General features: G+C 36.5%; 32 protein-coding genes across 36 annotated transcripts; 17 read left to right on the top strand and 15 right to left on the bottom strand.

Moving 5' to 3' along the window:
- Positions 1-3,679: 3,679 nt before the first annotated feature.
- On the bottom strand, positions 3,680-5,443 carry LOC133331891 (zinc finger protein 26). Its single transcript, XM_061540281.1, has 3 exons — positions 4,799-5,443; positions 4,341-4,727; positions 3,680-4,276 (listed from the first exon to the last, which is right to left on the bottom strand). The coding sequence occupies exons 1-3, from the start codon at positions 5,441-5,443 to the stop codon at positions 3,680-3,682; spliced, it is 1,629 nt and encodes a 542-aa protein (XP_061396265.1).
- An 8,660-nt stretch (positions 5,444-14,103) lies between these two features.
- Positions 14,104-14,583, top strand: LOC133331847 (DNA-directed RNA polymerases I, II, and III subunit RPABC3). The gene has a single exon (XM_061540230.1). It carries the CDS (start codon positions 14,104-14,106, stop codon positions 14,554-14,556), a length of 453 nt encoding a protein of 150 aa, XP_061396214.1. The 3' UTR covers positions 14,557-14,583.
- Positions 14,584-23,590: 9,007 nt separating this feature from the next.
- On the top strand, positions 23,591-24,167 carry LOC133331890 (flexible cuticle protein 12). Its single transcript, XM_061540280.1, has 2 exons — positions 23,591-23,599; positions 23,673-24,167. The coding sequence occupies exons 1-2, from the start codon at positions 23,591-23,593 to the stop codon at positions 24,165-24,167; spliced, it is 504 nt and encodes a 167-aa protein (XP_061396264.1).
- Positions 24,168-24,676: 509 nt separating this feature from the next.
- On the bottom strand, positions 24,677-31,459 carry LOC133331889 (ankyrin repeat and BTB/POZ domain-containing protein 2). Its single transcript, XM_061540279.1, has 5 exons — positions 30,687-31,459; positions 25,849-28,826; positions 25,423-25,786; positions 25,012-25,336; positions 24,677-24,940 (listed from the first exon to the last, which is right to left on the bottom strand). The coding sequence occupies exons 1-5, from the start codon at positions 31,454-31,456 to the stop codon at positions 24,677-24,679; spliced, it is 4,701 nt and encodes a 1,566-aa protein (XP_061396263.1). The 5' UTR covers positions 31,457-31,459.
- Positions 31,460-59,158: 27,699 nt separating this feature from the next.
- On the top strand, positions 59,159-61,836 carry LOC133331844 (mucolipin-3-like). Its single transcript, XM_061540227.1, has 3 exons — positions 59,159-59,433; positions 60,185-61,035; positions 61,095-61,836. The coding sequence occupies exons 1-3, from the start codon at positions 59,224-59,226 to the stop codon at positions 61,834-61,836; spliced, it is 1,803 nt and encodes a 600-aa protein (XP_061396211.1). The 5' UTR covers positions 59,159-59,223.
- Positions 61,837-64,402: 2,566 nt separating this feature from the next.
- LOC133331863 (receptor-type guanylate cyclase Gyc76C-like) lies at positions 64,403-70,456 on the bottom strand. Its single transcript, XM_061540250.1, has 14 exons — positions 70,198-70,456; positions 69,923-70,120; positions 69,787-69,852; positions 69,509-69,721; positions 69,276-69,430; positions 68,968-69,190; positions 68,410-68,587; positions 68,186-68,346; positions 67,780-68,076; positions 67,370-67,702; positions 67,144-67,309; positions 66,761-67,070; positions 66,467-66,695; positions 64,403-66,388 (listed from the first exon to the last, which is right to left on the bottom strand). Exons 1-14 carry the CDS (start codon positions 70,387-70,389, stop codon positions 64,403-64,405), a joined length of 4,707 nt encoding a protein of 1,568 aa, XP_061396234.1. The 5' UTR covers positions 70,390-70,456.
- A 167-nt stretch (positions 70,457-70,623) lies between these two features.
- LOC133331887 (uncharacterized) lies at positions 70,624-71,397 on the bottom strand. Its single transcript, XM_061540278.1, has one exon. The coding sequence runs from the start codon at positions 71,386-71,388 to the stop codon at positions 70,624-70,626; it is 765 nt and encodes a 254-aa protein (XP_061396262.1). The 5' UTR covers positions 71,389-71,397.
- Positions 71,398-76,430: 5,033 nt separating this feature from the next.
- On the bottom strand, positions 76,431-231,533 carry LOC133331861 (WD repeat-containing protein 26 homolog). 2 transcript variants are annotated; one of them, XM_061540245.1, is made up of 4 exons: positions 230,587-231,533; positions 229,201-230,156; positions 228,638-229,130; positions 76,431-76,442 (listed from the first exon to the last, which is right to left on the bottom strand). In XM_061540245.1, the coding sequence occupies exons 1-3, from the start codon at positions 230,995-230,997 to the stop codon at positions 228,644-228,646; spliced, it is 1,854 nt and encodes a 617-aa protein (XP_061396229.1). In that variant the 5' UTR covers positions 230,998-231,533; the 3' UTR covers positions 76,431-76,442; positions 228,638-228,643. The 2 variants fall into 2 exon arrangements, with proteins under 2 accessions (XP_061396229.1, XP_061396228.1); XM_061540244.1 differs by lacking the exon at positions 76,431-76,442 and having other exon boundaries at positions 228,599-229,130.
- Positions 101,411-102,579, top strand: LOC133331886 (corepressor interacting with RBPJ 1). Its single transcript, XM_061540277.1, has 3 exons — positions 101,411-101,482; positions 101,545-102,239; positions 102,300-102,579. The coding sequence occupies exons 1-3, from the start codon at positions 101,411-101,413 to the stop codon at positions 102,577-102,579; spliced, it is 1,047 nt and encodes a 348-aa protein (XP_061396261.1).
- Positions 102,744-104,467, bottom strand: LOC133331849 (COP9 signalosome complex subunit 1b). The gene is made up of 4 exons (XM_061540231.1): positions 104,428-104,467; positions 103,622-104,341; positions 102,891-103,562; positions 102,744-102,841 (listed from the first exon to the last, which is right to left on the bottom strand). The coding sequence occupies exons 1-4, from the start codon at positions 104,458-104,460 to the stop codon at positions 102,758-102,760; spliced, it is 1,509 nt and encodes a 502-aa protein (XP_061396215.1). The 5' UTR covers positions 104,461-104,467; the 3' UTR covers positions 102,744-102,757.
- On the top strand, positions 106,565-108,682 carry LOC133331885 (tRNA (uracil-5-)-methyltransferase homolog A). Its single transcript, XM_061540276.1, has 4 exons — positions 106,565-106,780; positions 106,842-107,009; positions 107,188-108,319; positions 108,384-108,682. The coding sequence occupies exons 1-4, from the start codon at positions 106,565-106,567 to the stop codon at positions 108,680-108,682; spliced, it is 1,815 nt and encodes a 604-aa protein (XP_061396260.1).
- LOC133331884 (glycerophosphocholine phosphodiesterase GPCPD1) lies at positions 110,568-114,316 on the top strand. The gene is made up of 2 exons (XM_061540275.1): positions 110,568-110,630; positions 112,367-114,316. The coding sequence occupies exons 1-2, from the start codon at positions 110,568-110,570 to the stop codon at positions 114,314-114,316; spliced, it is 2,013 nt and encodes a 670-aa protein (XP_061396259.1).
- LOC133331883 (glycerophosphocholine phosphodiesterase GPCPD1) lies at positions 116,304-118,220 on the top strand. Its single transcript, XM_061540273.1, has one exon. The coding sequence runs from the start codon at positions 116,304-116,306 to the stop codon at positions 118,218-118,220; it is 1,917 nt and encodes a 638-aa protein (XP_061396257.1).
- On the bottom strand, positions 118,811-119,299 carry LOC133331882 (uncharacterized). The gene has a single exon (XM_061540272.1). The coding sequence runs from the start codon at positions 119,297-119,299 to the stop codon at positions 118,811-118,813; it is 489 nt and encodes a 162-aa protein (XP_061396256.1).
- On the top strand, positions 134,004-135,150 carry LOC133331845 (uncharacterized). Its single transcript, XM_061540228.1, has 2 exons — positions 134,004-134,681; positions 134,754-135,150. Exons 1-2 carry the CDS (start codon positions 134,049-134,051, stop codon positions 135,147-135,149), a joined length of 1,029 nt encoding a protein of 342 aa, XP_061396212.1. The 5' UTR covers positions 134,004-134,048; the 3' UTR covers position 135,150.
- On the bottom strand, positions 140,585-155,370 carry LOC133331860 (uncharacterized). Its single transcript, XM_061540243.1, is given in 7 exon segments — positions 140,585-141,069; positions 141,431-141,571; positions 142,804-142,863; positions 145,633-145,740; positions 147,334-147,419; positions 150,648-150,735; positions 155,206-155,370. Coding segments are annotated over 7 exon segments (1,020 nt in total). The 5' UTR covers positions 155,311-155,370; the 3' UTR covers positions 140,585-140,637.
- Positions 141,915-142,699, top strand: LOC133331869 (uncharacterized). Its single transcript, XM_061540258.1, has 3 exons — positions 141,915-142,154; positions 142,243-142,416; positions 142,469-142,699. Exons 1-3 carry the CDS (start codon positions 141,915-141,917, stop codon positions 142,697-142,699), a joined length of 645 nt encoding a protein of 214 aa, XP_061396242.1.
- On the top strand, positions 179,021-180,972 carry LOC133331881 (organic solute transporter alpha-like protein). Its single transcript, XM_061540271.1, has 5 exons — positions 179,021-179,111; positions 179,922-180,403; positions 180,481-180,606; positions 180,672-180,798; positions 180,890-180,972. Exons 1-5 carry the CDS (start codon positions 179,021-179,023, stop codon positions 180,970-180,972), a joined length of 909 nt encoding a protein of 302 aa, XP_061396255.1.
- On the top strand, positions 184,483-187,550 carry LOC133331898 (pre-mRNA-processing factor 6). Its single transcript, XM_061540289.1, has 5 exons — positions 184,483-184,580; positions 184,639-184,956; positions 185,014-186,214; positions 186,281-187,234; positions 187,303-187,550. Exons 1-5 carry the CDS (start codon positions 184,483-184,485, stop codon positions 187,525-187,527), a joined length of 2,796 nt encoding a protein of 931 aa, XP_061396273.1. The 3' UTR covers positions 187,528-187,550.
- LOC133331880 (SET domain-containing protein SmydA-8) lies at positions 187,795-189,622 on the bottom strand. The gene is made up of 5 exons (XM_061540269.1): positions 189,479-189,622; positions 188,547-189,404; positions 188,227-188,488; positions 187,981-188,165; positions 187,795-187,923 (listed from the first exon to the last, which is right to left on the bottom strand). Exons 1-5 carry the CDS (start codon positions 189,620-189,622, stop codon positions 187,795-187,797), a joined length of 1,578 nt encoding a protein of 525 aa, XP_061396253.1.
- Positions 191,312-197,665, bottom strand: LOC133331879 (protein naked cuticle). The gene is made up of 5 exons (XM_061540268.1): positions 197,582-197,665; positions 195,079-195,527; positions 194,211-194,963; positions 193,652-193,956; positions 191,312-192,716 (listed from the first exon to the last, which is right to left on the bottom strand). The coding sequence occupies exons 1-5, from the start codon at positions 197,643-197,645 to the stop codon at positions 191,312-191,314; spliced, it is 2,976 nt and encodes a 991-aa protein (XP_061396252.1). The 5' UTR covers positions 197,646-197,665.
- Positions 200,706-202,268, top strand: LOC133331878 (charged multivesicular body protein 7). The gene is made up of 4 exons (XM_061540267.1): positions 200,706-201,140; positions 201,221-201,452; positions 201,518-201,727; positions 201,796-202,268. The coding sequence occupies exons 1-4, from the start codon at positions 200,706-200,708 to the stop codon at positions 202,266-202,268; spliced, it is 1,350 nt and encodes a 449-aa protein (XP_061396251.1).
- LOC133331864 (rho-related BTB domain-containing protein 2) lies at positions 203,336-208,634 on the bottom strand. Of its 2 annotated transcripts, none has more exons than XM_061540251.1 (11): positions 208,346-208,634; positions 208,075-208,272; positions 207,574-208,021; positions 207,425-207,510; positions 206,771-207,023; positions 206,600-206,707; positions 206,362-206,532; positions 206,051-206,293; positions 205,719-205,983; positions 203,508-203,679; positions 203,336-203,444 (listed from the first exon to the last, which is right to left on the bottom strand). In XM_061540251.1, the coding sequence occupies exons 1-10, from the start codon at positions 208,627-208,629 to the stop codon at positions 203,531-203,533; spliced, it is 2,205 nt and encodes a 734-aa protein (XP_061396235.1). In that variant the 5' UTR covers positions 208,630-208,634; the 3' UTR covers positions 203,336-203,444; positions 203,508-203,530. The 2 variants fall into 2 exon arrangements, with proteins under 2 accessions (XP_061396235.1, XP_061396236.1); XM_061540252.1 differs by having other exon boundaries at positions 203,508-203,661.
- Positions 210,365-213,416, top strand: LOC133331876 (insulin-degrading enzyme). The gene is made up of 10 exons (XM_061540266.1): positions 210,365-210,507; positions 210,571-210,841; positions 210,897-211,125; positions 211,180-211,721; positions 211,781-211,987; positions 212,048-212,398; positions 212,459-212,690; positions 212,748-212,954; positions 213,026-213,183; positions 213,252-213,416. The coding sequence occupies exons 1-10, from the start codon at positions 210,365-210,367 to the stop codon at positions 213,414-213,416; spliced, it is 2,505 nt and encodes an 834-aa protein (XP_061396250.1).
- Positions 216,565-217,358, top strand: LOC133331855 (RNA exonuclease 4). Its single transcript, XM_061540239.1, has 2 exons — positions 216,565-217,018; positions 217,072-217,358. The coding sequence occupies exons 1-2, from the start codon at positions 216,565-216,567 to the stop codon at positions 217,356-217,358; spliced, it is 741 nt and encodes a 246-aa protein (XP_061396223.1).
- On the bottom strand, positions 217,641-218,126 carry LOC133331875 (uncharacterized). Its single transcript, XM_061540265.1, has one exon. It carries the CDS (start codon positions 218,124-218,126, stop codon positions 217,641-217,643), a length of 486 nt encoding a protein of 161 aa, XP_061396249.1.
- Positions 221,322-224,137, bottom strand: LOC133331874 (toll-like receptor 2). The gene is made up of 6 exons (XM_061540264.1): positions 224,131-224,137; positions 223,834-224,070; positions 223,540-223,771; positions 221,794-223,426; positions 221,598-221,725; positions 221,322-221,541 (listed from the first exon to the last, which is right to left on the bottom strand). Exons 1-6 carry the CDS (start codon positions 224,135-224,137, stop codon positions 221,322-221,324), a joined length of 2,457 nt encoding a protein of 818 aa, XP_061396248.1.
- LOC133331873 (protein ARV1) lies at positions 226,535-228,040 on the top strand. Its single transcript, XM_061540263.1, has 4 exons — positions 226,535-226,636; positions 226,839-226,958; positions 227,496-227,643; positions 227,697-228,040. The coding sequence occupies exons 1-4, from the start codon at positions 226,535-226,537 to the stop codon at positions 228,038-228,040; spliced, it is 714 nt and encodes a 237-aa protein (XP_061396247.1).
- Positions 231,534-234,473: 2,940 nt separating the features above from the next.
- On the bottom strand, positions 234,474-242,251 carry LOC133331865 (formin-like protein). 3 transcript variants are annotated; one of them, XM_061540254.1, is made up of 9 exons: positions 241,809-242,251; positions 239,047-239,130; positions 238,900-238,986; positions 236,983-238,680; positions 236,713-236,929; positions 236,344-236,636; positions 235,730-236,284; positions 235,535-235,654; positions 234,474-234,711 (listed from the first exon to the last, which is right to left on the bottom strand). In XM_061540254.1, the coding sequence occupies exons 1-9, from the start codon at positions 242,076-242,078 to the stop codon at positions 234,475-234,477; spliced, it is 3,561 nt and encodes a 1,186-aa protein (XP_061396238.1). In that variant the 5' UTR covers positions 242,079-242,251; the 3' UTR covers position 234,474. The 3 variants fall into 3 exon arrangements, with proteins under 3 accessions (XP_061396238.1, XP_061396239.1, XP_061396237.1); XM_061540255.1 differs by having other exon boundaries at positions 236,983-238,653; XM_061540253.1 differs by lacking the exons at positions 234,474-234,711; positions 239,047-239,130; positions 241,809-242,251 and adding an exon at positions 235,267-235,427 and having other exon boundaries at positions 238,900-238,999.
- A 2,396-nt stretch (positions 242,252-244,647) lies between these two features.
- On the top strand, positions 244,648-261,479 carry LOC133331858 (peroxisomal ATPase PEX1). The gene is made up of 12 exons (XM_061540242.1): positions 244,648-244,743; positions 244,851-244,968; positions 246,238-246,341; positions 246,398-246,512; positions 246,630-247,622; positions 247,676-247,791; positions 247,863-248,319; positions 252,586-252,785; positions 252,834-253,033; positions 253,801-254,224; positions 261,241-261,344; positions 261,410-261,479. The coding sequence occupies exons 1-12, from the start codon at positions 244,648-244,650 to the stop codon at positions 261,477-261,479; spliced, it is 2,997 nt and encodes a 998-aa protein (XP_061396226.1).
- LOC133331868 (fibroblast growth factor receptor homolog 2) lies at positions 257,002-259,957 on the top strand. The gene is made up of 2 exons (XM_061540257.1): positions 257,002-259,320; positions 259,382-259,957. Exons 1-2 carry the CDS (start codon positions 257,002-257,004, stop codon positions 259,955-259,957), a joined length of 2,895 nt encoding a protein of 964 aa, XP_061396241.1.
- Positions 261,480-277,863: 16,384 nt separating the features above from the next.
- Positions 277,864-281,716, bottom strand: LOC133331867 (transcription factor Sox-21-B). Its single transcript, XM_061540256.1, has 2 exons — positions 281,490-281,716; positions 277,864-278,458 (listed from the first exon to the last, which is right to left on the bottom strand). The coding sequence occupies exons 1-2, from the start codon at positions 281,714-281,716 to the stop codon at positions 277,906-277,908; spliced, it is 780 nt and encodes a 259-aa protein (XP_061396240.1). The 3' UTR covers positions 277,864-277,905.
- Positions 281,717-288,358: the final 6,642 nt, after the last annotated feature.

Raw genomic sequence — 288,358 nt, 5'->3', positions numbered from 1 at the left:
GACATCAGAAGCACCTCCCGCTTTCCTCCTCCATTATACGTATACGAATACGTACAGCCTTGCCAAATTCCTATCAGAAACGACACTGGATATTGCTAAAATATGTCACAAAGAAAAACCGATCTGCAATGCTGACATCACTAGCTACGCGGTCAGTTACACGACTTTCGGAGGCAAAATAAAACTTTAAATGTTAAATAAATCAAACACAATTATATTTTTTACAATTTACCTTTAATCATGGTACAATAATACAAGGTAGGGCAGCTTGAGATGAATAACAAAAAAGCAACTACGCACGTGTGGCCTCTTCTGCCAAAAATAAAATAAATTTACGCAACAAGTGTTTGTGTTTATTTGACATTTCTTCAACACAAAACAAAAAACGCGAAAAATTAATGAAAGGTTATGATTTCTTCCAAAATTCCGTAGGGAATACCATCAAATGTTTGTTTCATCCATAACAAAGTAATTACTTCCAGAAGAACGTGTTAAAAACTTTATTTTCATTTTATTAAATTTGAATATATTTCAATTTATTTGACATTATATTCAAAACAATACACACACATACACAAAATATGTATTTTGATTTGATTGAACAAGCCACCTTGAGAAAAAATTGTAATCAGTTGGTAGCTGTGCCCTACCTTGTAATTATTATACCATGCCTTTAATACTTTTTGTAGTACTTGAGGAATTCTATCAGTGGTAAAAACCACGCGACTTCAAATATAAATGACTTTAGACATCATTTCTAATAGTGGGGAAACTCTGTGAATTTTGTCAACATATTTTAATATTAATGATTTTTTTGCAGTTTTTATTTCTGCGATTTTTCCCAATGTGGCCTGTTCCATCAAATCAAACTACATTTTTTTCTATATGAGTGTAATGTTTTGCATACTATGTCAAATAAATAAAAATAATTTTGAAATATATTCAAATTTAATTGACATGAAGTCTGATTTTTGAGAAGAAATCTCTCACTTCATCCCTTGTTTGCGTTTTTAGTTATGTGCTGAAAAAGTGTCAAATAAACACAAGAACCTGTTGCGTATATTGATTTATAGATGACAGGGGAAGCCACTACCTACATAGTGTTTTTTTGTTATTCACATCATGTTAACATACCTTGTATTCATGTGGCAAATATCAGTTCAGCCAGAAGGCGAATTCCTAAAAAATACAACCCTACACCTACATTTATTATTAAACGTTATTGTAAAGGTCTATACAGTAGATAATCAACTAAGACCAGCTGATATCTAATTTTTTTGTAAAAATATTTAATTTTGAATAAAAAAAATCATAGTTGGCTATTACTAACAATCAGTTCGCTGATATACTTTCGCCGTTCGTGTATTTATATAGTTGTTTTATCGAAATTAGTCTTCTGGATGACCTGATATTTGGGTCATGGTTATTGTTGTGGCAAAAATGTTTTTAGAATATATATTTTTTAACTCGAATATCAAAATACCACTCCGCACTGATTTTTTTGTTTCATATAATTTTCATGCATTTGTTGTCAATTTTTTCAAATAGAAAAATTACTTCACATTCATACCATGGTACAATGATTCATACTCATGGCATAATTATACAAGGTAGTCTCATGCAGACATATGATTCAAATTTTTTCATATTTTTTTCACAACACTCAGCTTTAAAATGTTTAATGAAAATATCCTCCTTCGAAATGTACGCTCAACACGTGTTCAGTGGCAATAATTACAAAATGTTTATTATCTTGAAGTTTCCAGCCTCTATAATCTATAAAAGGAAATATTTATTTAAGGGAACCCAAACAAAAAAGTTGTGTTATGGTTTTGTTGTTGTTTTTTTTTTGTAATTTAAGTCCTTATTGAATATATGCCAAATAAATCCTCATAAAGTAGTTTAACCCGGTAAAAAGTTCTAATGTATATGACGTATTATCCTAGTTCATACGATAGCTATACACTCACAGAGAAACGTGTAAAAATTTGGAATCGATTGCGTTATTAGTTTCTGATTTATCGTGCCCGCCATTCGCAAAGCCAATGTTTGGAGAAAAACGCGTTTAAAGTTTGAGAAGCCCTTCAGCCGCCACTTGATGCTGACACAATAAATCGGCTATATCTTCAAGAATTCTTAAGATTTTCACTTGGGGGGAGGGTCGATAGCCTTTTGATAGCCAATATGTTTTTTTTTTTTTAATTCGAAATTAAATATTTAGACCAAGTTGTATTTATATATGGTGTAAGTGTCAATCACTTTTTTCATGTTTGTAAAATAAATTATTAGAATATATTAAGGACTTCAACTCAAATAATATTTTCAATTAAATTATCATAAAAAACGTACCAGAAATTTTTAATTGTACCATTTTGTCGCGATATATCATTTTATTCAATTTCATGCACTGACAATTCATTTTCTTGCTTATATTATTGTACCATGCTACGCAGCATGGCATAATTATAGAAGGTAGTCTCATTGGAGAAATTTATAATGGCAACCATTTTTAATTTGGAAGTAATCTATCAATTTCACAGCCCTGCCTAAAATTCAACTAGCTCGTTCGACGTTTTTCACCACAAAAGTAGAACACATGTATTTATATGAATGTTAACGAAATACGTCGAGCGCACAAAATTTCAAGTTGAACAATTTCAACTTTGACAGAACGTGTTTTTTGTTTTTTCTTTTGTTGAAAATAAAAACAAAACATTCAGAAAATATGAAATGTGAACAAAAAATATTTGGATTAATTAAATAAATTTTCATTTTTTTTTTTTTTGCGGTTTGTATTATTCGCTTGAAGATATAGCTTCGACGTATTTGGGTAATACGGCCAACATTTTGCAAAAGTGGGGAATAAAATATTAAACATTTTGTAAACTGAACACGTGTTGTGCGTACATATTTTCATATTTTTTTATTTTTCATTTTTTTCATATTTCCATTTAAATTTTGAATTTCATAAAAATTTTCATTTAAGTCAAAAGTAAAATTATATGAATAAATATGTTTGTACGATAAAATGTGCTTCATGAAGACAGATACATTCTATTTTCACGAATATTTATATTCTATTTTCACGTGTTATTATTTTCTCGTGTAAAAAAAAAAAAATTCAAACATACCAATTATTTTGCGTTTACGGCTTATATATATCTTTATTTCCTGTTTTGTAATGATTTACATATTCTTTGTTTTTATTCTAAATTTATGTATGCTTACTAAATGGCTATTTTGTGGCGAAGTGGCAATTGAAAAGCTCGAACACCTAGGTGCTAACTAAATACAAACATCCTGAAAATAATATAATATACGAAACATGATAAGGATACATTACAAACTAACGGTATTAATTATGTCTTTGGTTAATAAATCAAAAAAATTCTTTGGAAATGATTGCTAACTTATCATACATATGAGAAACATTTCGAATGTTTATTATAAAAATATTACTTTGGTTTGCGAATTCAAATGTCTTAAATTTAGATTATTTTAAAATATTATCTTTGGATATTTTCAATTATATTCTATTTGATGGGACCTGTAAAATGGCAAGTATTACGGCTTGAATATGCCTTGGCCGTAAATTGTTTTTTTTTTTTGGTATTAAATGTGTATTCATTGAAATTTTAATAAATATGGCACCCTATATTTTAAACTAAACGGGGTCGTCTCATTTCTGCTTCATGTATTTTGAAACAATATTCTCCAAAATGTCATCCACAGTTTGGTTATCCTCTTTGAACTTTTGCATTACTTTAGGAGGTACAATCCAGTTGAGAAATTCATCAACATTTAGACGCATTCTTTCTAATTGTGTCAATTTTAAATCTTCATAAGACTTTCGGTTGGCTAGCTTGAGCGCAGCAATTAACACATTGTCTATAAGTCGTTTTTCAAAGCCCAACTGTAGCAACTTTGTTTCGGAAGATATTTTCTTTAACAGAATTGCCATGAGTAAACGGATATGTGACAGATTGTTAGTCTCGTCTTCTTTGCTGCTTTCCTCTTTTGCGATATTACTGAATTTTTTGCATTCACGGTGGTGCGATTCCAAATCCAGTTTGATTTTGAAAAACTCGCGGCAACCCTCACACATGTAGGGGTTTGGCTGATTATGTATTTTCTTCATATGGGTTTTCAAGTGAGCTAACTGCGAGAAAGCCACTTCATCATCTTTGCACAGCAAACAATTGAACGGCTTTTCCCCCGTGTGCTTACGTACATGTAATTTTAATACGCTTGAATGAGCAAATGTCTGGCAACAAATCTAAAAAAATTTAAAATCTCTTAATCCTCTAAATAAGTTTGCTATTTTGTAATTCGTTACTAACCCTGCATTGAAATGGTCTCTCTCCGGTGTGCATACGCATGTGTACGTTATATTGGGATTTCTGTGAAAACATAGAGTTGCAGATGTCACAAACATATGCTTTGACATTCGTGTGGGTTTTAAGATGTGTCTCCAAGTCCTCCTCCTCGATAGGGTTTTTACAGATGTCACAGTCCATTAATTTGTAGTGCAGTCTATAAATGTGGGCCCTTAACAGCACATTATTAGCAAAATATTCTTTGCATATTTCACAGAAACAATCAGGCGTCTCGTCATGTCCCAGCATGTGTGCCTTTAAATTCGCCTGCGTCGAAAAACATGATGAACACTTCTCGCATTTATACTGTTTTGGTGCGTCCTGGTGATGGCTAACCATGTGCTGGTTTAACTGCAAAGTAATTTAATTAATTTAATTTATTTGTTGGTCTTATTACTAGGTCGGGTCATTCGCCGTCTTACCTGTCCCCCTCTTGCAAAGTGTTTATCACAAAAAGAACAGGAATAGGGTTTTTCGCCTGTGTGAATTCGCATATGCAAACGGAGTCTTTCCTTCAACGCAAATGTTTTGGGGCATTCCTTACAGGAAAATTGTTTCTGCTTATTGTGAGTAGATATTATATGATTTTTCAGGTTAACCTCCTGTCGATAACCATTGCCACAAACAGTGCATTTATAAGGCTTTTCTGCAGTATGGATTAGCTTATGCCTACTTAGATCCGATTTACCTCGAAACTCCTTATGACATACGTCGCACACGTAGCTCTTTCTAACACGTTTGGCCGAAGTGCCCACTCGCTCATCTGTATGACATATGTTTCTTTCGCTGGGATTCCTTCCATTTTCCACTAAATCGTCTGATTTGGAACATCGGCTACTTTCTTCATTGTCGCTTATAACCACTTTCTCAGTTCTATCCACTTCTATTACATCGGACTCCCCGTCATCATCCGTTACACATAGCTCCTCCAAAATAGCTTCCTCCTCATCTTCGTTTAGACATGAAAAGTGTTTTTTATTTGCAGGCGGAGATGATAGTGATATACCGCTGTCTGCCAGTACTGAAGAGGCATCCTCCTTTGAAAAAGACCGACGGCTGCGTACCATAGTTAGAATTAATGTACAGCTTTCTTTCGACCTTATTTAGAATCCGGCCCAAACCAGCCAGCCCCCAAACACCGTTTGAATGCCGAACCAATTGCCTTCCAATGTGGGTTAGTGTTTGAATTTGTATTTAGAGTTATCAAATGTTACAGATGTTTGAATTAAATATAAACCAACACCATCCTATTTACAGAGATTGTTGTGGTAGTTCACTATAAGATTAATAATTACTGCAAAAGAAAAGTCTTGCATTAGGACACACTACAGAGACAAAGTAAAATTATCCAAAGAAATCTTTTTGTTGTTCATACCAGCTGGGACGACAGTAAAGCGAATGATACCTAAAAGAACTTACACACATATATAAGTATATACATATGGGTATGTGAATGTATACCGTTTTAGATAATTTGGGAAACATGGAGTTTTATGTATTTTCAAAGCAGTTGTGTCAATACGATACACAATGTTTAAAGATATGTCGCACCGTGGTGTTCGCATTGAAATAGATTCACATGAACCTATCAAAAGAAATAGGGTTTGCTTCCTTAGTCTTTTGTTTGAAGATAAGAACATATGTTTGTTCAGCAGATATCAGGGGCAAAAAGTCGACCTCCCTCTCTCTATCTTTATCTCACTCACTCTTAAGCAATTACAATAAAATTCATTTACAAATATATTTCCAACAGTTTAAACAATGTCGATGATAAGAAATCAAGAATGATATCAACGGCTGAGTTGATATCAAGAACTGTTCTGTCATTTTTAGTTTCCTAATATTATTTAACTCACAACATTGCAGTCGTTTGCATTATTTCGATTTGAGCTCTGTTTGGCAATCGTCCGCTGACGACAACGTATGTGTCGCAACTGATTTCATTATTGCCTTTATTTACATATGCTCATTGTATATACAATCGTGGCCAAAACTAAAGAGACTGAAAATGCACAAAGAATAAATTGCCTGAACCTTTTTTAAAAATATACTTATAGGGAAGGTCTTTTGTGACAAATAAATAGATAATATATAAACTTTTAAAAAACATAATATGAACGCATATTTTTTTAAATATAAAATAATCTATGGAAAATAGTAACTTTTAGATTTTTTTCTTTTAAATAAGTAAATTTTCCTAGTAATCGACAGCATAGGTATTATGTTTGATTGCGACAGCATAGCTACGAGACATTGAATCTATAAATTGCTCAATTTGATCTTTGGATATAATATTCCTTGCATCCTGAACCTTTGGGAAGAAGGGTTATTGTTCATTTGTGAATTTCTTTTGATTTTGCTATTACAATACTACACATATTTTTCTAGGTTTTTGAATCCTACAACACATCTTTGACATGTTTCGATGTATGTTTTAGAACTCGTCACCAAAGGATTTTTTTTAGACTCCTAATAACAACAACAATAATAATCCATACCGGTTATTTAGGAAAGTAAATTAATATAAAAGAAAATTTCATTTGCAAAAAACCAGACCAAGCGAGTACACAAAACTTCTACGGGAAAAATCTGATCCAAGTAGCATGCAAGAATTCGGAGCAACCAATATTTATTTCAGAATAAAAAACTATTCTTAAATAAAAACACAAGAGTAGACGTGCGAGCTAACATAAATCCGGAGTCACTAAACACATTCACATTGGGTGAATGACAACCAAGTAATGACAATCGAAACCAGCAAATCCGAGCACTGCTGAAACACACATGCATCGCAGATGTTTGGCATGTTACCAGTGTTTTTCGTTTTAGAACCTATGTGTCTTTGGGCCAAATCCATTTCAGACAATTTGGAGTCCGTCTGTCTGGTTGGCTATTGCACACAATAACTTTCGAAGAGCGTAACCGATTACTTCCACACTTTGCAAATCGTAATAAATAAATAAAATTCGGAAATGGGGAATATCAAACCACTCCTTCAGGTACCTACCCACAAAAATTTTGGTGAATATAATTTTATAAGCTTTGTACAACATAGTATTTTAATATTGGAAAATTGTCCAGTACGGTCCACTACTTCTGTATATCCCCATGAAAGGTTCAATATTAGAAAATTGAAACGAACGGAATATCTATTTTTATCCAAACGTAGTCCATAGTAATATTTTAAAGCGTATGCCAAGTCCAAAGATGGGATGCATCGGTTCAATTCTTCTGGTACATTTCCACAAAGTGTCAACATTTTCAATATGTATAAACCCAATATTAGGCGAATTGAATAACCGATTTGAACAAGGTAAATTTAGGTCAATTATCGTCTACCATCATCTGTAGTGCCTCCACATATATCTACCGGAAACATAAACTGAGTTTTTTACTTTTTTACCCGAAATAGACCGAGTGAGTGGAGCAGAATAGTCTGATGGGACCATATGGTTTGATCCCCCATATATTAACCTATCATTACCCTAACCAATAGGTGTCGTCTTTGTGCAGAATCTACATGCAAATGACAAATAATCCGTTATAAATTTAATAGTCAGATGGGCGAACAAACATGTCTAGATCGTCTGAGTCAGTCGAGATATATCGGCATACTATAAGGAGCCGCCCAAGTAATACATTTTACATTTTTTAGACCACTTTTGGACATAAATGCCCATTTACGGAAACACTGCTTGCTACTGGTTTTTAATATATTTCGATAACATTGAACTCCACGTTTAATGACGAAGAACACTCCTCAACGACACACGCTCAGATTGAATGGCTTAAAAGTAAATGTAAATTGATGCATAATATGAAACTTGGTTTTGTGTATACGGTCGACTAAACCCTCACCCAAAAACTCATGCATGGATCATTTGTCCCAACCACATGCTGACAGACAAATCGTACTAGGGATATAGGGAATTTCCGCGAGGTGTTAAAATTGGAAAATATTAGGTTCAACTCATAAATTGTAAAGAAATAGAAATATTTGTCCACTAAAACTATATATGTGTGCGTGCATAGTTGGCTTCCTGTGGTTGCACAGTTGATCCAGATGTTTGCAGTCTCAGTCTTTTGTTTAGAATATCAGAAATGCGAGAATACAAGAAAATATTACGAAGCCAAAATTGAGAAAAAGAGATACACCATGACTTTGGTATTTAATAAAACAACCACATTTGATGAAAGAAAAGCATGCAAAGGTTAAATAGCTGTCCACCGAAATATAAATAAAATGAAAATATGTGATTATGTACTTACCGAAGTGGGATGCGGCTACATTGCTAGTCGTTTTTAACACAGCGTCATTTTTGTTTCCATCCATTTATTCCCTTTTCCGTCTACACGAACGAGACGACTTTAAATTGCCCACACATGTTCGCAACTAAACTCCAGATGCTTGGGCAGACATGATTGATTTCAATTGATTTGCTGTTCGGGGGGTTGGCATGAATCAACCCTCAAACAGTTGTTGACGAGAAGCGTAAACACCAATGGGCTCAGTTACAGTTTCCACCACGATTACTTCTTATTTCCGAATCTGTGTTAAATATATCACATTCACTAGTTGAGATCTAATTCCACATTAATTTTAGCAATATTTGTTCAACCAATATTAAAAAAAAAAACTCAGTCCACAGTTATTTTACTAACGGCACTTTGTGTGTGAATAAAATCAGTAGAGTTGGGTAGTTCCGGAACGAACTAGTTCATTGGAACTATTCCGAGAAAGGAACGAACGGAACTAGTTCCAGTTCTTTAATTAATATAATTCCTTTCTCTGATCCAGTTCCTTTTTTGAACTATTTAAAGCAAAGGAACTGTATGGAGCAAAGGAACTATTTGGAGCATAGGAACTATAAAGAGCAAAGGAACTATATGGAGCAAAGGAACTATATATGGAAAAACGAAAAAAACATAATAAAAGAGAGAGAGAGAGATTCAAAAGAACAAGACTCCAGCCCTCATAAAATTCGCTTGTTAATCGTCGTTCTGCCAAGACTCAAGCGACGTCGTACGCAAACCTTCGCCAACAAATGGTCTGTTCCAGTACTTTTTATACCCTCCACCATAGTATGGAGGGTATATTAATTTTGTCATTCCGTTTGTAACTCATCGAAATATTCATTTCCGACCCTATAAAGTATATATATTCTTGATCAGGGTAAAATTCTAAGACGATCTAGCCATGTCCGTCCGTCTGTTGTAATCACGCTATCTTCTGAAGGAATTGAGATAGGGTGCTGAAATTTTGCATAGGGTTGTCTTTTGTCTGCAGGCAGGTCAAGTTCGAAGATGGGATATATCGATCCACGTTTAGGCATAGCTAGTTGAGATCTAATTCCACATTAATTTTAGCAATATTTGTTCAACCAATAATAAAAAAAAAACTCAGTCCACAGTTATTTTACTAACGGCACTTTGTGTGTGAATAAAATCAGTTGCATGGCCTATAAATAAGGTCACCAAGGGAGACCAGCTGATTATCGATACCTCTCAAGTTTACTGTCAAAATGCATTATTGTGAATTGACTTCCATTATGAAAACGTAAACAAAGTCGAATTTTTTGACATTAGACTTGAGAAAAAACAGCTGTTTTCCGATTTCGGTTGCTATCTTGGTGACCTTATTAATAGATCTTGATCAGTTGCTTCAGTTGCTGTTTCCACAGACTAGGGATAAGTAAATCGACTTTCGATTAATCGACTTTTTGTATTAAAATTTCAACTGTTGATCTTAGAGGAAATCGCAAAGTCGACTTTTTCAGATCGTCTTTCGAATTTCGTCATAATTACTTTGTTTATTATCACAAAGCCAAGATTGCCCAAAAATTACATATTCCAGAACTTTATTTCGTCTGATGTCAAGAATTCATATAAAAAATAAAATTTTTTGTCGATTTTGCATATGGTATGTTCCCGTACTGCAATAATCTACTATTTTTTACTACGATAACACTTTTTTCCTTTATGATATCAAAAAAAAAATAGTAGAAAGTCGTAGATTCTTGCAGTACGGGAACAGGCCAATAGATTCCAGAGTTTAAAGGGCTAAGCAGATTGTACGTGTTGAGCGTTTTTTTTTTTTTTTTTTGTTATCGCGTTTACGCACGCAAAAAGTTAAAATATATTTAACTCTGAAACGCAGCGCACATCAATTTCGAGAGTTTGTATTATCGTTTCCTTGTGGTTGGTGACGGATGTTCAGTTATGCCATGTATAGACGAGCGTTGTTCGCTCTCTCATTCGTTGTTCGACACTTAATTATGAAGTAATTTCTTAGTTCCCCATACAAATTTTTCTGAGCGAACAACGATTTTTGTACAATTGAGAGCATTTATCGAAAATAAATTAATTTTGACAGTATGAAAAAATGTTTTAAATGTACAATTTTTTTTTCAGAAAAAATGGAAATGATGAATGAAAAGTATAAAAATGATTAGATTTTATACATGTAGGGGGAAGTAAATTTAGTTTCCTACTTATTTCGATATATCTTTCTTTTCTAATTAGCGTACAAAACAAGAAACAAATGTGGGGAAACCAGTAACGTACACAGGATTTCATCTCCAAATTTGTATATGTGACAGTATGTGACATTTGAATTGAGAAAATATAAAAATGTATTAAAAACAACAACATTTTCAGAAAAAATGGAAAACATGAATGAAAAGTAAATATTTATGGGTTCTTACTATATTTAGGAGAAAGAGAATATTTTTTTCTATTTAAATACGTAGTTAATATACATGGTACAATTATAAAAGGTAACAGCAAATCCCAGCTGATTTGATTCCAACGTAATACTAGTGTCAATATGAATTTGACAAATTATGTTTTTTAAAATCACCCAACAGGAAAATTGGGAACGCATACAATTTAAAATTGTTCTTTATTAAATGTGCTCCTGTATTCAATTTACTCAATCTGCCTGCTGGGAAAGTTTGAGGAAGCAAATCTTTCTTCGAGGAATAACTCGCTATTCCCAGCATTTTCATATGTGTTACACATATATGTGGCAATGGCTCAATTAAAGGAAAGATGTGGAAGCGATAGAAATATAAATTTGAAAGATTTTTATTCATGTTTTTCAATTTTTATTTTGAGGACTTGAAAATATTTCATTTTCAAAATAAAAATAATTTGATGATAATTTGTTTGTTTGTTTACATTTTTCTGTCAAATGAGTTGACACTAGTAGAACTTACAACAACAAATTTCCATGTGGTTGTTGTATCGATTTTTGTACAACAACACTTGCTGTTACCTTCTATTATTATACCATGGTTAATATACAGAAATAAGTAGAGATTTCGGTGTAATAGAAAAAACAACAAGTTTGAAAAAGAAAATTCTGATGACATGAATTAAGAATAGTGTTGTATGAACGGGTTAATTCATGTAGGTAATTCTGAGAGCGAACTACGTTGTTCGAGTGCTCGTCAGAACATGGTATTACGCCATCCGTCGTGTTTTTTGTTATCGATAATACAACGACCACACGACAACAATTGGTCTGTTCCAGAACCTGTAAAAATGCCCAATTTTTTTACAACAACAACAATTTTTCCTTTATGATATCGGAAAAATAATTAAAATTTAGTAGATTCTTGCAGTACGGGAACAGGCCAAATATCGTCATCATTTGCAGTTGATGTGCGTTGTACTTCGCAGTTAAATATATTTTTGCTTTATGTGCTTGTTGACGCTATACGAAACAACATGTAACACGATCATTGCGCGGCGCCCTATTTTGCCTTGACAGAATTGTTTACATATGATGTGTTCCTTTATTCAAACAGTTGTAAAAGTTTTGAAATATAGAAACATATAACGGGAACAATTTTAGGCAGTATTGTTGCAAGGGTTTAGCATTATAGTCCTGATTATGATGTTGAGAGAGGAAGATGTTCAATTGAATTTATTAAATAGATGGTTCAATTATTGGTTTGTTCCCATACTGCACGATTCTACTAATTTTTACTATTTTCCGATACCATAAAGGAAAAATTGTTATCGTAGTAACAAATTGTACATTCTGGCAGGTTCTGGAACAGACCGTATATCTGCGTAAAACAATGGTCATTACAATTAAATGGCCTGTTCCCGTACTGCAAGAATCTACTTTGCTTTTTTCTTCAATATCATAAATGAAAATTTGTTATCGAAGTAAAAAGTAATAGATTCATGCAGTACCATGGCCCAATAATAAGGTCGTCGGATAAGGCCAGATGGTTTCAACCGAGCTGTCAAAATACTTTAAATTTTGACTAAATCGCGTGAAAACGTAAAGTAAAGTAAAATTTTATTGAGACTCTTCTTCTTTTCGATAACATATTTAAATGTACTGAGAATGATTAGCCTAGTTAGAACTATATACGTCTTATTCTAACACTTGGAATGTGATATGCATCTTTGCAAACAGTAATAATATAAAATATATGCGAAAACATACAAGAGAGAGTGAAAAGGCTTGCTCCCGGCCTATACATTTGCTGGCAGAGCATTTTACGTCTGCCAAGTATAAATAAACTTAAGCGTGAAAACGTAAACAATTTCTTTTTACACGACCTGTTTATTGGGCCATGTGCGGTACAGACCAACAATTTTCATGTTACATGTACAATTTTTGTGTTTCGAGTCACCCATTGATTTCGATAAACAAAATGTTATCGTAAGTTAGCAATTGGTCTGTTCCCGTACTGCATGAATCTATTAAATTTTACTAATTTCTTCGATATCATAAAGGAAAATCTGTTACCGTAGTAAAAAGTAGTAGATTCTTGCAGTACGGGAACAGACCAAATGTAGCTAACTCACGTAGATGTTGGCATGCGACTTCCACATGGTATAATAATAGAAGGTAACAGCAAATGTTGTTGTACAAAAAACGATACAACAACCACATGGAAATTTGTTGTTGTAAGTTCTACTAGTGTCAACTCATTTGACAGAAAAATGTAAACAAACAAACAAATTATCATCAAATTATTTTTATTTTGAAAATGAAATATTTTCGAATCCTCAAAATAAAAATTGAAAAACATGAATGAAAATCTATCAAATTTATATTTCTATCTATTCCACATCGTTCCTTAATTGAGCCATTGCCATATATATGTGTAACACATATGAAAATGCTGGGAATAGCGAGTTATTCCTTGAAGAAAGATTTGCTTCCTCAAACTTTCCCAGCAGGCAGATTGAGTAAATTGAAAACAGGAGCACATTTAATAAAGAACAATTTTAAATTGTATGCGTTCCCAATTTTCCTGTTGGGTGATTTTTAAAAAAATAATTTTTCAAATTCATATTGGCACTAGTATTACGTTGGAATCAAATCAGCTGGGATTTGCTGTTACCTTTTATAATTGTACCATGCGACTTCCAGAATAAATACTTTTAGCACTAGCCATGTGCGGTATAGACCAACAATTTTCATGTTACATGTAAAATTTTTGTGTTTCGAGTCACCCTCTGATTTCGATAAACAAAATGTTATCGTACGTTAGCAATGTAGCTAACTCACGTAGATGTTGGCATGCGACTTCCAGAATAAATACAGCACTATTTTAGCATAAATAAAGCACAGGTTTTTTGGGAAATTAAAGCATTTTATATATTGGACCTTATTTTTAAAGTTTGTTGACCCACTTGCATTGTTTCGTTTTCTTTTTTTGTACTGACTTTGGTTGTTTGCAGTTGTTGTGGTTTGAGAATGGCTGGAGTTTTGTTTGAAGATATTTTCAACGTGAAGGATATGGATCCAGAAGGCAAAAAATTCGATCGAGTCTCTCGACTACATTGCGAATCAGAGTCATTCAAAATGGACTTGATATTAGATATTAACTCGTGGCTATACCCCATGGAGTTAGGAGATAAGTTCCGTTTAGTTTTGGCCACCACGTTGCGCGAGGACGGCTGTCCAGACACCGGTGAATACAACCCCTTGGAGACGGAAGGCACTAGAGCTGATAGTTTTGAATATGTGATGTTTGGTAAAACATATCGAATTGAGGGCGACGAAGCACATAATGAAGCTTCTTCCAGATTATCGGCTTATGTTTCCTTTGGTGGTTTGCTGATGCGGTTGCAAGGAGATGCCAATAATTTACATGGCTTCGAAGTTGATCAACAAATGTATTTATTAATGAAAAAGTTAGCTTTCTAAATAATTTTTAGTAATTACTAGTAGTGTGTATGACCAAAATAAAAATATATGTTTTTTATAACGGATCTAAAAAGAATGTTGTGAAAAACTTGTTTGCTTCTAAAAGTGGCATCAACAAAATTTTAAAAATTACAAATATTTTATAATTTTAAATTGAAGCATGTTCCTGTAGGCGTTCTTTAGAATTATCAGAATATCTGAGTGAAAAATATTTAATTTTAATATACATATTCGTGTTTTAAAATCGACATGCCCACTAATTTTTTCATTCGGACATATTTGAAGATCATGATAAGAGAAAACATTCAGAATATAAAACATAATGCAAATAACTTCCAAAATAATGATATAGAATCATTTTTGGATTGCATGTTGATCACGAAAAAAAAAAAAAAATTGGAACGGACTACTATTTTCATAAGTTCCATAATTAATTGCCGAGTTTAATTATTTTCATAATTAAACTCGGCAATTTTAATTGTTTAGAAGATCCGGACATATTTGAAAATCATGATAAGAGAAAACATTCAGGATATAAAACATAATAATGCAAAAAACTTCCAAAATAATGTAGAATCATTTTTGGATTGCATGTTGATCACGAAAAAAAAAAATTGGAACGGTCTACTATTTTGATAAGTTCCACTCGAAAGAAAAAACAATATAAGATAATAACAATGGTGGCCAAAACTAAAGCAACTAAAATTTCAAACTGAATAAATGTACTGGTTATTAAAAGTAAACTAGTTTTTTTTTTTCAGAAATAAATTGGCAATTTATTCACTTAACAAAAATAAAAGGAAAATATGAAAAAAAAAAAAAAAAAAAAAAAAAAAAAAAAAAAAAAAAAAAAAAAAAAAAAAAAAAAAATATGGAGTAGGAGTAGTTTTTATTATTCAATCTTATTTATGATTGTATGAATTTATTTGTTTTTAATTTTTTGAATTTTTATTGTTATTTTTTTTGGGGTAGTTTATCCTTTATTAGGTTAAGCACATCATATGCATTTTGTAATTTATCTTTAATGGGCCTGAAGGCTTTGAATTACAAATTAAATAAGATTGATTTGAATTATGGAAAACTATATTTACCCAATTTTTGCTTGGTCAAAACTAAAGCAACTTTTTATTTTTTTTCTTTTAAATAAGTAAATTTATCTAGTAATTTACTGAGTAACAATTATTTTTGATTACGGCAACACACCTACGAGAAATTGAATTTATATAATTAATTGAATTCATACAATTTAATTCTTGGATATACTATTCCTCGCATATTGAACCTTTGGGAAGATGTTATGTTTATTTCTGAATCTGTTTTGATTTTTCTATTTATGATACTCCAAAGATTTTTCCAAAAGGGTGAAAATTTGATAATTGTGTTGATTTGATAATTGTGTTCTCAATATAATTTTTTTCGTGTCTGTGCCTTTAACAACGTAACCTATAATCCGACGGGGCGTACAGAAATATTCAACTTCCCCTCTATGGCAAAATTTTGTGTACGGCCGTATTACCCAAATACGTCGAATTCACATCTTCAAGGAAATAACATAAATATCAACAAAATTGAAAAATTACAATATTACAATATTTACTCAAATATTTTATATTCTAATTCAAAAATTCATATTTTCATTTTGTTTTGCTTTTATTTTCAACAAACAAAAAAAGAAAATAATACGTTCTATCATAGTTGAATTTGTTCAACTTTGAAAATTCGTACGTCGACGTATTTCGGTAACTTTCATATAAGTCCCAATTTAGATTACATGCGGCAAGTCTTTATTTGCAGGAGAGAGAGAGGCAAGGGTAATTGAAATGGAAAAAAATGTCTCGTACCGACAATTTTCTGGCAATTTGTTTTGTGTATTTTGTTTGTAGTGCAATTTCAGAAAAACCGAATTGTCTTGTATAGACGCATGAAGCAAGTTCAAAAGAGAACGATAAGGATTGCCGTAATTAAACTCGCCTAATCTAAATCAAGGCCTATATAAGGTTTAACGTCAATTTCTTTTGCCGAGGCGAAAACTAATTGTTTCGCCTTTAAACAAAAAACACAGCCAATACGCAACACAATTTATAATTTGTAGGATAATTTACTTGAGAATCTTCTTTAAACTCTTGAAATAGTCCAAATGTGCTTCACAAAGACGATATAAATTAAAATTGAATTGAATGTTGACAAAGTATATTAGTGAAATATTTAAAAACATTTTATATATATATATTTTTTTAATTTTGTTTGAATTTAGGTACGACCATTATGTATTTGGTTTTCTTCATAGCTTTTCATAATAGCCCTACCTATATTTCAACTATCTCGTCCGACGTTATTCACCACAAAAGTAAAACACACGTATTTATATGAATGTTAGTCCGCTTTTCCACAGGCAGATTTTTATTTGGCAAATTTTTTGTTTTCTCTTTTGAAATTTTCGCTTGCTTTTCCATTAGCAAATTTTTCTTTGCCAAATTTGCGAATCAAAATACAAAAGAAAGAAAAAACAAACGTCAAAAGTGTTTGCATTTTGAAGATTTTTTAATATTTTATTTATTTTTTATATATTTTAGTATATAAATTGCAAAAATTAAAAATTAAATTTCACTTGCACAAATTAAACAACAGGTTTGTAAACAAAAGCCGGCTGTGTGTCAGTAAAGCGAATAGGTTCAAAAGGAAATGTCAACAAAATTGTTTTCAACGAACAGAGCAAAGGAGTACACTCGACAACATTCCGAGGATAACTTTAAAATCAAAAAAAAAAAAAAAAAAAAATGTTATTGTATGTAACACTAGTTCCAGTTTGATATGTCGAAAACAAAACTTTCGAAATATCAATAAATTTGATTTATTTTCAAAATACAATATTTTTGAATTTTCAGAATAAAATTTAAAATCATGAATGAAAATCTTCCAATTTAATAATTCTATCGCTTCCTGGTCATTCCTCCAATTGAGCCATTGCCATATGTAGAGGTAACTCATACAAACGCATTAAAGTCCTGATTTAGATTACGCGAGTTTACTTGCGGCAATTCTTGCCTATACAAGGCAATTTAGTTTCAAACAAAACAAACAACTAATCGACAGTTGACACTGCAATGCGAAATACACAAAACAAATTTCTATTCACCTTGCCCCTCTCTCCAACAAACAAGGACTTGCAGCAAGTAAACTCGCCTAATCTAAATTGGGACAAAGTTAGCGTTGAAAATAGCAATTTTTCATTGCAAAATGATTTGATGCTTTAAATTTTCCCATTAGGAAATTGAAGTAAATTGTAAACCAAAAAGCAACGAACTTCTGTTACGATTTCATTGATTTGAAAATGTATAATTGTTAAAGCGCGATTAGTACTCTTTTAAATAAATATAATTAAAATTATCATGCCAATTCGTGGTTCAGTTCAGAAAAAAATTAATCGTCGATATGACATTTTTCCATCGTCTGCAGATTTGGGAATATATAAATGTCAAGCATTAGACAAAATAGTGTTATATTTATTTTTTGGTTCCCCAAATGTTGTATTATCTCATTTCAAATATAATGTGTACAAAATTCCCCTACTTTTTCCCTACATAAATCAAAAAAGAATCATTTCAGCTGAGCATTGCGGTTACCTTGTATAATTGTACCATGGTGTCCAGCATAGAAATAAAATACACACATCAATAGTTGTGTCTGTTTTCTCGACATTTGGTAACAATTGTTACCCAATGTTAATAATGTTGTCTGTTTACCCAAAAATCCAGTAAAAGAGAGTAAAGTAAGAGATCAAGTTAACAGTTCAAAAAAAAAAAACTGCTGGAGTTTACTAAATGAATTTTATGCAGTAACATTTTGCAAGCTCAAATGTATTATGACCAATTGACAAACATAATGTGCAAAATACCCAAACATTTTTATTTCCAAAATGCAATTTTAAACTGTGTTGTATAAAAAATGTAGAAAATGGAACAAAATTCGCGAATTTGCAGATTAATTGCTGAATCTTACTGAATGTTGTCTGTTTACATTTCTCACTATTATTGTAAAAGAGTATAAAACCGGCTTACTCTCTGGGATAGAACTTACTGAGTAAATATTACTGGAAAAGTAACCAGACGCAGCTAATAATAAACTATTCTAAACATATGTGCTACTGTAGTTAAGCCATACTGTTCATATAATACAAATAAGTTTGGTTGCGTCTTTCGATGGTTTACATTGTTCCAAACAATTTTCTTGTCATTTCTTCAGTTGGGTGGGTCCATAAAATAAACAAACACTCATACGAGCACTAACAAGTAAATACACATGGACACATTTGTTTACACATCCTAAAGAAGGAAGTAAAATGACTTCATATTATTTCCATGTTCACCCCCTAACTTCATTACTGTGGATGCAACAGTCAGATTAGAACAAGTGAAATGTTTACAAGGTGTGAAGAAAATGCTAAACTAAACAAACGAATTGATATATTTAGATTTTATTATATACAAATGAAATGTTTACAAAATGTTTCTATTTCATCTTCAATTTGTATGCTAGATTTCACATGAAATAGAAAAATACAAATTTGGTTCGTTTTTAATGATCTTGTTCGATTAAATAGCTTCTTCGGGCCGTATACAAGAAATAGAGCGGTACCTATAGTCGAGACTTTAATTTGGATTTACATATGTTGTCGTCGCAGACTGTTTTTTGATGGCATATACATACATATATATTTTTTAAATATAGGTTCTTTAGGTAGGATAAAGAAATAATCACGTTAATAGACGTAAATCTAGTCATGTTTGTCAGCCGTCGTTGATAATGTTATTCTGTGTTTAATGTCTGATTAGTCTAACAATTCATGTATATAAAATATACTGATCCTTTATATTTGATACAGTATTTTTCGGTTAATTGAACATCAAAATTTGCACAAATTTTCGTTCAATTGAATAGTTTGTTCAATTACAGTAATCACGTAAACTTGGAACTACTAATGATTTAAAAAAATCCAACGTCAAATACAAATTACGCTTTCCCGAAGTTTTTCCATAGCAATAAATAGTCTTTTTTACAAATTATGTAAAATATGTATGTAAAAAAATGGCAGATTATTTTTCAATTATTATTGTGCAATTAACCGGTGAAAAGTAAATGGAAATTTATTTTTGATGATATGAATTTTGAACCAATTAAGCGGGAAAATCAATTAACAGGGTTTAATTATCCGATTAAATTTACATGTATTTTCCTACGAAATATTTTTTGCACTATCATGTGGTTCAATTAAGCGTGGAAACCAATTAACCGAAAAATACTGCATTAATTTATGCATCCCACCAAATGACCTCATTTCACACACAGGGCCTGTCTCCAAACGTCTTTAGGATCGATTCCAGTATCAGCGATATTCTTTTGGAGCGTCCTATATAGAAATATCGAATTTATTTATTTATCATAGCATTCACCGAAGATATCCGAACGAGTTACGCTTACAAGCGTTCATTTTAATGGAAAAATGCAGTAGGAAAAACGGAAACTATCAATCGTCAGGAGTGCGTGTGGCGCATTGTTTCTTGTGTGAGTGTTTATACGTAAACAATCACTTTCTCCCTATGACTATTTCTGATGCTTTGAGAATCCATGGTATTTAAATTTATTTCTTGGTAGAGTGGAAAATACAGGCAATTCCGTAATTAGTAGTTCTCTCCATGACTATATCAATTGATTTTGGGCTCCCTCTCTCTATTTCTCCCTCTCTTCCTGTCTGTTTATTCTACATACCAAATGTTCGCTTCTATGAGGGTGCTAGCGTTATGATACCTAACGATCCTGCGCATCTTCATCCAGCACGGCGTATACGTGTTTGTTTATTTTGTTTGGGTCTTCTTCTTGCCACTTCTCTGCTGGCAAAGGAAAAACAAATGAGAAAAATCTCATGTCTGTTCTTTCCCACTAGTGGCAAACATTTCGTAAATGTATAAATATTGAAAAAGACGAGCAGAAAACATCTTAAGACAGAACGAAAAATCGACGATCGGGAACTTGGGTTTTAATAAATTTTGGAATGTGGGTGCAGTGCGTCGTGACGCGTTTACCAGTTCACATCAACTTGTTGGCTACTCGCGCTTCCTTCTCCTCACAGATTAGAAAACATTTCGCCGAGACTTTATACATGCATATGGTGTACATGTAGACGTATTCTATGAATGTACGTGCGTATGTACCGAAATGCTACATATCTGCACACATTCGAGCACATTCATAACGTACCCATACCAATTATATATTTTTTGGAGACCAGTCTATTTTTAAATAGCCAGAAAAGAATCGAATAATATCAAAGTTCCCATAAAAGACTGTTAATTTGTGAATTAAAAAAACAGAATACATACAATACGGAAAATGTGTGACAAGTGAAAACGTTACAAAAACACCGAATAAGTAAGTACCTTTACCAATGTATATATTTTGTTCCATAGTGCCGTAATTAGTAAAAAACATTTTCATTGGATTCCTGGTTACATGACTGCTCGGCGCATTTGTATCCATCGATGCCCAAGATTTTCTTGTATTGTAGCCCAAAATTAATCGCTTACATTTCGGTGGCAATTTTTTTGCTGTCTTTGTGTCAATTGGTGCATTATTCATGCCGATCTTGCACTTGTACCTCCAAAAAAAGTAGCATGCCTTTGTAAGAGACAAATAGACCAGCAAATTAAATTAATTCTAACATGAGCAATACTGACACAAACTGCAAACATTCGCCAATGGACACATACGTATATGTATGTATATACCAAAATACATACATGTGTATGTATGTATATATTCGATCTTAAAGAAAATGTTTCCAAAAATTGTGTTGTGCACTTTTCGTATTTGTGGTTTTATGTGCGTCTAATGATCCTTTTAGACATGCTCACAAACAGCAATACAAGTCCAGGCACGAAATGCTTGAATGCATTGGACACACAAATAACTTGTTATGTTTATATGGTTAATAAAAATGTTTATGTTTCCTAACCATCGTCTCTGTTCCCACACGCTCTCGCTCACACATATCCAAAAAAATCGGTCAGTGTTGTTGGGAAAGTAAAAAGTGCAAAATACCACAAATGGTTTCTTCGGAATGGTATAAACAAATATTCCCGGAAATCTGCTAATGTTCCATACACGCAATAGGGACCAAAGTAAATGTTTCGTCCTTCTTGGTGATTAGTGTGAATATGTGTACTTGTTTGAATTATACTATACTTGTTTGTATTAATTGGTGTTAATGTGTGTCTAAAGGTTATGCTCTGATCATATTTAGCCAAAAACCAGACCAGCAAAATTCGAGTTGATTTGTCTTTTTCCGCTTACTGGCGCTAACATTTAAGACGACAGGAAAGGGAAAAAGGCGTATAGACTACGAATAATCTCACCGATGCTCATAATATAGCACTAAAAGTAAGTATATGTTTGCATCAGATGTGTTTTACAAAGATTCGGCGATTACTTGACATATACACACAAATAGTGAGGAGGTGGATATATTCGTACACATACGCAACATACGACCCTATGATACTAGAGTTCCCTGTATTACCAAGCATGTCAAACGTATATATTTCTGTTTTCTATTGATTTAAGTTTCCGAATCGAATAATCCTGCGATGATTTTATTCCGATTTTATTGTTTGGCATTTTCTTGTTCGTGCATATCTCCACACAATCATGTATGCCACACATCCAGATACATATGTACATATTTGTACGGTGTTGGCTTTTTGCCAGATATTGCCATCACGAATGTTTTTTCATTATTATTGTTGAATGATGCTGCAGCATATTGAAAAGAGAAGCCTGTTTTATTTCATAAATTATTTTATAATTGTTTTCTATTACCATAGATAAACTCCACATATACTGGAAGAAAGGTCTTTCTGTGTTTTTTCTTTGTTCGCTTGTTGCGTTTTGGAATCGAACTAAAACTAGAACTCTTACTGCATAACATACGTTTTCTGATAACTAACAACAATTACAATGATAGACATATATACCTAGGGTTTATATGCTATATATATACATATATAATTGGTAAACATATGTTCATAAACACAAAGAGCGTATTCTTAATACAATACACAGAGGTATGAAACTAATATGTATTGGTGGGATCTGGAGGAAACTAACATCATTCTACACACAATACAACGACTGACTGATCGTCTATGAATGAAACAATCTTCCAAAAATAAAACCAAATATAAACAAGCAAACATCAAGTAGCAGACACACGTACACATGTACATATGTATGTATCGCGAACGAAAGAATTCTGGAAGTTATTCCAAAACGAAAAAATGAATAGCCTAAATGGAATTTATTTTTAATTTCTCAGTGAATCTAATAAAAGTTAAGACATAAAAGCACTGGCATAGGCAGACGTATGGCAAGGGCGTGTTCTGCTGTATGGTTCATTACAATGCAATGCAAATGAACCAAAACTGGATTTTTTGTTGAGATAACACCAAAATGCAATCGAGACTCATGTTATCATGTTTCGAACGTTAATTCAACACATTAATTGATTTATAGATATACATATGTACACACATATATTGCATAACCGGAATATGCAAATGTAGACCTCTTCTAGGAGGACTTGCATTTCCAGCGTAGCCATTGTTATGCTGGAGGGAAGGGCCCTCCAGAGTTCAATCGGAAAACTCTAAATCGAAACGGGAATTGGATTCTTTTGTTCAAATCACAGCTACCATTTGCAGCCAACACATTTAAGACAACAACAAGTTAACAGCTAAAGTTGATTGCACTTAGCTAACATTCATTCTTAAGGGCAGCGTTAATTTTTAGCCCCAAATGAAAAACAACTGAACACATCAAATCCCAAACCAGCCAAACGTCTTTTTAATGAAGTACATTATCGCTGTAAGTGGAACGATTGAAGCGGTCTTTGTTCGCAGAGAATAAAATGCCTGCTTAGTTCACCAAAAGCAACAATATTATATTTATATCCTCTTGGATCGGATGTACTGCGGTCGTCACAATGAGATATGTAAGTAAAATCAATGTTTTTGTTTCATCCTGGCTTGCATTCAAAGTCTGACCATTCTGCTGGTCTCCCCTAGTTTTGGCTTACATTCTGTATAGTAGGTGTGGTACGTTCGACCCCCATTGGTAACACAGAGACGCAGCAGGGACTAATTGCCGAGAACGAGAATACGAATACAACACATAAGTCCGGTATCGTAGAGATTGTAGATTCTTCTTCCAGCCATAATGTGGACGGTTCCTACAGTTTCCACTATCGCGGAGCAGACGGAACCTTTCGTGAAGAGACGGCTGTTGTTAAAAACCCTGGCACTGAACATCAACATCTTGAAATCACAGGGGCCTATTCTTTTTTTGATGCCGATGGCAAAGAAGTAGTGGTCCACTACACAGCTGGGGATCAGGGTTTCGTTCCTGAGGGTAACAACATTCCGGAAGAGATTTCGGCAGCAGCTAAAGCCAATAGTGAAATACCAGCATCAACAACCATAGTTGAAGAGCCTAAAAGTTCTGACGACTCTGAAGAGGATGACATGTTCCGAGAAACTGCACAGATAAATATGGTACACTAGAGTGAGTTACATACATCTTTGACTTATTTTTAATATATGCCAACTAATATTTATTCATTTGTAGAAAACACATCGAAATCCATAGAAATCAGAATCAATCAGGCCACTCGGCCACCGTTTCGCAAGAATTGCAAAACAAAACCTACTCATGCCACCTATGTACATACATCCATACAAACACAACAATAAACCCGACCACAAGTATTCGAAATTAATGATCAAAATCGATATGTATAATTGTATAAATAAATAAAGGAATGATTCTATTATTAGGAGAGCATGGAGAAATAATACAATGAATGTTTTTACAATTGCGCATACAGATATGGGTGTAGATACAGATACGAGAACGCAAGTTAATGTAGAATATAGATATACACGATACACAACCATACATAACTACAAACAGTTTACGTGCGTGAATAGATTAATATGTCTAAAACTAAATAACTATAATTGTTCAACTGGGTCTTGAAGAAATTTCAGCGGGATGGGCAAACGCAAATAGATTATTTTGTAGCGTTCGTGGCGGATGCCGCAGTTGCTGATTCGGACGGCGAACTTAATTGTTGACGAAAATTGAACGGACCCATTGATTTTCGCTCTTTTATGCGTTGCTGCAAGGCCTGCAGCAGTCCTATTAGGACATCGTGGTTGGGTATCTTTTTAGCAAAAAGTAGTCTCTTTACAGAATCATCGTACGTCAGCAAAGCCACCATATTCTGCAGTAGGAACCCTTGACAAAATTCTAAAAGTTTATTGGCGCTGTAAACCTGTAGGACGGGAAATAGACACAGTTAGAATTTCACGTTGTTGTGGGAAGTTGACAGCGAATTATAGATACCTTGGCATGAATATACATGGCAACCACATTGTCGATGTCTATCATTTCCGAACACCTGGATTCGGTGTATCGTAGAAGACCTTCCAATTGAAAAAAACTGGCTGCGGCCATTAGTTCCAGTACGTCAGTCTTCGAGACGTCGAGGTTAGTGCAGCCGCCACTATATAGATATTGCATTACCAATTGGAATATGTGATAGCGAATGTCGTTTATCTGCACCGTAGGGATGCTGCTATCGCTCAATTTCGAACTAAGCATGCTCTGGAATCGCGGCGAAGCTGTGACCAACACAATCTTGTGACCATAGAACAGCTTGCCCTCAACCCTAAATTACATAGAATGAAAACAAACACACACACAATCACCCATATATTGTAGAGCATTAGGTAATGGGTACGACTAAGGACTTGCCTGAAAATCACGTCACTCAACTCTGGATTGTTAACGAATTTGGGATCAATTCGAGAACTGTTAATGGGCTGCGACGAAGTCTCCTCAATCGGTTTAATCTGTTGCCAGCCATAACAGGTGGCAAATATGTCCGCCAGCAACAGTGTTGTGCCCTCATTTTTACTATATCTGAATATGTTGAAAAGCAGGGGCAGACACTCGCTAACAAATTGAACACTGTAATCATCGGGACAAACTTGAAGGAAATCCTGCAGAAGTTGATCTATGACACCCTCCAGGCGCAATTCGTGTGCTGCTGCCAAAGCGTGCATCCAACAATGCAGTGTCCATGGAACACCCAATGTTCTCAGTTCAATGGTGATATCTAAAAGTAAATAGTTTAAGATATTCAAGGCCATATATACACCTATAATCTAGTATAAATACCCAAATGGTTGTTTTCCGCACTGTGGTACATGGCTTCTTGCAGACTCTTAATTTGGGTTTTGCTGAGACTTGTGGCAATTTCACTGCTGGACAAACGCTCAGCAACAGGTCGTGTGCTGGAACTATCGCCCTCTGCTAGCATTTCTTCCAACGACAAAACATCTTTAGAACCCTGTGAAATCGGTGTGTATAGTAGCTTCCGTAGAACAGAACGTTGGCCGTGTGCGGCTGCCACAGATATGGCACAATAACAACCTCGTTGAGCTGACCCAGCAAAACTCATAGAGTCCTTTTGCTGTGTGGATAGAAAGGCGTTCGCTCCGTGCAGCAGCAAAAGAGACACTACCTCAATATTTCCGGATCCACACGCTACTTGCAACGGTGTTAGGGTATGTTTGTCTTCGCTTTGTCGGGCGCCTCCTTCCACTTTTCCTCCGCGTTCTAATAAGACACGCAACGCGACATAATTGCCTCGGCTTGCTGCGAATGTCACCGCCGTCCAATGCTGGGTGTCGGGGTGTATGGCGGGATAGTTTGGATTTCCAATAGCTGGTACCTCAATGTTAGGCTCACAGCCAGCATCAAGGAGGGCTTGAATTACTACGTCATCGTTGCGAATACTAGCGATCATCAATGCAGTCATACCTGCATGGTTGAGGGTATCATAGCGGGTCGTGACAGGTAACAGATTAGAAGCTTGGGCTAAAAGCTCTGCTCTTCCAGTCAGCATTAGCTTGAACGCTAACGCAATCGTGGCTCGTTTTCCCAAATCCGTGGTGTCCTCGCACAGGCTGGAGGGCAATGTTGTGGGTAAATGGGGAAAATGCGACTTCTTGGTAGTTAGTTCTTCGTCGCTGCACACTGAACGCATTGGACAATCTACACCCGGTAGGAGAAGTCTGGCCGCTTGCATTATATCGTCTTTATCGATCATAACCGAATTTCGGTACTCGGCGTGTGCTGATGCGACACGTAACCATTCGACCAAGGGTGGCAGAACTACGTATGCTCTCTCGTAACACAATTCCTGAATGTTTTGGGTGCTATTGGCGTTGTTGCCGCTCGCTCCAGCTAATTGCTGTCCCGTGAATTCGCTGTGTTCCAACTGGGAACATCTCATAAAATAGAATAGGGCAGAGAGGGCAGCACTGGAAATGGAACATTGTTGGAATTTCTGCTGTGCTCTTTGGGCGAGATCCTTCAGTTCCGAAATGCTGCCTACGCATGTTGTTAGCAAACACTCCATTGCCACATTGGTGCTTCCACCCGAAGAACCACTCCTATGTGTACCAGATCCCAGTGATGATTGGCTAGCCCATCGCGGCATAGTCAATGCCCCCGAAGCTATTCGTCCTGCGTTAAGGTGGGCAAACGGCTGCAAAAGACCCCACATATCGGCAGATAGTGAGATTGCATGTTCTAGGGCAGCAGATGTTAACTGCTGATTTGAATCGGCGGGGAAACATTGAAGTAGTATCTCTTCCAGGAGATTTTCCATGCCAGCACAAAGATATACGGCAGCGTACTCATGAATGAATTTTCCCAGTCTGGAGTCCGTCATCCATCGGTGGAACCTTCCCACTGACAATTGTATACCAGCTCGAGACGATTTACTTTGCTTAAGTGCGCTGTCACCCGGAACAGCGAACATGGCAGCCGCACGAAGACATGCCTTAATGCAGGAGTCAGCCAGGGCCGGACAGAGCACTATTTTAAAGGCGCCGGCAACTTCTTGTTTGGAGCAAAGACCTAGGTTCGAGGAAAGTCTCTGTATCTCCCTGGCAATGCGCACCAGAGCTCTCTGCAACAAATAGCCCAAACGAGATAAGGCATCGGGCGCCACTCGATCTGCATACTCCTTACAACGTCCGTCTCGCATTACTTTGATGATGCACTGTTGGCTCCAAGGCGGATGTTGCAATTCCACCAAACGATTATGAGAGTCCACCCAGACAAACTCATCGGCACTGGTTACATTAGTATTCACTGTTTCTAAGGAAGCGTAACGGCCCAGGCGTCTAGCCGGCTCCGAGCTTTCCGAACTTATGCTGCTGTAAGTACTGGTACTTGTTTGGGACCTCATGGTTAGTTGTTGTATTGCTAATTTGATATCTTCTAATCCATTGCCACTCCAAGGTGCTTTCGCAGGTGTAGCCCGGTGCCTTGCTCGTGAATGGTTAGTTGTCGTTCGAGAGCGAGTACTTCGATTAGTGACTACTGCAGCCAAACGATCCTCTGGTAGTGGACACAAGGCTACGCCACCGGGTGAGGAACTGCCATGTCCACCAGTATCCGACATACTAGCGTGGCCCGATGATCGATTCTCATCCGAGGAACTGTGACACTCCTTTACACGTTCCAAAGCACGAAACTCGTGATGATGAGTGCGCGTCGGATGATTTCCTTTCGACACATTGCTTGGACTTGACTGATAACTGCCCTCAATCGGTATACCAATGGCAGCCGAACTATAGTCAAAGGCGCTTCGATCCGAGCACTTTGTTGTGCCACACGTATTTGATGGCTGTTGAGATAGGCTGCCACTTAGCATGGCCGGTTGTGACCTCACCGGTGTACTTTGAGCAGTCAGCCGAGAAGGGCCCGATATAGCCCGTTGCGGACCCAACTTGCCCAAATTGTTGCCATTTTGTGATCCTAATGCTCTCATGTCCACCTTCGTTTGGCCATTTTCCAAATGCGTAGGACTATAGGTAGATAAGGCCGAGGCACTGGCCACGCTATGTCCACCTAAATTAGACAGTGGACGTTGTGCGACTTCCTTGGGTATCCGAGGAGCCGGCGTTGCCACAGCCGGGCTGTGAATGCGTACGGTGCTCGTAGAGCAGTTCTGGAAGCCACTTGCATTTATCTGGCCCATATTAGCGCTCGAAGTTGACGTCGCCGGTAAACCAGATGTATATGAAAACGGAGCGCTAGTTCGTTGGCTGCAAAAATCGGGACGTATGTTACCAACAGGTCTGCAAATATACATTGGTTCGGATATATTATTACACAACATATAATTTTACACACCTAAGTCTTAAATTATTCCTTAATCAACAACACATTTTCCAATCTCGGACGTGGTTACGAACCTCGGGATGTGTCAAATATTTGTATGATAACGTGTTATACGCTAAATATTTATGATCAGTGGCCCCTCTTCGCACGTTCCTACTCTTCAAATCATGCTGGAAATGCGTTTAATATCCGCGAACAACAAATAAAAGTAGGAAGAGGTGTGAAATCAGTTGATGCGTCTGCGGATTTCGCATACACCGAACGAATCTCTTCCAATAATTATGAATTTTCCAAATGAAAAATACATCAAAATAACCACCAATTTTAAAACGATTTTATGAGAGCCGTAAGAACCATCATTTATTTTGGATAAAATACGCATGCTTTACAGGCTTGTATGTGCGTAGAATCAAATCGATTATATCGCGAAATTGTCAAAACACCTTTTGCAGATTTTCCAGCTTTGTATGGACTCACATGCCCTGTTTTTGGGTGGATATGAGCATGGCAATGCTGATTAGATACGGCTCACGATACAACTCTTTGAGTGCACTAAATAAAACGTTTTATTACAGTTGAACAAATGACCAAAATTGGTTACGGTTGAAAGACAACTACGAAACCCCGGTTAATAGAGTACGGATATTTGTTATATATCCAGTATTTCATAAGTTCTACATTCTATCAATAGCCGATATTACTATTCAAAGAATGGAAATGAATACACGTTGTACAATGGAACAAAATCTCCTCATCGTGTCCAAGCATATATCTTCGCTATAAAGTCGCATATTAGCTCGCTCATTATTTTAACACAGACCAACAATTAAACGTAAGCAGGTTGTCGCACATTCTACCACGAACGACCAAGTGAAGTCAGGGTACACTGTCAAAGTTATACCAAAACACAACGAGCAATGACCACAGCCTATTCGTCCAACATTTTGGACGTTGAACAGTGGAACAAAATATCTTCATCGTGTCCAAGCATATATTTCTGCTCATTAGTGTATCATAAACCAACAGCAGTTTGTTGCACATTCCACCCAGAAAAATTCAGTCGGAACGGCAAAGTGAGGACAGGGCACAACGACAAAGTTATACCGAAAAAAACGAGCGATGGACACAACTCCCATTCGACCAAAATTTCGTTTTCTACTACACGAACAGAACGCCTCATAATTATGTACATCTTTTTATTGGGCTTGTTTGTCTAATCCAAACAGACAATAGAACTCTTTCTTTTGAGTTCTTTGTTTTGTTGTCTTGATCTAACTGTTCTCTGACTCTGCTTGGGACAATCAAATTTAAATTATGTCACTGCCGTCCCAAGCAGAATGCGCGAAACAGTGGCATATATCTACCATCTTTGCTTGTCTCTACTGTAAACATGACCGACAGAGGTGTCTGCATTAGCATATGAAGAAACTGTTAAATTCTTTTACCGTTCAGTGTGTTGTTGGGATGCCTTTTAATAGTTAACATGCCCATTAAAATTCAGAATTCTTAATAAACAATTTTTTGAGCGGATGTGTATTCGCTACCAATCTGAATTACATGAAATCGGTCACAAGAGCCACTGGAATTTGATGTCGTTGTTCAAAGCAAATCAGGTGAATGGAACTGAGTCCAACATATTAAATTGATGTGCAAAGCGTATAATAAAATTAATAACAGACAAAATTGCAATCATTACGGGCCAAAGTGACAATTCCATCTGGGAATGTACAGTTACGGGGGAAAGGGGGCATGTGAACTATGAAGGTATTAAAAAATATATAAAAAAGTTGTCAGTGCAATTCCTCATTCTTTATTACCGTGCTCGCCAGCCTTGGACGAAACTCCAATCGCCAACACCAGCTTCCGCATCATCCTCATCGCTTTGGTAGCGACCGTCATCGTCGTCATCATCTTCTGTTGGATTGTCCTCATGATCTCTTGGTTTGCCCACAAGGGCTTGGCAAGGCCTGGACACCTTGTCGACTAGAGCAGTAGCCTGCTGATAGTTGCCTTCAATCTTTATATTGATTACACCATTCTGCACACTCTCAATGTAGGGTGGCAGCTCAGAGTGCATTGATGTGATCTCATTCTGCATCTGCGAAATGAGATCGCTGGTATTGAGTTGCAACGCAAGTGGCGTCGGTGTCGGTGACACCGCTTCATCTGTACTGGCCTTGTTGGAGCGGTGAGCTAACGAATCGCCAAAGTAGATTACAACCTTGTGGTTGGGTTTGGGCGGCGTTTGTGGTTTATGGTCTTTCTTTCCGTTGCTGCGAGTTGACTGGGGTGAAGGCGGGGCTTGTGTCACAGGTGTAGGTGATGGTGTTTGGGTTTGGCGCTGACAGAAGTCATAGATCTGGCCAATATCACGTTGTTGGCACATTTCGCTACATTTCAACGACTGTGGTTGAAATGTTTTGATTGAGCTTGTGACCCGCCGACGCAAAATAAAGTTCTCATTCAGCCGGCCCAATATTGATGATGTGAGGGGGGGTCGAGGTGCAGGTTTCTTAACACCCTTTCCCGGCCGAAATCCCCTCAATTCTCGGCATAAACTACAATTACAGTCTTTGGTGCAATACATTATGTTTTGTTCGGTAGTTTCCGCAGTCTTTGGTCTATCTGCTTCAACCTACACACACTCGCTCAAGCTGGAAAATTCTCTAAATACACATAGTTCACATTTCCGAACGGTTTTTTACATTCGTGCCGCATATCCACCATCGGCGGATGATGTAGTACACCCGCCACTTGCCTATAACGTGTGCTTTGTTACCGCTCTTTGCTATTTTGTAAATATTGAATTTAATGTCGAATTACGTTCCATTCATTAATTTCGATTATTACAACACTTCCTGCAGACACACTTCACTAGTAAACGACTGTTCCAAATACAAATCGAAACTACGCTATAGACCGACGATAACGAAATACCAGATGGTCAGAGTGAAAATTTTGAAAACTCGGTAGAATTTGTCGTTATTATTTCTTTTCGTTTCGCTGTTTGCAAGTTCGGTCGTCATACACGCAATTGTCTATGGGCATTTTCCGCGGAGGTCTAGCAATGATAACCTCGGAAAGACTGACGCTCACGAACGATGTCTGAATATTGTTGTATACCAGGTTTTCTCTTCCTTCCACGACAACCGTTCATGACCAGCAGTAAAATGAAACTGAAACTTTATTGCGGCCTAACAGAAGCATGACTTCAATTTTGATGTGGATGTTTGCCAGGTATTTGAAGTTAGATCTTTCGCTATTGAACGCAGCTGCCACAGCCGGGCCTTGCCTGTAAGACGATGAGCTGCGCTGCGCAATGCTGCTGCTGCTGCGTAACATACTAGGCGCTTCAACAACAAATCACGGTACATGAGTGGCAGTCTGTTTGTCTGACAGTCAGTTTTCGGATACTAGCTTTTCAAGCCATCTTCTTGACTTGAAGACGGGCCTTTGTTTCGCAAAGAAAACAAAAATGTTAGACAAACAATAGCGAGAGTATAACTGAAAATGCAAATTGATGTGTAAAGTCTACAACATCCAGATCCACACATACACAGCCACGAGTATACGCTTGAAGAAGGTTTGTTTTCTTCCAATCGTACCAAACTATAATTATGAGGGTTCTAAACTCAATTTCAGAAATAGTAAATACTTTTGTTTTCGAATAGAGGGACCCGACAAAATGCTGCATGTGATGGTTAATAGCATAATTATGGAAGGTATGGAATATATATATATATATATATATATAATGTATCTCATTATATATATATATATATATATATATATGGGAACCACAAGGCAAAAAAAAATCAATGTAAAAATATCTAATTTTTTTCATGCATATTGTCCTCAAGATATGTATAACTATGAATGGTACAACTTATATTTATGGATTGTAGAGACAGGCAACTTCAAAATATTAAAAAAATATTAATGCTTTCGGAATTATTGCCATTTAAATTTTGAACGCTGAATGCTGTCAAATGCACCATTTTACATGATGGATAAATATTGGATTTCTCTTGCCGATAAAATATGGCACATCTTCCCATTTTATACTCTTATTTGTGCATTTGAAGTAATATCGAGCCATATTCGCCAAAAAAAACGTAACCCTCAAATTTGAAATTTTACAGGAGAAGGTTTGTTTTAATAAATTCGGATTTAATAAAGATACTATTTTGCAATTTAGAACTATAGTTTAATATAAAACTAGTTTATAACAAAAAATAGTTATAAACTTAAAAATAATAGCTTTATTTAATCTGAATTTATTAAAACAAACCTTCTCCTGTATAATTTCAAATTTGAGGGTTACGTTTTTTTGGCGAATATGGCTCGATATGCTTAAGAAAACGGTTGATAGATTAGAATAGCGTTTTAGGATCGATTCAGCATGGCCGCACGTTAGTCATTACCCATTTAATTGGCCTTACTGAAAAAAAGTGAATTTTTGTTCCGATTAAAAAAAATTATTTTTGTCCAATTTCAAGTAAATAGCAACCATAGACCCAAAGTATATCGAGTTTACTCTAAATAGGTTCAGAAATGTGAAAATGGGATATAATTGTACCATGATAAATAGGGTACGATAGACACTACATCTGACACTTTACACGGAGAATTGCATAACTCCCGACTTGAGGCTAAAATGACGGGCGTTGAGATTTGCTAAAATCGATTAAAAAAAACTAATATAGTTCAATAACATATTAATATTGACAACTGTAGGAGTTGTTGGAATATTTAGTCCATCATTGTTGTGGTAGATGATTTCATATGTAATTTCGAGACATACACAATATATTCTACTATGGCCCAAATATCAAGTTATCCATGAGGTGCAAGGTAAAATATTTAAAATCAATGGGGACTTTTATATAGTTGTTATGGGATGGTAAATTAATACAAGAGAGAATGAAATATAAAACGCAAAGTTAAAAACGTTACTATAGCCTATATAATAGGTCATTCAGTAAGGCATCTGATGGCCTTACTGAATGAACTAATATACCTACATTTTTTTTTCAAAATATATGAAATTCGAAAAATTACCGTAGTTAGTTTTGACAAAGACATTGATATAATTTTCAACTTGTTTCAAAAAAATATCCTAACAGCCCTACCTAAAATTCAACTAGCTCGTTCGACGTTTTTCACCACAATAGTAGAACACATGTATTTATATGAATGTTACCGAAAAACGTCGAGCGTACAAAATTTCAAGTTGAACAATTTCAAATTTGACAGGACGTATTTTTTTTTTTTTTGTTGAAATTAAAAACAAAACATTCAGAAAATATGAAATTTCGAATGTGAACATAAAATATTTGGATTAATTTAATAAATTTGCAATGTTATTATCCGGTTTGTGTTATTCGTTTGAAGATATGGATCCGACGTATTTTGGTAATACGGCCGTACACAACATTTTGCAAAAGTGGGGAAGTTGCATTTTTCTGTACGCCCCGTCGGATTATAGGTAACGTTGTAACATACACAAAATGTTTATCAAATGTGGTGAAAAACAAATATTTGTTTTGATAAAATCAGTGCTGTGTTTAAATTCTGTTTTACGCGTTCAAAACGTACAAAATAAATCGTTTTTTTTTTCAAAGATATTTTCGACACAACAACAACTTTTGATATAAATGGTCTGTTTCCGTACTGCAAGAATCTACTAGATTTTACTATTTTCTTCGATATCATAAAGGAAAATTCGTTATCGTAGTAAAAAGTAGTAGATTCTTGCAGTACGGGAACAGACCAAAAGTGTAGATACAGGGTTGTGTATTTCCTGAAATTCACCTTCTGGATGACCAGTTATTTGGGCCTTGGTATGTATCACAGCCTTACCTAAAATTCAACTAGCTCGTTCGACGTTTTTCACCACAAAAGTAGAATACATGTATTTATATGAATGTTACCGAAATACGTCGAACGTACAAAATTTCAAGTTGAAAAATTTCAACTTTGACAGAACGTATTTTTCATTTTTTCTTTTGTTGAAAATAAAAACAAAACATTGAGGAATTACGAAATTTCGAATAGAGACTTAAAATATTTAAATTAATTAATTAAATTTTTAATTTTATTTTGCGGTTTGTATTATTCGTTTGAAGATATGGATTCGACGTATTTGGGTAATACGGCCGTACACAACATTTTGCCATAGTGGGGAAGTTGAATATTTTTGTACGCCCCGTCGGATTTTAGGTTGTCACAACGTTATCTAAAATCCATCTATCCATTTCAAATTGTTTGAAAAATAAATTCCATAAAATGTTATGCATGTCCAATGGCATATTTTATTAAAAAATATATAAATCTATATATAAATCTATACTTTCTAACTATAGTTATTTTTTGAATTCAATATATTTTGACAAAAAAAAAAAAAAAAAATCAGCTGGCTTTACTGGCTGACCTATTATATAGACCTTGCAATGTATACTATAATTTTTTATTAAAATTCGAATCAAAACAATATATTTTGAGGGGAGAAAATAAGTTATCAGCTGCCCTTACTGAATGGTCCAACCACACATATGCTTGGCTTCAAAGCAACAGCAAATTTTGAAATGCAGATTGTAAATAAATGGCACTAGTTGCAGACCCAAGGGATAATGGCTTGCTTAAGTATATCTTCATTTTCCACTAAACGTTAATTTCATGGGGACACTTTCTTTTTGGATACACAATTGCTAATTTTAGTGATTGTTCGTCTCTTCTTCTGCTGCTGCTCGATGTCGTTTCCTTTTATTGTTTTTTGAGTCAATTATGGAAAGAAATAATAATTAATTTATTATACAACCGAGTTAAACCAAATAAGTATGGCTCGGTAACTGGCTGGCTGGTTGCTTCGTCGGTCGGTCGCACTTGCTATATCAAATATGAATTAAAGTCCAAAGCAGGGGGAGGGGGCAAGACAACTCTGCTCTGTGTACAGGGAAACAAATGTGATAGTAATTAAACCGAAAAAAGTACACGGCAATATTTTACTGTGAGAATACCCGTCGTAATGTCGACCGTATAACACAAAACAAAAGTACAGGTTATTGTTTTAGAAAATTTAATGTTTTGTTTGCGTGAAAAGTTTTGGATAAGCAAACAATGAAAAGAAAAGTGTTGATAATAAGCACTTTTTTCTCTTTGTCTTCGGCAAGTTCGTTGATATGTACAAGATGACCTGGCCGTGCGGCGACGTTCAAAATTCCCTCCGAATGTTGTGGTAGGTTATATGTTGCACAACAATCACATTAAAGGGTGTAAATGACAAACCCGTTGCTGAGAGACATTTTCAATAATTACCTCCCATAATTACTTCCGACGTTAGGAAATTTGTCATTAAAAGAATGCCAAAGAATGAAAGTAGGAGTCGGCAAAGCCACTACGTACAACGAAATATCAGTGTTCCAAGACCAACCAATGCATAATTCAGTTCACAAATTATACACAGAGCTGGCAAATTTACTTAGGCTAGAGGTACATGGAGGGCAATACTGTGGTTAGGGTTCAGGTTGACGTTGCAGCATGCTTGCAGAATGAACTTGCACAAACATGACACGACTGATATGGAAAAGACAATGAGGTTGGTGGTGTGATTTTAAAACCGACAACTCCCACACTTTCTCGCCTCGAACCATTGTACATATGTACAATATAAATATGCATTTAATCTTAAGCTGTAAGTTTGACGGCGGCATTCATATACAGTGTTTGTAAAAATAATAGCAGAGTCATACATTAAATGTTAATAATTGTTGCTCCTGGTTGATTTTCCAGTAACATTTACTCAGTATGTTCTATTTCATAGAGCAAGCCGTTTCTATTCACTACTAAAGTAAGCAGACAACATCCAGTAATATTTTGCGTAATTTCACTTAAAATGCTTGAAATTTACTTTTGAGACTTATTGAGAAATAAAATTCATAAAATAAAAAATGTGTTTTTTTGCTTTGGTCGAAATTTAAAATTAACGGATGATTGAAATACATCGAATAGTGCTGGATAAATCAGGTCCAGTAACATTCAGTATGTTCCCAGCGTAAAACTGTCAAAGTAGTCCACTCTTTTCGCTCTCTTTTACTGGACCAGAACTAGAGATGGATTTATAAAACAAAACAGTTTTGCAATTGGTATGGCATGGTATGATAATACTAAGTGTATGAGGCGAGCGTGTCGAGCTACAACATTTACATCCTGTATTTTTTGGAAATTCGCCTTAACAGTGTACAAATGACTAGCAATGTTAACAAGTATAACATTAAAACTTAATACAATTTTCTCAAAGCCATTCATTTTACATCTATTGGACACGCATCATTGGCTTATAGTTGTGTCATTTTTGCAGTTGTTTCGACTGATTGGCTACTCAAAGTTACATCACACGAAAAGCAAAGCCCTAGAAGTGCGGCCGTTCGCTGTCAAATGTTGCAGTCGGTAAGGCAGTGTCATAGCTCGTGTTCGATATGGAACAAGTAATATTGGATGCTGCATCGGCGCATGGCTGTAATTGGTGCATGCCTGCTATATTTGAAACAACAACAAAATCTAACAAGCGGTATTGACAATCACACCATTTCGCTGTTTTTAGATCCTTACAGTTGGAAATGTCGTGCACAAGGAATGGAAGCCTGGTCCAGTTCCGTCTTTGTTAAAAGTTCGACCACCATAATACATGGAATGTGATCGACAGATATAGTGCTGCTAAATACACGTCTCTATTATCTAAACAACATCATAGTAGCGCATGTACATACACACGCACACAACACCACAATGGCGATGATACACGCCATTGTTGTTGGCTTAAGTGGTTGTTCGGGCTAGACATATTTATGATCATCACTTTAGTTTCACTCGTACGCAGACCTTGACCAAAATTTGTTTTCACAAATTCTGACATGGAAATCTAAAAACAATTCCTTCTAGTCAAAACAGTATTGCAATCTGTAGGCGTAGCCATAAACATAGACACGCTCTTCGACAAACGCTGCAAATGAAAACTAGTGCCTCAGTCGTCTGAAAGCGCCCTAACGTATGCTACTTTTTGAAGCCAACAAGGCAAATTTGTTTACAATAGTATGGCCTGGTATACTTTTCGGTGTCACTGCGTCGATTTGTAATGACATTGAGATTATATACATAAGGTTGTTAAAAGCTCATAATTACCTTCGTGGTTTTGGCCGAACAATTTCATGATTTGAGTTGGTAATACACAGGGGACTCAGAGCAGCTCCGGCTAGATGTTCCACCCCACCCAGACCTGGATCCCAGCTATGGTGTCCCGCGATATCTGTGGTATTTGCTATGCCAACGTTCGACTTTGTAACAGGGAGATGTTGTTGTTGCTGTTGTCGAGAGTTATTATTGTTGTTATGGTTTATGATACTGCCGCTACCAACAACCATTTTACTATTTGTGGTTGCTGTAGTGCCGACGGCGCTGCTGCCAGTGCTGACAGCGGTCGTGGTAGTGCGAACGGCAGGTAAAGGTACATTCTGCTGCCCACAGATCTTCGATGGAATACTATTGTTGCCGATAGCCACACTGGGGGACGATGTGGAACTAGTGGCATGCGATTTGGCTGTGGAAATATTTGTGGTGACGGGAATATTATCGTTCACTTTAGTTCTCAGCTGACCCTGTTGCGCAGCCGTTACGGGGCTTACGGTTTTATTGGATACCATTGAAGTAGCGGCATTCGTCAAGTGAGCTGTAAAAAGATATAAGAAAATTAGTGCTTGTAAACAGACTGCATTTCCGAAAAATAAAAACTAGCGCCGTAATTAACATTTTAAAATCAATTTCAAAAAAAAAAAAAACACCGCTTAGTGTCGACGCTCGGTAAGACAATTACTCAGTTTAACCAACCCGGCATATACCGAATTAGTGATTGTAAACAGATCTGCATTTCCGAATAATAAAAACTAGCGCCGTTAAAGTGTAATTAATATTTTAAAAACAACGCTTAATGTCGATGCTCGGTATAACAATTACTCAGTTTAACATACTCGGCATATCATGGTATAATAATAGAAGGTAACAGCAAGTGTTGTTGTACAAAAAACGATACAACAACCACATGAAAATTTGTTTTTGTAAGTTCTACTAGTGTCAACTCATTTGACAGAAAAATGTAAATAAACAAACAAATGATCATCAAATTATTATTTTTTTGAAAATGAAATATTTTCGAATCCTCAAAATAAAAATTGAAAAACATGAATGGAAATCTATCAAATTTATATTTCTATCTATTCCACATCTTTCCTCATGGTACAATTATAAAAGGTAACAGCAAATCCCAGCGGATTTGATTCCAACGTTATACTAGTGTCAATATGAATTTGACAAATTATGTTTTTAAAAATTTTCATATTTTCAAAAAATAAACTATAGCAAAAATAGATGTCAAACATTTAACAAAATGTTTTACTATTTTCTTCGATATCATAAAGGAAAATTCGTTATCGTTGTAAAAAGTAGTAGATTCTTGCAGTACGGGAACAGACCAATTATATTAGTTTTACAATATATAGGGAGACAGAATACAACACCATTTTGTTAAATGTTTGACATCTATTTTTGCTATATTCCCAAATCTGCAGACGATGGAAAGTATAGAATCAGCGTTTTTACCGGTTTTAAAACCATCAATTGGCATAAGAATTCCAATTTTATTAATATAAAAGAGTAATAATCACGCGTTAACAACTATTCATTACCAAATCAAAGAAATCGTAACAGAAGCTCGTTGCCCTTTGGTTTACAATTTACTTCCATTTCCTAAAGGGAAAATGTGAAGCAGCAAATCCCTTTGCAATGAAAAATTCCTAAAAATTTGCATGAGTTATCTCTACATATGGCAATGACTAAATTGGAGGAAAGATCTGGTAGCTATATAATTATAAATTTGCAGGATTTTCATTCATGTTTTTCAATTTTATTCGGAAAATTCAAAAATATTACAATTTAAAAATAAATGAAATTCAAGGTCTACATATTAAGGCCATCCAGTAAGGACATCTGATGTCTAAATTTTTTGTCAAAATATATGGTATTCAGAAAAATAAGTTTGCTTTGACAAAGGCATCAATAACATTTTCAATTTGTTTTAAAATTATCTTAAATGTGGTGAAAAGGTACATATTTATTAAAATAAAATCAATGCTGTGGTAAAAATTTGTTGTGCGCGTTTCAAAAGTGCAAAATAAATCGAAATTTTTTTCAAAGATATTTCGCCACAACAACAATTTTTGACAGAACATGTAGATACAGAGTTGTATATTTCCCGAAATTCGCCATCTGGATGACCTGATATGAAGAATAAATTCGAATTTAATGCGTACTCAATTTTTCTGATGTCACTTTTAAAAACATAATTTTACACATCGAAATTGACACGAGTATTACGTTGGAATCAAATAAGCTGAGTATTTCATTTACCTTGGTCCTGATTTATATTAGGCGAGTTTACTTGCGGCAATTTTTATCGTTCTCTTTTGAACTTGCTCCATGCGTCCATACAAGGCAATTCGGTTTCCAAAATATTTTTTTATTTGTTGTTTTTTCACATTTAAATATATATAAAATGTCAACAAATACGAAATACACAAAACGAATTGCCAGAAAATTGTCGGTACGAGCAATTTTTTTTCATTTCTATACCCCTTACCCCTCTCTCCTACAAACAAAGACTTGCCGCAAGTAAACTCGCCTAATCTAAATCAAGACTTGTATCAAGGTGTATTTAATAAGGTGTATGCATCAGATACAACAACAAATATTTTACAAAAACAACATTGTTGTTATAGAAATTAAATTGTCATGCTGACAAGTTTTTGACAAAAATAAACAAAAAGTGGAGTGGCTTCAAATTTTGCCTTCTTAAAGAAAATTGTTTGTCCTTCTATTTCAATCCCCGGCCAAAGACTAAATCATGGAAATTGTGTTAACCGTATAAAATCTTTCTATAGGCGTATTTAACCTCCGCCGAGGATTGTGACAAGCACCAAAGCGGCCGATTCCAATATAGGCTAACATAATCTCCTCGATTTCATGAGTAGCTGGGATTTATAGACAGATTTCCACACATAACATAAAATATGTGGACCAATCGGCGAACGGGGTTATAACTGATTTAAGCATAGGTTTCCTTTCCGTCCGCCTCTATGAGTGTATTTTCTTTCATTTTTATTACTAAAAAATACTACATTTAAATTCAACTAGCTCGTTCGACGTTTTTCACCACAAAAGTAGAACACATGTATTTATATGAATGTTACCGAAATACGTCGACGTACGAATTTTCAAAGTTGAAAAAAATTCAACTATTACAGAACGTAGCTTCGTTTTTTTCTTTTGTTGAAAAAGAAACAAAACATAAAGAAAACATATTTCTTTCAGTAAGAATAGGAAATATTTTAACACCTTTTAGAATATTTTAATTTTGTTTCGCGATTTTGATCAGTTTCGACGTATTTGGGTAATACGACCGTACAAAACATTTTGCCATAGTGGGGAAGTTAAATATTTTTGTACGCCCCGTCGGATTTTAGGTAACGTTGTAAAGACCATTTTTGAAATCGAAATGTAAATGTTTTTGACAATTTACTTTACACCGTACAAAACATTTTGCCATAGTGGGGAAGTTAAATATTTTTGTACGCCCCGTCGGATTTTAGGTAACGTTGTAAAGACCATTTTTGAAATCGAAATGTAAATGTTTTTGACAATTTACTTTACAAACAATAAGGAAAAAAGTTTGAAACCATAAGATTGTCACTTACAACATATTAAATACGACTTGCCATGTATGTAACATGGTAAATATATGGTCTGTTCCCGTACTTAGTTTTTTTTTACTACAATAACGAATTTTCCTTTAAGATATCGAAGAAAATAGTAAAATCTAGTAGATTCTTGCAGTACGAAAAAAAGTTTGAAACCATAAGATTGTCACTTACAACTTATTAAATACGACTTGCCTTGTATGTACCGTGGTAAATATATGGTCTGTTCCCGTACTTAGTTTTTTTTACTACAATAACGAATTTTCCTTTAAGATATCGAAGAAAATAGTAAAATCTAGTAGATTCTTGCAGTACGGGAACAGACCAATAATGAAAAATTATTGTAGGAATTTAAAACGGCATATACATTAGAACTTTTTACCGGGTTTACCCACTTCATGAGGATCTATTTGACATATATGCAAAGGAATTGACAATTGAAACCCACTGGGTTAACGAAATCCGGTTAAATGTAAACGTACTATAAGTTTTCCAAGGTAATATTTTGATAACTAGACTCGTATGTGGTTTGTTGTCGGTTGTCGCGCCTGTTAATTATCTCACCTCAAGGCTGCTGAACAAGTGTTAGTTCGATTATTACCAATATCTAGTGAAGCAGAAGAAATTGAGCGATGGAATGTCATTTAATGCCATGTTGTGTGCATCATGGAATATTTCTAACCTAATACAGAGAAATAGACAGCGGCATTCCTCTTTGTGCAATGGAGCATGTGAAGAGCGCCATTAACAACATTATAAAAAAAGACTAGAAGTCGGATATGATATTCAACTTTGGCAACTAATTCGAATGCAAAATAAAAATATTGCTGTCTTCTAAATCATTGTTACAATTCGCTACTAATATGCCTACCAAATTATTTCTCAATTTGCTAACGAATATATATATATATATATATATATATCTATTATTGAATCTATATTGTCATTGCATAAGACCCAATGGTTATGGAATTTAGCTATAAGAAATGTGGTCCCATAAATATAGTCAACGTACACATATCTAACGTTGAGCGATAATTTATGCATATGCGACACAACACTTAACACAAAATACACAAGTTAACAATTAAGCACAAATAATAGCAGAATTCATTCAATGTTATGGAGGTATTTAGGCAGTTTGTCACTCAACTGGCATGTACACACGATCGCTTGCCGAGAAAAAGTTGTTTATTTGAAGGAGACGGTCAGAGTTTCATAATTACATGACTGTATAAAGCACTAACAGCAATATCGAATAAGAACAACACATACACACGCAGATAAATGCACACAATGTTGCCAATTTATATATTGCAGCTGTACGAAAGTCATCCTAAAAAATAACAAATTCCTCAAGTCCAGTTTCCCAAATTACTACCCACAAAAGTAACAACAACAACTTTAAAGGCTTCAAAAAAATGATGTAAATATTTAAGAAAAACCTGTTTGCAGTATAAACATGCGCGATAAACATAGTGTATTCAATGTACCTCGAAGCACGAAACATACTGATGCTACCTCTAATATATACATACGTAGTACGTACCAAGTTGACTTAGCGCTGATTTGTTTTATGTACTATCCGATTAAAAGATTACAAATTCTAACAGGGCAAAAAAACAATAACAATGTTTAACAACAAATAGGCAATCAGCAAACTTGGAGATGATTAATTGAGTAACACTTTTGTCTTGGCGTATTTTTAAAATGTTAACAATATGCTGCTAGTTGAAAATCATGGTACAATAATACAAGGTAGGATAGCTTTTGTTAGAAAATGTTCTGTTCATTTGACATATTTTTAACCTTTACCATACATTTCTTCTTAAAAATGTTGTAAAATTCATCTTCAAACAAATCAATTTTCGAATATATTTTGTTATATTTTTCAAAACATTAAACACACAGTCAAATATTTTTTATATGACTTTGGCATAACAAGCCACAGTATAACCATTGTACAAGGTAGGGTATATTTTGCCAATAAAAAAAATACACCTCCACCTTTTTGCGGTCTTTAATGTCAGAAAAAGAAATCCATTATTTTTTCGGAAGATGGCTGTACTGGTAGATTTCTCGTAAAGTATCGATCAAACAATTTCAGATTTATGCTCGCTGGAAGGGTGACATTTCGCAGTAAAAAAATAGTTTGCTACTTTTATTTGGTGCATTCAGTTGTGCTTTACAGGGTGGCCGAGTAAAAATGGCAAATCGGAATGCCAACTTCTGACTGGCTGTTGTGTTGATTTTGAAGTCTTGACATCTAATTTTGGCATTTACTAGTTTTCCTTTCCAGAATTTTTCGTATTGTTTTGAATTCTGAACGCAATTTGACATTAGTTCCTTTTATTAGTTTTAGCATGAAAAAGTACTGGAACAGCACAAATATGAATATGACAATCCTATGCAAACCTATACATACATAGAAAATTATATTAGACGTCAAAACGAAAATATTAATATGTTGGCAATATTCAATATTCTCTATGAATTCGCTTACTGACCGACCTTATATAGGTTTTGTACCAACTCCTGATTGACTGTTGTGTTGATTTTGAAGTATTGCCAACTAATATTGACATGTTTACTAGATTTCCGTTCCCGAACTTTTCAAATTATTTTGTACTCTGAGAGCGAGTTTGACATTTTTCCCTTTTACTAACTTTACTATTAAAAAGTACTGAAACAGAACAATGTTTTTAAAAAAGACCATGAGGTTAACAAGAAGGCGAATTCAAAGTCTTCATTGAATGTCAAATGTATTGTTTGAAGAATAAAAAAACAAAAAAATATTTGTATTCGAAACAGAATATTCGTGCACAATTGTCAATGCCTTTGCATATATGTCAAATAAATCCTCATAAAGTAGGTTAACCCGGTAAAAAGTTATAATGTATATGCCGTTTAAGACATGCATTCGTCTGCCGGTTGACCTTATGAATAAACCTTGGACCCAACAGAAAAATTGCGTACGAATAAAATTCGAATTTGTTCTTTAAAAAATGTATTCCAATATATTTCGTATTGTCCTGATTTAGATTAGGCGAGTTTACTTGCGGCAATTCTTATCGTTCTCTTTTGGACTTGCTTCATGCGTCTTACAAGTGTGGTAAATACACAATTTCCAAATAGGATTTTCGCTCCAAGTAAAACTTTTGATAATATATGTAGGAGGACCTGTTATTCGAACCATGGTTGCAGTCAAGGTTTACTCATAAGGTTAACAGGAGGCGAATTCGAAGTCTTCATTTATTTTTTGAAGAATAAACAAAAAATATTTTTATTTCAACCAAAATATGTGTACATATCATTACGTCTTATTGAAAGACATTTTGAGACATTTTGTATTTCGCGATTAAAATTTTGACATTAAGAGAAGACTATGGCATGAATTCGCCTGCCTGTTAACCTTATGAATAAACCTTGGTTGTAGTTTTGCCGTTAGCTTGTGTGTGAATCTGTGTTGCTCAGCCTTTTACGTTTTCGTGAAAACACACCACACGTATTCTCTCATAATTTTCATATGCCGTTATTTTGCATAAGTAAATATCAATGCATGTAATATGAACATCGCTGGTGTAAATTATATCATGCTGGTAAAATTCCCTCAGTGAAGGACCCCAATCACTATACATCATGCTGCCATGTCGATGAAGAACCTTTGTGTATGTGTGAGATTAACAAGTGAGAGACAAACTCGACCATTATTAGTCGTGAATACAGTTTTTTTTTATATCGTCACAATTCTATTGGGTTGGAGAAAAAGAAATCCATTAGGCCGGTCGTCGAAAATGTTCGCTCAGTGAAGGACCCCAATCACTATACATCATGCTGCCATGTCGATGAAGAACCTTTGTGTATGTGTGAGATTAACAAGTGAGAGACAAACTCGACCATTATTAGTCGTGAATACAGTTATTTTTTATATCGTCACAATTATATTGGGTTGGAGAAAAAGAAATCCATTAGGCCGGTCGTCGAAAATGTCGGTAAAATCTGAGAAATGATCGAAATTGACCGGCCTGGGCGATGTTGCGACTGCTAATATAGTCGTAACATCGCCCAGGAGCTAAAAATCGACCATTACAAAAAGCTGGATTCAAAAAGAAGCTCGATGTTTGGGTGTCACACCAATTAACAGAAAAAATTGGATGAATCGAATTTCCATCTGCGAGCTGGATTCAAAAAGAAGCTCGATGCTTGGGTGCCATACCAATCAACAGAAAAAATAGGATGGATCGAATTTCCATCTGCGACGCCTTGGCCAAACGGAATGAGATAGACTCATTTCTTAAACGGATCTTGACTGGAAACGAGAGAAGGATCACATATGATAACCCTGTGCGAAAACGATTGTGGTCAAAGAGCGGTGAAGCACCTCAAACGGTGGCCAAACCAGGACTAACGGCCAGGAAGGTTCTGCTATGCTATGGTGGGACTGGAAGGGGATTATTTATTATGAGTTGCTTCCATTTAACCAAACGCTAAATTCTGATCTCTACTCTCAACAAATACAATTCAACAACAACCACATAGAAAACTGTTATTGTATGTAACACTAGTGTCAGTTTAATATGTCGAAAAATGTAAACTAAGGGTCGTATGAATTTATTCACCTCAAAAGTTAAATACATGTATTTCATGAATGTTATACCATACAGCCTAACCTAAAATTCAACTAGGTCGTTCGACGTTTTTCACCACAAAAGTAGAATACATGTATTTATATACGTCGACGTATTTCGGTAACATGAAATACGTCGACGTACGAGTTTTTGTTTTTTTTTTTTTCTTTTGTTGAAAAAAGAAACAAAACATAAAGAAAAATAATTTTTTTCAATAAGAATATGAAATATTTGAACACTTTTTTTAATTTCTTAATTTTATTTCGCGGTTTTGTTTATTTCGCTAAGAGAAAGATTCGACTTATTTGGGTAATACGGCCGTACAAAACATTTTGCCATAGTGGGGAAGTTGAATATTTTTGTACGCTTCGTTGAATTTTAGGTAAAGTTGATTGACAGACGACAGCCTTAATTTGCATTAAAAATTTCTTAATTTGAATTAATATTTACCCCTGACAGACGACAGTTTCTGCATTTACAAAACAGTTTTTTTTTTGCTCCAAAAAAATTGTTTGTCTGTGTGTAGGATGAACATTTTTTACATTTGTTTCGATATTTTTCGGGATTACATCTTTAGGAAATAGATACATGACATAAAAGAGGAATAGCAACTATGATCTTAGCAAAACAGCTCCCAATTTAAAAAATTGTTGAAATTTGGCTTCATTTCCTATTTTTATTTTCATAAATATAAATAAATTTGACAAGAAACAATTAATTTTTGACAGCATTGCCATATTGAAATTGCCTTATTCAGTATAAATTCAGTTTGATTTTGTGCATTAACAACACTTAAAAATGAGGATAATGTACAAGTTAATTCGAATTAAGGCTGTTAATGCAAATTAAGTCTGTCGTCTGTCTAGGCTATTACCCAAATACGCATTGCGTATCTAATACCAAAGACAGACGACAGCCTTAATTTGCATTAAATAGTTCTTAATTTGAATTAATATTTACCCCTGACAGACGAGAGTTTCTGCATTTATGATCCAGTTTTTTTGTTTCAAAACTATTGTTTGTCTGTGTGTAGGAAGAAAATATTGACATTTTTTACAATATTTTTTAGGATTACATCTTTATGAAAACGATACACGACAGACAGGGCGAATAACAGCTGTAATGATGATAAAACAGCGCCCAGCTCGAGGGAATGTTGTATTTTGCCTTTATTTCTAATTTTTATTTTCATAAACGTAAACAAATTTGACAATAATCAATTTATTTTCTACAGCATTGCCATATTGAAATTGCTTAATTCAGTATAAATTCAGTTTCATTTTGTGCATTTACAACACATAAAATTGAGGATAATGTTCAAGTTAATTTGAATTAAGACTGTTAATTCAAATTAAGGCTGTCGTCTGTCTAGGCTATAAAGTTGAAAAATTTCCACATTGACAATGTGTATTTGTTTTTTTTAATATAGAATTTCTGTCGTTGAAAATTTTGTGTTTCTATAAAAGTAAACATTTTTCGATCAATTAAAAAATGTTTTCATCTATTTTCGCCGTTTTCAATTGGCACAGATGTAAATAAAGTCCTTGCGTATTTGGGAGCGCAATAAATTAGGTGCGACCCTAAAATACGAAATATCAATAAATTTTATTTATTTTCTAAATGTATTTATTTATTTTTTAATTTTCAGAATAAAATTAAAAACATGAATGAAAATCTTGTAAATAATACTATCGCTTCCAGATATTTCCTCCAATTGAGTCATTGCCATATGTAGAGGTAACTCATACAAAAACGATAAAATAGCGTTGAAAATATCAATATTTCATTGCAAAGATATTTGCTGGTTTAAATGATCCCATTGGGAAATTGAAGTAAATTGTAAACCAAAGGGCAACGAACATCGGTTGCGATTTGTACACATTCAAATTAATATAAATGAAATTCGTATATACAATTAATGGAAAAAAAATTAAACGCGTATACTAAATTTTCCTGCAGATTTGAGAATATAGCAATGATAAATGTCAAAAATTTCACAAAATGGTGTTGTATTTTTTCTGGTTCCCTATAAATTGTAAGGCTGATATTATATTGTGTTATCATATTTTTTTTTTCAAATGTAATGTGGACACAATTTTCCGGATGGGTTCTACATAAATGGAGCATGTGATATCGAAATTAACACGAGTATTATGATGCAATGAAATCAGCTGAGTATTGCATAAATAACTCACTTAAGGGAACCCCCCCCCCCCCCCATTCTCGATTTTAATTTTTCAAGATTTTCAATGGGCTGGTAAATCAAGGTTTGTAACTTTGCATATATATATATATATATATTTGAAGATTTAAAAGAGAAGAAAAATAATTTACAAAAAAATTGTTGTTGTTTTTTGTAATTAAAGAAAAGTCCTTATTTTTGATGGCGGGCATGATAACTCCTCACTGGAACATCGGAATCCGAAAATTCCAAGGTGTTAGAAAGAGTACATGACTGGCTCTCGTATGAACTAGGATTATTGACTTCGCTCTAAAATAAACAAAATGACGGACCTTTGAAAAAACATTTTTGGAAAATCGCCAATTTTTGACCACAAACTAAGTTAAAAAAAAATATGGAAGATCTTCACCGATTGGCTTTATCCTAGTTCATACGATAGCTATACACTCACAAAGAAAAGTGTAAAAATTTGGAATCGATTGGGTTATTAGTTTTTGAGTTATCGTGCCCGCCATTCGCAAGAGAGAAAAACGCGTTTAAAGTTTGAGAAGCCCTTTAGCCGTCACTTGATGCTGACACAATAAATCGGCTATATTTTCAAGAGTTCTTGAGATTTTCACTTGAAATTTTGTAGGGACATTCTTGAATTAGTTTAGATTCGAACTAAATCAAAAAAAATTGACCCCGAGAATGGGGGGTCCCCTTAAAAAAACTTTCAAATGATCACTGCCCTTACAAGGCAAAATTCAAATAACAAAAGTTTTCGTAGTAAAACATGTTAAATTTTTGCAGGTTCTGAAACAGACTTTTGACTGCAAAAATCGACTACTTTTTACTACGAAGTATCGAAGAAAATACTAAAATCTAGTAGTCCATATATGTTATAGCACGAATACAATAAAAACAACAACACATTCAAACTGTTATTTGCTATTGTAATTTATAGAAAACCAATTATGCCTGCAGTTATACCCATGCGGGTCTTGAAATGCCTTGACATGCTTTGTTTATTGACTTATTCAAGTTAGAAATTTGTTGATTTCTTTTAATTGTCTTGCATATCTGGACACGAATAGGCTTGCATGGCGATCACCGATCGGCAAGGGCGAAACTTGATGGAGAAAGTGTTTACCTGTTTGTGTGACATGCATACATTCAAGCATGATAGTTGCCGAACATGCGCAGACCGAAACTCGGTTTTTATTGTCTCTGGTCGTGAGCGTACGTCCAGTCAAAAAAAAAAAACATAAACAAATTGGGTCAGTGTTGGGTCAGTCATGAAATGTTTGAATGTTTATACCAATATTCATATGTATGTATATACATGTAAACACTTTTTCACGTGTGTGTCTTCTTAGTACATCTTATCTTGTCTTTGGTGTATCGTTCTTTTGGCTAGCTAATCGAACGCGAAGCCGTTTTTGATCGTTACCAGGAATCAGACCAATTATTTCTATGGTCGATACAGCAATAAGGACGTCCGCTAACTTTTTTTCTTTCGGAAGCTTACCAAACTGTTTCACCTTTACAGATTATATAATTAACAGATCAAATGTTTGAATGTTCATGCTCAAACCAATGTTGTTGACTATCAACAACTGAAAAGGTCACAAATACACACAGACAAACCTAAGCAGTCTGACACCATCAGTGTCATAGGCAAAATAACAAGAAAGAATTTATTGGCTCAACGCGATTTTATGCTTTGGATTTGTCAAACAGGTTATCAACTTCTTTAGACTTAGCAGACATAGATAGCGACCAGAGAGCCAAAGCCATATTGAAGTAGATAAATCACTCACACAAAAATGGCTCTGTAGTGTTGTTCGGGGTCCCCGCTATTATTTAGCCACAATACCCATTCTATGTATAGAAATTTGGAAAGCTTAAGGCCAATAAGCTAATGAAGGAAACAAAATAGCAACATCCACCAGCATTATAAGCGAAAACATGCTAATATGTGTGTGTGTGTGTGAATACACACACCCACCTTAATATGTTCTTTTATCAGGTCCCACCACCAATTAGCACTGTTTCCATTTGCACGAATTTTATAACTCGAATATAAATATAAAATAAATTCCAATATCCGATAAATCTGATAAATTTCTTGCCGATTTGCCTTTATTTATTATATCGGCGGCTATTAATAAGATAACTTGTCGTAAGACGGATCGAACAGGAAACCAAACATAAATCTTAAAAGTTACATTTTCGGCTCTGGAATCGCAAAAATACATCGCAGGCTATAGCGATTAGTGCAGTACATTGAAAAGAATTTCTTTCAGTGATATTTAATAACAATATCTAATGAATGGAAATATGACAGACAATGCAAGTCTATATTGATCAGGACAGATAAGACAATTCTTAAATAATTTGTTTGTCAAATGGAATTTTTGTTTGGAGAAGAATATAAAACCCAGATCAGAAAAAATGCCGTGCATTTCAAATGAAAGTGTTTCGGTTCCTACCACAGCGGGTAGGTACAATGGGACGGTGCGATATATAAATGGAATAATTAACAATTCTCCTTACCTTTAGGAGTAATACAAACACCAGCAGACCAGGATTGTTGTCTGGTACAAATAACCCCCAACTTCTTCCTGCAGACGCTGTTGAGGTTGCTGTCGTTTTGTGTCGTTTCTGGTAATGCCACTATTATTCCTGGCCAAAACTTGTCTAGCAACTAAGTGCATACAGACATACATGCATATATAAATATGTATGCATGTATGACGCTCTGGTAGGATTGGCGTTTGTTGCACAATTCGAATTTCGATTTCTAGTTTTCCTTTTGCTTCGTGCGTCTGTATACACTGACTTGTATGTGTGCACATATGTACATTAATTGAATTCCTTTGCACTTATATAAGCATTTGTTGAATATGTTAACTTTTGCTCGAATTCGGAAATGGATAGAACTTTTGCTATCTTTGGCGGAGTACTCCGAGAATCAGTGATTTAGAGACACAACTACAAAAACACCATTTTCCCGAAAATATTCACTTTAAATCGTTTGAAAATAACAACAATTTGTAGTTTCACACAAGAACCAGTTGCCGAACTCTTTGTATTTTTAACAATCATGACAATAAACAATTGTCTGATTCGTTTGCTATTACAGCTACATGCATAAGCATGTATCTGTGCGCAATTTGCAAGGGAAGGCACGCCAGTGTATTTCAATTCACAACATGTTTGCACTTTCAACACCTCTGTTTTGCTCGTTTAATTTGTGTTTTGTTTTTATTTCTGTAGCTGTTTGTTTATCTATTAGGCTCTGCGTTTGCGAGTGAGCTTGCACGATTCTCCTCTTTTAGGTTTGTTTAAGCGAGCAACGCGCGCACCGTCCAAATCAGAATGGTTCTTCTCTTCGAGAGTTCAAAGCACAACTGAGGCCAAACGTACTTATGGCCAGTCCAACAACTCTGAACAACATGAGTTGGTGTACCAGTCTCCGCTGATGTGTTGTTAAAGAGGCATGTTTTTTAATTTTCAACAAGTCGGTTTTAATTAATGTATCATAACAATTTTTTTTGTTAACTTTTAAATAATCTTTGGTATAAATTTCTCCATTGAATTTCGACTTTTCGTTTTATTAAGATTTACTTGGCTGAAAACACGCTCAACATTTGCTGAGGAATGGGGTAATACCAGTACCTTCCGTAAAAATTTAGTTATAGGAAAAACATATGAACCATCACCACGTTTCAAATCAAATATTGCATTCCAAAAACGAAATAAATCGGTTTCATCATTTTCACAAATGTTATCAAAATCAAACAACCGTAGTTTGAAAAAAATGAATTATTCTTTTCATTACTAATATACGTGGGACTTATCATAGATACAATTTTATAAATGCTTTCAAATCGTGAAACTTGTGCTCATAGATACAATTTTATAAATGCTTTCAAATCGAATCTTTTTAAAATTGTAATAACTTTGTATAAATTGAAACTTAAATTTAATATAACAACGTTTCCGTTCACCAATTTTCTTCAATTTGCCCGTGTCAAAAACCAACAACCGTTAACTTTTATTTGTTTTGTTGCTGCCTACCCAGAGAACGGCACAGCTGATTGGTAGTTTTTCATCTATCTGGGTAAAAGTAAACTGTTGTTGGCTTTGTGTTGAACCTTTTTTCGAATGTGCCAGTTGCAGTGTTGCCACCTCATGTGTAATTCTTCATATTTGGTCTGTTCCAGATCATGGCCGAATAATAAGCTCGTCCGATAAGCCCAGATGATTTCACGCAAGCTGTCAAAATGCTTTCGATTTTGACTGAATCATATGAAATCTTAAATTGACGATTGGTTCTTATGCGACCTGTTTAATGGACGTTAGTTCCAGATCAAAGTGCGTTTCTGTGCTATATAACAATTTTATAAAAAAAAAATAGATTTATGTGTCATTTTATCCCCACATGTGCAATATTTTTATCCCCTATATGTAATATGTAGTATTTACGGTGGCAACACTGGTCCGTTGTGACAACAAGTATTCAATAAGGCCAATACTATCAGAGAGCTTTAAAAATTTGGTTGAGTTTAAGCGTGAGCGCCACTGTGAGTGTTGGTTGTGACCAAGAAACAAACCTGTTACACAGCCAGGCCATTAAAAGTGCTCATTACAAGTTCGTTTATCCGATTGATTGCCACAACATCGTACACAAGACCATTGGCAACGGTTTCGTTTGGTGCTAGTACACAAACATTGTGTCAAAGGGGAGTTTCGCGTGTCGAACGGCGAACTGTCTTAAGATATGGGGGTTTGAGAAATACACACTCCATTTGCTTTATATGTGCAATGTACAGCGCAATGTCCCTATTTAAAACGGCATTTAAATTAGAACTTAATATCCGGTTAACTTCATTTTGGAGGATTTCTTTGACATATATCCGATGGAAAAGACAATTAGATCCACTGGATTTACTAGATCCGTTACATTGTAAAATACTGGTATAGGGTATTACCGGGTCGACTACTCCTTGGGGATGTTTTCAGATTTGCTACGTTCGCAATGATTTCCAGTTTTGAGAAAACTCAATTCGAATTAAACCAACAAATTTGAAGAAATTCCTTTGTCTCTTTTCAAAAAAGCAAATAGGTATTTGCATGGCAGAGTGCGGGTTTCCAGTTTGGCACACGCTATATGTCACTAAAATATGCCATGGCATTCGCTTGATGATGTTGTTGTAGGTTGATTTGTTATAACTTTTTGTAGTTTCTCTCATTTGTCCCTGCTTCTCATGAAGTACACATTACGTTCTCCCTTTCTTTTCTGTGGAAATACTTGCCGAATCCCCTGCTCTGGCCTCGGCCCGACCAACATCGATCAATGGCTACGACTCCCGCTGATAATTGTGTGGGTATTTTGGTCATTGTCTGAGCTACCGAATTTTCGCTCTGGCTCCTTAAGGAGCACATTGTCTTCGTATAAAAACTAGTATATCAGATTGATATATGATTGTGTGAATGTACGTGTGTAACTTACAAATAAACATTTGTAAATGTTTGGTTTTCAATAGACATTCCTTTCTGACGGGCAAATAAACACTTTGGGCGAATATTTTTGCACATAGAGATACATACATACATAATACATGTATGTATAAAAATTGTGTTAAATGTTGGTTAAATTTCATTGCAGTTCAAACCTACTGCCATCCTACTCACATTGTTTTGGAAAAGAACCCACTCCAATACCAGTACTGTATACTTAATTTTCCTAAGTTCAATGAACTTTACATTAAATGTGTTCGTTTACTTTTCCAGTAAAAACTACTCAGTATCATCCTATGAGAGTGTTTACTCTATATATACAGCAGTTCGTCCACTAGAAAGTGTTGTATGAAAATATGTCAATGTCCCATCTGAAGTATTGGAAATGTCATGACATTAATGGTCTGTTCCAGTACTTTTTTAATAGTAAATCTAGTAAAAGGGAAACATTTCAAAATTGCTCTCAGAGTACAAAATAAGTCTTGATTTAGATTAGACGAGTTTACTTGCGGCAATTCTTGTCGTTCTCTTTTGAACTTGCTTCATGCGATTATACAAGGCAATTCGGTTTCCAAAATATTTTTCTATTTGTTGTTTTTCAAATTTAAAACTATATAAAATGTCAACAAATACGAAATACACAAAACGAATTGCCAGAAAATTGTCGGTACGAGCAATTTTTTTCATTTCTATTCCCCTTGCCCCTCTCTCCTACAAACAAAGACTTGCCGCAAGTAAACTCGCCTAATCTAAATCAAGACTAATTTGAAAAGTTCGGGAACGCAAATCTAGTAGTTATGCCAAAATTAGATGGCAATACTTCAAAATCAACACAACAGCCAATCAGAAGTAGGCATTCCTGTTCACCATTTTTACTCGACCAAATTTCTCGAGTAAAAAGTTTTCAAAGAGAAAGCCATTTTGTTTTGTGCTCTCTTAAATTTGAGTCAATGTTTTACCAGTTGTGTGGGTTGAGGAACGGTTTTCGAGTAAAAAGTTGCATAACATGTAAAATGAGTGGATTCTTTTAGGTTCTGGAACGGAACTTAAACTAACTGTACAAATTGCTATTAGCACTAGAGAGACTGAAAGAAGAGAAGTCAAAAATATTTTTTTAGAGTTACAACGTTACCTAAAATTCAACGAGGCGTCGAAAATATTCAACTTCCCCATGGCGAAATGTTTTGTTTCATGTTACCGAAATACGTCGACGTATATAAATACATGTATTCTACTTTTGTGGTGAAAAATGTCGAACGAGCTAGTTGAATTTTAGGTAGGGCTGATATATATACTCAGTATCATGGTACAATAAATAGGTAGTCCATTTAGAGCAGCTGATGTCTCGATTATCTGTCGAAGTGCGTAATTTCTACTTGCATTCGATGTGCAGTGTTGCCAACCATATGAAATAATATAAGGAAAAATTTGACAGATAATCGAGACAGAAACAAGGGTTTTTGCTTTGATACATCACCTTATTATTGCATCATCCTCAGTATCATCCTATCAGGAAGTTTACAATTATCTATGCATATGTACAACAGTTAGTCCACTAGGAATTGTTGTAAGAAATATAAAAATATAATATCCGTCACCACATCCGTGAACAAAAAACAAAAACATCAAAAGAGACTACTTTTAAATATCGAATATACTCGACAAAAACACTGAAAGAGTTAACATATGCCAAGCCTTATATAAGGTCGGACAGTAAGCTGGGTATAAAGTTTGTGGTCAAATCATATTTTGGAACCTATCCATACATACACAATTATGTTAGACGTCAAGACGAAAATATTAATATTTTGTCAATTCGTATGGGGAACTAAGTAATTACTTCATAATTAAGGGTCGAACAACGAATGAGAGAGCGAACAACGCTCGTCTGTACATGGCATTACAAAATTATATAATGTGTTGTGTTTTTTATTTAAAGGTGAAACAATTAGTTTTCTCTATGAATTCTCTTACTGACCGACCTTAGTACAGAAGAGCATTGTTCACTCTCTCATCGTTGTTCGACACTTAATTATGAAGTAATTACTTAGTTTCCCATACAAAAATTTCTGAGCGAACACCGACTTTTGTACATTGTTCAATTGGAACCACTCTCTATTTAACCAAGAAAACTAGAATTAAAAGTAAATAGATATGGGTTTATACAATTTTGTATACACTGCGTATCATAACTATAGACGCACCTCTAATTCAATTGGTATGTTAGTTGACAAATCAAATGGACCCATTAAGTTATTGTTCACAATAAAACGATCAAAAACACATATTATTCAACAAAAATAATTAATTTATTCTTTATGGTTTCGCCGAATTCTGCACTTTCAAAATTGCTGGTGTTGCATAACTATAGACGCACTTTTACAAAATTAGAAAAAATTTTTTTTTAAACTTAAATAAAATAAAATAACTTTTATAAATAATGGGTAGGGCCTCCCTTATTTTGAAAAAGTTCAAAAATTTTATCCATCACGCTGTTGATCAAAATTATTCGCAAGTCTTCATCGATTGACCGCCATTCATCGATAATCACTTCTTGGAAATAAAATAATGTTTGGTATTGGCGGTTTTCTGCATAGACACGACGAGTCAAGATTCCACACATGTTCTCGATATGATTCTGGTCAGAAATTTTAATATTTTTTAATTTTAAACATACTTGAGTACGGCGACTTTTATGAACTGGCGCGTTGTCCTGCGGAAAAACGAGTCCTTGATTGGTGCTGCTTTCCCAAAATTGCAATAATTTGTCTTCCAAGACTTGAACGTACTCCATTGAATTCATCCGACAACATGTAAATGTCAAATAAAGCATTCCGTGGCTATAAAATGTTTGTTTCATTCATAACAAAGTAATTACTTTCAGACGAAAATGTTAAAAATATAATTTTCATTTCAATTACATTTGAATATATTTCAATGTATTTTGAATTTATTTGACATAGTATTCAAAACATTACACACACATACACAAAATATGTATTTTGATTTGATGGAAGAAGCCACCTTGGGAAAAAATTGTAATCAGTTGGTAGCTGTGCCTTACCTTGTAATTATTATACCGTGGTTCATACTATAGTCAGGAGAAAAGGAATTATTTTTTCTATTTAGGTCCATATGTAATTCACGAAAATATATAAAGATTTTGGTGTAAACAAGAAACAAAAAGTTTGGAGAAATAAACTCTGATGACATGAATTAAGAATAGTGCTGTATGAACAGTTTAATTCATGTGCTTAATTGTGAGAGCCAACAACGTTGTTCAAATGTCCGTCAGAACATGGTTTAGTCTATGTCACTTTTATTTGGCTGCCCCTAGTCTTCTAAGATTAATTCAGGTTAACATAACTTTCTCCATATCAACAGATAGTACCTGACCAAACGGTAGAATGTAGTCCTGTTTTTTTTTTTAATTGCACATTTTTTTGACATTTAATTGTGAACAGCGGTGCTGATGCGACTACTTTATTAAATCTACCGTGCCATGTATTAAGAAGGAAATATATACAAGCCTGGCCCAAATTCAGGTCATCCAGAAGGCGAATTTCATGAAATACACAACCCCTTTTATGAAATGTCAATTTATAAATGAAATATCTGATTAAAACTTGATTTTGGACGCCGTTCTCCTTTCTTCGTTTACAATAAAAAACATATATGTTTCCCCCTTATTGTACGATACAACGAACAAATTGGTTTCCCCACTTCGAATCGCTGCATTTGAAAACTTCAAAGAGCTCAAGCTGATGTCGACGACTATATAATATGTGTATATATTAGCTCTGTCTGTTTACTCGATATTTGGTAACAATTGTTACCAAATGTTACTAAATGTTGTCTGTTTACACAAAAATCCAGTAAGAGAGAGTCAAGTGAGAGAGAAAGTTTGACAGTTCAACAACAAACTTACTGGAGTTTAATGAAAGAATTTTATCCAGTAAGATTTTGCAAACTAAGCGTTTTTGAATCAGCTGTTTTATGACCAAACACAAAAATTATTCAAAACATTTTTTTTAATTTGCAAAGTTAAATTTGAAGTTAAGTTGTATAAAAACTACAGAAAATGGAAGAAAATTCGTAAGTCTTGATTTAGATTAGGCGAGTTTACTTGCGGCAAGTCTTTGTTTGTAGGAGAGAGGGGCAAGGGGTATTGAAATGAAAAAAAATTGCCCGTACCTCCAATTTTCTGGCAATTCGATTTGTGTATTTCGTATTTGTTGACATTTTATATATATTTAAATGTGAAAAAACAACAAATAAAAAAATATTTTGGAAACCGAATTGCCTTGTATAGACGCATGGAGCAAGTTCAAAAGAGAACGATAAAAATTGCCGCAAGTAAACTCGCCTAATATAAATCAGGACTAAGTAATGCAAAGTTTTATTAAATTAGAAACTAATTCCTTATACATATATTTTTAGACAAGTTCCAGATAGACGGCGATGCATTGATGCAGGAAGCTTTAATGTTCTCGGGGAACATACCAAATAAATTTTTCTTTTATTATTCATTTTATTTTTAATATTAAATGCAATAAAAATAATTGTGTTTGTCTTTTGTTTGTTTCTTTATTTTGGCGCAAATCAAATGTTTTCTTGAATCAGCTGTTTATTTGCTAAATCTTACTAAATGTTGTCTGTTTACTTTTTTCAGTATTATCGCAAAAGAGAGTAAAAACGGCTTACTCTCTGAACTAGATCTTACTGAATAAATGTTACTGGAAAAGTAACCAGATTAGTAAAAAATGCATCAAACCGATGTTGCCAAGTGTGAATGGGCGTACACTGTTATCGGTTACTTAAAACTGATTACCGATTACCTTTTTTGAAAACAAAGGATGGAAACGACGTCACTATACGATTTGTTCCTATATTATTTATCTCATTAGTGTTGTTAATAGATCGGAGATATGTTTTGACTTGATTTTCTGCAATAATCTGTCGTTAAAGACTACACTTTAGATTTATTAATGCGCAGTATTTAAATCAGAAACTGTTTCCTACATTTCACCAAAGTCCCGACAGTTTGAAGGAGAAAGTTGAACATTTTGAAGCTATGTCGGACAACAGAATTGCAAGAGGAGAACAGGGTACCAAACAGCAATCCATGAGTGAAGAAACTGGAAATGGAGAAAATTCGCGTTGTGAAAGCGATGAGGAATACGCCAGTCCTCATAGCAATACTGTGGCCTCCCGTTTGTCCTACAAAGAAGCAATGAACACACCTTTGTCAACGACGGTTGGAGACACTAATGCAGCAAATGGGTTTATGGAAATGCCCGCATCCTCAACATGTATTGAAGGGGTTTCACCCATGGCCATGTACAACGAGGAGCGCATGAGACGGAAGTTGCAATTTTTCTTTATGAATCCCATAGAGAAGTGGCAAGCAAGAAGAAAATTTCCCTATAAATTCGTTGTGCAGGTAAGCTTCTGTAGGTTGTAACTTGAGGGTTTTTTTATCAAGGCAGGGACGCAACATTGAAACGCATATGTACACGAACATGTTCATCCACGACAATATAACTTGTGTTCATCGGAAGTCCAGAGACAAGGCAAAGTAAACACTGGTTGTACATTTTTGGGGTGGGTGGCATCAACTACGGCGATAATTCATGCTTATCGCGCTTTGCAAGCAAGCAAATAAACGACACTGTTAAGAGTCTGTGCGAAGTGTTTGTCATATTCCCCTCCCCAAATACAATATTTTACATTATGTGTATTTGTAAAAAAAATCGACGATAATAACAGTACGTTACCTCAGTAAGCGGGATGGATACATACGTGCTCTGAACATACTGCAACTCAAATATCTTTACAATTCTTAGATATTTCACAAGTCCCAAAAAGATTCTAACTAACGTGCTCACAGGTTGGAATCAATCGTATAGATGATAACTACTAGCTTTGTTTTAGTAATTAGTCACTCGTGACTAATTCGTCGTAGTACGGAGCTTGTTATCATTAAGAAAATCAAGACAAATTACTGAATAAATACTTCGATAATAATTTATGTTTGATCAACGATTTGTGTAACAGAATAGATAGAACTTTTTAAGTACAGGATCTGAGATTGGTAGGGCTCTGAATACTGAATAGAACATTGAAATGACTAAATATTTATTGTGATGACTTTTGAAACGGTAAATTTTATAATGTAATGTTCTCTCTTTCAGATCGTAAAAATTATTCTGGTAACAATGCAATTGTGTCTGTTTGCGCATTCGCGCTATAATCACATAAATTACACATGGGACAATCGTATTGCTTTCTCTCATCTGTTCCTGAGGGGTTGGGACTCCTCCAGAGAAGTCGAATCGTACCCTCCATCTGTTGGCCCATTTGCCCTTTATGAGAAAAGCGAGTTTTTTGAAACAATTGACTATGCGATTAACGGGTACGCCACTATGAATCGATCTATTGGGCCCTATGACTATCCGACGAAGGATAACCGCATGGCTCCAATGAAATTGTGCCTTTACAATTATCGCGATGGGATAATTTTTGGATTTAATGAATCCTACATATTTAATCCGGAAATAGAACTGGTGTGCGAGTCAATTCCTCCGAATGTCACAGCGATAGGCGTGCAAAAATATCTGGAACAAAGGGGTGTTGATGTCAGTTTCTCTTCGCTAGTCAAGGCCACCTTGGTCTTTGCAATAAAGACAGTTAATTTTAAGGCTTACGGCGGCCCACTTTCTGCACCAGATTGTTTCAAATTTGATATAACGATGTTCTTTGACAATCGTGATCACGATGGCCAAATGCTCTTGTCACTGGATGCAGATGCAACGCGTCTTCACTGCAAAGGAGATGTAGACTTCATATCCGACGCCGAATACGATGCCATACTTAGGAGTATACTGAACATATTTGTACTGTTGGTTTGCATGCTGTCATTTGCACTGTGTGCCCGAGCACTGTACAGGGCCTATCTTTTGCGTTGCCAAACGGTTAACTTTTTCCGAGCTCATTTCAACAAGGAACTGAGCTTTGATGGTCGACTTGAATTTGTTAACTTTTGGTAAGTGTAAAATTAAGAAGTTTCTTTTGTATTTCAACTTCTGGTTACGTTTATTTTAGGTATATTATGATTATCTTCAACGATGTATTGCTGATTTTGGGATCTGCATTGAAGGAACAAATCGAAAGAAAGTTTTTGGTCGCAGATCAATGGGACACATGTTCGCTATTTTTAGGCATTGGCAATCTACTTGTGTGGTTTGGCGTGCTACGTTACTTAGGATTCTTCAAAACCTACAACGTTGTTATACTGACGCTAAAGAAAGCTGCTCCCAAAATATTCCGCTTCCTTGTAGCCGCCTTACTTATCTACGCTGGCTTTGCATTTTGCGGGTGGTTGATACTTGGGCCCTATCACATGAAATTTAGATCATTGGCTACTACATCCGAATGCCTCTTTTCCTTAATAAACGGCGATGATATGTTCGCAACATTTGCCACGCTTTCGTCTAAAGCCAGTTGGTTATGGTGGTTCTGTCAGATATATCTGTATTCGTTTATATCACTTTACATCTATGTAGTTCTATCCCTATTCATATCAGTCATTATGGATGCTTACGACACTATTAAACGCTACTATCGTGATGGCTTTCCACTGTCCGACCTGAAGGAGTTTGTCGGAACACGTACCGAAGAGGATCTCACTTCCGGCGTCTTTATGAATAACATGGATGATTTCGAGCAAAGCAGCTTTATGGACGTTATTCGTAACGTTTTCTGTTTTGGTTGCTGCAGAAATGCCAATGCATCTTCCACCTCCGGCCCTACAGGTTACACAAGCCTGACAAGTATTATTAAATAAGGGGAGCATCCTCAAAACCTTTTTTGAACTGGATTCATATCGATCCAAGTTATATACCATTGTTATCTAGCCCAATGTTTCAGTAGATGTGTAAGATATGTGTGTACATAGAAAGTACTTGTATGATATGTATTTAAGAATCTGTTTCCAACTATTGTATGTAGCCTTCGAAAAACAGCTGTATGTACGAATAATATACATAATATATAAATATAAAAAAATGATCAATTATAAATACTATAATAAGAATGAAGCGTTGGCGGTTTATTTGGGATACCACTTGTATTTTGTTTTTATTCAAATCCAGTCAGTTGTGTTTTTATAAAACAAAGATTTATGGCTGGGGAAAATATGCCATTATTAAGCTATGGTTATAGTTTGGGATTTCGAAGTGAATTATTGATAATGTGTTTGACCAGGGACGTACGCAGGGGGGCGGCCCGGGGACCCGAAATGAAATTTAAATTTATGTTTGCAACAGCGAATTTTTTCATTTTGTACTACCGGGGAATGAAGAAATTTATTCTTAACTAAGGGGTGAACAACGAATGGGAGAGTGAACAACCGTTCATATATTCACCCTTATTAGGAGGATGTTGTTGTGTCGAAAATTATTCTATTTGGCGACGGCGACTCAACACAATTTGTATGTTCCTGTACGGCAAGGGTCTACTAATTTTTGTAAAAAAAATCGCAGTAAAAATAGTAGATACCTGTTGTACGGGAACAGACCAAATATTGCCATTTATCGATCATGTTATGGTACATGTTAACATGTTTTGGAATTCTGTAGGCAAAATTGCCGTTGATTTTGCACTTTATAAGAACATTTGGGACTAGATACAAAAATGGTTTATATTTAGTCTGAAAATGGTTTAACAACAATATTTTCGGCGATAAGTGAAACCAGCGAGTTTTGCTTGTTTATAATTATTTATTCAAATTTGTAAATATTCATACTTTTAATATGGCAATTCATCATTTGTGAATAATTACAAAAATAACTAGAATCGATGCTATTAGACGTATAATTTTGTTTTTACATAACATTTACATATACAACAAAAACAAGAGATTAATCAGAGTTCAAAAGCAAATAACGAAATGGTTAATAGACAATCCAACATTCGGTATCGATATTGTTGAACTTTTTACCGCCTTGCGGAACTTTCATACCATAACAATTACTCTGATAATGTAATGGTACTCTGGTGGAGTGGACGATTAGCATTGATCGTTATTTTGCTTCAAGAAATACAATGATTTTTTTATTTGTTAAACACGAATGCATATTAAAATTAAGTTTCATCATTACTTCGACAATCTTGCATTCACATCCTCTTGTTGTCCCTACAAATGTAAGTAAATGTAGGACAGTCATCTTAAAAACTAGAAAACAATATTATTATATTTATGTATATTTAATTATTACGTACGACGATATGTAAAGAGTAAACACGTCCGTAAAATATAAACTAGATGACCACAAGCGCAGCACACACACACATAAATAATACGCTCGTGCGATCTCACATTATATAACAGAAAAAAGAAAAACACAAAGGCAATAGGTTTGGTAAATAGTAGTCGCCCATGCGACCTCGCATTATATAACAGAAAAAAAGAAAACTACAAAAGCAATAGGTTTGAGGCTCGAGTTGATTGTATATACAGTCCGAATCGTCGGAAAATACGGATGATATGCATACATATTGTTGCTACACTCTCACTCACTATGGCACACTTACAAATCTATTTTCTTTCCAACCAAAAATATGTTTCACGAATACTAGGTCACAGAATGTGTTATTATTTAGACAGTGCTGAACTGTAAAATATAATGGGGCCTATTATATTTCAAAAGCATACGTTCCAAAGGTTCCCTGTTTGTATATATGCCAATGGGTTAAGGTTATTCTTCGAGTTGGCATTTCAATTATCAAGTGTGTATGGAGACGCACGTACCGATATAACTAATATGGTTAAGAGTAACTCGTAGATGGTGGTGGAGTAACGATTTTGTTTGTAATGGACTGCCCATTTGTGGAATTGTTAAAATACGCTAAGTGAAATCAATGTGGTCTACGTGGAGTAAGCAATACTTCTTTAATTATTTGATACATACATAAATCTATGTACAGGGCACATTAACTGCACCATCATTACTAACTAGAAAATAGTTTTTTTTTAGAACAACGTAACTTAACTATTTTTTTATCTAATTAAGCATACAATACGATGGCTGTTCGATTACTACCTTGCATATTTCTATACGTTTGTGTCTACAAGTACAGAAGAAGTGATCGAACAATATAGCATAGCTAATTACTAATAGTTAAAATTATAATTATTATACATATCTATTATGATTTTAGTACTTCTAGTGAATTCTGGGTGAGGGGATGAGAGTTAGGGATAGGGAGATAGAGGAGGATGCTAACATAAGTTCTAATTACAATAATTAATCTTGTTAAGAAAAAATACATAATTAGTCTAGAGACTGTGACTAGACACAATTCTGCGAACAGGGATGAAGGTTCCAACAGGAAAGCGTACATTGGGTGTGTTACACTATACTTTCGCGGTCTCGGGATGAGTTGCTCAGGTCGCTAAATCCAGGAACGCCCCTTACAGATCCTGGCAGGATGCCTACACGACGCAGTGAGGCATTGTTTGTTCTTTTGCCGCTGCCGTGAAATATGCTCACCAAGCGATCCAGCAAAGATGATGAATTTCCGTCTCCCGGTGCATTGCGGTGCGATGATTTTTTGTTGTTTGTTGTCTTTGTCGAGCTGCTACTTGCCTCAGCTTGTCGGCCGTCGATGTCTGCAGCATAGCTTACACTATTGACCGTATGGTGTTGAATTCCTTCGAGCGAATGCCAACGCTTCGCCTTTTCTAGAGTGGGTGTGGTGGTTAGTGAGGCCTGACGTTGAAGCAGCGGCGCTTGGACGTCTTCCTCGATAGTCATGCCGCCATTGCAATTGTTGTTCAGGTGTTTATAGGGTAGCATTGAAACGCCCGCGTTGGCCGAGCTGAGGCCGGAGATGGAGAAACCACCACCACTACGTCGCCTATTAAGCACGGATGATCCAGCGGGAGCGATAGTGACGGAGTTTCTTTTGTTGAGGTCACCATTATCATGAGTCAACAGGAGCCCAATATCGTCTTCGAATTCCTCCGAAGAGTTAGGTTCGCCGACGGGTTCTATGCATCTCTGTTCGCTGTTTGAGTGAGAACTTTGTGCTTGGGATGACGGCAAGACTGCGGTCCCATTTGGATTATCGCTTATGAGCGATACGCCAACATCCAAAGACCTGGAATTATTTTTACTAAGTTTGGATGGAGGCAGTATCTTTGGTTCATGCCGTCTTCGCAGCTGGAAGGGGATGGGATCGAGGGATCGTGCTTCTCGCAAATTATGATGAGGAATCACAGAAGTGCCACTTATATATCCACTACCATAGTAGTCCTGAGATGAGTTTGGATAGTTGACAATTCGATGTGGGCGCACCATCGCCAGAGGTTTTTGTGAAAGACTAGCAATAAGGCGTGATGTGTAAAATGAAGAGCTGATGTCACCATTGACGCCCACACCACTGTTATCACAGTTTGTTTCGGAATGCTCCAGAGTGCTGTGCGATATACGCGAAGGCTCCGGCAAGGTATCAGAGACACCGACGCCACAACTGAAGCTCATGTGCTCCGGTATGCTATTGTCTTGAAAACTTCCCACCCCGTTTGCCGGTGAACGCTCGTAACGCTTTGAAGACAAACGGGGCGAATCGCGTGGCACTTGATGCGTAGAGCCTTGTAGACTGTAATTAGATTCCATATCAGCTCTTGGAACACTGCTAGACTGTCGCCTGGATCCTCCTCCGGCAAAATGCATTCCCACAATACTGGGCTGCCTGGAATCTGAGTTCAGTTTAGGGCTCTTTCGCGGGCGGCAAAACAATGGAGGGGGCAAATCTGTCATATCCACTGGTTTCTTTTGTATGGCCTTTTCTGTGGCTCCCACGAGCCAGTAAGTGACCACCTCGCCCTTGCCCTTCATATTGACTAGACCTCGTTTCTCTGTTATATAACCGTCCAGTTTATCTAATGCTTCCTTGCATTTGCTTGAAATATGAATCCTTAACGCCTCACCATTCGACTCCATTCGTGAAGCTGTATTCACAGTGTCCCCAAAGAGACAGTAGCGAGGCATTGTGAGGCCAACAACGCCAGCAACCACTGGCCCTGTGTGCATTCCAATGCGCAACTTAAGCGTCTCGTTTGGTCGGTGAGCAATTCTGTGCTGTTTTACCGCTTGTAATAACTCCAACGACATTGACGCGATTTCGCCTGCATGTCTATCGCCATTCTTTATGGGTAAGCCCGACACAACCATGTATGCATCCCCTATAGTCTCCACCTTGTAGACATCGTAACCACGAATTATGCGATCGAAGACCGTGTACAAGTCATTTAGGAAATTCACGACTTGTAGCGGTGTACTCTCCGCTGACATGGCAGTAAACCCTACAATATCGCTAAAGTATATGGTGACCTGTTGATAGGACACAATTATATTAAATTAGAAATAACGTACTAGATGCGTGACAGATCTTTGAATTAAAATACAAACCAAATCATACGAAACCGGCTCCACGCCTAAACCCATCGTAAGTTTTTCCGCCACGGACTGTGGCAACATACGATGCAGTAGGTCCTCTGTCTTTCTCTTCTCTTCACACAATAACCGAGTGCGTTCCGTGACAATATCTTCCAAATTGTTAGCGTACTTCTCCATCATCTCCATCATTTGATCCATTATGTTTTTCGTTTTACCGCCCCTCATCTTCTTTAGACGAGTTCTGAAAGTATTTGCAATTGAATAAAAATTGTCCTTCCAAAACTAGCAGACATCATCTTAGTATACCTTATTGTGGGAAAGTCTGGCCTGACTTCTGGATCCTCATGCCAACAGTCTGTTATGCAGCTGAGAACGTAGTCCGGGCATAGCTCGCCCTCAATAATGCATTCAAGTTCCGGTCGGAAAGGCAAATGTCCTTTGATTGGTTTCTTCTTAACTAAATCCACAATTTCCTTGGGTTCGTAGAGTGTTTGTCCGAAGGGTCCCTTTCTACTGAATATTTCGTACATGATAATGGCAAAGGCATACACGTCCCCCTTCTGGGAACCATAAACGTAAGGGTTTCTCAGAAGCTCTGGCGCTTTCCAGAATTGATCTAGAATTAAAAGAAGCAGATAGATTTGAAATAAGGTACGTTATGGGGCTTAAATAAAAGTTGGGAAACTTACTCCTATAGTGTTGGTGTTCGCCAATAGATTCGTTTTCGGCACAGTGCCTTAGATCGTGCAGTCCAAAGTCCGTGACCTGCAACATCCATCTCGATGTGACCACACAGTTGGATGACTTCAGGTTCCCATGGAAAACCAACGATGAATTGTGTATATAAATCATACCCTAGAAAGGCAAAGTACATTGTAACTAGTTCCTTCAAATGGTTCTGCCCCATACAAATACCTTTATGAGATCGTGAATTAGCGACGCTATGAACAAATCGTCCAACTTAATGTCTTCATTTTCAATTATGTCGTATAAGCTTCCCTTGGCACAGTAGTCTGTGACTAGAAGGATTCGCATTGGCTCAACACAGGCGCCAATGAAACTATTGACATTGTCATGGCGCAGTTCGCGCAGTAATCGCATTTCCTTCATGATTTCCCGTGACATATCCTTCTTTCTCAGAAATTTCAATTCCTTAATACGCACCACAGCTCCGCGTAGTCTGGCTGTCGAAGTAAATACCTGGTTCGAGCAGCGTGAACCAAATGATTGGGCGCTCACCAGGCTCAACTATATTAAAAAGGAAAATATATATATATATATTGCGACAAACTCGGAACCTTGACCCAAACCATACCCCCACATACCTTACTTGGCGATGAAACAATGTCATTTCCAGCATAGCCCTTTATTTCGGAGATATCGATCTTCCACAACAAACCCTCGATTTCAAGTTCGATTTTCCATTTCCGGTATATACTCATAGTTACTACACCCGCACAAAAGAGTAGCAGGCCCAAAATGCCGGCGGCAACCAACGAAGTAATATGCCGATCGTCCTTTTTACACAGCTCGTTGGCAAATCCACACATGGGCTCGTCAAACGGACGATCACCACCCGAAGGCCAGTCCACTCGCATAGATCCATTGATAAGTTTGTATTCCTAGAAATCAGTAATCAAATAACATAATTGAATTTGAACCTCTGAAGCAGAACATTTTCCAAATGGTTTGAGAATAAAAACAAAGATAAAAAAGTGACGACTCACTCACTGGAATATCAGTTCCTTGTTGGAAATGTGCGACTGGTACCATGTGAAAATTGCATTGCAAGTTTTCCCGATATGAATATTTAAACGGTTTGTAGGCCAACACCGAGAAGTTACCTTCCGAGTCGCCATTGTTGTCTATTTTGATTGTGGCTCCCGTAACACCTTTGGGTTAAAAAAATCAAATAAATTTGCATGACATTCAACTCCACACAGAGTACAACTTACTCTTGTATGTGCCATTTTTAATGATAGTTTCAATAATTTTCGCTCCGTCGCTGGCAATGTTGTAAATCTCTTCAGGGGTCAGGGGACGATCTCCAGTTGAATTGCGCAGTAATTCGTCCAAGGCCCACGCATAAAGCTTGGCAGAGTCGTACAGGTAGGCGGCATATATAGAAACAAACTTTTAACACATACAGAGGTCACAGTGGCCATTCCGAAGGAAACATGTAAATAGAGGAATTTTCCGAAATGAACACAGGGTGCCGTTAATCATGAACACACAAAGTAAAGGTGCATGTCTCTCGCTCAGAACAAATAATTCCAAGCAAAGAGAACGTCATCAACTGTTGTGGATTAGTACCACCTATACCACAGCCACGCGCTCCAACAATATCAAGGTTTCCACAAGTATTTTTTTATTCGCAAGGACAGTTAGAACATTTCTCTGCCTTGACAATCATAAATTGATTTGTGTATGTTTTCCCTGTGAGGGATGGGCTGGCAGAGGCGAATTGTTCGCAGACGTGGCCGGGAGTAGTGGAAAGTGAATAGTGTACCTACCTTGATAAAATTATTGCTGTGAAACAACTGTGGCAAAGTAAAGTTGAATGGCTGCTTCAGGTTGTACTCTCTTACTTTGGCCGTGAAGTTCTCATAGCTGTCCGTAGGCGGGGTGGAAGCAACAACCAGCAAACTTCTGGCTCGCTGAATGAATGCTTCCGTTTCACCACAACTCGTCATGTGTTCCACTTGCTCGGGCTTTCGCAAATACTTTTCGGCTTCTCTAAGTGATAAGTGATGTTGTTTAAATAAATACCACACAGACTAATCGGACAGTATTGTGAGTACTATATGGGACGGGTACTTACTTCGGCGTATAAGTCATCATATCGACAAAAATCACCATATATTCGCCTTTAGAGAACAGATTCGCCGTGTCCATGGAAGCCATGAACTCCACAAGAGCATTGGCCGTACCGAGAAAGACGTAGATCCGCGTGCGATTCATTGTGTTTTGAACAATCTGAAAATTAGACACATTCGTTTGAAGGCCTCCTTCCATCTGCATTTTCCTGCGTTAGCTTTATTTATCAATGCATACCTGATACCAAAATCCCGTACGGCAACATGCCAACATCTCTTCACAGCACTTGGCCATGTTGTCTATAAAGGATTCTTTGTGGTTAATAGTCATGTTCTTTTTAATAGCCTCCGCCTTAAGTAGTTCGGCGACCATAGTCCAACCTTCGTCATGTAGAATGGAAAATTTTTTCCAGCCGTAGTAGCGTAGCAAAGAAATCACAGATTTTATGACCTGTGTGGAGTATTGCAAATATTGTTCTGGTTACGGCCACAAGACAAATTCTGATACAAACCTACCTGTGTATCTGGGGGCTCGGTCCGGGCAAAAGTCGGTATTGACGATGCTTTGTTTTCGGGGCATTTCTGAAATGCAACATACGGTTATATGGACAGCCCTAAAAATTTGACGTACTTTGCTACCGTAAATACTCACATAGGATATCATTGGAATGTTACGACTTTGAGTGACAATCGCCTCCACATAACAGTGACCTTCGGGTCCGAATATCATTGCAATGCCATCACAAATCATTTCCGTTATAGCTTTGGTGGCAAGAACTGTATCACCTTTTGTGTCATTCCAGCGCAGTGTTAGCTGAACATTGGGCAGTAGGCTGGTGTCGTTGTTGATCTACGGAGAGCAATTCAGGTGGTGGTATGACACCTTTGAGTAAGCCTTAAATAGACACATGCACAATACACACTCACCTCTTCTAAGGCCATGGTGAGGGCGCCGGAAATAGCCAACCCCTGCTTATCTTTCAGCTCGCCTGTCAATGCCGTGAGATAACCGACATTGATCACAGTCCGATCTCCGATACTGCGAACACATCTCACGGTTGGAATCAGAACTACTGCCACCGAGAGCAAATGTAAGATGATAAAGGGCCACCGCTTCATGGCCCCTTTCGCCGGGGCCGATCAGCGCGACACCTATAGGTAGCAATGGTATTCACTGAAAAACGGAAAATTGGATCTGTGTCATCAGTACCAGCGTATGAGCAATGCCATAACTAGTGTCCTACTCTAGAAAATAAATACAGCTATTTTTCGCACATATTCCAAATTTAAACTATTTATTATAAATAAGCCAAATATAAAAGCAGTAAATGTGTCGGGGGATTTTTGAGCCGATCAATCGTTCAGTGCAGGTGATTCAAGATTGCGAGCATAGATTTCCTTCGTTAAGAAGGATATTTCAAACAGGGAAGGGCGACTGTGATAGATATCTGCCAACATAGCGACGAACCATCGTACAAGTCTGTCGTAGTAGTCCACATTGCAAATTGCCACGACGGCTCCCGCTCTTCGACCATGTTGATGCGAGTCGAAAAACGATGCTGTATTGCTGGGGAAATCTAAAACTATGACTGTTGTGCGACTATTGGCTATTAGGACAGCAAACAGGTTTTTAGCATGCGCATTCCCATTAGGCCTCTTAAATAATTGAATTCCGAGTTTTAATACTTGAGCAATGCGCGAAGATACCGATTCGAAATAGCTGTGTGTATTTGGGTTAGCAGTGAGATGGGTGTAAAACCATTCTTGCAAATTGAATCCTATATGTGTTTGAGCATTTAGCGCATCGATGGCCTCCGGTATATTAAGATTTGGGTCTCTTCTGACATCGGGTAACTCTGTCGCGTGCTCAAACAACTGCCAATACACTTTGTTGCCTTCGTTTATAGCATCGCCAAATATTTGAACGGCTTTGGCAGGCAACGCCACAGAGTCATTGTTATGGAACACAGTTTCCTTGGACAATTTGTTAGCCAGTATTAGAGATATTAACGTGCAAGAGTTTGTACCACCTTTTCGATATTCTCCATACATCGACTGGCAAAATTCCTTTGGAAACCACCAGATATTAACGTTGTCGTTTTCTTCGAAGACCGCCATGGTTTGAACAAATGCTTCATATATTCATTTATTTCCTTGATCTGCGCTCAGTTTTAATTTGGCTGACCGAAAATCCGAATTCTGTATTACATATTTCTTTAATTCAGATTCGAAAAATAATAATTTTACGAAAATGATTTTGCTTGCAGACCAACTGTTCTACATATTATTATTTCAATTTCATATTATTGAATTTCAAAATTAAAATTCTATGGCATACTAATACATAAAATGTCTGTTCCAGAACCTGCAAGAATGTACAAATTTGTACTACGATAATACCAAAATTACTTTAGTCAATTTTATTTGCGGCAATTGTCACTTTGACGAGCCAAATGTAAAACAGGACTAAAAAATGTTCCTTTATAATTTCGAAAAAAAAATACAAATTAGTAGATTTTTGCAGTACGGAAACAGACCAAAGTACTACAAATACAAAAACGTTCGAACTACTTCTAATATATTCTTATGCCATGTTCTGACGGGCATCCGAACAACGTAGTTCGCTCTCAGAATTACGTACATGAATTAACCCGTTCATACAACACTATTCATAATTCATGTCATCAGAGTTTTTTATTTCAAACTTTTTGTTTCTTGAATTACACATGTATCTAAATAGAAAAAATAATTCTCTTTCTCCTGACTATAGTATGAACCCATATCTATTTACTTTTAATTCATGTTTTCCATTTTTTCTGAAAATATTGTGGTTTTAAATATATTTTCGAATTTTCTCAATTCAAATGTCACATATGTATATGTGACATTTGAATTAGGGATGGGACAAAATTCTTCGTTTTCCAGAGAGTTATTCGAATTGAACAACGTAGAAAAGTCGGTGTTCGCTCAGACAATTTTGTATGGGGAACTATGTAATTACTTCATAATTAGGGGTCGAACAGCGAATGAGAGAGCGAACGACGCTCGTCTGTACATGGCATTATTTAACAATACAATTATATAGGATTATATTCGTTATTATGTTTGCTATTTATTTAAATCAGTCCTAAATTGAGAGCGAACGTGACGGGACCGTATCAACAAAAAACACTACTGACGAAAAAGGAATACGTGTTTGCGCATAGACCCTAAGATGCGGTATCGTAACAAATGAGACGACATTTGCGGCAAATGCAAAATCGGCAGAAGAATCATTTTAAAGATTTCTCTATATTAATTTTTACAAAAATCAAAAATAATTCTGATGGCAGAACTCGTACAATTTGAATACGAAGCGATTTAAATAATTTGGACTGTATCCACAAATTAATACTGTACACAAATTTACCCTCTTCTCTGTATTGAAAAACTCATAACTTTACCATTTTTTTTCTTTTGATATGTGACGTCCATAATTAGGTTTTGTCATATGAAATATAAGCTCTAAAACATTTTGTTGTGGGCAACATTGGGCCACAAAGGGTTAAGAAATCATATGATTTACATTTACTAAACACATTGGGCAAAGTTTTGAACAAAAATCAAATAAATGCCTAATAATAATAAACTACAAAAAAAATGGTTTAAAAGTCACCGAGAAGAATGAAACTATTGCCTTGAATTGCTGAAAGACATAAAGTGTGTCAATTGGTGATCATTTTGGCTACAAAAACAGTGTTCCGTTGTTGCCAAACCTCAAGTTATCCAATAGATTTTTTTTTAATTTACTCCACAAAAAGAATTTGAAAATTACCTAAAAAGGATATAAGATTGCAGGCCAAGAAACATCACATTTTAGAAATGAAGCAGATAAGTATGAGGTTCACTTTTTGCTAGAATTTTTGCAGGGGTATTTTAATTTTTTTCAGGTATTGTATTTGTATTTTTTGTATGAAATTACGCATTTTAAGGGAATGCAACACAAAAATCGGTCTGTTTTTATTTATTTATAATATCCGCCAAAATGACGTTCACGCTTGATTGTGTAAACCGAAAAAAGTACGTACAAATAGTGTATTACGAAGGTTTTCATTTGGCCATAGTAACACTAGAAAGACGGAAACTTTGTATATATCTATATGTTGCCTAAAAGAATAGCCACCCTCGCGATTGCCATTGATAACATTTTCCCACCGGGCACTGCGGAACATGCCTCTTTTTTGACTTGGCATTCTCTTTGTTTGCAGCAAGATTATTCTCTCTTCGTATGCATAGTCGCACCGTTCTGTGAGAGCATGATTATCATTACGAACTGAAAACATTGTACGTGACGATCGTCGACCAACACTCGCTCACAACGAATGAGTTACGAATAACTACGACTATTGCAGAAAATGGCTAAAAATAAATGTGGACGGTAATAAAACAATAATAAGTAATAAACAAAAGAATATTTTGCGACGTGATAAAACGCTGTGTACGACAACAACGACGACTTTTAGATTTTATTGCCGCCCCGCCGTCAAGAAATTTACTACGACGCCCGGTTGTTGGAATGGCTTGAAACAAATTTTGAAAGGCACAAAATCCTTCGACAGGTCCTTTGGAAAATGACAGATACAAGTATTTCCGACCAGGCACAGCACCACCATTAACAAAATATATTGAGATTCGGGTGGCTTGTAAGAAATGCGACAAACGTTCATACGTAAGTTGATCGTATGCACATAGTACTTGTTAGTTTTCGAGTGAACCTGACTACGTATATAGATATGTGACTACTACTGAACAGTGTTTACTCACTCTATACATGTGTGTTTAAAAACGAAGTATGCAGATGTGTGCATGCCTAGTAATATCGACTGTCATGAGTTTCTTGTTTTGCTTAAAACAAAAATAATAAAAACCTGATATGAAATAAAAATAAACTTTACATCTAAAAATAGCACCAATCGGAGAGTGATCGTTGTAAAGTAGTATTTCTGCTCTGCTCTAAAATAAGAGCAACGGCAGACAATAACAAAAACAAACAGCAGCCTAAGCAGTATCCAACAACGATGCAACGAGCACTACACGGCACACAAGTCGAAGCTGTCAACACACAGATCGGTCCGAATTACTTATACCCTTCGCCAAGAAGAACACATAAACCTAAAACATTAAAGTGGTAAAGTCTAGTTTATTGGAAACATTCAAAACACATCAATTAATCATATAAAATCATGTGTTACCCCAAATGGGCATTGTTGGAGCGAAATGTCCATGAATCCAGTTTAACACTAAACATTCAAAAAGGTAAATCCCATACTATTATTTCTACACAGATGGGCCTAAAAAAATCTGAGTTTTTTCAGTTGCTGTATAAAGTAGGGATAAGTAAATCGACTTTCGATTAATCGACTTTTTGTATTGAAAAGTCTTAAAGTCGAAGTCGACTTTTGATCTGTGAGAAAATCGTAAAGTCGACTTTTCAAGATCGACTTTCGATTTTCTTCATAAATACTTGGATTTTTAACACAAAGCTCAATTTGCCCAAAAAATTCACTTTCCGGAACTTTACATAATCTGTTAACAATAATTCATATAAAAAATCAAATTTTTAGTCGATTTTGCAGAAGTCAGTAAAAGTCGAAAATCGATTTCGAACAGCTTTGACAAAATCGAAAGATCGAAAAGTTGACTTTTTAGTCAAAGGCAAACATCGAAAAGTCTAAAAATCGACTTTTTGGTCAGAGGCAAAAATCGAAAAGTTTAAAAGTCGACTTATGTGCTTGACTACGTATCCCTAGTATAAAGCTAATGCTAATATTTACTGATCCTGCATTTCAAACCCTGTCGATAGAACAATGGCATTGTTAATAACATTCCCATCAATAAATAAATACAGTAAAATCTCGATAATCCGGATTATCCGGACTGCATTGCACAACTCATTGCGTTTTCTATAATCCGGATTGTTTGTCTCTCTTTGACTATATAATCCGGATTATGTAAAAAAAATATTTTTATGAGTTTTTTTTTGTATAAGAATCGCAGCTTGACAAAAACCTACATTTAGAATTATCAGTGTAGAGGTCATGTAAACTTGTAAAGCTTATATTTTTGCAATGGATTGGGTTCTGTAATCAATTATCCGGATAAGCGATAACGGTATCAAAGAATAATGTAATCAAATGGATGTTCATATTATTTAGATGCATTGCGAATTCTGTTGCGTTTGTTAATGAACCCAAGTCTGAAGTAAAACAAAGTTTGCCAACAAGAAAAGTTGAAACTCATTACAAGTTGGAATTCTCCTTTGTATAAAATGCGTCAGCAGAGCACAGGCCAGCCCATTAAAACAGGTCGCGATATCATATTCCGGTCACAGCGTACTTCCAATTTGAAACATGCTAACACAGGCACGGCCATGGAAGCCTTACAGTTTCACTTTCATTTCGTTGGCATTATTATGCGACCACTTCGCGAATTACACACTCACAACAAGGAGAAACATCTATCAAGTTTGCCAATTGAGAGACTGGGCAGGATATTTGACATTTCGTTTTTTAAACGATTTGTGGATTTTAGGAATAGTCGGCGGACTGGTGGCACCACCTTCACTAAATAAGGCATTCCATTCGAAATGCTTTCAACAAATTGAAAGAAGACACAAGACGCCGGAAGCGTTACCTACGGTAAAATTGACCACTATCAACACTGGATTTCTCTGCAACATGAGTACCAGTTTTATAGTGCGCTAGCTGTAGGTTGTCATACATAATGACTATAACCGACCATCTTCGTGCTTTGGGGCATTTACACCGCGGACCAGGTTGCATTACGTGTTTCTGTTGTCTCACATGCGTTGCGTCGGACGATGTCAACATTAACTGCACATGTATATGTGTGCACCGCGACTGCAAAAGTGTGGCTCACATGTCGGTCGTCCTATTCAGCAAGTATTTCCCCACGGTCTATTTTTAGAAAATCCAGTTTTTGGCAGTAATGATGAACGTAGTGGCGTGAACACTTCTGATATTTCTGATATGCAAACAGTCCGTTCCGCACCAAATACAAACGGCAAATGGCATTGAGAATTACGTGCAACGCAAAATCAAATGGAGCTATACGCAAGTTTTATGGGCTCATTTCATCTATAAATGGTGCTACGAAAATACCTTCTCCGTTGTCTTTCATGCCCACCACCTACAATGTTGTATTCGTGGCAGCATTTGTTAATGGTGTTTGCCACCACATGGCTGAACGTAGCACATATGATGGCGCTTAGGTATTCCTTCGGTACTCGAGCAAACCGATCGTTTAGACGAGGATTGCTTGTCTGATATGTTTCCCCATTTACTCTCAATCTCTCTCATCAAAACTCAAGGCCATTTAAAAATACATCTCGCTAAAAATAACTCACATTCGGTGTCATGGCACTGTGGTCCCGAGCAAACCAACCGATAACGCTTTTAGAGTGCTTTTGTTAATCATTCAAGTAACCGATTGCCGACCGACCTCGGAGACCACAGTGAATCGTCTCATAATATGTGTTGGGACATTCGTGCGTACTGTGTATGTATGTGTGTGTAGTGGATGGATTAAAACTCAATGTATGTAGAACGCGAAAATGGCAACATCCTTCAAGTTGACTGTTAAGAAGGAGTTGAGTAAACTCAAATTATAAATTAAGTGGACCATTTCTCGAATGTCCCTTTGTATTCTCAGTTAACTAATGTTATCGGTGGAAAGTTCGACAAATTATAGGAGTATTTTCTAATATAAATGTTACCCATTACACAAGAGTCTCTAACGACACACTAACATTCATCACTATTATCCAAGATTCATGGATAATAATTTTCTGCTCAATCTCTATTGAAAATGATGTGTCATTTCAGTGGGCCAAAACAGCCCTCGTACAAAACGAGTTACCTTTGTTTAAAATTAATTCAAAAACCATTAATTGTGTTAGCCAATTAATTGGCGTTTGCATATTCAACACCCTAACAATCACCACCTAATTCAGTAGCTGAAATATAAGTTCATCAATTAGGCAGAACAACATAGCAGTGAACGAGAAATAAATCATATGTATTTTATCGTTTGATCGTTAAATCTACATACATATGTATATGTATGTCTGTATCACGCACTTTTATTTGCCATATGCAAATGAAGCTTTAGACCGACAAAACAAAACCCATTAAGCCGTAAAGTCAAACCGGAACGACTATACGATGCCCTATCATTGAATCAACCTTACTTTGGATCTAAAATATAAGTCTGGGCTAAATTTCAATGGGCTATCCCATGGTACAATAACAAGAGGTAGGCTAATGGTGGCTGTTGACTAAAATTTTTTCTTGTGGTGCCCATTTTCTATCAACACAATAATTAAATTTGTATATGTGCTTGTAATGTCTTGAAAAAAAATTTAAAGAATAAAAAAATATATTTTCAAATTCCGTTGCAAATAAATTTACAGTATTCCAGGGCAAAGTCATTCAGAGTTTAGGGAAGAAATATGATTATAACCAAATTTTCAACCCCACACTGTGAAAAAAAAAACTTGATATTCCATTCATTTTTCCCGACATTTTCCTTATTATATTAAATTTTAAAACTATGTCAATGAAACAAAAAAAAACCTGTGGGGTAGGTTTATATGTAAAAATTACATTATGAGACATTTCACTAGACTACAGTTTTTACTAATTCCGTCAGGTAATTCTACCTTTCTTATTGTGACATGGGTTAACCCATGGTGCAATTACAAGAGTTATGCTTACTTGGCGAAATTAGCAAAAAATGTAGTCTAGTGTAATGTCTTATTATGTCATATTTACATATAAACATATTCAACAGTTTGTTTTGTTTATTTGAGATATTTTACAATTTTATTAAATAAGAAAAATATCGCGAGAAATAAATGGAGTGTCAGGTTTTTTACAATATGGGTTTGGAAAGTAATTATAATCATATTTCTTCCCAAAACATTGAACGATTTCACTCACGAATGCTGTAATGTTAAATTTTAATTACATCTGAATTTGAAAATATTTTAGTTTTGTTTGTCATTTTCAAGACATTACATACACATATAAAAATTTATATAAAAATTGTTTTAACAGAACAGGGGCACACAAAACAAAAAATTGTAATTAGAAGGTACCGTTAACCTACATACCTATGGGTTATCCCTACTTGTCACTTTCGAAAAATCGAATAAAAAGTTATTGGCTTATTTCGAACTATAAGTAGCATACAACAGATCGATCGGGATCAAATGAGACTTGAGCGGTCAAAGTGAAGAACCCGGTGAGCTTTTCGTGAAGAAAGAAAAATGTTTAGCATTTCATGGCCAGAATATTGCTCAATTTTTATTTCTGCTAGAGGGGTTGGAAGTTTGCCTTTAAAAGTTAAATTAAGAGAACAAAATGAACTTACATGGTGGCGTTACTGCGTAGATTGGAATTGCAGCTGCTTCGACGATTGGATTTGTATTGTAAATTTGTGATCTGCTTCCGATTTCATTTAACCAAAACTGAAAAAACAAAATACGACAATGTTACCATCATTTATAGAAAAACATATAAAAATAATTTAAAAATTATCTAGCTACCGAAACAGTTAAATGACAACATTTAAATGGTATACAACCGTATTACAAAAATAGCTGTTAGAATTGAAATAAACACAAGTATGACTAATTTGACTAAATCATTGTTTTGGCCGTTTTATTGGTTATGTGCCCAATTTTTTAAAATAAGAAATACTTTACAAATTTTAACACTTCAAGTCAATATTATTTTCCCGAGCCCACTACTGCTCCAATTGAAATGTAATGAAGTATAATTCATTTTTTGTTTTGTGTGTTTGTTTTTTCCAAAATAAAAATACACTCATTTTAGACATCTTCCTGTCCGGAAAAACACCACCAGATTTTAAGCAACATCCTGAAATGTTGAAAAAATCCAATATAGTATTTTCATTTAAATTTACGCCTAAAGACACCAACGCTACTTTTTTTTGTAAATTTTGTGGCAGAGCCATAAGTAGCTGCATATTTTGTGGGAAGCTGTGATGACATATATCCATTGATACATACCAACTTTTAAATAACGACCGCCTATAATACAGCATAACGCATAGATACCGATATGCAAGTCCTGTCCAAATTCAGATTTACATCCACACTTAATGCCAATTATGTAAAAGTTGAAGAAACAAAAGCGAATGTGGATGTATTTATGCAAAGAACCCACAACATACAATGATATTATTACAAGGAAATGCAAATGGCTTCATCGGAAATTATGCAACGAGAATATTTATGCATTGCGAAAGTTAATACAGACGAAATGAATGAAAAAAGAAAATAGCATAAATAATGACATTTATTCCGACATCACACAACAATTATTTCGGAATCATTATTAATGTAAAAAGCTAGCGTGGCGCAATGAGTTTGGGTAATTTACAATTTAATATTTTGTATGAAGTATATAATTGAAGTCGCTGTTATTTCGATTTGGGAATTTCCCTTTTTTCAAAAATATTACTTATTATTAAATATATATATATATATGATATGTTTCCAGAACTGGAAATTGGCTATATACTTCTGAGAAGTTCGCTATAGAACAACGTATTTATTCATGGAACGTACCATTCTTGGAAGTTATTCACTTTCTACTAGTTTTTGGGCACTTATAAGGTTCGCATGCAACATCAAACAACGCAAATATAAAAATGTAATCCTGTATGCAAATAAAGTGACATTGTCGTCCATATATGTATATTTTTAATGTGGAATTATTTAAAAATGACATTATTGAATACATATCTACAACAACATATTTCAAATCTGTCAGAGACAGTATCGCCAATCAATAGTTTATGCATCATTCAAGTGCTAATCGATTGTTCGAGAATCAATCGAGATGTACACGACAAGATTTTATCAACCAATTCACACGACATCACTAATAAATCTTTGTATTCTATAAATAGCTACCACAAATCATGCCTATCAATCTGATTTCGCTCGTTGGCACCTAACTACTATCCGGTATGCTGAATCGCTTTAAAATTTGTTAAGAGAGTTTAACTTTTTGGCATTGACATCGAAACTTCCAAAAACAAGAAGGGTGGGTGCACGCACACATAGCAGTGGGGCACGTATTCAGAAGACCCAAGGTATTTTTTGCGTTAACTGTTGTTTGATTTGCCTCCATAAAATAAAACGAAAGAGAGAATGCAAACAAGGCCACATCCTATGACAATTATAGAAACAATTGCTACCGAAGAAATTGTTAAGCAAACAACTGTAAAGAAAATAGGGGAAGAGCACTGTCATGACACATTGGTTAGCGTAGTAAGCAATTCCCATTTATAACAAAGGAAACTAGCTACGCAATAAAGAACGTATTGGCCGGCCACTCTGTTTGTCAGCTAAGGGATGACTTTCCTAATGACCACGACTTGTATTATTTACATATATACAAAGAAGTAAGACAAGCCCAAAATTACCTCGACGCCGCTGAACAACATCAACAACCATAAAAGCACGTAGACAGCTATGTAAAGGATACACCACGGTATTTATCATATGGTTTTCAAAATCACCTTTAGCAAACCGGAACCAACTAAAGGTGCCACCGACACATCTCAATATAAATTAAGTAAAAGTCACTTCATGTACACGGTGTCATGAACTTTATTCGCGCAATCCCTTGATATAACTACAGGTGGAGGCGAAGACATCGGACGGCTGTGTTGGACAATGTTGCACTAATAAAATTTCACTTATGGTCAACCACTGCTGAGGCGATGGCGAACCTGTAATCCACTGTAGTTCGAAAACTGAAATTATATACATCGGGCACTCTGTATAAATGAAAACTAATTTACCTCACGACGCCCGAGTGTTAAAAGAAGTTAAACATTAGCTCCTAAAGATCTAAAAAGAAGAAGTACTTGGACATGTACAGATGTGATTAGGGAAGGAAACAATTTAACATTTCAGACCCAGCATAATGTGAGATCTGGCAGTGTTTAACATAGTATAAATCCACACACATGGATCTGTTCATTAATTTTAATGGTTTAGTATTCCTTCGGTATTACTATAGAACATAGAAAATAAAAATAAATTGGGAACAAACCTAACATGTGTTTCCTGTTTAAATTTTTCTACAAATACATCAGAACAATTTTTAATGTCTTCAATATTATAAAGGAACATATTATTATAGTAATTACTGTAGGTTGTGGAACAAACATAAAGTTGTTTAAATATTATATATACATATATTTTGGATCAAAAAATTCGTCAAGTCCACAAAAAAGACATTAAACGTTATAAAAATAATAATTCATATAATCAAATAGTAATGCTTGTCGTTCATTCTAGAAATACATATATGCTAAGATACAAAGGATGCCTTTTTTCAATTTGAATTCAACTTTAAAATCTTAGACATGTCCATTGAACGTTCCACTGAGACTATTGCAAACATTTTGAACATATATTTGATTTCATTGAAACCACAGCATTCTGCTTCTCTCAAATTCTTTGCGAGAAGCACAGGTGGTGTTAAATGAGTCTCACCATATACATTCTTATCGCGCATGGACTCGAATTCACTTATCGAGATAAAGAAATCTGAAAACAAATAATGACGCGCCAGAAGCAACAATACATCAAACATCATGCTGGTGCGTGGGGTATTTATAAGCTACATGATTTTGTTCTATTAATTTGAATTTGTTCGATTGAAAAAAAAAACTGACAACAGAGTAACGCTAAAAATATATCAAGCTTTTTGTCCATATTTTAAAACATAAACAAAACTGTATACATAGAAACTTTAAAAGTAGTACCTTTGAGTGATAATGGTTTACAACAGATTATTGGTAAAATTGTTACTAGGATCCTGCTAACAAGTCAGTTCTGTTAATCTAGACGTTATTTGAATTTTATGTGAATAGAATCGTACACATACGCATGGAATCAGGTACGAGTTGTAAATACAATACGGTTTCAAATATGTCATTTAAAATTATTTGTATGTTTGCGAACAATTAGTTGCCAAACTGTAGCTATGGAGTTAATTCCAACGCACCCATCTCATTCTCCGCTATCCGTGTGTGTTAGCGCTGAAATTACCCCACTACAATACATACATACACTGCTATTTTACCATCATCTGCAGATAAGAAAACACAAAAGTGCTTTCGCAGTCAGGCAACACGATTTGGAGCTTTGGTTTTGGAAATTCGCAATAGTTTGATAAATGAGTTGTGGCCATAAAGATAACAACGATAATGGCTTTTTCCTCCTCCTGACAATCTGATAAGAATTTGGATACTGGATATTGGTCTAAAAATAAATTTGTTTATGTATTCCTCAATTATGTGGCGCGGGGACATTGTCGTTGAATTTTACCAACTGTTCACACTACAAAACAGCAATCCACTTGCAACGATATCAGTAAGCCCAACATAATCCATTACTACCATTCCAAGGTAATTACCGTGTAATAGTATTTTTCTATAGCGTTTGTTTGCGAACACTGGTCAGAAATTAATACATATTACATTATTTCGCAACGTTTCCTTTGGCTGGTATGAAGGTATTTATATCCCATTCCATTCGATGATCACCAACGAGGGATAATATAGGGTCGAAGGTTCAAACAGATTGTAACTCGTTTGATAGAATTAGTTGTATCCTTTCATATGTGATTCTACACACAAGTGCACGTGTTGCATTAGATTGCCGTGCTCTAGACATTGAAAAGGACAAACAAGCTACATTTATAATGACCAAAGTCAGTCGGATTGGTTTGGTAACCAACTTCACGTTGATGCAATTGCGATGCACAAAACAAAATGTTTGCACATTTCACGTCATGTGATTATAAATAAAATACGAATTGCTCGAATATTCACCCTACTCCAACCAGAGATGGTCCCCCAAAAACAGTGAAAAGAATATGAAAACGACACTTTTTCCAAAAAAAATATATAAAAATAAAAGCACACGTGAACCTTTTTTCTTCTCCCAAGATTTTTAAGAAAAAATAAGGGTTTTGACAAAACAGTGGAACTTTAAGCATTACCCAAAACTCGACAAGTTCGGGGTTTCACTACAAAAGTTAAACACTCGATATACGTCGAGTGTATGAATTTGTAGTTGAGAAGACAAGTTCGGTCGACGTTTTTCACTACAATAGTTAAACACTCGATATACGGTGAGCGTATGAATTTGTAGTTGAGAAGACAACATTATTGTTACTGAAAAAGTGCGCAGACAACAACACTTTGGCATCTCCAAAGGTGTCCGTCTTATATACGTACTTTCGTTTAGTCTCTTTCATTTTGGCCAGCTAACAAATGATCTTCCATCGCAGTCCTTATATTTAATTAGGATTTGTCCGAAAAATAGTGCTTAATTTTTCTCAAGATCAATTAGTACGCTCTCCGACAAACTTTAAAAAGTTTTATACGAGGAGAAGCGATACAAGGCCTTAGTATTACTACTATATAGACCTCTCTTATAGTAGTTGTATGTGATATCCATCGCTCCTACATCTAAAAAAAAAGTTTAAAAAAATATTTTCCATTTCTGGGTTATGTATATATCTGCGCCAAAAAAGTTTAAAAAAATATTTTCCATTTCTGGGTTATGTTTGAGTTTTGGAAACAAAAATTTATTGATATTATAAATTGTCAATTGCTTTGAGCATATGTCATGTAAATCCTCATAAAGTAGGTTAACCTGGTAAAAAGTGGTAATGTAAATGCCGTTACTATCCAAATCCAAATGAAAACAATATCTTAATAAAAAAGTACACTGTACATGTACATTGTGAAATTATTGAAATAAATGACGTTTAATAAATTTATACTGTTATATGACGTTTTCCACGATTACAAATTTTGGCTGTCGAAACCCTTAAATTCGTCACAACAGGTGTATTAAACCACTATGGGTTCGTTTGATGATAACGATAAGATAATTGCTATAGTGATGCCATTATTGTTTGCGCCACTGTATTTGTAGGTACTCGATGAATAGGCATATGTAGATACTGGTTTTGTCAGTGCTGGATACTGAAATCCTTGGTGATTGAAGCTTTCATTGCACTGGATTTTCGCTGCGTGTCCAATTTGATGGCAGAAAGGTGTAAGAGTGTCGTTGCCAAGGATTGCCATGGAAAATGATATGGCACACAACGTCAAAAACATCCAGGTCACGAAGACAATCTATACATAGTGGACGTAGTATTAACATTCTTTTTATATGTATTAACCCAGATACGCCGAAGATACGAAATGCAGTACACCTGTTATTTGGCTGTCGAAACCCTTAAATTCGTCACAACAGGTGTATTAAACCACTATGGGTTCGTTTGATGATAACGATAAGATAATTGCTATAGTGATGCCATTATTGTTTGCGCCACTGTATTTGTAGGTACTGCATATGTAGATACTGGTTTTGTCATGCTGAAAATGAAGCTATGCACTGCACACAGCCAAGGATTGCCATGGAAAATGATATGGCACACAACGTCAAAAACATCCAGGTCACGAAGACAATCTATACATAGTGGACGTAGTATTAACATTCTTTTTATATGTATTAACCCAGATATGCCGAAGATACGAAATGCAGTACACCTGTTATTTTTAATTTACTGTGCTTGCTGCACGTTAAACTTTATAATCACAATGCTAAAACTCTGTAGAACATAATGATGTGGTCTGCAGAGCCTCAACAAGCTCATTAGAAAAATTAACAAAAAGTAAATACAAAAAATTTAATATAACAGCCGTACTAATATAGAACCCCCGCCATTTCTGGGTTAAAGGCATTTGGTTAACTAACGCTTTTAAGGATTGGCCAATAGTACTCAGGACGCAGGGAATGTTGTACTGGCGAAGAATTTTAAAAGTAACTTCTGTTGTCAATCAGCAATCAACATTTAGAAAATGGTAAATTTAAAGCTCATGCTACAATACCATGCCTAAATCTATATAAAAATTTGTCTCAAATTCAAATGACTTTTGACTTTGAAATAGTTCAGAAAATGTTACATTTCAACGTTATATTACATTTTCCTACACGTTCCTTCATGTCGTCCGTACACGACGTCTATTGAGAAAGGGTTGGACGTTGTACCATTAATATTTACTTAAAATGTTCACAAGTATAAATTGGCAAATGCGTGCGAGCGAGCTGTGAGAGCTGACAGTGACTGCGGTGCAAAATATACAGATCTGTTTTTCATTACTCGGGGCGGCGCTGTGGAAATTTTCCATAAACGAATATTGTTTGCTTAAATGTGTTGCTTCTTTTGAACAGCAAAGAGAAAATGAAAATGATAATCAAACGTAACTGACTCCAATCGGATTTAGTGAGTCCAACTCGATCTTCGACAATCGATTCAAATCAATTCAATGGATTTTAGCAAAGCAGTGGATAGGTTAAATATTGCTGTTTGTAGACTTTTATCGTTATCACTATAGTGTGGACTTTTTGAGTTTGAATTATGGTTATGGATATGAATATGGGGAGATAGGCAAGTACTGACTGGTTGCCTTGTTGTTTAGCCGATGTGCCCATTGGTATTTAGATAGACAAACAAAGTCGAGCAGAGCAGAAACCAGTTATGTATCTTGGTTAATAATTCATTAGTCGTTGTAGTTTAATAATACTACAGCTAATGTATGTGTGTTGCGGTTTTATGTACCAAAATAGAATTGCCCTGAAGCACCACAAATTTGATTTTGGTCTTCTATTACATTTTGTATGAAGATTTTTGTTTCATAATCCAAAAATCTACACTTTTATTTTGAGTCTACCATCATAAGATATCGATGAAGTGCTCTATATGAAAACGAATTACACTGGGCCGACCTTTGTTCTATCTTCCGCATAAATAAAAAGAATATCAAATTTGAATTAGTTCAAAAATATTATTCCTCCGCAACTACAATGTTTGGGATTCGAAAAGAACGGATACCCACCAGACGATGCTATGCCACATCGATTGATTTTTATTTAATCGATTGAAACTGTTATTAAGAAACGTTCATCGTTTGTTGCCGCCGCATCAAAATAGATACACTAGAAAATTGTAACAATAAGTATAACCAGTTTGTCAGAAATTCCGAAGCGAAAATTCCCTGGACTGATTTGTATATATCTGCGCCAACTCCATCAATGGAGGTGGAGTTTATACAGTTTTTTAACGACATGCATCCATATCTCCGTACTTATTATAAAAGAATAAATGTGGAATCGCTAATGGTTCCACAAATAAATTATTCATTTTACGCTGCTGATCGGCACCGAACAGCACCTCTCTGTTAGTGCAGCCCAACACTCATCTACACACGGCCAATATACACTGAGTGCGCAGTGTGTATTGGTATTCGGTATTCCGTAATTATATTTAGTCGAATTCATTGAAATTGTAAACAAACATGTGTGAGCTCTTTAGCATTATCATTATCATCAATTTGATGGGCTTTTGTGTAAACAATACAGAATGATAATTGTATATTGCCAGAACAAGAACAAGGCGAAGAATCAATTCGAGCAGAACACCATCGGTGAGCAAGAGCGCGCCTTTGAAGGAGAGCGACAGCGAACAGAGATTCAAGAGAGCCAAACAACAATGGCCGACAGACAACAAACAATAAAATTTTGGCAATAACAAGACTGCGCCGAAAATAAACATGTCGGGTCCACTGAAATGGAAAGAATAGGAATGTATATTTGAAAGAATTTAAGCAGCATATGACGACAGAGAAGACGTAGCGCCAATATGTGGATGCTGCTGTTTTCATTCTCTAAAAGGATTGACGGAAGTGAAAACACGTCCAAATCGAACCAACAGGCATACACAATAGTCTGTATCTATTAAAAACTACAAAGTGCATATTAGAGTGGTTCGAATTGTCAATATTGTCATCACAAATTATTTACAATTTCGACAAAGAACACGACAAAATAGGTTGCAACAAATAATTACTGGACGTTGTTTGATAACTTAAAAGATCTACAAGTGCGATTCAGTGAGAAATGTTGACAGTCGAGTAATGACAATTTATAAATTAGTTTGGCCCTATTAGGCTTTATTGTTACATAATGAAATAATAAATAAATTCGTGCTAGTAACATTTACTCAATGATAAATGGTAAGAAGGTGGATATTTTCGTACGCATAAAATTAAATTAAGTTCGAGTCTTCTATTAAGTATTTTTACTGGATGTTGTTCGATATCTTTTTTAAGGGAAGGATTTAAAACGGAAGAAAAATAATTTACAAAAATTTGTTGTTGTTGTTTTCTGTGATCAAAGAAAAGTCATTATTTTTGATGGCGGACATGATTACTCCTCACTGGAACATCGAAATCCGAAAATTCAAATGGTGTTAGAAAGAGTACTTGTATGGCTCTCGTATGAACTAGGATTATTATTATTGACTTCGCACAATTATCAAAATGGCGGAACTTTGAAAGCTCGCCCATTTTTGACCACAAGCTAGGTTAAAAAATAAGGAAGATCTTCACCGATTGGCTTTATCCTAGTTCATACGAGAGCTATATAAGAGTTCTTGAGATTTCATTTGAAATTTTGTAGGGACATTCTAGAATAAGAGTAGATTCGAAATAAATCAAAAAAAAATTTTTTTTTTGAAATGAGGGAACATGCAAACTCGCTCAAGTATGATTATTACGTAATTTTTACTGGAGACGTTATCGTACATAAAGGTAAATTAGTTTTGCGATATCCATTTAATTTCAAATGTCAATTCCATAGCGTATGCGTCAAATATAATCCGCTGGCTTTATGAACCCGATTAACGTGACGTATACGCAATGGAATTGACGTTTGAGATCGAGTGAATTTAGTAGTCTAAAACGTAGCCATACCTATTGTTTTATTATTGAATTAAAGTATTTGACAGCCGAAAGCGTAAAAGTTCTGCTAACCGGGCCATACGTGATCGCGCCAAAATGATATGAACTATGCAATACAAACACAACACGTCAAGAGCTATTGGTACCTATAGGAAAGCCATAATGTTTTTGTTCCTAATGTTTTTGTTCGAAAAAATAATATAATTAAACCATTTTATAATCTAAATATGTTTTATGATGCTATTTTGCAAATCAGAATGAGAAATAGTCATTTTAAATATTATTACAAATCTTTTTAAATCGACGGGTTTGCTAATTTTTCATAAAAAAAAAAATAATTATTGCTTCTTTGTTCTTTGAACACGAACTTCATTTAAAGTCCACTAATTTTCTATGGAAAATGTTCCTCGTTCATTTTGAAAAACACCCACTCACATAACGCCCAATAAATGGTCTGTTCCTGTACTGCAAGAATCTATTAGATTTTACTGTTTTCTTCGATATCATAAAGGAAAATTCGTTATCGTAGTAAAAAGTAGAAGATTCTTGCAGTACAGGAACAAACCAAATAATATACAAATAATGTCTGGTAATTTAAACGTCAAATAGTACAATATCGAAAATGGTACGGCCTTTTAAGTATAATCAATGTTCAAATCTGTTCCCGTACCGCAAGAATCTACTCGATTTTACTATTTTTTTTTCGATATTTGGTATGTTTTCCGTACTACTCAATTTTACTATTTTCTTCGATATCATAAAGGAAAAAAGTGTTATCGGAGAAAAAATAGTAGATTCTTGCAGTACGGGAACATACCAATTATAAAGGAAAAAAGTGTTATCCGAGTAAAAAATAGTAGATTCTTGCAGTACAGGAACAGACCACAAATTAAACATTACATTTTTATTTGAGTACTAGGGGCACATACTGGTAGTCATGTTCGAAGAAATCATTTAAAGTTACGACAAAAACCGGCTACTCGATCGAATGCTTATTGTAAAAGAGAATAAACACGGCTTACTCTCTGAAATAGAACTTACTAAGTAAATGTTACCGGAAAAGTAACCAGACACAACTATTTAACAGTTTACCAAAGATATTTGCCATCCTCTTCGAACCCGGAATACTAATTATTACAGCCCCTTCGATTGAATGCGACTGAACCCTTTAAAATACTGATGATAGGAAGGTAAAAATTACCTCTCGACATATAATTTTAATCTGATGAAGAATATATTGTTTACATGACGGTAAGTCCGTCATAAATAAAAAATGATTTTGCAGGAAATGAATTAAAAGTTTTCAAAAATTTTATTGACAGTAATGTATCCTGTAACTAACCTATCACATTACAAAGACCAGAGGTAAATCTACCACGTTTCAATCAGAGAGTGTCTTATAAAGCGAACCATTCTGCGTCATGAGCTCTAAAAATTATTTTGTTTTTAATTAATCCCGGTCTTGTCATCAAATTAGCCATATGTTCTCAATTAGGTCTTCGACGATTATTTCGAGGTTTTGCAAACGGGATGACAAAGCTAAGGAACAAGTTGAGTTTAGGGGCTCATCTCGAGTTCTTGCCACAGATAAGTCTCGTCTCCCTGATCACGAAAATATATGACTTTCATGGGGGAATACCATACTTCCCGAGATATGGACCTGTGAAGTTCCGAAATTCCTATGCTCGTAGCTTCGTTATTTGTGGATCGATGAAGGTAATATTGATATGGCTATAAAGCGCACACATTATATTTTCACTTAAATTCGTCTTAATTTAAAAATTACTAATATAGCCGACGGATTATTTAAAAATCGTCTACGCGATCGAAATTTTCTTTTAAATAAACATTTTTCTCTACATATCCGCCACTATTACCATAATCGGTCCATAAATGTCCATATCTCGGGAAATATGGATTTCCCCATGAATGTTATATATTTTCGTAATCAGGGAGATGAGATCTACCTATCAGAGATCTACCAATTTAAGAAAAATCGATATTTGAAAAAGGAGGGGAATTAAAATCTAATTTACAGGTAGTCAGTTATAGTAGTTGTATGTGCCGATCAGGAGTTATATATAGGGGACTTTTACATAAACACACGACATTTTTTTTCATTTTGTAAAATTTATTGAGTGTCCAAGCGTACCTATGGAAGCCTATGTTTAACTGTTATAGTATTCAGCCATAAGTACCTAAAGCTACGACTGTGATGCGAATTCCGCAGAAAAATGTGTATTTGATAAACAGCATTTGGTTTCATATCCCTATCAACAGGTGGCTAGGAAGGAGATACGACTGTGGTGCGAATTCCGCAGAAAAATGTGTATTTGATAAACAGCATTTGGTTTGGTTTGATAAACAGCATTTGGTTTCATATCCCTATCAACAGGTGGCTAGGAAGGAGATGCCTTCATAATACTGTAGTGGCCCCCCAATGTTAATTACATCTACATGTTTTGAAGGTGAAGCTTATTGTATTGTAGCCTAAAACAAATAATTTCTTACGTGAGCCCTGACGGACCCAAAACACTTTCTTACATCTGTCTCTTGATAAGATTCGGAACGATGAATATATACACTAGCACTACTAGCACACATCGACAGCGCAATCATTTGAATAAGGGAATATGTTTGCCATTGTTGACTACTACGGAGCGACGCACGGCAGCCAGCGTACTCCAATTCTTCTGGCCTCACATCGCTATTCTTTTATACTTACAGCTTACAACGCCAATAGCTGATTGCTCTCTTCAGCTTCTCCGACGGCAACAAAGAGCCTGCTGGTGGGTGGGTGTGGATTGATAAAGGGCTGTTACCACTGTCACTGCACTACCTTCGTTTGTTAATTCAATCAAGTATCACTTTTCTCTAGGAGTTAATCTACGACTTTTCCATGCAATAGTACGTTGTATGTTAATTGTTGTGTTTTTCACGATCACTGTGCGTTAAATTTCCATATGCGCGTGTTTTGTCGAATTATCCACTCATGTACATGTACGAGAACCCTGTTTCTACGGTCGCGTTCGCGCTCGCTTCTCTCTCACTAACCCGACGTAGCCTCCCCAGCCACTCACACAGTCGCACTACTCACTCGGTTGGTTTATCCAAGTGTATGTGAATGTGAACAAGCAACCAGAACATTTTTGTTTTTGTAGTGTTATCTGTTGTACACATTCAACCGTATTCAACGTACTTTCAACAAAATCACAAATAATAACACATGATTTCGTGCTTTCTTTTCATATCAATCGTGGATATGGGCACTAAGTAAATTTATTATTTCCCGATAAACTCTATTTTGATTTGTTGTGTGCACGTAATTTTCCTTTTGTTTGTGTGTATGAATTTGGTTAACGCTATTAACTTTTATTGACTATAATTAATTGGAAATAAAATGTCGACCGAAAGATGCACCCCATTCCTGGTTGAGATTTCGTAGCGTGCAGACGTAAAAAGTTCAAGTGCTGTGAAAACATAAAAGGAAGAGTGTGAAGCTGTACATAGGAGAATAAGGAAAAAAAAAACGAAAGAATAAAAGGAAAATTTTTGACCATACTTGCTGTGCTGATTAGCTAGCTATTTGTTTGCTGGTGTTGTGGAGCCGGTGGTGGAGGATTGCTGGAAATTTTTTCGGTAATTTTTGTGGAGTGGTACCCTCCTTGTGGAAAGTGGTCTGGTTGGTGAAGGTGTTTGTATGGTGGCCAAGCAGGTGGCCAAAAAAAGTGTGGTTATGGACGCCATGGCGTCTATAACGGGATTGAGTGATCGATGTGGTGGTGACGCTGAGATGAGTGAGAGTGTGTGTGTGAATGCGAGAAGTAAACGTGCGCTAGAAAATGGCGTAAGCAATGCAGATAGGAAGGTAGATGGAGATATGGATGGTGTGTATGCGGAGAATACTGCTGGTGCAAACATGAAGAAGCGGCGCTTCAATGACGAAACTGTGTTGTACACAGAGGAGCATAAAGGTAAGTTCATGGTGTTGGTAGACACGAGTGAGGTTGAGAACATTAACAACAAAAAAATTAAAAATGGCTTGTTTTTTATGGAAAAAATAAAAGATGTGAAGGCGGATGAAATCAAAAAAATTAAAAGCGTGGTAGCCATTGGTGCTACTTTATACAAGATCATTTTTGAGGACAAGGCATCTGCAAATAACTTCGTATGTAATGAGGCAGTTAAAAATAAAAAGTTAAGGGCGTTTATTCCCAAAAATTTCCTTCAGACTTTTGGAGTTCTGAGAAATATTCCGGTGAGCTACACTGAGGAAGAATTACGGTGCGGTATAATTTCTGACAGGAAGGTTGCGACGGTAACAAGATTCATGAGGAAGGACCCGAATGAAAAATCCGGATTTAGACCGACTGAAACGGTAAAAATTGGTTTTTATGGTGATGATCACCCTTCATGGGTAGTATTCAATCACACTGTGCTAGTGGTGAATACATACTATCCTGCCATTAGACAATGCTATAGTTGCGGGCGATTAGGCCACACAAGACTTGGATGCCGGTCGAACCGGAGATGTCTGGACTGTGGTAAAAATGATTGTGCTGGTTCCTGTGTTGAAAAGGTATGCATTTTATGCAATAGTAAAGATCATGTGTGTGGGGAAAAAGACAAATGTCCAAAATGGGCAAAAGAAATTGAGGTCAACATGATAATGACGAGGAAAAAACTTTCTAAGCGGGAAGTCTATGACTCCCAATACAATCAAAATCGATTTGACATTCTGTGGGATGATGCTAATTTCCCCCCTCTTTCCACAGGTAATAAGAGACAAAAAGATGCCGTACAAAAGGTTCAAAAAAGCAGCATTGAAGATGATGTCAATGCCATTTTAACTCCATATACATATAATTCAGTTGCCAAAAAACCAAAAAAACCATACGTTCATAGACCGGGTGTGACAATGGCGAAGAGGATGTTTGAAGAGGTGTCTCCGTCATCGCCGGTGGTTATGAAAGAGAACCAGAGACTTACGGAGTTGGAGAAGGTCACCAAAGACCTTTTGAAGTTCATGCTTGACTTTTTCAAAAAGGAGGAAAATCATGTGGCTGAGGATGCCATTCATCATTTTCAGAAAAGAGTTCAAAAATGCGGAGTAAAATTGGATGGGGAAAGCAAAGCCATATCAAATAACTCTAATGATGGACAAGTTGAAGGTATTTCAATATAATATTCAATCTTTCAAATGCAACAAAAACTTTATAGAATTCTTTTTAAACAAATATGAATATGATTTTGTTATATTGTCAGAAATCTTCTCGGAAGACAGAAAACAAAGAAATAAGCTACTAAATTTCAATTTGATACAAAAATTTCGACCGGATGGTTACGGTGGTGTAGCTATTGGTCTAAGAAAATGGATTAAATTTGCTAGAATCTTGTATGAAACTGATCATGATATCATTATAATCAAAACAACTAATTTGAGGCGCAATTATGTCTTTGTATCAACGTACTTCCCCCCCTCCATTCCAGCGGTTGTCTTCAAGGAGGAGATAAACAAACTCATTCTCTTTCTTGAAAATTTTGATAATGTTGTTCTGTGTGGCGACTTTAATGCACGAAACACCACTTGGGGTGATCACATAACATCTGTTAAAGGCAGAGAGTTGAACCTTCTGATGTTAGAAGCAGGATTTAAATGCTTAAACAACGGGAAGGTAACGTTCAGAAGAAATTTAAGCTCACAGGGCTCCGTTCCGGATCTAACATTTGCAAGCAATGGGATTTGTATGAACTGGGATGTGTTGGAAGGCCATTTTGGAGGCAGTAAGCACTATCCGGTGGCCTTTGAAATTGATGCTGGAGGGAGGAGATGTGGTCCCTTTTTGCAGAAAGTCAAGTTACTTAAATCAATTGGAGAACTAAAATTAGAACCTGACATAAAGTCCATTGAACAGGCCATGGTAGATGAGGTAAAAGCTGCCACAAAAACTCTTAAAGGGCGTAAATCTCCCAAATATTGGTGGAACAGAGAGTTGTCTGCTAGCTACAGAAGACAATTGGCTGCTGTCAAGAAAGCCAGAAAATATCCAAATTATCAAAATCTGACTGAAGCTAACAAGGAAGTTGAGAGGTGGAAAAATCTTGTGGCCAAGGCAAAAAAAGACAGTTTCTTGGACAAAATTGATGAAGTCAATAGGAATGCAAATGTCAAGGAGGCGTGGAAGTTTATCAATAACGTAAGAAACAGAGAGGCAAAGGAAGTAGGATGCTGGAACAATGATAATAATATGGCATATTTGGAGTATCTTAAAAATCAAGTACCAAACAGTACTAACAGAGCTGTAACTTGGTCGGATGAACAAGAGTTTCGGGAACCTGTGGTTTTTGAATGGGAAGATTTTATGAAAGTTTTGGATGGCAAGAAAAAAGGATCAGCAGCAGGACATGATAGGATTACCTATGAGATGATTAGAGCTCTTCCGGATATCTCAAAACGTGCACTCTTAACAGCAATGTACAATACTTTTCTGGACAATGTTATAGAGGATAGCTGGAGAATCATTAAGGTGGTTCCGATTCCAAAACCAAACAAGGATTTAACCGTTATGGCAAATCATAGGCCCATCTCATTAATTTCTGTATTTATTAAATGTATAAATCTCATGCTAAAAGACAAAATGCTGAGTCATATGGAAACAAATAAGATAATTCCCTCAAGATCCTTTGCATACAGAAAAGGTTTTTCAACTTCCACCTGCCTAAATGAATTTTTACATCGAGTTGCGCTCCTCAAAGCCAATAATTATAAAGTTCTAGTTCTCTCACTTGATATCAGTAATGCATACAACTGTGTGCGTTTAGACCTCCTAGCACAGCAGTTGAAAAATTATGGTTTTCAAGAGATGATTTCACGTTGGATCTTAAACTTCTTATCGAAGAGAACGCTAAAGCTTGGTGATGCGGAAGTAGTGGTAACAGACGGGGTACCTCAGGGAAGCTGTCTATCCCCCTTGCTGTTCAATATATACACTGCAACATTACACGGTGTCGAGGATAGCAAAACGCAGATTTTTCAATATGCTGATGATTTCCTAATCATGGTATTTGACAAGGACTTTGACGTCGCGCTTGCACATCTACAAAGGAAAGCGAGTGAATTTTATAGGAAATGCGGAGATATTAATCTATCTTTTAACCCAGATAAGTCTAATTCTATTTACTTTGCAAAAAACAGCACTAAACAAATTATGCTGAATATAAATGGTTGTGGAATTCAGCAAGTTAAGAAACTAAAATTTCTGGGAAGAATTATTTCAAATTCGATGGCTGTCAAAGATCACTATTTACATATAAATGAAGCGGCAAAAAGTAGAACCAGATTGTTAAAATGCTTAACAGCGATCAAAGGTGGGTTGCATCCAAAGGTATCGCTGAATGTGTACAAAGCGCTCGTTAGGTCAAAAATTGAATATGGAAGAACGACAATGGCGAATGCGCCGGCATATATAAACAAAGGCTTTGAGCGGCTACAGAATGAAATGATAAGAAGATCCCTGGGTGTGGCAAAATCGTCTCCCACACATGTGATTTATGCTCTGGCTGGTGAACTGCCTCCTAAATATAGGGCTAAGCTCCTCACTGCCAAAGAAATTGTCAAAATCATTTGGAGCAACAGTAAGCTATATGATATTGTAGCGAACAACCCTCTAGTAAAATCTAGCTACAGCGCTGTTTATCACGAATTTTCGGACATTTTTCAAAAAATTAAAAGATGCTCATTCTCCCGTCAGCAGTCTTTGACGGTAAGATATAATCTCCTGCCATCTAACAAAAACAACATCTCTGATGAAATTATATGGTCTATTTTCAATCGTGAACTCTCTTACTACAAGAGTAATAAGTTTTTTATTTTTGCAACAGATGCCTCGGTAAATGAATCAACCACAGGCTGTGGTGTGTTCAATGTTTCGCTGGATCATAAATACCTATTTAAACTGGATTTCAAGTCCTCTTCCACGTTTGGTGAGCTTTTTGCGGTTAAAAAAGCTCTTGAAATTGCGGCTGAGGATGGATGTGAGAAATGTGTGATCTTCACAGATAGTCTAGCTACGTGTAAGTCACTAGAATCGGAAGATACGGATAATTATCTGGTGGCTGAGTGCCACAACATTTTAAAGGCATCATTTATTGAGAAATGTCATGTGGTATGGATTCCAGGTCACAGAGGCATAAAAATAAACGAAGAGGTTGATTGGCTGGCGAAGCAGGCGGCGGATGTAGGTGCTCCCCTAGAATGGAGCCTAACGCCTAAGGAAGCTCTTGCGAGAATTGAAAACAGAATCAAGGCTGACTGGAATGATGAATTTAACTCCTGTTCGCAGTCAAAAGGCCGTTATTTTTATCAGTTTACCAACTCTATCTTTGAACAACCATGGTATAAAAATATGAACTTTGGCCCGGGTGACACAAAACTTTTGAACAGGTTACTCGTGGGTCATGCTTATGATAAAGTATATTTGCACCGGATAGGAGCTGTTGAATCAAGCCTTTGTCTGGTATGTCATGCACCTGAAAGTGCTCAGCACTGTATATTCGAATGTATGAAATTTGATAATGTGAGATTGAAATATCCCCTCCTCTTCTCCCAACATCATGGACTGATTCCTATCCTACAATCTAAGGATCCTGTCCTCTATAACCTCCTCCTAAAATTTATTAAAGAAACAAAAATTCAACTGTGATTCCATAAATCCTTCACAATGTGATATATACTGTGATATTAATATTAAGTCTGTTTTTTTTATTTCTTTTTCTATTCCTTTTTTCTTTCTTTTTCCATTTTATAAATAAACACTGCTCTTGAATCCCACTCCACTTTTTTGTCCCATCATCCCCTCGCACCTAACACTCCTTTTAGGCACTACTGGATCTCAACATAGAACATTCGGATTGATACTCATAGCCAATTTTGGGTTAGTGCCCTATCGATTTGAACACCACTTTTATGTAATCAGCGATAAACTTTGCTCCTACAGAGAAGCTACCGCTCAACCAGGTTATCGTGAGTTAATGTTTATTTTGTATATCAACTACTTTATTTTTCGTACTAAAGTACCAAAAGTACTATCGTTTTATCTATTTTTTATTTTCCTTACGGGCGATCAAGCAATAATTTTTGGAGTCCTATTTTGGAAAGATCGAAGCAAATTGAAGTGATTGAGTAACAGCTGTGAATACAACCTGGCGCCGCTTACATTTTGAATCCAGAGGATCGCCAACCACTCCCTCTCTCTCGATGAGGGAAGCTTAGCGGAAAAGTTCAAAAAAAAAAAAAAAAAGAAAGATGCACCCGCGCCCGTGAGACACTTGTTGTTTGGTTGAAGATCCGAATCGAAATGAAACTAGGGATACGTAACTTGCCGAAACCGAAATCGTCATCGATATTTGTGTTACTAATCGAACAATCGATGTTGGTAATGGCAAAATAAAAGTATCGGAGCTCGGTGTTATACAATCGACTTACATATCCCTGAACCAGCACGAACATATTCATGGCTTAATTATAAGGTCGAACAGAAACGGCCCTAGCACATCGTTCGCGTTCCGCGTTTTTTCTTATCGCGTTAACGCGCACCAAAAGTTAAAATATATTTAAACGCACATCAAATTCAAGCGTCAAGCTCAACAATGACTTAATTTTGGATTTAATTTTGAATGGGAAATTGAGGTAAATTCAACTGTCCCAGACCTGCAAAAATTTTCTATTAATCCAAATTTATTTTGATTTATCTCTTATAATAAAAAAAGAAACAAATGCACTTTACGGACACCTCTCAGATAATTTTGAAATTTTTACCGTAGGTAGCCCTTCTGATGCTGATTACAGCAATATACATTTTTTCGGGGGGAAATCAGTACTTCTCGAGATATGGGGTTCCAAAGTTCAAAAAATACCCCACTTTTTATTAAATATATTTAAGAATACTACTCCGAAACGTTTAAATTTTTTACAGCACATAGTCCTTTTGGAGCTGATTACAACCACATAATTTTTTTTTTTTTTTTTTTTTTTTTGGGAGAACTTCGTACTTCCGGAAATATGGGGTTCAAAAATTTTAAAAAAGCTTATATGGTTATTTGTTTGATTTAAGGATTTTTTTCTTTAGGGACACTCGGATTGTTCTGGATCAGCAGAGGTATATATAATTTACCAAAATGATCTGAGAGGTGTCCATAAAGTGCATTTAAGCCAAAAAAAAAAAAAAATGTTACTAGTATTTGGGTACGGGAGCAGATACATGAGCACGAAAATGCTATATTTTAAACGTAAGTTTATTGTACAAATGGTCTACCTTATTAAATTAAACGTAGTTTAAAGGTACTTCGATTACTGATTGGCGATGACGATCGTACTGACTGACGGTGATGTGTAACAACGGTTAACATGACGCCATGGTTTGCATTGCGAATCCGAAATTACTTTCAAATAACAAACGGTCGATTGAATGAAGCGAATGAAATGAAGCTGCTAGAGGTAAACGACTGGAATACGTAAAATGCCACAAAGTCGACATTTAAAAGTTCGGTTTATATTACAGATAAAGATAAGCAACATCGACGATTGTCCCCATGCTCATTTGAACTTTCAGTTTAATCCAAACAACTTGAATTCAACATACCTAATACTGGGCGAGGTCAAATCAGATGTACTTCAGTTGGCTCTCCAATTAGTTTGCACTAGCAAATACGACTCGTATGATCAGCTGAATGTTATATATCCTAAAATCAGAAGTGGAAAAGTTACAGTGACATTTATATTGCCACGGTCAAAGGACGAGCACGACGTAAGAACTGATGAAGTTGATGATAACAGTAGCGACAGTGATGTGCCATGCACTTCAAAGGAAGCACGCGAAAAGGCTCTCAGAAGAATTCGGGAAAAAGTGACGAAATCATACGGAAGGTATATTTTCGTCGAAGCAACTCGAGATTTTTACTCCAATCCTCATTTAATCATGTACAAGGTGAATAATGGCCCACTTGAAAAATGTTCCGCCGAATTATTTCATTCGCGCTTTTTCAACTGCTCCGATATTATTTTTCCCCGATTGGCTGACTTGCAGCGAGGAAACTGTGTACAGAGTCGGTGGTTGGAACTTATAACTTTTGATTTTGTGTGTGAAAATAGCGACCTGTAAGTAGGTAGTTTGCTGCCCAGATCTAAAATTTCACTATAAATTTCCTTTTCTAGAAATGGTCCGATTATTCGTTTTTGTGAGCTTTATGCTACACGTAAAGTCACGATACAACATGAGCTAGGCCCATTGACGACCGCTGCCCTTATGGGTAGAAGTGCAACCGACAAACATAGGATAGCCGCATTCCTCTACATTCTGCAAGATATTCGATGTGTTTTTGAGTACATAACCTATTCTGCGTATACAGTTTGGTTTTTGCTCCCAACTAATTTTGGACATTTTAAGGATATTAGAGAGTTACACGATATAAAAACAATTACCGAGGATAACATCAACTTTAATTTGATGAGAACTGAACTACAACTGAAAGGCACAACTCACAAATTTCCATGGACCGATGCTGAATCATATGTTAAAGAGCTCTTTTTGGTTGCAGTTCAGCTGGCATTTGGCTTTCACTTTCGCCAGAATTTAATATTCCTACATGACTTGGAAGAGGTATAGTCATTTATATGGTTATTATTACAAGTTACATTCTGTTATTGGATTTATTGTTTGAAGATCATAGTATAGCAATCAGAAGAGGGGGAACATAATATTATTAAATAATTATTATTAATTAATTATAAATTACAGGTAGCAATACATCAGAATTTCGAGTACTTTAAGGAAGCGATTCAACGAAATAGATTGCATCGTCATCAGGTATAAATTCAATATGGCACATACTGATTTTAATTTCACCTACTTACAGATCACTGAAAAAAATTATGTAAAGAAAATCATTGATGTATGTGCAAAATGTGGCATGTCCTGCATTTTGGAATACAGAGGTGGACCAGTGCTCAACGCATCGAATGTTTTTCTTATCGAATGCAAGAAAGTTGCAGATTGTATTGCGTACACTAACATACCTTGGACAATGCAACTTAATGCATCCGAGACATCAAAAAATATACGCAGAAGGGCGGAGGAAGCGACTAAAAGAAATAAATTACTTGAAAAGTAATAGTGAAACATATAAAAGTATTCAACAAATAAATGCGTTGTTTGTTCGTTTTCCATCTCAATCTAACTTGAACAGTAATAATTTTATTGGCTTCCAGGAGTTACATTAGTTTTCAAATTTAAATATTGAATCGTATCATCAGAATCAATGTAATTTTATTGTATATTGAACTAATAAACAGAAGGCTTATAAAAAAGTATTTTCAAAAATTAGTTTTTTGTACGATTCAACTAATGTAACATTTGGGGACTCACTAATTATAGAAGAATACAATAATTACTAGACTTTGTAACGAACAGCTTAAGGACCAATAAATTATTATTGCTTCGAATTTTAAATTTGTAAATTAGAATTTGAATTATTTGTAAATTAGAATTTGAATTATTTAAAATAATATCTAATAACGAAAAAAATACACCTTTGACACTTCACAGGGGAAGAACTACTCTTATCAATACCTCGCTTGCCATAGAAAAAAATGAAAACGCTCCCAACTATATCAGCGGCAATTACAGCCTCTAAAAATAAGTATTTTTAAGGTAGATAAAAATAGCATAGAATATTAATCTATATTGTTAGGTAGTGTATTGCAAACAAGAACAACAAGAAATAATTTCTAATGATATAATATAAAAACCCGGACAGTCAAATAACTTATACAACAGTAATATCCAATAATCAAAATAAGTTTGAAATCAATTGAAAACCATGAGTAGAGTAACTTCGCGTAATGTGGCCCACCATTTTCTTTTTTGATATAAATATATTCCCGGTCAAACATTATATATATATATATATATTTGTCTATAAAAATGTTATTGCATTATATTTCAAAACTGCGAATAAAAATAATAATCAATTTCAAATCAAAACAACATAGTCTGACAAAATATGTAGATATCAGCTGACTTGGACTAAAAACAAGATGACAAATGAACTAGAAACTGTTCCGATCGTTCATTTTACTGAGTCGGCTATTCAAACGACACAACTCCAGAATATAAATCCTCGTATCGTTTGTTTTCGCTCAGATTGCTTGGTAGAAATGGGTAAAGGCTTCAACAATTACATGTGTAAAAAATTCTTTCATCCCGCGTCCAGGGACAACTTAAAGCGGGTAATAATTTTGTTTAATATACACCGTTTTACTGTTACTGAAAGTTGTTGGTTGTTTTATAGGTATGGATGGCCGAACAGCAGGCCGAGGCCTACAAGAAAAAACAAGAGGAACTTCGGAGCCAATATGAGAAGGAACAAAATTTGCATGAAAACAAGGCAATGATTAGTAAAGAGAGCAGGGACAAACTTAGTGTAAATTTTATGTACGAGCCGCCACCTGGAGTACGAAAAGAACGTGAAAAGGATGACAATGAACCAGAGTACAAATTTGAGTGGCAACGTAAGTACAATGCTCCTCGAGAATCGTATTGTAAAGGCGATACTGAAATTCGTGACCAGCCCTTCGGCATTCAGGTCCGCAATGTCAGATGTATAAAATGTCACAAGTGGGGGCACATCAACACTGATAAAGAATGTACCATGTACAGCATATCGATGAGTGAGGCCCGAAAACTGCATTCAGAGGCCGAAGCTGCGGAAATCATGACCAAATCGGTCTTAGAAGAACAAATGAAAAATGATGGATTGATGATGAAGCGATCTGCACTAGAACTACAAAGCACCAACAGCCAAACACACGCTCTCGTTCCTAGCGATCCCGAGGATGATAGCAATGTCAGTGGGGAGCGTGAAATAAATCCGGAGAAGACATTTCTGAAATCGCTTACTAAAGAACAAAAGCTCAAACTACTTAAAAAACTGGAGAAGATCGAAAAATTAAAGAAGGACAAGAAAGAGAAGAGCGGTAAAAGGAAGTCAAAGAAGGAAAAACGCAGTGAGAAGAAGAAAAAGAATAAAACAAAAAACAAGAAAAGGTCAAAATCAGACGTTTCTTCGTCTTCGGAATCATCCTCATCTTCTGATTCTGAGAAAGACGATAGCCACAAAATTTTGAAAAGTTCGGATTCGCAAGAGAGGCAGGAAAAACACGACCGACAAAGATCCAGATCTCGGCAGCGTTCTCAGCAACGCGGTGGATCAATATCTAGGTATCGTAAACAGAGACGCAGCATATCTAGATCCAGGTCTCGAGAACGTTATCGTGCACGTAGCAAATCAAGATCCCAAGAGCGTTACCGCCGACATAGACGTTAGATTTATTCTAACTTTTAATATTTTTGTAGCAGCAAGTAACGCAGTATTCAATAAAACATATGTGTGTTTTTTAAATAAAAATGAAAATAAAATAATTTTTTATTCATATTCATAATCATGATATTTCAAGCAAACGTGAAAACGAAATGGGCCATTGGTAAATTAATATGCAGGGGTATTAAATTCTTGCGGTAGTTGGGGTACTTGAACCGGCAGCAACACATAAATCGGTTACGTGATTTCCAGAATCCCGTGGAATACTCTGAAAGAAAAATTATCAATTTATCCTCCCGTCATTATGAACTACAGACCTTAACATGAATATTGCTCTTAAGTAGAGCAGCTCTTAGCACTAGCATCCGCGTGCGTCTTTGATACTCCTTTCCCATCAGAATGGCTCTCTCGAAGGTGCTGCTGCGTTGGTCGGTTTCCTTGGCATAAAGAATCTTATTGTGTGAGTCTATGCGCGCCTGTATTTGTCCTTCCAGTATCAATTGCATTACCTCGTTCTCGAGAGCTTCAACAGTGCGGTTGAAGGCTGTAGCCATTTTACGCATATCGGCTGATAGATAAGGACTGAAGTACTGAATCAAAGCACGGTTTCGAATTTTAGTATATAGGGTATTGACATGGGGTGCAATGTACATATCCAATAGAAGGTTATCCCTTATTTCGTCGAGTAGTGTTAGACATGACGCATATTTGGATTCATAAAATTTAAATACAATATCCCTTAGTTGCGGTTCCAATTCAAGGAACAACTTAAATGAGCTTGATGAAATCACATTTTTCTGCAGTTCCTGACGATCAAAAGTCGCCAATGCACAAAGACCTCCATACATGGCGACATTGTTTGGTGAAATCATTTCGGGAAAATCACAATGATCAAAGCTGGCCTGCAGAAAGAATTTAGCAGCCAATTTGTATTTTTTGGTCTGCAATTCGGCTAATCCAGCCGCACACTTTAGACGAGTCAGAACGGCCTATATAAAAATACATTCTGTAAAAATAATTACGACCCGAACGAAATAAAGCCACCAACCTGATTTGCATCCTTCGAATTTTCACTGAAATCGGGAGTACTCTCAGCTTTTGAAACGTAGCTCAGGACGTGCGACCAATTCTGCAAATACAGCGACACCTTTATCACGTTCAAACACATGTTGACCACGTCTTTGCCACTGGTGCAATAATCCCTCGCTCTCGAATAGCATTTAAGTGCGTTTGACAAATCCCCGCAACTTAGGTAATGGTCGCCGAGATCATCGTGGCCCCTTCGTATACTCTCTTTAATTGAGCTAGATTTAAAGTTTTTAAGGTCCGAATCTAACTTCTCCAATTTAAGGGCCGCTTTCTTACTCTTCGCTTCTACCCAACTTTGATCAAAAACTGGCAAATCACCCTGACCAGACAAAGCCGGTTGAGCCGCTATATCAGGAAGAGCACCGCCAGAAACGTTCGCTCCCCCACCACCAGTTCCGTTACTATTCACATATATGTCGTTAAGTTTTTTATGTAAAACTTGATACATTGTTACGTTGTAGGTGGTCATTACATAGTTGATGGCCATCTTCAAAGCTTCCAGCCGCAGGGATGGACAAACGTCGGCCACGAAAATCAAACGATATAGTCGAGCCAAGCCCACGTACGAATTTGCATAAACCTCCAAGTCCAAAGTTGGATTCTCCACAATTAGGTGGTGTTCCTCGTTATTGTCGTTATCCTCCATTGGAGCATCGACTTGCATGGGTTCGATAGCATTCTAAGCGAAAAAAGTGCCGCAGATAGAACAAAGAAGAAAAATCGTAGGACAGATATTTCTTTAAACCGCATGCATTTGTTTCTTACCTGTGCCAAAGGAGGCAGTGGCATTTGTGGCATGTCTACAACAATGCGTATATTCAGTAAAGAACCAATTACTTTTTGCACGAAATCACACCAAAGTTTTTTCTTTCAATAATCTCGTCCAAGGTAGATATACAAGAACCAATCGGTTGTTGTATTTTGATATGTCATCAATATTTTGCAAATAAAAAAAGATTGTCAACATTTTTAAACACAAATTCTTGTATAAAATGTTAATAAAAGTATTGCCAAAAAAGCTCTTCGAAATAATTTTGTTTTTTAATTTTTTGGTTCAACATTACAACAACATTTTTGACATTTATTTGTCCAACAGCTGGGCCGATGCGGCTACCTTATTAAATATACCTTGATCTCGTCCGTCCATCAATCGGAGTTCTAAATGATGCCCGTACAGCTGCTATTGCCACTGGTTTGGTGATGCCAGACTTTTAGAGCCGCATATTTTTGACTTGCAAATGAAAAAATATATAACTGGCACCATCGCAAAAAGTAGCAGAAAAACACAGCTAATGCCCCAGCTTTTAAAAAATCAAGTTTTTCAATTTTATTTTGTGGATTCCAAAATATTTCGTTCTTAAAATAAATATATTATTTTTTATAATGTACCTACGAAAGGTAGGTACATGGTTCAATAATTACGTGATCCGATAAGGGCAGATAATTTGGCTTAACGTATGAAAACATACGTAAACAAAAAGTTTGAAAGTTTTGGGGGATTTTCAACAAAAAGTACCTATAATATTCGCTTCATACACGATCTTGAGTAGGTAGATGTATCAGCAATATCCATTATGTGGCTTGAAGAAAATATTGAAGCAGGTTTCTCTTATATATAGAGCATTTGTAACGAACGGGTTTACGGTTATTAGGAGCAAGGCCTATATAAGGTCGGCCAGTAAGCGAATTCATAGAGAAAACTTAAGTTTAAGTTCAATTCATTATGTGGCTTGAAGAAAATATTGAAGCAGGTTTCTCTTATATATAGAGTATTTGTAACGAACGGGTTTACGGTTATCAGGAGCAAGGCCTATATAAGGTCGGCCAGTAAGCGAATTCATAGAGAAAACTTAAGTTTAACGTCATTTTTTTTTGCCAAAGCGAAAACTAATTGTTTCGCCTTTAAATAAAAAACACAGCCAAAACACAACACAATGTATAATTTTTAGGATAATTTATTTGAAAATCTTCGTTAAACTCTTAAAATATTCCAAATGTGCTTCACAAAGACGATATAAATTGAAATTTAATTGAATGTTGACAAAATATTAATATTTTCGTTTTGACGTCTAACATAATTTTGTATGTATGTATATGTTTCAAAATGTGATTTGACAGCAAACTTTACCTGTGCTTACTCGCCGACCTTATATAGGCCTGACCTTATATAGGCCTCGGTATCGGTGTTGAGAGTTTCTCTCTCTTGAGAGTAATTATTGATTTTTAATTTTGTAACAAGCGTACTTTTTGTTCACAAAAGATACTTTACATAAACGTATTTGATTTTTTTATTATTCATACATTTACGCTTAAATTATAACATATGTTATTTATGCAAATAACTGGTATTAATATTGGCCAATATTTCTCGATAATTATGATTTATTATCATTTGAAGTAGAATTTTAGGTACCTTTTCGATTTTTTTTCCTACCTGTGGTAAGGTTTTCCAAAACAATTCGCAATTTACCACTGTGAGAGAGAGAAACTCTCAACACCGATCCCGACAAATATAAAACCACGCTTGGTAGTGCGGCCTCTCATGTTTGTCATACATCAAGCAACCACAAATCATTTGAAATTCGTAAGTTATCAATGATAAGTGAATGTCCCACAGAGAAGCACTGTTTTGGTTTTCTTTTCTCTCATCCACTTCATTCGCCTATAATTTTATTTAGAGTGCCGCTGTTTTGGAGTCCAAGAGAAGAAGCATTTGAATTTATATATATTCATATAAACTTCAATAATTTTTTTTCTGAAAACGAAAAGTAACTGCAATAACAGATAAAACTACGACCTAAATAGATTGTATTAGTCAACGCAATAACATTAACCTGGCAGATTCGAACGTGCAACTTAATTTGAGCTTGCGGTGACATAAACATTCTGCCACGTGCTGAGGATGGGAGGAAGCGATCAACAGGCTAAAGACCAAGAGATGACGAAAAATGCTCAGGAGGATTGTGAAAAACCTGAAGATGTCGGCAATATATCAGACGAAGGCAATGGAATTGTTAGTGAAGCATTACCTTCAGAGTTCGGCTATCTCCAGCGCAATGAGTTCACATCCGAAATATATAAAATTGAAGTTCGAAATCTGGGCTACTTCGGAATAGGGGTATGACAAAGTTGGCAATTACTCGTTCGATAGTCTAATTGAATATTATTTTTTATTTTAGGAATTTAAAAAACTATTGAAAAATAAGCTCAAGCTGGACATGAGCAAGATTAAATCGCCTCTGCGCAAAGATTTTGCATTTGTTTGCTTTAGGAGCCAGGAGGATCAAGAAAAAGCATTGTCGCTGTTAAATGGATACAAATGGAAGGGGAAAGTTTTACAAGCACAGGTATGTATATTGAAATTTACTTGAATGTATTTCAGAACAGGAATTGCGAAGGAAGTGAATTCAAAATTAAATTTTTTTGCATGCTCAAATATTTTTGAAAACATGTTCTTGAATGTATAATTATATTGAACATTTACTTGTATAGAATATTGATTTAAAATATTTTCGCTATACCTAGATTGCAAAGGCCTCAGCTGACCCATTGCAACGCAAAAGGAAAGAAGCCGGATCCAACGACGATGTTGATTCTAAAAAGCGACAAAGATCTTCAGCGGATGCAACATGTCCATTGTCGGGTATGCCATACGAGGACCAATTAAAACAGAAGGACTCCAATATGAAGGAGTTAATAAAAACATTTGTAGATGAATTAAAGAAAACCAACAAAGATTCGAACAATCATTTGGCAAAGTTCCAATATGAAGGGGTGCTTCCGTCGCCAGAAATTGACGGCTACCGAAACAAAAATGAATTTACTATAGGTAAAAATAGCCAAGGTGAGATTGTGGTTGGATTTCGTTTAGGTAGTTACGCTGATGGTTCAGTGGAAGTTGCCGAAGTGGAGTCTCTGCCACACATTCCCGATTCCGCGAAGTGGGGAGCAAAATCCTTCCAACATTTCGTCAGAAAATCTAGATTTCAACCGTTCAATCCCGAGGCAAACTCTGGTCATTTTAAACAGTTGATGGTTCGGACGTCTTCGTCGAACGCTAATGAAATTATGTTGGTTGCGGGTATTTACTCTTCTAACTTATGTGAAAGTGATTTGATGGAACTGAAACAGGATTTAAAAGAATATTATGCCAACCTCCAGGAAAGCGGCTTTAAATGTACCTCTTTGTACTACCAAGATGTAAAACACCGGGAAGCTGGTCAAATGGTTTCGCCTGTGGAACATCTTTGCGGCTCAACACATATCTTCGATACAATTCATGGTCTCAACTTTAGAATCAGTCCGTTGGCATTTTTTCAAATTAACACTGCTGGCGCCAATGTACTGTATCAGAAGGCCATTGATTTGGCTGCTCCTAAAGCTCATTCCACGGTTTTAGACATTTGTTGCGGAACTGGGACAATTGCACTCGCATTTGCTAAGCATTGCAAACAAGTTTTGGGTGTTGAAATAATCCCGGACGCCATAAAAGACGCAGAATTCAATGCAGAAAACAATAAAATAAATAATTGTAAATTTTACGCTGGAAATGCGGATGACTATATACAATCCATGGTACGTGAAGTTACCTACGGCACACCTCCCGGATCACCATTAGATCTTATTGCCGTTGTTGATCCACCTAGAGCAGGATTGCGTAAGAAATAACGTCATTCATTATAATTCATCGTCGATTACAATGCATTTTTATCCTTTCATAGATAACCGCTCAATTTCGGCAATTCGAGCGGCTGCTGCAATTAAACGGTTAGTGTACATATCCTGCAATCCTCAACGAGCTCAACGAAACTGGATTGAGCTGGGACGACCACAATCTAAACAATATAAAGGGGATCCGTTTTATCCAGTGACAGCGGTTGCGGTTGATATGTTTCCACACACAAGCCACACAGAAATGGTTATCCTGTTTGAAAGAACAGGCAATGACGAAAATCAAACATCATGTGCCGAACACCATTCAAAGCATTTAGGAGACGGGACAGATAACCAGACATCATAATCCGTATCTAACAATAAAACTATATTTAAGAATTGTCTTACGAAACAACTTGGTCGTTCTTCAGCTACATTTGAGTATGAGTATAAAAACAAACATTATTCGAGTGGTAACGTCAATAAAGTCTTTCGGCTTCGCTCGCAAACTAGGTATGTCCCAACGATATTTCCTAACGCTATTTCTCGAAGATTGTTCTCCATTTTTAAATTAAAGAGCTTTTCAGTACGGTGATGTGGCTGTTTGGAAAAGATAATTGAATTAACTACACACCAGATTCGCTTTTATTGATTTTAATTGAAGGTAAATAATATACTATAGAAATAATCCCGTGTGGCACTGAGATAAATTAAACGAATTTACGACTGAATATTTTGCTGCAAAATCTTAAATGTAAGCTATAGTTTCCTTACAGATATCTGAATATATAAAAATGTAGGTAGACATTGCTATTTTTTTCAATGGTACAATCATGGATAGAAACTATTGCAATATTAATTTTATATTCATCTAAATCAGTGTTAAAAATATACATATCTGTTAAAATATCGTTTGTACTTTAATATAAAAGGTCCTTAATACGGAAAATAGGAACGACATCAATGAATGTGAGACGCTATCACGCATAATCAGGACGTCAACATGGACTTTGGCCACGAAATAAATATCCATGAGGAAAACATGTGTATATATGTACCACCATTGACATTCATTTTATTTTTGTTTACAAATAAAATATTAACTGTTTGGTTTTTTCTATTCAGAATTATATACATACATATGGATTTTAAGTATGCCAGTAAATCACTTGTATATTTTACTGAATTTGTTTCAACAAGAAAACCTGTACCTGACAACACAACAAATATCAAAATTAGAAAACCTTGAGAACAAAAGCTCTAACATTTAGCGCTAAACACACCCCCCGACATCGGATGTATGTGTATTCTCGCATAATAATTTTAATATATTAGCTAGAAGTCTTTGACGTTGTTTGTGTTTTGTTTACAGTCTTAAAATAAAACTTGGGCAAAGCACAAGTTGCGAGTAATGACTTGGAATAGTGTCTGAGAAAAACAAAAGCAAACAAAAAAGCTTCAACGAAACGTAAACATGTTTACGGATATTGATTCTTCTCGTTCTACAACTCATTAACAGCCAGTCACGTTCACGTGCTGCTCAGATGTTTTGACAGATGCGGGCGGTACATGGACGCATTCACCCCCATTGTTTCAGACAATGCACATTGGCAGGTATCATTTCTCTTCACACATGGGGATGTGTATCTGAGAGCGGCAAAGCAAAAACTATTACTACGAAGAGTTCAGGCCCATAAACAATGTGGCAGTGGCACGCTATAGACGACAACTGTTCGACTATTATCATCACACACAACGAAAATAGTTTATCGTTTGATATTCTTTATAAATTATATTATATTTTTTGATGCAATAACAACGAATGTGCTGTACCGGACGGACGACAAAAAGCTCGAAGAAAGCTACCGTTTGCTGTTTTGCTTGGGTTATAAAGGCCAAACAAACGTCCATATATCGTTATTCAACTGAGTAAGCTAAAGAAAAATAACCACGGTGACAAAGTCAAGTAAAGGCAATCATAATCTACAAAGAACAAGGAAGAACGATTTAAAGAAAGAAAAACAAAAAAAAAAAAAAAATAGTTTTTGTTCGAGTTTGTCATACATCTGTAAAACTACTAAACAACGAACACTTCGAAATTGTACAGTTACAATGTCGCACCTTTAACAAATTATCAACCAATTCGAGGGAAATCATATCAACATGAGTGTGTGCTAAGTGTGACAAAACACCGAAAGTAATTAGAAACCCGGAAGCCAACTGAATCTGTGGACAGATTCCGAGAGCATAATATGTCTGTTCCGGCCGTTTTGCTTGCGGATAATCTCCTAACGGTGGAAGATTGCAATCAAACTGTAAATACATTCACTAGAATTTGTCTTCATACATCATCCAATGGTGAATTCATCTGAAATTCATTCTGGACCACTGCAATCAAAGAGTAAATATTCTATCATCTATGTCATACACCATTCAGAGCAATGGTGGGTTCATATACATTTCATTTTTGCACTTATTCCGACTGACGACAAAGGTCATTGACGTGTAGGCTCTGTGTGATTGTTGTCAGCAGATTTGTATTGTTCTTTGTTTTCTTATTATTTCGCACATAGTTCGCAGACAGACATTGGATGAAATTAAAATTCTTTATAAGATTCGGGGAAAGGTTGGGTAAAACATGCGCGAGTTGTTGTTATGGACAGCCTTCCCATGATTCATGATTGTTATTGCTTAGCTGTATAGTTTAAACGTTTGTTAAAATCTCGGCTCTACTGAGATTTAGATAATTCGTCTCCACATTAACATTCCACGAATGACTTCTGGTTTGGAACTAAATACCAGAATTCCTTGAATATAAATGTTATTGGCATTACTCAATTCGTTATGGTACCCACATTTGGACATGAAAATTCTCACGGATTAAATACTAGTTTCAAATCAAGGCTTTGCCGAGTTCAATATTTGATGGACTTAGCTTTTGTTAATTAGGACATGTAGACATATAGGAGGGTTTGTCTTTTATGTAATTGATATCTGCTTGTGCTTCTTTTTACCATGCCATACTAATGTTCACACATTTACGCTTCAAACATTTTCGTTGGTTGGGCCTACAAATTTGAACGGCCATAAACAAATGTTCTCTTGGCCAGGCGCCAACGTACTCAAAATTTATATGATGTTTATATCTCTTATTTGCGCAAGAAGGCTAACATTTGCACCAAAGTAGAAAGTCTTTTAGTATGTGGGTGACTTAAGATACGTTTACTACGGTGTTGAGTGAATAAATATTCTTTCATAGCCGGTTATGGTCGTTTTCTGCGCTCAAAGCTACCAGTTTTTATTAAAAATCTCAAGACAATGTAAGATTTACGCAACTTGTTTACAATTTCCAAAGGTGTTGTTCCTACTGACGTCGCCAAACCTCATATGTAGTCGAAACCAAAATCTTAACTCATTTTCTTGGCGTTCCCAACAACAACACTTCGGCATCTTCCAGGTAAATGAAGCAAACATGCCTCAGAGTGCAAATCCAGTGGATAAGTCTCCTGCTTGATCCAGCAGTAGACATATTCTCTGAATACTGTTTTCTAAATCAAATTGGTAAAGTACGTTGTTTGTTTTACTTACTATTCGCAAGCTAAGCTTGAATATCACTGTTTGATGTGGGACAAATATTTTGTTTTATGGATCTTATAAAGTGATTCGATGTAGATCAGAACCGGATTGCGACAGAAACAAGTGCAGAACTAATCAAATCAGAGCTATAAAAGCTAAACTCTGCAAATGTATTTTTATTGTCTTTTTACGGGGTTCATAAAGCTGTGAAACCCGCGGCCCCTCGCTTTCCTTATTCTATTCTGTCACATTTAGCGACTTATCAGCATGTAGATTGTAGATGTAAGGTCTCGACAGTTGACTTTGCTAGGCATTTGAGACAAACACATCAGTACACGAGTTCTGTCAATCATGTGTATACGTATTTAATCGGAAACCGCTCATTGTTCGCTTCGCATAATTTTACTTTCATTCGATTAGCATGACAATGGGGCAATACTTTTGTCTAATATTATTGGTCATTCTTTCTCAACAGAGTGACACGTTCGGAGATGCAGCTGCCGTCACAACACATAGCAGGGCCGATGCAAACCCCAACCCCGATATTTTAGGGAAAGATGAAGTTGTTACGCCGAGCTGCGTACCAATGCTCCGGTCATTCAGTGTTCTGGTAAAAGATGAACTCGAATCCAATGAATATATGGGCTTGACAGGAGATCACAAGGCTTTAGGTGAATGGCGATTGGAGGACGCCGTTACTCTGGAGCGAAGAAATGATACCATGGAATGGACAGCTAAAGTCCTGCTGCAGGCATGTCGAAACATCCATTATCGTTATTTCACTTACGTCAAGGATCAGAAAGGTCAGAGGCACATACGGCTCTGGGAGAGCCACATGAAACCACGTTCCGTTGGCAGCTGTGCCAATCACTGTCCACAAATCGATGTGTTTGGGCAGAACGAAAGCGGCGATGTGCAATTAAATAGAGGATGGATAACAAATGAAATCATTCATCAGTTCAAATTCGAAAGAGAACACATGTTTCAGGTCCACGACATTGAAAAGTTTGACCCAGAAAATGTGTTGATCAAGTTGGTTCCATTGGAAACGGATCTGCATACAGTATTGGATGTCTCAGCGGTTGGTGTAAACGTTGAAGTGGTCAAAATGAACAACGGCGAGAGTCTCCTGCAGAAACAAAACTCACAGGGAGTGACGCACAAACGCAATGAGGTTGTAATATTCCACGTGACAGTTCCTACGACAATTAATCCGGCGTACGCTTTGTTATTTCATACTGCAGATGGAAGGCTAATGGGTAGAACGGTTATAGACGCATCCCAGCTGGAGGGTAGTGAGGGAGAAATTGAACTAAAAATTATCACAGAGGGGGAGAAAAGTGGAAGCGAATCGGCGGTCATAGCGCGGTTGAAACTGCCATTTTTGGTTGTAAGGCCTTTCAGCAATGTCGGAATTTTAGATTTTCGCACAACGTATGCCCATTACTGGCCAAAAAGCTGGCCAATCTTAGATGTTGGTCACAGGGGAAATGGAAAAAGTTATATCGTCAATCCTCCAGAGGAACGAGAGAATACGGTGGCATCATTTCTGAAGGCCTACGAAGTTTTTGCCGATATGGTCGAATTAGATGTTCATTTGACTTCGGATGGGGTACCTGTCATATACCATGATTTTGGGCTACGAACTGCTCCTCAAGGAAAACTGGTCACCGATGTTTCCCAACTGGAGTATGTCCTAATAAAAGATGTCACCTATGCTGAGCTATGTGCATTGCGAGTCTTCGCAATCATCAACAATGAAATTAATGAATACCCCTCGCACAATTCGGAGCCAGTAGCTGAGCGACGTATATTCCCACGCTTGGTCGATGTTCTGCAAGCATTGCCCAAAACATTGGGCATTGATGTCGAAATAAAGTGGCCGCAGCGAAAGAAGTGTGGCGGTGTTGAGGCAGAGCAGACACTTGATAAAAACTTTTTTGTAGATCGGGTCGTGGAGACGATTATACACAATGGATGCGGCAGGCCACTAATATTCTCCAGCTTCGATGCTGACATATGTACCATGCTGCGCTTCAAGCAGAATATATTCCCTGTGATGTTCCTTTCGATGGGCGAAACCAAGAAGTGGGAACCTTTCCTCGACCTCCGTACAAGAACTTTCCAACATGCTCTGAACAATGCTCAGGCATTCGAGTTGGCAGGCACAGCTCCCCATGCCGAAGACTTTATTGACAATGAGAATGCCGCTGCAATGATGTCTAAGGCTCGATCATTGGGCCAAATTGCGCTGGTATGGGGTGATGACTGCAATTCCAAAGAGGCCGTCAAATATTTCCAGAAAATAGGCGCTACCGCTACCTGTTACGACCGCAGCGATCTCTACATGCCGGAACATAAAAATCGATCTTTCTTTAATTCCACCCTATCCCTTGACGAATTCCAAGGGCAGTGCCGTCAGTAGAAATAAGAAAGTAATGTAAATATATATGTATGTTTTGTAGGAAGAGTTATGCGCAAAATATGTAAGTACTGTTAATAAATAATACATATGCCGGCAGTCGTTGTTCACCGCTCGCTATTTTTGTTATTGTTTTCTCAAGTAGTAATAAAACCCCATTTAAAAAACAATTTTATAGCATTTCTGCTTAATCCATACGAGGTGTATATTTTGGGAGAGTACCGATGATCAAGTCGATGTGCTAGAACTGATTTAAGGGAACACCACTCCCTTATTCTCGATTTGAAATGTTGGTGATTTTCAAACGACTGACAAATGAACTGAAGACTTTTTTCTGTGCATATATGAACATATGTGCGTATTTAAAAACTTAAATGATAAGAAAATTAATTAACATACTATTTTTGTCGTTTTGTAGTTAAAGAAAAGTTCTTTTCGATGGGGGCATGATTTAATACCACTGGAACGTCTACAAATCAAGTTAGAAAATAGGGAAGATCTTGACTTTGTCCGCCATTCACGTGGATTTTATAGGGAAATTCAATTTTTGTTTCGAACATTTTTACTACAGCTCGTTTGAGTCATATATGATTTGTCGGTATATTGATAACTTGTTTCTTTCATTCACCGCCGGCGGTCCAAATGATGCCATTGGTGTGCCGTGTGTTTGTGTGTGCTATTTGATGTGCGGATCATTAAAATTCCTAAAACCATTTGAATATAATACGAGAACAACAATCATATTGTTGGTCTGTGCTTACAACAACATTCCTAAAACAAACGCTCAGAACGACTCGGGTTCTTTCTAACTAACCAAGTGGACCTGAGATATGCTAACGGAGTTTGCATTTCTCAGTTGCGATTCGATGGTTGAGCAGTGCAAATACCAAAACAGAGAAATCTGACGCAAATTAATTTCGAAAAGCGGAATTATTTTCGTAATCAAATACACAGTGTGTACAATTCAATCATTGGTGTATGGAGAAGCCGTTTATGAAGCCTACAATAGAACTAACAGTAATCTACTAGGTGAGGTATTGAAAAAGTTATTGCCGAACATCAAAAGGGCTCTACAAAAAAAGTTCATTGTAATTAATAACCACACCAGATATTATAAACAGCCAACCAATTGCTGCTTTGGCATAGTGGGGATATTCGGATCTATATTCAAGTTGAAAGTTTTACACAGACTCACCACACAGCGGCAGCAGATGATAACCACACACAGATGGAGCCACTTGGTGTGGTTAGTGTGCGCGATAAACGTTTCCGGCAGTCTGGCGTTGACAACAACCAATACCCACGAGCTTCTGACTAACAATAGAACTAAAAGGTAAGATATATCCGAAAAGTCTTTTATGTTAGTTTTCAAATCAGAACCAAGCGTTAATCTGCTTGGGAATACCAGAGGTTAATGAAGATATAGGCAACGAAAGGCTCTTACCGCGTGGCGCTCGGGGTTTGAATGACAACTACGCAACTCGCTATAAAGTATTTATTGGCCAAAAAAGTGCGTGTTGATTTATTAATACATACATATGTAATGTATGTATGTGTAACGTCCACAATGATATTGCGAAATACATCATTATGTAAATTGAATCAACACAATCTGAAATAGGCTATTGTGTAGCAGATCATTTAAAAGTTCAAAATAGGATCCAAGGGCGCAACACAATTTCTTAAAAAAATAGAAAAAATATAACATAATAATAAATAAAAAAACAGTTATGCAAAATTATTTGATGAGTCGGATTTTTTAATTTTCGGGGAAAAGCTTTGCCTCAACGTAAAATAATTCCAGCTCTAGCAAAAGCGAATTGCAGTCATCGCTCTTTCCTTCAGTAAGCACTAGTTACTCGGAGAAAGATTCACTATTTAGTAACCAACTGGCTAACTGTGGTTACAGGTTATGCCGATTTTTTATTGAAATACTTTTGGATATCTCCGAAAATTATTTTTTTCTTTTAGAAGTTTTAAATGTATACCAATGATTAAACACTTTGAAGTTGAGCTGCACGAGGCTTTGAGACCCGGAGAAGGACTTGGCATAACTGGGGATCATGTAAAACTGGGCCACTGGAACGTTGACAGGAGTCTGGAAATGAAACAGCGAAGACGTAACCCCCTTCGGTGGTTCCTGAAAATACCAATGTGCTCGGCACTGCGAATCTATTATCGGTTTTTCATCTACTACAAGGATTCAAGGGGACTAAAGAGGATACGACGGTGGGAAGGACAACAGCATGCTCGTGTACTTGAAGCCTACGAAATGTACCGTAACCAGGGCTCATTGAAGTTCGGCGAAGCTCATCCCACGGCGATTGGGGGAGGTGTGCAAAACGAGAAAGGATGGTTGCGTGGAGAACTGATAGTACAAATAAAATTTATTTGGCCGCAACACATTCGCTTCACATCGTTTTCACACTTCATACGAAATCTGAAATACAACATAAAGCTGGAAAGTTTCCCTTTGGATGAGTCCCGGTCGGAGTTAAATAGCGATGTCGAAATTGAAGTAGCCCGCTTCGTCTTTAAAAAATCGAATTTACGAGCTCAAAGTGGATTGGGTGAATTCTATAAGCCTGGTCAGACAATGATCTACCACATAACAGTTCCACTGGGCTTTGAAAACTACTACGTTCTCAACATCAAATCCAGGGAGGGAGAACATTTGGGCGAAGTTACTATCCTCGGGTCCTACTTTCAATCTGGCGAAGGCATCTTGGAGTTGCCCATTATCGAGAAGTGGCAAAAACAGAGAATTGGCTGGCTGACATTGCCCTATGTTCGGATAGAGCCTCTGCCAATTGCTGCAGAATTAAATTTCAGGTCGAGTTTTCATCATTATTGGCCACCGAACTGGCCCACCCTCGACGTGGCCCACAGGGGGGTAGGTAAAAGCTTTTATTACCACTCGGCAAGGGCTTTAGAAAATACGATTCAAAGTTTCCTCAGGGCCTACAGACTACACAGTGACATGGTGGAACTGGATATTCAGCTGACTAAGGATTACGTCCCCATAGTTTACAGCGATTGTGGCTTTTACACGGCGAATCAGAGGAACAAGGCATCCAATTTCGACATGCATTTTGTCTACATCAATCGGATGACCTATGAAGAATTGCGGCAGCGCCGAGTATTTGTATTCTTAAATGGAGCCATGGTTGAGCTGTCGCACTTGAATTCGGATTTTGTGGATGAACGGGAAATGCTATTTCCTCGTTTGGTGGATGTCTTCAAATACCTACCCTTATCGGTGGGCCTCATAATGGAGGTGAAATGGCCCCAATTGTTAAGCAGTGGGTCCTTGGAGTATCTACAGTCCTTAGATAAGAACAAATATGTCGACACCATTCTGATGGCCAGCATGCAGAATAGTTGTGGTCGTCCACTGATTTTCACTAGTTTCGATGCCGACATATGTAGCATGATACGCTTCAAACAGCACGTCTTTCCCGTTGTCCTATTGACGGTTGGTCAGAGGAGCCCTTGGGAACCGTATGCTGACCTACGTACCAGATCTCTGACAAGTGCAATCAACTTCGTCCAATCCTCGGAGATACTGGGAGTGTCCATACATGCGGGTGACTTGATTCAATCTGTCCCAGAGCAGGAGTTGAAAGCACTGTTCCAATTACAACAGGTACTCTTTGTATGGGGAGACCAATTGAACACTTCGGCAGCACTAGTCAATTTGAGGCATCTGGAAGTGGCCGGACTGGTCTATGATCGCCTAGACGATTTGGTGGAGAAAAGAAAGCGCTTCTCATTCTTCCAAGCACCTGAAATGCAGCAAATTTTCTTACGGCAATGTATCGTTGCCGGCAATGTCAGTGTAAGTGAAGGCGCGCCGGACACACATTCCCCATTTTGGCCTCGAGTGCGCACTGCAGACGAGCTGTAGTCACCGATATACCTGAAAACCTCAATAAACCGAGTCTTTGACTCAAGTCGTCTGAATTAAAGGTCTACTTTTTTTCTTTCAAACGATCGGCAAATGTTCTAGAATAGGCAATGCCTATTTCAGGTAAGACTCGGTTGACTTCGAACTTTTAAAATTCAGCTGTGACAGTTATAGACTGTCGGATGTGTTTCTGATAACGACAAGGGACATTTTAAGGTGTAGGGCTTGCATTGGAACTAATCGACAATCCACTGAAAAAAGAAAATCCACGGACGAGCCTTGTTATATCTTCAAAGTAAATGTATTTACTTTGACAGAATATTAAATGTGTCGGATGTGTTTCTGATAACGACAAGGGACATCTTAAGGTGTAGGGCTTGCATTGGAACTAATCGACAATCCACTGAAAAAAGAAAATCCACGGACGAGCCTTGTTACATTTTCAAAGTAAATTTATTTATTGACAGAATATTAAACTTTTTAATATGTAACATAGCTTAGGGTATGTAAAAAGTTCCGGTATGGTATATACATATGTATTCCTGTAATGTGTGCCAACACTCTGCCAATGCGTGGAAGAACTATCCAATTTACATGCATTCAGCGTTGAAGGCATCAATGTAGTCGCCCGAAACACAGACGTTTCCGTTGACATATGCCATGGATTGGCATATTCCCGGTATTTTGCTGCTGATCTCGATTGAACAACGTCGTATGGAGGGCACAGTGCCGTGCGCATGAATTTGTCTATGGGCGTGGTTGTGCTTCGGGTGTTTTTGTTTGGGCTCATGCTGGGCCATGTGCACCTCTATCCAGCTCGGCTTGACGCCCTTTGCGCTTGGTTCATCCTCGGAATACTCCTTCTCCTCGGCAGAAGAACCCCTGTGAACGAATCCATATTCATCTTCGACGGTCGGCGGTACCTCGACCACTCCATCTGAGTGTGATGGGAATAGAAGGTGTCGTGAATAATCTGACGGTTTCACAGTTTCGTGCACCAAATCCAGCGGCATTTCCAGAGCATTCAAGTGACTAAATGAACTGATTAAGTGTAGCAATAGAGCCCCGAATGAGTACATTTTTCTCGGCATTGTAATTGTAAGCAACGCCAAACAGCTAATTTCGATATGGCAACTGCAGATTTCCGTTCGGTAATATTTCGCTGTAGGTGCTGCTATCGCGGTCTAAGGATGACTGACATTCCCTTGAGATCCCCAAATGTTTTTTATAGTAAATTTTGTAAGTGCGACCGCTGTTCACATTATTTGTTGGGGAATATACCAATGGTGTACGGATATTAGGGCGTACCGCACTTTGATTCAATGGAATCAACAGTTTATGTCCTAAACTAAAGAATAGAAATACGACTGCTGCGACGTTAACGGTGAGATGTGTTTTCACTTCACATTCGATTGCGAAATTCCCCGGCGATTTTGACATAAGGACAATTAATATCGCCTCTACTCATGTAGAAAAATGTTAAATTCTGCCTAAACTAAAGCGATATAGCCTCATAAACGATGTACAAAGGGATGTGGCTACAGTTATACGAATAGCATTGAAAAGAAGCTGTACAAATGACTCCATATGTGATTGGTGATTGGGATAAACTCAAAACGCATCACATGCAGAAAGGACATTGAGGACATTAGCTGCGTATGGTACACTTAAATGTTCAATGACATAGTCATTCCGTTTAATTGTTGTTTTCCATTATGAATTTTTTAAATCCCAAACTAAATTTCAGCCCCGGATAGAAGCCAAAAAAAAAAATAAACATAGTTAGCTTGGACAAAGGCATCGATAAAATTTTCAATTTGTTTAAAAATCGCCCTAAATACACAACTGTTTATTATTTATGAAAATAAAATCAGTGCTGTGTTTAAATTTTGATATTTGGACCATGGTTTACAGCAAGAGAATACTAAGGCATGAATTCGCTTGTCGGTTAACCTTATGAATAAACCTTGTGTGGTACGAACCAAGGCCTAAGGTCGGCAAGTAAGCGAATTCATAGAGAAAGCAGCGGCTTCTATTAAGTTTAAGATCATTTTTTGCGCGGCGAAAACTAGTTGATTCGCCGTTTTATATTTTATAGAAGAAAAAACACACACACACAACCAAAACACAACACAATTTTGTAATATAATTTACTTAAAAATGCCCTGCAAGCATTTGGAAGTGAGTTTCTAACTCCATCTAATTATCTACTTCGGCACTTATTTTTTGCAAAAAGGTGATACTTCGTAATTTTACAATAACAAACGAATTGTTATCCAATTTCAATCGTCTGTAGTAACTCTTAGCTAATGAAAGAAGATGAAAATTCGATAGCTTCGTCGTTGTATAAATATTTGTCATTGAATAAAAATTTTTGGATATTACTGAATTTTCATTATAAAAAATCTTCGGCCTGAAAATTTTTGATTGCTGTATCAAATAATAAAGAAAGATGCGGAAAAGTATTACTGACGGCGTTCCCTTAAATTCAATAATGGGCACAAATAATAAAGGTATATTTTATAATACAAACTGCAAACATATATATATATATGTATATATATATATATATATATATATATTATGCAGAAAATGTAATATACTTAGATAATACCAATGGTCAGCAAATGATTTATCATGAAATGTCAACCATTAAACAAGGTAATTTGAGTGTTGGGGGAAAAAGAAATGTCATCATTTGTTAAATTAGCAATTAAAGCTGTTATAAGTGATCAAAAAGCAATTGAAATAACATGGCGTGGAACTATACAAAAAACCCAGTTTTCAGCGATTTAACACATATACTGTAAGTAATAAGAGGCAAGAACATGTTCTTTAAAATCTTAAAATAGTCCGAATATAAATTAAAATTGAATTGAATGTTGACAAAATACTAATATTTGAGTTTTGTTTTTATGCCTTTTTAGGGCGAAGGATCATTCATGTAAATGTTGTTTATTAATTTCTGTTTCGAGATAAGCTACATGATCGGAGTTGCAATGAAAAGGAAAGCCAGAGAGATACTACATTCCCACCACTATGCGACGCGTTTCGCCGTTGGTTAAGCGGCTCATCAGGCATATTGGGCAATGTGGGTTACAAATGTCTTCACTTGATAAGTTGTATTTATGTCGACTATTGTTGCGAAATTGCATCTATGAATTAAATTCAACCGTGTCAAGGTTTGGACAGTTGGCATCACACCAGAACATTCCTTTTCAGAGCAGATTTTTCTTGTAGTGACGGACTTTTTTTCCATACAGACTACAATATTTGTCTTCAATGGTATGCAACTGAATATTGTGCAACATTAGGAAGATAATGAGGTGGCTTTGAACCCTGGTTCCCATGGCATCTGTTAGTGTCCGGCGCCTTAGCGTTCAAAACCACCTCCTTATCTTCCTAAGGTTGCACAATATGCATTTGCATACCATTGAAGACAAATATTGTAGTCTGTATGGAAAAAAAAAAATCCGTCACTACAAGAAAAATCTGCTCTGAAAAGGAATGTTCTGGTGTGATGTCAAATGTCCGAACCTTGACACGGTTGAATTTAGTTCATAGATGCAATTTCGCAACAATAGTCGACATAAATACAACTTATCAAGTAAAGACATTTGTCAGTCACATTGCCCAATATGCCTGATGAGCCGCTTAACCAACGGCGAAACGCGTCGCATAGTGGTGGGAATGTAGTATCTCTCTGGCTTTCCTTTTCATTGCAACTCCGATCATGTAGCTCATCTCGAAAGAGAAATTAATAAAAAAACTAATATTTTCGTTTTGACGTCTAACATAATTTTGTATGCATGTGTAGGTTTCAAAATATGATTTGACACCAAACTTAATACTCAGCTGTCCTTACTGCCGACGAACCTTTGTTTTCAGGTAGCTCGCTAAACGTTGCAGAAATAAGTTGCCAGTGTTTCAAGGCCGGTATTGCTGGAATACCAGCCAGCAGCTTACCATAATACGACATATGTTGCGAATAATGGCATCCATGAAATACACAAACTGACAGGCGATTGGTATTGGTTCAGGACGCACTATTTGCCCGTTGTGGTCTCTGTACATATAACGTTTAATCGGCTTAGATCTATTGTTCTTCCTATTCGCATTAAGGCCGGCATATTTAATGGAAATTTATTTTCAGCATTGATAGAAAACCTACAATATGTACAACTCTATAATTACTGTGGTCACTATGACGAACAGCGAATATTCCGCTATGTTTCACTTGGAAAAAGAAAAACCATCTATTATTTGAACGCTGGTGGAATTGGACAATCAGGTGACCCTTTATCAATTAATAATAAGGGCCATGTATCCCCAATATTACTACCCTCTCCATTATGAACAAAATGGAAGATTTTCTGTTGATTCAAAACTGACAGACACACACTGAATCCAGAAGCACAAATACTTCATTAGGACTTATGAATATTGATGTCGTCGTAAATCACATTTACGTCGAATCGACAAACACACAAACCAAGGGAATGGAATGGCTGTGACCTTTACCACCGGCCAGTCACACAATAAAGGAGAAGGCGACGTGAAGGCAGAAAACTTGTAATTGATAAAGTTTATTTCGTTTCTCGATGACAAATTATAATATCCGACTTATGTATTATCTCGCTGTTATTCAAGAAAGAGGTCATCGTGTGTGCTTTGCTTTCAAATTTAGGGAAATCGCCCAAAAAGATGTATCTTTGCTGAATACGAAGTTAGCCATTACGCTCGAGACTAATGTTTAACTTAAGAAATTAATTTTGCCTTTATAATGAAAATATTTTAAACAACAACTGTTTGGCGTTGTTCACTTGTGAACGCTTGTCACCCTTGACTTGACGATTGCATTTCTTGAGCTATAGTTATTTTTAATTAACAAAGTTGTGTTCGGATGGAAAGTGAACTGAAATCGTTTAGTTCGTCTGCCACACAGAATAACTACATACTCACGTACGTACAGATACCTCACTTTCTAATGTCTATGAGAACACGGCAACGTAACCAGGATCACCTGAACACATTCAATGGAAAATGCGAAGATTGTGGTAAACACATTGACACGCACGACACCCAGTCATATGAAAAACAATAGTGGGTAGGGAGCTGGATTTACATCAGCCTAAATTAGGCTGAACAGTGTTAAACCAACACATTTGTCACCTACAATATCGACAAATGGCAATTCTCGCAAACCACCGACAAGGTGACAGACACGTAGCGGTAATCTTTACGCCGCGTATTTTGGGTACGATTGTCGGGTAATGCGACTGCTTCTTACGGTATCCTATAAAGGTCTGTACCCACTTAAATAATGATGCTTTTGTAAATTTGTTGTTGTTCTATCTGATGCATATGTTTTTGGTTTACGATGTATGTATCTACGGGTATCCAATATTTATTTGTATTCCACCTTTCGAACGTCACCTTGATATACAGAATAAAGGTCCAAACGTACCAGAAAATGCTAATACTAATAGAAATCAATAAATGTTTGTTAGAAACAATACATACATATTTGAAATAAAAACTCAAAAGACAGGAATTATCATGGTATAATTATTACAAAGTAGAGCACAGTTACCAACTGATTACAATTTTTTCTCAAGGTGGTTTGTTCCATCCATGGTCCAAATATCAGGTCATCCAAAAGGCGAATTCATTCAAAAGTACAATTTGTAAAATTACAACTCTGGAGCGAAAATTCTATTTAGAAAATATTGCAAGGCCTATATAAGGTCGGCCAGTAAGCGAATTCGTAGAGAAAACTTAAGTTTAACGTCAATTTTTTTTTTGCCGAGGCGAAAACTAATTGTTTCGCCTTTAAATGAAAAACACAGCCAAAACACAACACAATCTATAATTTGTAGGATAATTTACTTGAAAATCTTCTTTAAACTTTTGAAATAGTCAAGATGTGCTTCGCAAAGACAATATGTATAGGTTTCAAAATATGATTTGACAAGAAACTTTATACTCACCTGTGTTTACTGGCCGACCTTATATAGGCCTTGAAATATTGTTTATTGTTTTCGGCATTTATGTGAATGTATACTAGGTTTTTTTTCAAAACACATATGGTCTGTTCCCGTACTGCAAGATTCTACTCGATTTTACTATTTTCTTCGATATAATAAAGGAAAATTCGTTATCGTAGTAAAAAGTAGTAGATTCTTACAATACGGGAACAGAACAATAGTTTAACAAAATATGTAGATATCAGCTGTCCTTACTGGGTGACCTAATGTATAGTCCTTGCTCCAAACAATAAATTTGACAGACAATGAAGACTTCGAATTCGCCTCCCTTTTAACCTTATGTATGAACCTTGTGTATGTGTTTAAAATCAGTTCAAAGTATAATTGCATTAATATTATATACCCATCATACATTCTAATATTTATAGTAACGCACATTAATATTAGTTGGGGAAAAATAAATCCATTATTATTTTTTGTGTAAATGTTTTAATTGGCTGTTACAGTATCGGAACCACAAACACCATTCACAGTTTTAGCCTCTTGGCTTGCATTTTCGTCTTTGTCAAAGAAAAACTGTAACACACAACTGAATGCACAAAAAAAAAACAGCAATATAATTTTTTATTGCGATATGTCACCCTTCCATCGAGCATAAAACTGAAATTGTTTGATCGATACCTTACGATAAGTTATATGACGGTAACACCGGGCATCCATTGCAAAAATAAAGGTATTCTATACGAGAAAGTTACATCACGCCATTGTTGTTAGCCGATTTATAAAAGTGGTTTCCAAAAAGAAGACCTGGTGTACATTGTATTGTTACAACAACGCCAGACTGCTGCACCTCCCCCCATACCACATTTGACAAATGTCGGTGCAAAAAATGATCGACTATTGCAAGTGTTGCTAAACTATAGGAACCAACGTACAAAGTGTACAAGGACTTTCTGTAATCCTCTTTGCTATTCTACACCAAACCAAATTTTAATCCGCTTTCGGTAAAATCAAAATAATAAAAAAAAACTTTTTTTTGCCAAGTTAAATGATGTTGAAGTCGACATTGAATGTCAGTTGGCTGGCAAATTGAAAACCAAACAGGCATAAACTTATGTATGCGCGATGAATGCCCTAAGGAGCAACACACAAATCGTGATTAGTATGTCTTTGTCCTCCCGGAGCATTGTTCCCCCGGGTCTTTGTTGATACGACTGGCGAAGGGGGGATGGAGGTTGGTCAACACAAGTCAACAAATCAAATGCTACGTTCAGCCATTTAAACAAACATAAAATGAAATGAAATGACATTCTGTTTTGTGACAACGAGAATTGTTTTCGTGTAGCGAGTACTAAATCTCAAACGCTTTAATAAAAACAAATCAAATTAAAATCAAAAGAGGCGGCACAGAACGAGAAAACGAGGACAGATGAAATGAAATCTAATTTACCGTTAGCATAACAAATATCCTGTCAACGAAATGGCTTAACAAAACGCTTTAAACATTTCTTATGGCGTTGACGGAGGAAAAGGCAATAAAACGGCCAGCATAGCACGCTTTGAAACGAAATGGAAAAGGGTGTACGGATGGAAGAATGGCTGAATGATCATGGTCCATATGAGGCCCTGAACATCATGATTCCATTTATTCCATGTGGCCGACACGCCTTTTTAAATATCGAGCGTATTACGAAGCGAACTACACAACCAATTAAATTGTGGCATTGACTCTCCCCAGTCAGTCGTTTTTGACTTTGAAGTGTTTTGATTGTTATACTCCTCTATTTCATTTTCTTCTTAAGCATGGGGTTTTGGAATTAGAATCTGCCTGAATGATCAACAAAGTCAATTTGGTGACGAACTAATGAGAAGTAAGTGAGACATGACTCCCGCCTTTATTAATTCGCTAGGAACCATTGTCAACGATTACTCAGCGCCACCAGTAGCCGTTCTCCCCCATACGCTAAATGGAAACGCCTAAGTAAAACTCATTGAAGAGAAATGCTAATTTCATTATTTTGCATAGCTTTCGTTTTATAAATTCGGCAGTTAGTTTCTCCATTCATTGGCAGCCATTGTGCCGAATTCAATTTAACTTAGAAGCTGCTATGTGACCCTCAGTGGTGGCCAAGCTTCTTACCATGGATACATTTCGCAAAGGAAGGTGATTGGGTTTGGGGGATAGAAAAACACACATATACAAGGTCGGACTGGTGGGCACGGTGAGGAAAGGCAAAGTCAATATAACGAATGTAGACATCCATAAAACCGGCTATATATTCATATTTATTGCGAGAGAACAAATAAAACTGTCAGGGAAATTGTTTTTAATGTACCTACATGGTGTTCCTAGGTTCTGTAGTCGGTTAACGTGAACACACGCACATACACACGTGTGCGACTACAACCACTAATGTCACAACAATTGCTGTGCTATCGATTAACCGTGGCTGGAGGAAGTTTGCGGGAGCAGCCAACACCTAAATCAGTTCTAACGATTCTTCTCTGCACCTATTGAGTAAGAAGGAAAATGACGATTCGAAATAACACTGTGGGTTTCAACGTAAACACAGGCACAAGCACGGGGTAACACCAGCAAACAGATGTGTATCGATACGAGAAGACGGAATGACAAACAGCTGTCCTCGCCCCATGTCTCACAGAATTATATGTATGAGGGGTGAAGGAAGCGTTTCGCACAATAGATGAAAGTGTTTATTAGGCCGTTTTAAAACGGAACGACTTCAGTTATCTACGTACTAGGCTGAATAATCGTGGCATTCTTGGCATTTTTTACTTCTCTGAGCAGAAAACCTATTTGCAATTACAATCAGAGACCAACCATTTACCATTAAATGTGAAACATCTCGAATCACACACTACAATAATTAAATAGATACATGTGTATGGTAGTGTGTGGTCCTACGAAGCCGACGGCAGACCAAAGTGATAAAGAAAGTGTAAGCGGATGTGTGCAGAAAAACAATTCCAATATTATTTGTAAACAGAGCGATATTGAAGGGCAAGCAATGGACTCCGATCTACTAGTAGACGGCATCCATAGCGAGCAATCAATTAAAATCTCGGAAACTTTGACAATGCGAAGAGTGAGATGCAGCCCCAAAGGAGGCATGTGAAAACCGGTAAACCAAAGGACGCAGGTGGGCACAAAAAATCTAAATTAGAAAAGTTTAATTTTTTCATCAGCACAGCGGAAAGTTTTTAAGTTTCAGCTGCCTTTTAATTAAGAGGGCGCAGTAAAGAGAAACAGATACGGTAGACCTCAGAGTTCCAGCGAACAATGAAGACAGAAATAACCCGGACGCCGTGTAGCGTAGGGTCACATACACATACAAAATAAGCATGCACACACATTGCCATGACATAAATAAACAAAAGCTTATTTATTTTAATTTGCAATATTGGTCAGTATGATGCTTCAATTTTTTACCGAAACCATAAAAGGCTGTCGGGCGGCAATAAATTGAAATATGTTTTGAACAAGCTTTACACCAGTAACATTTTATAACATTGTGGGTCACGGTTTACAAATGACATGAGGTCAAAGTCAAAATTTCATATTTTTGTGAATATAATTTATATTTGAAAATTGTTGTATAACACTGACATGAGTCAAAATATTAACATAAAATAGCGGTCAGTTAAACAAATGAAACTGGTGATTATAATGATAGTGAAAATTACTTGTAATTTAATGGTAATATTCAAAAATTTTGCATATAAGACGAATAAAAAAAGTTATTGTCGATAATATACAAATAGTCGTTGGAAATTGTCTTTAAGAATTCTATAAACAAATTAAAATTGACTTTTACTAACACAGCATGCTGATGATAAATTAAAAAATATTGCCTCTGCATCAACTAAATTAGCTGTAATTTGGTATTTTAAGTTCGCATTGTGTAGCACATATTTTTACCAAAAAATCGTAATCAGGGCCCCTCGAAACCCTTATATGAGATACATATTTATTTCATCAACCCACTGCTCTAAATATGGTGAAAAATCTATCTGGCCCATAGTACGCGGGTTTGAAATTGTATTTCTTTGAATGTCATGAAGTTTTTCAAATGCAGACCAAATAATCGCCTGAATTAAGGTACTTAGTGGGAACGACTGAAACATTAAATTCAAATGAAGGAGACGCTTTGTACTTTTGGTGTTATTGCATGGTGCGTCAGATATGCAAACACTAATTGTTTTCCAATGTCCCTGGTACGTATACATATGCAAGCGTAATCATACGCTTCGTTTATTATACGCCATGCAGCACTCGCCTCACGTTTGTCCCGCAAATTCTTACGTACGGAATTGATGTTGGATTGGTGCAAGGAAGACTTCGAATTTTTAATTCATTGTAATTTTCGCTGAGACGGTATGTGTATCCACCTGTATACAATTTGCAGCTCAGAGCCGTTGTTCTCCGTTGGGAAATAGTAATGATTAGAAGAGGCTTTTGCTTTCTTGTACCGAAAGACCGGTACAACAGCGAGAGCAACTACCTGATGTCAAGTGACAGTGGAATTCAACGTTTTATCTTCAACCTTTGGCGCGCATATACGATTCCTTATGGCTGCCTTGCACACCCAGAACCTAGACACATACTCGAATGTACATAGCCAAGAATGTGGTAAGCATGAGCGTACATCGGTGTTGCAATATACTGCAAATGTCTACACTCTGCAATCGTTTGATGCCATGCATTCATGGATGAGAGTACATATGCCCATTAATTTATAAATGTTTTACATTCGGTTGAAGGCCACAGTCGATGAATGTTATAATTCACATTGGCTGTGGAATCAGCAACGCTTTCACATGTATTATCCAATAACACGCCAACCACGGTGTTTAATGGTCCTGAATATTTACTATTGTGAGGATAGAACGTTCTTAGTACCAAATATTGTTGGAATGTTTACTAAGACCATTTGTTCGTCATCTGCCTGAAATATGTACATATAATTAGAGTAGAAAAAATCCAAATCTCTTAGGTGTGTGTATGAAATGGTAATTGTGTAGTTCCTCACAATGTGAGTTACATACATTGTACAGAATTGATTGCAACAAATACATACGTACATAGTTATACAACCGAACATATGGCACGTAAACATGTCTGATGGTTTAAATCGGTCCCATCGATATTGTGTAGTTTTTTTTTAATACGTGGTTTAATTGCGACAAGCAGTGTTTTATTCTAATCCAACAGCCAAAGCGGAGGTTTTTTTATTTTCTAATATGGCGTCCATTGGTTGTTGGAAATGTAATTTGACTGCATTTGTAAATAATTTGTAGCATTCGATTTCGCTCCAGTGGGTCGGTCATTGGTAGTCAGTTAACTGAACACAGTAATCGTCAACGATGACATCCATAATACTCTATACCGTACTGGGGGGCATATTTAATAAGATTATAAGTGTTTACATTACCCCCATCCCCTCGTCATATATGTAGTGTCGTATGAAGGCATCTGTATGTCGACGTCGTTATGTGTGGCGGTGCCAGTCAGCGTGTATGTCGACACTAATTGTTAAACGCTTATGAAAGCTGACAGTAATGTTGGTGAAATCATTTCGCATGATGTGAAATAGAATTGGATTACCAGATTTAAAGGACGAGCTCACCGAGCACCACATGTATTACACATACATACGTAATTGTGCACACATACAGCTGTACGTTAAGCATTGATCCACGCCTGTGTGATTTGACTTTCACTTTTCTGCCATGCGGAATCGTCCTTCCCCTGGCGACCGTTCTCCGTCTATTTGCCAACATTCATACGTTCGCTCATTACAGCCAGTTAAGCGACTTTGGAATTCAAATCATTCACTAATATTGTTATGATTATTGAAACTTGGAGAGCAATTTTAATCCGGGAAATAATGAAGTGTGATAGAAATCATTAGGTGGCAATGTGATAGAGATGGTGTGGCATACATTCATGATAGTCCCTGCCGAAGAGGGCATGGGATGGATGTACGACTATTCGTATTCGTGCCGTTGTTGAGCTCTGTTGAGTTGTAAAGGGAGTCAAGTGATTTGCATTGCTGAGGAGTAGGGGGAATTAAATTTCGACAAGTGTCGACTTTTCCTGTCAGTCTGTCAGACAGTTAGTCTTTCACATGTACATATGTGTGTTAATGCGCCACGCTGATGACAGTGCTCGTTAGAGCTCCTTCAAGTTTTCGCAGATCCAACTCCTATGAGTATGGCTGTCCTACACGTAACATCTAGTCGACATGGAATCTATTTTTGCAATTTAGATCCTTATTATGCTATTGTTATTGTTATTGTCAGTCAGTGTTGGGTTGGTGGGGGCTGGAACTGTTTTGGTATTTGTGTGTGTATGTGTGTGCGTTTGTGTGTGCAAGTGTTTTTTCTTTGTGCAACGTAAGCTTTTCTCGTTACGCTTGAGTGTTTAACCTTTCGGATAGAAAATCAATGATACATAAAAGTCTTCATAAAACATTTGGTTGTTGTTTTCCCCCCACAACCGTAGCATGTGGTGGCGCTTCGTGTGTGTCAGTTGTGCAGTGGTTGAGTTTGAGTAAGGCTCATACATAAATGTCGATTTACTTCATTATACATGCATCTTGTTAAGTGAAAAGGGATCCTTTCCTTTTCCAGTTGATTTTCGATTTGTATCTAAGATAGCGATAAGAAGGGAGGACTTCGGCTGGTACTACAGAATGGGAGTTGCGGCATAGCTATCACTGGACCATTGCTTGTTGAATGAACAAATGGTATTGGGAACTACGATACCGATACCGACGTCGATGCCACCCTAGCGGACCAGCTAGTGGTCTATTTATGTCTCAAGGACATTAACCTTCCATTTGAAAATGGGGTTATTTTCCCACTCCGTGGAGCAGAAAATGGCTCACAGTCGAGCCGGAAAATATGGCAAATGTTGCATGGCTTAACAAATTATCGTCTATCGTTACTATGGAAAGGTTTGTTTTACGTTTTACGACTTTACAAAAAGATTCAGAGGAGCCCATATTCGAATGTTGTTTGAGAGCTCGCAAATATCCTCAAAGACCCTAATACATTTAAACATGTTAGGACTTATCGTCACAAAAGATTTAAATGGAAAACCCATGTGGATGTGTGCAAAAGTTAAAAAGTAAACAGAAAAGTGTAGTTCTTTAGAAATACGTGTGTGTGTGTAAGAGAGAGTTTCTGTGTCGCACTACAAGCAAATAAAACCTACATCGCCCTCACTTCGAACGAGAAGGATTTGCTCGGATTTACTTATTGAAGAGGCATGGGCGACCTACCACTGAGCGGCTGTGGGTGTGTTTGTGCGATTTCTTAACAAAACTGTTACGAGAGATGTATCTTTGTCAAATGTATCGATGTAGACAGGATCTTAGATAGGATTTCGACAAAAGGATTCAATTATTTGTGTATAAAGGAGCGACGATATACTTTGGTTTTACACACACCAGCTCTCAGTAGCTACCCGGACTGCACTACTTACACCACACGGTAGATAGAAAACTTGACTCAGTGCTCGCCCATCTCGAGGCTCTTCGCAAACAAGAAAAAAAAAACATCAACAATTGCTGCAACACACATGAAACCCAATTTGGAAAGTTGTGTAATTGATTCGGATCAACATGTAAACCACCAGCCGCCCATTAATCCATTCATCATATTACCGCCGCGTATCCGAGGTGTATACGAAGGAGTGAGTTTTGTAAACATGATGGCGGTGCTTTCATATCACAGTTGATTTAATTTGAGTGTGTGTGTGTGTGTTTTTTTATTTCATTTTGCTCAACCCTTTTCATTAGACACACCAAATGCCAAGTACTTAACGGACCTTTAAAAGTGTCATTAATCATTTTATCCGAGGGTAGGTTTTTATTGCTGTTGTTTTTTTTTTCTCCAAACATTAACTAAATGAAATGGTTGTTATGTCGTCATCAGTCCATGTCCCTATTCCCATGCCAACATGGAATATGTTGTCCTGGGCCGGGCCACTTTTACTCTGGCATTTGCACGACTTTTTCTTGTTGATTTCTTTGTTCCACGCCATTGCAGGGGTAGCTGTCTGCCGACGGTTGTCGTTCGCCGTTGGGCTCTGCGTCCGTGCTTATGTGAAGATTGCTTGAAAATCTGTTGCGTCGTTAAGGCAAACTTCTACACAAGTCATCAATTACAACAAATTAAGCAAACTCAGAGGATGTGACCAGCACCCACTCGCCCATCTGTTGGCGATGGCCAAGTGCCAATTCACCGTTACCTTTACTTCACTAATTGTTCTTGCCTCGCTGTGCAGCACATTCGCTTTTTTACACTTGATTTTTTCTTCTAGAACTTTAATTCGGAATTTGTCCATAGATAATACTAATTACATAACATTGACAGCTTCTGTTGTGTTGGAGGATGAGTGCTCTTGTTCTTGTTCCTGTTGTTGGTTTTGCTTTGCTTTCGTTTTTGTCTTTTGTAATTAGTTGCTATTAAATTTGTGGGGTTGAATGAGGAGTTCTAGCCCAAGGGAAAGATTTGAGGATGAGCTTTAAGGAATTCTAATACAATTAATACACTGGTCGGCCGAATTTTAAGACAGTCTCCCACGTTCAGATCGTCTCTCTATCTGGTCCTCTATGTTGTTCCATTTGTGCATGGAGAGCAGGTACAGGCGGTAATGCTAAAAGCAAATGAGGGTAAAATTCCTCTCGATTGGCCGCACGTGATCTGTCGAGCAATGCAATTCCATTCCAGGAGGAAGGAGAAGGTATCGTTTTTGGCAGGTACGCGTGTCTGTGCCATGCCGATTTCGAGGAGAGAGACATTCGCTTACATTCATTTATTACCTTTGACGGCATTATTGGGTTACGTTTCGTTTCTCTCGTTTGGTTTCGGTTCGTTTCACTTACTTCAATTATCACCTGCCGTGTCAGCATCCACATCCACAGCGTCTTAAATGAGTAATTGTGTAACGCGCCATCTACCGTCGTGAGTAACTCCGCAGATGTTTGATTTCATTTACATGCGATCTGCTGCTTGTTGGCGAAGACCACCAACTTCTATCTTCGACGAACTTCAACAACGTCGCGAATGTACGGTCGACTCACTCAAACTATTGATATATTCCATGCGATAAAATCGGATGGACGAGGAATGAAAATAGAACGGCGAAGAATATTAAATTGACGTTCGACGCAGACACTTCAATTAACCCCAAAAATAGAGAACCAACGCTGATTGTGTAGATAACGGATTGCCAAGTGGGCAAAGAAAAACAATCGCAATGATAAGACACGACAATAGGACTGTCCGATTAAATGCAAAATATTAGAATTCGGACAAAAGGCCTAGTGGTGGACTGGAGGCGTGTTATCTAACTATTCGCACTGATAAGACGAGAAATTGGTATTTAAGGCGCTGGCAGTGCGAATAGGTGTGTCACAAGTCAAGTACCCGCAATGAAATTCGGTGTAAATTTATTACTGCTGTTGGCAGCATTCGCCTGTCTGGCCCATGTCAGTTTGGCCGGCGTTGTGGGTGTTCCCACCGATCTTATGGAAAACCTGAAGATCTCCGACGACCTGCCAGCAGCTCCCCCGGTTGTGGAAGACGAAATCTTCGAACGTAACCTTGTTGTCGATGTTCTTCCTGAGGGCCGAGCCAATGGTATGTAGTGTCCGTGCCGTTCAGGCCAACTCTGTTGTGTTACAACTAGATAAACTGTGTCCTGCTTTTAGAATGCAGCATTGATATTCGTGGCGGCTTGAAGGATCCCCAACCTGTCTTCTTGAAGACTGACTCCACAGAATTTTACCCCTACTCTGCCACTGGTGTCATGCATGTAGATGCTGGCCGCACCCTGCAAATGTTCTGCCCTGGGGAATTCAAAGTCAAGGCCACCAAACTAATTACTGCCACCTGTGTGGGCGGTACCACCTTCAAGGTTGACGGCACTAGTTATGCTTTCTCCGAATTGGTTTGCAAATCATGGCCTGGCTTTGTTGCCAAGAAGAAGGGAAGTTCCTGCAATGGCGGCATTTTGGTCGGCGTTGGCTTTGAGGTTTCCTCCAGCCGTTTTGCTGAACAAATGGAAATTTGCTACAACGAACAAGAAGAAGTCACCCGTTATGTACGCCATAAGTTGGGACCAGGCAGCAACTACTACCAGACCGGTGTTGATCGTATCACCTTCCAAACAGCTGGCTTTTTCAATGGAAAGAATGTCGACAAGCTCTACACCCAATCCACTCAAATCGAAACTATCAACTCCGAATTAGGAGGCGATGCTCAGAAATATTTCGACACCTCTAAGAACATTTTCTTGGCCCGCGGTCATATGGGCGCCAAGGCTGACTTTATGTACGGTACCCAACAACGTGCCACTTTCTTGTTCATCAATGCTGCTCCCCAATGGCAAGTTTTTAATGCTGGCAACTGGGCTCGTGTAGAAGATGGTGTTCGTGCTTGGGTTAGTGTTTCCAAACTTTGTACGCTGCTGACTGAGTTGTATCTAATTGTCAATTGCTTTTATTTCGTTTAGGTGAGCAAAAACTCCAAGAACGTAGACTGCTATACCGGTGTCTATGGTGTCACCACCCTGCCCAACAAACACGGTGTGCAGACCCCATTGTATTTGGCCTATGACTCCAACCACAACGGTCTTATCCCCGTACCTAAGCTGTACTTCCGTGTGGTTATTGAGCCCTCCACCCGGAAGGGCATCGTCTTCGTTGGCGTCAACAATCCTCACTTGAGTTTGGAAGAAATCAAGAGGGACTACATCATATGCAACGACGTCAGTGACAAGGTCAACTACATTAGCTGGAAGAAGACAGACATCACCGCTGGTTACTCCTATGCCTGTGAAGTTGCCGATTTCATGCGGACTGTTAAACATTTGCCAGCTCTCAGCGCCCCAGGCGGTCTGCTTGTCTAAGCCGCCCCAGTACACAAGTTATTTTAACGACAAATAAATATTTCAACTATTAAAAGTGACGTGGTATTTTTCTTTTTCATCGACTCTGCAACCCCATATCAACATCTAGAGTTGTAAATCGGAAACAAGAGTAGCAAATCATTTCATGACAAAGGTGGAAATCAAACTACAGTAATCCATTTGGCCATACAGTCTGAAATATAGCTGGGTCCTTCACACTACCGCTAATCGGGCAGAGCATTAAAAGGAGCATATGCAAAAACCCTCCAAACTTGCAAAGTTAACATGATCACATTACCTTTGTGCTTTTTCCATTGATAAGAGTTCTGATGGAAACGAGAAAATTGTATTGTATTGTTTGTTACAGCCGGAATACTTTCAAGCTCTGTTGTATTAGAAATCTCTGTAATTTCTAAGTCGGCGAACAATGATTGCGTTATGTGTTTTTGTACACTTGTTTTTCACAAGATGTTCGGCAGACTGTGTTGGCCTAGTTCAAATCGAAATAACGCTTCAAAATTTGATTCTATATAATTGTGGAAACGCATTCTCAAGGGCAATGGGTGACTTATGCAGAAAAGAAAACAGTTACATTTTATTGTCGTTCGTTGGTTCTGGCCATGTAATTTGGGCTTCTGTTAGGACCACGAACCATTACATAACCCTTTGTTTATTTTCTTCTTTTAATATTTGTTATTATTTTTATTTGTTCTCTTTCCGGTTCTGGTTCGTTCGGTTGGCCGGTTGGTTGGCATATCCAGCCGAGTGTAAACACAAAAGCGTAAGTTTTATGGTGTTTTTTTTATTTCCCTTGTCCGTTGAGAGCCAACGATGAAAAGTTGCCGCAACGCAAGAGAAAAAGTTAAGAAATATTCAAATGAAAGCGTGTCACGTAACATTTTGCTTGCTGCGATGTTTAAATAGAATTCACGGAATTGTTACATTTTTTCCCTCTATTGTGGTTGTTTTTTGTTCTTTAATAGAATTCGGGTTAAGTCCAAAAATGTTTCTTTTGTGTGTGTGTGTTAATTTTTGCATTAACAATTGTCGGGGAGTTGTTTCAGGGCTTTATGTGGGGTAAGCAGCGGAATTGTTTGTATCGTTACTTGATTATTGTCTATTGCGGACTAATAAGATTTCTCACAAATATTCATTTGGTACCTTCTCCACAAATTCCCTAAATATAATGATAATCAATCCCATAAATATAATGACGACATTTCCACAATTACATCGTTATATGTCTGCCGAACTTTCAGTCTTTTCATTTCAAAGTATCCCGTTTGGTGCAATTGCAATAGATTAAACTACAATTGAATTCTGCATAGTTTTATTGATTTGCAGGGTTAAGTTAAATGCACAACAGAGAGGTAGAGAGAGAGGGAGAGTGGGGGAATGGCAATGACATTCACCTCTCACACCTGCAAACTAAGAATTGTCGCAAGTAAAATTGTCTACATTAAATTAGGACTCTTTTTGCGTTTGTTCATAACAGTAATTTCTGTTTTTTTTTTTTTTTGTAATCAATGACCGCATTTCTGCGGTACATACAATTAGGCACCACTGCAGAAGTAATAAAGCAAGTTCAAAAATGTTTGTTGTACTTTATTAGGAATTTTGTACTTAAGAAGACACATTAAAATTAAAAGGCTAACTCTTCGATTTCTAATAAAAATTAAGAAAACAAAATCAACTCCAATGCACTCACTTTTGCAGAACACGAATATTTGTTGTACTCATATATTTGCCAAAGTTCGTCTTTATTTTAGGGACTGATTGGTACTCTTTACGATTGACCACAAATTATCCTTCAGATCGGGGTGAGGACCTTCTCATAATTACGTCTTCTACAGGATAGGCGTTATTATCACCGATTAATATTACTCTACAATGCTCTCAACAGAGAACTTAAAGCCAACGATTCCTCACCCGTGCTTTACATTGCGCCTTTGGATTAGTATTTAAAAAAATTAAAAAAATTTACCTTGAATTTGCAGCTTTTTCCGATAAAACCGGGTTTTTACTGCAGCTGTAACCAATCTCTGGAAGAAACCTTCTCAGAGTCCAACGACTAACTCGTCTGACGAGTACATTTAAATTTTCTCTTATCATTAGACGTGAGTCCACATAACTTAGAAGCGATTAGGAGCGTTTTCGTACCCATATGACCACTAATTGCCACAATTCAAGCCCCTTTGCAATTTACTGGGTAGAAAAAAGTGATTATTAAACATCACTTCATTACTTATTTGATTTTTGTTCAAAACTCTGCACAATGTTTTTGGTAAACTTACAAAATGAGCTAAAAAAACCGAAGTCGATTTCAAAAAGTGTAATTTTGCATTTCTTTTTTCAGATTATTAATAAAATGCAGACGTTCAAAAGTGAGTACATACGAGTTATTTCCGTGTTTTTTCGGTTTTCTTAGTCTGGGTTTATACATGCAACTTTTTTAAGCAACTCTGCTGCTGCTCTCTTCGATTCTCTTTCGAATTTCTTTCCCCTTGTCACTTTTTATGCCTCTCACTTCTAAGAACTCAGCAGAGTTGTTTACAAAAGTCGCATGTATAAACACAGACTTAGTGTTTATTGGTTCTTTTTTTTTTTTGCATAATTTTGTTAAGTGCTAGATACGTAATAAATGACAAAACAAACTTTTGAATTTGCTTTTTTACTTTCATTTGTATGACTGTAAAACTGTAATTCAACATTTTTTGTACAGTGATTTTTACTTTTAGTAATCAACGGTGGAATTCGACATATGATTTACAATTTTACACACATGGTCCTAGGCTGAAAATATATATCTCTTGGCAACACAAAACAGACAAACACATCCTTACTTGTCTTAAATTCAATCTTTATAGAACGAATTTGAGCCACATTGGTAGAAATTTGTTTGTTTGGAATATGAGGTTGGTTCGCGATACTGAAGCACTTGAAGCACTCTTTGGTAATCGATTGATTGATTATCTTCATAACTGCTAAATCATTCAAACATAATTAAAATAGATACAACAACTCGTGTTGTTGTTCCCAATTCGAATACTTGAACTGATCGAGTGAACTGATATCATTTTCTGTTATCGAGCCACAGCGGTGTTGTAGACCAACCCAACATTCACGTGTCTATCACAAAAGTTGCTACTCATGAAAAACACATTGTTGATTACCTGAAATTGAAACCACAGCCCCTAATTATTTGCCATAGAAGTAAATACTTGTTTTGATTGAGTCTGGCACTTGAGACCCAAACATATCTGAACACCACATCAGTCAATAATATCACCAGCTCGTCATGAACACGTGCAACAATAAACATAGCGTGCAAGTGGTATAAGGCGCATCTGTATTCAGAATGATATATGTACCAATACCTTCGTATAACATTGATTCCAAAGAACGGAAACTCTTATTCACTTTACACTCTAAAATATAATTCGGACGATTCGACAATTCAATGCAAATCCTTGGGAACTATCACAATTGGATTGTTTGTAATTACTACAGACACAAGGGCTTGCCTATATTGGTATATAATTTTTCTCTGATCAAAACTATATATATATATATAATTTTTAAGGTCGGGCATTGTTATTTCGATATATATGTTACAACCGGTAAAATAGTAAAATATTTATAAAAAAAACCCACTGAAATTCTTTCATATCATAGTAATATAAATACTGGTTCACAGAGGTCTTATTTTTGGCATCAAATTTCAGTTTATTCGATTTATATGTTTTGTTTCATTAGTGTACGTATTTATGTTCATGTGTTGCTGATATAGCTGCTTACAAATCATGCGGGAACAGCATTAATAAACTTAGCTTAAACTAGTCTAGATTTTATTTAGTTTTTTGTTCTTGTTTATTTATTTGTTTTTTTTTTTTCAATTTTTTGTTCATTACACATACATATGTTTATTTATATGTATTGCATTTCTAGTGATTATATGAACACAAATGCAAAAACACATACACACATATACTAGCATAGCTCGTGGATGTATGTATGCGCGCACGCGATGTACATAAATAATGTATAAATATGTATATAAAGATATAGATCGCCTATCGATATCGAAGTGTTGTTGTATTTGGTAGTTTATCCTTCCAGCCGTGGTGAGAAGAGGAAGGACCTGTGAGAGTTGTTTTTATTTTTCTGCAAGAAGCGCAGCATTCTACGTTGATTTAATGTGTGTATAACTGTGGACTTTAAAGACGAGTCCCACATAAGACGATATGGCAAGGTTCCTTGAAAATCGTTTTTCACCTGTTTTTAGTTTTTAGTTCCAAAGATATGACATTCATACATGGATTATTGTTAACAATAAGCTTACGTCTAAGTGTGAGTACAAGATAGCTTTGTAGATGTGTGTGCGTATGTGTGCCTAATACGTTAAATGTTTTTAAGGTCGTAAAGGTTATGGATAGTTATTCCTGCGGAAGGTCAAATAAAGCCACAAGAAGCGACCATGATAGCGCCTATAATATTAGACAGTTAGAAGTGCAACATAACAAAACTAGTTTGCAGGTCAAAAGTGGTAGTTTTAGCTATATAGTCTTATCTATATCCAACCGACTCACAGTGAAGTCACAGTGATTCATTAGCAACGATGCGAATAGAGAGGTTTGGGATCACCACGGTAAAGGCTATAATTAATTATAAATTGTATATAGAAACACTCTGCTAACATATTTTGGTGTGTGGTGGGAGGACAAACGGCCACACATATTTCCATATACAATCTGTGGCATTACTTAAGTACCCATAACCAGCCACAAGCACATACACCTTCCATAAGCTTTCCAAACAGGTACTAAAAGTATACACTATACACATACATACATAATCTTAATTAATTACAGCTGATAAATGTGAGTGCATGGTTGGCGTTTTATCATCGCTGGATAATTTTAGGGGTCATTGTTTCGCTTCACTGCCTTCTGGGCCAAATAAACAGCGACAGAGTGTGTTTAAACAGGTTTACAACTGTAGGCGCTGCTGGGGGCAAATTGGAGTTGGTTTTATTTTTATAGCTGATATCTGATAATAGTGTCAACGGAAAACAAAAAAAAAAAAAAACACCCACAGATGGTGGTTGGGACGCAAATCATGGAGGACGTGTGCATTCATTCTTTACAGTAACCCAGATGGTACGAGTGTCGCTGATACAAATATATTCTGGTACAAATGACAAGACTGCCATGTCGGCCACACTACAAGTTGTGACTCGTATCATTGGACTGCTATTGAGAATACGAATCTCATTCCGGGGGCCTTAAAGAAAAACGACAAGCTGGGCGTAGATTTCTATTGAAACAAGTATGACCATAAGCAAAAAATTTACACCGCAGTACAAGCGTCGGTATGGACGTCGGCACTGACATTGATTTGCACCAACGTCTGATTTCTGGTCGCCCGTTCGTCCATTTGGGCCAGTACTAGACATGCCTCCTGCATCTCCAATGCAACCGGGCCAATGTCAAACGGACGCCAACGACGAAGTGCTATCATAGGCCACGAGTAGCGAATCGATTTCATCACTTCCACTGCCGGCACTACGCTCAGACTCGTTTATGACTTCCAGACGTGTTTCGGGATGGGAGATTTTGTATTTGTTGTGTCGTTTGCTAATCAACACAGATCGAATATTGTTGTTGCGCTGCCGGTATTTGTGCTCGATACGCTTGTGACTAGGCGAGGCACCCAACATAGAACAGTCACTACTTTCTCCTTCTTCATCGTAGTAGTCCACACCATCGGTCTCGTCGCATTCATAATCATCGCCGTCTTCATACTCGTACAATTCATCATCGTCGTAATCGTCATAATCGTAATCAAGGTCGAAGAAGGCACAGCATCCTCCACGGGAAGCTTTATGAGTTCCGCTGTTGCTATGAAGTCTCCTGGGGTGCTGGTGGTGGTAATGCTGACAATGGCACTGCTGTTGATAACATTCGCACTGAGTCCTCCTTGAGCGGTCAACAATTGCTGGCGTTCTTAAAGCGGTCGTAGCCTGTATATGGTTTCGGAAAATAACGGTTATTATCAATCATATGATGGTCTACCTTTTAATCACTGTGTGTGTCCTCGTAGATAATTGCCTTAAGCTCAAAAGGTCACAATTTACCCAATGAAAATAATGAAACTTTTTTGGGACTGCCAAATATCCACCAAAAACAATTATATTTTCATTGCAGATAAACTGCAGCCTCAAAAGCTGGATTGCCAATTGGACACTAGGTGGATTACACAATGCAACAATATTCTGATACCTGTGCATTCGGTATGGGTCTGGGTGAACATCTTGTTGCATTGTGTCACACATTTGCTATTGTAATTACCTCGGGACCTTTCCAAGTAATTCCACAGCGAACTAGATTATAAAATCGTAGGACGCCCCACATAGACAGGACCTAAAATACGCCACAGTATGGCATTTGCAAAATTAGTCAAATTTAGATAGATATAAAATATGTTATAAGAACAGAATGCTATAATTATAATGAAGGCTGAGTAAGTGCATGTTGTGAAATGTGTGTGTGTGAAGCGAAATGCAGGTGTAAACTACTAGCCACGTATATCAGTCCGTCCGCACTAAAAATTAAATCTTATACGCATTTACACTGATGGCAATGAAAAGCGATGTTTGACAAAACACACTCATCAAACGCACCATGTTCGTGCGATTTTGTTTGTTTCGGGTCTTAACAGGCGATGTCTCAACATTCTTAATTATCAATTTTTTGGTCTCCATAAATGTATAAAATTTCCCATTTCAATCACAACTTGTGCTACTTTCTAAGACACCGTGTGGACTTGGCAATAGGTGGACAAGGCGACAAGGACGAAGAATGCGGTTTTTACTCCATATGGACATTCTCTCCTAAATCCCGTTGGAATGCGATAAATTTATATCTCAATGAGGAGGTCTGGTGCCAAATACCATGGTTCCCTCTAGTCTATTGGCTTGTGCTTCTCATCAGCATTTTGGGATCGGTAAGTGTTGAATTTCCACAACAAGTTGTGTTTCAAATATACCAACACACATACACACACACATATATATATATACATATATGTATAGGTTTATAGTCTGTTTGAATTTGTGACACTGGCACTCTCTGGGGGAAAGCCGCTATCATTGTGGCGTATACGGAAATACCACGTCCTTCCGCAAACCCTGTTGAGGAGATGTCGTTTGTTGGGATCGTTTGTCATGTTCAATTGTTGGCTAGTGCTTTCTTATGCAGTGGTCAGCGTAAGATTTCAAGAAATCAGTTTGAGTATCATCTAATTTGTAATACTTCCAGGTCTCTCCGAGTCACATGACACCTTGGCTGACCACAAGCTTTCTATCGTTGGCCTGCGAAACACTTACGTGCTTAATTGAACTTTTAATGGGATTTAATCGCATTGATTTCGATAGTGTCCTTGCATTGGCCCTGCCTATCGCCAACTATTGGCTTGTATGCTGCGTTCGAAATATTTTCCAGAAGGCTATCCATACCCATGATTTAGATGAAGTGCGTTTATGGTGGTAAAATGACTCAAGGATAGATGCCGCAACCACTGACGGCAAGTCAATGAAAGCAAAATAAAAAGGAAACAACAACAAGCATGCAGTTCGTTTCTATTTGTTACTTACGTTTATGAAAGCACGGGCTATAAAAAAAGCCACTTCCGCTTTGCACATCGCATCAAATTGCTAAAATGTAGGACACAGGTTGAAAAAGTCAGGTGAAAAGTGGGAGGAAAGAGAAGGATATAGAAAAGTTATTATTATTGTATAACTTAAAAAGCATATACATATAGACACACACTCGAACATCAAATACACTGACATTGGGTGGCAGCAAGCAGGCTATCCAATTCTCTGCAAAAAGAATATCCTGCTTTCAACGTCCTCTGAATCAAACCAGTCACCACTCCAACAAGGAGAAATTCAAATAAAATGCACCACAACAAGCTTGACTACAAACTTACGTTCCTATAGAGTTGAGCTAAAAGTTGCCGAAGTGTGCAACACGGATGACTTTCAGTTCCGCCGTAACCTAAATGGTTGATATACCGACATACTTCCTGATATTAGAATTGGATTTCTTTCAACTCCAATGACAACTCTGACCCCTCCAGTAGCATTTTCAATAGGCTATGCCATAAATGAAGGTAAATCATTACCATAATGAATTCTTTGCTGGTAAACCCCTACCTGCAGTGAGTCCACATGGACGATTTCCCACCGAACCCCTCGAACTGTTTCCAGGAATTTCAGTTCAATGAAATAGCGATTGATTGTCAGGGGGAATTGGGAACCACTAACCCTAATATACAATCGCCAAATAGATTCACTAAGACGGCCTTACAGCCGGGGGAGTGAATTGCGGTATTGTCACAATTACAACACAGATTCTGTGGCAATCCATTGTTCAGCTGCCTCGCTTCCCTCGCTGGCTGGAGTGGGCGGATGATAAATTTCATGTTATAAACCTTCCACTCACTCGCCATTGACAATGTGCTGTGATGTCAATTGCTATTAGCGAAATAAATCGTTCCTTGAATAGTCCGGTTACGTTTGTTGTCTGATACCATTGATATAGGCCTCGCTATGGATCAACAGTCCATTATAATTTACTGAAGACAAGCATACATAAACGAAGATGTCTTCAAAGCAGAACAAATAAATAAAAAAGCAAATCGCCAATACTGCCTTCAACTGTCATATATGTTGACATCATTGGTGGTTCATAGTTCCTGTAACTGTTAGTGTTTGTGTTTAGGCAAAAGTTTTTATTTTTGTGGTAAAGTGGAATGCAAATTTCCCTTGAAATTCTCCAATCATTATCATAAGCATCTCAGGTCGAAGAGATATCAAAGGAGATTGAAAAAAAAAAAACAAAACTAACAAATTAGAATGAAAACAAGAGGAACATTGGTCCTCAGCTGTCGTACTGCGACACAATTAACAACTAACAATAATATTTGAATACAGGCTCTTCTCGTCTTCGACTTGTTGTTGCCATTGTTTGTCTTTGCACGGCCCATGCCATTTTTTGTTGGTGAACTGGCAGGCTGGCTGTCTGGGTGCCTTAGTTCGTCTGACGTTTATCATTGTTTATCAATTCCGAAACAAAGTTTTGTAGGACAGATGTTCGAAATGAGTTTCCTTCACTGGATCTCACTGCAAAATGTTTTAAAATTGAGGTCTGCAATATAATTGACTTCATTGCCATTTAACAGGGCAACAAATGTGGCCAAACAAATTTCTATTTTTTTTTTTTGCATCTACAAATAGCTTCGAATAACAGATGTGTATTGCTTCTCCATAATAATGAGAAACATATTGGATGTTTGTTTATGTCGTCGACCAGTATCAGTGAACACTGTGCAAGCCTTGGGCCTTTGCACATTGTATTTACTCCCACTTTTATTTGAATAACGATAAACTCTTGATGCTGATGTCTCCATCAAAGGAAACTACAGACAAGACGACTTATTATCGCCTTGTGTTCAGCATTCCAAATAACGGACGCTAGCGACAAAATAGGAACGTGCCCAGAAAAACAACTAGAGGTCCGAACATTCTTCACACGTCGTTAACAAGAAAATGGCAAACGAAAAAGGTAATGGACGATAGTGGGCTGTCATCGCTGGGTCTCAGACATACGTGGAAAAGGCAAAAATCATCCTTAATACGACTATTGATATTGTTATTACTGCTGTTGTCGTTGTTGGTGGAAACACAATCTTTGAATGGCGGTATTGCCTATCGAGATCCATGTATTTTATTGAAATCACAATGTCTAACTCAGTCACAAAGTTCCACATTCGACGACGACATATTATAAGAATTTTCATTCCGTTTTTAAAGAATCCCTCATGTCCGTTTTTTTTTGTCAATCGATAGCATACATTGACAAGATTATAAAATGTCCCTTTGCACATTCTCCATTTCCAATCGCCAGTCCTAAACAAACAAAATAATCTTATCTATACATATGGGACAATTTGGCTTGACTTGTTTTGTATATATGTATATGTAAATCGATATGTATACATATATATATATATATTGTAAAATGTGGATTCAAAGTCTACCCTGATTGCACTTGTGGATATTTGGTTATTCTTATTGAAATGATTGACCAATGAATGCCTTGGGTAGACCAGAACGCAAGCTTTTGATCTTTGTTTATCAATTCCTGAACAAAGTTTTGTAGGACAGATTTTCGAAATGAGTTGCCTTCACCTTTCTTTAGAAAGGGTTCGATTACACCAGTGCAGTTTGTAGATCGAGTACAGAATTTGTTTATGATAATTCATGGTTGCTGCCAATAATGAAAGGATTCCTAAATGGTCGGGTGTATTTTAATCGACGACCATACCGCGATCTTTTTCAGCTCAGTGCATCATCTTTGTTACATTTTACTTCAGAGATTGTTTAATATAAACTAAAAGAAATAAATGAAAAACTTACCTTATTGACATGATCCCGCAGTACGTTCGAATACACCATAGCCACAGCTTCCAATGCCATAAAAGTTATGTAGCCAATAATCCATGGAACTATTAAGCCAGGATTTTCCTGATGGGAAGACAGTGCAAAAGAAAACGATTATATTTATAAATGTTGACTTGAGTTATTATGATTATTATAATTAGCAAAACAACGAACTCCGAAAACAATCATCAACGAAACATTGAATGAGCCCATGACTTGGAGTCGTCATTTCTGATGTGTCCCTATCGTTGGTATACAACTGTGGTTTCATTTTGGCAATTTCATTTATTTTGAAAATGTCAAGCGTCTCTAATGAAACCTTTAGATTTGAGGTCCACATTATTCACGCATTATTTCGATTGCTCCTATCTGTATCTCCGCTGGCGGAGATTAGTTGGAAAATATCTCGTTAATGATGAATACGCTGAACCACATTTATATACGCGTTTGATTGGCGCTAATGCGGGCTTTCAAGTTGTAAAGAATAATAACAAAATAAATGAATTAATTTATACATATGAATTGAACAGCAAAATGATATCCATGTACACATATACATTTGTATGTACATGTGCCTCAATCAGACCCTTTCGCAAAAAATGGAATCCAGCAAATTGAGAAATGCGAAATGTGATACCATTAAACACTCATTGTTCGAGCATGTTGCGTCCGTACGAGTTCGTGTGCGTGTGTGTGTGTGCTTTGTTTACGGGATACGTTTCGGGCAGATGACAGTTGGCTCTGTATATGTGTATGTGTTCAGTGCACAAGAGCTCTCCAGAGATGAGTATGCATGAGCGCAAATACATAAGCACATCCATGTAGATTTGTCGTTTCGTTTGTTCGTCAGAAAGCCGCTCTCCGATATCCCCGTACTTCGAAGCTGCTCAGCTACCTATTCACCGCAGCATACCATATTCATTCCGACCATGCTTTAAGTGCTACAAGAAGAACTCGGAAATGTTCATCCATTCATGCACACTTGCATATACTATATGGCTATATGTATGTTTGTGTGTGAGTAATACTTTAATATCTACAAAATGAAATACAATTTTATTTTATGGGAATTCTCGTTTCTGCGACTGTTGCGGGTCGGTTGTTCGGTCGGTCGGTCGTTTGGTCGTTCCTTTGTAATAAACCAAATTTTTTATAGAGATTTTGAACGAAAAACATCTTCTTACATTGCCCTTGCTCACCCACACACCGCTGTTCCAAGTTCATATCCGGTTGTCGCTATGCGTGCGTGTGTATGTGTCTGTGTCAGTGTGCCAATGTGAGCTTGTATTGTGTCATAAAACAACACTGTCAACACATGTTCATGATGATATTTTTTCATCAATTTTGTGTTTTCGTTTTTTATTCTTACATTTTGTTGTTTTTGTTGTTCTAATACAGTTGTTATCTGCAACACTCGACGGAATTTTATCGGAAAATGGCAAGTTACCAAAACAACATGAAGTACAAAAACAATGTAGTTAGTTCACTTCGACATTCATTCACATTTCGTACATTCGAACTCTTGACACGACGTAAGCTACGCGGAATTGAATCTGGCACGGCATGGGATGAGCATACCTACCCTAATACTTTTTGCCCGTAATTTGGTTTCGTGGTGGTGGTGGACGGAGCTTGATTAAAATCTGTTATTTTGAAATAGAATTTGCGTAAAATTACCTTTAGGATTCCGAAAAGTAGCATCACGCTTAGGACAATCATTGACATTTGCGTTCCAATTATGGCAAAATAGGCAATTTGAACACCTGAAAATATACAAGATGAAGGATGGGTGGAAATAAGTGTGTCCTTGTAACTATATATATATACATATATGTATGGGTGTGATGTTAATAAATGGGGACGAATAAATTCATAATTTTGCCCACTGAAACAGTGTATTCATGAACTTCTAGTACATGGTCCGTTGACATTTCGAAGTAATTTCTAACGACTCCAATAATACGTGATTAATATATATATATATATATATATTTAAGAGATCGAATGGAACAACAGCTTTATTTTAATTTGTTTCTGGTGTCACTCTAGATGCCAGAATTGTGACACATCCCGAACATTCCGAATTTTTTGAAGATTATCGGCCAATATTTAGTGTTTCAAGTTGGACCTTTAATCTGAAATTCTACTGATGTAATAGCGCAAATATGGATTAAACAATTTAATGTACTTGTTTATTCAAAATGTTTATTGGCTCAATTATCCGCACTGTATATGGTCGTAACAAAGGCGGTTTTTGCTAATTACACATTCTATCCACATCCAATTGTCGCATCCTCAGAAATGTTATTGAGCAGAGATCAAGAATTGGGGAGTACTGTCAAAAAACCTCAGCAGACCACCCTCATATATTCTACACCACTTGTGAATATGTCGAAGTTCAAAAAAACTACAAGTCAGCCAATGTCAGATGTGTCATTGAGAGTGCACCAGCATGATTGGTATATTTGCGGTCACATCGATTTTGTCAGCAACGCTCTCATGACATGGATGCCAACTCAATATTGGCATGTCATTCGATTGCAACAGGGAATTGATGCATTCAGGCATCATAATAATGATGATCATCATCGGCGGCATCATTTGCTTGTTGCCACATTTTATTGTTTAGTGGATTTGCATAGGCAATGCCGATGACGCTTAGGCGAGCGTAGACAAAATGTAGCTCATGTGTATATATTTGTTGACATTCGAAGGACATTCAGTGGTTATCATGTGTATTCAACAAAAGCGAAACAAGAAGACGGACATACGAAGGTTTTGCCAATACCATCTTTGCCCAATCTCGTTAACCACTTCATAGTCACATTAATTGGAGATACCAATAGAGAGATACAGGCAACACGCATACGCACTTTTGAATTTCCCAGTATTGTCAATTATACGTTTACCCGCACTTTGTGGTGCTCAAGGAGATTTTTCAATCCATGCCAGCCTATGGCAATCATCGAGTGGTATGCATTTGTGTGTATAGCAAGATTTCAATAGTTTACATATAGACAGATGTGTTTATGTGGGTGTTTATCGTATAATGATTAACTTACCATAGTAGACGTCCTCCAAATCTCCGGACTTGTTTATGTTGATGTTGATTCGCCATGAGTATATCAGGACTATCAGTAGTGATATATTCTGCAAAGAGACAAACATACATACATTGGGCATTTAATCACGTGCTCGTGTATACAAACATACACATATGTATATGAGTGTCTGTAAGGAAGTGTTAAAAGAAGAACCGAGAGCTGTTCATCAACGAATTACTATCAGCTTATCCTGCCCGTGCGGCAATGGCGGCTATCATTAATTATGTGTTCGTATACAGCCAACAGCTGTAGCTTTTGGGCAGTAGAATTTCGCCAAAGATGTCTGTCGTTTACCGACGGACAGGGAATATGAATGCTAACACTATATTTTCGATATATGAAGCTATGTAAGCAGCGAGCGAATTGAATTTATTGCTATTTTATGCAGAAGAATACATTGATAAATATCCATGTATTAAAAATACAACAACGAACGATACTTTACGTAGTTGGACAGCAAAATAAATGATGCAACATATCTTATCAACCTAAAGTGTCCATAGTATGTCCTGTATGAAGGAGTTGATTAAGTGTATATGGGCAATATTGCCAATTTTTTAATATTCCATTTTCAAAAAATCAGCTTTTTTGTTTTTATGGCACATCAATGATTTTTGTTACACATATAGAGAAAAATGTTCTGACTCCGAAACCGTTCGCGATCAAATTTTTGGTTGATGCGCGCAAAAATTATCGAGGTTTTAATTTTGGGCATAAGAAAAAAATCTTAAAATTACGCCGTTTATTATATTGACCAAAAACGTTGATATATATCTTCATCCGTAAAATAAGAATATGAATATATTATAATAATAACGATAAAGGTGCACATATTCGCGAAATAAGAGAAAAATAAAAAAATATATAGCTGATTACATCAATATTTTCAATATATTAATGACATACACACACATAAAAATTAATTTAAAAATATCTACATAATCTAAACACCATGATGAATCAAACGATATCATAATCACACATGTTCGTGTAGCGGTTTCTAAATCAAAGCGAAAACAAAACAAGATATTGAGGAAAAATATTTGTTTTTGGTTCGAAAAAATAATGTCATCATATTTTTTTTTTAATTGTATACAAGAAATTTCAGAACAAAAATGTTGGAGTTATTCTGCTATTTTCGCCGAAAAATTGACCTATATAATAATAATCACTTTTTGTGTATAAGTATACGCCTTGCGGATTATATCAAGACCCTTCCGATAAGTCTTAGAATTCTACAAATAGGAATAAATCTTTAAATAAAATAATATTATGAAATATACATTTTAAATTGCGTGTAAATCGCGTAATTCTCATAATCATTTGATGCGCATGCGGTTTCCAGGAAGTACTGAAGATTATCTTCCAATCCATATATATTTTGCGAAATTTCATTTGACGGCTAAGATGTGCCACACGTTACATTGAAGTACCCAAAAAATCGTAAAACGCGAATAATTTCCGAAAACTCCATATGCCATTAACGCGCATCCAATTTCGGTGTGCACCCTAAAAAAATAAATCGATCTATACCGATTTCAATGTGGTCCATTAAGAACCATGGATGTGCCAGCAGAATCTATTTTTGGATTTTTGCGTACATCTCTCTTTCGCTGAAGTTTTTAAAGTTCTCTTTTCGAAAAAGATCAAAATCCGTATGAGGTCATTTATTGAAGCGGAAATGATACACAGAAAACGCAAGTAAATCCGCTATATTTTCAAAAACATTTTTTGCCAAATTTCGTGTTTTTGGAAGTCCAGTTTTTTCCCATGCCAGCCTATGGCAATCATCGAGTGGTATGCATTTGTGTGTATAGCAAGATTTCAATAGTTTACATATAGACAGATGTGTTTATGTGGGTGTTTATGGTATAATGATTAACTTACCATAGTAGACGTCCTCCAAATCTCCGGACTTGTTTATGTTGATGTTGATTCGCCATGAGTATATCAGGACTATCAGTAGTGATATATTCTGCAAAGAGACAAACATACATATTAAATTTAATCACGTGCTCGTGTATACAAACATACACATATGTATATGAGTGTCTGTAAGGAAGTGTTAAAAGAAGAACCGAGAGCTGTTCATCAACGAATTACTATCAGCTTATCCTGCCCGTGCGGCAATGGCGGCTATCATTAATTATGTGTTCGTATACAGCCAACAGCTGTAGCTTTTGGGCAGTAGAATTTCGCCAAAGATGTCTGTCGTTTACCGACGGACAGGGAATATGAATGCTAACACTATATTTTCGATATATGAAGCTATGTAAGCAGCGAGCGAATTGAATTTATTGCTATTTTATGCAGAAGAATACATTGATAAATATCCATGTATTAAAAATACAACAACGAACGATACTTTACGTAGTTGGACAGCAAAATAAATGATGCAACATATCTTATCAACCTAAAGTGTCCATAGTATGTCCTGTATGAAGGAGTTGATTAAGTGTATATATGTATATTTGTCGAGATGATAAATGTGTCAACTCTTTAAAGAACACCACATCGTCATGTCATCATATTTGGCAGAAATTAAATGTCTTCTCAACGCTTGCAAAGCCGTTCCAATACAACGTGTTGATTCGAGTCATACAGACATATTTTAAAGCCTTTTTCATTCTATTCGTGGTGTTTGTAACGGAAATAATAGCTCGCAAAATTGGATTGAAAAAAATTACATATTGTTGAAGGTTATGGGATTTATATTTAGAATTAAATATTGAAACTAATTACATTTACACCCTTTGACATACTACATACATACATATATAGGAATTACATATTTACATATGCACACATATACGGGCATGCATCGATATAAACAGTTGGTGGCAAACGTGATGTGGAGGATTAAATCCAGACTGGTAGATGAAATATGCATTTTACATGACATCTACAGGAGCACCAGTTCCCAACGGCGTCACTGGCATGTTCTTGCTACCCGTCATTTAATAATGACGGAGTTTTTAATTGATTTTAAATCAATTTGAATCACTTTTTATGTTCCAGCTTCCACGTGTGTCTATCTATATAGCATGTACATATGAATTGTAATCATTACAACAACATTTTTTGGGATTAATCAAAGGTATTATTGTTTAAACGCTCGTATAGACTAGACGCGAATGAATGAAAGCTAGCTGGTATTTTGTATAGTATATGGATATAAATATAAACTCGAGATAACCACACAATTGATTACATATCCCAATCAGTATTGGTCATTTTTATTAGACTAAAACTATTTAAAGTTTTATTTTTTATTAAAAAATAAATTTATTCATTGGTAGAGATATGAACTTTAAATATAATGGGAACAATTTTCACTAAGGCGTCGTGCAAAAACACTGCACCGATAAGAAAAATATTTAATGATCATTATTATAAATCTATTTTCGGGTCATGCTACAATTTTAATAAAAAGAACTTATAGAAAATTTTGAATGTTCACAATCCGGATTATAGTATGCGCAATGAGTTGTGAAATGTTTTAAAGAACTATTCCGTTCGGAATATTAAGGAATGGATAGGCTGGAACCATATTATTTGGGAGTTTATGGACAATTTGTGATGTAGACTATGGACTATGCGTCTAATGTGGACCACCCCCATATCTAAGAAAATGCTTAAAATATGTCAATGTCGCTTTGATATATGTTTTTCTAATTGGTAAAAACAAACGTCTAACATGCTTTTTAGTACATAATTGCAATGTTGAAAATTTTGTTGAAATCTGTGATTTGAAAAGTTTTTTATCATAAGAGTCTAACAATTCGTTTTTCTCAATTATAAAGAAGTTATATAGAACTTTATTTTTTTCAATAAAAGTGTAGGATTAACTGTAATTACAATCGGTTAGTTTTAATTTTTATTTATTTTTTAAGCCAAAAAATATTTTTAAATAAAAAAATGCAAAATCGGGTATTGTGGATCACTATAAAAAACGAGACATTTTCATGGGGACAAGTTCCGAACAAGGCCCCATATTAAAAACATTTCTATGAGGAAAACTCTGAAAACTCGATATTGCGAAATTACAGCTGCTTCGGTTGGATATTGAAGCTAGGACTATTCCAAAAAATATACGGGGTTCATACCCATATATTTTTGCATTATTTGTTACACAAGATTGCAATACATTGAAATTTATCCCAACCAATCCACAACCCACCTTTTAGCTTATTGGTCCACATACTGGTCCACATTACCCGCCAAGTTGTTTTTATTTGCAGTTATGAGTTATAATATAGTGCAATAAAATTTTTATAGTCAAATATATATAATGTTTGACCTGAAATATATTTAGACGACAAATCTACTATGTCGTGAAAACAATTTGTTTTAATTTTTACCGTTGGTACGCCCACAATATCAAAAAAAAAAGAAAATGGTGGTCCACATTATCCGAAGTTACACTATACATTAAACACAAAGCATTTGGATATACAAGCTTGTAATTTAAATGAAAAGTCTATAGCTGATGTCGTGAAATAGAAAGACTATACTAAGCAATAGAAAGGATGAAGCTGTGTCTATTTTAATATAAAAAAATGGATGAAAACAGGTTGAGGCCAACAAGTTTTGTAGGGTTTCCCTTGATTTGTGACTGAAAATCCACCTACAAGAACGGGGGATACGCGCCTGCCAAAGTCTCGAATTTAATTGTGATTACATGGTTCTTGATGGATCGAAAAGAAAACAAATATTTCTTCGAACAAAAACAACAAATATTTTCTCAATATCCTGTTTTGTCGTTGCTGTGATTTTCAACCCCCAATACAGGCTTGTGTGATTTTGATACCATTTGATTTATCGCATTTAAATGCTTTAAATTAAGTTTTATGTGGACATATGTCCTAAATATAATAAAAAAAGTATGTAGACTCCTATATTTTAATATTTCGCGAAAAGTAACTCTAATATATTTATATTTAACGATTAAGCCACGTATCAATGATGATGGTCATTTTTTCATCGTCTTTTATATTTAATGAAGATGTGTGTTTTTATAGTCTCAGCGACGTTTTGTTTCACTTTTGTATTTCATAAATTCTGACTGCTGCCACTTGCTCACTCCTGCCACGATTTCCTTGAGTAGCAATGCTTGTTTTTGTTATTCAAGTGGCACGTATTTCAAGAGTGACATCATCCATTCAATTGGCCTGATTATAGTATTCTCACACACACACACGCAGGCACTCACATTATATCGTGTTTATGCAGACATCTGACTTTTGAATTTGTAAATTTAAATTCAAAATTTTAAAGCGAACCCACACAAGTTGCTTGCGGGAGTTGCTCGGAAAATGTGGAAACGAATGTCTGCATCTATCGATCAATCAACGCTTAAGTCAACTTAAATAACAATCTATTTTAATAATATTTAAATGATTAAACTACAGGGAATGGATGATGTTGTACCGATTCTTGTTGTCAGTGGCATGGTGAACAGTAAGTCCTTACGTTGGACCAACGGTAATATAATGCCACACCATCACGCTTACTCATTAAACATTCCCAATGAACATTTTAAAGCCATTATCGGATAATTTTGAAACATAAAAACAATGGATGACAACAAATTATTTAGTTGGTGATGAGAGTCGGGTTGGGAGACAGACCTCCTTGCTGGCATGCATGTGGATTAGAACGAACCTAACATCATGTATTCGACATTATGTTTGGGCGCCATAATAGTCTAACGCGTCCAACGCCCCATACAATGAGCCATGACGCCAGTAAAGTGGGGTTGGAGACAGAGGCTCTGACACACATTATGTGCCATTATGCATTCGACAAAACCAAGCACGGCCAAATAGGCATTGTATGATGCTTGAGTTGCCACTAATTGCTGTTGGTGCCGCACCTTGCCTGGCCTTGGAGGGTGGCGGGCTGCATACAGAGAGCAATTTACCACTCACCAATAAAACACATTAATGAAGTTATAAAGATGTTGTTTATTAGAATTTGCCAACACATTTCCAGCGCCACTAGCAAATTCTAGGCACGTTCTCGTAATCAACATAAATTATGAGTGAATTTACAAGAAAGACAGTCAGTCATCTATTGCGAAAATGTGCAAGTATGCACAACGATGAGCAGGTCCGTTTTCACGACTGGCTGGTGGCAGACAGGCTGATGGGGGAGATATTTCCCGGATGGGTGGGGTGTTTCGGGAAAATTGCATTTTTTTATCCAAAAGCAAGATGATTGCAAAGGAATTGAATTGGTGCCCTGAGTGATCACGAACAAATATGCTGTGAACAACACTTATATTTGTTCTATATCTTTCGTGCTTTCAACACGACAATGAATGTTGCAATGGGTTTGCTCTGATATTTGGTTCTTATGCACAGTTCGTTGTCGCTTATGGCGAGCCAAGTGTACTCTGATCAAGTTACTACCGGACAACGCACACAAAAAATTGTATACTTACGATTGTGTAAATGGCGCTTGCTATGGCCAAATTTTTGGCATGCAACATACGACAGCATCCGGTGGCTGTCAACGGCCCGTAGGGATACAAAATCACGGATTTCATTTTTTCACCGGCACCAGCAGCAACGGCCGCAGCAGTTACACAGCTCGTATGCTTTGTTTTCATTTTTGTGGAGTATCGCTGCCAAAGAGGTCGGAATCCAGGGACGAATGATTGACGCAACACTTCAACATGACTCGTATGCCTCAGTAAGTCACAACTTTACACAAACGCACATGGGAAGTGGAAGTGTGTACGTGTGGATACCCATGTTACTACAACCAACTTAAGCGGCCACCATGACAAACTAGCGACGACAGTTTCCACTCTCGTTTTTCCTACTCTTTGTGTCCTGCTGTACAAATCCTTTGATACTGGTGTCTGTTTGTTGGCTTCCAAGTTAATTAAACAAGCGCGATGACTGCAAATAGAAACAAAAAACGAACCGAAAAAATAAATCAATCAGAAAATATTGGATTCTAACGTTTAATTTACATTCATGTAAATCAACCCAAATCAATCACAAGCCAATCCATATGTTGGCATATGAAAAGCAATAGCTGGTTACAAAAACGAAGACACCAACATGCCATTTAGAGTTGAGTGACAAACTATGGACAAGATAATAGGTCCAATGTGCGCCTTCCATCCATAATAGCGAGTAGAGAACTACGGTACTGCCATCAATACCGCATACGACTATCATAAGTACTGCACGTGAACTTTGGCCGATATAGACAATTCAGCCAATGTGTTGAGGCCAAACGGAAGTCGAGTATGATTTCTCCTGGACTCAGTAATTCAATACATACTCATTATTATGACTACATTAAATATTTGTTAATTAAATTCTCCCATTGCTTCATGAGGATTATTTTTATTCCAGATATTCTACATTTCTCCGTTTCGTATTCTATAATTGAAGGTCACAAAGAAAGAATAGCCGACAAATTGCATAAGCGGCACAGACAACACTCACCCACACACTCACTCTTTAATACATATTTTGCCCATAACCAACTAGAAGTGATTGCAGAGCATGTTTCCCGAACGTATGATTTATTTGACTTGGAAAGCAATACTGTAGCATTCATACGCCCAGATGTGTACCCCAGTCAGCCACAGTATTGTCGTCGTTGCTGTTTTTGTCTGGGCAATAGGAAAATCGATGACACCATCATTTATGGCGAGCAGACGTCAATAGAGATATTTTTCTCCTTATTACAGACGATACAAATAAATGTGGAAAAAAGCTTTAATACAGTATACACAGGGGAACGTGGACATGCGTTTGTGTGCGAGTGTGTCAGCCTATACAAGCTGTGCGAATGGAGTTGTCAACGACAATAATGACTATAATTTGTGGTCATTGCTTTTATTGCAGATAATTTAACAAAACGACAAACGAAGTAGCAACAGCTATACTAACAATACAGCTGTACAAGGAATCAACAATTGCACAGAAGTTAACATGTCGACACAAAGTGGTGCCACAACAAATGTTTAGCTTCCTTCTTTTGTTAGTCGTACATCAGCAGACGACTGAAATTACAGGCAAGCTGGCCCACATTGGGCCACACAAAAAAGAAGAAAGGAAAAAACAGTAAAAAACAATAGAGGAACATAGAACGCTGGTCGGCAGTGATGGCAGCAAAAACGAAACCCGAGCACTTTAAGGTGTTGCAATGTTTGCCTGAGAACACAAAGACCTAAATGACAGCCACAGCTTTAAAGACATTTAAACATGTAAAGCTCTGGGAAGGAGTTAACACCTCAACAACGGACGACACATAAAACCTCGACGACAACAACAAGAACAACAACCATTGCGATGGGTCTGCCTGCGGAACAAAGTTTAATTTTATTCAAAGACTGTTTTAATATTTCAGCAATTTGGCTTTTGATAAAAGTTTACCCCACGCCAACTCACTCACTGTCCGACTAGAGCTCGGGGCGAATTTTACATAATGGCAAAGTTAACTCATATTTCAGGAATGTTGCCCTTTTTATTTCGTTCTGGGCTATATGAAGTCCGATTGGTAAAGTTGTTGATTTCCAAATCAAAAACAACAAAATAGTTGGTTTGAAGCTTAGGGCCATATTTTGCGGTCAGTCAGATCAAAGACATTTTATAAGCCATCCACTTGACCAACAAAGAGAATAGTTGTGTGACCGCATAAGAATATGGCGATTGCCATTATATGGAGTTGTATGTACGTTCATGTATTGAAACGGGTTAAATAAGAGTTTGTTGGTCATATCAGCGAGTCAACATAAGCGAGTCAACAAATGTCCTCATAAGCGAGACAACAAATGTCCGGGATTAAGAATTTGTGGAAACTGCAGAATAAATAAAACTATATTTTATTGATCAAAATATTGACACTGATAACTGCACAACGATTTTTGAAAACATGTGTACCGAGTTAATATTTTGTCTACACTTGTGGCACGTCAGAACAACTCGCTGTTCATAAATAATTTTCAGCTCGTTAACAATTTTCTCATTTTATTAAAATATTTTTATTTAATTTTATTTTTATTTCAACGGTTTTAATTCAACTGAAAAACAATAAACGCATCATAGTATAAAATGTCTGGGAAAACCCGAAATCCCTCAGCTTCCATATATATTTTTTAGATATTGTTGTCAATGTTTAGATGTTTGCAGGCTTTTTTTGCAACCAGCTGAACTATGCAAATAGTATAATTTTAATTCAAAGCTCAAATGATAAGTATATGCTCTTTTGTGTATATTGACACATACCATGAATTCATAGAAAGACGGACTTACCGATATTCGATGTTAATGTGATTCTAAAATGTCGTTCAAAAATTAAATTTATATTTTTCTTTTGCAGGACTACGTTTTGTTATTGCCGGCTTTCACATCATACTAACTCACACTTCTTCGACTTTATTTATTTCGAATGTTGTATATGCAGCAAATAAATCATTGAAGCTAACACTTTTGTTCCAAGTTGAACAAAAGTTGGGGATGAACTTTTGCGCGTTCGACCCGGATGTTTATCAGTTTCAAATGTTTCGTTTTGTTTGCTTCACTTCACAACTTCAACTTGCCAACATCAAAGTCCTCACTTATTTGCTGAGTGTTCCAGCTTGAAAGGGCTGTCGCAAATCTTTTCAGGGCATTCTGAGCGATGGTGTGGGGGAGACGACGTTCAATTCTGTCTTTTGTCCATGTTTAATATTATTACTGTTGTCTTTTAGTCTCTGTATATATATATATATATATATATATTTGTATTTTTCTTATTGCTATTGTTCTCATACGGCTCACATAAACAAAATGACTTTCCTTCTGTGGCAATTATGGCCACAATCTTGCCGTATTTACTTTCAACCACAACACACACGCACTCATGCCACAGAAGAAACATTCTGGATAAGTAAGCCAAAACAATAGCCGTAATAAGCTAAAGCCACAAACATTTGCAATGTTATCTGCTCGATGCCATCACACACTCGGAAACATAAATATTTTCCAACAGAAATACTCTCATAATCACCGACAATCACGGGATATGGCCTGCTCTCCTCGGACGCGGCGGCTGCTGAATGGGCGCTTGCCCATCTAAAGATTTAAGAAGAATTGCATATATCGCGTAGCAAATGCCTTCTATTAATTAGATAATATTTAGATTGACTTCAGTTGCCCCTCCGCTGCCTTGTTCAGATATCGAAAGACGACACAATTTGAAATTTGTCGATAAACTCGTGTGTACGAATTGGCCAGTGTAACGAATTCAGAGGAGTTAGTCGTTGGCTTTAAGTGAAATTGTTATCTCTCTCACTCCCTGGTTGTTTAGTGAAGTTGTAATTGCTCACCAACGACTTCAATTTCGTGGACTGGAATTTATGTTATGACCTCGTGTCTTTATTTACTTTGTCTTTATTTACTCTGAGGTATGTACGCATACACACGCTGACAGACGACGACGCTGCGAAGGCAACACAGACTTGAATGTTCCCTCAAATTTCATTGAAATCCTTTCCGAGTGGGTGTGAGGCCTTGCCTGCGGGCATATCGAAGTTGAGGGACAGCTTTGAAACTTGTTGTCCAGTCCTAAATACGCTAGATGCTGGTTAATGGTTCGTTGAATCCGCAATTCAGGAATAATATGAAATATGATGATATTAAATGTGTTATGATCCTTCGTTGTTTTTGTTCTTTGTTTTCCTGTACCTTTTTTACCAAACCAAAACAAAAAAAGAAACGTCAGAAACTTTGGGGCGACATCAACAACAGAACAAATATAACATTAAAATCCTATTACTTAGACGCACCTTCATCCTATTGCCGATAAGCGGATTGCGAAGTCTGCCCCAAACGACGCCCGAAGCCTGAAGCAATGAAAAAATATTTTATAATTTATTGCCGAAACATATGCCCTGCAGACATTCAGGAGTAGAGCTGCAGAGCAAATAACCAATTCGAATACATCTGTGGTCGAGCTTTGACACAGATTTAAAGTGAAACGGTGTGGGGATTCCTTCAGTGCTTTAAAATTGCAAATAAACATTAGCTGTCGTTTTCACTGCTACGGTAGGTGTTTCGATGGGCAGGACTTGTTTTTCCTCAACAAATATGTGAACGAAGAATACTTCCTACAGTGGATTCACTCACATGCTAAGCTAAACATATAAAATGTCAAATAATTCGAGTTTAATTTTCACGGTTAGGCCCACAAGATGTTTTGATCCCTACACATCGATAGGCAGGCTGGTTATTTCGTCGCCGCTTATAGTTCGTTTCAATGGACAATGACAAGTGAATGTTTGTTCCACGATTTTTAAATATTTTGTTGAGACATTGTAAAAAATATATATGTACCCGTGGCGCTTCTTTGCCTCTACTTAAGTTGTCAACGGAAAATTTAAAGAATATATTACAATGTTCCAGAAGAAAACAATCTATTTTCAAAATAGACCAAGTCTTAACTTTTTTTAATAATGTAGCACAACGTTGACAGTATGGTCCATAAATGCAATTCCAATAGATGTTAATTTATTACGGGCTGGATTGTAAAGGCCTTTAACTGCCTGATTGGTGATAATGCCGACACCTGAAATCATAAAAGCAGAATTTTCTCAATTACCTAAAGAACCAAGCATGAGTGTAGAATTTAAATGGTGTTGGTATTTGTATTTGCGAGCGCCTTTCCTCTTCCTTCAAACCGGTATCGCCTTAAGCAAATCTCTGTTATTTAAATGCCTCGTGTGTGGGGGTAAATGTATGAAGGATATGCCGAGTGTTTATAAGTATGTGTGAATGTGAACTTATATGGGGATAGAATAACACGCGAAATACACACACACACTCACACATACTTACAGTAAACAAGTATTCGCTTTCACAGATTGTGCTGAACATTTGGAAAATTTAAATTTGTTGAATTTCCTGTAGCACCGTGACAATCATCACCATCATCACTTGCAGCATGTATGCGCGATGCCTTTGGGCGGCCTTATGATTAAATCCCGAATAGCAACAACAATCATAAAAACTAGATTTTGTAGTTAAAGGCTTTCACACAAATTCCTTTACCGCGGCAACGGAACATCTTGGGATTCCATGCTCGCCGACATTAAGGCTGAGGATGTCTACATTTCAAGTGCAAAAGGAAGAAATTTGCAATTTAAACTTCAAACTAAGACTTCGCCACGTATAAAATGTCGATGCTTAAAGCCAAGCACAACTAGCAGACAAGCAATGAAGAGCACAGATACTAAGGCGAACACGTCTTCCCTACAGATATTAACATAAACTTCAGCATGTCAACGTGACTCTTTCCTGTTTCTGTTCGGATATCACTTGGAAACTAAACGTCCGGTTATTCGATTGCAATTTCTTCCTTTTAAGTTAACAACTTTGTTAGCGCGGCCATCATAAATGTTCGCTGTTGTTTGTTCCACCAAAAGTCACAATTCAAAACTGGTATGTGAGTTCGTGTGTCCGAGCGATTCGTGATAGATTCATTTCAAGCAGCTGCCGTTTTTCGTTTGCTCTTTCACTGCAATCCAACTAATCTAATTAAATGAAAACACACCAAATGACCAGCAAAACTTCTCCAGATTGTCATGTCGAAGTAATAAACAAGCGGATAACAACTAAATCGACACTTGAACGAAAGTTTAATCGAATAGAATATACGATCGTGCACACTGTTGTGCACGACCAGGGATGGTCTCCAACAAATTTTCCATAGTGCAATACTTTAAGGCAACCTTTGGCCACCAACTGAACAGAAAATACGCAATGCTCCTCGGTCTCAGATAAATTATGGCTTATTCGTCATCGTCCGACAACCATCCTTACCACTCTTGTCGACAATCATTCAATGAGACTTTTCGACGTATGTCGAATATGTCATAGTCTTCGACATGCCATACCTGTTCTTAGTTGAAGTATCAATGGTATAAAGTTTATAAATCAATTTTTAATCTCTTGCCAAGCAACAACAACAATTGCATCGACATCATACGATAGCAACATCTGTTTTGTACCAGTTATTGTTTTTGCTGGGTTCACAAGACTTCCTGGGGGAAACTTTGTTGTCGATTTAAACTTATTCTAATGCTAACTTCTGCGAAAACTAACGTAGAGCGTGGTGGGGTATAGGCCCGTGCCAGGTGGTCATTTTTTTATATTTGTCCTTGAAGCGGCAATATCTGCCCTTCTGCAATAGTAGCAGTGGCAAACACATCTCGTTACACCCACCTTTTTGATGCATGTGGCAACGGCCACATCAGGGCTAACATTTAGATTATCGGGGTAAAGAGGAAGACATTTACATTTTTCAAACGGAATATTTAGCAGTAATTAAGCCGAAAACAATGGCAGCAGCAACAAGGATAACTATGTAAATCACATTCACCTTTTCCGAATAAAACGGTGCACAATAACGTTAAAAATAAATTTACATAAACATTTCGCTTCCGTTTGATTGTTTGTGGGTTTACGACGGCCATAACATTCAGATGATATGAATTTCATGACCTGCTTTTCCCTCAACAATTGACTCACCGACTAAACGGTACACTGAATGGATGGGATGACAATCTGCATCACCGTTCTCATCTTAGACCCATTTAGTGAACAATAAATTTGCATATTTTATTAAAAGCCCACAAAAATAAAAAAATATTCAATCAATGAATAGATCCGCCAGTCATTTAGGCAGGCAGGCAGTCTGCTGGTCGTATATGTACGCAGTAGTCATTATGGTCCTTACCGCAAGAGTCCTTCTCGAAACTAGGTGAGGGAACTTGCCAAATCAAAAACATCGTGAAAAAACTTTATTTTCTGATTGAAGCCGAGCAAATTACTACGACCACACATACACACAGGGCAACATTTTCGTGCCGCCGCATAGAGAGTATCTGGCTGACACGACTGACTTCCAGACTGCTATGCCACATTAAACAATTGAACAAGACAAAAAGATACATTCAAATGTTTGTAAACGAACGTCCCACAAATCCCCCGGCAGTGGGGACTACAATGGCGAATGGATGGCGAAAGGAAATAAACAAAACGTTAAATCATTTACAACTACACAGTCTCGACGAAGACATTCGGCTGTAACGAAAATAAATTATTGGGAGAAAACAGGCGGACAACTTCATTTCTTACCGACTAAAAAAATATATTTAAGTTGTAATTATTAAATGAACTTTCATACTTATCGCGGTAGGATTCAACTCAGTTTTTATGAAATAACGCCCAAACCCCTGTGTACCGACGGAAAAGCAAAATCACTTCCCAACAATAAATATTCACCGTGCAATTCATGCGAATGTCTTTACTACGTCGCAATTGATACATACCAATATCGTATCAATTATCATTTGCGAATAAATGTTGTAGTCAAATATTCGGTCCAGAATGATCTTTTTTGATGATGGTAATGATACTCCAACAAATTGACTTTAGGTTAAAGATTTAATAATTGTGGTGACCCTTATAATACCCTGATTTTGAGGTTATTGTCAAGTCATTTGTATAAATAATCCGAACCATTACTACCGAACACCATAAAATCATTTTTGACTTGAGCCTTTCATTTTTTGGCGTTCTCACGGTAGATTTTTTAGTGTTTGAGCATTTAACATTAAACTTTCTAGGACATAATATTTCTCAATATTACAATTAATATATGCTTTTGCGAAAACCGACCTGGCTTTCTGATTCTTTTCAGAAACAAAAGTGGTCTGTTCACGAGCTTATATTCAACGATAACCTTCGCACTAAACCCGTTGTATTTTTACTCTCTGACAATTTGTTGATGGGTATGAACTGATGTTCTTTGGCAACATTCCTCCGTGATTACCTGTCGAGCAGCAGAGTTGCTTAAATAAGTGGCAAGTGTAAACCCAGACTTACTAGTCATTTTTATATCCTGTTGACAGGAAGTGAAAATCGTAAACAGACATGTGCTATTTTAATAAAATCCTTTTAAAAATGATCTACAAAACTCAAAATATGTGTAGAAACCAAAACGTAGTACTTATGATGGAAACTGTACAACTAAAATTACACAACTAATATGTTTGTAGAGTTGCTTTAGTTTTGTCCAAACGCTTTTGTTGTTTCTAAAAGTAAATAAAGTGCCCGATTTAAATCTTAAAAACCCCAACACGACATTTATTATCTTTGCAATTTCAGTTGCTTAAGTTTTGGGCACCAGTGTATATGTTTGGACAGATAAAATGTTGGTCGTATTTTGGTTTTGCGATTTTTCACAATTCGAAAACAAAAAAAAATGTATCAAAGAAACTGTATTAAGATTTTTGAAAAATAGAAAATACAAGTGTATTTACTATCAGGAGAACACAAGTTCAATTGTGGTATATCCTGTTACGGAGAAGACCGAGAAGATTGCGGAAAAACACGTAACGTACGGCAAACTATGAAGGAAATTTTACGTTCAATAGGACATACTACCTTAATGTTATGCGCCGTCAAGCAATTCGACAGAAAACTACAGCATTGTGGTAAACCCAATCACTATTTTATATATGTATATACATCAATACCAAATGGTCAGTTATAACAAAATTTTTGGTATTTGGCGACGTTATTATTTCCCGATTCTGACGAGTTTCGCTTCCCTCACGCATTGCATTCAGAGAGCGTTATTACCGGCGTTTATAGTCAAATATGTGAGACTCCATCCACCCATCAATTGGCTTGTTGAATGGAAACATGTTGCATGAACTAGCGGTCAATAGATGGCTGACGGCATAATCTCATTTTTATCGGTATTTTATTTGTATTGCCACAAACTTCTCAATAGATTCGACTACGAATTGGTAGCAACGAAAAGGATACGGAAACCCACCGTATTTATTTCTTTATATTTAGTCTGATTTAATGAGTGGTGTACACACCACATTCATATTGTGGTACATACCTTCATAAAATCATGAATCTATGCTAATGCTCTTCGTATGTCAAAGGCATTGGCAATTTGAATACAATGTAGACCAGCACCTGCAATTTCATCATATTCCAGTTTGCCGGGGAATCGTTTGTCGCAAGTTGTCAGAAAAAACATGCAGTTCGCTTAAAGAAACATTTTGTTCCTCGTGGTTATGTTGGGACCACAGTACTCTAGAAAGCAGCAATCATGAAGAAAAAAGAAAAAATTTTATTTCAAACTCTGTAGTGCGGTCCAACACTTCTGGGGATTGTCAACTTTGTCCAATGATATTTCCTTGCTGCACTTGCCATCAAAAGGAGACCAAAAAGTCGAAAGCAAGAGGATACAGGACACTTGCACAAAAGTTGAGGGATGGCTCTGAAATCATCATATCCTTTCAGATGCTAATGGAAAGGAACTACGACTAAATGCAGCATGCCAGAAAACTCTGGACCGGCGTTGGTGCATCCTTTACCAGCTAATCACATTTTAATCATCTGCCAGGACTTTGAATAACTACTTGGCTGCTAACGGCACTGATCCAATAATGATTGGGAGTTAATATCCGTCGCCACCAATTCGCGATGAGAACTTTCGCGGTCTAATGAAATTAAGCTGGAACCGTAAAAAAAAACAATTCATTACCGCTCCATCATAGCGACCTTAATGTTTAATGAGGCCGATGTGACAACTATGATTGATTACATGTTTGCCGTTGTGTACGAGTGTGTGCATGTGTGCAAATGATTTTTTCACCGTGAACACGACTGCGTGTGAATAGAAGTGTTGTGAATAGCAAATGCTATATCCAAAGGGATTGAATTACGCCAACTAAATGGCTAGCCTATATTATACTAAATATTGACATTAAAAATCGAAACTGGAGTGCAAAAGCCTAAATAATATCAACTGCTTCAGCAAGGAATGATGAGTGGAATAAGGGTCCCTCACTGCAGTTATAGTGACCGGTGCGGTTGTTATGGTTTGGTGGGAACATGTTTATTAAATGTGGCTCGTACAGAGCTGATAAATCAGCGGCAGTTCAATGTCTTGACAAACGGGGTGCCATGACAAATAATATAGCTAAAATACAAGCGGTCTAGCTATCGTTTTGTTCAGTTTCAATGCCACCACTTACACGTGAGTTAATTATTTACATGCTACGTTAATTGTCTTGTCCCACTCTCGTATTTCTTGTCGATTAATATATTTGCTTTCCACGTTTGCATCGGCCATTCTTATCAAAAAGACAAATAGAACAATTCCCGATATAAATCTTTGTATCCTATTCTGCTGAACTTGAACTTACACATTCGCACCGAATACAACACGCCAGAACTATGTATGTGTGTGCGTGTTCACGTGTTCTTATCAAACCGATTCACTCCGAGTTTTCGAAAAATGTGTTGCTCTAAGCAAACGCTGTTGTTGACTACGCTCTGCGACACAAGTGAAAGGACATTTAATACGAGTTGCTACAAGTATGGAAAAAAGTAAACCATTTTGCAAGACCGACTGAGAGACAAAACGTGAACAAACCGAAGAGAGTCCGAATGAACGTTAAGAGAACAACCGCTCTCATCAATCACCTATGATTTTCGACAAGTATTTTTACGTTCCTTCTATTTCGCACAACTGGCAGTTGGACTGCACGTTGGGCCGTTATAGGCTTTACGTAATTAAACGTCTACCTGTCCAATAGTTACTGCATTTGGGGCAAACTGTGAATATGAGAGTTACAATGACTCCCCCAGCTATCATCGGATCAAAATAAAATGAAAGAAAATTAGCTTCAATTAAAAAAAAGTTCCTAAAAACAGAACTATTTTTTACAACAGAAAATGAAATGGTTAAACTGTGAGAACTTGATCCATGTTATCAACTTCGCAACCAAGTAATTTCAAACTATTAACAGTTGAAATAGAAACATGTCCATCCATTTTCTTCCGTTGTACAATGTACAAAAATAATAATAATTATTATTATAATAATATTGTCGGTCGTTGTTTTCACACGTTCATAGCTTCCACAAATACCGACAGTTCGTTTGGCCTTTGTCACAATGTCGAATGGGGGTCCAATAACACACAGGGCATGCATTAGACGTAACTGCGCCGTATGGTTGGTATAATAACCACTGAACTGACTATGGTCCTTTGGAGCACTGAATTTACCAGCTATCGTCGGATGTGGCACTTAAAATTGTTTGCACCCCCGTCCAATTGATAGAAATTGACGGAAATATTCCAACTGGTGGAGAATGTTCACAGGAGATCTTTAGGAGTGAATGTAAAATCTCTAATCTAAAAAAAGAATCTAAATATATTCAAACCCACTTCTACCAAGTTTTAATTATTTTCATGTATAAACATACATACAATATTGTTACGTTCTTGGATTTTAGTTAATCCCGTGTAGACGTTGTCTTATTTCCCGATACAATTCGTACCAAATAAAACGCGGGTTCTTTCTGATTACGATTATTACAATGAGTTTATTGACACACTTTACTTTGCACGTTACTTTACAGCTTTACGTTACTTGACGGTTTCAATTCGCGATCTGATTCACAACTGACTCACTGTCTTTCCATTTCCTCTATTTATATGAGCCTTGCTTGTCGCTACAGAAGTTTCTAGACGATCTGGTAACACCTAGATCACGAACAATCTACCAATGCAACAAACACACATACAAACTTACACTGAGTAAACAATAACAACAACACATATACAGGCGAGGGGATAACAAAGAAAGAGGAATAACAACAACACATATACAGGCGAGGGAATAACAAAGAAAGAGGAATGACGTTTAACAAGAATTGTACGACAATAACAAAAATAGAAAATGAAAGAGGAAATGGAAGGATGTAGAAAAATCTATACAGTAGTTGTTGTTGTGAAGTTATTCAAATAAACTGCGTAGTAGAAATTTACGTTACAATTCAAATTCTTAAATTAACGGAATTCATCTAAATTAACTCAAATCTAAAGTTATATTCGTAACATTGCCCCCCGCTTAAGCCTGTTCGTCCCGAATAGGCACAGTTCCCGTTCCGTAGGGGGTCAGCCGCTCCAAATGTACAACTTTCATCTTCGACCTGGGACTGTCGCTCCTCTGGATGCGATAAACGACGTCATTTATTTTCGTGACAATCTTGTAGGGTCCTTCCCAGTGCGTTTGCAATTTGGGGCATAGTCCTTTCTTCCGTTGTGGGTTGAACAATAGTACCAGTTGCCCTTCTTGGAACCCATCGGTATTTGCCGCTCGATCGTACCTTGCCTTCATGCGGTTGCTAACCATTTTTATTCGATGTCGGACTGCATCGTGGACTTTACTAAAAGAGTTTTGACTGTCTTCTTCTTGGTTCACATCGTCGTTTGGGGTAGCACCGAATATCAAATCGCCAGGTAGCTTTAATTCATTTCCGAACAGAACTTTGGCTGGGGTCCGGGATGTGGAATCATGAATGGCCGATCTATAAGCCAGTAAAAACTTTGGAATATGCTCATCCCAGTCTCGTTGGCCACTGTCCACCACTTTCCGTAGATGTTCTTCCAGGGTGCGATTGAATCTTTCCACCATGCCATCTGATTGTGGATGTAGGGGCGTCGTTCTGGTTTTCTTCATTCCGTAGGAGTCGCACATTTCCTTGAAGATCGCTGATTCAAAATTCCTACCTTGATCGGAATGAACCTCAGATGGAACACCATAGCGACAAATCCAATTTTTGCTGAACACATCCACAATTGTCCTGGCTTCTTGATTCGGGATAGCATAAACCTCTGGCCATTTACTGAAGTAATCCATGACCACTAAGACATACCGGTTCCCAGAGTCGCTTGTGGGGAACGGTCCAGCTACATCCATTGCGATTCTTTCAAAAGGGGCTCCTGAATTATACTGCTGCATGTAGCCTCGACTCTTCCGTGTTGGACCTTTAGCTCTTATGCACCTTTCACAATTGGCGATCCAGTCGGCAATGGATTTTTGACAGCCGACCCAGTAGAATCTCTGCTTTACCTTTTCAGCGGTCTTTGCTATGCCATGATGTCCTCCACTTGGCCCATCGTGAAACTCCGACAAGACATCTCTTATTTTGGAGTCTGGGACGACGATCAAGTTCCGGTGAGATTTACCGTCCTCACTTTCCCATTTGCGGTATAAGCAACCATCTATTATAAGTAGACTGTCCCACAGGGCCCAATAGGATTTTAAAAGAGGGCTTTCGGAGGTAATTTCTTTGCGGCTAGGTCGCTTGCCCGTTTCTATGGCCGAAATTATTTTGCCCAGAATGGGATCTCTTCGTTGTTCCGTCGACCAATCTTCACCCGACTCAAACTGCAATAGTCGGACATCAACGATATTTTCTTTATTCTCAGCCTTTGAGCAATGCCTGCATTCTACCTTGCATGGCCGACGAGACAGGGCATCAGCATTACCGTGCTTTCCGCCTTTTCGGTGCTCGATTCTGAAGTCATAACTCTGGAGCCTCTCGATCCAACGGGCTAGTTGACCTTCCGGATTCTTAAACTGCAGCAACCATTGGAGAGCAGCGTGGTCGGTCCTCAGCAGGAAATGCTGGCCATATAGGTATTTGTGGAAGTGTTTAACGCACTCAAGGACAGCAAGCAGCTCTCTCCTCGTCACACAGTAATTCCTCTCAGGCTTCGACAATGTCCGGCTGTAGTACCCGATGACTTTTTCCTGTCCGTCGATTTCCTGGGAAAGGACGCCACCGATGCCGCACGCACTTGCGTCTGTGTCCAGAGCAAACTTTCCGCCAGGTATAGGGTATGCCAAAATGGGGGCTCTACATAGCATGTCTTTGAGTTTACTGAACGCCTCTTCTTGGTCGTTGCCCCACTGGAACCTCTGGCCTTTTTGCGTTAAGCGGTGTAGACAGGCGGCGATGTTGGCAAAATTTGGGACAAATCGACGGTAGTAGGTGCAGAGACCCAGAAAGCTTCGCAGCTCATGGAGATTTCGGGGCTGCGGCCAATCTCTGACGGCTTGAATTTTCTCCTTATCCGTCGATATGCCCTCCGGCGTCACGTGATGCCCCAGGAACTTCACCTCTCGTTGGAAGAGACTGCACTTCTTTGGGTTCAGCTTGAGGCCTGAAGACGAAAGCTGCTGAAGAACATCCTTTAAATTCTTGATGTGTTCGTCGAAGTTGCGTCCCATGACTATAATGTCATCCAGGTATATGAGGCATGACTTCCACTGCAGCCCTTTTAACACACGCTCCATCAGCCTTTCAAATGTAGCCGGGGCGTTGCAGAGTCCGAATGGCATGACATTGAACTGCCAGAGACCCCCATTAACGCCAAACGCTGTTTTCTCCTTATCTTTCTCGGCGATCTCTACTTGCCAGTACCCACTCTGCAGGTCGAGGGTGGAGAACCATGACGTCCCGGCTAATGTGTCCAATGTGTCGTCGATTCTTGGGAGCGGATAGCTGTCTTTCTTGGTGACATCATTTAACTTTCGGTAGTCCACACAAAACCGGGTGCTTCCGTCTTTCTTCTTGACCAAGACCACTGAACGCCTCTTCTTGGTCGTTGCCCCACTGGAACCTCTGGCCTTTTTGCGTTAAGCGGTGTAGACAGGCGGCGATGTTGGCAAAATTTGGGACAAATCGACGGTAGTAGGTGCAGAGACCCAGAAAGCTTCGCAGCTCATGGAGATTTCGGGGCTGCGGCCAATCTCTGACGGCTTGAATTTTCTCCTTATCCGTCGATATGCCCTCCGGCGTCACGTGATGCCCCAGGAACTTCACCTCTCGTTGGAAGAGACTGCACTTCTTTGGGTTCAGCTTGAGGCCTGAAGACGAAAGCTGCTGAAGAACATCCTTTAAATTCTTGATGTGTTCGTCGAAGTTGCGTCCCATGACTATAATGTCATCCAGGTATATGAGGCATGACTTCCACTGCAGCCCTTTTAACACACGCTCCATCAGCCTTTCAAATGTAGCCGGGGCGTTGCAGAGTCCGAATGGCATGACATTGAACTGCCAGAGACCCCCATTAACGCCAAACGCTGTTTTCTCCTTATCTTTCTCGGCGATCTCTACTTGCCAGTACCCACTCTGCAGGTCGAGGGTGGAGAACCATGACGTCCCGGCTAATGTGTCCAATGTGTCGTCGATTCTTGGGAGCGGATAGCTGTCTTTCTTGGTGACATCATTTAACTTTCGGTAGTCCACACAAAACCGGGTGCTTCCGTCTTTCTTCTTGACCAAGACCACTGGGGAGCACCATGGACTTGACGATGGTTCTATTACACCACTCTTTTCCATTTCACTTATCAGCTTCTGGACCTCGTCTCTTTTGGCCAGGGGAACACTTCTTGGAGGCTGTTTAATGGGTCGCGCGTCTGCTGTATTGATTTCATGCTTCACCACTGATGTTCTTCCTTGGTGCTCTTTTGTCAACGCAAAGGTAGAGGCATATTTCCATAATAGCTGCTTAGCCTTGTTCCTCTCGGAAGGTGATAGTTGGTGTGTCCACTCTTTTATGTAGCCGTCGAGGTGCTTCTTCTCCATGGCTGCTGGCTTTTCGGTGCTAGTTCCCAAATTAATTACAGCTTCAGCTGGTGTGCATTGTCCAACATCGGAAAATTGGCAAATTTGTTCTTGCTTGTTTGACAGGTTCAAAACTCGAACAGGAATCAATCCGTCCTTGTTGCTTTTCACCAGGGCATTCGCTATTAGGATGTTACTGTTTACGTTTTCTACTGGTTCCACCACCCACAACTTCTCGGCTCCACAATCTCCATTCATTGGTACCCATATTATTGCTTCGGCATAGGGCGGTATTATCTCTGGATGGTCCGTAGTCAGACGTCTAATGGGTGTACTTTCATCGTAGCCCACGTTTAACGGAATTTCGACGTTAGACCAGGTCATCACATGCTCTTTCATATCCAGATTGATACCGAAGGCAATCATAAAATCTGCGCCTATTATCACTTCGTCTACGATATCAGCAACTATAAAATCGTAATTCACCGATTTATTGGCAATAGTTAGTCTCCGGGTAATCTTGCCGTGTACGGCCGCGGGCTCCCCCGTTGCTGTGCGCAGTCTGACTCCATTAAGTTGCGTTATGTTTCCCTTTACCAAATCTGATCTTATGATGGACTTTGATGCGCCAGTATCTAACGTCAGAACTCGCTTGTCACCATTGATGTACCCAGTTGTTGTTAGGTTGTGACTTTTCTGTTGTACTATTGCTATGGAGATTGTGGGGCCATCGTCGATGGGAGCCAGTTCATGCCCCGCTGGACTGGCTCGATTTAGTTTAACGGTGACTCATTGGTCGACTGTTGAGCCATTCGTCTACCATCTTTCGTTGGAGGTGGTGACGATGACCTGGATCGTTTGCGCTTAGCTCTGCATTCGCGCGCAATATGACCTGCTTTATCGCAGTTGTAGCATCTAACCCTGGGCTTAGTCATCCCTGCTAACTTTGTTTCTTCTATTACCTGCCTCATGGCGTCCTTGATCGAGTTAACGAGAGATTTGGGTTCGCTACATTCGGTCTCCAGTTGGCGAATCTTGTGGGTCTGGGGCTTAACAATTATTCTTGCCGTCTCCTGGGCAAGGGCAAACGACACAGTTTCGGCAAATGACGCTTTTGGTGACGCATATGTTGCACATTTAATCTCAGGGTCACGTATGCCATTCACAAAGGTTTCGATTTTCATACGGTCCAGCAATGGGTGATTCTCTCCTGGATATGCCATTAGCACCAAACGTTCCACCTCAGCTGCAAAGTCTTGTAACGTCTCGTTTGCCCTCTGTACTTTACCCCTTAGTTCCATAAGGTAGATGTTTTGTTTATGTTCGCCACCGTACTTACGTTCCAGTGCAGCAATAACATCTTCATAGTTGTTCCTAGAAGCGACAGGAATACTCTGTATAACATCAGCAGCACTGCCCTTCAATGCCAGAAGTAGTGCAACCGCTTTGTCGCTGTCGTTCCACGAATTTCTAGAAGCCACTGTCTCGAACTGTAACTTGAAAACATTGAATGACGTAGAGCCGTCGAATACAGGAGGTTTGATTTTTAGCGTGTTATCAGGAACTCGCACCGGACCACCTTTGATTTCCAGTTCCGACATTTTCTTCTCCAGATTCGTAAACCTGTGGTCGTGGGCCAGAAATTTCTCGTCCACAGACAGAATCTTCTCGTCAACCGACTGCACTTTCTTGTCCAACTCTTTAATTTGGACCTCCACGGTTTCCACTCTCCTTCCAATAACTTCTGTAATGTTCTCGAGTTTCTCGTTCATTATTCTCGAATTTTCATCTAACTTTCTGGCATTCTCTTCGAACATTCGTCTCGTGTTTTCTTCTAACTTTCTGGAATTCTCTTCGCTCCTTCTGGAATTTTCCTCAAACTTTCTGGCCGTTTTTGTAGTTCAGCCTTGTTGCCAGTAGAGGACAATTCCAATTTATTCAGCTCCTTCTTCAAGTCTTCCACTCGTAGATCCTTAAACTTCATCGTAGTATTATCGTAATCTCACTTCCGACACCAATTGTTACGTTCTTGGATTTTAGTTAATCCCGTGTAGACGTTGTCTTATTTCCCGATACAATTCGTACCAAATAAAACGCGGGTTCTTTCTGATTACGATTATTACAATGAGTTTATTGACACACTTTACTTTGCACGTTACTTTACAGCTTTACGTTACTTGACGGTTTCAATTCGCGATCTGATTCACAACTGACTCACTGTCTTTCCATTTCCTCTATTTATATGAGCCTTGCTTGTCGCTACAGAAGTTTCTAGACGATCTGGTAACACCTAGATCACGAACAATCTACCAATGCAACAAACACACATACAAACTTACACTGAGTAAACAATAACAACAACACATATACAGGCGAGGGGATAACAAAGAAAGAGGAATAACAACAACACATATACAGGCGAGGGAATAACAAAGAAAGAGGAATGACGTTTAACAAGAATTGTACGACAATAACAAAAATAGAAAATGAAAGAGGAAATGGAAGGATGTAGAAAAATCTATACAGTAGTTGTTGTTGTGAAGTTATTCAAATAAACTGCGTAGTAGAAATTTACGTTACAATTCAAATTCTTAAATTAACGGAATTCATCTAAATTAACTCAAATCTAAAGTTATATTCGTAACAATATATATATAACCATTAACTGTGGTAAACATTTTCAGCCCTTAATTCATTTCATTTCATTTATTTCATACATAGTAACGCATAAGCTAATAAAGCCAAACAATTTTACATTACAATATACTAACTAACAATGTTGTAATATACAATAAAGAATTTAAAAAAATATCTTATATACAATTATAAAAATGTTAATGGAATTTCCATATAAAATTGGTTCCCCATGAAGTAAAATTAACAAAATAATATTAGAATAATAAAAAAGTACCAACTATTTTATGATAGCACTACTAAAAGAGCAGAGTCTAAACAATCACATTTGGTTTAGCGAAAATTCATTATATCTGTAAATAAATATATGCACAGGATTTGAGAAGGTACGTTGAAGCAAGGGAAGTTGGTTCCAAATTCGTGCCACCCGAACAATAAATGATCGTTCAAAAATCATCAAATTAAAGAGACTGGTACCGGAAACAATTTCAATACAATAGTTTATGGAAGACATCAGCAGAGCAAAGGCAAGACGTTTGCGAATAAATTGAGGTAGATACAAATTGTTACAATAAAGCCTGCGCAAAGTGGACACTACACCAGAATAAAGAACTTGAATATGACTAGCAAAGCTAAGTCTATCATCAATGATACAGCCTAAACATTTCATTTCATCTACAAGGGCAATTCTAGTTCCATCCATGTAAATTTGAAAACTAGGAAATGAACTCCTCACTGGTTTAAATAACATAGACCTAGATTTATCAACATTAACAAAAAAATTATTTAAAACAAGCCAATTGCTTATATCTGAAAGGGTATTATCTACGTCAGATTCCAATTCAACAATACTGCTGTTTCTGAAAAACAAATGCATGTCATCAGCATAAAAAAATGGGAAACAATTTTCTTTAGATAACGCTGGAAGTATACTAATTGGACGCAAATTTTCCATACAAAAAGGGGCCTTACTTTTCGGAATAGGCACAACCCCTGCAAGCTTCCAACAAGAAGGGTAAGTCGACGTAGTAAAAATCGTATTAAAAAATTTTAAAAGGTAGGAAGATAAGTAAGGAAAGATAATTTTTAAAAATTTAACTGGAATTCCATCACAACCAATTGCATTAGACTTAACAGCTCCTAAAGCACGAAAAACGTCATCCTCAAAGACACAACTAAAAGAAAAGGAGTATCCTTCGCCATCATAGCCTGAGAGATCTACAGGAACTGAGTCCATGGTGGAAGCAGGTTGAATAAAAAAATCATTGAGATCATCAACATTCACCGAAGATGTATCGGGAAAAGAGTCATCATCTAAACAACCACTAGCTCTTAATTTCTTCCAGATCTGAGAGCTATTCAGACCGTCAAACATGCGAACATAGAACTTTCTTCTCTCATTTCTTAAAACTGTCTTTGCTCTATTTCTATAGGAACAAAATATTTTCAAATTTTCTGCAGTTGGATGTTTAACGTACTCGCCGTAAGCCATATCACGTACTGATCGCGCATGTAAAATTTTCCTAGATTTTAACCAAGAATCTAAACCACAATTGATGCGTCTGCTGACGGTAGGAACAAATGAATATAATGTTGTTATAACGTCATTAATATCATTAATTTGAGAATTAACATCAGCCGACAAGAAAAAGTTATCAATGGAAGTTATCATTGGAAGAATTAAAAAAAAATAATAATTCAGAACATTTAGATATATTTATATATATTTATTTCACTAAATCTCTTAAGCGCAGTATATCTAAGTGTTCTGAATTATTATATTTTTTTTAATTATTGCATGCAATGTTTCCATAAATAACGGTTTTATACAAAAACATCGACTATGGTGTGATTTTTTACTTTCCTGCATTTTTTTAATATTTTTAAAAAACTCCTTCATTTTTTTAAATTAAGTAAACTAAGTAAAAAATGATCAGAAAATGTTTACCACAGATAATGTTTTAATTACGTAACCACCACTTAATATATATATATATATATATATGGGGCCTTAACATATGGCGGGTTAAGTCAAAAGTTCTAAATATTTTAGTTTCAAGAAAAAAAATTATATCCTCGTTAAACAAATTCTTGAAAATTCCCCCCAATTGGATTATTATTTTCAATTATTTTCAGTTCTTCGGCGTTTTCGATCAATTACAGCCTTTGGAACATGACATTTACTTAGCATACGCAGTCTGAATATTGAATTCAAATACGAAGCCTGGACCATCCCTGTCCAAGTGACGAATTTTTATCCTGCATAAAATGTAATAAATGCTGTAAACGCTTAGTTCCTACCAAACGTAAATATATAAATACTACAAACTTGTTAAGGAATAAAATTCATAAAATAAAATGTTTTTTTTTTTTGACTTTGGTCAAAATTTAAAATAACGACTGATTGAAATTCATGCTGGATTCGTGCTGGATAAATTTTACTAGAAGACATTTACCTTGTAACATTCAGTAAGTTCTCAGCGTAGAACTGACAACATCCATCAACATTTGGTAACAATTCCAAACCTCGATTAAACAGACACAGCTAATAACTGGGCATACCACAGATACCGATTCGTAATTACTTACTGCCAATCGATGTGTGTGATAATACCTTTCTGTTGCATTATTTTATGTTGGTCTTTACTAATACGAATACCTAAGCCATCTAAGAGTGCGAACAAATTGTGTTGTTCAGTAGAGTCCGTAACTAAATTTTAATACTAGCTTGAATCACAATCAACTGATTCAGGTAGTACATGAATCAGTTGGTTGAACTTAACAAACAACGAGAGAGCAAGAGCGTCTATTTGAATGAGAAAGAAGTAAAGCAGATACCACATGCTCACAGAAATAATCAATGACATGCGATGATCGCACGTTCTCTACAAGACGACAAACGAATTCTGTTGTCTTCAGTACCACCAAAGATCAGTTGCATTTTGTTTCTCGTTGGAAGCGGTCGTCTAGTGCTGATGCTGAGTTGCTAAACTGAGTTACGGACAACAAATTCAAATTACTCAACAGCAAAAGAAAATTAACGAGAAAATCTCACGAGAGCATGAAGCTCACCGAATTGTATGGGTAAATAGCACTACCTCGAAAATGTGTAATTTATTTTACAACAGCCTCTAGTCCGCGTCTTTCCCCGTATATGCACGTATATTGGCAAACACTTGTGCTTTTGGAGAAAACGCCACTATGGACGCAGCTTGAAACATTGGTGACCCAAATAATAACTGGTTTATGTTTACAACAGAATACAGAGCGTTATTAGTGGCACTGGCATGTGAAAAGTTACGCAATCTCAGTAAACAAATCCAAAACATGAATTTCCATTTTTTTTTCAAACGCCTCTGATGTTTACTGTTGCTGCATATTGGGTTAGACAACATGTGAAAGTTGTGTTTTCAAATACGACCGGAAGATTAGTCCTAGTCTCTACCATAGGTGAACAAAGTCGAGTTTTTAATCTCTTCGCATTCACACTGTTTTCACCAAGTATATATTGAATCATCTGGAGTGGCAGGGTTCGTTGTGTCCAAAACCACAGCATATTGCCCATCGTTCCCACCTTTATAACAACAATGACAATTGTCTACAATATAGCACTTGCGAACCGGACGTTTGCATTCACTCTTGTTGCCAAATTTTGTTCACATTGACGAAAATAAAGCTTTTGCACACTGCAACAGACAGACCCACACATATAAACCTCTAGATGTCCATTGGCCATGCAACAGACAGACTTGTCTGTCTGCCTATCTAGTACGTCATAATGCTGTACGTAATATCACGAAGTGTGCTAACCAAACAAATAATAAGACGTGTTCGTGTGTCGGAATGCGAATGCCAATGCCGGCTATATATAGAAAACTACAATGCGGAACTTATTGTCTAGTTATCATCTCAAATTTATTTGGATAGAAATGTTTGTAGTCTTTTAAATGCGATGGTACGCAGATTTAGCAATGCGCGCTAGATGATTGTACGAAAATATGCTGAGCACTCTATGAATGCCAGAATAATACTAGGAAGAATGAATCGCTGCATTCCTGTGCTGGACTAGCAAATGTTTCTTCATTTGTAATAATAATACGCCATCAGTCGGCCAACCCGTGTTTCAGCAAGACGATGTCCGAACGTCTCGACAACTCGAGGCCCGCTTTCGCTTGACTAAATAAGCAACATTCGTTGTTACAAGCTTCATATATGATTTGAATTAAGCGGTGCCACCATAAACACCATACCCATAAGCGTTGTTGATTGTTTTGGTCGGATTGCATCGATAGCATCTTGGACATTATTATTTGTCATAGATATGTTTGATACTATCATTTGGCTGCATTGCTCCATATTAATCAAATCGTTGACAATCTATTCCCTCATTTAAGCCCTTTTGTAAATTCTACTAATTAATTAAATCAATCATGAAGAAGAGTTCTCCATGGCAATGGCTGCCTTTTACACCATCCCACTTCGTTCCTATTTAGTTTGAAAATTCACGCCAGATTCGATGTGAAATCATATTTCTGGCAGTAAAATGTTCAAGGAACCCACTGAGGAATTTTTTCATGAGAAACATCATATCATATCAGAAATTATTTTTATCAAAAGATCTTCACTATTCTTCTTGAAACAGCAAAATCATCTCATCGTCTTAGCTACCGAAGCACGGCAACGATACGAAAACAAGTCAAGGTCATATCTTTGTTTATGGGAATTGCTGTTAATGCGAAACAATTAAACTGCAACCCCAAGAGCGGCGTTTTATAGTCCATCACTCCAAGTTTGCCATATGCAAACCGGTTTGAGCTGATCTCGTTGATTCGAGAGAAGTCGCTGGTACGTATTTCCCCCATAAAAGTGATTATGTTTTTTATGGCAACTTGTCCTCTTTCATTCACTATTCTGGATGGTAAATTATTTTATATCAGCTAACAATTGGAAAACGAAACAATGACCAAATGCGTAGAGGTTGTATGTTGCTATTGTGACTGACCACTCAATAGGCCATATAATATATCGGATATATTCTCTCAAAAGTTAATCAATGGTTTTCTATTCCTATTTCATTGCACACTACTTATATACATCCTGCTTTTATTTTCAGATAAGTAAGAACATAGACTAAAGTACTGCACTATCAGTCAATTGACGAATCATGGATGTGACACCTATGGGAAGTAACGCTTCCGCCGAAGAAGCTAAACAAAATATTTTCATCCATCCGAGTTTAGCTGACTATTATCAGAGTAAGTGTATCATATTAAAGTAAGAACGAATCAGTCGGACTGCAACAATCTGTTGAATATGTTTATATGCAAATTTGACATAATAAGACATTACACTAGACTACAGTTAGTCCACCTTTTCTTATAGTACCATGCAACATTTTATAAAAAATACCCATAACGTTGCAGATAGTCGAATATTCATTTCACTATTTTGAGCCTGAACGCAAGCAGGTGCAATGGTCCAATGCCTGTGTACATATGTGCTTAAGTAGAGAACGAATAACTCAAAATCCTGAAAAAATGCATGGCATTTAAAATATGAGTGTTTTCCAGTATCTGTGCATGTACAATGGTCATTAATTAGTTAATATTAATACTACTAAATTAACATGGCCTGATAATTATTCCTTCGCAGCACTCCTTTGCAGTAAGAAGAACCCAATAATTACATATGTCATGCCGTTTGTAATTTATAAAATCTTCATTTGAATATATATTCATGATCAGCGTAAAGTTCAAAGCCGACATAGTCCATCTTTTAGGAATTCGACATGAGGGTTTATAAAGACTTACTTATTTGAAGCATTTCATATTTTTACATTAAAGAACTAGTTTTGAGTGTACTACATATAATTTTGAGTGAACCAAACGTGGGCAACAGAATTATAGCCTCATCTTGAACCATAGACGGTAAATATAGTTTGTGGTATAATCAGTTAATATTTAGGGCCAAACAACGTTATTTTGACTGATCAAAATAATCACCAGAATAGCACGATTTTTTTTTACTCGCGACTTACATCATTCTGTCTTGTTTTTTTTTTACAGATCTAACGCCATTTATAACGCTGTCGATGTTTGTCGGCTCGCTGTTACTGCTACTGAATGTAGCTATTTTTTCCTATACTGTTTCCAAGATTCGCAGCAGCGGTGATTCCTTCATCCGTGTTCCATCCATAGTATTGTGTTCTCTATACCCCATAATATGTGGCGCTGCTTTCACCACCATTATGCTGCCAAAGGTTTGGCTTATATGCCACACAGTTATGCATATCTGCTTTACTATTGGGGCGGTCGTGTTTCGTCAGTTGTGCTTCCGTTACGTGGGTTCTGAACTCAACTATGCGAAAGAAAACGATGGTTCAGAGATCTCAATAAATACGCCTCCGTGCTGCTGTTGCTGTCTATGCTTGCCGGCTCTAACGCCCTCAAAAGCTAAGCTATGCCTGCTGCGATACATGGTCTGGCAGATGCCCGTTTTTCAGGGCTGCATAATGTTGGTCTTAAACATAATCTACTATAGAGAACAGGTAACGTGTCTGAGTTAGTTCAAATATAATCCTTCTGTCCGCTTACTGTTCCTATTTCTTCACTGTAATAATTACAGGAACTCTATCGTAGTGTTAGCATATACTTCATACCATTTCTGGTCTGTTCCATCCTCATCGGCATATGGGCACTGAACATTGTGGTGCGTATGGTGAACTCCATTCATTCCGAATATGGGCTAACTGTAGGTATTCCTCTGCTCTTGTTACATACGGTGCGCATCATCCATTTGATTTCCGTTCATTGCAGAAAAAAATGTTTTGTTTGCAACTAATCCTTCTGCTGTGCAAACTTCAGTACATGCTGCTGGACACTCAATTGAATAACATCGAGCTGGGCGGTTATTATCCCATCAACCACACTATTTACAAACAAAGTAAGTCGGTTGGACCAGCAATTGTTTGTTTCGATCCACTTGATAGGTAATAAAGTCTTGTTTTCCTTCTTTCCATCTATTTTTCACACAGCGATCATAAATCTATTGATTTTGGTGGAAATGGTGTTGGTGTCGCTTTTGGTGCAAAATGCCTATAAACTGTCGCCAATCTAGCCGACACGAACCGACAGGAATTTCAATTGTGATATATATGTACTTATTACTAATAACTTATGTACCGAAACTCATACACTCATTCATCCATATTTGTACCCCTGCATATATACATATACATATTTTGTGTTGAAAAAAAAAAAACAAATCGCACACCCATTCCCATCATTATATTTTAAATGAAATGCATTCTAATATTCACCGAAGAACTGTGATACATCCTTTATTTAGTGTTTATTATCTGCAAGAGTCGAATATTCATTGTTGTTGTTGGTTTTTTTTTTTTTTTGTAAGATAATTTGCTTGAAAATTTCAATATATTTATTTTTTTTTCATGAATGGGGACCTAGCCACAAGCCCAAGATATAAGATTTTGGAGTAATCTTAAATAATTAATTCAAATTTTAACATAGAATCACAGTAGGATGTATAAAAAATAATTAAATAAATTAAATAAGCAAAATAATTAAGTGAATCAGCTATGCAAAAGAAAACACATCAAAATCCATGCAAATTATCATATTCAAACAGAGTATTTAATGTAGCCACGGAATGTCTTGAGACCCTGTGGTAAACCATTGAATACTCGAGGAATTCTTATGAAAGGATTTCTCCCAAAAGAGGGGTCAAACGAGGAACATGACTTTGTATATTAAATTAAATAAGCAAAATAATTAAGTGAATCAGCTATGCAAAAGAAAACACATCAAAATCCATGCAAATTATCATATTCAAACAGAGTATTTAATGTAGCCACGGAATGTCTTGAGACCCTGTGGTAAACCATTGAATACTCGAGGAATTCTTATGAAAGGATTTCTCCCAAAAGAGGGGTCAAACGAGGAACATGACTTTGTATATTCCTTACGGAATACACAAATACTTAAGAATGAAAAAGGTAATATTAAAATACTCGTTTAGCAAATAAAAAATCCTCCATTAAAATAAATATGTGAAACACATTTTTTGGAATTTTTTTAATAATAAAAAGTAATCAAGTTATCGTTCGAAAATGTTCAAATTCATTGTCTTACCACAACGTACATAAATTGTATAAAAAATCTGGCGATATGCCAATATCGTAGAGCATCATATTAGGTTTCCTAACAGAGTTGAATGGAATATAGGCTCCGAAATTATTTTATGTATGTCCCAAATCGATAAGTGTCAATCAGATGCCTTTAACCAACTTAATCAAACATTCTGGGATCTAATTCATTTGCCACAGATCAGCCCCGTCGGAATAAATTCAACAAAATCCTGTCCGTTTTCTATATTTGGAGCCCCATACATATATTTTGTGTGTCAGTGACAAAGAACTATTAATAATTATTCAACACATCACCGATGCAACTACTGGTTGATCGGAATAACAAAGTATACAACCGCAGAATACAATATATTAAATCGACAAAAAAAAAAAAACAAGCCGAAAGTATCTCAATTTTAGATTATTTGTACCACTAAAATATGGTAATGGCTTGGCAATTTTGGTTGTTCGAATTTACGAAGAACTCGTCGAAAACAGATAGACAAATTAAGAGCGATAGATTGGACATGCGTATTGTGAAATTCTTCTCTTACGAACGATAAAAGCAACAGGCGTCATGTAACAATATAGCGCCAAATATGCCAGTGTTTAGTGAATGTTTTTATCTAATAAAGAAATGGAAATAAAAATCTTTTACTGAGTTAACCTTTACAATTTAAAGTCTGATTCATTCCATATTGTAAATGTCTTCCCGAGGGACGTTGTAAAATAAATGTTTAAAACAACTAGATCATAAAATATTTTTAGACAAACAGTAAGTATGGTTGATATCGTAATAATTTGTACATATTGGTATTGAATGTGGTCCGACAATTTAAAGGTTTCCGAGTTTCCGAGCAAAAACCAAAATATTTTAATTGTTCAGGAGATATTAAGCAATAGTATTCATTGTACCATAAAATGAATAAATTTCAACTATTAAAATGTGCATTTTGTTCAAATTGTTGGATGATGTTTAAATATTTTTACAGGAGGGTTGCCCTCTCCAGTGGAAAGTTATCGTACATGGTATTGAATGTGGTCTGACAACTTAAATGTTTCCGAGTTTCCGAGCAAAAACCAAAATATTTTAATTGTTCAGGAGATATTAAGCAATAGTATTCATTGTACAATAAAATGAATAAATTTCAACTATTAAAATTTGTATTTTGTTCAAATTGTTGGATGATGTTTAAATATTTTTACTGGAGGGTTGCCCTCTCCAGTGGAAAGTTATCGTACATAGTAAGCCACAATAAAAATATAATTGGTTGCTATAGCTTACATTGTATAATTGCACAATGTGTGATATTGAAAGATATGAACGCATTGAACCAATAATTTATAACAAATCCAAATTTTGCATTTTCCCTTTCTACATATAATAAACAAAAAATCAAAATATCTGCAAGGAATTCAATTGTCAAGGAAAAAGGTGGTGAGGTGAATGCACTCAAACTTGTTTTTTTTTCTATACTTCTCTTAAAACAAAACTGAAGGGAGTTGGCGAAAAGCTGATTCTTTCGAACAAATTTTTAAGAAGCCAATTTTACCGGGTTTTGTACTAAAAGACACTATTGGAAGTCAAAAATATATGTATAAACAATTACATAAAATGAATGAAAAAACATACCACAAACTTAAACCGGCTTACTGATCGTTAAAAAGATATGTTTTCAGATAATTAAATATTTATATTTTCACTTTTGAGTTTTATTTTATTTCACTATTTTTATTAAGCAGGCAAATAACAACACATACAGATGATACAGATGATATTAGACTGACGAAAAAGGGTACACAAGGCTCATCAGTGATGCCATATTTAAATATATTTCATTTCTTCTCAAGTATTTATGATCGGAGGATTTCATCCACAGGAAATTTGTTTTTTTAATGACATAGAATTACTTGCACACGTTTACGAACTAAATGTGAACTATAAACATAAATAGTTCCATTCGTTCATTTCACAGAATACAAAATAATATCAGCTGATGATATTAGCCTAGTTGAGGACGGCTTTTAAAGGTAGCCGCATAAGCAATTGATTACAATAACAAACTGTTCTATTTTTTCTACAAATTCGTTCGGAATTGTTTAAGAAATGTATTGCTAAATAAAATCTTCAAAATGCAAAGTTGTTTATGTCTAACTTAGTTTTTAATTTTAAATTGCAACTTTTTTGACATTTGAATGTACCAACAGCTGTGTTGATGGGACTACCTTATAAAATCTGCTTTGCTACATTACCTCAAACGTTTTCGTGCTCGTCGAAAGTCGACTTACATACCCGTAAGCAGAACCCTGCATCGAAACAACTAGCGCGTTTCCTTCTATTGTTTTATACAAAAACATTTAATTAATATATCGAAACAAGGCGTTGATATCGCCGTTATGTATCACCCTCATTCGTGAGAACATCACAACCTACTTCACTTGCTGGACCTGCCTGTGGGCAATTGGAATAACTCTGTAAAATGTCAAATGTAACCGCAGCGGTCATAGCCAACCGCAATAAAAAACATTTCCTTGGTGTGCCTGCACCTCTGGGATATGTTGCTGGTGTTGGTCGTGGGTAAGTTATACATATCAAATGATTGTGGTTCATAATATTCATTTGTATATTTATTTAGTGCTACTGGCTTCACCACACGCTCTGATATTGGCCCCGCTCGAGATGCCAACGACGTGTCGGATGATCGACACGCTCCACCAGCTGCAAAAAGGAAGAAGAAAGATGAAGAAGAGGAAGAGGACGAGGATTTGAACGACTCGAATTACGACGAGTTTAGTGGGTACAGTGGATCTTTATTCTCCAAAGATCCATACGATAAAGACGATGAGGAAGCTGATGCAATTTATGACTCCATTGATAAACGCATGGACGAGAAGAGGAAGGAATATAGAGATCGCAGACTAAGAGAGGATTTGGAACGATATCGTCAGGAGAGGTAAAGTACTTCTTAGATTGCTCTCTTTTAATATTTTTATAATACAATTTTGTTTAGGCCCAAAATACAACAGCAGTTCTCAGATTTAAAGAGGTCACTGGCAACCGTAACGGCGGAAGAATGGTCCAACATACCAGAGGTTGGCGACAGTCGCAATAGAAAGCAAAGGAATGCTCGAGCTGAAAAGTTTACGCCTTTACCAGATAGCGTTTTGGCAAGAAATCTGGGAGGTGAAACGTCATCATCTATAGATCCTTCATCGGGATTAGCATCAATGGTACCGGGCGTAGCTACCCCAGGAATGCTAACACCTACTGGTGACTTAGATTTGAGAAAGATTGGCCAAGCTCGTAACACTCTAATGAATGTCAAGCTTTCGCAAGTATCTGACTCTGTAACTGGCCAGACTGTGGTAGACCCAAAAGGATACCTAACTGATTTGCAAAGTATGATTCCCACATATGGTGGGGATATAAATGACATTAAGAAGGCTCGTTTGCTTTTAAAGAGTGTAAGGGAGACCAATCCGAATCATCCGCCAGCTTGGATTGCATCCGCTCGTCTGGAGGAAGTTACTGGTAAAGTTCAAATGGCACGCAACCTTATTATGAGGGGATGTGAGATAAACCCCCAATCTGAGGATCTGTGGTTGGAAGCCGCTCGGCTGCAGCCCACTGACACCGCCAAAGCAGTCATTGCTCAGGCAGCACGTCATATCCCAACATCAGTTAGAATTTGGATAAAGGCTGCTGATTTGGAGACCGAAATAAAAGCCAAACGTCGTGTTTTCCGCAAAGCACTCGAACATATTCCCAACTCGGTCCGTCTGTGGAAAGCCGCAGTCGAATTAGAGAATCCGGATGACGCCCGCATCCTACTATCAAGAGCCGTGGAATGCTGCAACACCAGTGTGGAATTGTGGCTGGCTTTAGCTCGATTGGAGACCTATGAAAATGCACGTAAAGTTTTGAACAAAGCTCGCGAAAATATCCCAACGGATCGACAAATTTGGACAACTGCGGCGAAACTAGAAGAAGCTAATGGCAATATTCATATGGTTGAAAAAATAATAGATCGTTCGCTTACATCACTTTCCGCAAATGGTGTAGAAATCAATCGCGAACATTGGTTCCAAGAGGCAATTGAAGCTGAAAAATCCGGCGCAGTACACTGTTGCCAAGCAATAATAAAGTCAATAATAGGAATTGGCGTAGAGGAGGAGGACCGCAAACAAACTTGGATGGACGATGCCGATTTTGTAAGTAAAATTAGTCATAATTTTTACTCATAGTTTAGGTGCAAATCATTATTCCTCTTTTTTTAGTGCGCCAAGGAAAATGCCTTTGAATGTGCCAGAGCTGTATATGCACATGCTTTGCAGACTTTCCCATCGAAAAAAAGCATTTGGCTGCGCGCTGCGTATTTTGAAAAAAATCATGGCACGCGTGAGTCACTGGAAGCTCTGTTGCAAAGAGCCGTCGCCCATTGTCCTAAATCGGAAGTTCTGTGGTTGATGGGTGCCAAATCTAAATGGTTGGCCGGCGATGTTCCCGCCGCAAGAGCCATTCTTTCATTAGCTTTCCAAGCCAACCCGAATTCCGAAGATATTTGGTTAGCTGCAGTAAAATTGGAATCAGAAAATTCTGAGTATGAAAGGGCTCGTCGACTATTGGCAAAAGCACGTGGATCCGCCCCAACGCCGAGAGTTATGATGAAGTCTGCACGTCTCGAATGGGCCCTGGACAGACTGGAAGATGCCCTTCGACTGCTCGAAGAAGCAGTTGAAGTATTTCCCGATTTCCCAAAACTCTGGATGATGAAAGGCCAAATAGAGGAGCAACAAAGGCGCCTCGAAGAAGCTGCAAATACATACAATTTGGGTCTTAAAAAATGCCCCACATCTATTCCGTTGTGGTTGCTGTCAGCGAATTTAGAAGAACGTAAAGGTGTACTAACAAAAGCTCGTTCGATACTCGAAAGAGCTCGTTTGCGGAACCCCAAGACACCCATTTTGTGGTTGGAGGCAATACGTGTAGAGCTACGAGCCGACTTAAAAGAAATAGCCAGTACAATGATGGCAAGAGCACTACAAGAGTGTCCAAACTCAGGGCAGTTATGGGCCGAAGCCATATTCATGGAATCTAAACCGCAACGAAAAACAAAATCCGTCGATGCACTCAAGAAATGTGAACATGATCCCCATGTCCTATTAGCGGTATCTAAACTTTTTTGGTCTGAACATAAATTCTCAAAGTGCCGAGACTGGTTCAACCGAACCGTAAGTACAACAGCTGGAGGTTTGCCTTAAAGGTGTACAATACTAATGAATCATTATATATTTCTCAGGTTAAAATTGATCCCGATTTAGGGGACGCTTGGGCATATTTCTACAAATTCGAACTTCTACATGGCACAGAAGCACAACAGAAGGAAGTTCTGGAGCGTTGCATAAGCGCCGAACCAAAACATGGCGAGGCATGGTGTCGCGTCAGCAAAGATATCAGAAATTGGTGCTATAAGACGCCTGACATTATTAAAGCTGTAGTTAAAGAAATAAAAATTCCCATATAATGTTCGATAGATGTACTAAAATTATGCCAATATTTATAATATTCTGAATATCTGTAATACCTTGTATCGGATATTGTTTTAGTATGTCGTATTGTTGTACTAATTTATAACAATAGTGCAACAACGGTTAAACAGCAACAACCACAAAAAAAAACAAATGAGGTTAAATAATAACAAATAAAGTAGAAAACGGCCCTCTGTCGTTACGAAGGACAAGAAACATGTTTACCAATCCTTTATTAGTGTAAAGTAAATTTTACATATCATTTATTCATCTGCCTCCAATTCTCTGGCCAGCTGTTGTGTGCGATCGTTCAACACCTGTTTCATATCAGGTTCCAGCTTCATTATGTCGATGGCTTCCTTCAACAAGTTCATTGACTCCAATAGTTTCTCCTAAATGATACGAAGGAATATTTTAATGTGAAATAAAAACCAATAGGGTTGTCCAACCTGCGTAGCATCACGCGTCAATAAACCATTTAGAAATTCACGTTTTGCCTGTATAACCAAAGCTTCCTGCAGGTCTAAAAGCAAATTTCCACGAAAAATACTCCATCCCCCGTCAACTATATCCGCTATTTCCAAAAGTTCCTGGCACAGTTCTATCTTTCTCTTCAATGCTGCATCATTCATCTCTAAAAAAATAACGAACACACGTGGAATCATTTTCCTCAATTGTTCTTGTTCTCCAATTACCGTGTAGAGAAAAATTCGGCGCATTTCCATATAATTGGGAGAGAGCATACTTCACTTGCAAAATATGGGTGTTCTTTTCGTGCAAAGTGACTCGATACCGATACAGGAAATCTTCAAATGACTTCACAGAAGATTTGTCCAAAGACTCAATCTCCTTCTGAATAGCCGTGTTTCCGAGATTTATTTGCTTTGCAGATAGATTGTGCGCACACAACTGACACTTCCAACCAGCATTATTATCCATTGGATTTGTGGAAATTATCTAAAGGGGGGGAACTATATTAAAACGCTGTACGAATAAATAGAAACACTTCCCATACTTTTCCCACTTTGCATTGACTGCAGGTTATTGAACCCACAAATGTGTTTAGTTCCGTCTCGTCGCGACAACGACGACAGGTGCAATCGAAACACTTCGCCTGCGATAGATGTGTGCGACGCATTATTGTTGACCACAGCGGCTGAGTGTATGACGTAGAAATGACTTGGCCTTTGCCAATGGGAGTTTTCGCTATGAATACAATATTCATTTTCTCATCAAACGTGTGGCGGGCGTTCGATATACAGTCATGAGAAAACATCGCTGCCATGGGATATATGGCCCTGACCTTTCGACCCACCGCATTTTGACGCACTTCAAAGGCATTTGTATCCAATATGGCTGCCGCACGCAAAATCTCATCTTCGCTTTCGTTCATACCTAGAATAGTCCTTACAAACGTTACCAAGTTCGCTCTTAGTACATTATAGAGAGGAGTATTCTTGCGTTCCTCCAAATGATCTTCTAATTCAGAAAACTTGGCAAACTCATCTGGTTTCGTTTTCTTTAGCAAAAGACAACGCAGTGGCAGTATTACACAGTAGGCCGATTCTTTCCGGCCGGTCTGAGCGCTGTAGTCAATTTTTGCGCGAAATTTCCTCGATGACATTAGTTGGCATTCGTTAACATGATGTTGTGAATGCTCGCAATCGGCTCCGCACATAGGCCAGCCACATTTACTGCATTTATAATAGTTATTTCCCACTGGTGTAGGAAGAGTACGATGGCAACCCAGACACAGTGGCGAACATGCCACCTTCGGTCCATATATAAGGGGGGATTCCCTCAAAATTATTTCTCCGCACTTAATGTCTCTTGACGCCCTTAGATGTCTACCAAGTATATCGTTCTTCACCACCTGTGCAGAGGTCAAAACAAAAGAACACAAATAGACAAAAACGGTTCATTTCTTATTAGGTTTCAATGCCTCACCTCGTAACATTTACATTCCGCTTTGTGACCCCGTTTCCAATGAATTTTCTGGTGTTCTTTGCCACAATAGAACACCTGTTTGCAGGCCATGCACTTTAAGGAAGCCGGTACTTCGCAGACAGCACATCTGTTTGGATCGGCCATAATTGTTTACTCCTTTTCGAAATAAAACGTTTGTATATTAATGTCAATACAACGTCCGAAATGTTTGCGTAATACCGAAAAGCGATCAAACTATCAAGACAAATGGTCGGAATGCAAATGAACAAAAAAATCAAAACAGAGAAATGAATGTTCTCTTTCTTTATCCGAGCAGCATATCGAAACAAAACGTTATATTCCTATACAAAGCAGAAGAGTGGCATCGTCATCGCCGCCAACAGCAACAACAAATCTAACAATGGAACTATATCAACAAAAGAACACGTCGCAAATGTGACTAGCCACGAGTTCCTACCTACTGATCTGCGAACACCTCGATGCCAGCGGAGCGGTCACCAATCCACGTGAACCAATATCGAAAGGACTGCATATATAAATGTGTGTTGTTGGAATTGAAAACGCATACATACCCATTAAATATAATATGTGTATCTTTAAATTTTACGTTTCAATTTAAAAATAGGCTACCCTAATTCTCGACATACAGAGATGTACAAATTAGTTGGGAGTCAATGTCTCAGCTAATAGAGCAACAAATAGTCGTTTCTTTTATTTGGCTGTGGTGGGGGTTACATTTAAAAGATTTCGACGAAGAAAACTTTGTGGGGTGCATCTGTAGTTCATAAAACAAGCGCATACATCAAATTGACGCCGTTCCGGGTCTCGATCAAATACCAACAAATAAATTTAAATATACAAGTATACAATGCCTATGCCAATTAAACTTGCGGATTCATTTCCACTTATTAGAAACATAAATAAAAAATCTTTAAAATAAAAAAGCGAGCCTTTATATCATGGAAGTTATGTACATTTATTAGTTCATTATTTAATATAGGGTTTGCCATTAATACGTACATTTATGTGTAAAAAATATTATAAAAAATCGAGGAAATCAGTCTTTCAAATTTATGATGTTTTTTGAAATATGATGTTGGTATGTATACAACTCGCTATCATATGTAAGTATGAAGCGTGGTGTGTGTTTGTGTCAATTGCAAATGCGTTAATCATATTGTATGGTGTGCACGAAGATGTCGTCGTAATACTTATATTAAAACGCCGTGGAGCGTTTACCGTAACATTTACTTTGAGCAGATTAATAAGTAACGGGGACTGACCCATGTTAATGTACCGCGGCGTGGCCACCTGTTGCCATCCTTTCAGTTTCATAGCAAAGTAATGACAACGCATGCTTTCATTGTTTCGGCCTTTATTGGTGGCCGTGTGTACATGGCAAAATCAACATAAACTATAAATATATACTATAGGGTGTATTTACTAATTATTAACTATTTGCGATGATGTCGGCATCTGCTGTAGTATTAATAAACGTGTACGAGTATGTATAGAGAGAATGATATACATTAAAATGTATGCGCTAGACAAACAGAAACTGTTCCGTTGATTTAGTTAGTACTTTTCGATTAGTAGATGTAATACAAAATTAAGTTATATTGGCGACGCAGCCAATAGAAAGATATAATAAAATATAATAATGTTGAAAAATGAGAATTGAAATATCCGAATGGGTTCGTACAAGTCGATTTTCCGTCTCTTCCGTACAATGATGTTGTAGTGTGTTCGGATTATAAATATATCGATGTCCATTAGGAGTCCAATGTGTTGTTGGTGGTCAAAACAAGGTAAAGAAAACCAGGAGCCAACTAACTATTCATCTTTTTCCTCGAAATGATGATAATGATGATGTATATGTTCGTGAACATATCTGTGAATGAGGGATGATGTTGCACTGGTATTAGCAACTGTATCATTCGCATCATTGCTTATTGAACTATTGCGTCCGCTCTCGGATATTGGAATTCCTTCGAGGTCCGCCAAGTCTTCATCCAATTCGTCATCTATTTCAACGTCATCTTCAACGTGACCTTCGTTGCTCTTTGTGTCGATACTCGGCGGTGCTAGTTTTATGTTGCCAATGCAATGTTGATTGCCAGTAGCAGTCAGATCATTCCCCTCCTCCAGATCGAGATCGACCAAAGTTCCTTCGGCCACGTGTACTGCAGCGGTCGCTTTTTGAATGTCGCCGGTTTTGCTTTCGATATTTTCTGGCTGGGAATGACACTCATCTTCGCTCGTTTGAGCTATTAGATTCTGAAATTCGACCGGATCTTCACAAAAGGGTATTAGAGAAACATACCCTTCAGTTTTGCTTGATGTCGCCAACGCCAAGTCACATGCTTTATTTCCATGAGGCATTGGTTCGATCGATCGCCTTTGACGTTGCAATCGATGCTTATTTCGGCGATGGATATTTTCTTTGTTGCAGGTTGCCAAACTGGTCTGCTGTAATTTTTCTGTTAATTTGGCGTACAGTTCGTAATTCTGCATTTGACTTGACCTCAACTTTCCTGGATGTGGATTATTAACCTTGTCCGTGGCATCATCAAGTAATAAATTCATTGGAGAAATACCATATTTACTCCCGGATGATAAACGTTGATATCCATGGTATTGGGGTGAATTGTGGGATGTTGAAAGACCGGTAGTATTTGCATGATTTCCATGCGGAAGTGACAAATTTCGGGGACTTTTGGGCATTTTATATTTGGACTCGAGGTTAGGATTAACTGCTATAGACGGTACGGCGGATGCTGCTATAGTTGCAATTTGAGAATTGTGACTGGGGTGAGTATTGTTAGCTTCGTTGAATGGTTTGATATGCGGCGGTGAAGTTTGATTTAGGGCAGTGCCACCGCAAATTGTGGCATGTAGGAAGGAGTCGTATCCACAGAGATTCATCTTACCATGCTGGGCGGGTATTCTTACATTTGATGCCGGCGTGCCGTTTTGTGCACATTTTGATTGAGTCGCATTCGGAGCCATTGGCTGGTGGAACATAGGAATGTGCAATTGGTTATGGGGAATGCTATGTTCAGTCGTCACAGACGAATCATTGTTATTACTGAACTGCATCGAGCGGTTGCTGTGGTTCGAAATCAACATAGGAATCTTTGTTTTTGTCCGTGACTGACTTGGGGCGTTTTTGTTCTTGTATCCAGACTGTTGTTGGGGAGTTGGCTGCCTGATAGGGCTTACGTTCGCCTGGAGTTTTCTAAAAAACAATTTAACATTATTTGCTTCCTCATTCAAGTTGATGGGCAAATTTAAACCGATGAATAATTAGGTAAATGCAGTTTGCTTTATTTCGAAATTAAGCGATAAAAAGGACATACAGTAGAATTCCGGTTTAACGATAATGTTTTAAAATTTAAAAAAAAATATTATCTTTGGTACATAAATCTTTGTCTGAATTCTCAAGTATAAATAACAGGAAATAAATTGTAATTCAGAATGGTAATTTTAATACATATCTTCCATGACGATATTCATGCCGAAGGTCTTATTGGAACAAGAAATGGAGTTCAAATGCTCAATAATAATTTGAAAAACAGATCCCTTGAAGATTCCTCATTGGATAACGAGAGTACCAAAAATAATGAACCGGATTAGCAATGCTCAATAGTAAAGCATACATGTCACACTGTTGAATGAAGCGTGTATAAAATGGTGCGACCAGAATAACATTAGTCATTCGAAATTGATAGTTTTAGGACAACGTCAAAAAGGTGTCGTACGCCAAAGCCTTGATCTTAAAAGTATGGCATTGTATTGCATTGACGTGTATACTTTGAATATTTTTTCAAAATGAAATAAAAATGTTAAAATACTAAATATTTATAAATATCGCTTTGCTGTGCAGTTTTCAGTATTAAACAAATGTCGATATTTCCGAGTTATGTCGAGATTCTACTATATTTACTGAACAAAAGAAATAAAACTTTACTCTTTGGTGTGGAGGGTATTTGTTTTTAAAAATTTTACCATTCCAAAGTATTGGATATATACAATAGGATATTGGAATTAGTCAACATGTGTTCACGTTTTTGATATAGTCATCCAACAGGGATCATGCATCGCAAACTGCATTTGTGGTATCGACATTTCGTAGCGAAGCTTAACATTATATCTTTATAATTTTTTGCTTACCCATTCAGTTGAAAACACAATCGGTTTTTTTCCATGCTTTCCCTAATTATGCTTATCAGATCGTTACGGTTCAAAGGCGTTTTCCAACACTCTGCTGAGCTTCGCATCTGAGAAACAGATGTATTCTCGGCCTGGAAGGTGTTATGCAACTGAACACTATCCAAGAGGTCAGTGTTGTTTAGCTGTTGGTCAACCCAAGCCAACTGATTTGGGTTCTGTGATTTTTGCAAATGGCGTCTATTCCAGCATGTCTCATTTCCAACAGATAAGCTACGCTGACGAATTTGGTTGCAGTCTTGAAGCGGCTTTAATCCGAATGTATGTGGAAGAAAACATAAAAAAAGAAAGTCATGAAAAGGCTTCTCAAATCCATTTGTTCTGGCCGCCATACAAACATTTTTGGGACCAGTCAACAATTAGTAGGAAATATGATGGATGTTATTGATAACATCAACCTCATTGGTAAATTTTACATAAACGAATTCAGATTCAAACTATGAGAAATTCAATTCTTAAACTAATTATTAATTAATTTATTTTTTGGTATTGTTACACAAACCTTTTGCTTTCTCGATTTCCTTAGCAATTTTATGCGTGTCAAGGCCGCTTGTTTCATTAAGGCCTCATTCGAAACATGCTTACTTGTATTTGATAGGTTATGATCACATGCAGGTGATACAGTTGCACTAATATTTTCTTCAACCACTGTCAGGCACTGTCGACATGCCCCATTACCACCATTCTTTACATGGTTATACATATTTTCCGAAATATTCAAATCGCCGTTTGACTGAACTTGTGTCTGTGCCAGACAAAATGGCTGAGTTGTCTTGATTTTGTCTAGTCTGTTGTTCCGTGACGATGACGTCAAGGGTTGGACAGCAGGATTTACAGTTCCATCTGTTTCGCGTTCCCTGTCGCTGGCACTTTCGTCGTCTTCTTCATCGGACTTAATAAGCTTACGTGGCCTGTAACGATGTGATCGCCTTCCCAAGGCGTTACTAGAAACTTTATTCGAAGGATTGTTTTTCTGTTCTAACGCACACGAATTTGGTGGAACAACCTTCTTTGTCGCCGATGATTTCGAGGTTTTATCTTCGGGCGATACTGTCAAGCGAACATTTATTGTTTTGCTACCACTGTGTGGCACAACAACCGATTTGCCAATGGATTCGTATATGGTATAAACAATACCCACAATGTCGTCCTTAGTTATTTTTCCATGGTGGCCGTCCAAGTCATAAAATGTAAAAGAAAACTGCAAGGGTTGTGACGCCTTACCACCCTCGACAGAAACATCACACGTGAATTCCTAAAATTATTGGTAAAGGCAACAGTTTAAAATGTACATTCCCAAAACTATATCATGCTGTGTTAGCCCAGGTCAAACATCTTTTATTGATATGTGGATTTTTGTCATGACTCACCTCTAGCCGTATGTGCTCCCCAGTCCGTTGGTGCTGTGTGCTTTCTGCCAAACGCGTTGAAGAATGAATCTGTTGAGATTCTGTCGGTGCCTCTCCAGAGATATGGGGCTCACACCGTACAATTGGTATGTGACGATGTCCACTGGATTTTTGTAAGTGCTTAGCGCTTGTATCCTTGCAAGTGCTGACATGTGGTATGGAGGCATGTTTCAGCGCCGGCTGATGTAGAGTATCGCCTTGATTATTATTACTTAATGGACAACTACTAATGCACACCAGCGGCGAAGTCGCCGTAGTTGGTGGATTAATTTTTGAAGCCGTCCCCGATCGTAATGACAGATTGTTCTCACGATCACTGACAAGCAACAAATCCGGTGGTGCACTGCATGAAGACGAAGCGCGCACTTGGTTGTAGATTAATTCTTCCGAATCTGTTGCACATTCTTGTACTGAAAACAATAAATATGGGTCCAAATGTGAGTGGATTGTTTCTATACAATAAATTTGAATTTATCGCTATACCCCAGAGGCATGCATTTCCGGATTTTGTCAATTATTAATAAAGTTATGAATGATGTTATATGCAAAAATAAAACAAATATTTTATGTGATGATTAACTGATTTCAATATGCGACAAAATGGAGCTCAAGGTATAGGTATGGAAATTTCCTTTTTAGCGAGTGTATTAATTACCCAGAAGGCTAATGATGGATTTTTTGCTGGTGGCTATTGCAGGCCATTTTTGAAATGAGATGTCTTCTGTCAAATCGAATAAGGATAACTTTTGTAAAACACATCGTCCTTCTATTTCGAGTCCTTGTGTGCCATTTCCGTCCTTTTTACATGAATCGTTAACTAATTACCACAACACGGCATTCTAACATTCGCGGAAGACAGATTCGGATCCTTAATTTTTTAATCGGCATTCCCTAGCGAATAAAACCGATTTTTACCATTTTAATCTACTTATATACATACGCATATCATTTGAAAGCTAATAAAACATTGCTGGCTACATGATACAAATTCTGTGCTTACTGTTTGTTAATGTTTCCACTAAGTGGCATGTTGAGGCTCTGCAGACCATACCATTAAGTTGTGCAGAGACTGATTATAAAATTGAACGTGCAGTAAGCACAGTAACATAAAAGATAACAATTGCATGGCATTTTGTATCCTCCCTCGGCATATTTTGATTAGAGAGATGGACTTTCCCAAAAAAAAAACACTTCAATACGATACACATATTGCCCTAGTGATTGTTAAAGGGAGTCCCATCCAAAGTTTGGAGGTCGGTAAATTTGGATTTCCCTTAGTAATCAGAGCCCCTACAAATACGTATTGTAAAAAATTTCAAAAGGTAACCGACTGGCTTATTGTCTGAACTTTAGACGAATATTAACTATTCTGGATTAAACTTCAGAATAATTAAAAATTCCTATATATATATTCCTATATATAATATGAGAAAATTTGATTTTTGTGGATCTACAGATGCTACATTTGAAATTCGTGAGATATTAACAACGCCTGTTTATTTAAAAAAATACATACTACATTGATTCCCAACAAAAATGGAAAACTATTTTTTTCGAAAATCTGATAAATAAGATAAATTCAACAATATTGTTAAGTACATTATTTGATGCTACTTGGGTAGAATACATATGTATATGTTACTGACATGATGCTACCTCGCGTTCTGTCGTTCAAGGTATCATCAACGTAACGTAAGTAAATACATCTTCAGTCATAAAACTATGAGTATGAGTTAAGCCGAATGCCCGTTGTTTTCAATACTGGTCGTATTTGAAACTATGTAACTGTTTTGCCTTTCAGGATGAAGATTTTAATTTAACTACGAAGTTATTGTCGATGCTTAACTCGTTTAAAGCCAATCATTTGAGAAAGCTCCCAACATTCCCCCCATCCATCCAGCGTTTAATTTGTTTCTATTTGGGTGACCTATGGATAGATGGCGTACCAAATTGGCATAGAAAAAATATGTGTATGTATACGACATTGTACAAAAACTCTACACATACATACATGTATATATATATGCTATTAAGAGGACGGGAAGGCAACACTTTGGTGTGCCTACATTCGTTCTGATTTTCCTTTGAACTTTCCGTCGTCATTGTATCTCTCGAACGACTATTTCTTTTAAATACCACACCATACCACCACCACCATCGTATCGTTTTGTTCCTCTCCACTCCACTCGTTCGTGGCGCATACACACTGAAACCTACATATATTTGTATAGTTGAATGTTGTTGTTTTTGTTTTATCTTGCTGAGCAGTTGACTGTGAGGGGTCGGCTATTCAAAGCGATCATGGCTTTGAATGGCCGCCGCCGAGTGTATCATGAAACATGTTTTTTTTCGTTCTCACCGTACGTTTTTGAGTACACTGATGTCTCGTTGTACGCCCATATCACTATAGGCACCAACAATAATTGCAAACAATTTGACCAATATGTACCATTGTCACACTCACCTGAGAATTGTTTATATCCACCAAGAAATTTGTGTTTCCACCACTTAACCAGGTTTCCCGCCATTATCCTGCTTCAAAAACGTCGTCTTAAAGCACTCATACCGCGGAAATTTTGTAGCGATGTACAATGTTTCTTTGTTTTTTACTTGCCTCAATTACGGTTAAAGCTCCTTAGAGCACTACAACGCGAGCCTTCCCGATAGTGATTCGATTTGCTTCCATCGACAAAAACATAACATTTGACAATAACAAACTGTGTCTCTGTTTTTCGTTTTTTTTTTCTTGTCGTGATGAGAATGATGAAACTATAAAACATACACACATACACAAAAATATTTACATATAGAGGAATTCAAACACGCACGAACGAATTCTCGATTTTTTTCTTGGAGAACAAGGTCTCATATATTTGAAAAAAACTCGATTTGAATATTATTTTGGTCACTTTTTATATATTTTTATTTTATTATTGCATCGAACATCAAACAAACTAACGCGCATCCGATGTGTCTATGTGTCTGCCCTTCAATACGCGTTACAAGACTGAAGAAAAATTGAAAAACGTTCCTCTTGCTAACGAATGGGAGGTGAAGACAAAATGGCCGAGAAATATGAATTCAAAATGGTATAACCGAAAGTTTACGAGACTAAATGGAAACCGTGTTGTTTACGAATGAGGTTTAGACAAAAATGTCAAAAATGGAACGAAAGAAAATTGAAAAACGTTCCACCTGTAACGAATGGGAGGTGAAGACAAAATGGCCGATAAAGATGAACTCAAAGTGGTATAACCGAAATATTACGAATGAGGTGGAATGGAGACTAAATGAGAACCGTATTGTTTACAACACATACACTCACAGCAACTGCAGTCAGAGAACCGAGCCACGTGTGACGGCGTTGTTATATGCATGTTGACAACGCAGAAGTTCGCTGACGTAAAAGACATAAAACGATCAGCTGTTTAAGGTGTGACAATTCAAAACAAAAATTGGGTTCTGGAATGTAATTGATTACAAATTAAATTGCATTGGTCGGTTTGACAAAATTGAAAAGTCCTCAAACTGTCTGTCCTTCAATACGCGTTACCAGACAGTCTGAGAAGTACAAAGCACAGCACTCTCTTGATTATTGCTTTTTGCTGTCGTATGTTTAGTCTGCGACGTATCGTAAATTTTATCGCATTTGTGTACGTACAATTAGAATAAAAAAAAACTGTTTACGTATATTCTGGGAAGGTAGCGGATCGTTTTGAAATTTTTACCAGTGTTGGTCCTTGAGGCCCTGAATACAATGAATTAATTATTTCTTGTCTTGTATGAAATAAAAGATAGAATTTATTACTGAGTTGTAATTTACATATTGGGACAAAAGACACCCAACTCTAGTAAATGAGAGTAGACTTGGAAGACATTGCCTCAGGTAAAAACAAAAAGTACGAAAATGCACCCTTTCAATGCAAATTGATTGTTGTAACAAAAATCGAAAGCGAAGTATTGTATATAATATTATCAGTCAGTTTTCCGCTTTCAGAGTTAATATAGAACCCCCCACAAATTACTTGATCTGTGTTAATATGTTGTAACAGTCAATATAGCAAAGTCACGAACCTACGTTATATTTATGAATAGATATGAATGAATACGATATACGATAGAAAAGTAGTTGCACATCTTGAAAACACATTTAAACTTATTTTGCCCTCCGATAAGTACGTTCGGTTAATACTCAATATATATTTGGAATTAATTTTTATTTTCATTCTTTACACTTTCATATTTATTTTTAACTTTCCAGCATGAAACACTAATTTAAAACACTGAATTTCGAATTACATTTTTGACTAAATTATTTGTTCTTTATCTACGACTGAGAAAATGAAACCGCTTTTATGATTGTTACCCGCACTAATTGAAATAAAACACATAATGAAGTTTTTGCAGTAAAAATGGACCGAATGCGAATAATAAACGAGAGGAGGTATAGCTTTTACTCTCTTCAACATGTACTCGGAAACGTTGTGACAAAGGGAATACGTTTTTCTATTTAAATGCTTTTTGTAACCAAACGTGCACGGATTTCATCGAACAAGCAGAACAAAGCATATTGCAGAATATCTTATTACGCGATGCGAACGAATTTTGCACTATTTTGTGTTTTGTTTTCACTTATTTAACATATTATTTCCAATTTGTTCATAATTCGACAAAAAAAATAACCGATCAATACAACGGACGTCTACACTTTATGAACCCGACGATATAACTAAATGATTGGGCAGTTATAGAACTTAACTTTACTTGTAAATGCGACTTAACGATGCGAAAGAGAGTGCAGAAAGAGACCTAACGAAAATCATCACTGGTGCCATGGTGGTCTGTTCACTGGTTGGTCTGTTCCCATACTGCAAGCATCTACTCGATTTTACTATTTTTTTCGATATCATAAAGAAAAATTACGTTATCGTAGTAAAAACTAGTAGATTCCTGCAGTACGGGAACAGAAGTGAAAATAAACCTGAGACGGATAACAAATGTTGGACGGAACGTGTATTTTTACTGAAGACTTAATTAATGTTGAAATACGGGGACGTTGTTGTTATAAATGGTCTATTTCCGTACTGCAAGAATGTAATAATTTTTACATAAAGGAAAAACTGCTAAAATAGTAGATTCTTGTAGTACGGAAACAAACCAATAGTTAAACCTTCGATACAGTATTTTAACTGCGATAAAAATAAGAATAAAAGACTATGTTCTAATCATTCGAAAATCTCATTTGTTATCGATGGTGCTGTCATTATCGCCGTCTTGCGATATCCCAAACCAATAGTTAAACCTTCGATACAGTATTTTAACTGCGATAAAAATAAGAATAAAAGACTATGTTCTAATCATTCGAAAATCGCATTTGGTTCTGTCATTATCGCCGTCTTGCGATATCCCTAATCGGCAATTCTCCTTTGTCTTATTCTCAACATTACGTCTTTTTGCATTGTCCATCACACCTGATTCGTAAATATTCCCTTTCACTCTTTGAGCTCCTTCTTTATCGGCCACTTGTTTCTTCTCTCCCATTTGTAGCGCAGGGAACGTTTTTAGTTTTAGCCATCACTCGCTACACAATGTGCAGTCCAACATCTACTTTGGGGTCTCCCAACAAATTCCCATTACCGTCAGTTCTAAGGGATGATGCCCGCGTACAAGCATTGTATGGTCCCTTTCGGGAACGAAGTGTTAATCCAGAGAACTACGATTCAAAAATGAAATTCTGGAAAGACACAATTGTGGAATTCTGTTTGCACAAAGGGATGGCTACCTTTTCCAAGAATGAGTTGTTGCACACATTTACAGTTGGCCAAAGAGTTCCTTCTTGCCTAGATACGGTGATCGATGAAATGAAAAAGAATGGCCTAATTCGGCCACGATTGGAATACGAGTACGATCCTGCAAACGGCTGGGCCGGATGGGCTGTGCTAAGGCTTTGGAAAACTCCTTTGAATCGCATCAAAAACGTTATTTTGCCAACGAACACACGCCAACTAGGTCACATGGAGTATGTACACCTTACAGTCATAAATGTAAAATATCCTTACCCTATTTCAAAAATGTACAATACTAATACAAATATCCATTTCAGAAATATTGTTGTAATTTGCAATCGATTTTTGAGAAGCCCCCCTACCCTGGATCCATATATAGTTTTGAAGAAGTGAAAAATAACATATCTGCCCTACTAAACATATCCGAGGATTGTCTAGTCCTGTGCCTACGGACATTGTTCTGCCAACAACAGATAGGATTGCGTTACCGACAGAATGCCAATGCCGATGGAAATAATAATGAAATGATACACTTGATAAAGATACCATGTTTGTATACAAATGCGGTTCACATATATTCCGTAATAATATTACGATTGCTTACTATCTTACAGCCACATCCAATTCATCTGTAACCGTGGACGACTCAGACATTGCGTTACACAATCTTCAAATAACAAGACAATCCTTACTGAAGCAACTAGAACACTTGGAACTTCAGATTTCTGAGAACGAAGAAAAGACTCGCCAATATATTAGAGAAAATAAAAGGTTATTGGCCAAGACTTACCTGCGCAAGAGACATCTTCTTGAAAAGAGTCATGGTAATTATAATTACACTATGATTGGAGCATGTAATCACTTGTTGATTTAATTTTAACCACCAATTTAGTAAAACGCAGCGACGCATTGCATAACATCGAATCCCTCATTTCCAACATAGACGACGCTAAGCATAACGGTGTAATTTTGGATGCGTATAAATATGGGACGAAGGCCTTGCAAGATGTCCTTAAAACATCTAACCTCACATTCGATAATGTTGAAGAAGTTGTTTCAGATATGCGTGAAACGCTGGATATGAATAACGACCTGCAAGAAACTATTGCTAAAGCAACTCCTTCGGAATGTTTGTCGACGGACGAAGAAGATGAATTGGAACGAGAACTCAAGGAGCTTTTCGGAGATCGCTCTGCTCCTTCATCGACCAATATACCAGATGTCTGGCCGACTAGTGATTCTCGGGAGTCAGCATCGCAGAAAATTGAAATAAGTGATGCTGAGCTAATAGCGATGCTGGACGGCTTAGATGTAGAGCAAAAAACACCTGTGAACAGCTTCAGTATCAGTGATGCTAATATTTAAAACATCTCAATTGTTACTCTCAAACAAACGTATCATACTGTGTTAGTTTTATTCCCCTTTATTATGGGTAGCACGATCGTCTACGACAGATGTGGACCCTGTCGTAGTTGCGTAGTATTTACGAGTACGACCAATTTTTAATTAAATAAACTGTAAATGTTTCTGATTGTATGGAAATGTTTGGTCTTGAATTAATCAAGAACTAGGAACGATCACAAAATTATTTATGGTTATCAATCAACGACTTCAAGGTTCAAAAACAAAAGGGACATCGCACAAAGGCTTAATATCATTTAGGTTGGCTGTACTACGGGAAACCCCCTTGGGAATATATATATATATATATATTCATGAGATTGCAGACACACACACATATATATATATATATATTCAAGAGATTACAGACACAAGACAAATTTCTCGATGATACTTACCGCCCTAGTCAATGAAGTACCGATGTAGTATTAAACGAAATAATGCACATTTCCAAAACGGCGATTGTACAGTGGCAGTTATATTATCAATTATTATATGATCCAGTATATTATAGCATTATTAAAAACGTATTTACATGTGTGTCAATTATATTGCAATAATGTGTTATAATTATAATAGAATAGTCCCTTGAAATAATCAAACTTCAACTTCGTCGTATATTGCCGTTGTTCGTGGTCACTTAAACCGAAAAAGAAAACAAATGCACAAATGTCGCTCTATTAATTTGTGATATTTGTGGCTTATGTACATAATTCCTTCAGTCGATTGTTTCTCTAGTAGAAAACCGAATATAAATTATTCTCGCAAGGTAAGATACAGACATCTCTAGTCGTAGTTGTGTCATCTACTTACTATATATTAGTAAATGCTTAAGCTAATAGCTAATGGCTAGACAAAAGTTCCCTATTTCGCAATTAAATGGTTTGAAGCTTTATAATGCTTGCCTTTTTCTTTTACAATACAATAACTGATTAACATAGAAAATATTTTGAATAATAAATCGCCTGCCCCAATTACTGAAATTATCCACGTGTCTCGCAGACAAATTTCGTCATTCATTTGGTTGTGGGGAACGTCCATTTCCAGCGCTACGTGTAAATTTGAAAGAGTATTAAAATACTCAAGATGGTACAGATGAAACATATCAACACGGGCAGAATAACGATGAAACGCAGCGATCTAAATAAAAGCAGCTAAAATGAGTCAGTCCATTTGGAACAAATATTCATATCAATCAATTACCGTCTATGCCCCAAAGCTGGATGTCAGAGATTCAAGTCCATGTCGGCTTCCAAATCAATGTGATTCATTGAAATTCCAGAGCTGTTCAATATCTGTGTTTCGTTCGCATTTTCACTTCCATTTCCGGACGACATTCTTTGAGGTTTTGGTTTTCCTAGCATCCAAGAAATTACTTTTTCGAAAATTTCTTATTAATAATCAAGGGGAAATGAATGATATATGTAATGAAATGCAGTTTATTTCAATAATATGTTAGCAGATTACCATGTCCAGAATGTTAGGACCAGACGTCCAAAGTCTAGTCACGAAACAGCAGGTAACAAATAGAAATGTAGGATCTTAAATAATGAGAGTGCGTTCAATTTTTAATTTCATGATCAAGAGCACATAAAAAATATAAGCATGATAATTATTCAAAATATAGTAAATCGAATTTTAAAATTTGGACATGGTAATGTATAGATTAAGTTTTTGCTAAATAAATACCCCAATACTTAAACGTAGTGTTCATCCTTCAAGAAAGAACATCATCAAATTTAAAGAAAAATTGAAAATGAATTCAGAAGTAATTAAATCACGTCAATCAACAGAATCAGTCTGTTTGCTTACTCGATATTTTGCAACAATTTGTACAAAATGTTAATATATGTGCGAATTGAGAGACCTATATTAAATTTTGTATTATTTGAAGAAGAATCTCTCTTACTCTCACAAAAGAACTTACGCAGTAATTATTACTGCAAAAGTAAGCTGATAAACTTAACATCATACTACTGCTTGAAAAACTTTTTATAGTGCCATGTCTCATTTCAAATTTTTATGTTGCATATCTCACGAAATCTTAATCATTAAAAAAGTTGCCATGATTATAACGCAAGAAAACGCTTATATGTACAACTAATGAAAACTCAAAATGAGAAATGTCTGTTTTTTGTGCCTTGTTTGACAGAAAGTTACCCCAAAATTAGTTTGTATGCGAGGGAGGTGAGGAGGTGCAATTAAAATTGCCTAACAGGACATCGGAATTTTGGCATAATAACAGAAGGTAGTCTCATTTGAGGATTTGATGATGGCAACCCTTTTAAATTTGGAACTCATCTTTATAAAATATCATGGTATAATAATAAAAGGTAACAGCAAGTGTTGTTGTACAAAAAACGATACAACAACCACATGGAAATTTGTTGTTGTAAGTTCTACTAGTGTCAACTCATTTGACAGAAAAATGTAAACAAACAAACAAATTATCATCAAATTATTTTTATTTTGAAAATGGAATATTTTCGAATCCTCAAAATAAAAATTGAAAAACATGAATGAAAATCTATCAAATTTATATTTCTATCGCTTCCACATCTTTCCTTTAATTGAGCCATTGCCATATATATATGTAACACATATGACAATGCTGGGAATAGCGAGTAATTCCTCCAAGAAAGATTTGCTTCCTCAAACTTTCCCAGCAGGCAGATTGAGTAAATTGAATACGAGAACACATTAATAAAGAACAATTTCAAATTGTTTGCGTTCCTAATTTTCCTGTTGGGTGATTTTTAAAAACATATTTTGTCAAATTCATATTGACACTAGTATTACGTTGGAATCAAATCAGCTGGGATTTGCTGTTACCTTTTATAATTGTACCATGATAAAATATGAAAAATAAATTCCATAAAATTTTATGTTTGTCGATTGGCATATTTTCAATAAATTAAACAAACTATATTTTCTAAAGCTGAACATTGCTCTCAAGGTTTAGCCATGGTTGTTACATCTTATATTTATAAGTTTTAAAGGAAGGGAATATCAAAATATTTATAAACCTCTGCCACTGAACACATAACATGCGTACATTTCGAAGAAAGATATTTCGATTTAAATTTTGAAAGCTGAATACTGTCAAAGCAAATTTATTAACATATTACTGCATGAGACTACCTTGTATAATTATGCCATGAATTTTTATTTAAATCTTCTCTTTTAATACCTATATGTGCGATGGATTTTATTGTTGAAAGTAATGTTTAAAATTTGTCTATTAATTGTTTGTGGCAATAATTAAAATAAATGTAAAGTATTGTGCAAATTCCTTTGTCTATACGTAACTGTTTGATATTTGCAAAAAAAATTGCATGTTATTAATAAAACTTATGAATTGATAATTATTCTACTCTACTACATAATATTTACTCACACACATTATTTACTCACCACCAGTAAAGCAAAGACATCCTTCATCGTCACTGCGAGAATCTCGTCGAGAATTTTTCATTTCCTTGTTCATTTCGTTTATACAACGTTGGTAGTAGTCATAGTCTTTTAAATACCACACTGGAGGCCAGCGATGTTCACGCAAATATTCTTGATTCTCTTGGTGTAAAGCTCGCAGGCCTTTGATAGAATACTTGCATATGATATTGTAATTTACACACAAATATGACATACACCACTCGGCAAGCTGGTGTGCATTATGGAGCTATGAACAAAAAACTGTGTTTAAGACATAGACCCATTGAGAATCCTAACTCTTGCAACATTAATACCTTTACAGGTTCCAACAGTTTCAAGCAGTGATCCACTGTCTGATTTGTTTCATTTTGGGAAATCATCGTTAGGTCTTCGATTACACGACACTCAACTAAATTTAATAAACGGGGCAGGCACAATCGGTTGGCCAATTCCAACAGATTTAGACATTTAACGGCAGATATATGCGGTATTTCGTCGGTATATAAATAGCAAAGTAATTTATGGAATGTGTACACTGTTACGCCGGGGAAAATAATCTGAAACGATGAACGTATGTTTGTCATATGACAACATTACCGATAAATTCACACTGATTCTAGCCTACCACACTAGAGTGGGCTTCACGAAAATCTCCAGCTAACATTGCCCTCATTACGTCGCAACGCGCCACTAGGACAGCACGGTGTGCTTTCATTTGACCTTCGTCCAACTCAAATGTGATATCCGTAAAAAGCCCATCGCCAGAGCTATGTTTTTCCATGTTCTCCTTTAAGGCCTAAAGGAAAGATAAAACGAAAACAAAATCATTCAAAAGAAAAATATTCAATCGGCGGAATAAATACCAGACACACTTGTGAGTTTGGTTCTTGGGCCGTCAGGGAATTTTGAGACTTCGACAGCAAATTGGTTAATTGTGACAACTCCAACAGTTCAGCTGCCTGTTTTATATCCTTAACACATACGAAAAAATAATTCGTAAAATGCTTCTACACAACACAATAACAAAGGAATACCTGCACATTGTATAAATCTATTGTGCCAGTGTATATAAACTTTAGACACTGGTGTAACGCCTGCGGAGTTATCAATTTTGTAAGCGTTAGAATTGTCTGGTTAATTTGAATTCCATTGTTATTATCTATTTGAACGACTCGAATGTTTTGGAAAACAGGGTGATGCAAATCCTTGTAAAGCTCAGTGGGGCGTTTGGCTTCAATTAGAGGCAGTGCCTGATAACTGGACCGACGTTTTATTTGCTCCCACATTCTGCGGGTACAAAGAAAGAGTATAAATGATCTTCCATTTTTTTATCTTACTTAAGAGAAGAAATTAAATATTTGTGTGAAGTTAACAAACATCTTAGTACGTAACTAATGAAACGTGTAAAGGACAATATATTATAATTATATATATTATAATTAACATGTACAGTTGTATATCAGTATATCGCACATTATTAATTTAGTTCCAATGTCCGTTTAAATGTCCGTTTATTTTTGCGAATTTTATATAAAGACTTGCATTTAATGGTTGTATCATCTTCTCTTAGTCTAGCTTAGTAAAAATGTTTTCTTCAAAATATAAAATAAATATTTGATTGCGAATTTTGAATATTTGGAAAAAAGTAGCAATACAACAATGGGCAATTTACATTATTGTGAACTTACCTTTGTGCGCGCGATTCATTTCGTATTAAACACTCGGTGTCGTCATTAAAATCCGCAGTTGTTGCTTCGCCGAATGTTGAACTAACCTATTTAAAGGTTAACATTTAAAAAGCTCGTACATTATTGAATTGTTATAACCTGTTACTTACCATACTTGATTCACTGCTACTTCGACCACCCATATCGGAAATGTCAATACTAAGCAATCGATTGAAAAGACTGGAAGCGGCAGCTACCATAAACTTGTGCACGGGAAATTTCGTGGTACCCACTATGAGAATGAGATCAGTATATGTCTGCGCTAAAAACATATTGTACATATCCTGTTGATAATTTCCGACTACTACAGTCACTTCCGGTGGCGGCGGCTTGGGCGGTCTAAACGGAGCCTGTAGTAACGGCTTTTGAACCTTTTTCAAATTTGTCATCCAGAACCTTTGCTGGCGTCGAGCAATCAATGCCGATCTAATTGCATTTTCGAAGACTTCATTTACTCCGAAATATGTAAAGACACTGGTTTCGTAATATGATACACCCAATTCCCTTGCAACAGCGCGAGCTTCGTCAGGCATAACTAAATCACTTTTTAGTGCAGCTCTAAAAAACGATTTTTTTATTGTTATCTAGAGGCATTGACATACTACAATTACCTTACAAAGGTGCTCCTCTCCCCGAAATACGACAAATATGTCTCATCGCGGTACATATACCGCAAATCATTTTTACAGCCTACCAATATTACCGGAACATCTGGACAAAATCGCCGGATTTCTGGATACCACATAGCTTTACAATTGCGCAGTGAAATTGGACTAGCTACGGAAAAACAAAGCAGCACAACATCCGAACTGAAAATACATTCGTGTCGATTTGTTTAGTCTCATCGCCGAATCGTGCTTGACATCATACGAGCTAACTTACCGGCCATAAGCAAATCGCCTATCTTTGTCATGATCTCCAAATGTGTCCCAAAGACGCAAAGAAACGTTAACACCGTCTACTACCTCCCACGACCTCTCCAGGACGTCTTTGTAAATGCGGTACTGATCTATAGCCCATACCGTGGGAACGTGTGTCGACAAGAGTTGCGAAAGTGATACGTGTTTGTTGCAAGCGCGTGCACAAATTAGACGCGTTTTTCCCACGGCCGTGTCTCCAACAAGTACGCATTTGACAAGCTCTTGATGTGGTTGCTCGTTATCCATGTTTCCATTTATCCTCAGTTATCTGTTCAATGCGGAAAACACAAGGTATAACCAAACTGAAATCACAATTAATCCATTCCACTGTGGGTGACCAATGGAGCGTATTTTAAAGTTAATACTAAACTGGGGGCTCTTTGCAAATGAAGGAGACCTTTTATTTAATTTGGTTTAAGTACTTTGAGAGGACAATATTTCCGATTTCAGTTACACACAAACAATCCTATATTATTTACTCTTGCATTTCAGAGACATAGGTATATTTGTAACATTCGAAAGTGAACGTATTGTTCAAAGCAAAAGTGGAAGAAAGAAATCGAAAGCACCTGATAAAAATGTGTGCGTGTGTGTGTGGAAAATGCGAAGGGAGTCATTTCGACAGTGAAAAGCAGTCCCCAATAAAATTAGACCCTTCCCAACCGATCACGGATAGAAAAGTTAACTTACTTACTGAATGGGGTTATCAGTGGGTTATAGCATAAATATTGCTATATTTAATCAGATTTATCTCCACACAAAATTAAACCAAACCTTTATGCTTGCCGAGTTTCCTATTCGTTTCAAGCTACTTCGTGTTTTATTGATTTTTCTTAAAACAAAGGAATAGCTAAACTTCTTTCATTGCTATTGCTTCGTGAATTCTGTAGCACGTAATCAATCAACGCATATTAACACTATCTTTGTTTTTTATTCGTCTTTTCGAATTTATTTATGAAAATCGAAAAATCAATCAATATATCTGTTCTGTACGTTGAACGATTCACTGAAAAGAGCGTATAAGCCAAATTGTATTGTTGTGCCCGCTATCCACTGAAGAATGATTACCCGTCACGCAATCCACTGTAAATGCATTCAACGAATCGATATGAGCTTGCAATTTGCTTGCAAAACAAAACATTTCAGAACGGAATACAAGAACAAATGTCATTTAGCACTTTTACGCGGTAAAAATTATTGAGCCCAAGCCTTTTTTTTTGAGAAAGGACTGATTGTGTTCCCTATAATGTTTATGTATTTATTCAATTCAAAGTTAAAGAAAAAAGCTCCAAACATGACTAGTACGGGAAATGAAAACTACTTAAAATCAACATAAGTTAGCATTCTTGGGTCTCGACTAAGTAACATTCCACTGTCAGCTGGAAGATACTTTTAAGGGGTAAAGGAACTTTGCTATGTATTTTGCACAATGAGACCACTGCGCTCTCGCGTTAAAGCGCTTACGAAATGTCAAAGCAGGCAAATCCAAAATACGAAAAATACGATAACAATTGACAGTGTTATTATACAACTACAACTGCACGCCATTGAGAAAGAGGGAGATCTGGTGAACAATTTTATTTTTTGTTTAACTTACAGAAGCTTTGATTAGTAACACTGCGACAAATTCATGTTTATTAAAAACTGTATTTCGCCCTTACGCCGCCAAATATCGATTAGGTCTTTGAAGTAAGTTTCCATTGGTTTTACAAAGCGATGCAACAACGACAGGTTTTATTTGTTGTTTTTATAGAAAAGCGAATCGCCAATCGTATTCATTCGGTGTGGTGTCATCATACAATTATTCGTCGATTGAGAACCAAGGGAGAAACATGAGCAGTTCGTTATCCAGTCCAGACGCCTTGTCAGACAGTCCTTTGAAGAGTTTGCCAATCAAAAGGTACGGGGTTTTACTCCAAACTCCCAGTTTATTTGTTTAACTTTTTGAAATTAGTCAATATAAGGCAATGCTGTATTTTTTATGAAAAGGTTGGAAAACATCGAGAAAAGTGAGCAAGACAATAGAGATTATAGGGGGCTACAGTTGGAGAATGGTCTTAAAGTTTTGCTTGCCAGTGACCCTACAACTGATGTATCTGCTGCTGCACTGGCTGTACAAGTGGGGTAAGATTCCAGAACGTGAAACTAATCTACCTGATGCATAACAGATTGCCTTCTGCATTATAGACATATGTCGGATCCGGAAAGTTTGCCTGGTTTAGCTCACTTTTGTGAACACATGTTGTTTTTGGGTACTGAAAAGTATCCCAATGAGAACGACTACACAACCTATCTGTCTCAGAGTGGAGGTTCATCCAATGCTGCTACTTACCCCCTTATGACCAAGTACCACTTCTACGTAGCTCCAGATAAACTTGACGGAGCACTTGATAGGTTTGCCCAGTTTTTTATAGGACCTTTATTCACACCAAGTGCCACAGAGCGTGAAATAAATGCCGTGAGTGAATACGAGAAACGAAAATGAAATAGTATTCAGCTGTTATCTTTAATAGGTCAACTCGGAACATGAGAAGAACTTACCAAACGACGAGTGGCGAATCAAACAAGTCCATAAACATTTAGCGAAAGAAGGACATGCCTATAAGAAGTTTGGGAGTGGAAGTAAAGCTACTCTGTGCGAAATTCCCAAACAAAATAACATCGAGGTACGAGATGAACTTCTGAAATTTCATAAACATTGGTACTCGGCGAATATAATGAGCTTGGCCGTTATTGGAAAAGGTGATACACACATTTGATATTTTTGCTATTCATTTTAATTTATTTTACTCACAGATAGTCTCGATGAGCTGGAACAAATGGTGCTGAAGAAATTTTCCGAAATTGAGAATAAAAATGTACAAGTGCCAACATGGCCCAGGGAACCGTATGATGATAATCAATATGGACAACGAGTGCTGATAGTGCCTGTAAAAGATATACGCTCGTTAACTATCAGTTTTACGACAGACGATCTGACCGGCCTTTATAAAACCGCACCTGACAGTTATTTGACTCATTTGCTCGGACATGAAGGCAAAGGGAGTATTTTATCTGAATTGCGTAGGTTAGGTTGGTCCAACGACCTTCTCGCTGGCCATCAGAATATTTTACATGGCTTTGGTTTTTTTGAAATACACATAACGCTAACAACGGAGGGGGCTAAACACGTCGATGATATTATTAATATTGTATTTCAATATTTGAAAATGCTACGTGAAGTCGGTCCCCAAAAGTGGATTTTTGATGAATGTTCTAAAATAAATAGCATGCGTTTTAGATTCAAGGAGAAAGAGAAACCCGAAAAACTGGTTACAAATGTTGTAACCTGCATGCAGGTATGTTAGAAAAAACCGTTAACAGTTTGCGTAAAATAAAGAAGTCCACCATTGTTTAGGTGTATCCGCTGGAGGAAGTCCTCACAGCTCCTTATCTAAGTGATGAGTGGAAACCGGAGCTAATTACTAAATTACTAGACGAGTTCGTCCCATCTAAATGCAGAGTAGTAGTTATTGGGCAAAGTTACGAAGAAGAAGCAATATTGACGGAGCCCTATTACCAAACAAAATATGCAACGCTAAAAATCGATTCCGAAACCATTAAGGTAAACTAGGGTTATGTTATGCCGTTCTACTAATGTGTTAATATATTTATTTGAAATCAGAAATGGGAGACGTGTGAGCCGAATCCAAATTTAGCTTTGCCACAGCCAAATGCTTTCATTCCAGAAGATTATGAGTTGGCACCATTTGACAAGGATCTGTCGAAACACCCAGTAATAATAATGGATACTCCCATTTTGCGTGTATGGCACAAACAGGATAATGTTTACCTAAAACCCAAGGCGTGTATGTCGTTTGATATGTCAAATCCTATAGCTTATCTGGACCCCCTCAATTGTAATTTGAATTTCCTTATGGTGTCTTTAATAAGGGACCAGCTGAATGAATATCTCTACGATGCAGACTTAGCCGATTTAAAACTGCAAGTTGGAAATAAATCAAATGGTATCGAAGTGAGTATATATACTAGTGCTAACGATGAACGGTGATCGTGCAACGTCACTTTTTTTTAGGTTACAATACGCGGTTATAATGATAAACAGGTGATACTTTTGGACCATCTACTTAAGCATTTATTTGATTTCGAAGCCGATGAGAAACGCTTTGACATCCTCAAGGAAGAGTACAAGCGCAATTTAAAGAATTTTAGCGCCGAGCAGCCCTACCAGCACTCGATGTACTACTTGACCCTTCTATTAACCGAGAATGTTTGGTCAAACTACGAATTGTTAGACGCCGTAGAACGTAAGTATAAAATGTATGTCATTAAACTACACACTACAAATGACTTCTCATAAACAGTAGCCACATATGACCGCGTCCTTGCTTATGCCAAAGAATTTTTTTCACGGCTACATACTGAATGTTTTATCTACGGAAACGTGACTAAGCAAAAGGCCCTCGAAATTGCTGGTTTAGTTAATAAACGTTTGGAAGAAACAAATGCTAAGGTATTGCCTTTATTAGCCAGACAAATGCTTCCGAAAAGGGAATATAAATTGTGTCCAGGTATATTGTGATATGCGATATCATTTACATATAAATATATAAATATATTTTAATATTCCATCCGATTTCAGGTGATAGTTATCTATTCGAAAAGGAAAATACTTTTCATAAGAGTTCTTGCACTCAAATCTATCTACAGTGTGGCCCCCAGTCCGATCGAAGTAATAACATGGTGAATCTTATTTCACAGATATTGACAGAACCATGTTATGATTGCTTACGAACTAAGGTCAGTATGTTCTACAAATTGAACTTAAATTGGTGAAAACACAACAATATGCATACGTTTTTCACCAGGAACAACTGGGCTACATTGTTTTTAGTGGACCAAGAAAGGTAAATGGTGCTAACGGTATTAGAATTATTGTCCAATCGGCCAAACACCCCTCATATGTAGAAGAGCATACGTTTTTCACCAGGAACAACTGGGCTACATTGTTTTTAGTGGACCAAGAAAGGTAAATGGTGCTAACGGTATTAGAATTATTGTCCTACAAGTGGAATATAATAAAAATTCAACTTTTGTAAAAAAAAACTTGTAGTTTGTTTCTTTGTCAAACACAATATTTATGCGTAGAAAATATGCGCCCTTTTTATCGATGCACGGTCAAAATCGTTTACAACGACTGAACTTCAGAAAAATTTTAAATCTATATAATGATGTTTGGAAATTCTTTTTATATTCAAGATGAGTTTTGAGTATAGACATTTAGCTTTCTTTAAATTGTTTGTACCATTATAATATAAGTTAATATAAATAACAAGTCTATTTAAAAAGCGGTTTATGACACCGAAAGTAAAAAAGTAAAGCAAAACAATATAGTCAAAATCATGAGAATATAATCATCGCGTCATATGGGCAGATACCAACACCGGATACGCGACAGAATCTTTTAAATAGAATAGTTTTTTTTTTTTTTTTGGGTGGGCGGCCTTCGTCCGGGCATTTCAGACTTTCTCCTATGAACAGAAAACAACACCGGCTACGCGACAAAATCTCCTGTTAAATAATATTTTTGTGGGTGGACGGCCTTCGGCCAAGGATTTAAGAATTTTTCCTATGGACAGATACCAAGACCGGCTACGCGACAGAATTTCCTTGTTCTAAGGCCCATATCTTTTGATCTACAACAGAAACAGTCACAAAGGACTATAATGGACTCATGGTCGACTTTTAGGATGTTTTTCAAAAAAAAAAAAATCGGGGTCCAGAACCCAGTTTTTTGGCTGTATCTCCAAAATGGTTTGAGATAATCCCTTCACCACTCAATGGAAAGGTATTTTAATAAGGTTTAAAATTATGAAATGATTTTGGAACCGGGTATAAACGGGTACCCGTACTCGGCTCAAATAACCGGGTACGTCCCCCAAGAAAAAAAAAACATATTCTCATATTTAGGGAAAAAATACCTACCCCTGGAAAAAATTTCAGCAAAATCTGATCGTTTTTACTAAGCTAGAGTTAAGCCAACATTTCTTATACCTCCACACAAATCATTTTCTACCCTCTTCAAGCAAAATACTCAACAACTTTCCATTGAACATGACGTTTTAATTCTGGATTATTACTTTTTGGTATTAAGCCCAAGGCAAAGGCTGGCATTGCTTTCAAATTCCTTTTGTTTTTAAGCACCAACGTCTATTAAACAGGTAGGGTAAGAATCGAATATTGTCCGCAACTGTCGTTGAAAATCTCAGGCTTAAGTCTAGTTTAGGGGCTCCACCCGGATCGCTTTGAAATTTTTGCCGTAAGTAGTCCTCGTTGTGCTGATTACAGTGATATATATTTTATTTGGGGGAAATGCATACTTCCCGAGATATGGGCCTTGAAAGTTTGGAATATACCTTGGTTAAAACGGCCGTTTTACTAATGCCACCAAAGCAATATGGGTATCATTTTAAAGGGTTTGAATAGTGCTTTAAAAATAAATATAGTATATCATTGTAAATTATATAATATTAACTAAAATTGAAAGAAAAAACATTTGGATTGCGTAGCCATGTATGCGCCTGTCCATAGGTGAAAGTCTTAAGCCCCGGCCGAAGGCCGGCTACTTAAAAAACCTTGAATTTGATTTGAAAATTTCTCTTAAAAAAGGATTTGGATTGCGTAGCCATGTGTGCGCCTGTCCATAGGTGAAAGTCTTAAGCCCCGGCCGAAGGCCGGCTACTTAAAAAACTTAAATTTGATTTGAAAATTGCTCTTAAAAAAGGATTTGGATTGCGTAGCCATGTATGCGCCTGTCCATAGGCGAAAGTCTTAAGCACCGGCCGAAGGCCGGCTACTTAAAAAACCTTGAATTTGATTTGAAAATTGCTCTTAAAAAAGGATTTGGATTGCGTAGCCATGTATGCGTCTGTCCATAGGTGAAAGTCTTAAGCCCCGGCCGAAGGCCGGCTACTTAAAAAAACCTAAATTTGGTTTAGAAATTGCTCTTAAAAAAGGATTTGGATTGCGTAGCCATGTATGCGTCTGTCCATAGTTGAAAGTCTTAAGCCCCGGCCGAAGGCCGGCTACTTAAAAAACCTTAAATTTGATTTGAAAATTGCTCTTAAAAAAGGATTTGTATTGCGTAGCCATGTATGCGCATTCGTTGTAAGCTTTAAAATGATACCCATATTGCCTTTGTGGCATTACTAAAACGGCCGTTTTAATCAAGATATTCTCCGAACTTTCAAGGCCCATATCTCGGGAAGTATGCATTTCCCCCACATAAAATATATATCACTGTAATCAGCTCAACGAGGACTACTTACGGTAAAAATTTCAAAGCGATCCGAGTGGAGCCCCTAAACTAGACTTGTTCCAAATCTCACTCTGCTCTCCATCGCCTACACGAGCATCCGGCAAACCACCACACACTTGTTCTCATTGAGAATAAGTTTCTGTTTGTCCCTGGCCTAAACAGATGCCTTATTGTTTTTGTTTATATTTGGTAGACGTCAACTACTCTGTCAACAAATGTGTAGGCCGGGACAAGTTATATAGGCGTATCGGCCCAGATGTTGGTGCAAATAAATGTCAAAAATGTTGTTGTAATGTAAAACAAAAAATTAAAAAAACAAAATAAGAAATGAAAATCTCCGAATTTTTAAAGAGCTTCTTTGGCAATATATTTATTAACATTTTCTACAAGCATTTGTGTAAAAAATCGTATGAATTTTTTTGTTTTGGCAAAATATTTTTGACATATTAAAATACAACAAGTTTGATGATGTTTGTTGTGGAAATTCGCCTATGCGGCTACCTTACTGAAAATACCCGGAGCAAGCCTTTTTGCTTGTTTGTTTTCATTCGTGGTTAACTATCACTTTCCATTTGTTGTAACAGGTTAATCATTCCGTGTACATTACACTGTGTCATCGATAAGAAGAAGAAACTCGGTACATTTTTCCGCGGTATTTTGCTGTCACGTTTTGTTGGTCCGAAATCGATTGTTTAATAATTCAAGGAACATATTTAAGCTACAAAATACAGATGTCTGAAAATCTGGAGCATGCCGTGCCTAAAAGAAGGAAGAGAAGAAACCGGAAGAAGAGATCTTCAGAGACGGAAAATTGTCATGTAGAACAAGAAACGGTAGAACATACCAAACCATTACATACGTCCATGGAACGACTTCAGGTTCAGAATAGTAATAATGTAAACGTTAGTCGAAGTGCGGCAGGATCAAACTGGGAAGCAATTCGTCAATCCCATGATACATCTCAGACGGGGAAGGAACACGATGAGGTTGACGAGAATGACGAAGACGCAAAAACAGAGACATCTGCTGCTCTGAGCAAGTCAGCACGTCTACGACAAAAGCGGAAGACAAATCAGTTAAACAAATATTTAGCCATGGATTGCGAAATGGTCGGCGTTGGTTTCAATGGACAAGAGGATATGCTTGCCAGAGTCTCAATCGTGAATAAAAACGGAGAAATTATAATAGATAAATTTGTTAAGCCGCAAGAAGCAGTCACTGATTATCGAACGAGTGTTTCGGGTATTCGACCTCATGATATAGAAAATGGGGAGGAGTTCAAAGACGTACAGGATGAAGTAGTAAAACTTTTGCAAGGTATTTACAAAATGTGTTTCAGGCCTACAGCTATTAACGAAATCTTCTTCTAGGAAAAATACTCGTTGGACATGCCATACGTAACGATTTAGCAGTTTTACACATCAAACATCCATATTCACACATCCGGGACACAGCTAGATATAAACCTTTATGTCGCTTAGTTGCGAATGGTCGTACGCCGAGCCTCAAACGTCTGAGCCAAGCCATTCTGGGACAAGAAATACAAACTGGTGAACACAACTCTGTCGAAGATGCCCGTGCTGCAATGCATATATATAACCGACTAAGTAAAGACTGGGAAGCGTATCTTAGGAAGCACCAACATCGAAAATTATAAATACTACAGTGCCCCTATCAAAATTTCAAAGAAATGTTTTCTGATTCGGCCTTACTTTGCTGTGGAATATGGCACTGAAATGGATTATTTCGTCTTGGCATAGGTACATAAATTGTGATGTTGCATTTATACCCACATATTCATATAAATTGATATTCTAGATTGATCAGATTTTATAGTCAACACAATAATAGATTTTTATTTTATATATGAAATATAGGCGTATTATTAAAATATAGAATTAATTGTGTGTTGTTCAAAAGGGGTCTTTTAAATATTTGACTACGTTGGAAGGCTTTCAACGGTCTGACTATCTACACCTCCGTTAAAACCTGTTTCTACATCGTCGGTTTGGACTTTTAACGTAATTACACTTTTCTCCAACGATTCTATGCGTGCCATTAAATCAGACCAAGGATCTTCCGTCATTGACGGATGTATGTATGATGAAACTGATAAATTAGGGCTTTGTTTAAAATTAGATATTCGATACGAGCCTGAGTTGCCTCCTTCATTTTTCCTTGTACACCAAGATTTTTGCCCGCTGCCACTCTTAAATTGGGAATTCTCATTATGTCCGCCATAGCAATGTGTACGCCTTTGATTAGTTCTCTTCGTGTAATTCACACCACCGTTTACTTCTCTTCCTTCATGGCATCTTCCACCCATTTCCAATGAAATGTAATCGTCGTTCTGCGAGGCATATGGCTGGACAGGTTTAGAATAGGGTGATTTGTAAGAATTGTAATTTTTCCTAGGAGTCGACATTTGGCTACGGCAGCTTATGGGTCTTGTTAAATTGTTTTATATGTGCGCAGCTATAAAATATGGACTTTTTATTTGTAAGGATGTAAATTTTCCGTTCTTCTATATGTCACAAATTGAATTCAAAAGTGTATTTCGTCTTATCTTCTTCTTTTTGTTACCTACCATTAAGCAAGTAAACAAAATAAACACAATTGATCGGTCTTTGTTTTCTAGTATTACCTTCACCCACAGCAACAACTGTACAGCTGTCAAAACTAAATGTAAATGCTTCTTCTTAGTTTCCCTCGGAATAGGAGCATTCCAATTAAATTGATAGCCAAATGGGCTGAAGAAAGAAAACCAATCAAAGGAATGCCTGAGACGAAGGTATATTAATATATATATATATATTTTTTTTTGAATGAATATTGTGATTGTCAATAAACTACATGTGTTGACAAAGTTTTACACGTCTGCGGTCAAAAAAGGAGCTTCTATTAACAAAAAACAAAAAGACGTAACTACAAGTGGGTTTAGTTGATAAATGCAAAAGGGCGTAACTAACAAAAAATTCACGGTTTTACTTAATTGTTATGACTGCCATTAAACTAAATAACTACATTTGTTAAAAAATTATAGTCTATTATTCGTCATATGTAGAGATGGGCAGTGGGTAAATACCCAAAGGGTAAATACCCGGTAAATTGGGTAAATACCCGGTAAATTGGGTAAATACCCATTTGTGGGTATTTATTTGGGTATTTACTATATTGAATCTGTAATACAACATCTTACACCCTATTTCCGGGTTTATGTTATCAAATCGATTAAGAATGGATAGTTTTACGATATTTTAAAGACGTGGGTAAAAACTTGGGTAAATACCCGAGTTTTTACCCAAAAATTGGGTATAAACTCATTAACTGCAGAACCACTTGACATATGCGGCCAAAATTTTGCACACATGTTTCTAATGTCAAAGCAAATACAGAAATCCAACATGGGGTCCCTGGGTCCAAGTTTTGATATAGCCCCCATATAACCATATTTCCTGATTTAAGGTATTTTTTGTCTATTAGACACATTTTACAACCAAATTGGCTGTAAGTTGGCACAGAGTGTTCTTTTTGAGTACAAAATGTCCATGCAAAAATTTATGTATGTAGGTCCACGTTTACTGGTACCCCCCATACAAAGGTACCCCTATTTTGAGTATTTACCCAAAAAATGGGTATAAACTCATTAACTGCAGAACCACTTGACATAGGCGGCCAAAATTTTGCACACATGTTTCTAATGTCAAAGCAAATATAAAAATCCAACATGGGGTCCCTGGGTCCAAGTTTTGATATAGCCCCCATATAACCATATCTCCCGATTTAAGGTATTTTTTGTCTATTAGTCACATTTTACAACCAAATTGGCTGTAATTTGGCACAGAGTGTTCTTTTTGAGTACAAAATGTCCATGCAAAATTTTATGTATGTAGGTCCACGTTTACTGGTAGCCCCCATACAAAGGTACCCCTATTTTGAGTATTTACCCAAAAATAGGGTATAAACTCATTAACTGCCGAACCACTTGACATAGGCGGCCAAAATTTTGTACACATGTTTCTAATGTCAAAGCAAATATAAAAATCCAACATGGGGTCCCTGGGTCCAAGTTTTGATATAGCCCCCATATAACCATATCTCCCGATTTAAGGTATTTTTTGTCTATTAGATACATTTTACAACCAAATTGGCCGTAATTTGGCACAGAGTGTTCTCTTTGGGTACCAAATGTCCATGCAAAAATTTATGTATGTAGGTCCATATTTACTGGTAGCCCCCATACAAAGGTACCCCTATTTTGAGTATTTACCCAAAAAATGGGTATAAACTCATTAACTGCAGAACCACTTGACATTTGCTTTGACATTAGAAACATGTGTGCAAAATTTTGGCCGCCTATGTCAAGTGGTTCTGCAGTTAATGAGTTTATACCCAATTTTGGGTAAAAACTTATTTACCCAAGTTTTTACCCACGTTTTTAAAGTATCGTAAAACTATCCATTCTAAATCGATTTGTTACAGAAACCCGGAAATAGGGTGTAAGATGTTGTATTACCGATTCATGTAGTAAATACCCATACCCGCAAATGGGTATTTACCCGGTATTTACCCACCCCTTGGGTATTTACCGGGTAAATACCCGGTAAATACCATCTCTAGTCATATGCAATATCACCCTGCCGGGCATACTTTTTCATTTTACATGACATGTTTATAGTTTTCATTCAAAACAGTTTTTTGCTTCTCCTACACAATTATGCTTTTGCTACTTACGCCTTTTTGCATTTTAGCTGACGATATATATATCTAACTTGCCTGAGACTTTAATGCGAATTCTAATGATAGCTGTGTCTGGTTACTTTTCCAGTAATATTTACACAATATGTTCTATTTCAGAGAGCAAGCCGTTTTTATTCTTTTCTGGATAATATTGAGAAAATTAAACAGTCAACATCCAGTAAGATTTTACAAAAGTTCAAATTCAATTAAATTTTTTTAATGTACGTATGTATGTTAAATTTTTTTATATTTGTGATACAAATTATTTAGATAAAAACACAACTCATTTTTATATATAATAATTTTCCATTCCATTCCTACTGGAGTAGTCATAATCCAATTAATCAAATTTTTTTAATCATAATCTATAATAATTAAAAACTTTTTTTTTTGTAATTTAATCGGTATAATATTCTTTAGTAGTTCAATATCCCTCTCTTTTACATTTAAGCCGCTTAATACGATAAATTTTATATTTAATTGTGAAATGTAGCTTACAGCCTTAAGGTCGAAAGACTGGGCACTATGAAATATATAAATAAATAAAAAAAAAAAAAAATAAAAATATCTCGTAATTTCATTTAATATTTTCGAAATGTTCTTTTTAGACATATTAAGGAATAAAGTTCATAAAATAAAAAATGTTTCTTGACTTTGGTCAAAATTTAAACTTAACGGCTGATTGAAATACATAGAATTATGCTGGATAACTCTTACTGGAAGAAATTTACCCAGTAACATACTGTAAGTTCTCAGCGTAGCACTGGCAAACAAATTAAAACAAAATACAATAAGTATTTTTAAACAAGAACTAAGAATACATCAGGTACATTTTTATAAGTATAAATTATATATGTATATACATGTTTTCCTTATCGCTTTATTGGACAGTGTCGGCAGCAATTCTCTGCATTGAACGTTTCAAACGCTTCCAGAATATTTTGTATTCTTCTTGCCGCGACTTGTTACTATTTTTGCCACCTGGCCATTTTATATATGTCTTCAAGTCCATAAGGTACTGCAAATTTTTTGGTCTTTTATGTCGTGGTATTTCTTCCAGAAAGACAAGAATCAAACAGTCCCGACATACATCAAACATCCTGCAAACGAAAATAGAATCAGTCCCAACAGAAAATTCCAAGATATGCTCTCTCACCTTCGCTGGGCCAAGTGCATTTCGAACTGACACCAGTGGCTTAGAAGAAATGAAGATGATATTATAAGCATCAACGATCGGGATCTATCCATGCATGATATTATATTGTCGAGAATTGTGACTCCGATCTGGATAGAAGATCATATAAGATAAATAAGTAATCGATTCTAGTTGATTTTTAAAAAATACACATCACCTGAAAATCCCTTTCATGTAAGCAAATTTTTATATCGTCATTTTCCTCAACATTAGGCATAAGTTCATTGAGTACCCATTCGCGATCGCTTTGACAATAACTTATAAAAATGTCATAGATCATGTTTGCGCCACCATTTTCATGGGACGACTGAAGGTTCTCATTGCTATCCTTGACAGTCTCCGACACCAAAGCAGCGGATTTAATGGAAGAGTAGTAATAGTATATGTGCCACCGTTTTACGTAAATTATTACACCGACGAGAGAAACTGCCAATAAAGTTCCTATGATTACAACAACATAATAGGTGAGGTTATCTAGTTGCCGTACTATATCATCGACAAGAGACCGCTGGTGACAGTTCAGCTCAAAAAAACTCAATTTTTCAGTTTCATTAAAACACCAGTAGTTTTCATCCTTGTAATCTAAAAGTTGGAACTTCAACATTGACGAATCGTTAAGCTTACTCATCACAACTGAACCAGCTTGCGGCGATTGAGGGGAACATGTTCTTTGATATTTTTCAGTCCGATTGTATAAATATCTAATCTTCTTTAAAACGCTATGGAGTTCTTTATTTCCTATTCGTTTGCTGCTCTTGCTATTCAGCCTCTTCAGGGTATGCGAAGCTACAATGTTGGCCGCTGTCGTGTTTTCCGTGATATTGTCCCAGGTATATTCCAGAGCTTCTTCGATTATTTCATGGGCGCAATCCATGTTTCTGCTATTAGCATTGCTAACGTCAACCAAATCCCTTAACAGACAGTCGCAAACAAAGTTATTGTCTCCCAGACTCAATAAATTTAATAAACTGAAATCTTTCAGCATTTCGGAAGTAATTATGTTGATATTATTGTCTCTGAGATTGAGAATACGAAGTTTTTCGTTGTTGGTGAACACTCGGCTATACCAATTGCCGATGTGGTTTGTGCTGAGGTCTAGAACTTCCAGACTTGTTAAGTTATTGAACATTTCAAAAGATATCGAGTTTATGTTATTGCCGGCCAATCCGAGTATGCGCAAGTTATTGAGGCTTCGGATCCACGATATATTTTTCAAGTTTGACAATTCAAAAAAGAGAACACTCAAAGTTCCTGCCACACCTTCGAAAGAATCGTCTAGTATGTTATATGCAGCAAATACATTTCCCGAGAAGTCTAGTGCCACGAGTGCTGTATTCCTTAAAATAGCATTGCCGATCATAGGAAATCCAGTGTAACATAAACTTAAATACTTCAAATTGTTGCCAAGATGGGTAAAAGCCATTGCACTGTTTCTAGACAACTTTGTGTGGGAAAAATCCAAGTACTTGAGATTGGGTAGGTCTTTAAATAGCGTCTGTTGTATCTTGAGACCGTACAATTGTCTAAATACTGTATCCAGAGTCACTGTTGGAATGGACGTATATTCAAACATATTCATGAAAGACAAATCCAGATATTCCAACGACGGTATGTGATGGAATGTATCGGATTGCAACTCCAAAATTTTGTTGCCCGACATGTATAGCCTTCTCAAGCTTGTTAAATTTCGAAAAGAATATCGTGTTATATGTTGTATGTTGCAATTGCTTACATCTAACTCATTTAGGTTCGCCATGAATGGAAATGTTGCCCATGTCGTTGTGTGAAGGCTGTCTATAGACATAGAAAATACGAGAAACAAATATAAATCTATCACATAGGCAAAAAATCTTATAATAGAATTGAACAAGTGCCCCTTGCACCCAAAATATATTTAAAGAACTCACCTTCATTTTGGAGATCCACAGCGTTAAGATTGAAGTTGTTGCCGCATAGTGTTAGGCATTTCAGACTCAAACTCATACTAGACAAGGTGTCATATGGCACATAGGACAAATTATTATGAGCTGCGGAAAATACGACAAAGTCGTCTCCCCCATGTATTCGAAGCTTCCTAAGTAATTCCTCATCCTTGAATGTATGTTGATGCGACAGATCCATAAAGGCAATTTTTGCTAAAATAGTTACAATTATACACATCTTTATATGTATGTAGACAATCATGTAATAAACGTACATTTAAGCATTAAGTGCTTATTTTTAAGTGTTCCATTAGGAAATGTCCACCACAACAACGTATTTTTGAAGTCATCCAGCAAGCAAGTGTGTCCATAATCACGATTAAGCTTTGAAATTAGTGGGTCGAAGTCAATGCTGCTCAAGTTGTAAATGAAGTTCAGATTCGTTTCGTATGGATTTTCGAATGTGTCTTCTTCGCCCTCTCGATCTTCAAGTCCTCCAGGAGTTCTGTAATCTAAATGCAATTCTCGTTAGGAATATGACTCCTCTAGAAAACGTTCATCACTTTTATTACTTCTCATGTAACTTTTATCACCTAGCCCATAAACACTGTTGTAGACAAAAAGAACACTCAGAGTGAGAACGAGTGACAATGCAAATTCCATCCCTTTAAATTGTTTGCGACCCAAAACAATCATTGGTTTCTGTTTTCGTTTTTAACGTACATGACAAATAGGAGCACTTTAAAGTCCGTTGCAAACACTTGGTACTGATTTACTAATGTTCTTTTTTATGTACATATGTCTGCGGTAAATGGTCAATAATGATAATGAAACACTAGTAGCGCTTATCGATGTTTTCCTTATCAATTGTTAGGTATATTATAACTACTAACCTTTTACCACCGTCAATATAAAGTTATCTATTCTTATTGCTTTTTTGAAAATGCAAGAAGTAAGAAAACTTATTAGGGTGGTGTAAAACGGCCAAAATTTGAAAAATTAGTTTTTATAGATTTTGTATACAAATAATAGGTCCATACCGCAAGCAAATATTTATATTACGATAACAATTTTTACTTTATGATGCCGAAAAAATAGTAAAACATGTAGATACTTGCATTACGGAAACAGGCCAAATGTTGGATAGGTAAATTCGGACATGCAGTATATAATATTAATAACTTGATTGCTTTGAGTAAATAGTTTTGGAACTATAAATTGGATGGATAATGTTGTGTTCGCCTACTTTTTCAACTGTTTCAGTTAAACATACCCAATTAATCTTGTTTGGACCGTTTACTTTTTCAACGAAAAGTAAAGGGACAAACACCCACAACGAAAGAAAAGATATTTTATATTTGTTAAATAACAACTATATAATAATGTGGTCGTTAAGAAACGATCGGATATAACATTTCGTGTATTTTAGGACAAAAATTTAATTAAAACGACAATTATGTCGATACCTTTGTCAAAGCTAACTTTTGTATTTTTTTTGTCGATCGAGTTCTCTTAATTTGTACGATTTATGTACATTTGAAAGCATAACATTTTCGCTTCGAAAAATATTTTGATCTAATTAATAACGCTTATTATTCTCAACATTCCCTAAGGGGATCTCACCGGTGAAAAAGTTTCACTTTCTTTCCCTTCTTCTAAATGAAGATGGAGAAGCAATGAAGAGGAAGATGCTAAAAAACAAATGACGGAAAGAAATCTGCGATATTGCATCAAATTAAAATTGCTTCACATTTATTATTTCTTTACACATCAATGAACATTTTTATTCATATTCTATCTCCTCTCATACCTGAAGTCGCCAATCCTTTTATCTTGTATTCCCCACTTTCTCAATTGCAATACTAGGTGTGTCTGGTTACCCTAAAGTTTGTAACAATTGTTACAAATTGTTACTGGAAGTCGTCTGTTAACCCAAAAGTTCTGCAAAAGAGAGCGGTTGGAGAGAGAAATTTTGACAGTTCTTTCAGTGAGAGTTTGCAAATTCTTGCTGGAAAAATTTCTTCTTGCAATCTCTTGCAACTCTTCTTCTTCTCATACATCGACATTCAATCAGATGTTTTCTATTGTTTGTTTATTTATTTTTGTGCTTTCAATTTGAAAATAATTTTTTTTGGAATTAGCAAGACTAATTGTTTTTAGAGAAAAACTTTACAAAACGAGAAAAACGTAAGTATTAATATGTAATAGGAAAATAAAAGACTATTTCCAGCATTTTTAGAAAAATGACGGAAGAAGATCAGTGTGTCTCTGTAGCCAGTGGCAGTAAATTATTAAGCCCAAATATGGATTTGGATATGCAGAAAGGTAGTTATGATGGTTTCCAACTTATTTTTTTACATTTCTGTGTGAAAAGTAGGAATGGTACAAAATATAGCTCAAAAACTTGTTAAACTGGTTGTGTTTTCTTTCTTTTAATTCTTTATAATGGCGGACAAATTGGTTTGTTTTGACAAATCAGCTGATTAGTTGCAAGCTTCTGCAGGGATGCCGTCTGTTTACTTTTCGCATTTTTCTTGCAAAAGAGAATAAAACTACCTTACTCTCTCAGAAAGAAGTTACTGGACAATTCCTGCAGGGAAAGTAACCAGACACACCTACTATGACGCTTCTGTTTCATTATTCATGATTCGTTAAACCATGTAGACGATAAATAGCCTTTCATTTATTGGCGATATTTTTTTCAGAAACAATCACATTCTCCAATGATTTAGAATAAATAATTTCTCACTTTCGAACTTCGTTTAGAACAAGGTAAAATTCACTGTGAAATGCTGGTCAAAATAAGACCAATTGACGTATAGAATAAGGTTGTATTTGTTTGATATCGCATTGATAACAGTGCTGTTATCATTACAAGGTGATTCTCACAAACCATAAAGAATCAAGAAGAAGTTTTTCCTTATTATTTTGCTCTCTATTTTCTAAACATTATGTTAAATATTAGAATTATAAATAATGGGACAAATGCCACTTGAAAATTATGTCTGCATAAATTGCGGTAAAAGACTATGCAATCTTTACAAGAAGTATAATAAAATAATAAAAACTATTAATTGTGTAAGTTTAATGCTGCTAATGTGCGTAATGTCTACAACTGTGGAACATAATGCAATTTGACGAGTATAGCTTGTGATGTATAAGCCAGAACCACATACTTATTATTTATATGAAATTTTTATTTATTTAAATTCTTACATGCACGCAAAGCCTTCATTGTATCCTTTAACTAGAAATGTATTATTTCCAAAACTATTTGCAGGACAAATGCCAAACAACCGCAGACAAATATATTGAGTTCGAACCTGTGATAATAATTGTCGACTTAATGCTGTTGTCACATTCGTCCTACCGTCATGTCCTCCATAATAGAGATTTCAAGGTAAATAACAAACACGAATTAAATATACCTACGAATTCATTTTACGGCCAAGTTGGAAATACTTAGGCTGCGGAGACATTGACTCCGAAATAGTTTGTCTGGTTACTTTTCCAGTAAAATTTACTCAGCAAGTTCTATTTCAGTTAATAAGCCGTCTTAATTTTCTCTTGCCTAATACTGAGAAAAGTAAACAGACAACATCCAGTAAGATTTTGCAAAATATCTCGTAATTTCATTAAAAATGCTTGAAATAATGTTATTTTTAGGATTATTAAGGAAAGAAATTCAAAATATATATATATATATATTACTTTGGTCAAATTTTAAAATGAATGGCTGATTGAAATACATCGACTTATGCTGGATAAATCTTACTGGAAGAAATTTACCTTGCTCTTTCTTTTGCTCTCTTTTACTGAACTGTAGAGTAAACAGACAACATCTAGTAATACTTGTTAGCAATTGTTACCAAATATCGTGTAAACAGACACAACTTATTGAAATATTATAGAGAATAATTATATCGTTTTATTGCAGTTATTTTGGAAGTTGTCCCTAATATTGTTATTACTTGAGTCCTTAACCCTGTGGAGAGGTGAAAATGAGCAAAAAATAAATCTTAACCCCAACGCATCATCACCGTATGAACATGGATTCTATAACTGTTGTGCTCACAAGATCGGTGGTAAGTCAGAAATAGTTTTATTGTTTTACTGATGCCAACCAATGCTCTTACAGAGTTTGTCTTATGTACATCGTTGATGGTAATCGGAAATATTGCTTGTGGATCGAAACTTGATTTTGTTGGTGCGAAGCGCGAGGGATACCAAATGCTTAAAGCTTATGCACTCGCAAATTTTTCTAAATTTTTTCTATTACCCATAATGCTATGGCGGGAGAACACCACCGATTTTGGTGCATCGCTTCATCGATTTCTCGTAACAGCACATCATTTATGTGCATTGGTGTCCGCATACATGGTAGTAAGCCGCTGTCGCGCTTTGGTATCGGCGGTGCTTGTAATTTCAATATACGCTGCTAAGGAATTTCTGATAACACGGTATTGCAATGTAAACATATAATTCATACCAATCAAACACTTGCGAATGTACCATTCTAGGATTTCAGTATGGATTCTATATTTTTAAAATTAAACGTCTATGTTATTAGCGATTGGTTTAAAATAAGTCTTACAATCTATGTTGTTCCAGCTTAGAATATTTCAAATTATGTGATCACTTAATAAATCAATCTACTTCAATATTTTTTTATGTTTTACTTCTATATTCTCGAATCACATTGATGGTGTATATATGGAAATCGTGTAACAAGTATCGTATTCAAGCACATCCCCGTGATTTAATTGAGGCTTTGATTTGTGCTAACAGCCTGTAGAATTGCAATCCATGCTTCGAATCAGGAATCACACTGTTCTATGTAGAACTTGACAATGTTCTGTTCTGCTCCTGATGTCGAACGAGGTTTAGGAGCCGTATAGCCTTTTCAACAGTTCTTAAACTGGTTTGCTGTCGAGCGTACATTTGATTGAAACACAATTAACCAGAAGTAATTTTATAATTCGCATAATAGTGTTACTTAAAAAATAATAATAATGTTAAATATCTTAAAACGAAGGGCCCAGATATTTTCACTACGACGACGTCAAACATATCTGCTACTATGCTCTAGGAAGTCATATTCCACGACGAGGAAGATGAACACGACGAACAGTCATCACTTTCGGGTGTAGAATTAACGTTATGTGTAGATGTTGGACCCCAAATGCGAACAGTCGAATCATCGCTGGCCGAAGCCAGTAGGGAGGGATAAACGGGATTCCAAGAGACGCAATTAACCGTTTTAGCGTGTCCCGACAGTTTGGCCAATGGCTCCTCTCTTTTTATATGCCAAATGCAGACGTGTTTGTCTTCACTTCCACTGGCAACGAAACTCTCGTTGACTCCCCCAAAGCACGAATGTATAGCAAAATTGCTTTGGCGAATACCTTGAAAACTACGCAATAGGCATTTGTCCTCCAAGTCCCACAAATGCAGGCCTTGATTTGAAATGTTCAGCAATGCTAAACGGTCTGCGGAGTTCACAGAAAATGTCATGATTGGGTGTGATTCCTTCAATACGTCAAAATCTGATCGGGGATTTTCAAAGTTATACCTGTAAGCGCAATAATAAGGAGGACACCAGTCTAGTGTATTATTTCTAACACTCGAAAAGATTTACTCACCCTCGGATTCTGTAATGGTTATCTGCGGCTAATATCGTTTTATTGTCTGACCTGTAGGCTACGCTATTGATTCGTACTCCTTCCCATGAATCGAGTACTGTACCCTTAAGATCGCATAGGTAAAATTGTCCTTTTTGTCCACCACACACGAACCTGGTTCCATCTCGATTGAATGCCCCACAGGAGAGGCTGTCTTCTTGATTCATGTTATCCATTTTCATTATTAAACGACCATCGTCGACATTGAAGATGCATATTTCCGTCGAGTCTTCTGGTCCACCAACCAAGATCATTTTCGAGTCGGGGCTCCAATTAATGAAAGCAACACTCATTTGTGTTTGACTGTCTAAAACACGACGTTGTTTCAATTGCAATTTATACGGATCAACATCCCAGATTATGACAGCTCCATCCTTGCTACCCGTAGCCAACTTCAAGCCATCAGGTGAGAACTTGCAGAACCACACTTCGTCGCAATGATCGGACAAAATTTGAATTGTTTGGAGCGGAAACCCGTCGGTGGCGCAGCAGTGGTCCGTGAGCAACGACACGTTTTGCAGATTCGTTTCCCATGCCATGTCATGGAACATGCAATTCTGTGTCTGTAACTCAACGGCTTGTTGCAGCAGGGATCGCAAGCGCCGGGGAGCCATCATTACTGATGGTGGCAAATATGTCTGTAAGCGTTCCATTACAAGTGCTCGAGATAATATTCCTTTACCTTCCCATTTGGCACGTTGGTAAAGGTCGTGATTATTTGAACACATCATGTATGACGAGAGTTGATGGACCCTTGAAATATTATGTTGCAACGGTGTAAGCTCATTCCGCAGAACATGCAAGGCTTCCAAGGGACATCCATCATCTAGATTTTCCAGATATTTTTGCTCCAACAATAAAAATTTCATTTCTGTGATAGTCGATGGTTTCCCATTGTCTATTAGCGGTTCTAGTTCCTAAAAATATAAAAATAGAGAAACTACTATCAAACAATTTTATGTATTTTGTTCCAGTTATGGCATTGACAGACATTGTGACATTCATGGTCCATTCCTGTACTCAAAAAAGGTACAACTATTCAAATTTATAATAGGAAAATAGGAAATTTATAATAGGAAATAGTTACTATACTTATTAATAAATTAAATTAAAAATAAAATTTCGACTAGTATAATATTCTTGCAGGATCTGGAACAGAAAAACGGAAATTTATTTATAATGATAACAGCTATACAGGGTTTAATTTAATACTTTGTTACGCTAAAACCCACTCATCTCAATTTGATTTGTTTTCTTACATCAAGTGAGGTGCCAATCAAGAACTGCCTTTAAATACTGAATACTTTGTTCACGCCCCCCCACTGTCATACCCCTTGAAATACTTACCTTCAAGTCTGCATCTGCTTTGCTCCACTCTCCTGAAAGGACATGCTCTCGAAACTTAGTTGCTGATGGGTGTTCTAGATAGCAACCAGATTCGGACATTAATGTATTGACAGATTTCTCGAGACCCAAGTCCTGCAAATATTGCCCAATAAGTCTTATGATTTCTTGGTTGGACTTTCCTAACCAAGAGATCGTGTTATTCGTCTCGTTGTGATTGTTCTGGTCATCGCGACTGTTAGACGGTTCTATGGCGTTGTTATTATTCCTGGCAGTGAATCCATTGTGTTTGGGATCGTGTCCATTAGTTGTAGAATTGTTGATGTTTGAGGATGAGTCACTTCCATGGTTACTGGCACCAGATGCCGCTTCAATTCCCGCAGAGGTGGAAGGAATCGCTCCAATATTATCCATATTTACACCCGATTTTTTTTCTGTATCACTGATTTGATTGCAATGCTGTTGCTGTTGTCCGAGTTGTTTGTTCTCCGTTGCTTGATGGTTTTCTTTGTTATTGCTGTTATTGTTTGCTTTTTGATTTGCTGAATCACCTTTTGTCTGTTTTTCGTGATTATTTTGATTGCGTATTCGCTCTTGTTGTGCAGCAGCGGCGGCTCTTGAAGTTGACGCCGTTTCGGTGTCTCCCGATAAAAATGAACTGGCTTGATCACTATTATTTGGTCCAGCGAAATTTTCGGTCAATGTTGATATTGCTGCTGCTGATGATGTGGCACCCCCTGCTGCTGAACGTCGTCCTTTTTTGCGCGGCGGCTGGTCCTCGACAGAGGCACCAGTTGCAGCAGCTTTCTTGTTGTTTCTATCAATTTTGAGTCTCTTTAAAAACACCAACGACGACAGCTTCTATACTGTCTCTCTCTTCCTCTGCTCTTATCGCTCAGTGCACGCTGCGTCTTTCACAGGTGCCCTGCTAACTCGCTACAGAACAAAACAACAAAAGTAAAAATATTATATTTCTCATATTAAAAATCCAAAGACAAAAACAAATATTTTCTCGTACAATTTTCGGATTCTAAAAAATTGTAAAATGTACACTCTAAAAACCAAATCGGAATGAATCGAGTCACAAGCAGTAAGCAATCTCACAGCTGACGTCTGACAAATGTAAACAGTGTCAGTGTATACACACAAAATGTTCAATATTCATAGCACTGCACTAACGACAGGGAAAGGCAACAAAACGAGCATTCGATTATATGCACAAATGCACTATTTTTTATTTTCTATTTTTAAAACAATGGCTTACCTTTTTTATATAACGTTATTTTTGTTGATAATTTCCATGGGAAATCCGAATCGTTAAGTGCGATTTTAGAGTTTTATTAAAGAAATTTTCAATTTTTCTATATTTTTTTAGAATAGAAATTGAGCAATTTTTTCGGAGCTTTGTTAGCCTTCTGGGACAGACATTTATAGTTTTATACCCCACATATTGACACGACAACTATAGAGATTTCAAGATCTCGCCTTTTGTCATTGATTACTCCACTACTCCAAAATATAACAATTTAATATAAAAAAAATATACTGATGCGTTTGCAGCAGAAAATAAGGGGCCAGTAGTAGGGATAAGTAAATCGACTTTCGACTAATCAAATTTTTGTATTGAAGTCAAAAAGTCGATATCGACTTTTGAGGAAATCGCAAAGTCGGCTTTTCAAAATCGATTTTCCTTATAAATACTTGCAGCCATGGTACAATTATAAAAGGTAACAGCAAAACCCAACTGATTTGATTCTAACCATGATGCAATTATAAGGTGATGTATCAAAACAAAAACCTTTGTTTTTGCTCAAAATTTTCCTTATAATATTCCAAACACTGCACATCGAATTCAAGTAAAAATTATCCACATTGACAGTTAATTGTGACATCAGCTGCGCTAAATGGACTACCTATTCAGTGTGCCATGATTCCAACGTGATACTAGTGTCAAATGACAAATTATGTTTTTAAAAATCACCCAACAGGAAAATTGGGAACGCATACGATTCGAAATTGTTCTTTATTAAATGTACTCCCGTATTCAATTTACTTAATCGGCCTGCTGGGAAAGTTTGAGGAAGCAAATCTTTCTTTTTGGAATAACTCGCAATTCCCAGCATTTTCATATGTGTAACACATATATGGTCTGTTTCCGTACTGCAAGAATCTACAACTTTTTACTACGATAACGAATTTTCCTTTATGATATCGAAGAAAATAGTAAGATCTAGTAGATTCTTGCAGTAAGGGAACACTTGCTATTACCTTCTATTATTATATCATGACTTGCAGCCATGGCACAATGAATAGGTAGTCCATTTAAAGCAGCTGATGTCTTGACAAAAACAAAGGTTTTTGTTTTGATACATCATCTTATTATTATATCATGCTTGCAGCCTTATTCTGGATATCAATTCCACGTGAGTCTAGTCGCTCTTCCCCTTCGACTCATTCTGAACAAACTTTTTCCAGTGAATTTTATATTATGGACTACCTATTCATTTTTTGCTTCTTCCTATTCAAGGTATATTTAATAAGGTAGCCGCATCGGCCCAGCTGTTGGTGCAAATAAATGCAAAAAATGTTGTTGTAATGTTGAAGCAAAAAATTAAAAAGAAAAAAACAAAATTATAAATGAAAATCTCCCTACTTCGAAGAGCTTGTTTCCCAATACTTGTATAAAATTTTCTACAAGAATTTGTTTAAAAAATCTTGCGAATCTGTTTGTTTTGGCAAAATATTTTTGACATATCAAAATACAACAACCGATGTTTGTTGTAGAAATTAGCCGATGCGGCTACCTTGTATATCTACCTTGTTCCTATTCATTCAGAATAAGGCGAGAATGTGAAAGCGAAAAATAGTTTACGTGCGAGATATCACCCTATACAGAATAAGGCTGGTAAACAGAAAATTGACAGCTTGGAGAATTTAATCCAAAATTGCCGATAATTGGGCCATGTTAAGGCATAAGCAGTATAAATCCGTTGAGCCATCCGTTATTTGCTATCGAAAAAATAACAACCACAAAGGAACGATAACACCAACGCTTGATATCTCAATTAAACTTGAAGAATATGTTCCAGGGAATTTTTTGAATATCATAAATTGTATTTCCAATTTGTTGTCTCTTATGGATGAAACAGTTCAAACACCGTGAATTAGATTTATGATAATAAAATGTTAAAAACTTACCTTGAATCAAAAGTACAACTTCGTATAATTTTTTTTTTGCAAAATTACAAAAAAGTAATGTATTATATATGGATGTTTAAAACCAATACATATTTGTTTTCAAAATTTAAAAAAAAAAATAATAATAAATTATATATGTACATGCAACTTAATAATAATAAAAAATATAATTATCAAAAGTCCCGCAGAATTAGTTTTTCATAATGTTTCAGATGCTAATCTATAATTTTTTATTTGGTGTTAGATATAATTTCGATATAAATAGAGTAAAAAATCTACAGAAATTGCTTATAAAAAAATTATAATTATGTATGCTATATATTTGTCTCTCACAAAATATAATTAAACATACGTTTTGTATTCGAGGAGATTCTATGTAATATATATGAATATGATTTTTATAAAAATGCTGTAAGCTTATACAAAAACTGCTCGTTAACTCGAGAAATATTTATTTTTGGTTGTTATTGCAATCTAATGTGGGAATGTAAAATAGAACAACTCGTTTGTTGTCGTTATTATAAAAATACATTTTCGATAGGCTCATAAAATTTTTATATCGAAATATTTTCGATTCTTATAACTAGGGTTATTTTTGAGTCCCTTATGTGTGCTTTGTCAGTTTAAATGAGCAAAACACCCACAGATTGGGCTGATACTGGTGTTGCTGTGTGTATTATATATATATTTTTTTTAGACGTCAAGCTCTTCAAGAGTGCGTGAAAGGCGGTTATTATCAATACGCCGGCGCTGGCTGCGACGAACTGCATCTGCTCGACGATATGGCTCGCTTTTCAAGCCAAGTAAGATGTCTTCCAGTGCTCCATTGTAAACTTCGTCCTGAAGTAAAAGTTTTTTCTCTCGCACCGAAATAGCTTTACATTTCAGTTCGTTTATTACCGCATCCTGTAAACATATCCCAGCAGGAAGCTTTAGTATTGATTTCCGAAAGTCCATGACAAAATGGTTAATTAATTGCAAAGGAAAAATAAAATGCATAAGGATTAATAAGTGACCACAACCGATAGATGCTAACAGAAAACGAAGCTACTGATGAACTTGTTTCGTGTCTAGTCGTTGCATGACTTTGGAAATGTTAAGGGCAAATAATCTAGTAAATGTATTCTACACAAATTGAAACAATAGAAAAAAGCTAGAGAACAATAAATTGATTACTTCTAAGACAACTCACGTATAAGTCACTTACATGAAGTTACTGATATGCTCACTAAACAGTGGCCGAGACAACTCCCTTTCTGAATTTTTAGACGCTTGCCGTTTTGGTGACTGGCAATAACGAGTGTAAAAAATCGTCATATCTGTTGAGAATCGACGATTTCAATCGATGATGGTGAGATATGATATAGTATGTATGGTATAGTATGTTTCTATCAAATTATAATAGGAGTGCTCAATGTTTTTGGACTATTGCGTAGCAGATGACGAAAGTAAAAAAAATGATAGACGTAGGCCAACAACTTTTCCACAATCAATTAGATTTGTCCCACCGCCACCACCAAAAACTTTTTTCCAATAAGTATACAAGAATTTAACCGGATACACACTCATTAATAGTCGTTCCGTCAGGCCAAATTAATGAGCGTTTTATGTAATAAACCGCTTTCCATAGTCACGCAACCGAGTTTCTAATGAATTGTATTTATGGAAACAATGGTGATTAAATGATTAAGAGAAAACAAGCAATTGCGAACGATTGTCTAGATTTCATAAATAAGCTTTGCGAAATAGCTACCTGTTGTTTTTTCTGGTTGCATTTGTTCCGTAATTGGACCTGCTCGCTCTCCTTTTTAGATGCTGCAGCTGCTGCTGCCTGTTCCAGTCTTCTTCTCTGTTCATTTTCTTGATCATAGGCCTGGGCATTTACAGAGATAAAAATGATTCATTCACATGCATTCAAATACATATATATATATATATATATAATTACCTTAAATGCCCGGGTAAATCTAACTATTAGAGAAAAGAAAGCAGCTGCGTCCGCGTTACGGGAAGATTCTCCAAAATACTCAACACACTCTTTGAACGCTTCTTGGGCATTTTTCAGTTCCACTTTAATTTTTTTCAACTTATCTTCGGAGTTATTGAGAAAATCTCGTAAAATGTGCGTTTGAGTCCCTTTCACCCGAAGGTCGGCTTCTTTCTTTACCAATTCCATGCCTTTCTCCAAATCGTGAACATCGGTGACAATATTCTCCAGAGAAACCTGTGCCGCTTTATCGGTACAGTACAATTCCGTTTCGAAATTGAGTAATTCGGGGAATTTTTGTCTTATGGTCGCAACAATGTAATGGAGCAGGGACGAACGCTTGTCGGTTGATTTCGTGTCAATTAAAGTATCCAACGACTGCAACTTGAACCCATAAGCCGGTCCCCTCTTACTGCTATTCAAATAGTTACCAAAAGCTAAAACTATTTCGAGTACTGCCTTGAATTTTCGAGATTGCTTGAGCGAAGTAGATGCCGATGTTATGGATTGAATTTGCTGCAGTGTAATAAAATTATATCATTGTTTAGCATATTGAGTAGACGCTAGTAACTTACAGGACATATTAAATGCAAACAGTCGAAGAAGTTTCCCATGTAGTTCATTATAGACAACTTGGATGAGATTCGTTCCACCTTAGACAGTTGCAGCATAAATTTGTCTTCATCCGTTAAAAGGTTTTGGTCCTTTCTCTCGATGATGTACTCCTTGTAGGCTTTCACTTCCACATCTGTTGGAATCATTTTTTGCAGCAGCTCTACATTTTCTAGCGACAATTTCTTTAAATCTAAGCTGTGTATTGCTGAAATTACTTCATCTATTGGCATGTCAAGTTTTCGACGCGAAATTGCTGTAACACAGAGATTCACATTAAATATGTTTATAGGATAACTTATACCATCAATTTGGAAAAATGGATTAAATACCAATGTTTCTTAATCTCGTATGTTCCAGCAAAGATATATTGTCGGGTTTTTTGAACCTCTTGCTGGGATACGACTGCAGAGAGCCATCAACTTCCGAATTGTTGCCTGACGATAAACCGCCGCCCACACCAATTTTAAAACGTTCTTCGAATTCATTAAAATCAATAAACTTGTAAATTTTTTCATCGTCCAGTTCGTTGAAGATCGTACCGCGTACCTGTAACAGAAATGTTGTCAAAATGTTGACACAAAGCAAACAGTTTTTCCAACCTGATTCGGTTTGAGAGCAATCCAGTTCAATGTGGGCAGCTTATATTTAGTTGGTACTTTTCTCTTTATTGTCATGGCACCATCTGGAGCTGGCATAAACCCTGCTACAGGGGGTGGGGGAGGTTGGAACAATATCGGAGCTGGGTTTTGTTGTAGTGGTGTCAAGGCACTTTCGTTAGTTACTGGCAGTGGTGGAGACACATTTAAAGACAAGCTTGCCCCCAGTGAAGGTGGGGGTGGTGGTGCTGGAGGCAACGGGGGCGGAGGAGGTGGTGGCGACAAGCACGCCGACACTTGTTCTTGTGGTGGGGGAGGAGGGGGGAGCGGCGGAGACGGACATTCGACGGACGGTTCTTTCATGGATGCATCATTATCAGATAAGCTGGTTCCGTTCGAACTAGACCGGGGTAAAGAACGTGTTAATGTTTGAAGCTCAAGGTTCTTGCTTTGCAGAAGAGATTCTCGTTTTTTCAATTCCTGTTCGTTTTGTTTTAATATCCGTCGTAAGGTTGTCACCTCCTCGTCAACTTTGAGTTTGGTCGTCAGCAAGTCCTCTCTCTCGGCTTTCAGAAATCTAACCTCCGTGTCCATCTCTGCCAATTTATATAATAATTCTGAGTTTCTATCAATTTCTCTTTCTATTTGATCTTCTAGTTCCTGAACTCTTTCAAGGGCGGCAGTTTTAGTTTCGGAATCTTCCATTAACGCAGCAACGTCAAACACATTATCCAGATAGGCGGATATCTGAACTTTCAGCTCTTCAGACTCTGTTAGTCGAAGCTTTTCAAGGTATTTATCTAGACCCAAAGCAGTGAATTCGTATTGCAGGTGCACGCGATAGTTCATATCTTCCACCGAATGAACTACTATATTCATAAATTGCATACAAGCTACCATAAAGTCAATATTAAAAACGTCGTAGTTCATGAAGTACTCCATGAGTGTTTGAAATCGATGTGTTTCGTTGCAGACGTTCTTAAAATTATCAAAGGATGACAATATAATCTCGTGCCCACCCTTAACCAAACAAATTGCAGCTAGTAGTTCCAACACCAAAGCTTTTGTGCGCAGCGATTTGTGTATCAAACTAAGCGCTATGCAGTTGATTGCTTCACGATGTTGTATTACCATATTAAAACCGTATTTATTATTCATGATTGCACGTAAACACATTATGCAGACGTGAATGTCATCTGTCGATGCGCCCATATTCAATTTAGCAATGTGACGTGAGCGTCTTTTAATGCTGGGGCTGTCAAGGGCGTCTAATAGCGAGGGTCGCAAAATGCTGTTTGTGATTACATTGAACGCCGATGAATTTGAATTTTGGTATCTTGATGATTCCAGAAGATTGACACTACTAATACCTCCAATATTGGAAGTAGTGCTTGCACCACTTAACGACATAACTCCCATTGCCTCCGTACCATTGTTACCCATACCACTGTTATTTAATATCAAAAGTTCATCCGACTCACTAAAAGAACCTTGGGCCCTCTGTTCCTGGCGCATCATTTGTAGGCGAAAGCTGAGGTAGTCGACAAGAGCATCGAGCCCTTTGTTCGTATCATCAAGAAATTCCTTTACCCACTCGATATGATTAGTGCGCAAGGAAATTTCTAAATCGCGTAATACCTGTGTAGATGTGGATTCGCCAACCATTTTTCGTTTCTGACAGAAAAAATAAATTAAGTAAAGCTGTAAGTTTAGTTTTGTTCGTAAGTTTAGTTTTGTTCCGACGAGAATTTACGATACCAATTGTGTGAACATTTTAATTGTGAGCAAAATGAAAGAGATGGTAAAGAGAATCATAGTTATGGAGTAAAAATGAAAGATATTATTTGTTGTCCCACAATATGCACAATACACTCCAAGTTAATGAATGCATTTGGGAGAATTTGGATATACCACACTTACCCTATGACTTCGTGAAGCTTTTGGATCCAAATATGTTCGTAGCTTATTGAGATAGTGAGAAGGCGGATCCTTTGCCTGAACCATTTCCTGCAATGAAGAATTTTATGTATTATGTAAATGACAACACTTATTTTAAATATGACTTGCCTGATCGCAAATTATATCCCACTTTCTTTCATCGTCGTAATTCTTCAGGAGCTTTGCTTTATCGGGGGGTAAATCCATAGACGCCTTAAAAACAATAAAAAAAAAAACAATTATTATACGCACTCTTATGTATTCAAGTAATTATTGTATGTTTAGCTTTAACACAGTAGTATGGCTAAGTGGGAGTAAGCACAATTCATCTGTTATTGTTAAACATCTTTCTTTCTGTCAAAGTTTTTTCATATGATTGATTTATCTCATGAAGAGACGGGCGTTGTTCACTCTCCACTCCTCATACAAAATTTTCTGTTCGATATGACATTTTTGATTTATGTAGAACGACCCGGCAGTAAATTTTTATACACATATTCGAATGAAAATGCGATAGTACAATTTAAGCTTTAATATATAGGGAACCAGAAAAGAATCCAACACAATAGGTTTATTTGATATCCCAATAACTCGTAACAATTTGTAAAAAAATGTTACTGATTGTTGTTTGATAAATTAAAACAACTTTCATGTTTATGTACTGTTGTCAAATACATGTATATTATTTTTTCATCAATGCAATAGCCTGAATATTTTAATGTTTTTGGAGGTATTAAGCAATATGCAATTTATAATGGCATGAAATATATAAAATTAATTTATTAAAATTTCTTATTTTGCATCTGATTTTTTAACAACTCCAAATTGTTACACATACATTTGATTTTTTACTGGATGTTGTTCGAGAACTTTTTCCAATATGTTCGCATAAAAGAACAAACTCTCTCAACAAAAGTTACTGAGTAATTTTTACTCAGTAAGTTATCGGACAAACCTAATTTTGTGAAATGTGACATTTATCTTTATCGATCTACATTCACAAATCTGCAGACGACAGAAAAATATAGCATTGGCGTTTCATTTTTTTCTGAACCGGATTTACAACCATGAATCGAGATGAGAATTTTAATTAACTGAACCCTTTGTGGCCCAATGTTGCCCACAGGCAACAAAATGTTTTAGACGTTATATTAAAAAAAATGTACTGTATTTCCCGAATGTAAGGAGGCAGCGATGTCAAATTTTGTGCATACCCTATTTAGGATAGTTGCATTAAATCTATGAACAGAAATTTGTTCTAAGATTGCAGAAAACACAATTATTTAACAATTTAAGAAGCAAATCCTTTTGCAATGAAAAATTAAAAATTTCAGCGCTATTTTTAACATATTTTTATTGAAGGAAAGGTCTGGAAGCGACAGAATTATAAATTTGCAAGATTTTCATTCATGTTTTTCAATTTCATTCTGAAAATTCAATAATATTATATTTTGTTCTGTTTATATTTTCAACATATCAAACTGACACTAGCGTTACATAAAATAATAATTTTCGTTGTGGTAAACAAAAATTAAAAAAAAAATAGTAAAAATAAAAACAAAAAAAAAATATATAAAATTTCAAAAATTTTCAGAAACAATTAAAAAAGGTTGTATGAAAAGTACAAATCTGAATGGTTTTTATATACCTATGTAGGTGGAAGAAGATAATTTTGTTTTCACTTAATTCAATACAAATTTCTTCTCATTCGGGTGTAATATGGTATAAAAAAGAAAACTGTGAAATAAAACGAAATAAAAATAGCCATGTTTTTTGATACGTTACAGTTCAATGAGAAAATATAAAAATGTATCAAAAACTAAAAAAAATTATAAAGAATTAAAAACATGAATGAAAAGTAATTAGCCATAGGTTCTATCTATAATCAGGAATTTATATTTTTTTGTATAAAAAACAAAAGGTTAAAAAAACAACAATTATTTTTGGGAATATTCGTACTTCCGGTGGTATGGTAGTAGGAAAAAATAAAATTAAGAGAAAATTCTGCCGATAGAAGAATGTCTTAAATCCTCGGCCGAAGTCCGGCCATTTAGAAGGAAATTTGAGAACAAATGCACTTTACGGACACCTCTCAGATAATTTTGAAATTTTTACCATAGGCAGCCCTTCTGATGCTGATTACAGTACGAAGTTCTCCAAAAAAAAAATTGTGGTTGTAATCAGCTCCAAAAGGACTATGTGCTGTAAAAAAAATTAAACGTTTCGGAGTGGTATTCTTATATATATTTAATAATTAAAAGTGGGGTTTTTTTGAACTTTGGAACCCCATATCTCTGGAAGTACTGATTTCCCCCCGAAAAAAATTTTTGTTGCTGTAATCAGCATCAGAAAGGCTACCTATGATACAAATTTCAAAATGATCTGAGAGGTGTCCGTAATGTGCATTTAAACCAAATAGTCTTCGAAATAAAATACGGATGTTGGTGAAAAAGATATGAAAGCAAAATAATGAGTGATATGCATTCGGTAATTTTCAATTTAGATCCAACTTGTGCATTTCACATCACCAAACATGCATATGTTTGTCGTTCGTTACCTACGTTAATGTCATGCTACGGAGGTGTATCTGTTCTGAGCTCTTACATATGAATACAGATGAAAGGGTACATTTACACAAACAACAAATCAAGAAACTGGTTTGTCTATGTGTATTTCTTTCAATTGATGAATAAATGAGTCAGAACATTAATTGGTATTATATTTCTACTGCAAAGAAGCCCGTGCGACCGACACACCCCACCCCTCGCTCATTTCTGATCAAATGCTATTCAAACTTACTGTAACATCAATAACAGCTCTCGAGGAAGTTCTCATTATGATGTGCGTGTGTTTAACGGAAATGACGGGGAAATATTGATTTTACTACTCACCAACACTTTTGTAAATTTTCTTTCCAACTCCTCCGTCGTTGGCATTGGCTGTTGACTTCGACTTCGTATGCTGGGCTGACGTACCGGCTGGTAGTGGGAATTGTTCCCAATGTCGTAGCACAGATCATTTTTTTGCAAATAGCCTCCATTGCCGCAAAAACCTCTTCTTTGATTTTGATCCTGTTTCAAACTTGAGCTGCACGCAGCTACATTTGTTTCATCTATGGAATTGTCGGCAGACGATATGTCCCTCGACTTGACAGTTCCCATTTCGGAAGAACTACATCCGTCACAAGACCCTCTTTGTACAGCACCAAGAGTGGCAGCACCGCCCAATGATGATATCGCCTCCCACACCGTCGCACTGACAGTGCGACACAGCCCTCTTGCTTTTGCTGGACAGCTCGAAAGTTGATCGCCCAATTCGTTTAATAGATCCAAAATTACACTCGTTTTTAGGCAATAAGTCCGAATAAATATTTGTCCGCGTGCCTCTTTAAAGTCGTTTCCTGTTTTTCAGTACCGATTCGACAATACTAATTAACATATTCATACTTCAGACAATAGAAAAAAAGCAACAACACATCCGATATACACAAAAAGTGTCTGGGCAATTAAGTTTGCTGGTTTAATAAGAATAAATCTTTCCAGGCCGTATCGCAATAAGCACGTGGAATTTCTATGTTCTAATCAGTGCAGTCTTGCAAATAAAAAATATTTCCAAAGATGATTACATTAAAAATAGTTTACTTAAAATTAATAAGAAATATTTTCTGCGTATAGACGAGACAATGTCGGTTAGGGATAAGTAAATCAACTTTCGACTAATCGATTAAAGGATTTTTTTTGATTAATTAATTGATATTTTTTTAAATATCGATAATTTTCAAAATTCGTACTTATGTGTATGAAAAGTACTAAATTTGGTACTATTTGCATTTAGTTGAGCATATAGAGATGGAATCCCGAAAATATGAACTATTGAAGTACAGGATTGAGGCAGCATTAAAAAATATGTAAAATTTTACTTAACATTTTCAAAATTTCATCAGCATACATGAATGATGCCTGCATCTTTGTCAGTTATGCATTTTGAAATTGATTGTGTAATCTCACCATTAAACATCGACATTTCTGAGCTAAAAGAAAAACTAGCGAACCACGATCCTCAACAAAAGGTTTGTCCAACTGCTACCGGTAGACCGATGCAAAATTGACTACATATTTGATGTTTTATATAAATATTGTCTTGTTCGGAAATGTGCAATTTATAGACAATTTTGACTTTGGTATAATAAACCAAAAGAAAATAAAAATCGATTTTGATAAAACTACTTTGCGTTTCCCCAAAGATCAAAAGTCGACTTCAAAACAAAATATTCTATTAATCGATTAATTGAAAGTCGACTTACTTATCCCTAGTGGCAGTCCGGATAGTGGATAGTGAGTTGGGCAATCTAGTTCACGTAGCGGATCGATCATTCTCGTTTCTTTTTTAAAAAGGAACTAGTTCCTTAATGTAGTTCCTTTGAACTATGTAATTACAGTAGAGATATTTGGTACGCAATATGAACCCAATGTACAAAATTGCAGCGAATTCGGTTGAAAAGCGCGCTCAAGAACCCCAAAATACCGAAATTGGGGGGTACCCTTATATAAGGGATATCCAAAAAAATTGACCTATATTTAAATTTTTTGTGGAGAGATTTGGTACCTGCTAAGAACTCAAAATACTAAATTACAGTCAATTCGGTGAAAAATACGATAAAAACCCAAAAAATACTGAAAATTAGGAGGTACCGTTATATGGGGGCTACAAGAAAAAGTGGACCTATATTTATAATTTTTTGTGGATACATTTACTACAAATTCGCTTGAAAAACGCGCTCAAGAACCCCAAAATACCGAAAATTGGGGGTACCCTTATATGGGAGCTATGCCTAAACGTGGACCGATATATCCCATCTTCGAACTTGACCTGCCTGCAGACAAAAGACAACCCTATGCAAAATTTCAGCACCCTATCTCAATTCCTTCAGAAGATAGCGTGATTACAACAGACGGACGGACATGGCTAGATCGTCTTAGAATTTTACCCTGATCAAGAATATATATACTTTATAGGGTCGGAAATGAATATTTCGATGAGTTACAAACGGAATGACAAAATTAATATACCCTCCATACTATGGTGGAGGGTATAAAAAGTACTGGAACAGGCCATTTGTTGGCGAAGGTTTGCGTACGACGTCGCTTGAGTCTTGGCAGAACGACGATTAACAAGCGAATTTTATGAAGGCTGGAGTCTTGGAGGCTTCCCACTGTTCTTTTGAATCTCTCTCTCTCTCTCTTTTATTATTTTTTTTTTTTTCGTTTTTCCATATATAGTTCCTTTGCTCCATATAGTTCCTTTGCTCTTTATAGTTCCTATGCTCCAAATAGTTCCTTTGCTCCATATAGTTCCTTTGCTCTTTATAGTTCCTTTGCTCCATACAGTTCCTTTGCTTCAAATAGTTCAAAAAAGGAACTGGATCAGAGAAAGGAATTATATTAATTAAAGAACTGGAACTAGTTCCGTTCGTTCCTTTCTCGGAATAGTTCCAATGAACTAGTTCGTTCCGGAACTACCCAACTCTAGTGGATAGTATAGTTCAATTATTGGATTTTAATAAGAGTTTTGTTGAAATCATAACCCAGAGTGTTGTAGAGGATTGTCCTATTTGATACACTTCCCTATAAAGTGTCTGCCTTAGTTGGTCAAATTAATCCAAATAAGTCAAGGTTTGTATTTTCATTTGCCGACTAAGAGTGCAACAGTTGCGCGGCAATATAAACAAACATGTTCAAACGTGCCTTCAAAGTTGTACTACGACCTGTGGTTAAAAACAACTTTGTATTGTTGCCGGAAAGCTACTACAAGGTGGTGTCCACATATGTAAGTAATAGCGGCAAGTAACGAGATTAGACGTGACAACTGATAAGATTATTCAGATTATTCGATAAGATTAATAAAGTGAACCTTATTTTCCCACCGCTGCTAAGGACAATGGCTGTCTACAATTGCAATACGAAGGACGCACACACTACGTATCTTGGGCCCCTGAAGGCAGCAGTAAAGACAACGAAATTGCGATAAACGCAAGAGTTGCAAAAGAGATAGGTGAGTGGACTTTATAGCAGCTAATAATAAAATTGGCACTAATCGCATTATCGCATGTAGAAGCGAAGCAGAGCGTTTGTCTAAATATATTTTTATACATTAAGGTTTGCCTTGAACACAGTGGTTACGTGCAAGAATTAGTTCTACGAGATACATTGAAAATTTGTAAATTATCCAAAGCATAAAATAAATCCTTCGGGCGAAAATTTAAGACTTTTTCCTATGGACAGCTGGAACATTCGGTTAAGGTATACAATTTGTTTTCCTTTTTTATGTCGCTTTATGTCGTTTTATTTATTTATTTATTTATTATAGTATTAACATTGTAGTAAATACAATGCTAATAATAAAAGTATCTAGCATTGGCTACAATGGCCATCAGCTAAATCGGAATTCTTAATAATTTTATTAAATATACCTCTGTGTCATCGAGCTAAGTTCATATAGTCGGTACATGGGTGGAAAATAAGCATTTTTTCAATAGTTATACGCTTAAATTTGAATAAAAATGCTAAATAGGTACACTAAAGTTCTATTCATTTATAAAAAAATATTTTCGAATTTGTTTTCCATCGGGAAGTAAACAACTGGTCTGTTCCCATACTGTGAAAATCTACTACATTTTTGCTACGATAACGTTACTGAGGCAACATGGGTATCAATTTGAAGCGTTTTAAGTCGTGATTACAAAAACCCTATTCAAATTGAAATGAGATTCGATCACGTAGCCGGAGCGGCCACATGTCCATAGTAGAAAGTCTTAAATCCACGGCCGAAGGCCGGCTACCCTCAAACACTTTTCTAATTAAAAGGAGATTTGGTCGCGTAGTTAGCATCTGTCCATAGGATAAAGTCTTAAATCCCCGGCCGAAGGCCGGCTACTCTCAAAAAACCATATTGCTTATTCAAAATTAAAGAAGGGTCCCGCGGAATTTGGAGACCCCTATCTCAGAATATGTGAACTTATTTCATAAGAATAATATAAACTAGACTTGTTCCTATTAGATATTATAAACATGTTTAGATCTGCATTTCATCCCTTCCGATTAATTAGAGTCTCTATAAAATCAGAAAAAAAGTTTTTGTATGGGTTGTTGAGAATGTTTATAAGCAAGATGTATGTGGGTTACATTTATAGGAGTAGTCCATGTAAAGAAGGCTCATGGGCCATCGGGCTAGGTTCTCGCTTATGAAAATAAATTGAAATCCATGATCTTATATAATATTTATGGAATTTTTATTTTGATTTTTTTGTTAAATTTGTTTCAGGTCTTAATGAAAACGATTTCGTAAAATGCACCCTTGTCGTAGATGTGCCAATATTGCGAAATGTTTTTCTTACGCCAGTTTCGAGTAAGGATTGGGAGATAATCGTGAGTTAACACATATAACAAAATAGCAAACGTTTTAAATTAGATTTCCTTTTCAGGAGCTCAGTAGCGACCAAATCTCGGATAGTGTTTTAGAGCAGACGCGCATTGTCAATTCAAATCAAATTTTAATAGTTTGGGTAAATAAATCTATTCAAGTGGCGCTGACTGTTGGTAAGTATTACATAAAATAAACCCTTGAGGCTTTACAACCACTAAGAGTCCGATTATTATACTATTTTAACTTCCATGTTTAATCATATGATACTTTACATTTATATTTTACTGTAGATCGCTTGAAACCTAATCTTACTCATGGAAGAATTGACCATACGACGCAGCTGATTATATCGCCTGACGTGGCCCATAGCAACTCGAACGGAGAAGCCGAAGGTATATTGCGTAGTAAAACAACATCTAGTATTGTTAATGGCGATCATATGGACGGTTTCAAACAGCAACTGTCCAAATCGTCGACCAATAAACAAATGAAAAATAATCAGAACTTGGCTAAATCTAGCCGACTTGACAAAATGGAACGTTTGAAGAAAGACTTATGTCGAGAAGCGTGTAAATTTGTCGAGTTTAGAGTTATATCTGGTTCGTGGTCAAATGATTCACAAATATCAGATGTTTACGTTAACGGTGTTAACTGGCCAGCCAATATGGATCCCATGTCAATTTACTGTCTGCGTACAATTGAAGATCGAGAATACTACGTTCGTATACATTTAGTGAGTGCAAGCGAATTATTGCCAACCATTCATCCCACCATAGAAATTAGTGCAAATCTGATTAAAATTTTAAAATTGAAAGAATTGGAAAAAGTTGTTCTTAAGCCCAAACCTATGGTTGTCAACTTTGTGGAAAAAATAGAATTGTTCGCTCACAAGAAAACACATTATAAGGTCATTGAGAACGCTTTTAAACGTTTTGTAAGACAGAAGACTGAGACAAGCCCGCTTTTGCTCAACCAAAATGAGGTTGTGCGCCTAGAAGATGACCTTGTTGTGACCGTTGGAATTCTGCCAGAACACTTTCATTATTGCGCAGTCGATTCGCAATTTTTGAAGGAAAGTAAGATATATGCAGCTGATGTGGTGCGTAACGTTGATGAGATCCTATTTGCAAGTCCACCTGTAGTATCTCCACTCTTTTCGAAAGATATTATAAAGCTACGTGATTTTGATTTAAAACTTGAGGATCTGATAAGCGAATTGAGAAGTAATCTTTGTTTAGATTCCAAAAATTCGGTTTTAAGGCAGGCGAATATTCTTTTGACAGGTAGGCTGCATTGATGTTTAATTCAAAATAATTAAGTATTTGTGGTTTTTTAGGATCGTCTGGTGCTGGAAAGACGGTTCTGGTTGAGCGCATACTTAATGAGCTGGTTCGCAAACCTTTCTTCTGCCATTTTGAAATATTTAATTGTACTCGCAGTAAAGGACGAAAGGTATGTTTGCAAACATAATAAAACCATATGTATGTATATGTATTTCTAACATATTTTTCTGGTAAAAATAGGCCGAGTCCGTACAGAAAGATTTGCGTACAGTATTTACAACATGTTTACAAAATGCCCCTTCCATTGTGGTTTTGGAAAATCTAGATGTTCTGGCACACGCATCGAATGACCAGGCAACTCAAGACAGTGAATACTTCAATAGAATAGCCGACGTTGTCCATCAGCTTATTGCTCAATATACGACTCATCATCCGATTGCCGTTATAGCTACATCAAACGAAGTTCATTCGCTTAATAAACGTTTATACTCACCTCGAGGCCGCCACCTTTTCCAGACTATTGTAAATCTTCCGGGGTTGGAAAGGAACGATCGAGAAGTTGTACTCAAGGAACTTTGCAGCCATATTGAAACGGATAAACTTGATTTTGGGCGGTATGCCCTTCTAACGGAAGGCTACAACAAGGGCGATTTGGTACAATTTATCGAGCGAGCTATTTTTTATGCTTATAGATTAAGTAAGTATTTGACATATTCACTCCATACGTCAGACAGTAATACAGGGTATTACATTTACCAATACCAAATGTTTTAATCTTAAGTTAAACAACAGATCCAATATTAAATATAATAGTTTAACTGGGATAGGGAAGAGATAATAGACAGTGGTACGTTGATAATGGTCGATTATGTTGACGATTAGTGTTGAGATAGGTTGCTGACATTTTAAATAATGTTGTATTTTGTGTGCAGGCAGGTCAAGTTCGATAACCGGTTGCATTGGTCCACGTTTTGGCATAGTCCTCATATTTGGGTCTTATTCGGTACCAAATCTTCCCATCACGGCACGTTTTTATACCGAAATAGACGTATTTTGTACTTAAAATATTTGTCCAATTTTTAGAGTAGCGCCCACATAACGGTATCCTAAAATATCCGGATCTGTAGGATTTTGATATGGACTATAATTTGGTATGTTGGATTCCAATTGGGTACCAAATCTTCACGCAAAAAAAAATATATATATATATATATATATACAGTCGAATTCGGATAAGAGAACGCCGGTTTATCGAAAACCCGGTTAATTAAAACAAAACATTTTAAACTAATATTTCGGATGAATTTTCTAACACTTTACTTCGCATAAAAAAACCGGTTAATTGAAAATCTGTATAAGAGAAAGACCTTTTTTCTTGCAAAAACACAAATATATATGAAACGAGCACCGTTTATGAGAAAAATATCATTTTTGTAAGGGCGATGAAATTCATTAACATTTTTATGTGCAACCCTAAAATTATGATGTAAATTTATCCAACCACCCAAGCAAATGTCTACGAAAAATATGATTTATAAATTTTATGATTTTTCAGATATTGATTGAGAACTTCGTTTAAACGCAACGAGTTTCGCTTATCCGAAGTTCTTTTAAGAGAAACAAATTTTTTGAAATTAGGCGTTTTCGCTTAACCGAATTCGATTATATATATATATATGGGCAATATTGCCAATTTTTTAATATTCCATTTTCAAAAAATCAGCTTTTTTGTTTTTGTGGCACATCAATGATTTTTGGTACACATATAGAGAAAAATGTTCTGACTCCGAAACCGTTCGCGATCAAATTTTTGGTTGATGCGCGCAAAAGTTATCGAGGTTTTAATTTTGGGCATAAGAAAAAAATCTTAAAATTACGCCGTTTATTATATTGACCAAAAACGTTGATATATATCTTCCTCCGTAAAATAAGAATATGAATATATTATAATAATCACGATAAAGTTGCACATATTCGCGAAATATGAGACAAATAAAAAATATATAGCATATTACATCAATAATTTTAATATATTAATGACATACACACACCTAAAAAATAATTTAAAAATATCCACATAATCTAAACACCATGATGAATCAACTGATATCAAAATCACACAAGTCCGTGTAGCGGTTTCTAAATCAAAGCGACAACAAAACAAGATATTAAGGAAAATATTTGTTTTTGGTTGAAAAAATAATGTCATCAAATTTATTTTTTTAATTGTATACAAGAAATTTCAGAAAAAATGTTGGGGTTATTCTGCTATTTTACCCGAATTTCGCCGAAAAATTTACATATATAATAATAACCACTTTTTGTGTATAAGTATACGCCTTGCGGATTATATCAAGACCCTTCCCATAAATCTTAGAATTCTATAAATAGGAATAAATCTTAAAATAAAATAATATTATGAAATATACATTTTAAATTGCGTCTAAATCGCGTAATTCTCAAAATCATTTGATGCGCATGCGGTTTCCAGGAAGTACTGAAGTTTATCTTCCAATCCATATATATTTTGCGAAATTTCATTTGACGGTTAAGATGTGCCACACGTTGCATTGAAGTACCCAAAAAATCGTAAAACGCGAATGATTTCCGAAAACTCCATATGTCATTAACGCGCATCCGATTTCGGTGTGCACCCTAAAAAAATACATCGATATATACCGATTTCAATGTGGTCCATTAAGAACCATGGATGTGCCAGCTCACACTATTTTTGAGATAAATTGGGTACATCTCTCTTTCGGCTGAAGTTTTTAAAATTCTCTTTTCGAAAAAGATCAAAATCCGTATGAGGTCATTTATTGAAGCGGAAATGATCCCCAGAAAACGCAAATAAATCCGCGATATTTTCAAAAACATTTTTTGTCAAATTTCGTGTTTTTGGAAGGCCAGTTCCCGCCGTTCTAGTAGATGGATCTTCATGAAGAAGATTTTATATCATCCGAAATGTAAAAAACCTTATTGATCGCGGGTACCCATATCATTCAGTTGACAGATCTAAAAATTTGGCCCGAAAAATAGGTTTTTTAGAAATTTGATCGCACAAAATTTCCACTTTCGGATGAGTATTACTCTGAAGCTGTGCATACTACATACACAAAATACATATCAAATTACGCAGATTCGCGACTACAATAATCTTATAATCGATTTCTAGAAATTCATGTTCGCGTATTAAAGCTAGAAGTAAAATTAAAAAAACACTCAAAATCGAGCTTCAAAATGTCAGCATCATTTAAAGGTAGATGCAGTGAAAATTTTGAAAAATGATACATAAGGGGCGTAGTCCCCATTTTGTTGGCTTCTAGTTTTACTTTGACACGAAGACCGTGAAATGAGTGGCTTAGTCACAAATCGATAGAGAACATAAAAAAACTGGTTCGCCTCAACCTGTTTTTACACATTTTTTTACATTAAAGTAGACACAGCTTCCACCAAAATAAAGTTTGGAGGTCAATATCATGAACAGTTTGCAACGAGAGATCAATTAACCCAAAACTATTCACTTTTTTTCATATACTTAAGTAATTCCCGAGTTATAAAGGGGTGAACCTCCGCTTCAGCTATGTTAAAAAATTGGCAATATTGCCCATATATATGTATATATATACAAATTCTCAAGTAAATGGGACGTATATAAAAACAAATTCTCACGTATAGAGGCGTATAGAGGATTCGATCATTTCTCCGATTTTGTCCTGTGCGAGGTGAAACTTTAATATCAAGAATTCCTGAGCGAAATCTACGAAACCAAAATTACACATAATTGTCTGTTACAGTATAGGAGCCATAAACACCATTCACCATTTTAGCCGCTTGGCTTGCATTTTCGCCTTTGTCAAAGAAAAACTGTAAAATGTACCGAACTGAATACACCAAACAAAAAACAGCAAAATTATTTTTTTACTGCGAAATGTCACCGTTCAACGAGCATAAATCTGAAATTGTTTGAACGATACCTTACGTACCTACTTTTACAATTGTGAGCCAATTTGGCTCATGCAATGTTTTACCAGTTATTGGCTGTTTGCAGTGCATTGAAGTAATATATAATTTCGTCTTGGAATAAAAAAGAATGAATGATTACAAGAATTCCAATTGTGCGCCTTAATAGCAATTTTAGTTGCTAGAGGAGCATATAAGGTATCAAATTTAGTTTGTCATGCGATGTGAGATCAAATATTTTCTAAACGGTTTCCCCTTCTTGGAAAAGGGCGAATTACCGACCAATAAACATTTCCTTTGGCGAATTTGTAGTAACTAAGCTTGCAGTAAAACCAATTTGGGTTGATGCTATACGTGCACTTAGTTTAAATTTTGGTAAAAATAATAAAAATATTACTTTTCAAATATTGACCCTTTGTGGGGGAGGTACCAGAAGGAGCGGACCGAAAATCCCCAAATTCAATCATGATATAGATTTGGTAAAAATGTATAGTTGAGCTACGTTTGGATCAAAACGGATAACGCCTTTGCAGGATATTGTAAATTTATTTTCCAACAAAGTGTTGGTCTTTTGTGGGGGAGGTACCGGAAGGGGTTATCTGATATTCTTTATCGTCGAACATGATATATATTTAAAATATGTTTTCTATGAGCTCTATGATAATGAATATTTCATATAAATTAATTTGGAACCACTTTCTTCACAAAAAAATTAAATGTCTTTGCATAAGCCAAATTGGCTCACTTCCGCAAAACTAAGTATATACCATAATTAATAATTTTTAAACTTTTTTGGTAAAAACTTTGAAATATTTCTTTGGTACAAATGAACTACAAGACAAACAGTAATTAAAAATATTCTTAATGACTAAATAAAATTATTATTACGTAAATATAATACAATTAAAACATACACGAATATATTACAATTCCGTCCAATTTTGAACTTTCTTAGCGATTTTCATCTATCAATATAAATTTCTATTTTATGGTTTCGAAGGTAAAACACGTCCAATTCTTTTAAATGAACATTTGAAAAAATCTTTGGAAAACACAAATTCGTACTGCCTTAGAGGAATAGAGAGTCACCAGTCCACAGATCAAAATTCCGATATGGATGATACTTGTGATGAAAACAAGGTACACGGTTTGGAATCTGTAACATCCGTTCTAGAGGAAGTTCTAATGTGGCCATCGCGGGTGAGTTGTGTGGGGAGTAAAAGTATTTCTTTAACAAATTTCATTTAGTATCCAAAAATTTTCAATAAATCGCCATTACGAAACCAAGCTGGTGTTCTTCTGTATGGTCCTCCTGGCACTGGAAAAACGTTTTTAGTGTCGAAACTTGCTAAAATGTGGAACCTGCGTACTATATCTGTCAAGGGTCCAGAATTGTTAGCAAAATATATAGGACAAAGTGAGGAGAATGTTCGCAATTTATTCAATAGGTAAGTTAATTAATTTATACCATTTTGTATATTTTTGTCCTGGACGTTGAAAAACAGTAGTAGAAATAATTCTTTCATTGGACTTACTTTTTTATAGTGTTACAAATACATCTATATGTTAAAAGAGATATACGTAAAACTAATTCAAAATATTTCTACTTGGATAACTTTTCGAAGATGTAGTTTTCATTGTAGTTGAATATTTCTTCGGCGCATATTTATTATTAGATTACCGGTCATATATGTATATGTATTTAATTATGACATTAGGAATTGCATCACCGTGAATACTATACATACTAGCTTGACAGGATTGTGGGTGACCGTTTTTTATTTACCACATGATGATATCAAAATCCCCCTAAAACACCCAAACACATTTGCTGCAAGAGAGGTATAACTCAAAAAACGTGATTTTCGAGTTAATTATGCACGCTTGTTCTCTTTAAAAAACGCATTTTCTGCAAAATCGCTTCTTTTGAGTTATGCCTTTCTTGTAGCAAAGGAGCGATATTACTAGGTTTCTATGGTTTCAAGAACAAAATCAGAACTTGTTGATCGGTGATATTAAATAGTAAAAAGTATATATTAATTACTGGCATGGGAATGTTTACATTAAATAGTAGTGAAATAAAAGTCAATTTTATGGACCTGAATAATAATTGGAGAACATTAAACTAATTGTTATAAGTTAAAAATATATGTTATAAAATAAAAAATATATCCAAAGGTTGACGGAACAGTAATTGTATTGCCATTCTTTATAGGGCACGGAGTGCAAAGCCGTGTGTTCTATTCTTTGATGAATTTGATAGTTTAGCACCCAAACGTGGTCATGATTCTACTGGTGTAACTGACCGTGTTGTAAATCAGTTGTTAACCGAGCTAGATGGTGTTGAAGGATTACAGGGTGTAACGGTCATAGCTGCAACATCTCGCCCAGAACTATTGGACCCAGCGTTACTTCGTTCAGGCCGTATTGATCGATTGGTAGAATGTTCACTGCCGGACTTTTCTGCACGACTATCAATTTTTGAATCATTGTCTGCAACACTATGCCTCGATGAAACTGTGGATTTCGCCTATTTTGCCGAGAGATCCGAAAACTACAGTGGTGCTGATATACAGAGCATCCTAACGTCGGCTAACATGATCGCTGTAAAAGAAGCTATTGCTAATTTCGGACAAGAGGTATGTACTCCAATGTTTTTAAGTTTGTATAAAATTCTAACCACTGCATTAATACCGCCACGTTATGTCGCAAGTCGTTCCAATGTAAGAAAAATATGTACATTCTGTCGATACACATTAATTTTTAATCATCTGTCGTCGCTATAATATTTACTAGACGATTTGTGGTTTAAATTAATTTTAAAGAATTCATAAGGGCCATTTTCGTTATTGAGAATGCCTACCATAAATATATCTTAACTCGGCCAAAGATCAATAAGGATCTGATTGGAATCCGGCCATATTTAAATAAAGCAAGCATACAAGTAAATGCCAAAGTTCAGTCTGATTTAACAGTTCAGTCTGATTTTAACAGATTTGAGTCGCATTGCCAATATATTCACTTATGCCTCAGAATATTAGTTATTTACCTAAATGGTTTTTCATATTCTCCTCTGACTTAAAATAACACCAAATTTTGAATGCTATTGGTCAGTGTTTTCATTCTGGCTCAATGTTTCATTCTGGCTATCCAAAATTATGGACGTTGTAATATTTGTGGTTTAAATTTTATTTTAAGAATTCATTCTGGCTATCCAAAATTATGGACGTTGTAATATTTGTATACTTAGAGTATTTTGTATTGTAATTTCTTATCTCTATATTGTTAAAACATTTCTGTATTCGTAATGCTAATTGTCGCCAAATGAATTGTAATGTTGTTATGGCGCGGAATAAGAAGGCACACATTTTTGGTCTAAAATATTTCCTTTCAGGCATTCCTGAAATAAGTAATAACATTTATATATTTTGTACTTCAAATCGTCTATCTTCTCCAAGTTTAATAAAAATTTTTGTTAGATAAAATATTTTTGGGAAGTAGCATAACATTGTAGTTTGTTGATTTGGTACGTGACAAGACTACAAGCGTAGTTTTCAAATTATCCTTTCCAAATAACATTTGTATTGAGCTGGAGATTTAAAGTGAACAAATTTATGTGTGTACTCGCAAGCAAGGCATTCCACTGAATTATGTTTATCGCTGTCCTTTCGATGAGATTATCTTATTATGCGGGCAAAGTGATATCCATGCCGATAGTCACTGTGTTATCTCGAGTCTTGTTCGGATTAGAACATTTACACACCGAATTTATAAAACCAAAGGAAGAAATAAGTCACGTAACGGATATTTGTTATTGATATTCAGCGAGCGTACATGCAACACAAACAAAGAATCAAAACTGAACACTGAGCACAGAATAAAAGACAAGAAGACACGGGGAAACAATAAAGATCGCAGCGAAGACGACGGGTACCTGTTGGTTAGAGCGAAGCGATTGCAGAAAGTAAACAAACAAACATTGTAAAATGTGCATAAATTATGAAAAATCTGGGAATTACGTGTACTGATAAAGTGTGCATAGAAAATGGATAGTGCTAAGCGAAGCACCTAACTGCGGCTCCTGCATTTTTATTGGTTTTAGGATGTACATGTGTTGAGCATAAGCCGACTTTCTGTCCTATCTATCAGAACTGCCGTGTGCGTGTGTCTTGTTTGTGTTCTGTTCGTGGTAGTCACACAGGTAGTGCCTAATTCTTTAAGAGCCACAAAGGAATGGTGTATTCCTGGCCTTAAAGAATGTTTCTTGTTTCAGTGTGATTTGATTGGTCGCACAATCGGCAGCCAGTTTAAATATAGCATTGGTGACGATCGAGTCCGTGACGTCGCTTTTTAGCCCAAAGAGTCTTTCATTGATTATTGTCTTCTCTACGTTCGTATCACGGAACATGGGGGAAGTTAAAGTTTGAACAATACGATGTCGTTAGTCGCAAATGAGCACTTAGCTTGAAAGGTCTCGATCGGAAATATTTAAATTGTGGCTATGACGCGGTGACTAAATAAAGCTGAGCCTAACATATTTAACCAAAAAAAAAAAAAAAAAAAAAAAAAAACAAATTCGTTTAAAAACATAATAATAATAAATAAGTAATAACAGTACAACTTTTGAAACATAGTGTAGTGAAGAATTAAGTGCATAGTGAACTGATCGGATTTTGAGAGCAACGATCAAGAATAGCTTTGGGAAACAAACCAAAAACATCTTTCGACATCAGGTGTATACACCCTGTTTGATGGAATATATCTACGACGCGACGCACTAACGAAGCTCTGCAGACGTCGACGAATGTCTATTTTGGCGTAAACGCTGTTACTAAAATATCGATTTGGTGCTACAACGCTTCTCCAAACTCATTATGAAGGCAGTGCACACACCATTTTGAATAAAATTGTCGACTGCTGGCAACACAAATTATTAGAGAAGGAAGCCATTCCACATTAGCACTTGTGCCACTGAATACGAGGAATGTCGTCATTTTAACTACAACCAACCTCAAGAGCTACATTTTATTTTGAATTTTGTTAACCGTCCATCGGTTGGTCTAAGAACTACTGCGATTTTTATGATACAAAGATGATAAAAAGAGGCTGTACAAGTGCGACGCACTCTCTAGTTCTAATATTTGCTATAAGTATATGTGTTAATGTGAATATCGGTTCTGCAAAAAGCGTCGCCACAGACCGTCTACCTGTGTCCCCCGGATATGAAAAAAGTATTCGCTTGGTGCCCAACGTATCGCAGTTCGAAGAAGTGAATTTCAACCAATCTATTAATTTATTATGCCCTTTTGAGCAATATCAGTGGTACCACAACGATACATCTGTAACTACTGGTCGGAACCTGAATATTAAAGTTCTGGACGTAGAACAACAAGGCATCTACAGTTGTACGTCGACGATGAAAAACAGCTTAGGCAGAGTTTGGGCGAACGCAACCATATTTGTCTGTTTCACTTCCTGTAAACATGGCAACACATCGTCGGCGAATGCTAATGCCGAAAACATGCCCTACATCGACAGCTATCCGAAATTTGAAAATAACAAGTTCTTCGACAGTGTCATTAAACATAATGGGGACTTTGTTGCGTTCAGTTGTGTTCCCCAAGTGCCGACATCGGTGAACTTAACATGGTTGCTGAACAATAGGCCACTCGATGTTTATCACAAGTCGAAAGTCATTGTCAAGAAGTGGTCGCTTTCAATAGCACACTTAGAAACTTCGGATACGGGAACATATACATGCCAACTTTGCAACAAAATTGGGTGTGTTTACCGCTCAACGAATTTGAGGGTGGTAACGAAGCGACCTAAAGTTGTAGTCGGGGAACTTAAAAACCAATCTGTCCATATGGATCATAACGTTATTTTTGAGTGTGATGTAGTGTCAGATTCCGCACCGCAAATATTTTGGTTTAAGCACGACGCGCCTATAAATGTGTCAGTTAAACCGCTGGATGTGCTAAAGGAAAGGAATATGAGAAGGATGGTGACGCAAGTTGACAAACCACGCTTTCTCAGGCTTGGTAGTGTACAAGAAGAAGACGAAGGTTGGTATACATGTGTTGCCACAAATTCGCTAGATGCAGCAATGACAAGTGCCTTCTTAGATGTCGTATCTGACGCGTCCCAGAGTACTGACAGATCGGATGCAAGAAATGATAACTCGGAAGAAATCTTACATGAGTTTAATTCGCTGAACTTGGAACAGGCCGAGACTGACGAGTCCTCAGACCACGAACTTAAACCCGAAAACAAAACAACGAATGAGTCCGAAGAAAGTCCCCCTGTATTCAAAAACATAAACAAATTAATCCATCAACTGCACAAACCATCAGGAAGCTCTCTGCAACTGCTTTGCCCAGCCACTGGCAATCCGAGTCCAAATATAACATGGACCCTAAATGACACGGTTATAGAACGCCATATAGGAAAAGTCACATACAAGAAGTGGTCAATACAAATGGACGACGCTATAACGAAGGACTCTGGTGTGTACAAATGTCGGATATGCAATATCCACGGGTGCATAGAGCATTCAACTAAAATAACAATTTTTGACCGACTGCGCACAAGGCCTATAATTAGCGACAAGTTTCCACAAAATCAAACCGTCCTGGTGAATAGCAGTGCAACGCTGGAGTGCAGAGTTGTGTCTGATCTAGAGCCATTCATTTTCTGGCTTAAGTTTGCCAAGAAAAATGAATCCATTGAAGAGCTGGAGAAAATTGCTCAGAACTTTGACGTCCGACAGAGCACTAAGAAATCAAGTGACATAATAGTGCTTAACCGCGGTGCGGACGAGCCCAATATCCTGACTTTTCCAAATGTTACACATGACGACGAAGGTTGGTACTCCTGTGTTGCAGCCAGCGACCTTGGGCAGGCTGCGGCGAGCGCCTACTTAAAAGTTGTTGATACGCTACCGCTGCGGGACGGGTTGGCGCGTAGCCATCCCGCATGGATTACAACAGTTGGAGTTGTCGTTGTTTTGCTCTTTCTGCTCGGCACAGTTTTTATCATTTACGTCTTGCGAAATTTGAAACACGAAAAGCTTCTGAAGCAGAGAATCGAAACCGTCCACCAATGGACGAAGAAGGTGATAATTTACAAGCCTCCACCCTCGGATGGCAGTACGTGCGACTTGCAAATGCCCGTAATAAAAATCGAGAAACAACGCACGACATTCACAACGTCCACGAATTCAGATCCAACCCAAGGCTTCAACGAATATGAGTTTCCACTGGATTCGAATTGGGAAATACCACGTAGTCAATTGTCGTTGGGATCAACGCTGGGCGAGGGCGCCTTCGGACGTGTAGTCATGGCGCAGGCAAGTGGATTGACCCGTGCCCCCGCTAATAATAATGCAACTACAATTGTGGCTGTTAAAATGGTTAAGGAGGAGCACACGGACGCTGACATGGCAAGTTTGGTGCGCGAAATGGAAGTGATGAAGATGATCGGAAAGCATATAAATATCATCAATCTGTTGGGTTGCTGCAGTCAAAATGGACCTCTGTGGGTTATTGTTGAATTCGCCCCTCATGGAAATTTGAAAGACTTTCTGAAGAAGAATCGGCCAAATTCCGCATGGGGAAGTTGCAGTCTGAAAAGGGATAGCGACTATTTGGAGGAAAAGCCTGTATTGACGGAGAAGCAGCTGACGTCGTTTGCGTTTCAAATAGCACGTGGCATGGAATATCTAGCTTCAAGGCGCGTAAGTATTACTTTTGCATTCCAAATCACCGCTCACTTACGAAACCCTGTTACATTTTCAGTGTATTCATCGAGATTTGGCAGCGAGAAATGTTCTGGTCAGTGATGACTATGTAATGAAAATAGCTGATTTTGGCCTTGCTCGAGACATCCAAGATACTGACTACTACCGAAAAAACACCAATGGCCGATTGCCCATAAAATGGATGGCTCCCGAATCGCTGCAAGAGAAATTTTACGACTCCCAGTCTGACGTCTGGTCGTACGGTGTTCTATTGTGGGAAATTCTAACTTATGGTGAACAACCATACCCGAACATCATGTCAGCAGAAGAGTTATATAGCTATCTAATAACCGGGCAAAGGATGGAGAAGCCGCCACGTTGCTCTCTCAATATTTATATGCTGATGAGGCAGTGTTGGCACTTTGACTCCAATGCCAGGCCCACATTTTCAGAAATAGTAGAAAACTTGGACAAAATTCTTCAGTTGTCGGGTTCAACGCCAAATGAAGAATATTTGGATTTGTCAATGCCTATGCTCGAGACGCCGCCATCATCCAGTGATGATGAATCCGAAAGTGAAACATTCCTTGAATCGTCCGCAGCCAGATACGAATATACCTATAAATTTAAATGATTCGGGGTACAGCTATATATTATTACAACGATAATATGTTAAGATTTAGTTCCCCATAGACAATTTTCCATGGGTCCACAGACATAGGTGTAATGAATTTCGAAAATTTTCAACTCGGTGTCATGGATGAATGTTTTGTACTGCGGCATACCCAGATCGTTTCGGGAAATATTTCGACTGGCCACGTTACCGCTGGCGCATGTCGCTAAACCAAATATTACGATGATGTTACACTCATATTATGTATATTAGAATACTCACTACTTTACATTACATTACCCCAATAAGACTTTCAAGATACGAAATGACTATTGTTCTATTAATAAGGATCTTTAATTGTTGATTTATTTTAAGTTGTCATCATAAAAAATGTACCCTGGCGTATTGTTTGTTGACAATGCGGTTTTAGAATGTCTGTCATAGACTATATATGTTTGCAATGTAGAAATAATTTATTTTAATGTTAAGGTATAGACTGTCTAAGCAATAAATAATTGGAATAAAACTATTTGCGTGTTTATCGCAGATCTTTTCTATGTAACGGCGTTTTTTGCAATCGTCGTTCGAATGTGTTGCATATTATTGAGGTTCAACTGTCCCAACATGAACAATAGGGAATGGCCTACATTACACGGTGGTACAGGGTATTATGTCTTTGTGCATATGTAGGCAACTTGCAGTGGAAACATGATGGACCCACAGACACTTTTATACTGAAAAATTCTCCTGATTCGTTGGTGAATAACCCCTAATTTATATCGTACAAGAAATATGTAATGAATAGTTTTATCGATACTATCATCAGTCGACAAATTGAAATCTTAATATGTTAAATAAATCAATGGATATTGTTAAAAAAATTATTCACATCGATTCGCAGCAATAATGCGATAGTTTTTCATGGCAACAACAACCGTAATAAAAAAACACAAACATTTGGTTTTGCGATATGAACAAAAATCGGCTATTTCTACCCTCATTGCATGGTTTCCATAGCCAATGTTGTAAACTGTAGTGAACGTGTATTTGGTAGAATCGTTACAAATTTTAATAGCCCCGTCTTCAGATGAAGGCATGTTAGGCAGGTTATTTAGTTTTTAGCATCTCGAAATTCAGCATTCGGGGTAATCGCATGGATGTGTTAAAGTTTTTATCATAAGGGACGTTTACGACATGCACATGGAGTGGTTCATACAGTTTAAGATTATTAGATATTAACAAAATAATATAAGTGACATCATATATAGCTCCCATAATATCATTAAAATCTGTTTTAAATATAGAAAATCGCCGAAAAAGTCACCATTAAGCAGACACATCTTCTTGAGGCCTTTAACCAAACTAGACCTTCGCTCAATAAGTCTGACGTTGAACGATATCAGAAAACGTAAGTTCGTTACTTAATATTTAAAGGCAGCTTTTGCATACGTTTGCTTTTTGTTCTATTTTCAGCTATGCCAGATTTACTAACAAGGAAAGGTCTTCTCGAGATTATGTATCAAAACGTGCCACGTTGGCCTAAATCCATTTTTGTAGTAAATTTTCTAAGTTAGACAAAAAATTATTATTATTTTCAATAAAGTTGTTATGCTTCTGTTGACAGATTCATTTGAATGTTTAATCCTTTGCGTTTATGATTTGTATGCTTTTAAGCCTTCCCCAGATCCTTTCCCCACATCGTTTTTTTATTTAGTGGCCTAAAAGGTACTTCGCATGGTTCGATTCCAAGAGGATCTAATTCATTCACAATAACGTAAATGTTATTATAATTCGGCCGAAGTATTAAAGTCGTTTCTTTTCTCCAAACACAAGTTTGCGATTAAACTTGCTTCCCAAAACGTTTTATGTTTATTCTACTCATCGAATTCTTATTACAAATGGCCTTGTACAGGGTAAGTACAATATTGAAACGTCCACGCCGGCGTGTATCACAACACAGAATTGTCTCATCGGACGGCACGTGTCCATCATGTGGCTCGCATAAGATTGTACGTACTACCAAGAGGATCCTATCAATTAAAATGGATATAAATATTCCATTTACGTATGTATGTATATGTTTTGATAATCATTGTAATATAGATAGTTAATATTGTATTCTGAATTGCCAATTAACGTACTAAAGGATAATTCATTTTCACTTGTACCAAATCATGATATTCATTCATCTTATGTTCATCCTGTACTAGTTGTGTTTTCTATATCATATTCGTTTATACAACACATCCTACCAAATACTAATCACATCGAAATGTGTCTTGCCATTGAAATCTTATTAGTTTTGCATTTACTGCTACTCCGTTTTCTATTCCATTGATTGTCATTTTCGAGCATCGTACCGATATTAATCTGCAGTGCTTGCTGCATGTAATCATCTTTTGACATCATGCATCTCAATATACTCATATTACTTAATTGGGCGTAAAGAATTTTAAATGAAAAAATAATCATTCTCTATGCTGCTTAAGCATTTGCTGGGTGGTGGGTGTAAATAAAACTCATTTTCCATAAAGGATGCCATAGAAAATGCCTGGCTTCGTGGTAGAGACAGGCAACACCGCAGCAGTAGTCGGCAGAGGTTTTTTCGCTTTGGGCGGCTGAAACACAACGACGATGTGGAAATTTCAATTAACTCACATTCTCCATTATTCTGTGGGCTTTGGAATGTTCCAGTAACAAGTGTAGCGCTATTGTCACTTACCTACGGAGCCAACAAAAAGGTGAACATTATATTATCCGTTATGGATAATAGATTTTGGCTTGAAATTTGTGGGTGCATGGATGTTCGCAGAAATGCACGAATCAATGTTCTCATATATTGTTTTATTTGTCTAATGCGGTGATTGGATCTGTTAATGTTGCTTTCTTTATAGTATATATTGTATTTAATTTTTTACTATTCGATATTCGACATTTTTACAGTAGCCAAACTGGTAAAAAGCACTCGCAGTTTGAAGAGGAAAATCTAATTACCAAAACTACAACTGGCTCAAGTGGTTGGTTGATGCGACTGGTTTTGCAACCCTTTTTTTGGATACGCACAAATGCTAATTATTCTTTAAGGAAAGTTGAAGTTGAATTATGCAATCGTTCAACAATTTCAAGAATTTTTGCATCTTCCGTTGCCCGGATTATGCACAGTGCTACAGTGAATAACCGAAGAATGCGACGATATTTTTTTCTATTGCATATACAGTCAAAATCGCTTATAATGGCGGTCAAGGGACCGGTGAATTTGGTCGTTATAAGCTGTTTGTTTTTTGTATTTTGTTTGATTTTGATCGTTGGATTTGTCGTTAAAATTAACAGGATTCAATTAGAGATTAGATGCTGCATAACTATTTCAAAAATAAAGATATTGTTTTGGTTTTTTTCAATTTTAAATCGAGTACTTTACCTATTTAAAAAAACTAAAACATTAATGCAAGCTATGGTAGATGGTCTACATGCCCGAATACTATCAAGAAAGCCCTTTTATTTCTGAAAAAATCGGAAAGCCAGATTGGGTTTCGCAGAAATTCATATTCATTGGAATCCGACTCGGTGAATAAATATTATGTCGTCAGATGAAGTTTAATATTAAAGGCGCTGACACGAAAAATACCGTGAGTAGGTGAAAGGCTCAAGCCTCAGTATTGCAAGGCTACTGGGAGGCATGGAGGTGTTCAATAATGGTACTGGACTATTTTCTTTTTATAGAATTCGATCTATTTACGACATTTGTGAAGTAATGGATTGTATTGATTACACTGTGCGACACGAAAATTTTTCAATGCTTCTAATGTACCAAATATGTTTAGTTGGAGCCCCTGGACCACGAAAATACCTTTGGTTTTTCTGGGTCACTTCGAAAATTTATTTTATAACGGTAAATATAGAGAAAAACCTGGTTTCATGGATTTTCAATTTAAAACTCGAATAACTTATTTACTTTTCAACAGATTTATATTATATACAAGATATATACTTGGTAAATCGGTTGAGGATTGGCTGAGTTACAGCGGTTGAAATGTGAAAAAATACGTATAAAATGACAAAATTTACCTTTCTTCGGGCTGTACGATGAAATTATGATATCAAGCCATATAATTTTTATTCTATTACGGGGAAGAAAATTAAGTTAGCTTTCGAAAATGATAAAAATCAAAAAATCGGTTAAAAAATGTATGACTTATACACATTTTTGTATTGATTCTATGCATATTCTCTAAAGGAACTATGTTACAGCGGTTGAAATGTTTATAACAGGAAAAAATACGTATAAAATGACAAAATTTACCTTTCCATTTTTTAACGGGCTGATTTTTATCGATGAAATTATGATATCAAGCCATATAAGTTTTATTCTATTACCGGTGAATTTGGTCGGGCTGTTTGTTTTTTGTATTTTGTTTGATTTTGATCGTTGGATTTGTCGAAGAAAATTAAATTTTATAGCTTAACTCGAAAATGATAAAAATCAAAAAAATCGGTTAAAAAAAATGTTATGACTTTTTTCAAATAAAATCCACATTTTTGTATAAAAAAACCTGATTTTCTATGCATATTCTTTCTATATACTTGGTAAAAGAGGAACCCCTGAAAAAAAATTTTTGTTATTTTGTAGCACAGTGTTATATATGTTGAAAAACCCTTTGTTTACCTCCGCTGAAGACAATGTTCCGCTTGTTTGGGTGTTTCAACTTGACAACAACCTCAAGCATACAGAGAAACATATTAAATATTCCTTGCGGGAGTCAAAAATCAGGGATTTATAATGGCCAACTCAATTATTAGATCTTCAACCTACGTACAAATCTTTGGTGTATCATAGATAGCAAAATCAAAACAGATTTTGAAACATAACCTCTTCCCAAAGGTTCAGGATCCAAGAATCAAATTGAGGGTGCTGCCGTAATCAAAAACAATGGTTACGCAATTCCATCTAAATTTACTTATTAAAAAAATTCAAAAAATTGCTTCAGTTTTGACCAAGCAAAAATAGGTCAATTTAGTTTTCCGTACATTATTTTTTATTTCAAAATAAATTTTGTGTTTATATGTTTTGCTTTTGTGTTTTTTTATGTGAATAAATTACTTATTTATTTCTGAAAAAAAAAACGTTCACTATAGTTTGATGTTTAAAAAAGTTTTCAATTTTAGTTACTTTGTATATTGATTAAAATTGGGCGATTGGTTATAATAGGCACCATAAGTTGTGGCGCTATTAAAAACTTGATCATTTTACGCAACTCCTTCCTCGATGTTGAAAATTAACCAATTATTTTACAAATGCGAAAAAGCCAAATGGTCTTCTCTTCATAAAAATGCAAATTTTGGCACATCAGAATAGTGGCAGTACACTGTGCGCTAAGACAAAGTTGATAATCGCGACTTTGTATCGGGGTAATGATAATGTGGGTGGTACAGCTGGCAGAGGAGGCGGAAATATAATCGCTACTTCTACAAGTTCTGTTATTTCCGTTTGCTATCTCAGACGAGAGCTCAGATACCAAAGTTGTTGAAAGTTTTCGAGAGTACACAACTTTATCCGTTTATATCGTCACCGACCCGACAACCAAATTAACTGCTGTTTACAAAACTTACTCTTCCGTAGGCCAAAAGTGTCGAACGACAGCATGGTAGGTTTTGGCGATAATAAAACATTAGCTTGTATATATTACGATGCACAGATTGCAGTGTTGTTCAAATCATGTTTTCATTCAAAATGCCAAGAAAATGTTTTGATTTGCTGCTTATGCTGTTTATGGCTTCCGCCAAAAAATTCCGAATGAATACCTTTGTCACACATCCAAATATCCCATTTTGGTCCAAATTCCATACAGTCTTTACTTTGCTTATGAATGTTTTAATAATTCTATCGAAAAGGAATTAGGCTGTGGATGAGTTCAATCATAGCAGCACTGGGGGCACTCTGCGAACGTGCAGTGGATGATAACAATAACATCAATGGCTGGCACCCACACACAGGCGACAAAGGACATTAACTGAACGACAAACGTGACGTCAACGTATCAATCGTCCTCGTTGTTTTTGAGCCCCCACATATTCGTCAAACGCTTCAATAAAAATAAAAGAAAACAATCGAAAGCTGAAACAAAATTGTTACCACTTTCAATGGCATTGTTAACGCCACGACAAAAGTGTGGATGTGTGCCATTCATAGTGGCGTTTTCTTTTGGCGAGGATTTGGCTTTCTTCGATTCATTTGTTTATTTTCATATCCTTTTCTGGGAATTTGTTTTGCAAAACACTGCTCCCGTTCCATGGAGCATTCTAAAATCCCTTTGTGTGCGAAATAAGATTTTAAGCATATTATGATTGAATTCACGTATTGGATGTGTTTCCTTCGGGTATATCCTTTGTTTGCTGAATACGCTATTATAAACGGTATTGTGTGATTCTTCGAGATTCATTAGGATAGGAAGCACTTGCAGAATCAAATCTAGATAGTGCAACTAGAATTTAAGGTAAACAAGTTGGATGTTTTGGACATTCCTTAAAGTCGGAATGTTTGGGCGTTGTCGTGTCTAAAATAATGTTCTGTCTTATTTATACGGTTTAATGAATCCCGTTACAATACAATAAATTTGTCCTTAAAGCTTATGTATACAAACAATTATAAAAATCAATTTAATAATATATTTTAACAAGATTTATTGATTAATTGTTAGATTATAATTTATTTTGTTGCTTTTTTCAATCCTCAAAAGGAAATTAATTAGAAAACGAACTAAAAGTCATAGTTTTTTTCAACACAATAAAATATGTAGTAAAAATACAAATACAACAGAGAAAAATAAAAATCTATTACAATATTTGGCGTAGTCGTAAATTTCACATACGGCTCGAAACTATTTCAATGCGCTGCGTACTAAAATACACACATTTTCGTCTTTATAATGCTTGTTGAACGTTCGTATTACCCAAATACGCAAGAACCTTAATTACGTATGTGTACATTAATTGATCGAACAATTTTTACATTTATAGCATGGTATAATAAAAGAAGGTAACAGCAAGTGTTGTTGTATAACAAACGATACAACAAAGGTATATTAAGAAGGTAACAAGGTCGATATATAAGGTAGCCGCATCGGCGAATTGAAAAATCAAAAATATTGTTTACTTTTTGAAAATTTTTAAAACTTAAAATGTTTGTTTAATAATTGATCGTAACATTATATGACATATCAATTTGTTTTTTTTTTTCAAAACCTTATCTAAATAAATATTTTAAATATATTTCGAAATAAAGACAAAAATGAAAGGCATGGCGGTAGGCCATTGAGATGAGACCATGGAATCGACAGCAAGACTTTTTAATCGAAAAAAATTGGTTCAATGGCACCTTTTTCTTCTTTATATAGAGTAACTTCGGATAATGTGGACTATGCGTCTAATGTGGACCACCCCCAATTCTAAGTACACATATGTATAGATACATTTTATGATAAAAAATATCGAATACTTTCTTATTAATTCCTTACTTATAGTTATACTTTTATTTTATTTCCACATTAAATCTTAACAAGTAACATATCAAATTAATACTTTTTTATGATATTTTAATAATACACGTTTGACAGCTTGCCATATAATGGTATAAGTGATTATGCAAAAACAAAATTCATTTTTATTTGTTTTGAAGTGTTCCTTACTCGATTGTAACTCAAAAGAAGTGATAAGACAATGTGTGAAATTCGACTTTTGGCCAGTAAAATGGTCTGTTTGACCTATAGTGCAATGTGGACCACCCCCAATTCTAAGTAAATGAAATATGTCAATGCCACCTTGATAAATGTTTTCCTAATTAGTGAAAACAGACATCAAACTTGGTTTTTAATAAATAATTGCAATGTTGAAAATTTAGTAGTAGAAAATGTAACTCTGATTGTAAATGTGTGATTTGGACATTTTTTAGCACAATAGTCGAATGTTTTTGCAAAATAGTCGAACACTTTGTTTTTTCTCGAATATAAAGAAGTTATGTGTTTTTTTCTTTTTTTCTTAAACATGAATATACGTTTAGCTGTAATTACAATCGGTGATTTTTAATTTGTATTCATTTTTGAAGCCGATAATTATTTATAAATAAAAATATTCAATGTCGGGTAATGTGGACCACTATAAAAAGTGGGACCTTTTCATGAGGACGAGTTCGAAACATGGGCGCATTTAATATGCGGTATACTTTCAGAGTATACGTTCAGAGTTTTTTTGAAATATAATGCAATAACATTTTTATTAGAAAATATATATAATGCTTGAGCTGGAATATCTTTAGCCAACAAATCTACTATGTTGTGAAAACAATTTGTTTTTATTTTTAACCGTTGTTACGCCCACAATATCAAAAAATGAAAATGGTGGTCCACATTACCCGAAGTTACTCTAATATTGCTTTTCAAATTTCATGTGAAGATATACAAACACTACGGAAAATAGTTCAAATCTTGTTATATCTCCATACATCCGATGCCACCAACATTATTAAATTTAAGGCGCACTTTCGATGCTATCTATTCCAAAATCAGTTATTTACACAAACATTTACAATTTTAAAATTTTTCAAAAAGAAAAATATTTTTCTTTTATAAAAATACTTAATTCTGATTGGTTGAATTTAATTTGCTTCGAGTTTTATATGTCAAGGCGAAATTATTATTATTCGACTTGTTAACAATTTTGACATATCATGTTCCCAATTCGCCGATGCGGCTACCTTATATATCTACCTTGGATACAACAACCACATGGAAAGTTGTTGTTGTAAGTTATACCAGTGCCAACGTCATTTGATAGCAAAATGTAAACAAACAAACAAATTATCAAAAATATTATATTTATTTTGAAAATGTAATATTTTCGAATCCTCAAAATAAAATTGGAAAACATGAGTGAAAATCTATCAAATTTATATTTCTATCGCTTCCACATCTTTCCTATAACACTGTGCGACACCAAAATTGTTCGGGAGTTCTAATGTACCAATTCTGTTCAGTTGGAGTCCTTGGACCACGACAATATCTTTGGATTTTCTGGGTCACTTCGAAAATTAATTTTATAACGGTAAATGTAGAGAAAACGTGGTTTCATAGCTTTTCAATTTGAAACTGGAATAACTTCTTTTATTTCTAACGGATTTATATTCTTCTTCTTTCTTCTTTTTCCTTTTAAACAAGATATATATTTGGTAAATCGGTTGAGGATTGGTTGAGTTACAGTGGTTGAAATGTTAAAAATACGCATAAAAACACAAAATTTATTTTTCTTCGGACTGTACGATGAAATTATGATATCAAGCCGTATAAGTTTTATTATATTACGGAGAAGAAAATTAAATAAGCTTTCGAAAATGAGAAAAATCAAAAAAAAAAAATCGGTTAAAAATGGATGACTTATACACATTTTTGTATTGATTCTATGCATATTCTCTAAAGGAACTGTGAATCTATCTCGTTTTCTTTTGCCTGAAGAGATAGACCCATAATTCCTTTAGAGAATATGCATAGAATCAATAAATGATGGGAAAATTTAGATATAGGATTGCATATCTCCTGATAATTGGGCCATGACCTTAACTGAGTAAAATTTTACCAGTAAGAATTTTTCAATACTCAGTAAACATCTCGAAAAATTGTCTCCCATTTACTGCACTTTTATGTTATCGAACGACATGCAGTCCCAATTTGTACAATTTTTTGGGCTATCAGCAGGAATTCAATTCAATTGCCACACATTCCAAAATTGTTCGTATTGTGTATTCCCATTCGGAATAATGATTTTAAGTAAAGTTCGGCCTGACCACGAAATGTAAAAATATAAAAAATACAAATATACACAAAAACTGCGAGAATGGAATGCTACTAAAATGTTAAAATAATATAGTTCGAAAATGCATACCTCCATTCAAATTGTACATGATTTCTTTCAAATGTTTCACTATTTTATTCCTTTCGTAAGGTCATATTGACATGGAAACAAACCAAGAATTTCTAATAACATTAACTCCTTGGGTCCGTCTAAGGGAATTAATCCCTTTAACCGATCCGAGTACTTTTACGAAGCACACAGTCCACGAATGAAAGGAAAACAGAACATGATTTAATTTGTACTCAGAGGGCAATCTCTGTTCGGGTTCGTTCACAGATACAGGTCGTATTGTCAATGGAATCGTTTAATATGTGTTCGCTTTAAGCCTTTTCTGACCTTTGGAAGCTGCTAGATTGCGGACACGTGCATCATAATTATTTTATTAGGGATTGGCGCATTGTTTATGTCAATTGTTGGCTGGTGACTGCCATTGCATGGTGCGCAGCGATTGTACATGCTAATGCTCGGTAGCGTGTTCATTGCTCGAAAGGGGGTTGTTGGGCGCTTCATCATTGGACGTGGGCCTGAGTAACCCAGGCATAAAGAAAAACAAAAGTAAATAAAACGCCTTTGCAATTTGTCGGCTTTGTGTGCGACAATCAGCACGCCTATTATATACGCTCGGCAAAAAGGAAAGGGGCCGAATGGCCGACAAACTGGCTTTCAATATCAGCAAACTAGATTTAGAAGGGCGGAGGGGAGTTGAAGGTGTTAGTGACGATGCCAAGGAAAAACTCCCATCCTAGCTAGCTATGTGGGTTTGTTGGCCACTGCAATGAAATGGCCAAACAATTGCTCTTAATGGAGATGGACACATCAACACATTTTGAATAATTTCGTTGCATTATTTTGCCATAAAAAAGTGTTTAAATTGCATTAGAAGTTCGTGTGGCGCCGGTTTCCGCACAAAGCGCGCTAGTGGCATTTGCTTGCTTATTGTCACTGTCATTGTTATTGGATCGGTCTCCAATTGAATTCGGGCAAACAATTGGCAATAATTTTCGCGGTTATTGTTGTCGTATTTGGGGTATTTGCATCGCTCGTCCTAAGAGAGTTTGCGGTGTGCACTGGCCCTCTGCTGCTGGGCTTTTTCAACGAGGAGTGCGAGCTGGAGTTTAGGTTGGTAGATTTAAATTTCAGTTGTGATAAATGGAAATCCATAATTTGCTGACGGCACTTGGAGGCAATAAAATTCAGATTTTCTATATAATTTATGTAAGTTAATCACATTTAATGACCATTAGAGGTTGGTGTTGTTTGGTTTGCTTTGCCCAAGATTGCCAAGCGGCTGGTGGGAGCTGCGATGTATGTGTGTTGGTTTGGGTGGTTGATGCTGACTTCCTCAAATGAACGCCGAGCCTGTTTGTATGCGTATCGCAGTGAGCAGCCGAGGAATATTTTTGATGTTATTGTGGTAACGCTCAGCTCTGTCCTTTGTGCGCCCATTATGTGCGCTATTGTGGCAAGATAAAGAACGGAAATTAGTACGATAGCAGGATGTTAAACGTGCAGCAGCAGCAGCAGCAAGTAGGCGTTTATTTTGATCGAGTATGTAAAAAAGAAATATAATGGATTATTCCTTTTTATTTGCACAAGCCAACAAATACACATGCTACAACCGCTAAGAAGTGAGCTCGACAAGACCTTAATAAAGGGACGGAAACAAAATACAATGCGAAAAGCATTCTAATGCTGCTGTCCTTTTGCTCACACGCTGTCGTTGATTCCTGAACTCTTCCCCAACAATGTGACTTACAAGAAAGGAACCAGCAGCAGCTCTGTCGCCAGCGTTACTTGATTACATTTCTCCTTTTCTGAGCAAATCCGTTTTTGTTTTCCGTTCTCGGTCGAGGTTGCCCTACCCCAGTGCAGTACACGACCCAAACACTAGCACCACCAAAATCACAAGTCAGGTCACAGCCTATTTGGCAGATAATAAAAAGTTTATTTTTTTCAATCTGACATTTTACGAAGTCCCAACAAAGGTCCTAATTGCAACCAAATAAGGCCAAGATCAAGACAGTCGTTTAAAAGGGATACAAAGTACTTATGCCAACAATAAAAATTAATAAGACCTCCGCCTCCTGCCTTTGTGTCCCGCAAAATTCAATTTGCAATTAAAAAGGAATAAGAGAAAACAAATGAACGATAAAATGAAAATGTTTGTGAGATTTTCTAGATATGCAAAACCGCCAAATTAACTGTGATAGAAATGCTGATGGTTATTAGCATTCATTTGTGTTCGTATTTTTATACCGAAAAATTGTTAGACGCCCCGCTATTTGGAATGGAGTTGAAAATAGAAACGTTTAAGACCAACAATAATAATTGTTCGACAATGGGATCCAGTCACAGTTTCAAAAATGCGAATTTAACACCAGAGTTCGAAAGAATATGCTATTGTCTGTTTTCAGTACATAATTTTTTACAATTACGATGCCTATTTATTTACTCTGTTTTCATCTACGCTTGAACCTCCCCAATTGCCTATCACCGTCGCAACGAGGTAATGCCGATGATAGTAGTGTTCGGGGTAACCAAGGAACCACATGTCGTAACGCAATTGTCGTTATGAAAAGGATGCATGCCTTCAAAAAAGATACATATAATTGGGAAGGAATTCACTCTCTGAGGGGATATGCTCCTTTTTACAGTGATTGTTAGGGTGTCCCGTTGAAATATTTTGCAATTACCTAAATTGTTTAACTCTTTCTCTGAGATTTGTTAACTATTGACAGTGAATCCACTTGAAATCTTCAAAACATAAATAACAAGGCGTACCGTTATATGAAGGTGGTTACCGTTATTGGAATATTGATCGTTTTTTGAAAAACATGTGCAAACTCCCTAAAATACCCAAAATTGGGAGGCACCGTAATATACGGACTAATATAGATGATTTGTCGTAGGAAGATTTCCTGCCCAATGTCAACCCAAAATACCAAATTACAGCCAATTCAATTGAAAAACTTGTCAAAAGTACCCAAAATACCGAGCGTTGGGAGTACTGTTTACTAAAAACCTGGTATGTGCTAAATGTCTACTAGAGCTATTGTGATTTCAATAAACAGACCGACAGACATGTCTACATCGGTATAGAATTGGGTATCCGGTGAATAATTCCAGGTGATACAAACCGATATCTTCCGAACGAATTTGAGCTACAAAGCAAACATTTATTTGTGTCCTTTGTCCATGGTTCTATAAATGTCTCGACTCAAATCGATGTGATTCTGAGCAGACTTACATGGGCATTATTGCATTGAATTATATTTCTATAGTTCGCATACAACACAGAATAATTCCAGGTGATACAAACCGATATCTTCCGAACGAATTTGAGCTACAAAGCAAAAATTTATTTGTGTCCTTTGTCCATGGTTCTATAAATGTCTCGACTCAAATCGATGTGATTCTGAGCAGACTTACATGGGCATTATTGCATTGAATTATATTTCTATAGTTCGGATACAACACAGAACCGTTCAATGTGTTTCTTGAATCCACAAATATCCATATATATATATATATAAATTAGAACAGATATATATGTTCTAATTTCCTTAATGTTAACGGTATATTGACTCAACATTTAGTAGCCTAATATTAAACGGCACTGTGTTGTGAGCAGCACTCTAATGTACATATGTTCAGCATCAGAGGCGTGAACATCGTCTTATTCGCATTCGTATGTATGTGCGCTGGCATACTGACGCCATTGTGAGTATAAGTTATACAAATGGCATTTGGAAATTGTTGTTTGTGCTTATCTGGGAAGAACATACGCCATATCTTTGCATTTAAAATCCCGTCATTGTTAGTGGAATATGCACGCGGCTTCTGCCACTGCTCCACACTTTAGGCACACGAGAAATGCCATGCAAATATTGAATGTACTGGGCATCCTTTTGGAGGTATGCGAGGTGCAAATGGCAAACATAAGACGGCGTTTCTCCTAATGTGTTGCATTCGTAACTGAAGCCCAAGTATCGGTTGATGCAACATTCAGGCACATTCGTTGTTAGCGTATACTATTGGTAGGTAGAGTAATTTAAATAACCCGAGTGTTAGATGTCCATTCGGATCATCTGTATATGGGGACTTCGTAGGGACGTCACAGCAAATTTTTGGGGAACTGGGTTATGTTTGTTTTAGCATCGTGTGGTTCATTCCTGAACAATTAGTCGTGTACGAGCAATGTCTCCCAGTTTGGCTTTGTTGTCCTGTTTATTGTTGCACCATATCCGTGTTTGCGTTTGGACGATGAAAAAAGCAAATGGACTCTCCATGCCTCTGTCGTGGAAGTGGCAGCACTCAACATTTAATACTGACAACAGCATTTTCATGCATGCAAAGCGCATTTCGCGTCCTCTAATTGCTCCTTTGTGTCCGGCAATTATGCATGAACGGTTTTTTGTATAATTGGTTCTTTGTATGCAGCCGACAATATAAAATGTATTTAATGTTTTCGCTTGCTCTGCATTTGTTTAATTAATTGTGTCCATTGATATAGATTTATGGTAGTTTGTGGATGCATTCGTTTTTTTTGGGGGAGAAGTAGCATGCCTGCACTTCCTGAGCCTATGACACACACTGAAGCAGCAGTTTGTTAACATTTCCTAAATGATCAATTGTTGCTGGAACTTGGCGTGGAATGGCAAAAGATTATGGCATTTTCGAAACATGACACAGGCTTGTGAAACATGCCTGAAATGTGACGAAGAAGGCGCTATTTATATACCTTCCACCATAGGGTGGCGTGTATATTACATTGCATTTCTGCGCATTAAATAATCGTTATAGGTCCATATTTCGACATAGCCCCCGACGAATTTTCGTTATTTTGAGTAGTTTAGCGACGATCGAGAAAATTTGAATAAATTGAAGAATAGATTAAAGATCGATTGGGGATTCATATTTAACAGCCCTTAAAAATATGTTAAAAATTAAAAATGGGCAATACGTTCGAAAAAAAAGACATATAAAGTGATTTGTATCTTGATGATTAACTAATGGCACTAGGATGTTTGTGATATATTTGATTGATCAGTATTATTTTGGGTTAGTATTCCTGCCGGACTGATTGGTCTGTGATCACAGAATACACGAAAAAGGGGATTGATTTTATATTATTTAATCCGGAAAATGAACCTTTTTTAAGAAACATTTTGAGCTTTTTGTGTATTTACTGCAATCGATTTCCTGGACAAAACGAATTTCATAGGATATCGATACAGAAACAACATTTATTTGTAGCTATTCGACAAAAAAGAAAAAAAAAAAACAGAAAAAGTAGACCTTTTCACATTGATTTATTCTTGGTCGCTGTGGCAAAGCGCTTTAATAAAACTCCCACCACTGTCATCTTTGATCCCACAGATTGGCAAAGGAAAACATTCAAAATCGAAAGTCAGTCAGTCACTCAGTCAGTTCACATTGTCACAAAAAGAAAACAGAGGGAAATATAATAAGACCAAAGCACACGCACACGACATCCACAATAATATTTATTTCTTTTATCGGAGCGGATGTAAGTGTGCACAGACAACCGGGCGAAAAGGCAAGGGCATGTCGCGATACAAATGAGCAGCGCTCTCCTAGTCTAAAGCCAGTTCAACATTACAAGTCAAATATTTGTACAAACACGGCAAATACTGTCTTGTGGTAAACTTAAGATGTGGATACTGTCGCCCTCGTCGTGAGAGGGTAGTTGCTGCTGCGTGTCCTACGAATCGGCGAAATGTTCCCAGCATCAGCTTGCTTCTTTGGTGAAGAGTCTTTGTCCCGTTTAATGTTCTGCTTACAGTCATGATTTCATAGACCATACTCCGCTGTCTGGTGTTGGCACAACCGCAGGCAGTCAACGTAGCAGCCCCTGCCACATAAAGCAATAAAAAAACACAATTGAATACAGTCAGATAAAGATAAAGAGACGAACAGTTGTTGACTGACCCCCACCCACCCCTGCCATTGTAACTCGATGATATCTTCATTTGTGTGTAAATATTTTGGTAACATTTCACACTTCCCTCCCCATCCATTGTTGTTGTGTTCGCACCAGAGGAGTGAAACAACAAATACGACAATTGGCAATTCGTTTTGTACGAACTGGTTCGGGCTCTTTAGTGGAATGGGTAGGACAGAACTTTCCAGTGTTGCGTTTTCGGCATGTTGTCCTGGCAAATATGTGGCGCACAAATGCCACATTCCGTCTCTAATCATAACTACACCTCGCCACTTGTGGAAGTGACCTTGTTCTATTGTGCCAAACAATGAAAGAATTGAGTTGGCTGGGGAAGTGTCATTCAGCAAACGATTGTCAGTAAGACCATGAATGCGACGAATCCTTATCAGGATTGTGGCAACATTTTTGTAGATAATAGCTTCAGGACCTTAAATGATGCCGAAACGTTTGACTTGAACGGTAGCTGGGCTTGTGAAGAGAAAGAAAAACGATTGTCATTTGACTAGAATATTTTGCCGCTATATTAAAAAAATTGAAACTGCATTTCGCATATGCTAGGTTATAATGGTGCTCTCAGGCTCACGTTCACGCCTAATCGAAGGATCATATACAGATTTCAAGATGTCTTCATGTTCATTTCCAATTTTAAAAATTTAATTTTAAAATTCCATTTTCCAGTCAGCTTCCCGAAGTTTTGCTAACGAATGGTCGGTAATATTAGTGGCCCCCAAAAAAGATTGGTCAAACCATAACTCCTTCGTTGAGATGCGCAAAGTGTTAATATGAATACATTACAGCAACACGCTTCTCGACAATTCAATCTGACTCAAACTAAACGGTGGGGAGGGAGTTTTGAGAAGTAATCACTCAAACCATTCGTTTCTATCTTACGAATTGTAATCCCACAGATGAGTGCGCACACAAGTGGGTGTTTAAATTGAATTTGACACGCTAAACGCCAGTGTTTATTCGCTGTGCGACAAATGCCACGGGGCCATGCCGCATCGAAACCTCCCCCATTGCAGGGATGACTTACTGCCGTTTGTGTGGCTAGCTTGCTGTCTGGCTGAGATTGGATATATTGTGTACTGTTACAGCAAATTTGCCATGTACGTCCACAGACAAATCACTTACACACACACACAGATGTTGCTGTAATGCAATTTAACCTAATAATGAACGCATCAAGAAACATAATGTTGTCATCCAAAGTCGAGAGGCAGATGACAGTTGCCTTATTTTGTGTGTTCTCATCTTCCGCCAGGACTCGACGGCGGCCCGTCATTATTAATCACATCGAGAACGGGGAGTTGTGTGGTGAAACGTAGACAAATGATCGCTCCCACAGAATGTTCTCTGCCAACTTTGGAGCATGAGCTGCCTTTGCTCAACCTGAAGCCCTATTGGAAGTAAAACACATGCAGCGAATTCTTAACATTGAAAACCAAAAGGGTGTTTAAAATTTATTTACTGGCATTATCACAAAAATATATACAAATGTTATTAAGTAATGTTACGTATTTTACATACTTAGGATAAAGATTAGATGATGCGTTTTCCGATACCGGTCCTTGTTGTGTGGACAGTCAGTCAATGCCTGTGTATGTATGAAAATGTCGTGCGCACGGATATCAAACTGTTCAAAGGGCAACTAGAATTCGGAGTTCGATTTGTTTTATTCGATTTATTGGATCGACTTTGCCCGCAGCGAAAAATTGTATGTGCGATGTAATGTTTAGAATTTAAAGAATATTGAATAGTAACTCCGACCGGATTAAGTGAATATAGAAGTGAATTGAACAAAACATTTATTCCTTTGGTGGGCAGGACTGGACGCAAATTATAATTCGCGGTAATGCCGATTTTACCGCGTATTATAATCTGTGTCTATTTGCAGTGTTCGGAATACACATTCCAATGTTAGCCACGGATGCGAATTTGACGTAGACAGCAGGTTCAGCGGCACCAAAACGCAACGGAGTTGGTCAAATGATATTACTAGACGTCTGTGCCGTGGCCATTGCACATTCCACATTCCAATGTTAGCCACGGATGCCAATTTGACTTAGACGGCAGGTTCAGCGGCACCAAAACGCAACGGAGTTGGTCAAATAATATTACTAGACGTCTGTGCCGTGGCCATTGCTAGTGTCGGTGAAGATTTGGCAGATTTGATGCAGCCGAACGACGATACGCCAGTGCTGTTGCTGCTGGGCGGAGAGGGTGGCGTTTCAGGGCTGATAAGTGGAGTACATCCGAAATAACGCCATGGGTGGTACAAGCTGCCAGCGTACATCGCTTGAAGACGGGCCTGTAAATCGAGAGCAATAGTTGGGTCCAGTGGGTAGTGTGAAAGGGCGGCGGGGAAAGCATTTGAAATTCGTGGAGGCATGTTTAATGTTAGTTCCAAAGGTGATCCGAAGGAGTACTTCTGGGCAGCGATGTTCGAAGTTGACGGCAATGTAGCCTGATGTCCTGTTCGCTGATGGTTGTGGAGCAGACCGTTTGACCCATTACCATGCGATTCGCCATTGTTCGGGCCACTGTTGTTAGTCGCATTTATGTTGTTGTGGCCAACTGGCACGGGTGATTTATTAAGGGTTTTGGGTTTCCTTCGGGGCCGGTATTTGTAGTCTGGGTGCTCTTTCATGTGCAATGCTCTGCAATGAGATGATAATTTTTGCAATTTAAAACCAATTCGAATTAATTTTTTGTTTGGCTGACAAGTGTCATTTCTATTACGATTCAATTAGTTTTGTGTATCTTGTCGATATTGAACACCAACTAACTGTAGTCCTTCCATTACACCTTTCCCAGTGGAAGTTATCTATGTGTTCCAAATCATTAATGTAGAAAATGCGTCGAAGTGCTTAATGCTTTGAAATAGTCCAATTTGCAAACATACTCTTCATCAATTATATAATTTGCTCCTGTTTTCAAATTTTTTAAATATATTTTGAGTGGTCCAATACGCCCCCATTTACATTTAAGCCACTATATAATGATGAAATTTATGAAATGTGAAATGTATTTCAAAGCGCTAAGGTGGAAAGGCTTGGCAATATGTAATATAAATATATATATAAAATCTTGAACCAAATGAGACCATCAAAATCATGAAGCTTAGAAGCGGTAGAAAAACCCCCCTGGCTGGGGGTTTTTGGCACAGCTGTCAAACAATAAGTTAAGTTTTCGGCATATTCTATACCTTTTCGCACTAGTTTAAAAAAGAAATGCTACAAAATCGACCATCAATATATGACAAGAAGATAGTCAAAAACAAACATCTCTGATCAACTGATTTCTGTGGATGACCCCTTCACATAGTTATAGCCAAAATGTTTATTTATAGAAATTAAACATAAAGATTACAATAAATATGTTCAAACTTGAAATAAATTCAAATCAAATGTTTAATGCAAAACTATTAGGGCGTATTTCATATGTCAAGAAATGACCAGTTCTGATTGAAATAATTTTAACATTAGTCCTACATTGCAAAAGTATGAGTTGATATGGCAAAGTGTAACCATAACAATGGAAAAACGGCGTTTGTGAAGTGTGCAGGTTAAGCCATCAAAAATATTTTAAAAGGACTGCAATATTAAATCCCGAACCTGGTCAAATTTCGCGATATGCAGATCCACTTACCCGCAGATCCGCTTCCCATACATCGATACGCGCCGCTAACTTCTTCCGATTAAAATTTCTCGGAGTGAAATCTAGGTCCACGTTTTAAGCATGTTGTTGGCCCCTCAATAACCGATCATTATCAAAACTTTAGGTGTTGTCATTGGGCAGAACCGAACCTACATGCAAAATTCCGTTTCTAATGACTATCTTTTTGTCATAGTAATTTGTGAAAAAAGATTTGTCGAAAATTTGCGTCTGTTTACAGATATATACCACTTTGCGAATGATGTAGTAACTTTATTATTTTACTTCGAACTAACATTTTTAATTGGAATTAAATAGTAAAACCTTACTGAAAAGTTAAATATTTCGAAAACCAAAGCGAATTATTTGAAAATCTACTGCAGTCGAAAAATTTAAAACCGTATTTAAAGAAAAGCTTAGCTAATAATTCAAAGCCCCATGATCGGTTTTGAATTATTACTACCGTCAAAGGCTTTGAGATTTTGGGGGTCCTAATTGAAATGTTCAAGTTGAAAATTTACTACAGCTTAAAATAGGAGAGCCCGGCGATAAGTAGTTTAATATTGATCTAACATACATACATATACACATATATATGCATCAATCCTCCCTAATAGGGGTTGGTAATGTCGTGTATTCTTATAATAGATACGAAGATTGTGTAAGGTAATGAATCGCCTCGGCGAATAATAGACCAGTCCACGATTATGTTTCACTGTTAAAATAAAAAAAAATCAAAGGTGATCATTGTTCTTCACGTCGGTGGGGTGTAGAATTGATTTGTCAATGAATGAAACCTTTTGTTATGGCCTCTATCAATTATTTAATTTAAATGAAAGCACACAAATGGTTTGTTTGAATACGGTCGGTGGCATAAAATGCTCAACTGCACAAAGGGAACAATTAAATTAGTCCGAAATTGATATCTCAAACAAACTACTACTAAGACATTTATGAGCTCGATTCACATTGTTGTTATATTATGAAAGCGCGTTAAAACTACCAATAATTGCAAACGAAAAATTTTCACTCGAATCACAATGTTCTCTTGAATAAATTAACCCGAATGGTGCTTTAATTATTTTTTCGAATTGTGGGACGAAACTTTCATCGTCTCTAGATTGTGGGCCACTGAATTCAAAAATGTTATTTGTATCCTTTTTTCTTATCAGGATAATCGACAGGATCAATTTTTGGGCTGTGACCGTATGTTCACACTAGCACTGCTCGGGTACAGGGTTTTTAGATGATTTATTGATCGTATTAGCATAGCTCGAGTTAATAACACGAGTAGGAAATAAACAGTTTCTAAACCAAACTTATTGCCTATTTTTTTTTAGATCGGAGTAATATTGATATCTGAACAGATTCCCATTCCATTCCCATTCCATTTTGGAATTTTTGTTTTTTGAAAATAGAATTCCAGCCGTTGAAAAATTTGTTTTTCTATAAATGTAAACATTTTTCGATCAATTAGAAAACAGTTTTCATCCATTTTTGCAGTTTTCAATTGGCGTAGAGGCAAATAAAGTCCTTACGTATTTGGGTAATACGGACGTCTTACAAACTCTGTAAAGGTGAGTATTTTTGTACGGAGCGCAATAAATTAGGTACGACCCTCAAATGGCAATTTTTCACGTTACAATTTATTTTAATTCCTTTCACGTCAACAAGGTAGACGTAATTAATCAGTAAGCTCTTTTGTGTAGCGTAAGAGAGATTATTCTCCCAACAATAAAATTTCCAAAAATATAAAGCCAACATTTTGTACAAATTTTCCAATTTGTCGTGAGAAAACTGTAATTTTACTTTTAGCAAAAATTTTGTCTTCCACATCGGATTAAGTTAATTATTCAATTGCTGGTGCATTTTCTTGATCGGATGTACAGAGCCCAACGAAGAGTATGTTACTTCTGCCCGTTATGTTGGTAATTATGTTGTTTGTATCACATTTACATACGCAATGGTGAATTTAATGTTGTATCTACCATGCGTATATGTTTAGTAGACAAATACAAATTCTTTTATGCTTACCTTAAACGTTTCGCTTCGTCGATAAATGGACGTTTCTCTGATTCCGTTAACAATTTCCATTCTGCCCCCAATCGCTTCGATATCTCGGAGTTGTGCATCTTTGGGTTATCCTGAGCCATCTTCCGACGCTGTCCTCTGGACCAAACCATAAAGGCATTCATGGGTCGTTTGATATGATCGCTGTTGTTGATTTGTTGGTGGCTTGCGTGGTTGGTGGTTGTCGGCATCCTGTCGCGCAGTTATCAGTCACGTTGTTACGACAGAATTTGATCTGATTTTTGTGGAGGCTAAGTGTGGCGTTGTGTTTTATTAATTGATCTGGATAGCTGAGCCGTTCTGAAGGTACCATTTATAGTCTGCAAACAAATAGCAATAGAATTTTACATATAGTATTAAGAACGTAAACTAAAGTAAAGAGTATTTACTATTCTTAAAAAATACCGTTAGATTAACCAAAAATTAGTACAAAAATTAATCTTATTAATTTTTCCTGCCACATACATATTTTTCTAGTAGTACACATATAATATTTCGGTGCGTATAAAACATAAGATCCGAATTGATTCCTTTACATAACTGTGATACAGTTGATAATTTATAAATACGTTATTCCCATTGGGTCCACTTGTACATTGCTATCAATTTCACATTCAATGATTTTAAAGTTTATAGTGGGAGCAGGATTCGTCAGCCAGACAGACATTTCAGTCTTAGAGTTCTACCTACATTTCCATTAGCTCGTTCGACGTTATTCACCACCAAAGTAAAAGGAATGTGCTTATAACGAACACGCTTCTAACGAATTTTCTGTATAGCGAACACATTTCCCGGTCCCGAACTTTTAATACATATTTCTCTTACAAACCTTTACTCTTATAGCGAAGATTTTTTATAAAGGACTATATATATAACTATATATATATACCAGATAATCCTAGATCCTACCTGACCTTGGATATAACGAACTTCTTCTCCAACGAATTAATTTACTTAGTCCCTAATAGTTCCTTATAACCGTACTTTACTGTATATGAATGTGATCGACATATGTCCGTTGAAATTAGAAACAAAACATATAAAGGAAATAAAAAATGTTCAATACGAATATGAAATTTTTGGACACATTTTAAAACTTTTCAGTTTGGATCCTTGATATTGTTCAGTTCGACGTATTTGGGTAATACGGTCGTACAAATTCAAGTTCCTGGCACACTTTAGTAAAAATAGGTATATCATCAATATACGTACATTTAGTGTTAGGTATGTGTTTTGTCATTCTGTTAAGAATGAAATTAATTTTTATTTTTTTCTTACGAATAAACACTCCCGTGCGTAAAGGAACATCATGTAATTTAGTCCTGCAAATTGTTAATGAACACACAAAGCCAAATGGACTCGCTTGCTTTCAGGGGTAGCTTGAATCTGACAAGTATGAACGATCAATGGATGCCGGATTTACGTTGACTTCGTCAATTTGCAAGTTTGTAGATAGAAATTATTACGAAAACATGTTTTCTTTGTATTGAAAAACATTTGAACTGAGCGACGCACTTGTAAAAATCCCGGTTGATATACCATATTGCATCGAATTCAAAACGGTAGCTTGAATCTGACAAGTACATGTTTTACGTTTTCGTCAATTTGAAAAACATGTTTTCTTTGTATTGAAAAACATTTGAACTGAGCGACGCACTTGTAAAAATCCCGGTTGATATACCATATTGCATCGAATTCAAAACGATCTAGACTGCGCCATAATTGTCGTAACTTATAGCCAAGCACACAGTTTAAGTTTTCTACGTCTTATGATAATTGTCCGAATGTTTTGTAAGTTTCAATAAAAATATCTTAAATCGTTTATTTGCGAAAAATAACATAAAAAGTTAATTTTACGAGAATATCGTTTACGAAAGTTTTTTTCCTTCAAAAATACGATTTTCTTATTTTGAGTTCTAAGAAAATTTTTGAGTATATTTTCCATACCCTATTACATTTGCTCTATAATTTTATACTCTCCAACATAAGGTGGCGTTTATATTAAATTTAATATTCTGTTGGTAAAACGGCATTTACGGCATTCTATGAGGATTTATTTGACATGTATGCAATGGAATTGACAATTGAAACCCACTGGGTTAACGAAATCCGGTACAATGTAAACGTACTATAACACTTTGAAATATTCATTTCCGAAATCATGTACATATACCTTTGATCAGAATAAAATTCTATGTCGATTTATCTATGTCTGGGTGTCCGTCTGTTGAAATCACGATAGAAATTTTGCACATACATTGATAATACTCCTAGGATTTTTGGTATTGGAAATGTGGCTTAACAAAAATGATCGATATCGGTCCATTTTTATGTAAGCTCCTATATAACGGTACCCCATTATTTTATTTCGGTGTTTTAGGGAGTTTAAACAAGTTTTTCTACCAAATTGTCTATAAATTAGTATTTTGAATTGTCAATGCATAGCAAATCCCATTTACAAATAGCGGCCTATTGGGGTGACACAAGGTTTGTCAGGTCCGCGAGATTTCCATAAGATTTCATATACGTTTTGTAAACTATAGAATCTGTTTTTAAGATTGAAATTTATTTTGATGTCTTTGTCATAGTTAACTATGACAACTTTGTCATACTTAACTATTATGCATATTATTTGACAAACAATTGGACATTAGCTGAATTTTAAGGGAATGTTTTGCGGTCGATTCGCATGTTGTGAAGCAGGAGTGTTAATTGGATATTACAGTTTGAGTGGTAAAACCCCTTTTCGTCATAAATAAGCCCATTTTGTAGAGACAAAGTGTACGGTTACTTGTTAGTTCGAACAAACCTTAGCTGGGATCCATGTACATTTAGAAAGGGTTTTAGATCGAAATCAATTTAATTTTCAGAAGGAGAATATAAAAATCCTTTATTGAATTTGCACAGGGTATTACTTGTCTATTTAGACAAAAGTAGTCTTCACATGTAATACACATACAACAATTTCCTCTAGTCGGGACTATATCAGGCTGCGTCCCGTCGGCTAGGCACACATCGTTAGAAATGCAATGATCTATAAACACTTGGTTCAAACTATCATCATTAAAGTGAAGATCAGTTGCCACGTTGCGATATCCAGCAATTTACAATTATCATCGGACACACAAACGCCAAAGCTCATTTGGGAGCTAATCGTTCGCGAAAGATTCAATTTAAAATTAACATTTAATTTCACTTTGTAGATATATGTATGTCTGCCGTACCAATTGTTTCAGTGCATCCTCCGCTGTTTCAAAATTGACATGCAGTATGTATCGGATCGTATCTTTATTCGCGAATGTATTATGTGATCTATTTGGTTGAACTCGCTCACTCACGCTCCGGTCGTTTAATTTGGTCACAATTCTTCGATATTTACACTGGTTTTCTAATCATCAATTCAATTGAATGGATATCGAGTTGTCGGACCGATACAGCCGATTTATGTTTTTTATACACCTCTGTTGTTTCATGTGGGGCGACCGAGTGAATAACACAAAATGAATTTTGCGGTTGTCCGGAATGTGTATCAGCAGACTAAGGTATTGCTACCACTGCTGCGACTGCCGCCGAACACTTGGACGTGGTTGTAACTGTAGCACATGCGACTAAAAAGCCAACACAAAAAGTGAGTCTACCCTGTTGTTTTCTTTCTATTGTTGTATTCGCCGTGTAGAGTTAGCGGCTTGGCAGCACGTTTCGTTCCGGTTGCACGTCTGTGTGGGGACTGACGGTAGAATCGCGTAAATGATTTGTTTGTGTATCGTTTGGCCGTGTTTGGGTATGTGGAGGCTCAACAATAATCAGGCTTGCACTCGCTCGTGTGAATGGTGGATTGTCGCAGGATGCAGTTCTGGCTTTATTTTCGTCATTTAATGAAATTTATTTTTGGTATCTTCAGGTGCAGAGTAGTAAGGGTCCTATCGACAACTTATATGAGGATCTTAATTCCTCGTGAGATCCGCAGAACCGGTAGGGTTTTCTTCGTGCGTGTGAGCGAGTGTAAATGCTCACGTACTTGTGGTTAGCTGTAGAAGTGATAATTGCCAATCGATGATGGTCTTTTGTTTGTGAGGAACGGCCACAATGTCGACATGTTGGCTGGATATGGCTATTCGATTATGATATTGTTAACGCACAAAATATGGCACCTGACATGTGTGTGTGTGTGTGAACATTAGCTTTGTATTTGCGACCAGATAAGTTCCCGCCAAATATTTGGCGCATGCTCCCAACGTTCTCTACACAGTGTAGAGTTTTGGTGGCGACTGAGAAGTATGCTGTGCTGTCAACCACTACCCACCAATGTGAAGGGTGGATGGACGGACACACAGACGATGGGTGCTTGGAAAGACAAATAACAAAAACCGCACAATAAAATCAAAGGAAATCCCCCTTTGCAATAAAAAGTTAACAAATGAAAATGGTCGTTGTTTGGGAATTCTCATTTTTCCACAATAGCAGTCCCACACGTCCCATACAAACCCCAATGCCTTCTTACGCGCATGCACTCAATTTTAGGGCAATTTGGCCAATAGCGAACACAAAGCCACCGAAGCAGTTAAATTGTTCACAATGTCATTTTGCAGGAAAGTCTATCCCATTGTGTACTGGTATTGTGTCAACTAATAGGTATCGGATGTATCGTCTCGTGACTGCTGCTGCCCCCGCTCCATGAGCTGGTTGCCAGTTATCCGCCTGCAGTGCACGGAAGCTGATGGCTGCACAGAAGTATTCTCAAAACGACAATCCATCTTCCCTGCTAAGACAATGTATTTATACAAATTATGCGGCTTATTAACTTGTTGCTTCCGTAGATATTAACTGGAATACGTAGAGTGTAGACCACCCCTCCCTGCAAATGGACAAACAATTAGGCTGTCAATTAATGTTTGTCAACCCATTAGAGACAATTAGAATTATGGTGTTGCATACAATGTACCTGTTGGTCCCCATCACCCCTGACCGTTGTAATTGGTCTTATTTTGAGCACTGAAGATGCATTTTAAATTACCTTCATTCAATTGACCATTTGGGGTTTTAAACAGTTGCCTACACTCAGTGATGTTTGACTTCGATTGTTGAGTAGTCTGTTTTGTGAGACCACAACACACCCACACACACACATGCGAAGGACATTATACAAAGTCAGCCGTCCTCCAAAAAGCCATTTAACTAATGCCAAAATTTATTGTTGGAAAATAAGTTAATATTTCAGGCTTTGTTGGAAATTTTGCGAACACAGGATGTCAGCATAATAGAATGCTAGATATCTGGTTTTGTCGTTATAATCAGTTTTGGGGGCGGTGATTCTAAGTTTTCAGATTCACACGACCAAACGTGAAAATAGTGTGAATACGGGGATGTAGGTAGTACACATACATAAATATTATGCCCATATGGAGAAGTTAGAGCAATATTATTATGTACCACTGGTATGGTAGTATAAAAGAATTAGTGGAACATTATCTCTTCGTATATCGTAGAATCTCAGTTCAGTGCAAGCGGTGTAGTTTTTTAATAAATAAAGTGGGATATAACAACAACAAAATACTACTCTGCCAAACTGTTTGAATTTGCCAGCAACGGCAATTGCACAACAAAACAATGGAAATGGAGGATGTTGCTTTTTGGAAACACACATCCTTTGAATAGAAATGAATTTCTTAAAAGTAACTACTTCCGTCATTATGTGTTAATCAGGGGTTTACATTTCCTTTGTTGTTTTTGTAAATGACAAGCTATTTATTTATTATTTTTTATTGTAACTTTTTTTGATAATTGCTTTCAGCCTTTTTCTGTCATTTGTTTCCATTATGATTTTCTTCGTTTTTAACATTTTCTAAGAATTATTCAAAGGAAAAATTAAATTCCATCTCTAAAATCTTTACATCGAATAAAAAATACGATTTACACTTGGGTCTTCCGCGCGGCTCATTTTGCAGTAAAAAACACCAGTTTTCGAACCAACGCTGCACTTTCCGACGTTAACCGTATTCTCCCCAAATGCTAGGTTTATGTTGCGTGCAGCTTAGAGTTTTTTCAATTTTCTATCTCTACATGCTTAACAAGTATGAAAAATGTCTCCGCTGTCAAAACACATTAACACGAATTAATACGAAAATACCCACCATCTCTTCATTATAGGATTTGTTGAAAGTCCTTGTTTCTATTATTGGAATTTTATTTCCAATATTCAAACAAGTAAAAAAGTGACCATCAAGACAGATATATACATTCAAGTAAAGTATCTTAAAAAAATTATAAATTGTTTTGTGTTTTGGTTGTGTTTGTGTTTGAAGGCGAAACTATTAGTTTTCGTCTCGGCAAACAAATTGACGTTAAACTTAAGTTTTCTCAATGAATTCGCTTACTGGACGACCTTACATAGGACTTGGTTCCTATATTCGGATTTTATCTAGGTTTGACAAAATACTACGTTTTGCAATGATTTGATCAAATCAAGCCTTCCATTAGCGTGATATAGGATTTAAACAATTTCAAAATGTTGACACTGGAGAGGGCCGATAGGTACCATCTTCCAACGTTATACAGCAGGGCTGTCCACACTAATGCATAAATTTGTTGTGATTGTATTTGTTTCATTAAATTGTTAAAAAATTGTAAAAAAAATAATTTCAAATTTTAAGGAAGAAAAACATTTTGTATTCAATCCAAATATGCTATTAATAATATATATTCCCATATTTTCCTCTATTTCACTAGAATATTGGTCACATATTTCGTCTTCTTTTTTGTCAAGATTATTTTATTTTTTTTCGTTCTGATAATTTTGAAAATATTTTTTATTTGCAAATGTTTCTCTTTTTATT

The sequence above is a fragment of the Musca vetustissima genome, unplaced genomic scaffold, assembly GCF_032173495.1.
Source record: "Musca vetustissima isolate MV318-11 ecotype Yass unplaced genomic scaffold, APGP_CSIRO_Mvet_v1 utg24363, whole genome shotgun sequence".
Lineage (NCBI taxonomy): Eukaryota > Metazoa > Arthropoda > Insecta > Diptera > Muscidae > Musca > Musca vetustissima.
This window is presented reverse-complemented; position numbering and strand designations above follow the sequence as displayed.

What these genes read in the sequence shown, in the direction of transcription:
- LOC133331844 (XM_061540227.1), top strand. Translation starts at nt 59,224, where the DNA reads ATGAACACACCTTTGTCAACGACGGTTGGAGACACTAATGCAGCAAAT. An exon ending in CCTATAAATTCGTTGTGCAG is followed by an intron (nt 59,434 to 60,184) that starts GTAAGCTTCTGT and finishes TCTCTCTTTCAG; the next exon opens with ATCGTAAAAATTATTCTGGT. An exon ending in CTTGAATTTGTTAACTTTTG is followed by an intron (nt 61,036 to 61,094) that starts GTAAGTGTAAAA and finishes CGTTTATTTTAG; the next exon opens with GTATATTATGATTATCTTCA.
- LOC133331885 (XM_061540276.1), top strand. Translation starts at nt 106,565, where the DNA reads ATGGGAGGAAGCGATCAACAGGCTAAAGACCAAGAGATGACGAAAAAT. An exon ending in GGAAAGTTTTACAAGCACAG is followed by an intron (nt 107,010 to 107,187) that starts GTATGTATATTG and finishes CGCTATACCTAG; the next exon opens with ATTGCAAAGGCCTCAGCTGA. An exon ending in TCCACCTAGAGCAGGATTGC is followed by an intron (nt 108,320 to 108,383) that starts GTAAGAAATAAC and finishes ATCCTTTCATAG; the next exon opens with ATAACCGCTCAATTTCGGCA.
- LOC133331867 (XM_061540256.1), bottom strand. Translation starts at nt 281,716, where the DNA reads ATGCCGACAACCACCAACCACGCAAGCCACCAACAAATCAACAACAGC. An exon ending in GACGAAGCGAAACGTTTAAG is followed by an intron (nt 278,459 to 281,489) that starts GTAAGCATAAAA and finishes ATCTCATTGCAG; the next exon opens with AGCATTGCACATGAAAGAGC.
- LOC133331879 (XM_061540268.1), bottom strand. Translation starts at nt 197,645, where the DNA reads ATGGCGGGAAACCTGGTTAAGTGGTGGAAACACAAATTTCTTGGTGGA. An exon ending in GGAAATCGAGAAAGCAAAAG is followed by an intron (nt 193,957 to 194,210) that starts GTTTGTGTAACA and finishes TTCGGATTAAAG; the next exon opens with CCGCTTCAAGACTGCAACCA. An exon ending in TTGTGTTTTCAACTGAATGG is followed by an intron (nt 192,717 to 193,651) that starts GTAAGCAAAAAA and finishes ATTGTTTTTTAG; the next exon opens with AAAACTCCAGGCGAACGTAA.
- LOC133331875 (XM_061540265.1), bottom strand. Translation starts at nt 218,126, where the DNA reads ATGTCGACTCCTAGGAAAAATTACAATTCTTACAAATCACCCTATTCT.
- LOC133331886 (XM_061540277.1), top strand. Translation starts at nt 101,411, where the DNA reads ATGGGTAAAGGCTTCAACAATTACATGTGTAAAAAATTCTTTCATCCC. An exon ending in CCAGGGACAACTTAAAGCGG is followed by an intron (nt 101,483 to 101,544) that starts GTAATAATTTTG and finishes GTTGTTTTATAG; the next exon opens with GTATGGATGGCCGAACAGCA. An exon ending in GAGAAGAGCGGTAAAAGGAA is followed by an intron (nt 102,240 to 102,299) that starts GTCAAAGAAGGA and finishes AAACAAGAAAAG; the next exon opens with GTCAAAATCAGACGTTTCTT.
- LOC133331884 (XM_061540275.1), top strand. Translation starts at nt 110,568, where the DNA reads ATGTCTGTTCCGGCCGTTTTGCTTGCGGATAATCTCCTAACGGTGGAA. An exon ending in TGGAAGATTGCAATCAAACT is followed by an intron (nt 110,631 to 112,366) that starts GTAAATACATTC and finishes CTTTCTCAACAG; the next exon opens with AGTGACACGTTCGGAGATGC.
- LOC133331898 (XM_061540289.1), top strand. Translation starts at nt 184,483, where the DNA reads ATGTCAAATGTAACCGCAGCGGTCATAGCCAACCGCAATAAAAAACAT. An exon ending in GAACGATATCGTCAGGAGAG is followed by an intron (nt 184,957 to 185,013) that starts GTAAAGTACTTC and finishes AATTTTGTTTAG; the next exon opens with GCCCAAAATACAACAGCAGT. An exon ending in GGATGGACGATGCCGATTTT is followed by an intron (nt 186,215 to 186,280) that starts GTAAGTAAAATT and finishes CTCTTTTTTTAG; the next exon opens with TGCGCCAAGGAAAATGCCTT.
- LOC133331889 (XM_061540279.1), bottom strand. Translation starts at nt 31,456, where the DNA reads ATGTATTGCACCAAAGACTGTAATTGTAGTTTATGCCGAGAATTGAGG. An exon ending in TTGAGTGACGTGATTTTCAG is followed by an intron (nt 25,337 to 25,422) that starts GCAAGTCCTTAG and finishes TATGTAATTTAG; the next exon opens with GGTTGAGGGCAAGCTGTTCT. An exon ending in CCATGTATATTCATGCCAAG is followed by an intron (nt 24,941 to 25,011) that starts GTATCTATAATT and finishes CCCGTCCTACAG; the next exon opens with GTTTACAGCGCCAATAAACT.
- LOC133331883 (XM_061540273.1), top strand. Translation starts at nt 116,304, where the DNA reads ATGATTAAACACTTTGAAGTTGAGCTGCACGAGGCTTTGAGACCCGGA.
- LOC133331868 (XM_061540257.1), top strand. Translation starts at nt 257,002, where the DNA reads ATGAAAAACAGCTTAGGCAGAGTTTGGGCGAACGCAACCATATTTGTC. An exon ending in AATATCTAGCTTCAAGGCGC is followed by an intron (nt 259,321 to 259,381) that starts GTAAGTATTACT and finishes TTACATTTTCAG; the next exon opens with TGTATTCATCGAGATTTGGC.
- LOC133331880 (XM_061540269.1), bottom strand. Translation starts at nt 189,622, where the DNA reads ATGGCCGATCCAAACAGATGTGCTGTCTGCGAAGTACCGGCTTCCTTA. An exon ending in CGGAATGTAAATGTTACGAG is followed by an intron (nt 189,405 to 189,478) that starts GTGAGGCATTGA and finishes ACCTCTGCACAG; the next exon opens with GTGGTGAAGAACGATATACT. An exon ending in GCCGAATTTTTCTCTACACG is followed by an intron (nt 188,166 to 188,226) that starts GTAATTGGAGAA and finishes TTATTTTTTTAG; the next exon opens with AGATGAATGATGCAGCATTG.
- LOC133331865 (XM_061540254.1), bottom strand. Translation starts at nt 242,078, where the DNA reads ATGGGAACTGTCAAGTCGAGGGACATATCGTCTGCCGACAATTCCATA. An exon ending in GAAAATTTACAAAAGTGTTG is followed by an intron (nt 239,131 to 241,808) that starts GTGAGTAGTAAA and finishes ATTGTTTTTAAG; the next exon opens with GCGTCTATGGATTTACCCCC. An exon ending in TTGCTCTCAAACCGAATCAG is followed by an intron (nt 236,930 to 236,982) that starts GTTGGAAAAACT and finishes TTTCTGTTACAG; the next exon opens with GTACGCGGTACGATCTTCAA.
- LOC133331863 (XM_061540250.1), bottom strand. Translation starts at nt 70,389, where the DNA reads ATGAAGCGGTGGCCCTTTATCATCTTACATTTGCTCTCGGTGGCAGTA. An exon ending in TAAAAATGGCACATACAAGA is followed by an intron (nt 68,347 to 68,409) that starts GTAAGTTGTACT and finishes TTTAACCCAAAG; the next exon opens with GTGTTACGGGAGCCACAATC. An exon ending in CGAACACCAACACTATAGGA is followed by an intron (nt 67,071 to 67,143) that starts GTAAGTTTCCCA and finishes TTTTAATTCTAG; the next exon opens with ATCAATTCTGGAAAGCGCCA.
- LOC133331864 (XM_061540251.1), bottom strand. Translation starts at nt 208,629, where the DNA reads ATGGATAACGAGCAACCACATCAAGAGCTTGTCAAATGCGTACTTGTT. An exon ending in TAGATTTATACAATGTGCAG is followed by an intron (nt 206,708 to 206,770) that starts GTATTCCTTTGT and finishes GTATGTGTTAAG; the next exon opens with GATATAAAACAGGCAGCTGA. An exon ending in CAAACTCACAAGTGTGTCTG is followed by an intron (nt 206,533 to 206,599) that starts GTATTTATTCCG and finishes TCTTTCCTTTAG; the next exon opens with GCCTTAAAGGAGAACATGGA.
- LOC133331891 (XM_061540281.1), bottom strand. Translation starts at nt 5,443, where the DNA reads ATGGTACGCAGCCGTCGGTCTTTTTCAAAGGAGGATGCCTCTTCAGTA. An exon ending in ACTTTGCAAGAGGGGGACAG is followed by an intron (nt 4,728 to 4,798) that starts GTAAGACGGCGA and finishes ATTACTTTGCAG; the next exon opens with TTAAACCAGCACATGGTTAG. An exon ending in AGAGACCATTTCAATGCAGG is followed by an intron (nt 4,277 to 4,340) that starts GTTAGTAACGAA and finishes AAATTTTTTTAG; the next exon opens with ATTTGTTGCCAGACATTTGC.
- LOC133331878 (XM_061540267.1), top strand. Translation starts at nt 200,706, where the DNA reads ATGTGCAGTCCAACATCTACTTTGGGGTCTCCCAACAAATTCCCATTA. An exon ending in ACACTTGATAAAGATACCAT is followed by an intron (nt 201,453 to 201,517) that starts GTTTGTATACAA and finishes ACTATCTTACAG; the next exon opens with CCACATCCAATTCATCTGTA. An exon ending in TCTTCTTGAAAAGAGTCATG is followed by an intron (nt 201,728 to 201,795) that starts GTAATTATAATT and finishes CCACCAATTTAG; the next exon opens with TAAAACGCAGCGACGCATTG.
- LOC133331869 (XM_061540258.1), top strand. Translation starts at nt 141,915, where the DNA reads ATGTATAAAATTTCCCATTTCAATCACAACTTGTGCTACTTTCTAAGA. An exon ending in TCATCAGCATTTTGGGATCG is followed by an intron (nt 142,155 to 142,242) that starts GTAAGTGTTGAA and finishes ATATATGTATAG; the next exon opens with GTTTATAGTCTGTTTGAATT. An exon ending in TTTCTTATGCAGTGGTCAGC is followed by an intron (nt 142,417 to 142,468) that starts GTAAGATTTCAA and finishes TAATACTTCCAG; the next exon opens with GTCTCTCCGAGTCACATGAC.
- LOC133331887 (XM_061540278.1), bottom strand. Translation starts at nt 71,388, where the DNA reads ATGGCGGTCTTCGAAGAAAACGACAACGTTAATATCTGGTGGTTTCCA.
- LOC133331881 (XM_061540271.1), top strand. Translation starts at nt 179,021, where the DNA reads ATGGATGTGACACCTATGGGAAGTAACGCTTCCGCCGAAGAAGCTAAA. An exon ending in TAATCTACTATAGAGAACAG is followed by an intron (nt 180,404 to 180,480) that starts GTAACGTGTCTG and finishes TAATAATTACAG; the next exon opens with GAACTCTATCGTAGTGTTAG. An exon ending in CCACACTATTTACAAACAAA is followed by an intron (nt 180,799 to 180,889) that starts GTAAGTCGGTTG and finishes TTTTTCACACAG; the next exon opens with CGATCATAAATCTATTGATT.
- LOC133331858 (XM_061540242.1), top strand. Translation starts at nt 244,648, where the DNA reads ATGTTCAAACGTGCCTTCAAAGTTGTACTACGACCTGTGGTTAAAAAC. An exon ending in GGCGAATATTCTTTTGACAG is followed by an intron (nt 247,623 to 247,675) that starts GTAGGCTGCATT and finishes GTGGTTTTTTAG; the next exon opens with GATCGTCTGGTGCTGGAAAG. An exon ending in GTTGAACGATATCAGAAAAC is followed by an intron (nt 261,345 to 261,409) that starts GTAAGTTCGTTA and finishes TTCTATTTTCAG; the next exon opens with CTATGCCAGATTTACTAACA.
- LOC133331876 (XM_061540266.1), top strand. Translation starts at nt 210,365, where the DNA reads ATGAAAAGGTTGGAAAACATCGAGAAAAGTGAGCAAGACAATAGAGAT. An exon ending in GCACTGGCTGTACAAGTGGG is followed by an intron (nt 210,508 to 210,570) that starts GTAAGATTCCAG and finishes TCTGCATTATAG; the next exon opens with ACATATGTCGGATCCGGAAA. An exon ending in ATGTTGTAACCTGCATGCAG is followed by an intron (nt 211,722 to 211,780) that starts GTATGTTAGAAA and finishes ACCATTGTTTAG; the next exon opens with GTGTATCCGCTGGAGGAAGT.
- LOC133331855 (XM_061540239.1), top strand. Translation starts at nt 216,565, where the DNA reads ATGGAACGACTTCAGGTTCAGAATAGTAATAATGTAAACGTTAGTCGA. An exon ending in AGTAGTAAAACTTTTGCAAG is followed by an intron (nt 217,019 to 217,071) that starts GTATTTACAAAA and finishes ATCTTCTTCTAG; the next exon opens with GAAAAATACTCGTTGGACAT.
- LOC133331882 (XM_061540272.1), bottom strand. Translation starts at nt 119,299, where the DNA reads ATGTACTCATTCGGGGCTCTATTGCTACACTTAATCAGTTCATTTAGT.
- LOC133331873 (XM_061540263.1), top strand. Translation starts at nt 226,535, where the DNA reads ATGGGACAAATGCCACTTGAAAATTATGTCTGCATAAATTGCGGTAAA. An exon ending in TAATAAAAACTATTAATTGT is followed by an intron (nt 226,637 to 226,838) that starts GTAAGTTTAATG and finishes AACTATTTGCAG; the next exon opens with GACAAATGCCAAACAACCGC. An exon ending in TTGTGCTCACAAGATCGGTG is followed by an intron (nt 227,644 to 227,696) that starts GTAAGTCAGAAA and finishes ATGCTCTTACAG; the next exon opens with AGTTTGTCTTATGTACATCG.
- LOC133331861 (XM_061540245.1), bottom strand. Translation starts at nt 230,997, where the DNA reads ATGGATAATATTGGAGCGATTCCTTCCACCTCTGCGGGAATTGAAGCG. An exon ending in AAGCAGATGCAGACTTGAAG is followed by an intron (nt 230,157 to 230,586) that starts GTAAGTATTTCA and finishes TTATATTTTTAG; the next exon opens with GAACTAGAACCGCTAATAGA. An exon ending in AACCATTACAGAATCCGAGG is followed by an intron (nt 229,131 to 229,200) that starts GTGAGTAAATCT and finishes TTGCGCTTACAG; the next exon opens with GTATAACTTTGAAAATCCCC.
- LOC133331874 (XM_061540264.1), bottom strand. An exon ending in TAAGCACTTAATGCTTAAAT is followed by an intron (nt 223,772 to 223,833) that starts GTACGTTTATTA and finishes TAACTATTTTAG; the next exon opens with CAAAAATTGCCTTTATGGAT. An exon ending in TACATGAAAGGGATTTTCAG is followed by an intron (nt 221,726 to 221,793) that starts GTGATGTGTATT and finishes TCTTCTATCCAG; the next exon opens with ATCGGAGTCACAATTCTCGA.
- LOC133331847 (XM_061540230.1), top strand. Translation starts at nt 14,104, where the DNA reads ATGGCTGGAGTTTTGTTTGAAGATATTTTCAACGTGAAGGATATGGAT.
- LOC133331849 (XM_061540231.1), bottom strand. Translation starts at nt 104,460, where the DNA reads ATGCCACAAATGCCACTGCCTCCTTTGGCACAG. An exon ending in ATTCGAAGGATGCAAATCAG is followed by an intron (nt 103,563 to 103,621) that starts GTTGGTGGCTTT and finishes ATTTTTATATAG; the next exon opens with GCCGTTCTGACTCGTCTAAA. An exon ending in AGAGCAATATTCATGTTAAG is followed by an intron (nt 102,842 to 102,890) that starts GTCTGTAGTTCA and finishes TTTTTCTTTCAG; the next exon opens with AGTATTCCACGGGATTCTGG.
- LOC133331845 (XM_061540228.1), top strand. Translation starts at nt 134,049, where the DNA reads ATGCATGTAGATGCTGGCCGCACCCTGCAAATGTTCTGCCCTGGGGAA. An exon ending in AAGATGGTGTTCGTGCTTGG is followed by an intron (nt 134,682 to 134,753) that starts GTTAGTGTTTCC and finishes TATTTCGTTTAG; the next exon opens with GTGAGCAAAAACTCCAAGAA.